At 37.7% G+C, this 288,358-nt stretch overlaps 2 protein-coding genes across 3 annotated transcripts; one reads left to right on the top strand and one right to left on the bottom strand.

Annotated features, from left to right (window-relative positions):
- The first annotated feature begins 8,166 nt into the window (after positions 1–8,166).
- On the top strand, positions 8,167–220,061 carry ULK4 (unc-51 like kinase 4). The gene is made up of 36 exons (XM_066321372.1): positions 8,167–8,354; positions 10,615–10,714; positions 13,468–13,607; positions 15,487–15,646; positions 17,170–17,271; positions 18,593–18,676; positions 19,321–19,396; positions 20,045–20,140; positions 21,887–22,011; positions 22,139–22,208; positions 24,494–24,593; positions 25,039–25,143; positions 27,199–27,259; positions 29,056–29,237; positions 30,647–30,693; positions 31,501–31,579; positions 43,017–43,124; positions 47,387–47,470; positions 55,212–55,373; positions 62,141–62,323; positions 66,905–67,032; positions 72,642–72,775; positions 75,630–75,751; positions 76,069–76,125; positions 79,157–79,208; positions 79,299–79,393; positions 87,696–87,747; positions 87,845–87,989; positions 93,097–93,189; positions 103,579–103,627; positions 132,252–132,357; positions 154,636–154,802; positions 158,093–158,191; positions 166,104–166,289; positions 216,523–216,611; positions 219,527–220,061. Exons 1-36 carry the CDS (start codon positions 8,217–8,219, stop codon positions 219,609–219,611), a joined length of 3,861 nt encoding a protein of 1,286 aa, XP_066177469.1. The 5' UTR covers positions 8,167–8,216; the 3' UTR covers positions 219,612–220,061.
- Positions 220,062–221,392: 1,331 nt separating this feature from the next.
- Positions 221,393–243,177, bottom strand: CTNNB1 (catenin beta 1). Of its 2 annotated transcripts, XM_066321384.1 has the most exons (16): positions 242,930–243,176; positions 229,698–229,758; positions 229,106–229,333; positions 228,712–228,965; positions 228,383–228,621; positions 228,097–228,298; positions 227,610–227,754; positions 227,027–227,130; positions 226,603–226,941; positions 226,193–226,351; positions 225,168–225,287; positions 224,867–225,017; positions 224,655–224,776; positions 223,441–223,501; positions 222,468–222,688; positions 221,393–222,167 (listed from the first exon to the last, which is right to left on the bottom strand). In XM_066321384.1, the coding sequence occupies exons 2-15, from the start codon at positions 229,708–229,710 to the stop codon at positions 222,480–222,482; spliced, it is 2,346 nt and encodes a 781-aa protein (XP_066177481.1). In that variant the 5' UTR covers positions 229,711–229,758; positions 242,930–243,176; the 3' UTR covers positions 221,393–222,167; positions 222,468–222,479. The 2 variants fall into 2 exon arrangements, with proteins under 2 accessions (XP_066177481.1, XP_066177489.1); XM_066321392.1 differs by lacking the exon at positions 222,468–222,688 and having other exon boundaries at positions 242,930–243,177.
- Positions 243,178–288,358: the final 45,181 nt, after the last annotated feature.

The following is a 288,358-nucleotide window of genomic DNA, read 5'->3' on the forward strand; positions in this document are numbered from 1 at the left end:
TCATATTCCTCACCATTCACTCTGCTAGAACCTCCTTTATAGGCCCTGTAAAGCAATCAAAGAATACAATAAAAGCTTTAAAAGCATTTGAAACCAGTTTAAGAAATCTCTGATTAGTTTGCCAGCTGAAGACTCCAATTTCAGCTGCGATTGTGGAGTAGATGATTTTAATCTCAGAGAACAAACTAATTCCAGTGGGCATTAACAAGTGTTTAGAGAGAAAAAAAAAAATCTAAAACATACCCCATGTTTCTGAATAGCTGTCATGGAGTTAAGAAGAAAGAAGTTGCAGTGCTTTCTCTTTTTGTTCTTCTGCTGGTACCTGGTGTTACTGGCCCCATTTCTCACACTTTTATATCAGCGTGAACTAAATAATGCTGCAAATCCTTTAAAAAGATCTATGAAGTATCTGTATAACATTGCCTGTACAACATCGTTTCTCGTTTAAATGGTGCATTTTGTAAAGCTGTCATTGCTTTTACATGAATATCAAAACACAGACTCTTGCAAGCTGTCTCACTGAGCACGTGAAAATTAAAAATCTAAGTACTTTTAACTGTTTTTTTTCTCGAATGATGTTTGGGGGTTTTGTTTGTTTCGAAGTGGTGTTTTTGTTTATTTATTTGTTTTGGTTTACAAGACATTATGCAATGCCACCTTTGCTGGAAGAATCAAATCAGCAGAAAAGCTTTTATTGTGCAGAGCTCTGTGCTTCTTTCAGTTAGCATCAGGCAGTACCAAAGCCTTCCCCCTTATTCAACTGTATCTCTGCTGGAAATTTCTTTCCTGTAAAGGGAATGAATCTTTGAAGAGCAGTACCAAATTATGGAATTGCCCTGAAGTCTTATTGTCACTGTGACTTAAGGAGAGCTGATGCTGATTTGAGCAAGAACAGATGAAAAATGAAAGGCTAAATAAAAATAAAATAAAAAAGTAACATTATGGACCAGCTAAAGCATAAACACAACTTGGAGACAGAAATAAAATGAAGATTAAAAGATTTTAAGGAGAAAAGTAATTAAAAATTTCCTGCATAGTGGATCATAAATAATAATTATGGCAAAGGAAGATTAATCCAGATCTTACAGTTTGAGGAAAAAAAAACAAATGGAGGCCAACAGTGACTCAGAGGATGGAGTTTTGCACATATTTTGCATTAATGACACGCAAGTTGGAATAAATAGTTTGTAAAGCTCAGATTAGCATTATAAGTGAAGTCAAGTTCACAAAGAGGAGATTAGATGCAAAATAGTGAGATAATGATAAATGTGCTAGGCATTCATTTTGCAAGAAAAGGGAAAACCCCATGTAATCAAGCAAAGTCAAATGAAAATAGCACCATGGAATGATGATAATACTTCTGACATTGTGGATTTCAATCAGAAAGCAAAAGATATCTTGAGTATACAGTCTAAATCTTCAGAATAAGCAACATAAAAGCCACTGCTTGCTGCTGAAAGAGTGAATTTTTATATGTGACAAAGAAGCATGACTTGTGTCAGTACAAACTGCTGGATGTAATTGAAGAAAACGGGATGTTCTCCTGCCATGCTATACCTAGAGCAGATGAAAATAATTCAACCAGCAGAGGATGCTTTACATACTATCTACCGCATTAGAACAAGGAATACTTTGAATATTGAAATAGACACAGAAATAAATAATTTTACATAATCTCAAAATTACATAATCAGAATGGCAGTCACTGAAAATGCAAAATATTGACAAGGCCTATTCAGCTTCCCTGTCTCAGCAAGACAGTCATCATCATATTTTGGAAGCCAGCAAGTAGGCTTAGGTGTTGAGAATGCTGTTAGTAGTGAAACTTAAAGCAGAAGAGTATCAGCTCTGCCAGCCAGGCTCACAAAGCCAGTATCAGAGCTGATTATACTCAGGAATGTGATATGAGAAATGCCTGGCAGAAACTGTGGTCATCCATTACAATAAATCCCATCTCCTTAGCAGTCAATACAAACAAACAAACAAACAAACAAACAGGAAGTTGGTCCTGACTGCAGTATCATATACAGAGCAGTTGCTGATTTCCCAGGAAAACCAAATTATTTTGGGAAGGTAAAAATACCTTGTAATATGCCAACATTCAAAGGTATTAACTCAGAGAGTATTAAAATTTTCAGCATATCTCGCCACATCTCTTTCCAACCTTAGACATATGCAAAGCATTGAGACCATAATAGAAGAAGAGGAAATACAAGCATGGCATACATGTAGTATTGGTGACCTTGCAAGCTGATCCAGTGAGGTGAGATTTGTTATGGTACAAGAAACCACTAGTAGTTTTTTTGCCTCACCAGGGAAACAAAACACAAACTGTTTTGCAATAATGTTTCAAAAGTGTAGAGGACGACTCTTTGATTGAGGAAGCAAATTTTCAAACAAGAATCCCAGAAAGCAACTAAGAATTTGAGAAGTCATTGCTCTATCCAAATATCAGAAACATATGATACTAAAACAGTAGCATTTGAATTAATTTAATGAATTTGAGATGGACCATAAAGGACAACAGAGTGGTACCAGAAAACCAAGGTGACAAAATCATAATATCATAATATCATATCAAAATTATAATATCATAATCACATATTAATGTTACCACAGAAATACAAAAAGAAAAGAGAACAAAGTTTCACTCAAGCGATGAAAATATGTAGCAGCTTCAAGAGGATGTTGGAAAATAATCTGAAAATAAAAAGCACAAGATAAAGATGTGCCCATCCACCATTCTGCCAAAAAGGTCAAACACCAGTAAAGTGGCTGTATGCACTTCCCAGGAATGACAGTACTGTCAAGGCAATTGGAACATAAGAGTATTTTATTTGAGCAACTGAATCATCATACCCTAGATGCTGAGAATAGAAATTCTCTTGAGAATGGGGTCAGTCTGGAATAGAAATAAACACCGTGTACTAACAAGATGGGATAGAGGATGAGTAATCATGATATCTGGAAAAAAAAAAACAAACCCAACAACAAAAAATAAAAGCTAGTACATATGGCAAAATAAAGCAGAACTATATAACATTTTCAACAGGCATCAGAGCATACTGAAGAACACATCTTACAAAACATGGAAACACACTTTAAAATTATAGGCTACTGCTCAGGCTTTAGAGAACCAGGCAAAATGTCAGAGGCTTATGCAGTACCCATTGAGGGTAGGGCAGTGAAGTGTTTAAGCATGCCTGAACTAAGTGCTAGCAATCATGAGATCTCAGTTTGCCTTAAATTAGATCATATATTTATTTGAGAACAAGAATTTGATTACATCTGACTGTCCCGTCTAATAGACAGGCAAATAGCAAGGCTGAGTTTTCTGCACAGATTGCTGGGAGTATTGAAATGGTGCAAACAGGACAGAGAATATTTTGCATTCCGTTCTTGAATGTTGAAAATATTCCCACAGAAAAGTTCACTGCAGTGGAGTACAATGCTTGAAGTCATGTTCGGTAACAGGATACAGGAGTAACAGACTGAAACAGTAACTAAAAAGCCAAAGATAAGAGTCTTATAATTACAACCCTGATCTGTATTTGTAATACCTTATTCCTGATAACTCTCATACCTGAAGCAACATGTTTGAAGAGAGAATCTTACATTCTTACACCAAATCAAAGGGAAAATTCTCCATCTGGAGTGTATTGAAACTGTGTACCCAGATCATAAGAAGCATACAAACATGTAATGGAAGGTGTATCAACAATAAAAGGTTCCTAATAGTTCCTAATAAGGACGGGTTGGAAAAAAGGGTGGTATAAGTCAACATGTCTCCCTAAGTCAGCCTTTAATTACACTGAAAATTTTTTATCATGGAGACATTTATTTCAAAAGCTATAAATCTCTGGTTCTATTGTTATTAAATGGGTTTTTTTCAGTGTGTTTCTCTTGCTCTGTTCTGTAGTGCTGTTGTTGCTATTATATGAAGATTTCAACAGACTTAATTAATGTTATAGTTCATACAATCTCACACCTCCAAAATGGGGTATTTACCTCCTTTGCATAAAAACAATCCCTAACCTGGACTAATTTAACAGAAAGTGTACATAGGACAAAACAGAAAAGACAGTAACTTGATAGTTATTGTGGCTTAATTTTATCTTATTGAACAGGGACAATGAAATTGACTTATTCTAGGATGCAGCATTGAACTGCTGCCAGGACTTGTGTGCAACTGAGCTAATACTCTTTTCCTTCTTCTTTTTATCAGTCATTCTTACCACAACTACAGATAAAATACACATTTTTCTGAAATCTAAATAAATCCCTCTTCATACTTTTCTTGTGCTTATTAATAGAAAGTGATGTCTACTTACGCATTTGATTTATTTTTATCTAGTCAACTGCTCATTTACATAAAAAAGAATGCAAAAGTTATCTTACTTCTGCAGCTTCAAAGCTGTCGCTTCACTGATAATTACAAGTCACCTCTGCAATTACTGAAAACTTACACTGTAAAATTGGACAGAGCACAAATTTTCTCAGCCTGTCTTTGTACGCAGGGTGTTCCGGTCCCCTTATCACTTCATGGCCTCCCCTGGACTCGCTCCAACACTTCCATGTCCTTCTTTGGAGACATCTGAGCTAGATGCACTCCAGGTAGGGTCTCTCAAGAACAGAGAGTACAGGAACAGAATTACCTCCCTCGCCTTGCTGGCCATGCTCATTTTGATGCAGCCCAGGATACCTCTGGCTTTCTGGGCTGCCAGCCCACACTGATGGCTCATGTTGAGTTTTTTGTCAATAGTAAAAAGGGGTTTGGGGTTTTTTTCTCCTTTTCAATATTACAGGGTTTTAAAATCATACTGAAGTCTTCTTGAGAGTGGGAGTAAAAAACCTGACCATCTGTTATCATGCTGCCTAGAAGAAACATTGAGTCTCTTCCTCTAAGTCTACTACCTCTTTTATCAATATTGGTTGAAATGGATCAATGGGTTCAAACCTGTTAGGAGGTCAAAATAAAGGTGAGACAACGAGAAAAAAGAGAGTTCTTTACAGCTTGCTCTAGAGCAAACATTTTAAAAAGTTTTGTTAGAATCACAGAATGGTTTGAGTTGGGAGGGACCTCAAAGACCTTCTAGCTCCAACTCCCTGCCATGCCCAACCTTCCACTATGCTAGGTTGCTCAAAGCTCCATCCATCCTGGCCTTGAACAATTCCAGGGATGGGACATCCACAGCTTCCTTGGGCAACCTGTGACAGTGCCTCACCACTCTCACAGCAAAGATTTTTTTTTTCACCTAATATTTAATCCGAATCTACTTTCTTTCAATTTGAACGACCTTGTCCTATCACCGCAGTTCCTGATGCTACCCAAAAGAAAAAGGATTTTTCAAGGGCTTTACAAAAACGACAACAGACAGGGAAAAAAAAAATGAAAATGAAAACCAAATGCTCATAGGATGAAAAAACAACTGAAAAATCCACTTTATTGTTAAACATAACACTCGCCTGTTTCAAGGGTTAAATTTTGTGACAAGAAAAGTGTCTGTGAACAAGGCGTTCGCAGAGGGCCATGGCAGGGCTGAGGACGCTGCCTGCCGCTTTGACTGCGAAGGTTGCCCAGAGCCGCCCGACCAGCACTGGCGGCAGCCGGACCCGTCCCGATGGACGCGCCAGCCCCGGGCGCTCCCCCCCCGACATCCGGGCACTCCCCCCCGCTCACCGCCCGGTGGTCCCGCCCTGACGTAGGCGCCCCTGAGCCCAATGGGGCTCCACTCTGCTTCCGGCGTCCGCCGCCGTCTCCTGGAAACGGGCCTGGGGCGCCGACCATCCGAGTAGCGTGCGGGGGGTGCGGAGACGCAGCTCTGTGGGACCTGGCGGTGCGTTCCAGCTGGGATAGAGGACGGCAAAACTCTCCAGTTCCCGGAAACAACCTGCCTGCTTAGCTGGTGCCTTTCCCGCTTTCCTGTATTTAGTGGCGCGCAGGGACCAGTGTCCCGCCCGGACACGGCCGCCGGGGCATGGGAGACTCCGTCCCGGGGGCGGGCCTCCGCCGTTTCGGTTGATGGTGGCGGCGTGGCGGTGGTCCGTCCCGCGCCGCACTACGGCTGTCGTTCCCATCCTTTCCCAGCGGTGCACGCCCCGCACACAGGTACGGCTGTCGTTCCCATCCTTTCCCAGCGGTGCACGCCCCGCACACAGGTACGGCTGTCGTTCCCATCCTTTCCCAGCGGTGCACGCCCCGCACACAGGTACGGCTGTCGTTCCCATCCTTTCCCAGCGGTGCACGCCCCGCACACAGGTACGGCTGTCGTTCCCATCCTTTCCCAGCGGTGCACGCCCCGCACACAGGTACGGCTGTCGTTCCCATCCTTTCCCAGCGGTGCACGCCCCGCACATAGGTACGGCTGTCGTTCCCATCCTTTCCCAGCGGTGCACGCCCCGCACACAGGTACGGCTGTCGTTCCCATCCTTACCCAGCGGTGCACGCCCCGCACACAGGTACGGCTGTCGTTCCCATCCTTTCCCAGCGGTGCACGCCCCGCACACAGGTACGGCTGTCGTTCCCATCCTTTCCCAGCGGTGCACGCCCCGCACACAGGTACGGCTGTCGTTCCCATCCTTTCCCAGCGGTGCATGCCCCTCACACAGGTGCGGCTGTCGTTCCCATCCTTTCCCAGCGGTGCATGCCCCTCACACAGGTGCGGCTGTCGTTCCCATCCTTTCCCAGCGGTGCACGCCCCGCACACAGGTACGGCTGTCGTTCCCATCCTTTCCCAGCGGTGCACGCCCCGCACACAGGTACGGCTGTCGTTCCCATCCTTTCCCAGCGGTGCATGCCCCTCACACAGGTGCGGCTGTCGTTCCCATCCTTTCCCAGCGGTGCATGCCCCGCACACAGGTGCGGCTGTCGTTCCCATCCTTTCCCAGCGGTGCACGCCCCGCACACAGGTGCGGCTGTCGTTCCCATCCTTTCCCAGCGGTGCACGCCCCGCACACAGGTACGGCTGTCGTTCCCATCCTTTCCCAGCGGTGCACGCCCCGCACGCAGGTGCGGCTGTCGTACCTTTCCCGCGCACGTCCGTGGCCGTTACCCGGCGGAGCGCACGCCCAGCGGCCCCGCACCGCCCCCGCCCCGTCCCTCACCGGACCCGCTCCATCCCTCACCGGACCCGCTCCATCCCTCACCGCCCTCTCGCTCCCTCCGCCGCCGTCCGTCGGTGCGAGTGCGGGAGCGGACCCGGGCCGGGGCCGGAACCCGCCGCTGGAGCGCTCCTGAGACACCACGGGCCCCTCCCTGTGATACAAGCGGGTCGGGAGGGGGCCGTGTCTCCGGGGCCGCCGTGCCGCGCTCAGGCCTGACCGCCCCCGACAGAGCTGGGAGCGCAGGAGACCGCGGGTCGTGCTGCTCGGTTCGGAGCGGTTTCGGCTGTTCCCTCGTCAAGAGAGGGAACTGCGTCTCCTCGGTGTGGTGGTCCTGTGTCCACCCAGAGTAAATCAGTTCCCTCCGCGCCTGGAGGCTGCTGCTTTGGGCGCTTCTATGGAATTTCACGCCGGCTTCGTTACAGGTGGCGGGTTGGGAGGCTTCCATGACGGCCTTCTTTCCTTATCTTTTCACTTTTTATATCAGTTTATTTGATCTCTTTTTGCTTTATGTCAAAATCCATCTGTTGAACGTCTGTTCTGTGTGTCAGAGAAGCTGTGGGTGCCTGGTCCCTGGCAGTGTTCAAGGCCTGGTTGAATGGGACATTGAGTACAGTGCCCTAGTGGGATGTGTTCCTGCCCACAGCAGGGGCATTGCAACAAGATGATCTTTAGGGTCCATTCCAACCCAAACCATTCTGCGAGTTTATGATCCTGTGCTCCGCTGGTTTGTGTACTGAAATAAAGGCATAGCCATAACTCTTCAGAATCAGAGACTATTATCCTTTCCCTGTAGCCTCTTGTGTTTTTACAGATATACTATTTAGAATTTGTATCTAGTAGCCTATCTATTACTTTTTGAATAAGATCTTTGGAAGTGTAAAATTCACCTGTTCAAAATATTGATCATGTTTCCTGTGAGGTCTTCTATAAAGTAATTATATTTCAGTCTTTCTGGAAGAATGGAATCCCTCTTCATGATAATTGGAAACGTGAATACTGTACATGAATGACCATTAAATTTGAAGGCTTCCCGTTTCTCCTCCTTTCTTTAGGTTTATTTGTTTATGGTAATGTCATGTTTCCAGTCTGTTGCCTGTGAAGCATCCTAAAGCATGGAGAACTTCATTTTGTATGAGGAGATTGGAAGAGGAAATAAGACAGTTGTTTATAAAGGAAGAAGAAAGGGGACTATTAATTTTGTTGCTGTTGTTTGCAGTGATAAATCCAAGAGAGCTGGAGTAGCAAACTGGGTAAGTAATGGGGTTTCTTTTTCTGCTAAATCTGTAAAAAACTACAGCCTACAAAATTCTGGTAGCATAAGTTATAGAAAAGTGCCATTTGCTTCTTTAGATGGAGTTTTTCACGTTTAGATTGGCTTCTCAAGATTTTAAGTTCTTATTCTTTAAATACGGTCTTCTTTTAATGTATTTATGTGATTTTATTCTTTACTAGATCACATGCATAAACCCATATTTACAGTCTTACTGTTTCTGTGGTGTGTCAGTTCCTTGTAAAAGTGGTGATATGTGGTAGTTTGCTTTATTTTGTTATTAGTTGTGCAAATCCAGTGGTAGCAGTAACTTTCAGTAAACAATCAACTTCTTACTTACCGAGAACAAATTATTTTTGATTTAAAGAATACCATTCAAGCTAAATCAATTCTGCTTTGTAAAACCTTGGCAAAGCTTTTAATGTGAGACTTTCTGGAAAGAAAACTGATACAGTTACACAGTTCAAATATTTTACTTTTCCAGTAACTACATTTTGTTTCTGTAGTGGGTTAACATTGGCTGGATGCCAGGTTGCCACCAAAGCCACTCTATTATTCCCTTCCTCAACTGGACAGGAGTCAGAAAATACAATGAATGGGTCAAGATAAGAGCAGGGAGAGATCACTCACCAATTGCCTTCATGGGCAAAACAGACTCGATTTAGGGAAAGTAATTGAATTTTTGCCAGAGTAGGATAATGGGAAATAAAACCAAATTTTAAAACACCTTTCTACCACCCTTCCTTCTTCCTGGGCTCAGCTTTACTCCCAGTTTTCTCTCCATCCTCCCTTGCCAGAGATGCAGGGAGATGGGGACTGAGGTCAGTTCACCAGATGCTGTCTCTGTTCTTTCTCATCTTGTTCTTCCCCTGCTCCAGTGTGGGGTCCCTCCCATGGGAGACTGTCCTCCACAACGTTCTTCAGTGTTGGTCCTCCCCACAAGCTGCCATTCTTCATGCACCGCTCCAACGTAGGTCCTTTCCATGGGGTGCAGTCCCTCAGGAGCAGGCTGGTTCAGTGTGAATTCCCACAGAGTTACAAGTCCTGCCAGTAACCAGCATGGGCTCCTCTCTCCATGGATCTGCAGGTCCTACCAGGAGCCTGCTTCAGCACGGACTTCCTCCAGTGTCACAGCTTCTCTTGGGTTTCCATGTGCTCTAGAGTGGGGTCCACCACAGGCTGCAGGTGGATCTCTGCTCTGCCGTGGCCCTCCATGGGCTGCTGAGGGAAGGCTTTGTCTCACTGCTCTTTATCAGGGGCTGCAGGGAGATCTCTGCTCCAGCCCCTGGAACACCTGCTGCCCCTTGTTCTGCACTGACCTGGCTGTCTGCAGGGCTGTTTCTGTCACATGTTGTCACTCCTCTCCCCTCCTGCTGTTGCACAGAAGTGTTTTCTTCCCTTTTTAAATGTTATCCTGGAGGTGCTGCCAGCATCACTGATGGGTTGGCATTGGTCCAGCAGTGGGTCTCTTGTCTTGGAGCTGGCTGGCATTGGCTCTGTCAGACACAGGGGAAGCTTCCAGCAGCTTCTCACAGGAGCCAGTTCTGTAGACCTCCCCACCTGGATACTGAAACCTTGCCATGCAAAACCGATAGTTTCATATTCCCTGTCATTGTTTCAATGATTATTTATTGGGAACCTTTTTCTTCTTAGAAATGTATTAGCCTTACAAATCTCTTGGGGATACCTTACATACCACTCTAGCAAGAAACAGAGGCTTCTGTAGAGATCAGGTCATGCAGGTGCTGTAGAAATGCAGATTTTCAGGGCCTCTTGAATGGTTTTCCTTGTCTGATAAGATTAAAAATGATGGAAAAGTTTATTTTCACTTCCTCTTGCTGTATTATCTGTCATTAGTATTCTTATTGAAAAAAAAAAAAAGTATGAGTGCAAGTTTGACTCCAGATTCTGATTTCCAGTTTGTTATTGTTTTAGTGGTGCAGGAAGGTTAAATAATATTTATAATTTTGAGTTGGGGAACTTAGTGATTTTTTTTTCCTGTATTTTAAAAAACAGGTGAGTTGGGCTGGGTCTGTGAGGAAAGTTACCTTTTCTCAACACACATGTAACACTAAAATATTTGAAGAATAATGTTAGTGCACTAGAGAAGCCAGGAGAACATGTAGTTTATCTAGAGTAGATTGTATTATTTCTTATTCCCATGCCTCAAGTTCATATATATATATATATGTGTGTGTGTGTGTTTCCCCCACTTAAGTATGTTAAAAACTTCGCTCTAGGTTCATCTGACTCGGGGACTCACACATAAGAATATAATGACATTTTATGAATGGTATGAAACAAGCAACAATCTCTGGCTTGTAGTGGAATTATGCACAGGTAAGATAAGCTGTAGAGGTAAACATTTGCAGTTGAGTATTTATGAGAGATTTCTTACAGCTTCTTTACAACAAATGCTTAGATCTTTGAAAAAAGCATTAATTATCTGATTATTAACTTAAGAATCCGGTTCATACAGAAATGATTTTACTCTTGAAAGCATTTTTAGAAATCAATTGAAATCATGCTTCTCCTCCGCTTCACTGTATGTGTCTTTGAAAAGTTAGTTGAATTACATAATGTTGGTTTTAAGGGCTGAAGAGAGAAGGCCAGTCAGGGACCATAAAAGCAAATTATGAGTAGTCAGAAGGTAGCTCAGTAAAAATTACTTGAGGAGTCTTCTAAGGACTGGCAGTTTTACCATTCTCTTTTCAAAGGCATCAAGGAGCAAATCAAGTTATAATGTACTAATGACTTAATATTGTTCATATTAATCTTTAGTCAAAGGGCAATTCAGCAGCTAAAGTGAATTATTTAAATATTTTTTCCTATTCAGTATAAGTATTTTGACTTTCACTTTAAAATCATGATTTGGAAACTCTGAGAACCCAGAACTACATTGAGTGATTCACTTAGTTTTGATAATTTCTTATCAATCTGTTAAAGGAATTTTCTGAAGCTTTCTTTAATTGTGGTGACTGCATATTTTAAACTTCCTCCATATGGAAAGGAAAGAAAAGAAAGGTAATATGCACATGATGCATGCTAAAATTTTGGTGTCTGGAGTTTGTTTAATGGTAAAAGTCCATGTTATACCCAGCCTTTTTATTTTCCAGAATTCTGTTTGAAAAATTACTGAAAAAGAGAACTTCCAAGTTCTGAGAAAAAAAGTCAGATCATTCTTTCAGTGATTAAAAGTGATTTTAATGAGACATATGGGGACTTTGTTCTACTTGCTTAGTCTAACTTTGGGGTATATATTTAAGTTATTAGACAGGCAGCCTTTTATTATGGAATAACTATCAGGTGTTTTACCTTAAAGTTTTATAATTTGCTGCAAAGATGAGTGTCTTGGACCTAACTTATATATAGAATAGGATGTAGATTTCTTCTTAATTTTGTTTAAGAATTTTAAAATGCTTTTGAAATATGGAGGATTTCTCTCACTTGTCTCAAAGATAGTTTCTGTTATCAGATACAAAATATTTCTGTGTTGCTGGTTTCACTACTTTTCTCCTTTGTGTGTTTGGCCATATTATGAAATTATTTTATGTGTACTCTTCTAAATTACATTATAAAGAACAGTAATTACATGTGATGGAAAATTCTTTACTATAGCTCTGTAGTATGGGCTTGGTTTTAAAGGAATGACTGATTCAATAACCAGCACAAAAAGGCTTAGAAATAAAATAATTTTAAGATTCAGCAGTGCTGAATGATTGGAAGAGTACTGTAATGAGAGACCCTCTGAAAGAAATGGCTGATCAAAGGGAAAAAAATTCGGGAAAATCTACTGTGTGATTTGGAATAAAAGATCTAGTATCCATTTCTTTGAAAAGCTTTTCTAATCCCTCTTTCATTCAGGGTCTTAAATTTGTGGGGTTTTTTTTGTTTGTTCGAGGTTTGTTGTTGTTGTGTTTTGTTTTTTATCAGCATGATTTGGCTAGGATATAAGTAACAGATAGCCCAGGAAACCTGTAGATAACTCATGGCATGCAGACTGTGGTCTCAGGCAAACATTTGATGCAGGATTAGTAAAGGACTAAATGGGGCTGCGAAAAGGGATTTGGGGCAAGATGGGAATGTGGAGCTCAGAATAGGGGATTGGGATAGGAAGAAAGAGAAAGAATGAGCATTGAACTTGTGGGAAATGAGATTGAAAGAAATTTAAGTCCCATGAATATTTAGGATGGGAATGACTCAAATGGGATGAGTCTGATGAAATCTATGAGAATCACTGGGTAATGAAGAAGTAGGTGATGGGGGAGGAAGAGAAGTGTTTTTAAGGATAAAGAAGCAGTAACAGCTAGTGGGAAGAAGTGTAGAGATTGAGTGTGAAGCCCAGTGAAGAATACAGGAGATAGAGGATATATATATGAGGGTTATTTGGAGGGCTTTTTAAGTGTAATCTGATCAGAAACAAAAGAGGGGTTGGTTGGAACTTAATGGAGAAGGAGAGCGGTGATTTTGGAAGGACAGAGAAGGGTCTTATGTTAGTATGAGAAGTCCAAAGAGCTGTGATTAGGACTTAATGGTAAATGAAGCTGGGATTTGTGTGAGAAACCTAGAAAGTGAAATACAGTAAAATAGTTTCTCTTTTGGTCATAGTTGACCTCAGACTGTAGCACAGTTTTACTATTTCTGTCGTCTCTGAATTCAGTGGAAAATGGCCTGCCATTAGTTTTAGCAATTGTTCACAGAAGTTATAGCCTGCTGTTGGTATTATTAATTCTTTTAACTTGTGCGGCAGGAATCTGGTTAAGGAATTTTAATAAAAACTTGGGGTACTATTACACTGTGAAATGACACAATTTCTGGGTTTCTTTTTTCCCTTTTGTTTCCTTTGTAAAATAATATTGAAGTAATTCTGAAGTCATGCAGTCAGTTTTATTCCAGATAAAATTAAGATTTTGTCACAGTATTTAAAATATTTTTTGTACATCTTAGTTTTTGTAACTATTAGATTTTAAGAAATATTTTTAATATCCACTGACACTGGTTTTTGATTGACATCTTTTGAAGAAATTTATGCAATTGGGCATTACTTCTGTGACCTCTTCTTTGTGTTCACTTCCTGACTATGTGTATTCCAGGTGGTTCTCTAGAATCTGTCATTGCTCAGGATGAATGTTTACCAGAAGACGTGGTGAGAGAATTTGGTGTTGAGCTGGTCACTGGTTTATACCATATTCATAAGCATGGAATCATCTATTGTGAATTGAAGCCTGGAAAGGTGAGGAGCGGTATTATATGTAGGGACATTACTGTGCCTATAATAACTGGATATTATTTCTCTTGCCATCAGCATTTATTTTATTTGTATTTTACCATTTGGAAGAAGCTTACCTCAGCTGTGAGGTCAGTTGAGTTTTGTAATATATGTGAAGACAATCAGAGACAAGTCTGTAGCTTGAATGTTTTATGATATAATTGATTTCTTGGTGTATATCTGATGTATCGTGATATATTCTTTTTGATTTGGTGTATTGGTTTAATTTAATGAAAGATTTTACTTCTCTGTCTTTAGACACATATATTTATTATTATTCTATAATGCTGCAGAATATTTTGCAGTCATAGAAAATGCTAATGAGGGAGTAAAGTTAACTCCTCTCTAATAATAACCTTTTCTATTGTTTGCACATACCATGGAAATTATCATCTTATTCCTGTATAAAAATACAAGTCTTTATTTAGTTTCTCAATTTGTGTATGTGTGTGTAATTTAATGCAGAGGTTTGCCAAAGTCTGTGTATGTTTTTAATTCATGTAGTCACCAGAATATGACTATAATAAAACATTTTTTCGTAACAGCAGTTGGTTTTCACCTTGATTTATAAGTGATCAAGTTGCCATTCTCTGAATCTTTGGTAAAATCGTCCACAATTCTTCTCAGTTCCTGTCATTTGTGGACCCAAAAGCACTAAAAATACATGGGTAAAGCATAGTGTAGATGACTCACTAGTCTTCCAAAGAAGAATGTTGCTGTAAAATAAAGTAAACAGAAAGTAAAACAGAAAGGAAAATGTTAAGGTTTCTGTGCCCCACCCCCTGCTTCTGGCTGAACGGGCTATTTCTCCAAACAAGGTTTTTGGGATTATGAAGTTTTTAGTTGCAAGCATAAGCAGTGACTGGCCAGAGGAAACTCACCATCATCAGACAAATCTGTGGAAGTTTCTGCTACATAAAATGAGAGAAATTCCTTTTTATTTTTTCCTCAGTTGAAGCCCTGTTTGGTTTTACTAGACTTTTATTTTCCTATGCAGTTTTACTCTAGTCTAACTTTCTTCTCTCTAGTAACATCATTGTTTATTAGATTTAAGGAGTAAACAAAAGTGCACATTGAACCTCTTCAGGGTTCTATTTGGGTTGTTTTGGTTGTAAGAAAAAAGACACTATTTGTAGGAGAAGGGAATACAGGTGACCTCACCCCTGATTAGTAACAGCTGTGTTAATTAACCAATACAGCCTTGCCCCACTGAGTAACAGCTGTATCCTATAGGGATGAGTGAGATAAGAGAGGGGGTGAGTTGGTAAGGCCAGGATCATTTTGGAGGGGGAATCTTGATGGACATGAAGGGGAGAATCATGTAGCAGGATCCTGGGGAGAAAGAATGACTGCTGTGAGGTCAGTCTGGGTCTGCAGTCAGAGCCTGTTGATGGAACCTGCAGCCATAGTCTAACTGGGTAAAAGCCTGCAGTCAGAGTCTGCAAACTGACACCTGCAGTCATACTTCAGCAGGAAATAACCAGCAGTCAGAAGCTGCAAGGGAAACCTACAGTAGGAACTTGCTGCAGCCAGAGTTGGTGAATAGTTGGAGTTAAGATGACTAAGCTTGAAGAGGAATAAACGAGGACCCTTTTTATGCTGTGTTTAACAAAGAGTCTGTGCCTTGACTCATTTTACCTTCTAATAAGACAGCTGCTGCAACAAGTATTGCCATTGACCTAAAAGAAAAACTTCCAGTGTTTTTAGTCATAGTGATCCTCTCTATGTACTTAAAGGGTTCGAGATTGTAGTTATTTTTATAATGAGTTATTTCCCATTTTGTGTTGGAAATTTCAGTTTTAGTATATTATACTAGCATACTGAATTTTGTTTATTCTAATAGATTCTACTGGAAGGGTCTGGCACGCTGAAATTTGGTAGTTTTTGCTGGGCTAGAGCAGATGGTGAAGACTTAGAAAAAGTTTTTGCTTTAGCTGGAGCTGAAGAAGGTGAAGATATTAATGAAAGCACTCTGCCAAGATATTCTAAAAATACAGTTCAAGGTATGAGATTTTTACTAGACATAATTAACTTACACCAAAGAGATAGAATGAAAGCTGGAATATTGTGATTGTGATAAAAAAAATGATTTAGGATTAATCCTGTTTTGTCTTGGAAAAAAATTGAGCTATGGAATTATTTACAAACTTTTAAAAAGTTTGTACTGCAGGTGTTCTCTGTGAGGACTGGAAGTGTGTTCCATTAAGTTAATGTTAAAAGTGTACAGAAAATTTGGGAAGTACTACACAGAACTACTGGGCACTGCCCTGCTGTACTTTCAGTGTCTTTCTTGATCCATGTGGTCTAGGTTATTTCTAGTTTGAGGTTAACTCTTCCACTATGTTAAGGAATGATAACTTCATTTTCAAGTCTGAAATGGCTTCAGTTTCAACAGGTAGATCCATATAAATGCAGTCGGCTGCAAATACTGTGTTTTTTTCTTCATTGAATAGAAAAAATTCAGAAACTTGTTTTTAATCTTCTGAATCTTTTATTAGTCATTATTTTGGAACATGTTGCAGACCTCTTTCCAAGATAATGATGTCTCATATATCAGTTACTTTTATCAGGAACAATGGAATTCTTGGTAATATTTTATGGCAACAAAGAGAGCTCTCCTTGCTGTCCTTCTGAAAGTCCACACTGGAAATACTAAGACCAAGATCAGGTCTTTATTCAGGAAGAAATAGCGATCTAATCTCTTTCCTGTTGCTCTTCAGAAATGTTTTGATATGTATGGTAATGTCCTGTTGTCACTTAAAAAAATAAAACCCAACATGAAAAGAGCCCAAAATAAACTTTTTAAGGGACTATGGAATTGGCACTTTCACTGAGTTAGTGTCATTTTGTTTTGAGGTTTTTGAAAACTGATGGAAACTACTGTAGAAATAGGAACTGTGTATTTTATTCCTGTATAAAACAAAAGAGATTTGTGAATAAGCTGCTATAATTTGATATGTGGTGTTTTCATAGAGTTTTAGTGGGAAAAGAGCCATAACTGTTTAGATGAGTGATTTCACTGGCTAGCTACCTTGTTTTTTTGTGGCAGAGCTTTCTAAATTCGTGAAGGTTTATTTCTTGGGATAGCTTTAAAAAAAGAAATCCCAAATCTGATGTAATATAATTGTTTCTGTTGCTTGCATGAGAATAGTTTAGTGTTCTGTTCAAATTGCTTTGCTCTGAAACCTGTTAAAGCAAATCAAAACATTCTTTGCATTAATCAATGTGTTCGGAAAGTGCAGCACAAGTCAGTTTGATGACAGAAGTTAAATGAACAACAAAGTAGCATATCTACATTGTAGAGGAGATATATGCAACAAAGTAGCAAAATCCTACATAATCCAGTTAAAGTACAGGAGAGAAGTTTCTTTGAAACTGCTTCTATATGCTAGTTCAGTTTTCCTCTACATTGAGTGAAGATAATCTATAACTTGGTGAAGTTTGGAGACAAAGTTTGAGGCGTAGAAAAGGATGAATGTGAAATGAATAATCGAAGTGCATTAATTATATATTCTGCATTTTGTAGGCCTCCCGTTATACACAGCTCCTGAAGTAATAAAGGGAGACAATTTCTGCAGAGCCAGTGATCTGTGGTCCCTGGGATGTTTACTTTATGAAATGTTCACAGGTTGTAAGTTTGTATATCTATTTAATATCTGTGATAATGGAGAGATAGATCATAGTCTGAGTGAATTCTTGTGAGCTTCCTAGGGAGGTTAGGATGTAGAAAAACTAGACAGGTCTTGAATATTTCTTAAAGAACATACTAACTGTGCTTAAAAAAAAAACCAAAAAAAAGTGTTTTTATCCAATAATCAGGTGAAACAATACTGTTAAGTGGTCCTATTGACAACAATGCTAACCAATGTGTAGAGTTTAAATGCTATTATTTGAAATTATGGAAGCCCTCAAATTCTGACAGTACAGTGTTTTTAATCTCTGTAGGGGTGCATTTCCCACACCCAGCAAGTGTTTTCCACATAGGGAAAAGTTTAAGACTCACCCGTTAAGGTAAAGAACCCAGAAACTTGGATACCCTCCTGACAAGGGTTGGCTCAGTGCCAGTAGTGAAGCATCTATTGGATCTTGTCTCTGTGCTTCAAACTCTTTATCTCTCTCTATTGGCTGCAAGCCAGGTTATCCCTCCTAAAACATTCAGTATTTGGGAAGGGGCACTAAAGGAAGTAGGGGCTATTTGGGGTGTTTTAGCAAGGTGTTAAAAGTTTCTCAGACACTTGTGTGTGGCTTTTTCATTTGTTTTCTGTAATGTTTGTTATTTGGATATTTTTCCTCATTAAACCTTACGATTTACAGAAGACCTCTGACGATCAGTCTTGCTCAAATTCATTATAGCCAGTTCTCTACGAAGGCTGAATCCTCAGAGATTGCTGCATTAGCACATTGCTCATTAGACTTGGGCCACATGTTAACCTGTATCAAATCTCCTTGATATTAAACTCTGTCCAGTATTTTAACCTCTGAAAGAGAAAACTGCCTCACTATTGTAAAACGAGAGTAATTTGGTTCCCTGCACATAAAGTACTCATTAACTTCAGCTAGAAGGAAGCTTCATCACAGGGAATTACAGTGCAGCCTTCTTAAACCTTAAGCAAAACACTGATATGTTGGATCAACATAGTAACAGAGATACGGAGATTTCTGCCTTTACATGTTGTCTTAGTTCTGATTCATACAGTGCTAGCATGGTTGTGTCCCTCAAGGCATCTTTAATGCCTTTTCTGTCCATGGTTTCTTTTGCTGTTCATGATGAAAGAGTTTAATCCAAGATTTGGAATTTAAATTGAAAAGAAATCTTGATAAGTAGTATTCAGACTGAGATTGTTTATGTCTTTGGATGCTTTCTCAGGAAAATGAGTTAATGATAAATCATTGCACCTTACAACCATTTTGAAGTTTACCTAATCTGTGGAATACTCTTCTGTTTGTAGGAAAGCCACCATTCTTGTCGGAAAGCCGTTCTGAATTAATTGAAAAGATTTTATCTGAAGATCCGCTGAGACCAGGACCAGAGGGTAGGGTTCTGTTATTCTTTAATGGATCGAATCACGGTAATACTTACAAAGTTAAACCTTTGGTTTTCCCTTTTTTTCCTGCGGCTGGTTGCAGGAATCAGTTAGTTGTCCAACATGAATGTTTGCAATGCCATTATCACTAACAGTGATAATTCCGTTAGTGATGAATGCTTGTTTCTGTTTTGACAGAGACATTTATAATTTACTTTTAATTGTTAACCCTAAATCTACCTACAGAAGTGGAATTGTTGGTCTTGGTCATTCTGGGCATCAGTGTTTTTCACAGAGTTCCTTATGCATTGCTGCCTCTTTTTCAATTTAAGCAGATTTTGCCTCTACTTAATTTCTTCCTGGTGGCTATCCAATAACTGGGGGTGCTTTTTTATTTAAGTTATAAATTTAAAAAAAAAATCAGCTTGATGACAGAGCTTTAGTAGTTTGCTTGTTTTTGAGGTTTTTTTTGAGGATTCTTTGAAATGCGAAGAGTGTGTATTTAAGGTTCTTTATACCTTGAGATTTGTTTTCAGATGAAATTACTGTCAAGCAAGTTTTTTTAGCATGATCTCTAAATAATAGTGTGTTTTACATAGGGTGATGATTGTTTTTGCTGTCCAATATTGATCTTAAAGTGCTTCTTTGTACAGGTTCTGCTTCTCACAAACCTTCTGCTGAGTTCATCAGTTTGCTTGATGGGTTACTTCAAAAGGATCCTCAGAAAAGGTAAACTGCCTAATCCGTGACAGCTGCTCATATTGTCACTTCTGGTGAAAATAGTTATTATGATACTGTATGTATAGTATTTTGTACGTGACAAAGAATGCAAAAAAAAAATTCATCCCTCAAATAAAAGAGCAAATTGAGAGTTCTGCTCTGAGAGAGAGCTTTTTCTTAGATGAAAATATATAGATTTAATGTTTTCAATGAGTGCATTTTTTTTGTTTGTTTGTTTTTGTGCGTGGTGCTAAGTGGATAACTTTGTAACAGAATGATAGGCAGTTTAGATTGGATGGCTTTGCTTTTCCAGAGCAATGGAACATGTATTTTATTAGGCTTTAACTTAAACTTGGTGCAGTTCCATAGCTAAATAATTTAGGGCTATAAGTTATAGGGTATGTCAGATAATTTACATGTGGGATTGATTCAGCAGTTTACTTCCTTCTTATTCTCATACCTGCATTGTGTGAATTTTTCATTCTGATTTAAGGCAAAAAGTTTGTCCTGTAAGAGAACTTGCTTGTTGTCCAAATAAAAGCAAACAACAGGATTAACTGCTCTGTAGTGTCACAGAGTTCAAAACCTAGTCTGTTATGTCTCTGTGGAGTTGTACTTAGCCACTGCTTTTACAGTTTACTTGTTGCTTTTCCAAAGGCTGAATTGGACAGACCTATTGCAGCATCCGTTCTGGAAAGGATCTCTTAGCCATTGTGGTGGTGAATCTGCAGACAGGCAGGGCACAAGCTTGAGGTACTGAATGTTCAAGGAAGATTTCTTTTAGTAAATACAAGCAAAGATAAAAAATATTTTATTGTCTGTAAATTTTATAATTTTTTAACTTTTCTTAGAATTTTCATGAATTAATGAATCAAGTTTTATCCCTTTCAGTGGGCGGTTTGGATGTTTAGGAATTTTATTATCCTATTAGTGTATTGCACTGTCCATTCACTTTCAACAAACTCCTTCCTGCTGGCTATGAAATATGTTGAAATTGACCTCTGAGCTTAATGCTCTCATTTTTATTTATTTGTTTACATTTTATGTAATATTTTGTGGATCTGACTTAAATTTTTTTTAAAGCTTTTGTAGACTCTTATAAATATGGGTCAGTTTTATCTTTAGTAGTTTTTTTTTGTTTGTATGCATTAGGCTTAGAGCCTCACAAAGCCTATCAGTGCAGCATGTTTCCTGTGGTTCAGCCTTATAATCTTGCAAATGCAGCTGACCCATATTCTTTGCTTATGACATGATGCATTAATCTAAAAGTAGGGTTTTTTTTTCTAAATTTTTAATACTCTACACTGCTATATATATATATAAAAGCCCCAACCTTTTGTGAAAATAGTTTATGTATTAAAAAGTTAGTTTTCTTCTGAACTCCTGTTACCTTGCTGGTTTTTGTGTTTCTAATTTTGAATGAGGACATTTAGCATGATTTTTTTTTTGTTAGTTTGTTCTAAATATGTGAAAGATACTTCAGGTTCCAATCTGGGGAACTACTGTCAAAATAGTTTTAAAATGCAGGATGTTTTTGTCATATCTACTTTTCTCATGTTTATTAATACCTCTTTCTGATACCAGTGCTGCAGTATTTTTGTTATTAATATTTCTTCTTGTTTGAGATACAAGTCTTAGTCTTCTAATATTGTTGTTTTCACCTGCAATAAAAAGTTAATATTTAAAGTTTATACTGTGAATTAAGATTTTATTCAAGGCTTTAACAAGAATTACATCAACATCCTGATAGTGCTAATTCTGGGTAATTCTCAGAAACCAGAGGAACCTTAATTTGCTACAAGATACTGGGCCATTTGGCCATACTCTTGAGGTTCTTCTAACACCTCTGAAATATCTGCTGATGTATGCGCTAAATGACAAATATGACAAATGTAGAACATTAGCTTGATATGCAAAGGAAGCACAATACTCTCTTTTCCAACTGTGTGTCTCATGTATCTATTTTCTTCACAGTGTGGGTTGGATTAGCATTTGATATCCTGGAGAGTCTTCATTAAGGTTTTATGACCCAGTTTCATGTGAATAATATAAGGATGTGTTAAATGCCCAAACAACCAGAATCAATAAAATTGCATTCAAGGGTAACATGTAAATCATTAGACACACAAAAATTTGGTTTTAATCTAGGTTTCAGATTTCATTATTAGACACAGGTTTGTTGTGAATTTTTGCTGTTAACATTAAAATGTAATGCTTTTAGTATCTCTTGTATTATGGGGCAATGATTTAACTTTTTAATGTCTTTAAGTTCTAGTGATAGAATTTTAATATTCTCCAAATTATTTGTTGTAAACTTATTTTTCATCATTGCCATTACCAATACAAAAATATATGTAACACGTATTTAAAGAGTCTATTGTTCTGGAGAATGACAGCTAAGGTGTACGCTAACAATTACAACAAATAATGGATATGAATTTTTTTAATAATCCATCCTTTTTTAAAAAAAATCTGTAATTGCTGTCATTTATTAAACAGTAGAGAAGACACAGAGTCATCAGTTTCTTGGAGTGCCAAAGAGTCAGTGGATGATCATAAAAGTCTAGATAACCTGTCATCCTCAAGGGCAGATCTCAAACTACCAAGCAATTCTTTCAACATAGGTAATGTTGCTCATGATGATGGGTTGTTTTTTTTCAGTTATTTTATCAATCCTACCAACATATTTACTCCCTATGTTTTATTTGATTTTTAACCTCTGAATGCAAGTTCATGTTCTCTTTTTGTTAGAAACTCAGACTGAATTGCGCCCCAAAAATGTAGTTGATGGTGAATCAAATGAATCCATATTTCTTCTCAGGTATGGAAACCTCCTTGTAATCCTGTATGTTTGGTGTTGGCGTTTTTTTCCACTGTCTCTTCAAACATTTTGTTATTATGACTGTGACACTGTGTGTGCGTCTCCTTTTAAACTTTCTATAACCAGTTAATAAATATTAAAATATATTTGAAGAGGTGTGAAAGCAGTGTGTGTAGTTAAAGCTTATATGGCTTTAGTACTCTCATTTTTGAAAGTGAACTTTTGATTACTTAACTGTCTAAAGCAAAAGCTCTGATCTAAAATTTTAGATCTTTCTGTCTTACTTCATGTGTATAAGAATAGGCTTGGAGTACGATTACTTTAAATACACAAGAATAAGCATTCAGCATGTGATCTGTTAAGGAATTCTGCCTGCAACTTTTCATCACAAGGTATAGGTAATTGTCTATTAAGTACCACATGGGTATTAAGTAAAAAAGTAGTAATTGATTTAATACTGATTTGTTTTAGTTGAGGCCTGATTATGAAACTTTGTACTAGATTGCAAAACAAGAAGAGTGTCTAGTGGCATAGTTATCTTATCAACATCAAGCAGAAATGTTCCAATTTGGAAATGCTCGAAGTTTCTTGCATAGCCTGAAATAGTATCATGTTGTACATGATACTGTGTACAAAAGTTAGTTCGTTTTAATAAGGTATTAATTTTCATCTCACTTATAACTTCTATCATCACAGCTGAACACGTTATTAATAATTTCAAATAACATTTGATTTAGCAAGCTGCTCAAAAGGAAGGCTACCATGATATTAAAAATGTTATAACATGGAATACAAATAATTTTTTAGTCATGTAATTTATTTATAAGTACATTAATTTAAATACAAAATTTGAAGTGCAATGCAAACAATTTAAGAAATCTACTCTAAAATTCTTTGCTTCAGTGATATAACTTCTGAATGGAATGTATGTGATGTCTAGTGAAGTATTATAACATTGAAGTGAAAGAAACTTGCTTACCTGGCACTTAGCACCAGAATTTTATTAGCTGGTGGAGTGGTTAATTAGCTTTTAACAGCAGTTGCTTCTTCTACTTGTGGAAATGGAATAGATCTCATTGATTTTTAACTAGTTAAATTCAGCAATCTCTTGTCTTGTTTTAAACTGAGAAACCATCTGAGAACTGAAAAAATAGGTGGTATTGCTTGTATCTCAAACATCTATGAAAGCAAATTAGTTGAATTAATCAAAAAATATCTATTTAACCAATCTACATGTTTAGAAGCATGGGTCAACTTAGAATCATTTGTCCAGCCTCCTACCTAGAAATCATAGGATTTTTTTTTTTTCGTTGAGGAGCTAAAATTCCAAGCACATCCTGATACGTGTTTGTACCATAAGAATTAGGGTATTTCCTGTATTTTTTGTAGATAATGTTTTGGCATTCCTTCATTGTGCCCTTTAAATTTCTGTTGAAAATCGATGGAAGATGAGAACAGTTATGTTAGTCTTTTGATCATTGATTTCCTGAGTGTCTTTTGTTTGGTGTTTGTACTTTTAGTTCAGTTATTTTTTCTAAACAAAACTGATTTGCAACTAAATGTGCCTATTACTTTCTGCTAATCAAGAAAATGTGTTCATTTGAAGTTGTTGATTTAACTAGTTTCCTGGCCTGCCAATTATGGTAATTCTGAAGTTGATTTTAAATGTTTTGATTTTAAATTATTGTGTACTATGAACCCCAAGTTCACTAGCAGCATTATGACAATTGCAACTTGGTGGTATTCTAGTCTCTTTCTTCATTTTCTAATTAGTAGACAGGATTAAAAAAAAAAAAAAAGAAAAGGTAAACCCAGTTCACAATGATACACAAAGATTAGGAAGTTTTAAATTCCCATTACTTAGTCAAAGCTTGGCATCAGAAGAGAATAACATAAAATAAATTGCAATTTTTTGTCAAGTTCATTTGCTTTGTATATTTTTTGTTTTTAGGAGTTAAGATAATGATGGTTTAGCCTCCAGTATGTAGAGTCATTATGGCTGAGAAAATAATCAAATTACCTTCATTTAATAATTGTAGCAAAATACCATCTTCCCATTTGTAACGGCCAAAGAAATCCTAAAATCGGCAGAACATATTGAAAGGCAGAAAATTTATGTTTAGTTAATGGATCAGGCAGAACGTAGTGTAATTTATGTTTGTCAGCTTTGAAAATTTGCTGTGTAGGACAAAACTTTCAAAAGAGCATCAAAAACTAGTTTGCAATGAAACTTTATCTGTAGTCTTTATTGGTTTTTAATTATTTCTTTCTTCATTTTGCTAAAGTTCTCGTCCCACGCCTAGAACTACCTCTGCAGTAGAAGTATGTGATGCTGCTACCATCCCAATCAAAAATCCTTCACAAGGAGATTCGTGCATGAAAAAAGTGAGTAAAAAGTTTATATTGAAGGATGATGGTATCTCTACAGTTAGGATATTAGCCTGAAGCCTGTGGCAAAGTTAACTTTCTTTTTCGTCCTTCCATAATTGAGTGTGCAAGTCATTTAGAAAAAAATTTGCAGAACTTCAGATGTAGGAGTTAAGAAAGATTCTTAGTCTTCTTTCTTTTGCCCTAGTCCGTAAAAGACAAGTTAAGAGTTTTTCTTCGCAATTTACGTTTTGACCTAATGCTTTTTCTCCCAAAATGTTTCTCTCACTGTAATTTTTAGTTAGTCCTGTCTGCTATTACATAAATAAAAAGCAAGTTAGAATATGTTTCCATGGCCAGACTGCTTGGTATAATGGTGAAATGAAATATTTTGTGAATAAACATGAATTAACTCTTTTTTGGTACAAAACAGTTCTTTAAAAAAATCTTGTTCTTGTTCTAGGCTGAAAATGTGTGCTCAAGTCAGCAGGATATTGAGTCAAAATTGAAGGAGCTCATTTACACTGAATCTGATCTTATAGTGACATCAATCATTGACAATCCAAAGGTATAACAAAAATTAATAAAAAATTCAGGAACTTATGGTTTAGGCTATTTTTGCAGATAAATGTTTAATCAGGGTGAAACTGCTTTCCTGTATTTTTTAGTTCTCATTTTAAAGCAGTTCCACCCAGTTATCTGGCAAGCTCTCATGCAATTTTTTGGCCGTCTTTATAATTCTATTGTGTTGCTAATTTGGAGGAATGAGTTATTTTGGGATTGAATAATAATACTAAATAATATCTTACAAGAAATACAAGTGACTAAATGCTGTGTTCAGTGCTTTTGTAGATTTGTTTTCTGATAACTTTGATTTCTGATAGCTTTGATATGTGTTACTTAAGTGAACACAAAACTTTGGTTTGTTATACTCAAAACAAAGCCATCTATGAACCTTTCTACATTAGGAGTTAGACTTCTACTGAATAACATTTGTTACTCTTTAGACTTCAACTGTGATAATGTTTCTATTCTGTCACATGGATTCTAATGTGCTAACAGTTTGAGTCTCCTGAGCAGGGAATTCACACTTAAGTTTGACAGTAAGAGCGAACCAAAAAAGAATCAATGCTCTGCACAGGAATGACAATGTCAAGTGCATTTATAGGCAGATGTGTTGGTAGAAAGAACGACAGGCAAGAGCCCCTTTAGTCTTTTTGTTTTTGTGCCAGAAAAAGTGTAGCAGTCTTAGCAACTTGACTCAGTAAATTGCTGATGTGGGGAATGCAAGATTTTTTTTTGTTGGAAGTGAGAATCAAAACTCATTAGGAATGTGTTACAGCTTTTAGTTGCTGTGTTGCTTTAGAATTAACAATTCCTTTGGTTTGTTTTAATAGATTTCTTAACACTTTCAAAACCAAAAAATCTTACAGCTAGATAAGTAACTACCAAATAATAGTCTTTCAATATGTGTGGGGTGAGAGACATTGTTCCTAGTGGAGACTTTCATAGGTAATTATATGTTTGAATGCTATGACTGTTAATTTCTCAGTTCTGTCTCAGGACTCTCATATAAAGCCTTAGTCCTTCACGGCTTCTCTGCTTACTACAAGAGATGAGATTAGTCTATATGTGTCAGTGAGACAGTGAGAGAGATTAGTCTATATGCACATCAGTGTATGCACCTATCCCTAATCTCCTTACCATGCAATGCCAGACTCAGAATTAATGCAAAATAGCCCACTAAGTTCCAGGGACATGTAATCAGATCACTGCCTGCTTGGTGATGACTCTTTAGTCTGCTTTTCAGACTAAGGCATGATACTGACACCTGGTAAATCTGAAGAGCTTGCAATTTAATCTTCTGGAAAGGGATTTGCTAGATGCTTGCAGAATCTTAAAAGCTGAAGTGTCAGCTTAAATTGTGAAATTTCCCTGTGTTCTGCAGATGTGTGGAATTGAGGAGCTTTTAAAGAAAATATCTCTCTACTTATGCTTAGACTTCATCTGTCTAAGGCTAAATTCCATTATACACTTGCCTTTCTAAAAATTCTTTATTTACTGAAAATCACACTCAAATGCTCAGTTACTGAGCAGTCATCCAATTTTGTGATCTACAAGCAAATTACGGTTTTGCAGGGAAAAAAAGTCCCTATGCCTTATGAATGATTAGCTGTTGATAATATGACTCTTAATATTCTGGAATGGTCTAGTGGATACATGTATTTATTGTATGGGAATGAATTGCTAAATTTTTTCAGGAGTTGTCACCTGCGTAGTTCCTTTCAGTAGCTTTTGAAACCCAAATGCAAGTGTTTTTCTGCATACATGAAAAAATGTAAACTGAAAAAATTCTGTGGTTTTGTAATCCCATTTTAACAAATCACTTAAACGAAAATACTAGCAATATAATTATATTAAAACACGGATTTAAATCTCAGATATTTGCTTGGAAGAAATGCATACCAGAAAACAATGGAAAGTTCCTCAGTAATGAGCTGTAGCATGTATGCCCATCCTGTACAAATTTTGCATCTCTGTATTCTCATGTTCAACTAATTGAGATTTTCAATGTGAGAAATGTATTAAAACTAGTTGTAATGTGTTTGGGTTTTTTTTCCAGATAATAAAGCAAGTACCAGTTAGATTTGACCCAAAAACTTTACATATACCAGCACATTCAGGTATGGATCTGCTGAAGATGATAACAAGTTCTGTATGTGCTGCTGTAACTCACAGCAGTAAGACCTCTTGCCTCCCCTTGTAGATTATACATGGTCACAGTTTCAGAACTCTTCATTTTTCTGAAACTATGTAATATTTTTAGCTAGGCCAATTTTGAGTAGCTTTTTCAAGTACAAACACTTAAACTTTTTTTTTCTGCTTTCTTGAGTTACAAGCGTGTGCTCAAAACTTTTGCTATGAGGCAGTCATCAGTGTTTGGTGGGGGGAAAAACAGCATATGTTTTTCCAACTGAGAGATTTGAACTGACATATTCAACCAAATATATTAAAACTTGACAAATGCAGGTGAGCAAGTGGCAACAGGATCTTAAAATGTGCGGTGTTGCTCAGCTACAATACTGGGCAGCCTTGCCGGTCCCACCTTTACTCATGAAGTGTTATGACACTCATGTCCCAAAAGATAATATGAAGTTGTTTGGGGATTGTTTTTTTTTGTTATTGCTAATTTTCAATGTCTAAAAATATTTCTGAAAACTAAAGTCAGTTCATTGTCATGAGTGTAACATTTCTCCCCCTGGAACATTTCCTCTAGTCTGAAGGAAGATACTGGACTGTGCTTGAAGAGGGATATCAGCCAGATATGTACTCCTTCTAGAATTTACATAGAACTTCTTCCTAGGCATAAGAGTTCATCTTTATTAGTTGAAGAAATTTTATATTTGGAAAGGAGCACAACGTCCCCCAATCTCCCAGTCAAGACTGTAACTGGAAATGTTTTTAATTTGATTCAACCAAAAATGATCAGATTCCACTGCCTAAGGGGAATATTTTATTTCGTATGACATTTAAGTAGTTATCACACTGATGTTCTGATATGTTTAACTGTTGTCAATTATATTTATTTAATATGGAACAGTGTTTTATGTTGTGATGCTTTCAGAGTTGTAGCTTTCTTCTGGACAACTTTCTGATTTTTTTGAAGATACTGAATTTGATGCTGCTTGTCAGTAGTGATTAAAGATAATATGGAAAAAATTCAATGAATACCTGAAAGCCAAACCTGTTTTCAGCTCTACTAACATATATTTGCCTGCATTAGAAGGTGTTGTTACTTAAGTGGTGTAAAATTGGCATACAAGACAGAAAACATGCTTTTAAATAGTCTATACTGGAGCGTATCAGGATGGCAGATAGTTTTGGTAGTTATTTACTCATAACTTGAGTGAATGTATGGCTGCTAGATTGACATTAACTGTTGAGACAGATAAGCAAGTCTGAAAAAAATGTGTTTGTGAGCAGTGGTCAATGAATTGAGCCACAGGATATATGTTAATTGTCCATGTGACTTGATTTCTTTGTGCCCCTTTGGAAGTCATCCATGTCCTGATTTGCTAAGGCTTAGGTAGCTGAGTACCTACTTGTATGAGTGACTATACATATTTTCAGTTTATTTATTGTGAGCAGATTTCACTGATTTTTTTGTTAGGTTTTGCCTCAAATTTACTTACAGGAAACTGCCCTTACTTATTCAGAATTAATATCAAGGATGTAGGAGGTTTGCACTTTGAAAAATGTTTTGAGAGTTTTGTTGCTGAATTTTTATTTCTCTTCTTGCTTCCTTTTTGATTTCTGTAATCCTCAGACATGAATTCTAACATGCTTCTTAATAATTTTAAGTCCTAAAATTATAATTAGATTCAACCTTTGGAACTTACCTATTCATGGTGATGCTACTTTGTTGTGTGTTAAAGCTACATCAATGATCTTTAACTCCTTGTTTTCCTCTTGTGGTTAGTTGAGAAATTGTCAGCTATGAAAGACATGGACTGGAATAACTTCTTGAAAAGAGTGTGTTCCCTGCTTGATTCCAGCGAGAAGAATACAGGAGCAGCACGTTCTAAACTGAACTTACTGTACTATCTGTGCACTTTGGTTGTCCACAAGGAGATTGCAAACAGACTGATTAGCTCTCAGCTTGTAAGTAATAAAGCTTTAATGGAATCACCATGGCTTACATATTTGTCATTGTATTAAAAATCAGCTGCTTTTGGTTATATTTGAAAAATCAGTGGTGTACTCCCAAAAATATGATGTTGATTAAGGTAAAAAAACCTCCAAAAATTCCATGTTGGGTTTTTTAAAAGAGCTGAGGGCAACTAATTCTTTGTCTTTGGTTTCAGATACATTTGCATATAATTTTATTGTATAAGGGAAAATGTTGGGGCAAAAAACTAACCTTTGTGAAGAGTATAAAATAATGTATGATGAAAAAATTAGCCTTTGTAAATCATTAAGTGGCAGCAGATACTGTAAAGAGTTCATATATGAATTGTTAAGTATATTTGGTCATATGTCTGTGAAGAAGAGCAAGAAAGTTTTGTAAACAGGCAGTAAAACGTCTTGTAAACAGGGCTTCAAAGAGTGACCATGCACTCTGAGGAATCTGTTTTGGGGTTTTACATTTCAAAAACCTTTCCCTACCAGACAAAAAATTTTGCTAGTATGTTCTGTAGGGGTTTAACATATTTCTTCAAGTCTTGCATGTGCAGAAGAAAAATTGACTTTTTGCCCCCCTCCCTGCTTATATAAAGGTGTCACAGAAGCTATCCTATGGTAAACACATTTAATTTAATAAATATTTAGTAAACTACTTTACTTTCCTACATTTGTGATAATGTACCTAAGTTAAAAGCTGAGATGTGTTATTGTTGGATATAAGATAGTAAAGACAAAATTGCATTACCAGAAAACTGGATGAAGTGCATTTAGGGTGGAACAGAGGTAGGTCTTATGCTGTAGCATTCTTGTGAAAACCAGAAACTCCATTGCTGGAAGGTGTATTCTATTTTCACTGGAGAATTTGGAGCAGGGAGAGCAATAGTCCAGTAAGTGAATAGCCAAGTAACAGAGCATTTTGGAAATGAGTTAGTAATTATGCAGTTTGGGTCTTAAATGACTGATTATGTATGATAACATCCATTATTCTGGTGTTTGCCAAGTATTTTGATGCAGCCTCAAAGAATCATTTTATGTTTGTTTTGTAATACTATATGTTGATCTCTGTGCTTGTGCAAGAATCAGACCTTTCTCCTCCAAATAGTAGTATTCAGAATGAAAAAAAAAAAATCTTACATTCCAATATTTGTGTAGTAGTTTAGTTTAAGACCAAAATATTAAAAAATACTCTTATTTTTCCATTCAGGCTTTTCTATTTTTTAATTAATGTTTGCACAATATCTGAAGTATTTGTCTGTGTTAATTCTCTTAGCAAATGTTATCCAAACACATGATTATGACATTACTGATATTTTGAGTTCTTGTTCATTATTCGGAACTATCAGATCATTGAAATTCACTGGTGTTTATTTATCTTCTTTAAACTTTAGTTTCCTATATTGATACAGCAGTTGCGTGCAGCCACCAACTGGGATATGTAAGTAACAACTATTTTAAATTAATATGGTCAAATAGAGACGTGTCACTGAATTTTATTCAAGGTATTTGTTAACAGGTTATTTGAGGAGTGTTTTAGCCTGTCAGACTGCTGTGGTATCTGACTGGCAGTGTGATGGTATAAAATGAATTTTTTCAGCATTGAATTAATATATTGCTGTTCTACAGGACCAAAGTTTATAGAAAAACTCTAAAATTTTATCTAGATCATACGAAACTTAGTGTATCAAATAGAGTTACTTAATCACTGAATAAAATAACTCCATACCACAATACAGTAAAATGAATATCATGGTAACTCTTTTTTTCCCCTGATACCTTTCAGGAATAGTTCAATGTGATAGTGCCCTCTGCCGTTTGTTTCGTAAATGTTCATTTCATTATTCCAATTTTTCCTTTGATGAAACATTGAAAACTGATCTGTTGATACAGATTTAATTTCTGTCAGCTATCCTGAAAAGTCCAAATTACCTGTAGGAGTTTTTTGTATTATATAAAAATGGAACATGAGCATGACTATTAGTAATCCATACAAACTATAGAACTTCACACTTTAGAGCTAGAGGAAAGAAATGTCTTAATGCATATATTTTCTGCTAAATTGGGTTGAAACACTGAAATAACTTGTTGATAGAAAGAAAATAGGAATAAGAAGAAAATCTGAACTGTAAATAGGACATCAAATCTTTCTGCCATTAGCAACCTGTGTAGAAATAAACAAGAATTGTTTTTGTAGTATTTTGTAAATATACTTCCTGCACCTACAAAATATTTATTTGATACACAGACGTGCTAACGTTGCTCGAGTGATTGGTTTACTGGCGTTACACACATCTGAACTTGAAGAAAATGTACCTGTTTCTGAGGTAATTTCTTTTTTTTTTTTTTTCAGCAGGGAGTTTTTTTATGCTTTTACTATTTTATGTCAGAAGCTTTCACAGCTTTTTTTTTTTTTTTGAACCCTGCTTTCTTTTTAACTCTGTGTAAAACTGTGATATGATCAATTTATTAAATGTTTAAATTTATGAGCTTATTCTATGTAGTTGAAGTTCTGATATTTACTAACCTGTGGCCACCAATTGTAAAACTAGCATTTTTCTCTCCTTTTCATAAAATCAACTAGTCTGTCATACTTTTTGTGCATGAAAGAAGAAACTGTTGACACCCTTGGTTATCCTGAAATGCAATTAGTGTAAAATAGTACAACTGATTCTTGGAGATCTTCTTTTCAAAAAAGAATTTAAGATGTGACTAATTTGGAGTTTCTCACAGTTCTTGAAGAATGTGCGTAATGGAGGGCGAGCAATTTTCTTTGGAAATAGAAGTACTTTTAGTTCTTGTTTGATATTACATGGTCAGTAGTTGACTTAAACAGAAGACTGACTAGATTAAGTGGTTTTATTGTCTTTTTCTTGCATTTGACACAAGCACACAGATGGTGAAATCTTGACAGAGCGTGTTATTTAATGTCTCTTTCAAGTGTGAATGTGACATCATTTTTTCTTCGTGAGGTGAAGCCAGAATTTCAGTTTAATGAGTGTTTGAATGTAAGACCCAACTGCTAAACACAAGCTGTAAATATGCCTGTGTGCTGTGCAGATCTGGTGTAGGATGATGCGATTAGTGGTTAATACCTGACTCTTGGAAATGAAGCTAAGGAAGTTTTTGCTGGTTTAGGTCCCTCTGATTTCTTCTTAATAAAAATTAGAAAATACTTTGATTAAGCTATGTTGCTTAACACTGCTGTTCTCTAGTGAAAGCTGAACTCAAAACGTTGTTAGCTAGGGTTTGCTGTTTGTTTTGTAACGTTCCAAAGTGAGGCAAAAGTCCTTATAGTTACAGTCACTGAAGTTTGGTCCAAGTCTTTCGATGCTGACAGTTTTACAGCAATTGAATTCCAGGTCACAATTTAAGTATGCTCTTTTATGTAGCAGATTTTTTTTCTGATAGTTAACTTCTTCAAGTTAAAATACGCAAAAGTAATTTTGAGATGTTCATGTGGCTTTTGGCTTCAGGTGTTTGTTCTGGTGGTTAACACTAGTATGTTTAGCAATAGTTTCCCTGTCTTCCTAGTTTCCATCAGAAAACACATATCCTAGTCAGCTTTTGTATTTAAACGCAAAAGATAGAAGTAAATACACATTGAACTGTAGTGTTTTTTTGCTTAAAAATTTTCCAGTGACTTTTTTTATTTTATTTTTTTTTAATTTGAACATGCAACTCATGCACAAATGGAATTTAGCATTTTTAGGAGTATCCATATAGTTCAAAAACCAAGTTAAGTCCAAGACCAGTGACATTTAAACTGAAGGACTGGAAAAGAAAACTAACTTTCATTTAAACTTTCTGGCCTCTTTCTTATGTTAATTAAAATTAGTTTTTATATACATTCTTTGAGAAAATAATGGGTTGTGGTTTTTTTTAAATTAACAAGTCTGAGTCAAAAAATGCCCCTACTGTGCTGTATTTAATGACATTCATTCCGAATTTTTTCTCTCTAAGCAATATCGCTGAACTAAAAATTATTTTAGTTACACAAAATTAAAATGAGGAAAAAAAATTGAATGCTAATATTTTCACATGCTCAAATTTATTTTTGCATCTATAATGTAAAATCAAATAACTGTAGGCAGTACACAAAACTCAGTAGTTGATTTGTAGGAGAAATAGGAGGGAGTAATTTAGGAATTTATCTGTAGTTTTATTCCCTCTGCTCTCCTCTGAGGAATCTGAGTTGGTTGAACATTCTTGTTAACTGTCAACTATTTTATGTTATGTGATGCTTAAAAAAAACCCACCTCAAAGCAAACCTTTCTATCAGCATTATATACAGAATTAAATATAATGCTGTAATTTATCCTCTCATATGAGCTATCTGAGGCTTCAGGTAGAGTTTATTTGTGGCTGTTGTGATCTGGGAAATGTCAGAATGAATCTGTCTTGAGCTGAGCAACGTAATCTAAAATGACATCCTGTGATCCAAGTCTTACCATCTGAAGATATAGAAGATCTTGGTCTCTTGGTATGGTTTTGTGTTTTCTTTTCTCTTCCCTTCTTAGTAACTTCTAATTTGGCATTTGATTTGATAGCTGTTTGACTTTTTTTTTTTTTTTTTTTTTTTTTTAACCTGTAAATAGAAGTGATCTCCTTTACCTCCAAAATTTGTTCCCAAGTGTGAAAAGTCAGTTGAGAACTTGTGGACATGTGAATGTGGAATTATTTTTCACCATATGTGTACCATGCTATTTATATCAAGTTTTCTTTCCAGCTATCACTCATTCATGGCCTCTTTGCAGGTGGTGTGTTTTTTTTTTTTTTTTGTTTTTTTTTTTTGTTTTGTTTTGTTTTGGTTTTTTTTTTTTGTTACCTCATTATTCACACATCACTTCCTTGTGATTTTTACTTTTTTTGCTTTTAAAGTAATACAGGAGCTGGTAGAGACTCATACAGGTTGCCACGGCTGGCCCTTGCATATTAAAAAGCTGACTCTTTATTTCTAACCCCTATTGCCTTTTGCCCACATAGACATTTACTTAAGGATAGTTCATCTATCCTTGAGGTTGAATCTCTACCATTATATTTTTGTTGGTTTTGTTAAAATGGTTTTATAAATAGTAGCAGCATTAATCTCTAAAGAGGCAGAAAAACTTTAGGAAGGAAAAGAAGCCTCAACCTCATTCTATAGGCTAAAGTCCATTATCACATAGTGCATGCCAAAAGTCTTTAATCTATTTGTCTTTAAAAAATTAATGTTTTGGGATTTTTTAAGTGTTTTTTTCAGTCAAGAGAGGAACAGTAGTTTCCTTTGAATGTAACCACCAGAGGTCCCTAAAACACAAAATAAAATGCATGTAAATTAATGTTTTACAGACTAGACAAGCATGGAACTCTGTACTATCATTATTCTGCTGATGTAGTCAAGTATGTAGGTCATAGTAGAAAAAATTAGAATAAATGAATATTTATATCTTTAAATTCAATTGTGGTTGATCTATTTCCAGTTAAGTATTTTTAAGAAGTGTGTTGCATTGATTAGAAGATGACACTGATCTTAGAATACAATATGGGAATTGATCTCTTGTATAACTGCATATGAAGATTTTTATGTGCAATTTCTTCTATTGTGCAGCTGCAATAAAAGATTTCAATAGGTCATATATTTTTTCCTGACTTAATATAATTTTCCCCTCATGGAATTGCCTTTTATAAGTCTGAAATATTATTTATTACTAGTTATCTTAGGAAAACACTTAAACTTGAGAGTTTCATTTTTGTATTTAGATTTTGAAACTGATTATTAAAATTCAGTGAGAAGGCCCCATTCTTTCCAGGTTTCTGTTCTTCATCTTACAGGAAAAAAAGTTCTTCCATAGTTGGGAAGGCTTTTTTCCATGTATATCTAATTTGGTATATTTATTAACAGAAGATCTTGTCCTTTCCTTTCTGTGAATATACTGGGCCCTCTGCCACCTAGGATGCAGCCATTCTGATGTGATATTTCAGGCTCAGTCTATTATTTTAGTAAGAGATGATAGATTAACTTAACAGTTTGTCTCCATGTCAGGGAGTAGTGACCTTCTCTGTCTGGTAGGAGACCATCCTGGAGCTGTTCTCTGCCTGACCTTTTTGGTGGCAAAATCCAGTCCTTTTCCTTACCTTTTTCGAATTTGGTACATGGGAATATCAATCTCACCCTATGGCCTAGGCAGTTGTGCCTGTTTTTTTAACAGACCTTGATCTGGATGTTTAAGGGGTTCAGAGAACCTGCTGCAGCCTTCACACTGTGAGCTTCTTTACAAAGCCTTTGTCTTAATGTATTCCATGGCCAAATTAATAAACTAAATATCCTATGAAGAATGATAGTATATCAGAATATCTGTATAATACTGAGCTTTGTCCAAGTGGTGAAATATCCAGATTTATTTTCATTCAAACTCGGTATAATTTGAGCATTTTTATATCTGACTTTTTGCTAAAGTACAATTTAGTAGTGGTTTTCCATGGCTGGAAAGCAGCTGTAGTGCCACAGGTGTAGTGTTATGACCTGTAAATTGTGTCTACACTGTTCAAGGTAAGTCTACAGTTTATTGTCATTCAAATTGTTACAGAATGCCAGTTTTTAAATCTTATTCCTAGCTTACCTCTCTGATAACTCCTGTTTCTTGGTCTTTGTGTCTGCCCATATTGTAGGGAGTTTCAAATAAAAATGGTTTGATTTGACAATTTATTACAGACCTATTTAGTTTTAATACTGTTTTATTGAAAGATGACTCTGTAAGGCTTCTCAAAAATGATCATAATTTTAGTGTATCCATTTTTTCTACAAGGGCCCTTTCCTTGTTTTGATCTGGTGTGTCTTATGTAAAAAAAAAAAAATCTAACAAACAAACAAAAACCAACAGCAAGTTGAAATAAAACCCACCGGAATTAAAAAAAAAAAAAAATCTGTGGTCAGGAGGCAGAATCTGTGCATGTGAATATTTACACATGTTCCTATACACACATATTTTTAGATTCCTTAAAACCTTGCAGTTATCTTTATGACAAAATCAGGATTCTCACTTAATGCTTTGGTAAGAGTGAGAGGTGTTCCATTTAAGTTTTTTGAATGACTTCTACTAAACTTTCAACCTCTATGATAAATTTATTCAATTCATTTTCAACAACCTGGTTCATTGAATTATAACTTACGTACTTGCCTGGAGCATGTGGCAGGAAAACAAATGAAAAATTGACATTTCTCAGGTAAATTAGCAGAAACTCATGGTATATTTGAGAGAAGTTCTTCTGAATTAATAAACAGAAAATAGAAATATAATTAAATCAACAGTGAATAGATCAAGCATGGCAATTCTGGATTGGTGGAGAAATAGTAAGACCTTTTATCTTAACTGAAGATTCTTCTTTTTCCTCTCTCAAAAAATTTTTATCAATCCAATTAATTGGGCTTGCTGTATGTTTGAAGTCCAAACCAAGCTGGTAGTTGAAAACAAGGATATTTTCAACTAGGAAGGAGAAAACATGAATTTCTTGTTGCAGGATTAAATCACTTTTTGCAGTTTTCTTAAATTAATTGACTGAAGCAAAGACTACTATTTTAGAAGACATTTAATTGATACTGTTTTCATAGTCCATTAAATTTACTCTATTTTCTCTGACAGGCAAAATAGTATATTTTTCCATTAATATTATTAGTGGTGCTGCCAGTATATGTTTGTAATAGTCTTCAGTTTAGTGCTTATCATAGTAAAACTGCTGTATTGTGTTTATTTTTTTTCCACAGTTCTGTTATTTTTGGGATGATGATCATCTGTGCCTCTAGGACCCTTTCCTTCAGTAGATAAATATCTGTCTCTGGAGTTGATATTATACATGTCCTATCTGTTATATACATCGGAGATACATTTGGGGTGTGAAAGGCTGAATGAACTAGATGGTATTTCTGTAGTTAAAATAACTTAGCAGGAACTTTTTTTTTCTGTGGGAGAAGTGAAATATTTGCTTTCCTTACATTGCTTACAGTATCAGCAGAACCATTAAATATGTACAGAAAGAGAAATGTGTAGTTGGCATTCTGTCCATGAGCAAGAGAGATCATATGGAAAAAAATTTTGTACGTAAGCTTCTTCACATGAAAGAAATTTGTTTTTTCCATTAGCTTTGGAAGACACATATCTGTGTAAGGCCTTAAATATTTCCTGACATTATTCTGTTATTGTTTATGTGATGTTTGCAAAGTTGCATCATATAGTATTGCAATTCTTTGTGGCATGCTGTAAGTTCTGATTTTTGGGCTTGTTTATTTCTCTTATTACTATTAAAGTTTGACGTAGCTGAGAATTTGGTTTTAATACCTTTTTGGTGCTGCAGTCATCTTTTATGCCAACCAACTTTGGGTCCGTGCGAATTGCTGTACAATTTGCAGACTGAACTGTTTAGTTCTTACAGCTACATGTATACCTTAAAGAATTACTCTAAAAGAGAGCCCTTCCTCCACCTCTGTTTGTCTTGCACGTGTGAGTTAATCATATCATAGACTAGTAACCAAAGAAAATAATCCAGCCTTTTCCTCTAAAGCACACGCTTGATTGACACGATGAGGCTACAGCATGTTTTTGTGATGGGAATTGCACACTGGTGGTAGCTGAAAAGCCTAATTTCCTGCTGTCTTCTGATTACTGCACTAAGAACCACTCAAAGCAGACTCAGTGTTAGGCAAGCTCACTTCAATATTAGTTGTAGTCATAGGTTTTCTTCTAAATACCAGACCTTTCACTATTATCTGGGGGGAAAAAAAGTTATTTCAGTCTGAAACATATTTTAAAAAGGATTCTTTAGGGAAGAACTGTTGTTTTGTCCAATTTGCATCTTCACTGGGCAGAATGAAGGAATTGGTAGTACTCAAAGGAAACTAATTTCAAAGAAAATTTGTGGAAATTCCCCTATATTTTTTAAAAAATATGAGATATTCTATGTAGAAATAATAAAATATATATGTAGAATATTTTAGATTTATTGCTGAGCAAAGTGGATAAAAGGCCCACTGTTTGGAAGATGATTATTTGGAGTAACTTTAAATCAATTCATGAATAGAGTAAGAAGAAGGAACAGAAAAAACCACACTTGCTTGGATGTTCCTGCCAACTCATATTCTATGGAGACTGATTTCTAGTTTCAGTTTGCATTTTTAAATGTAAACTGGCTTCAGTTGGTCACCACTGACTTGAGTTTTGAAGGCAGAAGGCTTTGCCTTTTGGGCTCCTGAGCAACCTTTTTCTTTGCTTAACTTAGTTAAAAATGAAAACAGGATCTCTTCTGTTAGAAGCAAATATTTCTACCTGATCCTTCCTGTGATTAAAAAGCTTCAAACTTTTGGGCTGGGGTAGAAATCAGATGTTTACATGAACATCTGCTCCTGAGCTCATGTGATTATATGACTGTCATGACAGACTGAGGGAGGTAATAACTTTTTTTTCCCTTAGAAATAAAACCCAGCACCCAAAGAAACAAACTCCAAAGCTTCTTAACAGTACTTTTACATCCAGTTTTGATTTGCTAGCAAATGTACCAGATCTTAAGTTAATTGCTTTCTATTTGTTCCTGATTTTATCCTTTGGGATCCTTTGATTCCAAAGCAGATTGCATCTCCTTTCGAGTTCATGACTTCTGGTTTGACTACTTATCTACTAAGACCTCTTCCTCCAGCAGTTACAGAGAAGTTAAAAAGATAAGAGTTTACATAATGAGTGAGTTTTATGTTGTATTCTCCGTGGAAGAATGACACCTCCATCTTGTGTTTTTTCTCTAGAGAAGTTCCAGGGGAGTTGCAATATGTCTTTCGTTTTCTTGCTTTCCTTCCCCCCTCCCCTTACCAACTGGGCAACATTAATGCCACATCCATAGTCTGGTAGTCGGACTTCTCTTCAGTGCTCATTACTTCATGACCCAGTTTGAATCAAGATGTTCAGAGAAACCTGGTAGGGGTTTTTTTCATATACCCTTTTAAAGATGAGTACTTGAATATTACTCTAGTTTCTCTTCTGGTTAGTGGTACTAAAACCATGGCATACTTTCTCAGCTGGTGAGAGTGCTTTTCTCAGAGGAAAGTCAGCTTGCTTTGCCATTACTTGCCTACATTACATAATATGTGTGTGTGTACTCACAAGAAAATGAACTAAATATAATTTCCATTATGCTTGAGGCATAGACAGCTTTTATCACTGTAAGGGTTTGGTTTGCAGAATTACAGAGATATTTTAATTGCCACTAATACTTTCAGACAATCATGTTAACAAATTAAAGATGTAGTAAAATTGTACATCTGTACATTGCCAGTCTAAAACTTAAGGTGTAAAATGCCTTCTTTTTTGAATATGCTTTAATTTTCACTTCTGGACTCTTGTAACTGCAGGGAAACTTCTGGATGCAGCTTGAACTAGATTGAGAATCTGCCATAGGTGATAGATCAATTCCACACACTATTGTTGTAAATTAAGGCAATGGTTGTCCAGATATGAAATTTTCTTCCTTCATTTCGTTTTATAACCATACTAAATCTACTCAGTTTGACAGCTAGAGTAAAAGGTATAGGTAATTTATTAAATTTAAGATGCTTTTACTAGACAGTGTAGGACTTGCAGTTCATTACTGTTTACTTCTGTGAAAGGGAAAATGTAGGCAGGTTGAAAAGAAAAAGAATGTACTATAGGTAAAAAGCAGACTGTCAATCTGTAGTTAAAATAAATCTGATTTTTCTGTTGTGCATTTTCCCACACACACTGTGGTACTTTCTTTACCTAAAATTTGTACCACCCTTTAACCACCTAGGTTAAACTAGGCAGACTTTGTTTTTCCAAGTCTTATTTCATCCTTTCATAAGGAAAAATATAATATTTTAAATCTTGAGCAAATCACTATTGTCAAATTAGAAGTGTCCTGTCAAGAACAGGAAACAGTCTGTCTTCCTCCTTTTTACGTGATTTAAAGTGTGCTTGTGAAATTATGAACACTTCATATAATGTAATATTAAATTTATTTTGTAAAAAATATTCCTGTTTATATATAAATGTTCTTATGGTACAGACAGTGAATCACAGCTTCCTGTTCCATAGCTTCCATTGCAGAGGACACAAGAAGATCTTAAATAGGTTATTGGCACAGGCACTCTGCCTCTTCAGTATGTGACATAGTCTGTGAACACCATTTCCTGCACTTGTATAATATTTGATTATTTAATTGTGTTCATTGCAGAGAGGGAAATCACAGGGCGATTGTGTACTCTGTGTGCACTCTAGAGAAAACGAGGCCGTGATCTGAGTGTGGTAAATAAAGTCTTTTATATAAGAGATTATGGGTGTCATCTGTAATGTGTGATAATTATTTCATGTTCAGTGCCTTCTGCCATAGTACTTAATTCTTGTTATGGATCTTCTTACAGTTACTGAAGTTAACCCTTAATGGAGAGATTGATTATAACATAAGGAGATAAGAACTACAGACTTCATGCAACTTCTGTTTCTCTTTAACAAAGATGTAACCATTTTTTCCCAGTCAGTCACTAATAGCTCAGATTTCTTCAAATGCATCTTCCCTCTTGTTTAATTAAAGCTTTTCTTCAAATAAAAACTTGAATTTATTGCAGTGTTAGCTAGTTTTTTGGCAAGGTATTTTTAGTGCACAAAAAAGAGAATTGCTTAATTTTAATTTTGTTAACTCAGTTTTACCTCTTCTTTCATTTACATTTGACAAAAGAGTAGGAATTGGATTATGATTACTTCCTTTTCTTATCACTTTAGAATAAAAAGAATAACTAGAATCTCTTCAGAATAAAAATAATAACTTGTCTAGCATCTTGAAGGAGAGTGAGAAACAATAATTTCTGTTCACCTATATGAAATGTTGCTCTTGGATTTAAATTTCATTAATTTTAAATTTTAGATTCTTAATTTTAATGACAAATAAAATAATTAAAAAAAAATGAGCTACAGAAGATGGATAATCTACCTGATATATTTAATGTTAATGACTGTTTCATTGAACTTTGATTGAGTGGTAAGGCATTAAATAAGCCAAACAGAACTTAGTACAAGTGATTATAGTGAATATATAATTTACTACATACAAAGGTTAATTCATGGATTTATTTAATAGAATATAGAATTTAGAGAATTGTAGGACTGCACACATAAATGTATTTTAGATAATGTGTCATCAAAATTTTCTAATATATTAACCATGCTTTAAGGAAACAAGTATTGCAGGTGCAAACCAGTATTAGTATTGATACAGGGTTTTCTGCTGGTTGAGGTTCATCATTAAAACTGATACTTTTGAGCAGCCTGCCTTGATCCTTTATAGGAGATGTGCAAATTGATTTGTATTTTTTTCAAGTTCTGCCTTGCAAACAAACAGGTATAAGTTAGGTGTCATGGTGCTTTGATGTTCCTAGCAAGTCTGCTCAAACTATTGTCAGCAGGTTGTATTATTATGCAGTTTATTGATTTTGTGAAGTTAGATACTATCTCATGGTGGGTTCACCCTCAGTATGAAGAGGCAAAGTTGTGGGATGTTAACTGGGTATGTGTAATCTCTGTTAATGCCACACTGACAACATACTTTTAATGGTATTGATTCCACAGTCAAAATAGTTCTCAAAATATATTTGCTCACAAAAGCAAGAGTAATTCTATATAGCTGTATAAAGGAAATATAATAAAGGAGAAAATGCTGTTCATCGTTTAGTTCAGAAATGCACTCGAATAAATTTGATTACTACTTTCTCAAGCTGATATATTAGAATGTTTAAAACCTAGTGATATATTTGTTTCTTAAATATGAATGTAAAGCTTCTCTAGAATGGTAGGCTAATTAAAGTTCTTGAATAAAATTTGTAGAAAGGCTCTGAAAGCAGTTCAAGACCACAGCTAATGAGCATAGCACTACTTAAGAAAAAATGGGGAGAAGGTCAAAGTTTGTTTAGTAGATCTTTTTGCTTTGATTTGAAGACTACATTTCCAGTTTTGATATGATTTTGCTGTACAAAGATTGGAGTTATGAAGCTGCTAGGGTCAGAAGGTAAAGTAAAAAGAGAAGTTGAGGATAAAAACTCCTTGGTGCTCCAAGGAAGAAGTAGTTTACTGCCAAATACTTTTGCATGGGCAAGGGATTTCTTACTAGGTCACCTGCACAAGGTGCATCAAATTTAACAATTTCTTTCCACTCCTCTTTATTTATAATGCGTCTATACATATGCACATATGCCTATATGTAATATATGCTTTGCATACAAGAAGTTCATAAAATACAAAAAACTAAAATTGTATGTCCAGTTCTTACACAGTAAGTCACCTGTAAACTTAGAGCTCAGGAGGCAAAACTTAAATAGTTCTTATTCTTTGATACAGTATCTACAAAAAAGACATCATTAGAGGTTTCTTGTTTGTTCCTTTTGTGACCTGATGGTGAGAACTTTCAGATCTTCTGACAGAAACACAGGAACAGCAAGCAGGCTTTTCTTTTTCTGGCAGATCTATTTCTATTGTCCTGAGGAAAATGAAAGAACAGGTAGCTGATAATCTGTCACCTTGACAAATTCCTTATTGAATTTTTCTCCATATTGTAATAATTTTTTTTCTTTCCTTCAATGCTTCCTAAATCTCTTGCAAATGGCTCTTCAGCAGAAGTGAAGAGTGCATCAGTAAGATGGCATTTGAAATAGAGCTTTTCACCTTTAGCAGTATGTTTTGCTTGACAAAATACATGTGTTGAACTATTGATTGATTTTATTTTTTTTTTTAATTTTAGGCAATTGCACTTTTAACTAAACTAATCAGAGAGAACTTCAGAAACAGCAAGTTGAAGCAATGTTTTTTACCAGCGCTTGGGGAGCTGTTTTACCTCGTAGCCAGCAAGGTAAGACTGCAAGTGGTCCTTGAAAATTTGGCCAATGTGAAGAAGTTTCCCATGGAAAAATAGACCAAAAAATCAAATTACTTATTCATTTGCATGGTCAACAGGTTCTGGTCTTTCTGTCTTTTCTAGTACTTATTCTAGTTTAACAAATATGGTAGTCTGATAATTTACTTCATCTAATTAAACAGTTTTTTTCAAGTGTAGAATTTTAACTTCGTAGAAGGGTTTAATCAACAACCATAAATACTGCTGGCCTCCAAGTAGCAGATCTAAAGGTTCAAGCATCTAAGCTAGAGATGTTGATTAAACAGGATGTATGGGGACAGCCCATAATATCAATATATTAATCAAATAGTGTATCTATACATCTAATCCGTATTAAATAATCTTGTAGCATTGTTGGATTCACCGCACTGTGGAAAAGGAAATGACATGATCCTGACGAATTTCAAATGGACTTGTGCTTGTGTTTATTCCTGATTAAAACTGTTTTACATTTTCAGTATAGAAAAAGTGGATTCACATTGAAAGTAATCAGAGGTTATTTGTAGAAAAGAAATACTGTCAATATTAAGAATTGAAGTTGACAGCTCCTCTAAACTATCATATCTTCTTCTTTATTCTAAGAATAAAATATTCTTTTACTTAACAAAAACAAAGGTATTTTCAAGCAGAAATAGTCTAACCTTGGCTTCTCTGAAGCCTTTGTATTATCTGCATCATCTAATAGCTCTGAATGCTGACATGTTAGTTTACCGAGTCAGTTGGTAATGGAGCAGAAGTGACAAATGAATCATTACTTTGGCTTTAGTTATGGCTTTGTGCTGAATTTCCAGATTTTATTTTCTTTCTCCTCTAACTCCTTTGCATGTTCCACAAGATGCAGTGGTTGCCTTGGTTTTTGTAGAGTAACAAGCATTGCCCCATTTTTGTTGGATAGCTGCTGAAATATTTGTTGAATACATGCTCACAGAACTTATAATGAGAAATTATGTTCTGAAAAATACATCCGCGGTCGCAGTTTATGTTTAATACTTGCTCAGTTTCCTCAGGAGAAGAGATTTATACCTGCTGTAATCAAACAAATAAACTGAAAACTCCAACTTGAAAATTTTATTTGACAGGAATTTTTTTGCATGGCTTGATTTTATTTTGAAATTCAACTCCAATAGCTGAAACAATTCTATTGACACTGGTTGTAAAACACCGAATGGTTTGCACAGATTTTTTCCTTTTGAAAATGTGAACTGACAAAATTTTCAATCTGTGTATGCATTTCACGTTGTTTAAAGCATTTCAACTTGCATCTAAGTGGCAATTCTGTCAGGTTTCAAGGTTGGTTTTATACATGCACACACACAAAAATATTAATTGGCTGCATTATGTTATAGCTAAGAAATTATTAGAGCATAGGAATAAATATTTGGACACATGTGAGCTCAAGACACCGTATCTTGGTAAAATTTAAAAAATATCAGTGTAATTTTTATGCTTGGTAATACTAAACATTCAATTTTTTAAAGAAAAGTGCTTTTCATTTTTCTGTTCTATATGTATTTAAGTTCAGAATACTGTAGTGTTGCAGGTGTTTTGTTGCTCATTAAACTGCTGAACAGTAGTGCTGAATGATCTTGCCAAGATCATAAAGCAAATCAGAGATAATAAAATAAATGAAACCAGAACGTTTATTGCTAGCTTATATCTTGAAACAGCAAAGCCTTATGATTGACCAATAAAGAAAAATTAATCACAACTGCATCTTATTCATCAAGGACTATACACTTCTTTTTTCTTGTTTCCTTCCATTTTGTGCTTTCTTTGACTTGCTTGATTGTTTTATCAAACTGCTAAATATTTTCATTTAACCTGTTAAGTTTTTGAAGGCATGGCTGATTTTATTTATTAATTTATTCCCACTGGGGTTTTGTGAAGTGCTTCTAGGTCCAGCCACAATTTTAATATTAAATAATGGTAAAGATTATTTCTTTTTCATGTGAACATTTGGTTAATCATAAATTATCAAATTATTAAAATCAAGTTCAGCTGTTTAGGTGCAGGATGATTAATGAGATAAAATACAAGATCACTGTTTGCACTTCTATGGCTTAGAAAATACTAGGAAATGTTCAAATAATCATAATGGTGCTGTGCAATCCTAAACTCTGTTGTTGTGTGTGTACTTGCTTATGAGATCTCATAAGTAAGATCTTACACTTCATCTCTGCATTTTTATTCCAAAGAGAAGCCAAGAGCAATTCACAAGTAGCATGAGCAGACTCCAGGGAGCATGTTCTCATGCTCTTGTGTGGATTGCCTTGGGGAAATGCTTTCAAATTCTGTGTAATATTTTTACTCACTTTGTGTTGTTTGTGTTATTAGGGTGCAGAACTTAAAGTTTAATCAAAATCACCATGGGCTGTGAACAAAAAGTAGGAAGATTCCCCAGTATTTGATGATATATTTAAGTTTATTAAGTGTCAAATGCTGTATGTTATGTTTAGGTGATTAGGAATGGTACTAAGTTTCATACCCCTTTTGCCCTTTAAAATTTCTAAATAGAGATTCAATATTATAGAAACTCTTCAATCAGTTTGAAGAATGGAAAAACAATCAGTGGTTTAGGATTCCACAATTTCTTAAAGCTTTTTATTTTATATCACATTTAATATGCATGGTTACAAAAGAACTTGAAAGAATTTCTAATTAAATTAGGTGAATACAATAAGAAGCCCAGTTCCAGAATAGATTGTCATTCTAATTCTGTTTTGACTCCTAGTGTTGTCCTGCTTCTTCCAGGTAGAAAAGATTCCACTTTCGCCTGTTTGAAAGTAACCTGCCTTTACTTTCTTGAAACTTGGGCTGTGTTTTCTTTAAACTTACACACAACGCCTTGGAAGGTGGTGATTACTTGTCAGCATGTTCTTATTCGGATAAGATGGAGGTGGAATGAAGTGGATCTGATGAGTTTGCTGGATGTCAAGCCACTCTTGTTATTACTGTTTATATTGTCCTGTACATCCTAATACAAAGTTATTTTAAAAAAGCTTACAAAGGAGATATTTAACAAGCTCATTTTCTCTATAAATATGTTACAAATAAAGTTTTGTTTTCAATAAAGAAGGAAAATTAATTTTACTAGACCACTTAGTAATAGTCTTCCATGCTAATGTGCCATGCTTTAGTTGAATGCCTGAAATGATCATATCGTATATGTTGAATTACTGTAAGCCATGCAGAAATCAGCAAATTTAGAAAGTATCATTTGTTTCTGCATTATCACCCCCACTTTGCCTATCCTATCCTTTTTATTAAAACCAGTTCATTAGAATGCTAAAAAATAATTTGAGAATATAATTAGTCGAGTTCAAGAATTGTCTAATTTCTGAAGAAATTACGGTTTGTCATCTTTTGTCTACTTACTAAAACAAGTTTTTCATGATTTCATGGCATGTAGTCTTCACATCATCTAATGCCTATTGTTTCTCACTTTCTTTCCCAAAAGAGACTATACTTTTTTTTTCCACTTACTAATAGCTCTGTGTTACTAGCCTGGATTTGGAAGTTGTTGCAGTTAAATCACAGTATCCAAGTGTCCCCTTTTAAACATAAAATTTTACAATAGGCTGTTGCAAGGACAAGGAGAAGTTAAGTTCACTTCTAGTGGAAGAATTAAGACTGTATTCAACTAGTAGTAAATCAGCCTCTCTAACAGGGTGATTTCAGGGAAATACACATTAAGATCTTGAAACAGTGTTCATATGTCCTGAAGACTATACTATACAGTAAATTTTCTTAAACACTTGGTTTGCTTTAAGTCTCTTTGTATGAGCATTTTTTTCAAAAGAAAGTTTACTTTTTCCTACAAAAAAAAAAGCTTTTTGTTTGTTTCATATAATTAAATCATTTTAAAGAGAAGCATTTCTGCTCTTTGAAGTACTCAAAATGGTTGAGAGGAATGCAAGAACAGACACTTGTTTGTGTCTGTGTGACTTAAAACTAATTGATCAAATGCAGAAATATTAGGACAAACTGTGCTATGGATTTTGGAGACAAGTAAGCTAATAAAATATCAGTCTCTGTGCTCCACATGAAATAACATTAAATAGTAATAATGTCCTGAAATTTAATATATTTAATTGCATATGTTAATTTGAAATGTGTATAATATGAACTTTATTAAGAACATGCTACCCATTTTTTATCTGGCTGAGATTGTTGTGATTTTTTTAATTTAATCAGTTGTGCCGTTGGCTTCATTTCAGGAGGAGAAAGGGGAGCACCCCAGGGAATGCTGGGCTGTTCCCTCAGCTGCTTACACTGTGCTAATGAGGTGTCTTCGGGAAGGGGTAAGGCTCTTTCATGGTCCTCAGCAGAATTTCCTCACTGTAATAACCCTTTAGGCATTGTGTGAGGATTGTAGCCTGCGGCATTGCAGTATCTTGTCAACCAAGCATTGCTCTTGAATTTAAATAATCATAAGACCATGACCTAAGCAGGAGATTAATGCAGTGTTGTTCTCTGTACATTCAACATTTATGTATTGCTCTGTGTGTTGGGGGAAATCGGAGAGTAAATATAAATTACTGTTAATAAATGTGAAATTTATTAATGATGTAGTCATCTTTTGAGAAATGTTCTGACAGCTTGTACTGTCCTCTTGCAATTTGATTTTCATACATCTTTGTAAATCTTTGAGCAAAATTTAAGGTTTTTTTGAAGTGGATGATACACAGTTTTTAAAAACTGCATTGTTATCCTACTGGCTTGTCAGCGTTCTTATGAGGCAAAATAGTAGTAATTAGGTTTATTCTCATACATGCACTATACTGTGTTCTTCATTGGTGATGGCTTAGCTGTGCTAGAAAAAAGGAAGAAGAAGAATATGCATATAGTTCTATTTGTAAAATAAAGAAGAATTGAGTGGAGGCTTTACATTCTCTGTTTGTATGAGACCACTTTACTTTATTTTTGCCCAAGGCAAAGCTCAAGGCAGAAACTTGTCAGAGGTTGCTAGAAGGTGGAGAGCAAGAGGAAGTACCTTTTTTCCTTGCTTTTTGAGATCTTTATTGCCTACGGATTGTGATTAATAAAGGAAGAGCCTAGATGCATTTTACTATGTTCACGTGACCAAGAACACAGAAATGAGTTTGTATTGAGGACAATTTCCAGCTCGTAATTAGAGTAAGATGTCACTCTAAGGCACAGTAGTGAGATGCTATTTAATTATAAATTTACTAATGGAAGACTTGCTGTACCTGAGTATATAGTGTGCAAAAACTTAATCAAGACATCCGTAAGACAGTAATTTATTCCTGTAAAATAAAGTCACATCTTAGTCCTGAAACATGCCAATTTTTTCTTAATAATTTATCTTGATATATTTTTTCTTGAAAAAATGACACAAAGTAGAAATATATTTGCCATGCAAATTGAATTTAATTAAGGATAAATTTAAAATTATGTCTAGGCTAGCCATGTACATTTGTGCGCTTCTATACTTTCTGTTTGTGAGGATGCTCATTTGTAATGTAGAGATATATATATTTAAAACATGTTTGAAGCTGTAAAACTATACAAGACTTTAGTATGGAATGGACCTCTGGAGGTCATCTAATCCAACCTCACCACAGTAGGTCTAAATAGATCAGGTTGCTCAGGGACATGTCTATTAAAGTCTTGAGTATCTCTAATAACTATGGTCCCACAATCTCCCTGAGCAATGCCTGCACCTCCTTCATAGGAAAAAGTTTCTACTTGTTTATGATTGAGGGTTTCGCTTCTGGCCATTGCCTCTTGTCCTGTGGCTATGCAGCTCTGAAAACATTTGTCACCAGCTTTTCTTTTTTTACAAGTAGGTAAGCTTTGCATTCTTATATTAATAATTAAAAAGAATGCATAATTGCATAATGAATTAATTGCAGTTGTTCTAAGCTTAGTTGTGAGTTAAATAAATTTTACATCAGGATGTTTTCTGAAGTGATTATGGGTATATTGTCTCAGTATTTATGAAAATGGCAAATTAACTTTTTGTAATAAGGTCTGAACTATGACAGTGTATTGTATACGCATTATAAATACTTCTAGTTTTTATTGCCAGTTAAGAAGCTTTATTTGATGTATTTAATAAAAATTCAAGAAGATAAAAGCAGTTTGTCATTCAGTACTGTACTTATATAGTTTTGAGTTTTGTAAGCTAAGTTCGCTGTTCTTGAGTTTTATTATGAAGTACTCTGAAGTGTTCTTGGCCTTCTGAAGTTTTATAAGATTTGTCATTATCAAAGCAGAATTGCCCTCTGAAACAGAACAGTAGAACAGGAAGAAGTTTGAAATATGTGTGTGTCCCTTTTATTTGCCTATAAAGGAACGAAATGTTCAGAAAATGCAGGTAGTGTCATTTCCACGTACCTTCCGTACTTGAAAATCTAACAGTGACAAAAAGGTGTATGGGTCAGTGAAAGGAGTTTTAGGGTGATGGAAGTAGAAGATTGGGAAAGTCTTTTATCTGTAGGGGAGCACAAGTTCAGATTTCCTGCATTTCAGTGTTGTTGACTTGAGATAGAAACTGATCTTCAGCTCAGGCAAAGAACAGTTGAGTTCAGTTATGTGTCAAAATAAGTGAATTGGTACTTTCTTAAATAAGTAGATGATAGGATTGATTTCATGTCTTTAGGTATAATGTTGTGGTCTGTCAGACTGCATGTAGTAAACATTCCAATATTTATTTGCTGATCTCTTCCAACAACTATTTCCAACAGTGAAACAAAATACCTGTTCCAAGCATCTGTATTTGTTCAAGTTCTAAACATTTGTGTGCAATCTCCAAGATAGGAAGGTCCTGATTTCTACTGCTGAAGTGTATAGCTCTTAGAGATCCTGTTTTATCCAGTCATGGAAAAATACTTTTTTTCAGAAAGGATAGCCTTTTTAATATTGAGTACCTAATGCTATTGTTACAAAATTTTCCTTTTACGCATTTTGCTTCATTTATTCTAAACTGCTTTGCTAAAGCTCCCCTTATGTACTTGACTCTGAATGGATCATCCTATGTGTGATTTGAATCTTGTCATTTCCTCTGCATATATTGTTTTTCTTTTGTTATTTTTAAGGTTAAACTTCTCTTAACCTACTCTATGTGAAACCTTAGCTTTAGTTTCTGTTTTACATTTGCTTCTATTCAGTCAATCCTTTCACCTTTTTGCTTCTCTGATTTTATTTTCATTTGCCCCTCCCTTCCTTCAGATCCTCTCTAGTCTTAGAACTGATAATCTTTCCTATGTCCAAACCACATTTTGATGTGTTTTATGATTTTTCTTCTCTGATTTGGTTTGGATTATCTTGCTTGGATGAGATCTCTCACTGAAACTAGACAGGAAGTCTGAAACTGTGCAAGCCTCCTTTTTAGTCTTCCTGAGAATGGAACCATTGAAAAATCAGTCAGAAACTTCATATCTGTCCATTTCTGCTCACAAGTGGCATGTAAATATAAAATACACAATTACATGCAATTTTACTAACAACTTCATAGACTTGAAAAATATATACAGGCGATACACTTCGGTGGATAAATGAATATATACATATTAACTGTATCTGGCTTTTTCAAGGTGCATTACCCTCTTATTTTATAGAGTGGCACATGGAGAATATATTTGAGTCAGAAATAGCAGATGAGTTTACAAAGGATAGTTTTCTGTCTCTTGGGATGTGCAAGGTACTGTGTAAGCAAGATTTTTAATAAATGAGATCTTGCCAGAAAGCTTTATAGCATACATTTCCTTCTTCCATATGGACTTCTTCCTTTATGAAGAGCAAGATATAAGTCTGAGGGCTTTGGTTCTGAACAAATGAGATATTTTAATAATAAAAGATTTTTAAAAAATATTTGCCAACATATAATATAAGGCCATATGTTTTATAATGTATATTCTTAGCCAGAAGTGTTCCTTGATAGTGAATTTGAAGGGAAGAGGAGAAGAAAATCACAACTATTTTTTCAGAGAGTATAGTACAGCCTATAATATCACAGGGTCAGTTTGAATCATATATATTCTCATTTTTATTTTTTCTGTAGACATCAATTTTTTTTACTGGCAGAACTGCCTATAGGATAAGAGTAATTATCTGAATCATATACATTATCACTTTCATTTCTTCTTTAGATATCAATTCTCCAGTTTACTATCAGAATTTAAAAAAAAAAAAGTATTTAAAAGTTTTGTTTCTACATATTTACTCTTCTTTCTGAGGGCTTGATGTTGCAAATTGTTGCCAAACTAAGATTTATTTCTTAGAATCATGAATGCTTTGGAGGATACAGCTTTACTTCATTAGGTTATATTTGTAGATTTTTTTATTCTGTCGTCTTAGATTAAAGGAATAAGTGTCTTTAGAAGCTGATTTAGAAGAATTATGTGGAATGCAGTGTTACTTCCTAAATTCTTCAGCTTTTAATGTTTCTATATCAGTGTTATGCTGTTATGCAAGTGTATGTATCTGTATGTAGTATAAGATGATGGAATCATAGAATGCCCAGTTTGGAGGGGACCCACAAAGTCCTTCTCCTGTCCTGCACAGGGCATCCCAGGAGTCACACCATGTGCCTGAGGTGTTGTCCAAACTCTTCTTGAACTCTGTTAGGCTCAGCGCTGTGACCACTTCCCTGGAGAGCCTGCTCCAATGCTTGACCACTGTTGGAATGAAAAACCTTTTCCTGATATCCAACCTTAACCTTTCCTGACACAGCTTCCTGCTGTTCCTATTACTGACCACCAGAGAGAAGAGATCAGTGTCTTCCCCTCCACTTCCCCTGAAGAGGAAGTTGTAACTGCAATGAGATCTCCCCTCAGTCTCCACTTCTCCAGGCTGTGCAGACCAAGCAATCTTAGCTGCTCCTCATACAGCTCCCCCTCATGGCCCTTCACCATCTTCATTGCTCTCCTTTGGATGCTCTCTGACAGCTTAATGTGTTTTTTTTATTGTGGTACCCAAACCTGCCCCCAGCACTCAAGGTGAGGGCCACCCCAGTGCAGAACAGAGGGGACAATCCCCTCCCTTGTCTAGCTGGTGATGCTATCCCTGATGCACCCGAGGCTGGCCCTCCTGGCTGCCAGGGCACTGTGGATTTGTATTAAATCTGTCATCAACCAAGACCCCCCAGGTCTTTTTCACATAGGGCTCCTCTCCAGCCTTTTGTTCCCCAGTCTGTCTGTACATCCAAGGTCGTCCCAACCTAGGAGCAGAACCTGGTGCTTGCCCTTCTTAAACTTCATATAGTTGGTAATTGCCCAGATCTCTTAATTTGTCTGAGAGGTCTCTCTGCAGGGCCTCACTGCCTTCGGTGGGGTCAACAACTCCTTGCAACTTAGTTTTATCAGTAAGCCTACTTTACAAGGATCATAAAACGTTTTATCCTAACTTGTAATAAAATGAAGTTATGCTCTTTTTTGGTAGTATGTTGGTGAACATAGTGACTGTAACTTCAGTGCTTCCAAAATTTTTGCTGCACTCTTAAATTTATAACAGTCAGTAAAAATATTCAGTAGATTTCATTATTTAAAAAAAATTGAAGCAGATTTTTTTGAGGTTGATTTGCCTCTCCTCCCCCCAGTTAAAGTGGAAAGACTTGATTAAGAGGAGTTTCCTTTCAGTAGTTTGCAGCTTTTTATCCTTCCAGTATCCACACTTTCACTCAGGGCTCTTTTTCATTAAACGTCCCTGACTTCACTGGGGAAAAGATATATCTGCAAGTGTTCAACATAGCTGAAAATTAGGAGCTTTAAGTGGGCTTTATAAAACTAGTTGAAATCTAAACCCATTGAAAATAATGTATCTGCTTCTTTTTTTTTTTATACAGTTCCATTCATAGTTTTAGATTTCATGCTGTTCATGATGTGACAGAGGGTTACTGATATATGGAACTGTTTTATTCATATCTTGAAGATTCATTTCTGTTCACTTAAATACCTTACGTCCTGGTAACGTCACTGGATGACTCCTTTAGTTAAGAGGCCAAATATTAATTTAGATCAGGCTTCCCTTGCAGGCAGTAATTCAGCAGAAGATGGTACTAGTCTTGTTGCTTAAATAGTGCTCAGGAACAGATACCAGAGGATCTGAAATGGAAGGTCTCAGAAGGCAGCAAATAGGATTACTTTGGCATATCATTGAGCTCTTAGAGCACAGTGATGATGCATGACCATTTTCTAGTCTAAGTAGCAGGATAATCTGGAACAGGGCATAACTCATCCCATCAGTGGCTGAAAGGAAATAAAACACACATCTTCAGGACCAAATTTTGGAAAGAAAAGCTGTAATTGCATCTGGAAATTCGTTAACATGAATAATAGCTATTATCCACTATATATTTCTTTGATTATGATTAATTAATGGGATTATAGTTCATTTATTAAGTGTTTATGCCTGCTTAAATGAGGAGTGGAGTCCCAATTGCCAGTCTTGATAATCACTTCATATCTAAGAGAGACTTAACTTGACAATTATGTTTCAGTTAAGGATTTGATTGTTAAATGCATCAATTTAGTCAATTTGATAAATGCATGTATTTTTCCCCTAACTGTACCCCCCAAAAAGACTGAAATGAAGAAGTATAATTCACAGAAAAAAAGATTAAAACTGAACATTATTTATAAAATATTTTGAGAATTTTAATTTTAGGAAACATGTATGAGTATTTGTGTATTTAAGTCTTTAGTAGGTTAAAATAATGCAATATGTTGAAGTAATCAAAACTGTAAAGAGAAGCCTAAATTCTTTTTGGATTTCTGTCTGCAAATAAGAAGGAAGACCACAGAATTCAGTGCAGTTTTTATGTAAGAGTGTAACCACTTTACATGGAAATTGACTTGAGTATTTCTCTTAAATATTTTGAGTAGAGCTGCAGTTCTTTGGAAGAACAGGAAGGATTATCATGAAAATTATGAATGCAGCCCTTTTTTTTGGCAGCATTACACTACAGTTTCCAAATATTTCTACATCTAAAATATGTATTTTTGATCTACTAATTAAGTAGAAGGAAAAGTCGATATTGAATATATTTTTCTTGAAGTATAAGTTCTCCCCTTCTGCAAGGCTTCGTACTACTTTCTGAAAGGTTTAATTTTTGTTGCTCGCAGTTGTTGATGGCTCTTGTTGTGAAGATAACTGTCAGAAATCCAAAGCTTAGTAGACTAACACAGAGATCAGTTTAAGAAAGAAATCAATTAGATATTATTATGAGTTATTTGTGAAGTCAGACTATAAGAACAAATTGAATTATAAAAATTATATCAAAATTCATTCTTGCTCAATTCAAGATGCTATTTAAGAGACTGTTGAAAGGCTTCACTTTTTTGTAGTAAGACTGAGGTGAGGCAATGCACAGCCAATATTACACCAGCAATGTATCTTCCAGTTCTGTTAAAAGCTCTGATTTTAAATGAAAATGATTTGGTTATTACTAAAAATAGGAAGGATTCAGAATCTCATATGGAAATTTGGGACTTCTTGTAGTAAATGGGACCTAGTAATTTATCTTAAGTATTGGTCAGGGTTGTCTGCTTCAGGAGAAAAGAAGGGAGTTATGGAACTACTTAACTTGTAAGAAGTCTTTGCCTTTATCTCAAGATTTGTTGACTCTTCTGAATAACGAGGGTTTAATGTATTTTTTTTCCTAATGTAGCTGAATATCTCATAATTGTGCTATTCAGATCATGTTCTGGTGATGAGTGTTGACACAAATCCATTCATTTATAAACACTGATCATGGAACACCTCTAACATAATAAAAGTTTTTTATTTGTAATGACTGAATTTAGTTTGCAGTGATTATTTGGAGATGAAAAGTTTTGTATTCAATTATACCTGTATTAAATTTTCTTTGCAGTAGAAAAGAAAGTGGGGGGAAGTAGAATCTGTGAACATAAGTTTGTCGTCAGGTGAGGTTTCTTGAAAGCTTACTTTTGCAAGTATCAAAAAGAATTAAGAAACTACACTGACAATAAACATTGAATAAAATGTGGACATAGACAGTAATTAACAAAGAAATCACAAACATTTGCAAAGGTGTTTTCCTTCCTTTCCTTCCTATAGGAAGAGCGGGTAGTGAACCATATAGCAGCAAAGATAATTGAAAATGTTTGTACTACTCGCTCATGCCATGCACAAGGATTTATTACAGGAGAAATTGGACCTGTCTTGTGGTACCTTTTCACACATTCTACAGGAGATTCCTTGAAGATAACTCCCATTTCGGTAAGGAATTTTCTTTTATGGTAGTGTAATGCTTTGGCGTTTAGTCTGAAAAACTTTCTGAATTTGAACTGAAATATATTTGAGCATGTTTGCTGTATGTTCATGTTTTTTATATTTCAGACTACATTAAAATGTATTTGAGAAAGTTCTAAAATTGAAAAATGTGTTTATTACAGTTCAGTGCTTATGAATAGTTCTTGTGATTCATGATTTTCCAGAACATATATTTCCTTATGCTGGTAATAATGAGTTATATGTAAAAAGTTTGACCTTTCAAGCAATCTATTAAATTCTTGTAAAATTGAAATTTCTCTTTATTTATACCATCTCAAATGAGAATTTTTTATTTTCTTTATCCAAGTCTTGTTTAGATGACTTAGTTGAATTAAACATGTTTCTTTTTATAAAATTGTCAGGGCCTAGTCTTTGCCCTGAATTTTTAAGGCAATACAAAATGAAAACAAGACAAATAGAGTGATGACATGCAAGCAGAAAATTTGGAACAAGAGGATTTATGAGGTAGAAAAAATACTTAGCAGGACTGAGTTTAACCATATGTCTTGGGTTTTTTACTAGAGCACATAGTGACAGGACATGGGGGAATGGATTCAAGCTAAAAGAAAACAGATTTAGATTAGATATTGGGAAAAAAATCTTTTATTCTAAGGGTAGTGAGGTTTCCCAGAAAAGTTGTGGCTACCCCATTCCCTGGCAGTGTTCATGGCCAGGTTAGATGGAGCTCTTGCATTCCAAACAGAAAATGGTATTGTCACTGCTGCAACAGTGTGCACATAGACACATCTCGCATAAAGGTAACAAAAGGGAGAGGAATAAAATTTATGTGAAGCATGGCTGAAGAGGTGAATGGTATAATAAATTTATAATCTAAAAAGATTTCCCTATTTATTGATTTTTTTACATTAGTGTGAATTTGTGGCAGTCTTGCCTGCAATATAAACTGCTCAAACATTGTGAAAAAGTCTTTACATTTTAGAACAGGAAACCTATTAGTAAAATAAGTGTTATAAAAACCTTTGCTCTGTAGCATTTGAAATTCTTGCAAAAACAGTCTTAGAACTTTCATGGGTAGAGAATAGTCTATCTCTAATTATGTAAAGTATATATGTGTGAGTCTGGCTATTAGGCTGCTTTGTTAGAAAGGGTCTTTTTTTAGACTTCACCGATTTGATCTGTGAGTTTTATGCTTAAATCGCAACTACGTTTGCGAAAAGACTGGAGATAAGAGTTATGATTTCCTTTACTTACTGAGTTTTTAAAGTAGCCTGCTTGATCCTCTCTCCTATCACTACTTTTGCTATAAGGGTTGTTCTGTACTGTGTGCTTTCTATCCTTGTCAATCATTAGACTGGGCAGTAGTTATTTGTTTGCAACTAGGTCATAGTATTTTATTCTTTTTACATCTCTTTCAGCTAATGCTGAAAGTTCCCTCTTATTTCTCTGCTATCTGCTTGGAGAACTTTGCTTCATCATTTATCATTCCCTTGATTCCTGCAGTAGACTTCTAAGGCTTCCTCCATTTGTAGGAGCTGGTTGTCCAGTTATGCCTGTCTTGTGTACTGCAGTAAGCAGCATATCCTGGAGAAACTGTCTCAATTGCATACAGACACTGAGCTAAAAATGATCACTAGAGGAAATATCAGTGGGCTTTTTCTGGTTTTTTTTTGTTTGTTTGTTTGTTTGTTCCCCCCCCCCCCCCTCCTGAAAATCCAGTTTCTTCTTGGACAATATAGTATGCTTGAGGTGGCCTGAGCTTTTTTTTCTGCTCAATAATATGCAGAAGTAACACATCTGATTGTCAAGAATGGACTTGTCATCAGTGGAGATTGACTATGGCTTTTTGTACCAGTGGGCTCAGAGATTACTGTCATCAATGCCATATGGTTTGCTCACTTTGCTCTTGGATGAGTGTTAAGAGACTATGAGAAGAGTGAGTTGTTGTTTATCCTTCTGTAACCTCTGCTTCTTTTGAGAGCCCGGGTCACTGGATCTTCCAAAGGCTGTAAGGTTCAGGTGAACCACTAAGAAGCCTTCTCTTTGTCATAGTGTTTATGATATGGATATCTAGCCTCCTTTAAGCACTACTGATGAGAAGAACATTTTCCTGCTGGAAAGATTGGAAGGTAGCAAAAACTGTGTAAGAGGAAGCTAAAACCAGAGGAGTTTGTTGTAGCCTAGTTTGCTCTCTATTTTTTTTTTTCTTCTTCATGTCCATTGATAGCTACCACTATGTACTAGTCAGTGAGGCTTTATTAATTGCTCAGTGCAGTTGGACAGTGCTGGTGTTTGTGTGCTCTCTTCCAAGTGGGTAGACTGAAAATATCATAGATTGTAAGTTCCTCAGTTTCTTCACCTCTTGTTCCTGTAGGTGTGATAGAGCAGCCTGATCTTTATGGGCTTCTTGTTTAGCCAGGTCTGTTAAGTGCAGTGAGTTTTACTGCAATATTTATACTCCACTTCCAAGTTGAATCATCTGGCACTCACAGGTTGGCGATGGGACTTGGAATGACATTGGTTTTGCCAAGCTCTTACTTCCTGATTCTTTTTCTTGTGTTTGAAATCTTCGTATTATAAAACTTATTAGGCTTCAGAAGGTACTCTAGAAGCCTTCTTACAGATAACAACTGTTAAGATGAAGCAGTGTGTTTTAGGAAGTCATGACAGTTGAAATTACCATAATTTCCTAGAGAAACTCAGGTGATTTGTGGGATATCCTTTCAATGGCAATTGACAGTCTAGGTTGGAAAGATGGTTTTTTTTATCATTCTGGTACTTTTTCTCTCTCAAAGTTGCTTAGCAATTTGTGCTTGGGTGTTGAGGCCAGCATTTTAAAAAGACCAAGTTGAGTGTGCACACTGACATCTGCTAAGGCAAAAATTTCTTCAACTTTTTTGCATATCTGTGTTATAAATGTACATATGCACAATAGAAACAAAACCATACCTCTTCCCAGCTAATGTTTGTTTCCTGTGATGGCAATAGGTTTACTGAAGATCCTACTTTTCCCCTGTATAGTTGCTGAAGTTTCAGTCACGCTGGAGGTAGGGCTTGTTTCAAATGCACGTATTGGTGAGCTTTTAAAAAGCAGCTGTGAGGGGAGTCACAAGAGTAAGACATGATCACTGTTCTAATCCTTAGTGAAACTGCTTTCTTCTACTTTTTCTGATCTTCATGGAAATTATTGCTATCCATGTAACTGAATCTGTCTCCTTTTTTCAGACAGATCATTTTACACAAGTGTTTTGGGGTTTTTCCTTCCACTGTTTTGGAGATTGTTTTTTTTTTTATCAGAAGACTGAGGGTTAATACTTTTATATGAAGTGAATTGAAGAAAGAAGCTTTTAAAGTAGGATGCACTAAGGTGGTACTTTAATCCTTTTGCTGCTTTATAATGAAACACTAAAGTAAGAAGTAGATAAACTTACTGCTCAATGCCCGATATAAATCCTGGTTATGTATTAATACTGCTGTGGCATTTAGATATATAATATTAACTTCATCTGATAACCATCAATTGATATTGAAATCTAGTGCAGGAAGATCTTTTCCCAGCTAAAGTTGATGAAGATTTTAGTGGTATGCTAATTTAAAAAATAAAATACTAATGTATTCTCCAGCTATAGTGTACTGTATAATTTTTGCGTTCATTCAATTGTTGCTACAGATATGTAGGCATTTTTGTCCTGCATGACCACATAAATTGACATCATTGGTATTGTATTTCATTTAATTATGCAGTCATTCTTGCCATATTTGAATGTATCCTGAAGAATTTATTCTTAACCGACATCTATATTAGAATGTAAAAATACGTTTCTGTTAAGAATACATCTATCATATCTTGACTTAGAGTTAGGAGCTTGTCTGCAGTGTATCAGCAGTAAGGGACTATGAAATTTTGCTTATGATTATTTTAATAAATAATAAAAATATATCAAGAAGATTGTCTGTCTTTGGTCTCTGGAATCAAGAAATGACACTTTATTTTGTCCTGACTGTTAGAGGTGGCAAACAGACACTGTGCTCAGTATTTTTTTTCTCACTTTGGGGTCCAACATGCCTCAGGTAAATATCACAAATTTTGCCTATAGGAAAGCTGTGTCTTTTTTATCATTTCACTAGGGTCAGAAAAAAAAAAAGTCTGTAAAATGTCAAAGCGATATTCTGGCAAGCTCAGCAGCAGGAAGAATATTTTCTTTCCAGTATATTGAAAGTTTTTTAATGGAAAAAAAAAAAAACCCACCAAAAATTTTGTTTGTAAGAGAACTTTTTCTACTGGAAGAGAAGTAATAAAACATAAGCCACTTAAATGGAAACTAATTTGGGAAAGCTCAACACAGTCTTTGTAGGCACTTGGTTTCTTTTGTAATTTTTTTAAGTAATTGGTATTGACTAGTTTCTGTCAGAGACTTGTGTATTGCAGGTACTTTAATGTATTCATTCTCAAACTAGAGAGAGTCATGGAACATATAATGAAAAGGTGAATTTGCCCACTGGGTAGCGTGTAGCCTGTAAGACTAGAAGGATAGTGGAGAGATGATCATAGATCCTGGAGTATCTCAAGTCAGAGGTGACCAATGAGAATCATTAGGCAAAGGCTGGAGCTGCTGAGAGAAAAGGTGCTGGTTTAGGGTGTGCATAGAGCAGGGGTGGAGAAGCCAGTTCCAGGAGAGGTTCTGCTGAAGCCTTACTCTCACTAAGAAAATTTCACGTTCCAAGACTACTGCCTAGAGCTGATGGTGTGAGCTCTACTCTTACATATTTCATCATCTGTTTCCAGTTCCTGCTCCACCACCTTTTGACCTATCTCCATCTGTTCTCTCCCAATACTGGATGTACTGAAGTAATTTAGAGTGCTTTGTACTCTATCCCACATTTAAATTCTATCTTATGCTGTTCTGATGAGGTGTTAGGTTCATTCATACAGCAGAGCATTCTGTGACGTACAAACTAATAGGAATTTGAAGTTTCTACTCTTGGTTATTGGTGGGCTGGAGCTTTTCTGCTACCACCGAAACTGCAGTATTATCCTAGAAGACAGCCTGTGATTCAGCCTATGACAGCCTTCTTCCCTATGAAGTTTGCCTGGAAGTAATCTGGTGGCTTGTGACTGTGGTCACCTCTGTTTGGCAAGGTCTGTAGCAGAGCTCTAAGGCAGTGGAAAATCTGCACACACCATGTTAGCACATCAAATTAGCTCCATGTTGCTTTGGCACAGCCTGTTCCTAGGTCCCAGCAGTTCATTGGTAGTATGACCCTCAAGGATGTTTTTACTGAATACATGTACCTTCTGCCCACTTATTTTGAAAACACAGAATAGAGGTGAAGAGCTGGATTGTATCCTGGAGGAAATAAAGCTTGCTGTACTAAGGAACAGAGATTGAGTGTCTGTGTTTTCAAAGAGAGTAAAAAAATAATAAAAGTAAAAGGCTGCAATCGATATGGTTCCTGGACCAGAAAGGACAAGGTAGAACAGGAGCAGAGTAGATGAACAGCATCCATAAAATATCTGTCAAGTTCATGATTTACTGTCTTTTACGTGTTTTTTCCCTTCTTTTTTTTTTTTTTTTTTTCTCTTTTCTAGTTTGTTTTGAGTAATGTTTCTAATGGCAGTGGTGAACTGGACAGCTTCTGGGGTTCTTACATGGAAATATTTTCTTTCGTGGTAGTATTTTGTATAATTGACTATAGTTTCTCCTAAGTGAGACCTTACTGTTGAGTGCACACCAAGTAAACAGCAATTTCTATATATAGCTGGTCTGAAGAGAACAAAGAAATGATAAATATTACCTACATCTCACAAAAGGAGTCACCTTCAAAGTTTTTCCTGAAAACCAATTCAGATTTTCACGTGAATCCAGTATTTGACTTAAGCTGTTCTTCTATGCTAATAGTATATTTAAGCCAAAGAAAAATTTTTAATGTGGAAAGAGTCTTATTTTCTTTATCTGGAGAGAACAAATGCAGTTGTATCTTGAAGGTTGTATTTTCACAGTTATCAAAAGGAACTTTATTTGGAGATAAAGCTGCCCTGAAGGTTGTTTGGTAATGTTTGCTAGGAAATAGTTAAGTTAGTTGACACTGAACAGGTTTGTTTGTGCTCACTTCACTGGAACATGGTCAGTATCTACATTTTCTATTAAAATTGTTTTTATCACTGATATTTGAAAATCAACCATTTGGAGAATAGTTTGCGAGTTTATTGTACTAACAACTGTTTCTTAATAAGTACCTAGATCTGAAGTAGTATCTAGCGCTAAGGATACACTTTAGACACTGAAATACTACATATCACATTATTGTCCACGAGCAGGGAGAGAGAAGATGCCCACCTTTATTGTACCCATAATTTCTGTGGCGTGTGCCATGTCTGTATTTTCTCTCGCTGTACTCCTTTCTAGTACAGCGTTATCTGATGCTGTTTATATTCTGTGCTTGACAAAAGACTCAAGCATGGGCTGTGATACTGCATCATTGTTCTCTAGAGGAAAAGACTAATGTGACTTTTTGATGTGGATGTTGGTGTATGAAATATTTGAATTTCAGCTGCACAGAGTGTATAGCAATGTATTTGGAAGAATTCCAGGTCTCTAAAAATAAGCAAATTTTTCCCTTAATATTTGTCTTAGGAATGAATCTATATGAATTCCTTATATTCCTAAACTATTGGAAAATCCACCAGATACTTTTATTTTCCATTATTCTTCTTGAGATCTTAGTCTCAATAATTTTTTTTTCCACTCTTATAGGCTTTATGCAGAATTACTCGTTCCTCACCTAATGCTTTCCAGAGTGTCATTGAAAAAGTGGGATTAACAGCTGTACTAAATTCCTTGGCAAATGGAATATGCAAAATTCAGCAGTACATGCTCACGATGTTTTCAGCAATGTTGTCGTGTGGGATTCATCTACAGAGGCTAATTCAAGAAAAGGTTTGAGTTCAGATTAATATTTCACTGGCATGGAATTTCACAAGTATTGAACAAGTTAAAATTGTTAGTACTAGTGATTTTGGGTTTTCAAAATACATCTCAGTGACATTTGCATATCTGAATAGCAGGAAATGAGGAAGTGTTTCTTTTATATTTTTATTTGGTTAAAATCTAAATTATAAAATGTACAGGTTTTCTTTCTCTCATGGATCTTTAAGAAATAATACTAATGGGTATATAAATTGTTCCTGCAGCTAGAATTCAATCAATGCAGAATACCTTAGCCTGACCATAACTGATAATGGGCCCTCAGGAAAATTAGTAAGGACAGCTATTTGCCTTAGTTCTTTTAGACATTTAAAAGAGAAAATAAGGAGTGACCTGATTAAATCTGAAGCTGTGCTTTATATTTCTTGCAGAAATTAGTCTTAGGTTTTTCTTATTAGTGTCACTGAATAAAACAACCAAACAACTGGTTTTGTCTAATATAATTTTTGGTATAAGTAGTTAAAAGTTTTCTATTTTGATCCCGAAATTATTTTGCATTTACAGGAAAAAGTGAAATCACTCATTCTCTTCCTAAAATTAATTTCTGTTCCATGTCAGAATTGCCAGTGTGTTTTTGTGAGTGCATGTCAGCTGGCCTTAAATTTTCCAGATCTCACAACAACAGCACTAACAGGTGACAAATTTGTCCTGTAATGTTGTACTAACAGTGCACATTGCTGTGAGCTGATGGTATAGTCAGAGGAGCCTGGTCAAAAATTATTCACTTGAGCATTCAGCAAAAGAATGCAATGTGCAGATAGCCTATGGCTACAGCATGATGTTTTCTGTGAAGAATTTCTTGTTTATATAGGACTTAAATTGCTAAAAGAACTCCCATATTGATACTGAATTTCTTATGGACAATTGCTAGAATTCCCTTCCTGATACTGCGGTTCTTATGAAATTTTGCAGATCAGAAAATTGAAATTCAGACAAATGTAGACATTCCTTTAATAGCATATATCAAACTAATGATAGAAGTGGGAATAGTGCCCAAAGCTGTAAGTAAAAAACAGTGTACAGTAAAAACTGATCAGGTAGGTCTGGATCTATTGCATGTGCTCACATTTGGTAACTGTACCTGCATTATGGCTCAGACAAACTTAAATCTCATGGAAGGTTTTTTGGGGTTGGGGTTTTTTTTGGTTGTTTGTTTGGCGTTTTGTTTTTTGTTTTTGTTTTTTTTTTTTGTTTGTTTTTTTTGTTTGTTTTGTTTTGTTTTGTTTTGTTTTGTTTTTTCAAATGAGGTTAGCGCAATTGGTTAGAGCCGTGTGGTAATAAGGCCAAGGCTGTTGGTTCAATCCTCATGTGAGCCATTCACTTAAGAGCTGGGCTTGATAACCTCTTCCAACTCAGAATGTTCCGTGATCTGGAAATTAGATTGTAGGATTTTGGAAGCTGAAACGAAATTTTTGTTTTTCTTGAATAGAATCTAAAAATGCTCCTGTATTGAACTGCCAGGTGCTATCACATCATATGGAGTGATACTATTTTAGAGCTAAAAATTGAATTTATTAGTCCATACATTTTTCAATATTTCATGCTCATGATGCACAAGTCCACCTTAATGAGAGAAGGGAAGAGTGAGATGTGTTTGCCTACAGATTATTTTGCATTCTTTAGAATTTTTGTGTTAGTTCAGCTTAAGACGCAGAAGGACCTCAGTGTCATACAGAAGGTAGTGACAAATATGTGGTTTTCTTTTTAATATAGGTACAAACAACATATTAAAAGATACTTAAAGATATAAATTCTTGATAATTTAGCTTTGTGTATGTTGTCTGGAAACACCCTTAACTTGTAAGACTTAGGACTGCCCTTGTTTTCTTTGTTATTCAAGAACAGCAGTAAAAAACACTTACAAAAGAAAAGCCAGAAATGCAGTTCTGTGATCATTTACATTCATACAAGACTTCAGAGATCTACAATAGCCAAAAGGGATCAGGTTTTGTCCCTCTCTGATGCAGAGATTTCCATTTCAGTTTCCTGTTTTAGAAACTAAAACAGTTGAAAGGGTGCTTATAAAATAAAGTGTGGAAAAACAACTCAAAATCAATCATCTTGAACACATTATAGCAGTAGATTTAAAAACCTCCACTAATTACTTTAGTCTGGCTGTCAAAATTCACCTTTGGGTGAGTGAAAATCAGTCACAGCTTTTTGAATGCAGTTAGGTTCTTCCAGAGGTCAGATAATGGGCCAGGGTGTTTTTTATTTGCTTTCTTTTTTCCTCCACTAGTAATAAATAAAATAAATCAAATACTTACAGTAATATATTGCTACAACTGCACTGTAAATAGATCATAAGCATTGTCCTCATATTTCAGTAACTGTTTTCAATACTTTGACTTTTACCTGAATGTAGACAAGTAACTACCACTGTAGATGATATTTTTGTCAGTATCAGAATGAATTAGTAAAAAGATAAAAAGTATCTATAACAAAATCTTTGAAACTCTAAACTTAGAATATGGAGGCATTAGCAAAGCATAGAACGGGATTTTGAAAATACATAACGATGCAACAAATGTTTGCTATTGCAGTTTCTGTTCTTGTATAGTGAGATAATGGTCTAGCTGTTTTCCTTTTGTGCAGCAAATTCAAAAACATCATTACTTTTGTTTTAAACTTGCACTGCAGTATTACTCAGTGTATCCAGTATAAACTCATAATCTCACTGCAGTGTGATCTCTTGAAATGAAAAATGTCCTATCCTGCAGAGTCTCTCTCCATGGATACATCAAACATTTGCAGGGGAAGAAGGAACAATATAACAGAGAAAATATAAATAATGTATTTGGCAGTATTTGAATGACTTTTTGGCTTTTCTGATGCATTAAGTCCTGCAGGTCAGCAAAAATGTGCTTGAGATTTTCTTTGGATATACTATTGCTGTCCTCCAACCAGCCAAGAAAACAAATTCCAACAGGTCACATTTATTTCTTAAACCTGGTTATTAGAACATTCCCAGATAAGCCTGATGTAAATAATTTTAATTGTTTTAACCCATGTTAATCCCCACATGCAGCATTAAAATATTCTTGCTTTCCAGAGTATGAGAACTAAAATAGATGTGCTTTGGCTTTTAGTTGCATGTGTCTTTGTCATGGTATCCTTGTGCATCATTTATGAAGTCCATTTATGTTAGCACAGTCAGTGTTCCATTATGTATACTCTTTGACATATTTAATGGCATTTTTGAATATAAAATCTTTGTTGTTGTTGTTTTGGTAATTTCACTTTAAAAAACCCTTGAAAAACCAAACCACACTTAATTAAAATTCAACTTCTGCCTTTATTGGATTGTTATTTAAGAACTTGACTGCTGCAAGTTCATACTGGAGGACCTACGAGTCATGTTCTGTGAGCTGCTGAAGTGTTTAAATCAATAAACCTTTAAATCCCAAGCTGATAAATTCTTCTATTTATGAAATAAATTGTTGAAGTACAGTAGAACATCTCTAGAAAAATTAATAGCAGTTTGCTTTTCTGGGATTTCTGTAGTTACTGAATGACAACTACTTTTGAAGATAGGGTTAAAATGATGGTTTCTTGGCCATCTCTTACACTCCTGCTTTTTTTCCATTCTCAGTAAAGATGCATAGTTAATTGTTGCAAAAGATGTCTCTAGTAAATTGCAGTCAGTGTTGGTTTGCAGTAGTTCTGTCAGTATATGAGGAATTTGTACAGTCATATGTATGTCAAACATGCATCACACAGCAGGGTTTTTAACTTTGTATGCAACCTGAATGCACTACTCATCTATCCTATAGTGTCACTCTCTTGAGAATCCAGCTCAACTGTTTGAAGGTAGGGTCTCTTGATGAGGCTATTTGTGCTCAGTCTAACTTTTGCATAGAGCCAGTTGACACAGTTCCTAAATTCTGGCTCAATTTTTAATTCTGATTTTGTTCCTCCCTCTTCTTTCTTTTAAAGTCCTAATTTTATTTCTTCCTTGAGGAAGAAACAATGTTTTTCACTTTCTGAACTCAAAATAAAATTAGATTAGATACAAACAATCAAAGAAGGTAGAAACAATTTCACCATCTATTTGGAGCATCTAGTGTATAATTTGGGGTCCGATGTAGACAAGATTGTATTCAACTACAGTGTGGTTTTTAATATTCCTGCACATTAGGGAATGAATAGCTAAAAAACTCAATTATATTTGTGCTTAAATATGTACATATTCTGAAAATAGTTCAGCTTTGTTTTAAAACAAATATATTAAAATATCCTATGCTTATGCTTAAGGTAAGCCATTAAAAATATAAGTTTTATCGTATTTTGTAGTTAATTTCATACAGTTTTGGACTTAGTACATTAAATACTGTTTACTTTTTATTCTACCACTTGTAAATATGTGCAAAGCATCTTTACACTGGGCTAGTCAGTCTTGGACAGAATTTATTCACTAGTGTTCTGTTGTTTTTTTTTCATGTGACTGACATGAAAATGAGCAAACTTTCAGTGTATACAGTCTTACAATACAGTGCAAGTAACCTTAACATATTTGTGTTTATTTCCACCAAGGATTTTGTGACTACAATTACTCGTCTACTTGAAAGTCCTTCAACTTTTATTCGAGCAAAAGCCTTTCTGGTCTTGCTACAAGTTCTAATTAATAACAGGGAGATGTTGCTCCTCAGTTGTCAAACAAGGTAAGGTGATAATGGAAGATAATCAAAGATACAATCTTTAAAGTTGGACCTGAAATGCTTGAAAATGTGTGGTAATTTTGAGCCAGTGTTTTAGAAGTTAATTCTTTTGTGTGTAATAGTAATCCTTTCATTCATGAGAATTTTTTGTCTAGGATCATCAGGTGACAATTATTCTTAAGGGGAAACCACTGTCTTGCAAGGAGAATGTCTTTTAAAATAACTTGTGGTCCCAGTGAGCATTTGCATTTTTGGGTAGGGCAAAGGATATACTGCCACAATAAGTTTGGTTTGGTATAGTCTATAGTCTCTTCAGGATAGTCACTTTCAAGGTAAAATGATGTTTTTTGGATATATGTATTGTGGGAGTGATTTACATAATGGCCAGTAGATTCCTGTGACTTTTACATGAGGTATTTAATTTTTCTGTGTTTTAGAACACTTTGCAAGGAATCAGTGAATCACCAGGGAGTTATTTGAAATTTTTTTGTCTCCTGTTGGCACAGAAGCCTTGTTGTATCAGAGAGGAGCAAATTAGACTGTGTTCAGGTGTTTCAAGGTGATTGGAGAAGTAAGGTGAAAGAAATTTTAGTTGGGATTTGTATCTTCTACTGTTCTGTAAGAAGAAGAATAAAATGAAGCGTAAACCTAGATTTTACAATATTGAAATAGGGCGAGTTTGGAACTGAAAGTACAAAAAAGGATGAAGTGTGTGAGTAGCTGTAAATCTTAACTATATCTACAGCAAATATAACATTATATCTTATGTTCATGCTTGAGAAGAATTAGGATGTCTAGATTGGAGTTAAAGGAAGGGGCAGATGAGTTACACCATGAAGTCACTGTGAGAGGACACCCTGTGAGGTGCTAGCATTATATACATTCCTCCGCTCACAAAGCTGTAGATATCACCATATTTGTAGAATCACAGAGAATAGGAACTGAATCCAAGGGACTTTTTACACTTCCAGAAATGTTCTACCAGATTATGTTGTTCTGGTTAGTAAAATGCCTCTAATGATTTGTGACTTTTTAAATGGCTACATTTTTAGTAACTCCTCTTATTCGTGTGCTTGGTACACTCTCCTATGTGTTTTGGAGAAAGACCTGACAGAAATCTTGCACAGACAGTTACTATTTGTTTATATATACCTAAGATATTATGAAGGAAAATAATAATTTTAGCAACCATTTTCTTTATTTATGATGCTTTCCAACCAGCTGCCTTTCTGAAGAGAATGTGCTGTGCATTTGGAATACAATTTTGTATTATGACTTTTGGCTTTATCCTACTGTTTTATTGTGATACTCCAGAGAGGATTGTCTAGAGACCAATACATAATGTAATACATTAGATAAAACAGTAGGCAAGCCTTATGGCAGCTTTATTGAGCTGATAAACTGTTTTTCTTAATTTATTGAGTTTCCTTTGTAATTGTTCTTTAGTGAACAGTGTATTTCTCATCAGAATAGATCATGTAAAACCCTTCTCTTACATCCAGAAAGTAAGCTAGATACAGAGCTTTAAAATCTGGAGACAGTTGCATTCATAGTATCACTATATAACTCTGGAATAATATTAAACCCAGCAGAGATACTGGATACTCATTGACTTACACTGTTGAATTGTGGTGGAGGAATTTTAGTTAGATGTCTTCAGTTGTCTGACAGAAAAGTTTCTTCTAAATTAAGACTCAGAAATTCTAAATTGCTAGCATAGGAAGCAGAATTCAGTTGGATAACTATTGAAAATATTTAATATACTCGAATTCTCCTTTGGGAGGTGTTTGATTTGAGAAATATAAAGAGTGTGTAGTAAAGTGCACATAATTCTTGGTTAATGGTTTGTCTTCAGCAGCTGCAGCTAAAGCCTGTAACAGGATTTATATTGTTTTAGATGATAAAATCTGTTTATGGTAATGATAATCAATATAAGGCAGTTTGTCAGTGTGCATCACATAAAGGATGATGCAGATGATAAAACAATACTATCTGTTTCATGGAAACACTATACTGAAAAATGCTTTTATTTAGTTTGGTGATGATGCTGGGTTTGGCTGGGTTAGTGTTCATTTTCTTCATGGCAACTACTATGAAGCTGTTTGTGCTGAAAACAGTCCCCTGGGCCTCATGAGCATGGGGACTGCCTCGGGGCCAGCATCCCAAAGGCCTTGCTCTGGAGAGTAGTTCTTCCTCTATTTGGCAGCAAAGTTGGGGCAGGGTCTGGAGTGCGCGTCTTATGAGGAGGAGCTGAGAGAGCTGAGGTTGTTTAGCCTGGAGGAAAGGAGGCTCAGGGGAGACCTTATCACTCTCTGTAACTACTTGAAAGGAGGCTGTAGTAAGGCAGAGGTTGGTCTTTTTTTTTTTTTTTTTTTTTTCCCAAGTAATAAGTGATAGGACTAGAGGAAATGGTCTTAAGTTGTGCCATTGAAGATTTAGATTTGATATCAGGAAAAAATTTTCACTAATAGTTCTGACAATAAAATTTTGTTCCCACTGGTAAACTTTGTGATATCTGTCCTTGGAAGTGGTTTTGGAGCTGATAAAACTGGCATGTGAGGAACTTAAGTTTCATCATTATTCATCTCACTGGGAGGAAAGGGCATGGTACAGAGAAAGGAGGGAAGTGAAAGAGTAATGGGAGGAGGAGTATGAAAAGAGGAAGTGGAAGAGAAGGCAAGCCTATTTTAGCTGTGTTACCAAAATGGATTTCCTTGTGTTTGTCTTCTGGTTTGTCCACAGGTACCCGGAAATACAAGGCAGCAGAAATAGGCACTTGCTAAAACCCCTTCTTATTGCAAGCAGTAATGGTGCCTCTGGTCTGGGAACATGAGAAGGATCCTGAGTTGGAAGTCTTGATTCCTGGAATGCAATCTTAAGACTGCATTCTGTCTATTTGTTTTTACTGTTTACATACCCTATTGGCTTTGGCCATGATAGCAGTGGCCATTGACTTCTGAGCATTTGTACATGCAAGAAATAGAGACTGAGCTTCCTATTAGCATGATATGCCATCTGATGTTACATACCTGTAAACTAAAAAATATATCTGTATTAAGTATCCTTTAAAAATCTTCATCATTTTCTGTAAGCAGGGATTGACTACTAACAATGATAATAAATAATAGTAAAACTAAAAAATAGTCCTTGGTTTCTTGGGGTAAATGGACTGTATATCTCCCCAGAGTATGCATGACCTTCTTTAGGTTCATGAAGGTAGTCATTCTCTGTGAACTTTGTCTCTTTTCTTCATGTTGATCATCCTGTTAAGGGAGTAGTTCTTATTCTTTTAAGCAATAGTCCTCATTCCTGTTCCTATCACTCCAGACTGTTAACTCTGGATTTTTCCCTTTTTTGCTCCAGTCTTTCACTTTTTTTTGCAGAAAACTTGGGTTGTTTTGCTTTTTTAGCATAAAAGCTCACTGGTAGCCATATCTTGCAGTAAATAGACTTGAATATATTCTTTTTAAACCAAACCTTTGCTTCACTGACAGTGGTTTACTCCTCATCATATTTAGCTTATTTATACTAACATCTACATATTTTTTCATGTGTTGTTGAGTGCAAGACAAACGTGCACTAAATGAATTGAATAAATGTATTTCTATAGGCCTGGTTTCTGCCCACCAGAGAGAACACTGAGATTCATTGGGGAATAAAAGTAACTGATGAATTGTTCTACATATGACTGAAAAAATTGTCAAAGGAAAGTAGAGATTCTAGTGCTTTGCTGCCAACGCAGTTTATATCTGTATGGTTTTCTTGAGACAATGTTGAGTTGAACTGAACTATCAGGGAAAAAATAATGTGTATTTTTAGAAAATCTTTATGCAAAAGACAATTTCGTGGATGGAGGAACAATGTAGGGATATCATGTATCTTTCCTCTCTCAGAATAAATAAACCTAGTTTGTATCCTTCTGAAATGTGATTAAGTAATAGAACATGCTTTTATACAAGAAAAGAAGCTCCTTCTCCCGAAGAAATAAAACCACTCATGGTGACATCTATTTGGCCCATTTGAAGTAAAACTCAAGACCTCTAAGTGTATTTCTATAAGAATCAGATGATTATTAAATCTTGGAAGTGTTTTCTTAAAAAAAAAATTCAAGCTCTGATATTCTGTCACTTTTTTAAAGCTGAACATTTTTTGAATAAAAATTACTTGTTTGTCTGGAATGGCTAGAAGGCCATTTTATTTAAAACATTCAACATTTTTTTTTGTATAAAAGTGTAAAGCCTTTAAAAGTAAAATTCTATTTGTAGCACTATGTCAGATTAAGTAGTTCTTTTCTAACAGACAAATCAAAATTCCTGTAATTTAATGCAATTTCCAGACATTACAAGAATAAAAGATATCTTCACGGTCTCTAAGAAATGCACCTGAATGTGTTGCATCTGGGCTATTGCACAGGTGAAAAGTAGTTATTCCGTGGGTCTTTTAATTTCTCTCTCTCTCTTTGTAGAATAGGTTAGGAAGGATAAGAATGTAGTATTCAATCATAATCATGTATTGTTTAGAGTCATAATTCTGTAAAATCTATTCTTTGGTAGTTTTTACTTAGTTGAGTAAATCTTTTTGATGGAAAGATATATTTCCTCGTAGTACTGTTATGAACACTTGAGACAGTGTAAATAAGTTATTTTCATAGTTCTGTAAAAGAGCATTGATTATCAGAAGGGTATTAAAAAGATGCTACTGAAGTACATACTTAAAATCCAGATCATGGACTTCCCTCACCAGTGTTTGATAGTTCTTTGCACAGGACCTGGAGGGAGTTCGAATGTGAAACAAAGATGTCAATAGTATAGCCCTAAAGGGAAGTCTGGCCCTTCTGTCTATTCAAATAAGCATTTTAAAATTTTGCCTGAAGCATTCTGTTACAGGTGTATTATTAAAGCAATCTCTTGTAAGTTAGCCAGTGGCTAATAAATCAGTTACCATTTCACTGTGAGAAATGTCATTCTGCAGAATGGCACAGCCACAGAGCACTTACCAGTTGGAATGCATGCATTGGATTTGTATTTGGAAATCATGAACATCAGATTTCTACAGAAAAGATGAAAAACCAGTTTGGGCTTTTATCTCTTTCAATATGGCCATTCCAACTAGTGCTAACATTTTAATAAGCTGCAGTGTGCTCTATGTACTATGATTTTTCTGGACTGAAAGACTGATCTCTTATTAAATTGACTTTAATTATCCTTGCTTTTGGAACTCTTATGCGTTGAAAATCAGTGTTTTTAGTCTTTCACTTATATTGCACATATTGGTTATCTATTTCAAAATAAAATGGATTGTAAAACTAGTCTCTCTAAGTTTTCAGAAGGATTCACTCCTTAGGTTAACATCAGATATTAATTTAAACTAGTAGAGTTGTGCTTACTTGAAGTGGGTTAATGGTTTCTTTCCTTGACTCAGTAATTGTCTTGGTTTTAGAGTTGATTAAAATAAAAGTCTAAAATTTCAACAAAATTGCAGAGTCAAAACTAATGTATTGTCTTGATTGCAACCACAGATACCATTAATGTCTGGTTCAATATATTTTTTTTGAGATATAGTGTTATTTTCTTTAGTATGAAAGATAATGTTTTGCACTTGTTTAAATATAGGCTAGTGATGTATATTGAAAGAGACAGCAGAAAGACCATGCCAGGAAAAGAGCGGCAAGGTGGCAGTGAATACCTGTCAAAATGCCTGGATCTTCTCATCTATCACATTGTGAGGGAGCTGCCAGGAATTCTAGGTAAATTCAGTTTGTTAACCAAACAGATCTTACCTTTGATTTCTCTGTCAAGAAACAGATATCTCCTTATATATACAGACAGAGAGACTGTATTTTCTGATTACATATAGTTTGTGTGATAATTTTCCTGAAATTTTTGCGATATGTCATGCTCAGATATTTTGTGTGGGAATGCATGATTTTCTATATGCATGTTTTGTGTTTGTGGAATGGTAAGCCTCACCAGCTCAGTCAGGAATGAAGCCCAGAGGTGCAAGAAGTTTTATCAATGTTCTAAAGATATTATAAAATCTATAAACATTGTACAATCTGAGAGCAAATTTGCCCCATAAGGCAGAGGCCTGGGAGAGATGCAACAGGGCATATCTCTGAGTACATGTTAATTGCTTACACTGAAATTTATATATTAAGGATTTGCTACAGGCAATTTTTGTAGAAAATTTCGGCTTAGATACTTCAGTTGTTTTAGATGCCTGAAACTGATTTGCTGATGCACATGAGGTTTATTTTCGTAAAATTGTTTTCTGATGAGATGATACCTGATGTATCTTCTTTCATCTTCTCTACATTATCATTAGGATATTGAAAATGTAATGGTAGCACTACAAAGGTTAGTAGACCTAAATGTCATGCAGCTATTTTTAAGGAAACTTTGCTTCCTCTGCTAATGCAAATTTTTGCCTTGCTGCAAACACCTGATCCCTTTTATCTAACTAAATATCAGGTTTGCATATTGGCTATATATCAGGATGGAAGCCTCAGAATATAAATGTTTTAAGCACAAATTCAGCTCCTACTGTTCATATATACTATATGCAACTGATATAGTAGGTTCTGATATTTCCTCAGAATCTAGAAGTTTCAAATACATAGTTCCTATCATAGTACATAGTACATCAATTGCTTAGACATGTAATTACTGCTGATGTACAATTTCAATGCATTTTTGAGAACTGTTATTAAGGATAATTTCTGCACTTTTTCTTTTCCAAACTGGATCTGTATGTTGATTGCTTTCTGTAATCTAAAGTTATCTCTGTGTATTTGTCCATATATTTGTCAGAAGTCTTTTTTCTTTTTATTGCTGTATAATGTAGGAGCATGTTCTGCTTGAGGTGGTAAAATCTGTGGGCACCTAAGAATAATAAACAGATTGGAAGATTGGAATGGTGAAAAGCAGTTTAAATGTTGATTTAGAATTAACCCTAGCTGTTTTTTTCAATAGGCATTCATCTAAGCTCCTAACTGATCCCATCTTCTTCCACCAGATGTAGCTATAAACCAAATAGATTAGCAAGTTGTAGAAATTGACATTAAAGACATGCCTGAACAAAAGAAATACATTGTTAATCTTATGGTTAATTTTAAAAGTTTTTGGTTGTTGTAAACAAGAATATTATTAAATTCTTTAATATTAAATTATTTTATTAAGTTAAGTAATTTTATTTCTGCTCTTACAGCTTTTAACCTATTTTTAGGAAGTAGATATAAAATCTTTAGATCATGCTAAAATTACAATTAGCTGTATGTATTAAATGCAAAATTGCCAGATGTGATGGTTATATATTCTTTAAAATATAGAGGTTGTTCAGAAATCAGTTACTAACCACAAAGAGGCCTTGTTGAATTACAGTACTGTGTGTAATTCAAAATAAAAATGTATTGGTAAAAAATTGTTGTGTTTTATGTATATGAAGAGTTTTAAGCAACACTTTCTTTTCTTTACCAGTGAATGAGTCAAATCTTTAAGGCCTACTTTTGTGCCAGGCTCTTCATTTCTGCTTTTATTGAAAACTGAACACCATGGGAACAGAAGAAAAGCATTGGTATTATTCAACATGATTAAATTCTGACTTACTCTGAAAAGAAAGGCCTTTTCTGGACTGAAAAATTATATAAAATATGGAGTCCCATTCTTTACTTGCTTAACATATATCTTAAATGTGAATTCCCATTTACAGTTTTGAACAGCTTTTTAGGGGGAAAATGTAACAAGTGCTTTTTCAAGACAGCATTTGGCTTCTAGTATTTTCAGGTTATAGGGACACAATTTTCCTTTTCACATGAGCTAACTTTTCTCATGCTGCTTCTGTTCTTTATCCCATGCAGAAGAGGTCTTGCTTTTTGTGGACAATATGAAGCATACCACAAATCTAGCATACATTCCTTGATTTTTGTATGTCTCTTCTGAGTCTGAAGTATGATTTTCACTATTGCAATTAAGATTTTCATAGCTTATTATTGTGTCTGAGATTTGTCATGGAGGCAATTAAGTTCTTTCACTGATCTATTGCTGTCTCTTTTATGAGAATTCTTGTAACTTTAGGTCACTTGTGTCACAGTTAAATCTGTTCATGAGAATATGTGTGTGCATGGCTGGTGGAAGGATCTTTTTTTGGAGGGAATATTTGGGGTTTTTTTTCCTGTTGAACTGTGCTTCAGCATTATGTCACCCACTAATCTTGGTTCATTTAGTTCTTGGTTAGGTGACAGTCATGAGAATTTCCCTTTTTACTTCACTGGAAATACAACTGAATCTACGTAATTTAGCCACTATAAGTCCACTCTGCCAAGAGGGGTAATTTTATCTTTACTTCAACGCTCACCTTAGACTTCTGTTCTCACTGTTTTGCCAGAGGTCACCTTTGCCTGTTCCTGTAGCCAGAGTAGGGAATTGACCTGATTGAAAACTGAGCTAGGACAGAAGTGCTGGATTCATCATGAACCTTACTTCTCACAGACAAAGAAGATAGGAGTGAACAAAGGCTCCTGGAACAGAGACGTTTTATATATAATTTGCTCTTATTAAGTGGTGGTTTTATGTTGGATCAGCCTGAAATGCTATTTTCTGTAGGTGACATTCTCAGTGCCCTTACTAATGTCTCTGGACGTAAGCATCCATCAACAGTTCAGGCCAAACAGCTGAAGATGTGCCTTCCTATGATGCCTGTAGTGCTTCATCTTGTGACGTCCCAGGTAGATTTTTTTTTTTCCGCAAAATTTGTTACACAGAGGACAAACTCTTAAGTTTCCCAAAATCTAATTTCTGTCAATCATGATCAGGATGAGTAAAATAGATGTTTTGTTAATGCATAGAGATATTTTGATGAGTATTCCAGCAAAGAAGTGGCATTTAATAAATGTACATTATATAACAACTGTAATGACGTAAGCAGATGTGAATTTTGTCCTCTTTTTTGTTTTTTAATGTGTGAAATAATTGTTTCACTTTTTCTGGTCATAAGATATGCATTTAATGTAATGTTTTTTCAACTTTGGCTAATTTTAAATAGGTATTTCGTCCCCAGATAGTCACAAAGGAGTTTCTTTTCAATTATGGCATCTTACTTGTGAGTATAAAGTAGAAGATAAGTATTTTTACAAGATATACCTATGCATAAAATTTTGGAAATTACTTTAATGAAGTAAAATTACATTAAATTTCTGAATTGGAGAGAGAGGTTTATTCTGAAAGTATATTTTAAGCTTTGATTGTATTCAAAACTTTATATATAATCAGAAAATATTTTCTGTAGTAATCTATTTATTCATTGTGAAAACTCTGTACATATTTGATAAACTGAGAATTTCCTGTGGGCTTTCTTTCTGAATGGAAAATTTTAGCTCTAAATTACATAGAATAGTCTCTCTGGAATTTCATACTAGTATTTTATGAGCAGAAATGAATGAGAAATTATAATTAATCTATATTTAATGTATTGTTTCTTCTTGTTGCCTTTTTCTTCTTGCCAGTATTTCTAAACGGATATTTAGTTGATGGAAATCTATGGAGAGAAGATACTGAACTCATGTTGATATTTATAACCTATTTCTGACTTTACCCATAGAAAAGGAACTTTTTAGCTGTGCCATTGGATAGTACAGGAGAAATTAAATAGTAGTTCTAACATAATGGTATGATCGTAATGATATTGTAATAATAATGATATCATATTATAATAGCAGTTGTTTATGCTAAATGAGAAAAAATAATATTCTAAATTGCATATCAGAGTTAAGCCTATACTTTTAAGTGCATGAGTTCATAAATGACAACTAGGTATTTATCTCCAAATAGCATGAAGAAATGGTTTGCTACAAACAATTAGATTCAAGTTATGTTTTCACATTTCCTTCTCTTTCTCCTTTGACGCTTTATTCCAAGAAAACGTGGTTTAATTTATTTCTTCTAAAATATTTGTGTAAAAATTACCATTAGAATGATGAAAAAAAAAATTGAAACTGTAGATGTTGAATTACAAAGCCGTTTCTCCCTTTGAAGCATTTGTAACTAGGCAGTAGATTTATTAGTAGTTTTCAATCAACCTTCTAGAAGGTGAAATTCCTCTGTCAACAATATAGGTACAGCACACCAGGTACAATGAAAGTTTTCTTTTGATGTTACTCCAGCTTGTTTGAACAACTGACTGAGGACATCAGGCTAGTTATACTAGCACAGCTTTCCTCTCAAATCAGGGAGGAGCATGTTACTCAATGTTTCCTGTGTCTCGTCCTGTTTCCATTGAAAAAAGCAATTCAGGAACTCACATACACTATTTAAATTTACACATGAAAAAAGGAGGGACAGTACTATATCTGAAAAGTTAATATGAAATTTTAATCCAGTGTTATGATATGACTGCTATAATATAATGGAAGAGTAATTATCCATTCTATAAGGCAACAATCTACTCTGGAAATTTTTGTTTAGCAACATTCCCACTGACATCTATAAAGGGACATTTGATCATCACCTTGTACTTTATTGAAATAATGTGCTTTAACTGCATATGTGCAGTCCCATAGACTTTAGTGAGGCAGTCTGTTTGTTTTGTTCTTTTTTTTTCCTCCAACTTATTCAATAGTCTTGTCCTTAACAATAAGAAATTATGCGGAGTGGAAAGATGCATGCTTGAGATCTGGATGGAAAAGAAGAGCTATTTTCCTGTAACGATTGTTCATTGGGATTTTTTTTTTTTTTTTTGGTGCTGCTTTGAAGTTACTTCCATCATCACTGTAATTTTCAGTAGTGTTGAGCAAAGAAATTGAGAGGGAGTCGGGACAGTCCTTTCATGTTTTCTGCTGTGAACAGGAATACATGGAGGACACGCCATGCCCCAAAGGCACAGCTAATAGCAGGCTCCTGGTGGTGTGCACAGGGCACAGACTCACCTGTAGTGAATTACACATACACCATTTCTCTCCATTGCTTGAGAAACCCCAGATAATTGCATTTATTTAAATCACACATCTTTTTGTCGTGTTTCTAATAAAAAATAAATAAACATTAGCAACCAGAACAATTTTTGCACCAACTATTTTGATGTTTCCAAATCAGTCTTGAGACTATGGTTGTGTGAAACTGTGTAAAAATGAGCAAACAAAATAATTTGCTCTCTTCCAAATCAAGTTAATTAGATAATACCTAGTAATTTTCTTCAAATGATCAGGAAGGTAACTTTTTTTTTTAGAAGCACTTGTTTTTTATGGCTTCTTCTGAGGTGCTTTTAAATAATGAAATATATAATTAGTTTCCAACTCTACTTTTAATTAGAGAAGAATCCTTCAGATGTTTCTTATATATTGTGAAAAAGATAACCCATGTAAGAACTTCTTCCAATTTAATAAGTAATAAGGAAATTTTAATTGGTAGTGAAATATAAAACAACACCATTTTCCTAAATACTACATTAGTAAAAAAGAACATACTACACATTCTGCTGAGAATTTTCCTTCCTTAACGAGTCTTAATAACATCTTTTACATCCCAATGAAATAAACAGCTATGCATAGAAATGAAAGCAAAAGAACAGTGAGTCTAATTATGTAATATTTACTTAATCCAGATTATTAATATCTTATTGACCCTGTTCCTTAATATGATGACTAATTTAGGTGATTTTTTTAATAGAAAGTTATATATCCCTTTTTATATGCATCCATAGCGTGTATTGTATGCATGGAGATCAAAAAGACGGTACAAATAACAGAAATTTTGTTTATTTTGACATAGCTACTTCCAAGGTAGCTCGAAGTCTTCTAAGAAATTACAGTTTTCTCTTAACAGTGAAGACATTTAATATTTAATTACTGTCTATTTAGCTAGAAGTGTTATGATTTCTGATACTAGTCAGCAATAATCCTTATTGTACTCCACACTTAAGGTTCCAACAGTATTACAGACTTGCCAAATTGTAATAGCTAGATCATTGGTACTTTTCGTTTTAGTTAATTATTATGAAAGTTTTCCTAATGTAGGTGCAATAATATTTTGTATTTACACAGTTTTTCCAAGATTTTTTTTTTTTTTGTGTAATTATTCAGTGATTATGCTTTTTTTTTTCACAAAGTGTTTTAACATAAATGCTGCTTCTTTTGTAGGAGTTCATCAGATCAATAGATTCAGGAGAAACAAAGTTGGATAGAGCAATAGGTGGGGTAACCTATGATATTGCAGTACTTTTAGTCACAGATATTCTAACTACTGAATTTTATGAAGGAATATGATTACTTTTATCAACAGGGAAAGCTGCATCAGAAGAATTGATTAAGACTACTTTATTGACCTTTGAAGCAGTAACAGAGCATCCCAGCTTGCTGATGACCCATCGCTTGACTGTGAGTCTGACAGCAGTTTAAATAGTTGCAGGCGAATAGGCCTAATTCCATGTATAAATACAAAGTTTCGAAAATTTAGGAAAGGTTTAAAATAAAGTTTCAAATGTATTGTGGTTCTATTTGACAGTAAAATATTTATTGTTTACAGAAAATTTTCAAAGAAGCAGCAAGGCATTCAGTCTACTATATTTAGTTGAGAAATTAGGGGGAGAATGGAGAGAGACTTAAGAATCTAGAAATAGTGATCTTGATTCTGCATTTCTTCAGCTTCAGTGCAAGTATGTTGCTGTATATTAGTGATATTGTCGCCACTATTTATGCTTTTTACATAAACATATACTTTTAACAACAAGAAGCTTGGAAACACCACCTCTGAGGATCAATCCCTTTCTGTCATGTGAGAGGGATAGTAGATATCAGTAGACATCATATCTACTGATGAGGTCATCAGTAGCAGTTATGGTGTTGGGGTTTTTCTGTTCTTGTTTGCTTACTTGCTTTTTTAAGTCTGACAGAGTTCTTACTTTAAAATTTCATTAGAATTACCAAACGTACTGTAAGCTTTTTACATCACTGAGATTTGTTTTCTTTGAAGTTCTTGGTTAAAACATTCTACTGTGAGCTAATCTAGTTGAAGGCAGAACAATTACATTGTGAAACAGTTGTCAGCAAACCAGGTCTAAATGGTTGCATCAGTGTTTGACAAATCATCATAACCTGTGCCAATGCATTTTTGTGCTTGAACTTTCATAAAAATACAATCCACCATATTCACTGATGACCATTTGATTCAAACTGAATCTTATGTGTTTGTATTGGAATTTAGTTAAGGACATGCATTCAATATAGCACTTATATCAAGAAAGACATCAGCAAATAAATAAGAATGAGGAGTGTTAGGGATTGTGCTAGGTAAGAACGGTTGATCCTAGAAATGAAATGTTTTTAGAAGTTGAATCCTATTTGGTGTGTGTGTTAGTTGAGTATTTAGTTTATTAAGTGTTGGTAAGTGAAAATAGTAAAATGAATCCAAAGTGTGAATTGGAATTTAAATAAGTTTAATAGGATTTTTTAAAATAAATGTTCACAAGAGTGATATTCAAGAAAATGGTCCTAATCTAAAAGAAATCTAACCAATTATAAGTCAGAAGGGAAAGAGTACAGAACTGTTCAATTTACTTTAAGAGGGCAACAATGTCCTAGAAATGAAATGTTAAGTGTAGGTGAAATATGAATGCCTGCTGATATCTCCCTACGTGTGTGTCAGCCTGCCTCTTACTGTATCTGTATCCTTCAAGAATCACCTCAATTTTTAAAAATAATTGCTTTACTTTTGTGAGTTATCAGTATGTCCTATATTGACAGATATATGTACCATTTTTCATGGGGGTCTGTCAGCACTGACTGAAATTGCCATACTGTGTGTCAGCACATGAAATAAAATTCCTCTACCTGTTTCAACTTTAACGGTCTGAGGATTTTCTCTGGAAGAGACAATTCCTCTTTACAACTCTTCTTCCCCTGTGCCCATCTCCACGTTTACCAAAACTTTTTCCTGAAGCCAGGGAGTGACTATCCTAGTCTCTGTTAAGTAACCCATGGGTCACAGTAGGAGAGTTTTAAAGTATCTAGATTTCTGGGGAGCAGTTTACTTCATTTCATGCGTTGAAAGTTGTAGATGTTTGTTTAATATCCAACCAACATCTCAGTTATCTGGATAGAGATAAAACTTCCTAACTTCCTTCCTGACCAGTGCTTGTCCAGTAATTCTGATGCATACTGCTTTTGTAGTTTCCCTGGTTTAGGTATAAAATATATCCTTATCACTGAACAGCTCTTTTTTTTTTTTTTTTTTTGGGGGGGGGGGGTGGGGCGTGTGGTGTTTATGTGTCTGGTTTTTGTTGGTTTTTTTTAAAGAAAATCTATTACTTCACTCAGTAATTTTCATAAATGACAGTTCTTGCTAATTTGTAAGAGCACTCCTGATAATCAGCAAATAGTCGTTCAGACATAAAGTGGAGAAATTGCCTTGCATTTTGTATGTTTAATTCAAGAAATTGTCCATTGTAATTAATAATCTCTAACCACATCTGCCTCTAGTGGTGCAAACAGTAATTAGTTTAATACTATTTACGAAGTCTAGTGTGCTAATTATACTTGAATGTACAGCATACATTACTTTAGAGGAAAGTGGTACTTCATCTTCTGTGATGCATACAGACTATTTTTGGAATTCCTGTTGCTCGAGGGATATCTTCTAATTGCTGCTGGCTGAGCATGACTGGAATCTATGAATATAAATTCCAGCACACAGCAGAACTTTGTGCTTTTTTAAAATGTTGAAGCAAGACATGTTCAGGCTTCCAGATCAATATTTAAGTATAACAGTGGTTTATAGGACACTCTTTTACTGGAGAGAAATTGAAATCCTAGACTGAGCTCAGAAGGATGAGCCTGGATTGCTCATTTAGACCAAGTTGTTTACAAGCAGGATTTTAGGGAGTGAGGCTAAGTGAAGGCCAAAACCTTCTTGAGAGGATGCAATTTTTTTCTACTTTTACTGTGACATCACTTTAAAGTCTCTAATCAAAATTTAAATGCAGTTGTAACAAAATTTAATTTATGTAATAAAAAGCAGGGCTGTATTGAGCAAGCAGAACCAGAAAATTTTTCATTTGAGTTGTTTTTAGTTTAACTAAAATGAAAATTGTTTAAATTAATAGGAGTTTAAGAGCAACATCTCAGTTTCCCACTTTGAGAAGAATTGCTTGTTCTGGGTTTTAGTTCATGTTTGATTTATTTTTGTATTTGTACTTCTAACGCAGAAAATAAAATAAATTTGGGGGGTTTTGTGGTCAAATTTCTGATTACCATCAACCCTAAGTAATTTAGTGAGGAGATTAATTACTGTGGAGACTGACTGTATTAGATATTGCAAAGTGTGATATAGTCAGTGGAAATTCATTTTAAGTGCTTAAATGAAAGCCAGCAGTGAGCAGTAATTTCATTTTGTGTGCAGTTGTGTGCATTTTTACAAGATGTAAAGTAAAGAATAACAGTAAGTGTGACTTGGCAGATTTTTGCAAAAATAGATTTTCAGGTATGCAAATAAGAGGCTGAAAGTCGTTAGGAAGAGTCTGTATAGATTGGAGTGGAATATTAACCCCACTATAATATTAAGTCTCTCAAACTGGCACAAGTCCAACTACTTGTTTCTTCCACCTACCTAAAATGTAAACATACTTGCTAAATTCAGTTACTAAGTGTTATAATAATATTGATTTTACAATTTTAGTGACGATTTAGCTATAATTAACTAGAAGAATTCATGCTGACTGTATAATTTGCATTTTTCTCTTTTGTGTTAATTATATTTATTTGCTTGAAAAAAAGGACATATGCAAATTCAGAGCACTTAGAACACAATGACAGATTGTTCCAGTAGGAGTCCTTTCTATACTCCATCTAGCTCCCCAAAATGATCTGTGCACATCTAGCTCCCAAAAACCATCCCCTGCACATATAATCCCCAAACATTAAAATTGTTCTCTGGTTAAGGCAAAAGTTGTCAGCAGTGATTCTTTTCCTCAAGGTTTTAAAACTTACTTTTAAAAATCAGACTAAAATGAAAGCATCTAGACCATGATGACTTACTTGATGGGAAGTCAAGGGAAAGGTCATATGACAGAGAAAACCTACTGTTTGACAATATGAGAGTTATTAGTTTCAATAAATCACAAGGTTAGAAACTTCTCCAGGTGCTTTTTTCTTGATTCAGCATCAGTGGTGTTCTTCATCCACAGGCTAGTCTAATCTAACCACTGACATCTTAATTTTGTCAGTGTAGGATGTGTCTATATGAACATACTGCACAGAGGTTTTTCAATCATATTCCCTTTTCAAGTAGATTAAAATACTACATTGCATGTGGCTTTCTGTCCATTAAACTAATCCAGATGACATAAGACTTCTTTGTGAAACCAGTTCTCTACTAATTGACATATTGAGTCAGTCAATCAGTGCTATCTCTGCCCAGAAGTAAGAAAAAGCCAAATCCTCAATAAAGATTCTGAAGACTTTTAAATAAAAATTACAGAAGTGTCATCCTTCTTCCCAACCCATCATAATATGCATCAGATTATTTTTTTCTGTTACATTCTGAGAGATTACTGATGATATTAAAACACTGAGGAGTATGCCATGCTTCAAGCAAGTGCTTTGAGAAATTTGAAGGCAGGAGAAAGATGATTTGGGGTTGGAGCATATGTCTCACAAGGAAAGGCTGTGGGAGTTGCACCTCTTCAGCCTGGAGATGACAATTGAGAGGAGACCTCATGAATGAGTATAAATATCTAAAGTGAGTGGGACGGGGGGAGGGTCAAGAGGATGGCACCAGGCAAGTTTCCCTTGCAGAAATTGCTCAGCATTATGGAGACAGGTGTTCTGGGTAGGATACTTGTATTTCCAAAAAGGTTTTGACAAAGTCATGCACCAAAGACTTCAAATTCATTAGTGACCCTTCCCTCTTACCCGCAAGCTAACTAACTTCTAACTAGTTAAAATTTACTAAGTGGAGAATACAGATTAGAGAGAATAGAATTTTTAAAAATCTAAGTGTTTTAAGAGTGGTGTTTTACAAAGGTTTGTTGCAACATGTGTTGCTAATCCAGAAAAAGGAAGGAATAGGGAGGTGACAGAACTGACTGATGGCACTAAATTATTCACAATAGTGAAAATTAAAACTGACAGGGAAGTTGCAGCAGATTTTCAGATTTGGGTGAAAGGAAAATAATGACATGTGATTTAATACTGATAAATGACAAGTAATGGACAAGGGAAAGTAATTTCTACTGTACATATGTAGTGTCAAACTCTAAACTATTTTAACTTCTGGAAATCTTTTGGCACTACTTTTCTAAGGAAATGATAGCTTTATACTCTTCAGTAATCAGAAAGACAACTAAATTATTAGTAATTAATAGTAAATTATAGCACAAAAAAGCAGAAAACATTATTGTGCCATGGTGCACTCAGGTCTCAAATACTGAATGCAGCTGTGATCATTCACTCTCAGAAGGAATGAAGCTTAACAAGAAAAAGTACAGCTCGATGGTGCAAGGAGGGTCTGAGTAGAAAAGAACTTCATCTTGGAAACAAAATGCTCTGTAGTGTAGTACTATGAATGGCATAGGAAAGATGAATTGGAAATAACCATTCATGCTTTTTGTAAAGTAAGAATATGTGGGTATCAAGTTAGATGCTTTTAAATAAGCAAGGATATGTCTTCATAAGGCATAATTGAAGTATAAAATGCAGTGCTGTAAGTATTGCACATCCTGAAAGTATAAATACATTTAAGATAGGATGGGAGAAATATATGGGAGAAAAGGCTAAATGCAAAAATACAGATACAGCATCAGCTTAGCAAGTTTCTTAATTCAAGAGGTACTTTTCTAGAAACTAGAGGTGTGTTTTATGCTTTGTCTATGTCTTATACTCTTCTTCTACTTCATTCCAGCTGCCAGAAGCAGGATTACCAGGTTTGAACTATATTTTTTTTTGGTCCAGTTATATATATTACATTTGGGAGATGTGAATGTAGTGTGTATGGAAGTTTGTAGAACTTCATTGCTGTTTTGGGTACTGATAACAGCACAGTTATGGCAGCACAGCCTTGGAATGCCATCACTACAGAATTATTCAGTGGGTTATATAATTATTCAGCTAGGGTTGTATAATGAACTGAATATCAAGCTATTTAAAAGATGGTAGGAACTCATCTAGAGCTATAATCATATTCAACCTATTTAGTCTGTTTAGGCTTAAAGAAGAATAATTTCCTTTTTCTATTAAGCAATCTTAGTGATAAAGACTGAGACAAAAACCACACTGTATCTGATTTATCTTCATGCATATATGGATATTTGATTTCACAGGTATCACCAGCCATTCAAAAGACAAAGAAATAAATCCTTGTTTGAATGTTATTTATTTCAGTGCCATAGGACCATTCTTCTCTGTACATAAATGACAGACACATTTGCAATTTACTGGTGAATTTGTTAAAAATATTTTATGTACTGTTGCACTTCAGTTTATTTCACCTTAATAATCATGTGCAAAGTTCATACCTTGTTTATAAATTTATTAGTGAAAAACAGTGATCCAAACAGCATTGAGAGAAAATTAGGGTTGTGGAGTTAGGAAGTATCTGATTTAAGGTTCATATAAAATTTAATATATGCTTCACCTTCAGCATATGCATTCTGATATGCTCTTGCATAACAAAATAATTTTCCATAGGATTATTGCTTCATTCAGTTGATCTCCCCACCACATGGAATGGTATGAGGCAAACACCTTCTATGGAGATTTCCTTTCTAAACAGTTTGTTTACTAAAATGGAGATTTGTGTTATAAAAAGTTCAGAGTAAGCTACTAAGTCGTTTAAGACCTAAAGAATCTTCTTTACAATGACACTTGAAAATATATTTGTCTTAGAAATTATTTATGACTGGCTTAACTACATTCACTAATGTGGAAAGACTGCTGTTAATGCTAGATTTAAGTGAAAGATTTTAAGTTTTAGAAATTGAAGTTGCATTGTACTGTTTTATACTGTCATCTTAATTGGTATAAGTCTGAGTCAATGCTACTGCTGTTGAGTGATTCATAATATCCAGGGACTCTAGGCTGGTTCAGGTAATCGAGTGCTGCTGCTTTTCCTCTTTTCTGTTTCACACCTTTAATTTACCAGTTACATGTGGTTCTTCCTTTGAGAAGCTTTGCAGCAGTTGAACTGGTTTCTTGAACTGAAAGATCTTAGGTATATACAATTTTTTTCCTGCCTCACCGGCATGTTTTAACTGATACATTACTATTTGTAGAACAGCTTAGAAACCTGCACTAATGGAGTTGTTGGAATGTAGTGTAGTTTTATTATTTAACAAAAAAGGCAATGAGATATTTCAAAATTATGAAATGTTACAGAAGTCGCTGTATCTCTGGTATGTAGGATTATCTATATAGGTGTGAAGGCTATTTGTACGTGCAAGAGTAGTTTGGCTTCCACACCACAAGCAGAATCCTTTTACTACTTCTGTTGAAAGTATGTAATAAAAGCATTTTGTGGTGGCATTTTTCAGAAATGAAAAAAGCTAAAGTAAATTAGTCCCTTAATGTCAGAGATTGATTTAACAGAGTACACCAACCAGCAGTGAAATAGCTGCTACCCACAGTTGTTCCTGACTAGAGACTAACTTCAGTTACTGACCCTTTTCATACATGCTTTCAACTTCTATAGATACTTCTTATTAGAAGCTGCATGTACCTAGGGAAATTTTATCTTCTTATATTAATTACTGAAACAAAACACATGGGGGATTATAACATAGTCTTGTTATGCCAAATCCTGTCCACAGTGCAGTGAGAATCTACAGAGAAATTTTATTTCTGTAAGTAAATCTTAGGACAAGGTGTGTGTCCATGATGCCTGCCTAAAAATTGTGGGGCTGTCCATCCATCCTCTCCTCAAAATGCAAGCATTACCGGTCTAAATAAATTACAGTTTAACTGTGATTTAAGCATTAGAAACTCTCTTGTAGAGAAGACTAATAATACACTATTTTTGTAACTGAGCCATAGCCTAGTTTATTATCAGTTGATTTCAAATGGAGCTAAGCTGACTAGTCCTGTGACAGATGATAGATTTGTAACAATATCCTCATGGACAATAAAAAGTTGACTGAATTGTATTTTTTTGTAGTGCAAATCTTTAGTAATGTAAATTTACATTTTATTGGAAGAACTCTGTATTACCAGAAGAAAAGAAGTTAAAGTATTTTCAAGACTTTGTGTATTAAGCTTAGGGATATTTCATTAGAGGTAGTACATAATTTCTGGTGTATTTTAATTCTATGCCATCCTCTTTTTCATCTGAACTCTATTCAATGATTAGTTTATGGATTAAAGCATCAGGATTAAGATACTCTAATACTCTTTTTTCTTACACCTGCACTGAGTTCTGTTCTTTAAATTAAAAGTCCCTGTCAGTGAATTGTACCAAAGTATACTGTTGTTTTCTATATAAAAGTACATTAATGTCTGTAATTTTGTGGCCATTTACCAGAGAAAAATAAACTTGGTGGCTTTATAAGAATGATTATGGATGAATTTCCATGATTATTCGACTCTTTGATTAAGGGCTTTGGCAGCAAAATAATATCTAGATGATAGTGTATCTCTGTTCTATCTTTTTCTCTGTGAATGATCTAAGCTACATCTTTCTAATTCTCTGTTTTAGGTTGAAGATTCTATCCTCCCACCACTTGTTTCTTTGGTCCACAGTCAGAATGGTAAGTATACAGACACATCAGCCACAGTTTCCATGAAATCCAGTTTGTTTTAATAATATTTCAGTGCGGTCACATTCTTGGCACCTTTATTTTCAAGTGGAATGGAGACTCTTCAGCTTGCAGTTGCTCTCAGAAACCACATCACTGCTTTTAAGCCACGAAGTCATGGCTGAGGAGAAAGGGGAGGGCGTCAACTCAAACAACAAACTTCTGTCTCTCATCAGAGATTTACTGCTGCCTCAGTAAGTATAATATTGCTCCTGTAATGGGGAATAACTTGATAGGCAAACCATTTTGACAGTGTATTTGTTTTAGCCATCCTTTCTATGTTTAAATGACTAAGTCAGAAGGGGAATAGCAATTAACTGCTGCCAGAGTTCTTTGCCCAACATATCCCCCTAGGTTTATTTAGTATTTTGTCATATGCAACACAAACACAACTTCTGTCTGATGCTCATTTCTGATACTGTGCCTCTGGCTACTCTTGGAGCAAAACAGGATTCCCTCTAGCTTGTGGGCTGTGATTTAAATACTCCTCTTTGTTCTTTTAATAAAGTCAGAACATTATAACTACAACATCCTTTTGTGTATTTTGGATATTGCATCTTTATTTAAGATGTTCTGAAAAAACATATGGAATGAAATTTAACTTTTTAAAAAGGAATAGTACATCGTGGATTAATCCTTAATGGTCCACCTAGAGATTATTGCCTCTAAATTGCTGTCCCTTCCTGCTTCCCCAAGCAGCAGAAAAACCTTACAGCAGAGTAGATGAAACTACAGCCTGTAGGCCAGATGTGGTCTGGAGCTTTATTTTCATGGGTTATGGTCATATGAGGCCTCTCATTTCATGCTGACTTGCAGGTGAGCATAAACAGAGCTCTCTGTGTTATGCACACATTGACTGTGAACTGATAACATCTGTGAGTAGAGGGAAAGAACATGAGATGTGCACAGTAGTGATGAGTCATCAGTTACATTTTACATTACTCTAATAATGATACAGTGTATTTTTCTATGTGGTCCTCAAAAGTTAAAAATGGTCAATACTTGGCTCCCCTAAGTGAGAAAAATATTCTCCAGCCCTACATGAAATAAATGGAAGAAGGCTCGAGGAATGGATGCTGGATTATGATCAGAAACCCAGTGACTTTTTCCAAATATGAGACTTTCTCTCCTAATTGAGTTATGTTCTTACCGCTTGAGGACCAAAATTTTATTCATGCACAGTGTGTAAACTTTTTTCTATCAAAGAGAATTGGATGGAAATCTTAGAGATCTGTAGAGAAACTTACTTTCAACACCTTTCTTCACATTTTTTTCCTCTGTGAAATGCACAACATATCAGTACAAATTAAAATGGCAGCTGGATACTCTATTTTTAAAATAGAGTATATGCATTATTAAAAGCTGTCAGATAATTTTCTTCAGATAGGGGAAGAGTCCTGAAGCCAAAGGAGACAGAGTTCTCTCCTTGCTCTGAAACTTGCTTTTTGTAGACATATCCATCTTATGCAGCGTTTCTCTTTGAACTGGGGGATGTGTGTTTGGAGCGATGTGTCATGCTAATTACAGCTAGGTAAGGAAGGAAATTAGGATTAGAAGGAAAACAGCCAATAGACTTCTGTCTCCAAGCTTATTAGCTCGAGTGGATGGGCTTTTTGGACTGAGACTAAATCCTGTGTTGGGGATTTCACTTGTGCCATTTTAGCATGCGCTGTGTGGCAAATGTATCAAAAAGGGTCTTTCAGCAGCTCACAATCTTGGATCCGGGGTTTAAGTAATTCCTGAATCAGTTTCCTTATCTCATTAGCAGAGATGTGAAGGGAGGGGTTTTAAGAGTCAGTGTAACCTACTTGTAAAGATAATGTAAAGCTCTATCCTGAGAAATACAGGTTACTTGAAAACTTGAGGTCTCTTGAAACTGAGGTAGAACATTGGAGGCTGAAGAGCTTTTTGCTGATGCTGTTTAGTCGTTCTGTTGCTGGCACGCCATCTGACACAGCTGGAGGACAGTCAAAAGAGGGGGAGATATGTGATGGCCATTTGTTCAAGGGCAGTCTGTGGAGGGAAATAGATATTTCCACCCCTTTGAGTGGAAATACTGAGAGCTGTTGAATATGGAAGGGGAGTGACATCTGTTTTTAATATGGGATGTTCTTTTCAGGGAAGACTGTAATCTTACATTTGTGTGTATATTTTATTCCTATAAATATCCTTCTCAAATTAATTTGTTTGAATGTAAAACAGACCCTTCAAATAGCATGTGGGTCACTATGCATAAAATATAAATAGGCTTCATTTTAAGATAAATGCAGGAGTGCAGTGATTACTACGTTTTTCTCATCTTCTGCACCATCAATAAAGTAGCAATTCCATTAAATATTTCTGCATTTATAGATCACCAAGTTAGCTTCCTCATAGGGTTTTGATTGAATTGAATTAAACAGTGTCATTAAATTTCAGTTCATTGAAAAATTATTTTCCTGAAGATTTCATAACCAAAATGAAACCTGCAGCGAGAGACAGTGAATACATGGCAAATGCTTTATATCCAGATTTTTTTAATCAACAGTTAAAACATCAAGTCTATTTCATTTTAATTCATAGTATTTGTATTGATATATTATAAAATATTGAGCCACAATCAGCAAAAAGAGAGAAATGTGTAAATAAAGTTTTATTTTATTTGTAGGTTTATGCAGCTTGTTCTCAGTAGACTACCAAGCCAGTTCTACCAGTATGAGATCCAGGATACTTAATATAATATTCTTTTTTTAAGAGCTTAAGAGAGTCTGCATCTCTAAATTTTTAGTTCCTTTTGTCAAGGTTATTCATAGAAAACACTGAAAAACTAACTCCTTACAGTGTAGTACCTGGAGTTCACAAAACCTGTCTACACTTACTGCTTCTAAACTGTTCTGTGTTATGAAGTGGCAGCGAAATCATTTGATGACTCATTCATTTAATGAAGTATCTCAAGCATGGCATATTTTCCCTTCTGAGAAGATTCATATATTCATAGCTCCTAATGGCCTTTATTCAGGCATTGTGTTTATATTAATTGCTAAGACATTGACTCTAGTAATCTGCGTTTTCTCATGTGGGTATATGGTTTGATGGATCACTGCATCTTCCCTTAGAAATATCCTTTCCTAGTATTATCTTGGGGCAGGGGAGAAGAGAGTTTCAAGGAAAAGGAAGTGAAGTGAGACTTTTTTTATTGAACCTCAAGAAATTAGGATGCCAAGTGTGCTAAGTTATTAAATAATAGTGTCTCTCAAGTGTAATACATAGAAAGCTTAAAACTGTTAAGATGGACCTTGTTTAGGGATCATATTGATGTGTTTATATAAACAAGTATGTTGCCAAGTGTCAGATTTTTAAGCTAGCATGTCTGATTCATTGGTTACTACTGTTAGGAATTACAGTTTTGGAGATTTAAATCCATGTCTTATGGAGTGAATGATAACTTCTGGCATCTGCGCCACATGATAGCATCTTTGATTGCCTCAGAAAATTTAGTTATGGACTCTGGAAAAAAAAAATAAAATTGCATGTCCCATTACGTTTGGCAAGAATATGTATTGCTCATATGTAGGGTTCTTGGAATCAGTGTCTACTAATATATTACAGTATTTTCTTTTTTTGTTATGAGACTTTTTATTGACCAGTGAGAAATTGTTTTCTTTGGGGAACTGGAATCTGTTTTTTGTAAAAAGAGATGGCTTCAGGTCTTTAGCGATTAAACTAACACTGACTTCTAAGACATAATTCTGGAGATACTCTAATGTGGTTTTCAGCCCTGCAGTGACATATTCAAGTTTGTAGTAGCCATGACACATTGCCCATAGGCTCTGTGCTTGTCTAGGAGTGTTAGCCCTTGTGAGGGAACTCCCACAGGCTACCTCAGGACTGTATGGCTGGTGTGTTTGTCCCTCCTCATCATAGGCAAGCAAAGAATCTCCCACTAAATTTCCTTCTTGCACAAGTCAGAGTGCTAAGGTGTAGTGCCTACAGAGAGGGGAACAGCTAACAGTCAGTAGGATGCATGCTAGCATGAAGGTGGTTTGAAGTGATCCAGATTCCTCAGTTCAGACAGCACTAGGGATCTCAAGATGTGAGGTAAAATTTGCAGTTATTTGCATGATTCCTCCTCCCTCTACCAGAACGCTACAGGTTTTTTCTTTTTGTGGAAGCATTTCGTTGGTCATAACATGATAACCTACCATGTTTTCCTACGATTCATCCTTTCGTTTGTTCTTCTTTAGTTCTTCATGGGGATTTTTGCAAATGAAGAAATTTACACTTCCTGTTCTGTTACATCTATGTATTTGGAGTAGAACTAGTTGAAATCAAAGACTGTGTTTTGAGATAGCTGATTCTGTAGTTTTCTGTGCTTACATTTTTCTCACTTCAATCATTGTATCCTACTGTATACATTTTTGTTTAAATACAGTAAAATTAGGCCCGTGTGTTGAGTGGGTATCACTAGAATGTTAGTTGCAATAGCAAGGTCCGTTTGTTTTTCAGCAGCCTGTTTTCTCTTACCAAGATTTCCATGAGGTGGTACTTAGAAATGTTTCAAAGAGGTTTTTCTTGGTGTGTTTTCTGCCACAGCTCTCAATAAACATTGTTTTGGAGTATTTTTATTTTCTTTTGATCTGTATGACTTGAAGAATGAAAGTATGCTGCAGTGAAAGCAATATTTTTTGAAATTAGTGATAAACTCACATTAAGATTTATGTTTTTTCTCAATTTTGAGAAAAATGACTGTATAAAAAATATAGACCTTAATTGTATATAATTTGGTTGATCATCTTGCTGAGCACCCAATAAATCTTCTGCTTGATATTTTGAGGCTCATTTACTTTTTTTCTCTTAAAGAATAGATTTTTATGTATGAAATAATATAGATCAATAAATAAGTCTTGTGCATGCAGACAAGTTGAATGCTTTATAAATATATTTTGCTGTAATTTATAGTTATAAAACATGCATGTTTTATATATACAACTTGCACACCTATGTATTTACATACATATGTGTATGTATATACATATATATGCAGAGAAGCTTCTGTATTATTACATATTTTACAATTATTCCTCTCTCTAAAAATGTATTCTCTTCATAGTGCTGCTTTTAAATTTAATCTGATGCTGATTTTAAAGTACTGTTTCTACGTGTGTCTTGTTTATTGCTTTGTATAATTTGAAACAGCCTCATATTTCCATTGTAGTTACAAACTTTGGAAATGGGAAATGATGAATTTTTAATATCAATTTTTGATGTGTATCTCTTTACTTTTTTTGCCTGTTTCTGTCCCTTTCCCACCTTGCCTTTCAGGTATGAGCACATTCTGCTGGCTCCAGATCCGGTACCAATGTATGCTCTGAAACTGCTGGTGGCCCTGAGTGAGCACAGCCCTGCTTCCGTGAGGTGATACGATGACACATTCTCTGCTGCTCTGGGTTCCTTCTGTTTCAATTTCTCCTTTCCTATTAGGGATTAGCAATAACACACCTTGCTATTGCACTACTTTGACTAGCACTCTGATTTAGAGAAATCATTGGAGACTGTTTGTTATAGAACACATCCTACATCTTTTGTGTCAATTCTATATGATCCTGGTTATTTTAATGACAATTTAACCAATGAAACACTAGAGACAAAATCAGAAGAATTTTAACATAAAAATTATCATTAAAAATTAAAAAAAAGCCCAAAACAAAACATAAAACAGTGTAAAAATTGTTGTTGAGCTAAACATATTTATGGTTAGGACCAAGGTGGTATGTTTGTTAGATGTTTCCTGTTTACACCAGCCAATTCACTTGAAAGCTGGTCATTTCTTCTGCAAATATATCTACCTTAAAATTCCTAGATTCTATTTTTTGGCATAGGTAGACTCAGTGTGTTTAGAAGTATCTTAATATATTTTCCTTCTTGTTCCAAAATTTAGACTGTGATGGACAGAAAAAAAAAATCCCAAAACTGTGTCATACAACTTAATCTGTGTGAATTGATAGCAATAAGGAAGGATCACTCTATCTTCCTGGATATGCCCAAAAATGTGGTTGTTCTTGTTATTGGCTATTGTCTATTTGCAGTGTCTGATAGTGTTATGGCTCAGAGGTTGCTGGTCATTGTACTGTCTTGCTTTGATTGATTGAAATGAGCGCAACAACAAAAAAAAACAAACCAAAAAAAAACCTGCCCAAAAAACCCACAAGGAAATTTAATTTGTTTTCCCACTTTTTATTACAAAAGAGGAATCATCCCCTTTTAGTCTTTTATGATGCTACTGGGAATGGTGCTTTAATATACTGAGTAGACTACAAATTAAGTAAGAAATAGGGTGGCTTGAGGTTTTAAATGTTTTGAGTTGTATAAAGCAGTTTTCATTGTAAAGAAGCTGTTTATGCTACTGTAGGATTTTATATATTCTAGAAACAAGTAGAACAGCTTTCCATTTTTAGATTAAATCCACAGATATTCTAGTACTTTAAGAGTTATGAAAAATATTTCTGTAACTAGAATGCTGGTTATATAAGCAGCGCATTTCCTTTCCCTTCTGAATTTGCTTTTATTCAGAGATCATGCATATTTGCCATTATGTATGGCAGAATCTACCAATGTAGGTAGATTGTGGATGTACACTCATCCTCATGGTCATCTGGCAGCACACAAGTTTTTCTTAATATTATTAAAGAGCAGCTGTGGATATTCAATGAACTATTAATAATTTGAAATACCAGTGTGTCCAGCACTCTTATTTAACGTCTGGCTATCAGATTCCAGATTCTAACTCGTCTGTAACTGTTGTGTTTCTCACATACTTTACAGGTCGTCTTTTTACTTTCACTAAATCATTTGTTTGGTTGGTTTTCTACAGGAGCACAGTTTAGGCAATTCTCTTGGTCCATCTTTTTCCTTAGTATCTGGCTTCCCAATAAATTTTGCAGGAAGTAGCCAATGCTTTGAACTCATGAGAGAGGTGAATAATATATTCATATTCATACAAATTGCTGGTGAATAAAATGGAAACCAGGTACATGCTGTAGTGAACAGTGTATCACAATTGGTTCTGGTTTGGTTCAATGAGTAATTAATCAGTATTCATGAAGCTAAAAATTACTCAAGGCATAAGCTCTCTTTTGCTCCTTTCATTAGACAGATGAAAAGTATCTGCAAAAATTGTGATTTGGAGTAAATAAATAACACTGGACACAAATCCTGTGGGATTTAATTTGTTCTTTGTGGAAAAACTCTACTGTATTTTAGTACTGATGAGAGTGATGTGAGTCGCTGCACTGAGTCTCTGTGGCTTTTTCAAGCTTACATCTTATCCACAATGCCTGGATTTCAAGGATGATTACTTTCTCCTGTAATTTTAAATGAATAAAAGTGGTAGTAGCAAAAAGATTGTAAAATGACAAAAATGTTAAGTTAGTATTTACCTTGCTGTTGCAATGTCTTTTGAAAATAGTTACTAATTATATTTTAAAATAGAAAATGAATTGGGTGAGGACAAGGGCTAGTGTGCTTTTATTTAGTTTGTTCCATATGAAAGCTTGTTCTCAGACACATTCACCTAATGGATACTTGCTTTCTTGCTCTCTTTTTTAATTCGACCAATTTTTTTGCATCTCACTTGTCTTACCATCAGCTCAGATTTTACCTGTGTGCTCCCTGATAGAGGCATCTGCATTTGAGTGGTTCTTATTTTAGAACTTGAAAGGAGACAGATGCACTCCATTTTTTTGTTTCCTTTTTTTCATAGCTGATGCTGTAAATTAGCTCAATTGTGGTATCAGAGGAAAAACATTCCATCTTCTTCCTAATAGTTTTTGACATTTCTGTGTTCTATTACAGGTTATTTGTTATATATGGCATAGACACAGATATTCAAAGACATTTACATTTTTAATGTTTTTTAAAATAAAAATATAGCTTATGATAAAATACTATAGTTACAATAGGTGTTTTGAATTCTTTTAATTAGCATTTTATAAGAATACAAAAAAATACTTTTTACCCTTTGCCATTGCTCCACTGTTGAGATAATTTTGAATATTCTGTATTGTGGGAGCTCTTCCACTCCATTGCTTTTCAATTTAGCAGTGAAAAACTCTAGTGATGTTCCATTAGTGTGTTGCAGAATTAGATCTCTCACCAACATAAGTTTTCTCTTGTGTAAGATGGTAGCTGTAAAAATCCCCAACTTTAATGTGTTTCTGTGGGCACTTCTAATTATTTGGACATCTGATCATATGAGCATCCAAAGGAAGAAAATCCAGTTTTAGAAAAGGATGAGTGTTTTCTTGTCTATTTTGACCTGAATGGGTTAGAGAATAATTGAATCAGGTACCCTTTTGTACCTCCTTATACATCACACAGCAATTGCTGTCTGACACAACCTCACTTAGAGTTGGTTTACTAAGAAAATAGCAGATATTGGAAGAGTGAGCTTTGAACCGAATTTGTCCATCAGTTACCTGTTTTTTACTTGGCTCAAAGCAAATAGTCTAGCTTTAAACCTTTTAGTAATATTCTGTTGTGGCTCTCCTAAATACTATTGTCTTTTCTCCTTCAAGGATTTTTAATGTTTTGTGATAAGAAAGATTGTGAACATGAAAACCAGTGTGAGAATTAATAGCAGAGTTCATATTTAGCTGTATTGAAACTGCTGATTTCAAAAGAAATCACTGATAGTAAGGAGAGTTGAATATTCAATTAGTGATTAATTTCTGGACTACTGTAAATCTGCATTAGGGTTTTTTTTCCCCTTTTGCATTATTTGCTCTTGGTGAGTTCTACATGTGTAAAGGGTTTTTGGAGGGGAATAGAACCTCTTACAGTGGGAGCAAATGTCTGCAAATGTCAGGCTGAGGTGTGATTTAAGTATGCATTCAGAATGAATAATATCACAGGTAACTTGTGCTTTTGTGTGTTTACCACCTTAATGTGTAGGTTATATGCATGAATAGGAAGTCAGACATAATCTAGAAAGGGCTGGGGTGTTGTTTTTTTTTTTTGGTTCCTGCTTTGAGTCTTTTATGCTCTTTGCTGTCATCTATAGTGATATGATTGCTATTTTTTTTCTAGTAGTGAGGAGTTTGTGAATTTCTTAGTTTCTCTTAAAACTAAAATATACTCAGACCTATTTGATGTACCAATTAGCTGCTCTTAAATGTTTTGACTGTTGTGATTGAATCTATACTGTGCTACTCCAGGAAACTTTTACTGGATCATGGTTCTTAAGCTGCCTTTTGGCCTTACAAAGAACCTTATAAAATATAGCTGTGTGCTCTTTTAGGTAGCTACTTGGCCTACCTTTAGGGAGAAACTCATAGCATTTGGTGACAATAATATATCTATCTGAAAGCTAAACCTTAACTATGGAGTCTGAATTTTACGGGTTGATAAAACAGACAATTTTGGTTGCAAGGAAGGGAGACAGTAAAGGCAATAGAAAACAAGTGGAGAGAATTTCAGATATTGCATCAGATAATGATAATGGAAGTGGGACACATTCCAGTATTCTATTAAGGTCATTTCCTGAGGGAGAAACACTAACTAAAAACTAATAGTAAGGCACTCTTAGATGTATGGTGAAGGACAGGGGACCAAATTAAGTAACCTTTCTCACCTTCTGTTCTTAAAAATAATTTTTCCAAGCAAACATTAGGCTACATTTACAAAAAGGGGAAAAAGGCTTCAGAAACCAAAATGGGAAGGTGCTGAAGAACAACAACAAAAATATCTGCTGCTTCTAAATGCCACAGACTTAGTACCTGTGAAGATGATAGATGGATTATCCTCATATGTTGCAGCATATTGTCTTGACTAATGAAAGTAACTGCCATAGTATCTTTGGAATCATCCAAGAATTGTCCAATTTTCAAACTTCATTTGTGCTTTTTGTACCTGTGCATTATGTATTAAAGACCATTAAGGGCACATTTTAGGGTCAGTGTTAGTAATAAGTTGATCATCTTTTCCCACACTATTGTGAACTACATCAATGTTTAGCTATTTCAGAATATAGTGGAATGTGTTTTAAAGTCTTTGCCGTTGATTTCAAAAAATAAACAGTAAAAAACCCCAAACCAACTCCAAACCAAAACCAAACTCTTTGGAGTTCAATGTGGTGTTTTTAATTGCTAGAATTATGATTCAGTTCATTTCCTGTTGTTGGGTATAGATTGTCTTTGAACCTGCTGTAGTCTCTTTGCCATTATACTAGAGGACTAGTGCTTGAGTGCTTTCCTTGATTAATGTGGGCTTATATTAATTGCTTTAAAAACACTTTGTTCTTCTCATTAATCATTTTAATTTTGTAGTTTAAGGTTGAAATGCTCACTTTAAAAAGTAGGTCTATTTGCTTCTAAATTACTTCTCTGTTTTTATGTGTTGTTTTATTTTCTATAATGAATATGAATAAAATAAAATGGAATAGTTCTGATAACAGGTAAGCCTTAGGGCCTAGTCCAGCTGAACTGAGCAGTAGAAGTACATGTTAGAGGAGTACAACATCAGTGAGAAAATCGCAATCCAGATGGATTGAGAGAGATTGCCAGAGGATGAAACTGTTTTATTAGAACTTTAGCAAACGTTTATGTAGATTTAGAACTCGATTTTGATTATGCTAGTTTCACATCTATGGAAATTGAGTTGTAAAAACCCTGATTTTCCTTTTAGAGAAGTAATGCTAATATAAAAGAGCAGAGAACTTTTATGATCTTTCTGTTCCTATTGTTTGATGTAATGTTTGCATATATGCTGCTTTATCGAAAAACATCAGGCAGGAAGACTTGCCCAGAAACAGACTCTTAAAATTTTGTGTCAGCTAATAACAGTGTTGTCAAGTTTCACATCATTGTAATTCATATCAAAGGCAGTGGTCAGAGTTCATTATTGCAATGGAGTTCTCATAGTCTAGTCATGTACAGAATGTAATACTAATCACCATTTTTAATGTGAAACACAACTTCTTAGTGTTACATTTTATAAAAGCTCCCCTTTAGTAAAGAAATAAGCTATTAACCTTAAACCTGTAGTTTTGTTTCCTTTCGTGTTGCTGATCAATTACTGAATGTCTAACTTGTTAAAATGTGAGACAAATATTTGATTTTAATATTAAGTGAATTTTTGAAAAGAGTCACGTTGGAAGGTTCAAATAATGTAAAGCATTAAAAAGGAACAAATACCATTCATTCTTAGATATTTTTACTTTCAACAGTGAATTTTTGGCTTTGTGAATATAAGTAGCAAATAAGGAAGAGTCAGCTGGTTGGGTTGCTGCAGCTGGAGCTGCAGACTTGAGTGACTTCAGTTCTGCCATGAATTGTCTGTTCAGCATGAAACAAATCTAAATCACTGTCCAGTCCATTCTCTTGTCTTCAATAGTCGGTGCCCAGAGAAGACTATGGGCAGGAGTCAAGTGTGTGGGAATACTTTCTTGGAGGCATTCTCACCTATGAGGGTTTTTTTCAGAACCCATATAAGATGATGTGGCGTTCTGTAGATGGTAGCTATTGAGGAGTGACCTTCATTTCATTTATGTGGACTGGAAGAGATATTTCACAAGTCATTTTCAGCAGAAATAGTTAGTCTATAACATAACCACATGTATATAAAGATTTATCATCTTCAACTATTGTCTTTGTATTTCTATGTCTGATCTGATCCCTTGCCACTTAATTTTATGCCATCATCTTACAATTAAAAAGAAGCACACTACTTCATAAATTTCTGGAATATTTTCTCCTTTAGCTGTTTCCCCTAACCTTTGCAAGCTGAACAGTCATGCCTATTTTTTAAGACCCTTTAGTAGGGTTCAAAAATCTGTCATGGATTTGACATTTCATCTCTTTAAAATGAATGTCTTGATTCTTGGTTTGTGCATGTCCACCCGTTCTGGTTTTCTGAATAATTTCTACTCATTTGTTCAGCTTAGAATGTCTACTTTACCCAGATTTCCACACTCTCCTATCCAACTTTTTCTCTAAAGTGTCTCTCTTATCACATTTTCTGTCTTTTAAATTTTTAAGGTATTGAACCTGGTACAAAAAGCCTTTAGTGTTTAGCATCCAGCAGTAGGATTTTGTTTTGCAAGAAAGTAATTTTGGATTTCTTAAAAAAACAGATCTTGCATATTGTTGGAAAGCAAAATTGGAGGCACAATCTCCTGAAAATTGTTAGTGTATTAAAAATTCAGATTATACTGATAGCAAGTCTTTTAAGATCAGATCAATTATTTTGAGCCAGCACTGTTTATTTATATATAGATTTAAATGAGATGGAAATAATATTGTTATGTAGTATTATGATTTGCATATGTATATCTTGATGATTCTGTATGTTTTCCAGACAGGGTAGGACCTAATTTAATGTAAATTATGTGACAGTGTATGAAGACACAAAATACTTTTGGTTTAGAATATAAACATTCGATGAAATAAATCCCATAGCTAAACTCCTTTCCCCAGCTTTAAGACAATTCCTTTGTAAACCTATGTAAGACAGCAGTGAAGAGTGTGATAAAGTCACGCTCTCGCTTGAGCACATATATGCAAAGTTGGGATAAATCAGCTTTAAGCTTTGTCTTAATGCAATGCTTGATGTGAGTTTATGCTTTAGTTAAGTTATGTATATAATTTTCTTTCCAGGCTGCAGCTTTTTATTGTTTCAATCATAAAGGTTGGCAGGTGACCTTTAAGAACAGACCTATTGGCTCCAGTTTTGTCTTAACTTATCTCAGCTGAAAGTATAGCTGACTTCGTAATGCTGTAACAATCAGGACTGCTTCCAGTGTTTGAAAGCAATTGTTTCATAATTTGCCCTCTACCACAAAAGCGGTTTTTAAAGTTCAGTCTAAACTAGGATTGCTTAGCTATTCTTGCTGTTTGATTGTATTTTACTGCTAATGTGTCTAACAGTGCGTCCCTTTTGGAGTGCAGCTATGCCTTTCTATACCCCAGTCAGCCTCTGTAGAGAAACTGCTTGAGAAGTATTCAGGCAGCAATCAAGCTCACACAACCACACACGTTACCAGGCTGGCTCAGCAGAGAGGCAGAAGGCTCCCAGCCCCAGATCAATTTCCAGCAAGGGTTTATTCCGATTTGCCAAAGGTGAATCCCCATCCAGAGAGAGGGACCATGTGGTTTTCCTCAGTTATATAGGGTCTCAGGTTCGTAGGTGGTACAGGGGGTGGGGCGGGGGCAAGTGACCATAGGGAAGAGAGGAACAGGACACCAAGCCCCATAGCCAATGTGGAAACAGGGAAAGGGATACCATGGGAGGAGTGATGGACTTTCAAAACCCCAAGAGAAGATTGCACAATGTTTGCAAGGAGCCATTGGGGGCAAAGCCTTTTGCCACAACTGGGTGGGGTAATCTTCACTGTTGCAGGGTAAGGGAGTTGGAAATCCCTTCAATGGGGACTCCACAAATGTGTTCACAGTTTAAATGCTGCTTATGTAGCAAAGTGAGCAGCTTTTGCTGGGGTAAGGAATGCCAATAAACCCTAAGCAAAAGTAGGCTTGTGTTGGCAAAACTTAATTTTGTCAGTATGATTGCTGTTACAATAGCTGCTCTTTTTTGGATTCTCTGGTGTTTAAATGACTCTCTTTGCATTCAGTATTGTTATATCTACATCAGCAAAATTCTGTTTTGCAGGCCTGGACTAAGCTTTTAATTTCACTAGTAGATTTGGTTCTGGAAATGAACCTCAAATATAGTAAGTCCTTCTATCTATAATCCTAGGACTCTCTTAAGACCTGTGTCCAGGTCATAAGCTGCCATAACTGTCTATTTAAGGGTTATTAGATGACCTAGAGGAGATTAGCTTTCATGTTCTCCTGACCTATGAAACTAACTTGCTTCCCTTGCATGTGGAAAAAAATTCCCTTAATTTAATAAGAGAAATTGTCCTTATCTAAACTTAGAAATAATGAATTTCTTTCCTTACCTAAACTCCTTTCCCTCTGTTGAGTGTAATATTTCTGTCTGCAAGAAAAAATGAACACATTTGTTTGAACAAGGCTGTTACTTAGTTTTGTTAAATATCTGTATGTGGGTCCATAAAATTATACTGTTTTGTTATGTTTTGAACAGTTCAGTGGATGTGTTTTACTTTTCTCCAATGCTATACAACGCAATAGATCTTCTTATTCCCACCCTTAACTCATTTATATTCTTTTAATAAAATCATTATTGCATTTAGGTGAAGGCAAGGATCAGAGAAATAGAAAAACAGTATGAAAAAGTTTACCATTATTCATACATAATGCATATGTCTGCATTACTTAGAAGTAATTCTGAGTTATTCATTAATATTGTTGTTCTCTTAGAATGGCTTTCATTCCTTATTATATTTCCTTTACAAGACATGATTCCAGCTAATATGAACAACCAGGGCTCACACAGGTGACATTAATCTAAATGAAGCATTTTTTTATAATGTTTGGATGTCTGTTCTAGCCCCCTCTGATTTTTTTATTAAATTTATAGAAGAGACTGTGAAATTCCTTTTCGCTGCTTCAGTTCACAGTCTAGTATTTTAGCTTATACTATCCATAAAAATAACACCTTCTCCTCTTATCTTATTGGACATGAATAAAAACTCTTAAATGAAACCATGTGATTTTAGGTGTATATGAGTTCTTTCTAACAAATAGTTTGCCAAACAGAATTAATCTGATTATTGTTTTACCAGAAGCCTATATAGAGTTTTACACAGTAAAGCTTCAAACATGCAAATTAGATACCTATTTTAGTCAAATATAACTCCTGTTTATTCACAATGAACTGTGTAATATAACTTAGTATTTTTAGCTGACATACTACTGGCAAAACAATTTTGTAGAGTGTTGTACACTGATATCCCAGACATACTCTCTGTGTTTGAGTTCTGCATTTATTACATGGGCTTCTTTATGCAGTCTTATCTTTGCTGTGTCACAAAGATAAACCTACTAGCTGTTTTTGAAGCACTTCAGTGACACTATGGTGACACAAGAAGAAGTTTTTGAAACACACAATTAGGTATTCTCTGCCGTGTTTGGTGGATAGGCATTTAGTATAGTGTGTAAAAAGAGGTGACAATCATTCAATTAGACAAGACAATACAGTAAAAAGCATGCAATCATGTGACTCACGTCATCGTAGTGTGTGAGACACATGCTTTATTGATGCAGTGTTTTGTTCTCTAAGAATAGACAACACTGCATTAATGTGAAGTATTACTGATTTTTGATAATATTGTCTTTAAGTGTATATATGCTAGGTTTTATCTGGTTTTGAAATGTGGGACAATAAAGGTGACTTCTTTGGGGCCACTACTGCTCAGCATTGTCAAGTGTTTGACAAAAGTATCATGTATAAGTATGTTAAACCCAAGAAGTTACTTAACATGGCAGTCTTTAAAAAACCACAGCACATTTATAATTTCATTATGTATGCTGAGTCTATTAATTCAAACAGTTAATGGTGCACTCTGTTTCATAGCATGTATAGTGCTATAGTTGCAGTATTTTATTAATTACTGCCATTAAAAAATGCTAAATTAATTACTGTTCTGCCTACTTGAATTGCACCAGTGAAGCAGACCTAGAAGTAATTTCCAAAGCAGTAAAACATTGCTATTTCTGTTTAATATTGGAAATGGAGGTCATTTTTGTTGAGAGCTAGTCAAAGGCTAAGGTTCTGGGTCATGGATCTTGGCAACAGGTATTCTACTGGTCTGTTCCTCTTGTGAGTTTAATGTGTTAAATAAGAATTCACTTCCTGTTTTAAAATAAATCTCAAAATATGTTTTTACAGCCTCATGGAAGAAATCCATCTTTTTCCAGTTCTTTTTCAAGTCATCTTGGTAAGAATGATTTTTATACATATATATTCTAATAGATAGATATCCTATCTCCCAAATCATGTCTAACTAGTAAGTTTCATTAGGAATGATGGTAAAATAATAAGATGGTAAAATCAAATTAAACAGTCTAACAAAACAAAAGAATCTAGAGTAAGCAGACATATAGGAGGTTCTTACCAACTAGTCCATCTGTATAAGAAGTTTCTTCAAGGTAAGTACTTTTTTTTCTTGAAACAAAAAATTCTGAAAAATAGAATTAATGAGCTTGATTCTTAATTAGAACTAAGTATTTGCTGAATCCATACAAGAAATGCTGAGGAAGTTGCATTTTATTTAATAGCATCAAGTACAAATTTGATAGTGTTGGCATGGTAGTCTCAAATACCACTATTTGCTTATAGAATTTCTTTCAATATAAAGTATTAAAGACATGTTTATGGGATTGTCACATGTGGAACTTCCATCCCTGAATAGAAACTGCCCCTTACAAAAGTCATGAAAATAGTTGATTTTGTTCTCTGAAATGTTGCAAAACAAATATGTCAATGAAGAAGAGAGATCTTTAGGCTAGTTTGGAAGCTGGGTACTGTGCTGTCCATTAGCCTTCTCATTGTTAAATTCCAGTCTCCTGTTAATTTTTTTAAATTTTTAAGTACATGAAGTTGTATCAGGTAAGTGTCCTGTCTTGTAGGCGTGCTCCTGATGAATACTAAATATGCATTATAAGTAAATATGCATAATTTATGTAGTGCAGGCAGATTGCATACTTGCTTTTGTATCATTCTTGAAATTTGGTCTTATTCAGGGTAGTTGAGGTTCATAAACGGGATTCTGAATCAACTTTGATATTAAATTAAATCAAAGTTTCTTAAGTTTTAGTATTTTAATCTTCACTCTTCCTTTGCAGTGATTTATTTTACTGCCAATCATTTTGAATCTCTTTAATACTGCATACACAGATAAGCCATTTTTTATTAAAGTAACCTTGTTAGTGATGATAGATTTTTCCAGCAGCATACAGAACACAGGCTTTATGATATTTTGTGTTCATATATGTACAAATCTCTTTTTGTGCTAAGTATTGGGAATAAAACCATACATTTTTCTGTAGTTGATAAATAGATTTGACCTAGGATGAGTACTAATTTTAGGTAGTAATAAAAGAACTCAGTGAAATATGGAAGTCAAATGTTTCATATTAGTATCCTTAAATATTTAGTTAATGTTTGAAATGTCGTCAGGCGCTAGAATCTTGAAATTTAACCATATATATATGTTAGTCTATAGCTATGAGTATTTGAACGTGGTTATGATCTAAAATATTCCCAGGTATTGAAAATTTTTGTATAATGTATCTGTAGTCATGGAATTTAAAATGTGTTTATGTCATACCACATAAGTAGGACAAGTTGTAGTCAGTCATAAATGCTCCCTCCTGACCTCCACACATGCAATTTGACCTCATGAGTTCTAGAAATAATTCAGTGTTTTCTTAGGGAGTAAAGCAGTTTTGTTCAAAATTGCTTCCATGACTAGTGGTCTCTCCAAGTTTCACAGCTCTCTTGAACTTCTATGGCTGTCTTTAAGTTTATGGTTTTAGTTGGGGAAAAATCGTGTAGCTTTTAGGGAGGAAAAAAAAATTCTCCTTTCAACATGCTTTATTCAGAGAGGACACCTGTAATTGCTTCAGTTGCCATATACAGCATTTGAGCTTTAACAGTACACTGGCTGTGAGGTGTGGTCTTGTTTGGATCAAGGGATGCAAGATATAACACCAGAAACAGCAAAGGAGGATGACAACCTGTTCATCTGTTCTCCCTATGGAAAACTGAGCTCAGCAAAGGAATGTTAGGCAGTTGGGAAAACTCAGGAGTCAGGACTAAATCAGACTTGAAGGATTAATCATTAGGATGTTTTTCTTTTGAACAGAGTGTACTGAACAGGACAGATTAACAAACTCTTTCATTACAGGTTTCTGAAATAATTTTCAGTCATATGGGTAAAAGGAGTTGCATATAATTTGATTCCCATTATTTTCCATAAACTAGTCTTTATCTAGGTTTAGTCTTTTATCGGTTTCAAGGATCAGCACAAATGGTAATGTTGAGCTCTACCAGACCTTTACCAGACCCTAAACTATTGAATTATGCTTCAAAGTCAATACATTATTTTATACTGACAGTAATTTAGTGTAGAGCTACTACTATTAAGCTGATGGTTTATTACTAGTACTGAACAATTTCTATGCCAAGATTTAATATCCAATGTATATTTTCTGTGTATCTTTAAATATAGTTCATGTTATTTCCTGCAATGCAACTGACGGATGTTGACTCTGTTGAACTCTGAAGGGAAATACTGTGGGCTCAAAATTGAAAAGCATTTCTAGCAGCAGTCTTTGTTTCTAAGCTGTGCTACAATCCAAGTGGGATTGAATGTACTAGCTTTAATCTAGCTAGCACAGTAGCAAGGACATGATGGCTTGCAGATACTGAGCAGTTCACAAGAAATAAGTTTTAATATGGTTGTTTTTCACTGCTCATCAGTGTAGAGTTATACCACCTCTTATACTGCACACTATCCAAAGTTGTTGTTTAAGCAGTAACACTGTGATTTGGCAAATTTCTTTATCCTCTATCATCTCTCTTGACTAGTTAGATCTCTGAATTCAGTCAAAGCATATGAAAAGTCACTTATGACTGCAATTTTGTAAATGTTATAGTTGCCAAGCAAAAGGACTGGTTCAGTGAAAAAAAAAATCTGTTAATGTCTACCTTAAAATCTGGTCTAAAAGAATAGCCACAATTTATCTTCACCTGAACTTGGGTTTAGTCACTGAGCTAATTAGTAAAAGGCTTTAAATAGAGTTCCGGTTCCCCTGGAAACCCTCTCTACTGATTCATCTCTCAACACTCAGTTGCATTTAGGAAATGCACATTAATCATGTGGTTTGTATGTGGAAAACCTGAATACAGTTCTTCATTACTGAACTTCAAAGGTGAATTTAATGGTTTACCTGAATGCAAAATAATTTCATCAGTGCCACTGATTTCAGGTCCTGGTGCTAGTGTTTATGTAGATTATAAAGGTAGTCCTACAAAGCAATATGAAGGTATGACTGCAATATTAGTAGACATCAATCTTGCAATAATGTCTAATGTGATGAGTGAAAATCTAGTGATGTGCATCTGTGGAAAAATGGAGACATATTGGCAATATATGAGTATTTTCAGAGCCATAAGGGATTGAAAAGCAAAAGGAAAGCTGACATTATAATGTGAAAAAATTAAAAGGTGCAAACTCCCCTTGGTAGCAAAATTAAATATAATGAGACAAAGTCTATGATTATGTTAATAATGCCAAAAGTTGGGTTGATATAATGTATAAATATGAAATGCTACTGTTGATGAAGAAGGGGTTGGAGCAGGAAAAGTTACTGTGGGCTATATTTCATATTTTACTTTCTTGCTGCCTTTTGTTGCTACATCCTTAGTATTCTATTTCTAATATATTTTGTAATGTCAAGCCTATATCATCTGCCTTCAATATCAGTTTATGATTTACAAAATATTGATTTCGATTGTTATGTTATAATGCTGGAATGAGGTTGAGAAAGGATTTGGAAGTGTTTTACTGCCATTGTTGTAAATTATGACTATTTGTATTTTAGATTGCTACCAAGATTTTGCTGAGTAGCAAGCAATAAAGTTGACATAAATGCTATTTTCTATGTTATGTTACTTTTAAAAGGGCAGCGTCATAAATATTACCTGGTCTTCATTTAGTGTTACCTGAATGTAAGTTGTTGCATAGAAAAGACTTCTTGTGTGGTTGGAGAAATTCTGTTTTTCTGCTGCTAAGTTTTAAAGCTAAAGTTAATGATGCTTATGATTAGGAGTTCAGTGCTAATATTCCTGTTTTTAAATATATCCTGTTTTTAAAGCCCAGTTGTCAATTCTGTGCTTATCCTATTAAGATTTCTGATGTAGCTTTTAGTCACACCAGCATATTATGACATACATTCGTTTTTGCTGTAAATTTTTTTTGTCAAATTTCTGTATCTTAACAGCCAGTTCAAGTTTAAAGTATTTTCTTTCAATAAAAATTACTTTATAGTAACATTGAATATTACTTTGTTTAAAAATGATGTCTTATTATTAAATATGGTCAATAGTAGGTAGTGTCTTCATATCTAAAGTGCACAGTCTATTTTAAAGATTCAGATACAGTGATTGTCTTATTTATACTGTCATTTTATTCTTAACACAAGGAAGTCTACCTCTTCTGTTTACATTTGTGAAATAATTAACATTAATTTAAAAATAACATATTTTAAATTATTTTCCTTCAAGTACAGTGGAAAGCTCTTCTTTTTGGCTTTTTTTTCCCTAGTTGTATTGGTTTGAAATTTTATGTTGTCCCTGTGTATTTTTGGATGGCTGTATTGGACATCTTAAGTTAGAGGAGCATGTACTACTCAGGTTTTTGATAGACTGCAGTAAACGTATGCTTGAGTGCTCCAAAAATACATCAAAATCGTTATGGTGCAGTCACTGGTCCTTTTAGAAGGTGTGCTTTGCTCACTTTGTTGTAATTGCAGTTGAAAATAGAGTTCAGTATTACATTTATCATCATGGGAGAGAATATGAGCTAAGCATAGTCTAAAGAAAAATTGTAATAGTTACATAAAAAAATAAATAACCACGCACTTTAAAAACAGAAACAAGCCACACTGGCTGTCTTGTGTAACAACTTTTTTTCAAGAATGCTAACAATTTTGTGGATATTTTGTCTAAGCAGAGGATACATATTTTTAACCAAGTCCTTCAACTAAGAAAAAAAGAGTTGTGAAAAATAATTTGTATAACATCCAAGTGGAAGCAATGGTTGGGTTCTGTATTTAATTTTGAATTTATTAGGAGGAAAAAGCCACAGGAAATGGTTATGGTCAGAGATGCCACTCCTTTTGGCTCAGTTAAAGTAACAAAGCCATCCACTTAGAATGATTTAAAAATAATTGTTTTATCACCGGTCTTACCTGTGAAAATATTATAAAAATGGAGAAAAAGAACACTGGAGATAAAAAAGAAGAGCCTTATCATTCCTCTTTTGCTTGGGTTCTACTTTCTATTGAGAGATTACAAACATACATAATTTGATGGAAGAGGTGGAGGTATTTTGCTGTCTAGCAGCCACATGGATGATAAGTATAGAGAACATGGATCAGGGGTTATTGTGGCATTTGAAGCATTAGTTTACTTGTGTCTGTTAAAGAAATCACCTCCAAAACCAGCATGGTGCATATCTTGTTGGTTGTCTGAAAGAATGGGAAGAATGTTTCTAACTCTTGCAAGTACTCTTAAGCGATCCAGGATGAGTCCTTGAAACAAAAGACTAGGAGATTTTCTCTTATATTCTGTAAAGAGTACAAGTTTATGCTGCGGAACTCATCTGCTGGAGAAAATTAGGATAGTAAATTTCGCAAATAATAAAAGCTCTAGCATTTAGTGTGAATGGGCCCTTGGTCTTCTATGCTTTCAGCTCTACGCTTCCCTGAGAAGATTGATGCTGATTGACATCTTCCTAATGTATGGCAGACATGTCATAGTCATGTCTGTAGGCATACTAAATCCTTAATTTAGAATCAGCTCTCTAGTAAAATAATTAACACAAAGGTATCTGGGAATGCTAATCTACATGTGTTTTAAAGAACTACTATTTAAGAAAGTTTTAGAGAAATACTATTAATTTCAATACCTTTATGTGTGGCATTCCTGTTCCTCTTTGTGTTTTCAATGCTGTTACAAAAGCGTTCAAAGCAATGGCTCTTTCTGGTGTATTTCACCAGTTCATTACTGCTGTTAGGGAAAACCTGCATTTATAAGGTGTCTATCTAATTAGGTTCTAGGAGTGATTTTTATGGCGTCTACAGGATGGACATTAGTTATAGTTGGAAACCTTAAGTGTATCCATAATGAATATCTCCATTTCTTTTCTTTCTATGAAGTATGCACATTTTCGTCAAACCTACTGTATTTAATAGTCAAATTGTATGCTGTGACCGTGTATTTAAAACTGCTATGACAGATTAGGAATGTAATCTATAAGGATTTATGGAAGTGAAAATGGCAAGACACTATTTTAATGGGTAGTTTATAAAGCAAAATAATTGCTAGTTTTGAAAGACGTTTAATATCCAAAGATGGGTTTAGGAGAAACTAGTGAAAAAATGTTGAACTATCTTAGCATTTATGTATTTGGAATGAGGAAAAAATATGAGATATCATTTAAAGAAGATGAATGTAATGCAAGTGTAAAATTTACTATGAGTAGGACATCTCACCAGTGAGAATGGTTTAAATCCTTTCCAAACTGACAGATTTCTTACCAATGCATTGAGGTCTTGTGTCAACATTCAGTAAAGTATTATATTTATTCTCTTTTTAATGCAAAATCAAATTAATAGGAGAGTTTCTGTAGAACAAAGAAGACAATGTAAAAGGCAGTAGGGTACAGTGTGTTAATTTCTAATTTTCCAGGAATAAAATATGGCTCCTCTGGTAGGAACGTTAGGATTTTTCATTTCCCTGTTAACTTCCTTAAGCACTTTCAGTTTAAGGATGGGATTCCTGAGACTACTTATCTCTTTTAAATTTCTGACTTGAAAATAGTATATACTTAAAGGGATAAGCTTGCACATCTGAATTTGTACTCCTGGAAATAAACATGTCTAAGTGGAGCTCTCCTGAGATTATTTTAGCCAGAAGAAGAATCCTGCTGATAGAAAGTTTTATTTTCAGAAACTTTTTTTTTTCTTTTGTTTTAGAGATCTTTTAGCCAGGAGTTTCTGAGAAAGTGTTTATGCACATAAATGTTTCATTAGTGCTGAATTCAGTTGTTAATCTCTTACGGTCAACTGATCTCTCCAATTATTAGCACTGTACATGGAATGAATTCTTAACAGTTATTCATGTGTAACTATTGTGTTCTTAACAGATGACAACAAAATTATTAGAAGGCAAACTGCTTGGTATAAAAACAATTGCCGATTGTGATTAATAACAGGAACCCATGACATTTGATTTCTTTCCCCAGATATCATGTGATGTGCAGTGGTTTTGCGTATGGATCGTTGCTTTATCCAAGCAATGACTGAACCATAGATTGGCTGCAGTTAGAAGTGACTAGTAAGGATCATAGTGTCCAACTCTTGCTTCCTTCAGAGCTACCTTAGTCATCATATAACTAAGAATATGGTCCAGATGCTCCTTGTAATCTATCAGGTGTTGTGCTGCAACCACTTTCCTGGGGAGCCTCTTCCAGTTCCCAGCCACCTACTCATTGAAGAATCTTTTCCTGATGTCCAATCTGAACTTCCCCTAATACACCTCCATTCCATTTCCTTGAGTCTTATTGATGGTGACCAGATCTTGCCTCTGCTGCCTCACTTGAGGAAGTCGTAGACTGTGATGAGGTCTCCCCTGAGTCTTTTCTTCTTCAAGCTGAAGAAGCTAAGTGACCTCATCTGCTCCTTGTAGCTCTTGTTCTTGAGACCTTCCACCATCCTTTTCTCCCTTCTCTGGACATGTTCTAATAGTTTGATGTCCTCTTATATTGTAGTGCCCAAACCTGCCCCCAGCACTTGAGGTGAGGCCACCTCAGTGCAGTGCAGACTGGGGCAATCTCCTCCCTTGCCTGGCTGGCCATGCTGTTCTTGATGCCCCCCAGAACATGCTTGGCCCTTCTGGCTGCCAGGACACTGCTGACTCACATTCAACTTGCCATCAACCAGGACCCCAGGTCCTTTTCCATAGCACTGGTCTCCAGCCCTTTGTTCCCCAGTGATAAGGACAATAAAGTTCCTTTGCAGAGACGTTTTCCTGCAAACAAGGGAAGAAACATTTTGCTTTTTCAATGTCATTGTGATGTATGCTAGACTTTCAGCCTGTTTGCTACAACCACAGAGCTTAAGAGTTGTCTGTGCTGCAGGCAGTGTTTGGCAGCAGTTTATGAAGATTTTTCCACCTAACTCAGAGGTCAACTTTAAACAGAGCTGGAATTATTTACTTTCCATCCATCACATTGAGAAAATTATTGGTATTAGGGGTTTGATACTGGGTTTTTTAAATAGTATTAATAGCTGATTTTGAACTTTTCTTGTAGAGTTGCTTGAGTCAAATAATTTTGGCTGTCTTTATTTCGGCTTTCTTTTTGAAGTAGTTAAATGTGTATTTGTTACAAATATTTTAGAGCAGGTTAATGAAAAAACTGAATACTTGAGGTACATGATTTGTGGGATGAAGAATGGGCTTGTTGACAGAGTAGTGAGAGAATAGAGAGAACTGCTTCCTATTCCTGCTGCTGATCTGCATTTATTCTTGACCATGGGAAAACTGTGTAAGCCCTCTTTTTCACCATGTGCTTGTTGTGCTTCTGTTCTTTGGGTGTCCAATGAACGCCTTTACTCTGAGAAAACTCAGCGATTGGTTCTCATCATTCTGAAACTAAGTCTGTGTAAGGTCCGAACTGGACATTATTTAAAAAAAAAATCTTTAATTACTTTTTCTTATGGTAAGGTAACATCTAAACTACAAATGTACATCACAAGAATGTAGAGAAGATGAATTAATTAATATTTAGAAGGTATTCATATTTTGTTATGAGAAGCACTAAGTAAATATGAACAGCCTATTTTATGACTTTATGTCTGAGTAGATCTATCCCTGGTAGGATTGCTGATGGAGAAAGAAGTGACAGGAAGCAGAGCCATCCTTTAAATAATTTTAATAGTATAAATGGATATTCTGCATAATAAAATTAGATTTTTAAAAAAGAGAAGTATTGCTAAAGCATATCCTTCTATCACTCTCCTTATCTGGAAAATTACTTTGAACCAGAGCTCCTGTTAGGGTAGGGAATAAAATTATTTACTAAATCACCTGGAGCTCCACTTTAAGAGAAAAATTGAGTCCACAGCACTTGTGACAACATTATGTTCTTGTATAGGAAGAAAATTCAGCTATTTCCATCTTAAAGGAATTGCTTTCTAATGCTAGACACTAATATTTTAGTGTGTATGCTACGCAGCTCTTTTTTTTTTCTATTTTATATGCAGTGCTAAGGGACACAAGAAAACTCATGTATAAACAATATTTTTATGTGTTTGTTAGTACTTATTTATTTCTCCTGTCTTAAAAGTTGAAAATTGTACAGATAATAAATATGAATCTAAAAGACTGTATCAAGATTTTAAAGCTAGATATAATATACTGGGTAAGAAAATCACAAACAGGTAGTGAAGTGCATAGGTATTTGTCCTTTGCAAAAACAGTGACCATGGTTACTGCTTATACTAGAACCCATTGCTGAGTTTTATGATGTTCTAACTGTTTTCCATTTCTTTGATCCCACTCTTCATGTTATATATTAATGGTCTTCAATAAGCAGGCAGACATACTGGTTTTGTAAAGGTGGGTTTTTTCATAAATATTTCTACAGTAGTCCAGAGTGGATAGTTCTTTTGTGTATTATGCTATAATGTCTTACAAGCAAAATTTGAAAGAAAATATATTCACAATGTAAAAGAGAAAGTTGTTACAAAGTAATGATCACTCTTGTTCCCTGTGTGGCAGAGCCCATGTATTTATCACATCATTTCTCTGACCATCCCAAGAACATTTCACAGTGTTGCTTCAAAGGGACGTAGAGCCCAGCTTGGGCATTTGGTCTTTTTGCATCTTCTGTTGATTGGGTCAAAGGAGGTGCTGCAGGGATACATGGTGGTGATGCAGTTTAAGCTCTGTTCAAAGCAATTAATGAGTAACTGTAACTCTAATATTTTTCCAGAGTTATGGTATGAAGTATGGAATGATCGCTTTAGGGATGACTTAAGATCCAACACAACAGTTGTTTTAAAGGTCTCTGCACTTACAAAGGGTAGAGCATTTACTTGTTACTGTGTGCTGGCCCTTGGCTGTTGCTCAAAATCCACTAAGTTTGTCCTGTATTTAGAGGATTGCCTGTTGTCCTTTGGATAATTCTGGTAGTTGGCATTTCCCTTAAACCCCTTCAATTACAAATGTGGTAGTAGTGGTTATTCTGAGCATTCTATTCTCTTAAAAGTTAGTTTTTCTTGGAAGGCTAAACTAGTTTGGAATACATAGTTTTCAGTAGCAGTGTGCTTTTTAGATGAGGAGCTACTACCTATGTACCCCAATAAGCATCTCCTGTGGAAAAGCCACTTGGGGGAGGATTCAGGCAAAGCAGCCAAGCTCACACATCCACACATGCCACGGACTAAGCTCAGCAAGAGAGGGAAGAAGGACCTTTGTATGAAATCAGTTCCCACGAGGTTTATTTCAGGCACCTAAGGAAGATCAGGAACAAAGACCAGGCCATGTGCTGTGCACAGGCTTAAGTATGGGATCAGCAGCCAATGACCTGAGGGCAGTGCAAGGGGCATGGCAGAGGTCAGTGACCTTTAGGGAAAATGGGGCCGGACACCTGGGATGCCACCACCAATAGGGAAACAGGGAAAGGAGAAGCTACAAGAACCAGGGGCATGGGGAGAGAAGAGAGACTGGTGCAGACCACAGTGTGCTAAGCACCATGGGGAAGATCCTCTCATTCAGGCTAGGCAGGCAAGACTCTGTGGTCTATCCTTCCAGGGCAAATACCCTGGGAATTGTCCCATGGGGTTCCAGGGACTCCACAGTTTTCAAATACTGTGTTCAGAGAAAAGATTAAAATACATTGTAAAAGATGTAATTTTACTTACCCTGAACCTCTGACATCTTGGAGCAAGCCCACCCTGATGATCAGGGGGTCTGAAGCACATGGCACACATGGAGAGGATGAAAAAACAAGTTTCATACAACCTTTGCCAAGAAATCTTGGGGGCATCTTTTTTTACCTGTAGCTGCCTCATAGGACAGTGCAGAGAAGATGAAGCCAGACTTGACTCAGCAGTGCATAATCGAGAGATGACAGGATGAATACAAGCTGGAAGATGGTAAAATCCAGCTTGACATAGAAAAAAACATTTTGCTGTGAGGAGGGTGGTAAAATACTAGAATGAGAGGTGAGAGAGGTTATAACATCTCTGTGTTTGGAGACTCTACACAGCCTGAACCAAGCAGCCAGCTAGACTGGAGAGCTCCAGAGGCACCATCAACCATATGTTATTCTGTGATTTGATTTTCCCAGTCCAGTCCATCTTCCTAAAAATCAGCCAACTGAACAAAAATGACCCCACAGGTTATCTGCTAGAATGGTAGCCACCATACATTGACCCCTATCTGTACTTAGATACATTAACTCCTCTAGACTAGGATTCAAGTCAGTAGTCTTTCAGGTGAGTTTGGATTTCTGAGCTCTTCATCTTTTTCCTGCTTCCTAATAACTTGTATTCGTTGACCTTTAAGTAAGTAAAGTGGATGGACTGAAGTGGCAATGCTTATTCGGCTGGGTTGGCTCCTCTCCCGTTTCTTCTTTATTTTATACTGCATGAGGGTGGTGTTTTATGAACCAAATCCAAGGCAGATTGTAGGTCAGGGCTGAATGGATGGGTATATAAAGTCACTGAATGTTTCTGCCAGCTTGTTTTGTCTCTCAATACACGTGGAAGTTTATGCAAGGTTACCTGAAATATGAGTCTTGTGGCTTTTTGGCAGTGTTCTAAATGGGGTTTTTTAAAATTTTAGGATTGAGTTGTTTGAATATTATTGTGGAGAATTTTTCCTAATGATTATATTTTTACTTACAAACTATGCAGCTCTGACCCTTAAGGGAACGTGCTAACTTCAGCTTTCCATGACAGATAAAGCTGATGCTATTAGATTGTATTTCTTGGAAGACACATTTACTTAAATGTTAACTAAGATCCTGTTTTTATCTCTGTGAGCTTTAGGGTAGTTAAGATTTTTAGAATATTTGAAATATGTAGCAAGAAGAATTTTATAGTATTTAGGTGAAGAATCATCTGTTAGAAGCCCCCAAACTTTAAAAAGTATGGAAAATACATGACTCTTTGCCCTGATAGGCAAATTATTTTTCTTTTATTTGTCAGTTTGTATTGATAGAAAACTTTAATAAAAATTCTTCAATACTTCATTTTATAGTGCTTTGTTTTGTCTAGCCCCTTCTATCAGAATGATTGTTATTGTTCCCCCAGTCCAGCCTGAAGGAAGAGTTTATAACCTTTTTCAATGTTCACTGAACATTTTATCAGGAATTTCATTTTAGATGACAGATCAGTCTGTCAGTCTTGGGAACTTAAAGCAGAAGGGTATTGAGCTTGTGTTCCTTAGTGATGGATTTCACCAACAGCAGGAGTGAGAGGTCTGGACTGACCATCAGCACAGGCAGCCCTAAGGCTTGTATGAAAACACAATTGTTGCTCATGTTCTCTCCCTCTCACTTTTTCAGCAAACACAGTCTTAAGAACTTACAAAGTTCACAGAGCAGAGGTTCTAAAGCAAGGTTTTCCCCCTCTTAAAAATAGTATTTGGTTGGGTTGGTTTTGGTTTAGCAATTTTTTGTAATCGTAAAGCTGTTTGACATTTGCATATTTTTTCATCACACTTGATTTGAGCCTTTTTTGATAGAAGTTTTGTGGATAACCTTCAGGATCTTGTGATTATTCATGTAATTAAAATCCTCTCAAGTTTTTTTGACACCTAACGCTATTCACTTTCAGTTTAATTTGCACCCCTTTTCAAAGCAGATATGAAACTTGTACGTGTTCTGAAGTATTGCACAATGTGAGACTGCTGTCTATGGTTGCAGCTCTACATATGCAAAGATGCAATATGTGTTGCCATTATCACTCAGGAATGAGATATTGTGGTTAGATAAAAACAAGGTCTATTAAAAACATTGGTTTAATTGTTTGTCCTGGTCTGGAAAACACATTGAATATTACTCATTGTAAGAGGAAGTATTGCAATGGTAGGCAGAGAATCATTGTGTGTGTTACTCCACGTGTGGATTTTGGTTTTCCCATCTCAAAATGTTTACAGTAGAACTGAAAATAGTGTAAAGAAAAAAACCCTGAGATACTCAAAGGTCTAGAATGGCCACTGTGAAAGAGATTATTCGTCTGTATGCTTTAATCTGGAAGGTGGTGGTTGAGGGGCAAATGTGATCTTTACACATACATAACCATAGTCAGGTGAAGAGGGAACAGTATTGCCGCTCACTGTCTCTATTCACGCAAGATCTGTATTATAAGAACTAAAGAAAACTTGCAGTTGGGATCTGAAAAACTGACAAAAGGTCAATTTCTTTCTTCTGTAGGGTTATGTTCAGCCTTCAGCTGTGCTCCATGGTTTCCTCAGTTTACTTGAATTGTCATGTGGGGCTTCTTCTCTTGTCAAGTGTTTTAGATATGTTGTTAGGGTAGGTAGACCTATTTGAACTGAGTCAGATTCTGCTTTGCATGCTAAAAATGCAAAGAACCTGCTGTATTGTGAGATTTGCAGAAATTTGTCTTGCAACTCCCATTTTTTATATGAGAAACCAGTTTAAGTTTTTATTACTTAAAAAATTATTTCTTAACCAAGTTGTTTCTTAGAGAAATTAACTACTTAAAAGTCCACAGCTCTGAGTTATGAGATTAATTTTCTGTGCTGTTTATTTGGCTGTGGAGTTAAAAATTAACAGTAAATTGGGGAATTCACAAAGATGTTTGTATGTTCTCTAAGAATTAGTATTTAGCCATTGTTTATGATTAAGTTTCAGAGTTGTCAATGCTTAATGTAGCACATTTTTCCAGAATTTTTATTCCATCAAAGCGTCACTCAGTCATTATAATTAGACAATTTTCCCACTTAGGGAAAAAATATTTGAGAGGTGGTTTGGGATGGGTAAAGAGATAATTGTGCTCTTTTTTAATTAGAGATTTAACTGGCATCGTTATCTTCATAATCCATCTTACTTTTGTCACACTCCTTCTGTCCAAAAGTTAGTAGCATTTACTGCCTTTCTCCTACATTTTAATTTAAGCAATGTAACTAAAGTAGTTAATCTTCTAGACTGGTAACTGGTTCTGCTGTGAATAAGATTAAACAAATTAAATTTTTTATCTTTTGTTGTTCATCCTCCCCCACTTTTATCATTAACTGATAAATCTCGCCTCCCATTCTTTAAGCTTTTTTTCCTATTGTCACAGTCTTGCAGTGCCCACACCTTGGACACATTTCATTTTGTTTATTTAGTTCTTTTCCCATAGTCGGATTGTAATATTCGTATATGTGTGTGCATGTATGTCATATAAAAAATATGTCCAGATATATGTACACGTGTGTGTGACAATCTCAAAATTTTTATTTAGCAATCTTGAAGTCTTTGTGACCTTGTAAGTGTTCTCCATACTGTATGGCGTGATGTAAATAAAGAAGAAATGTGCCTGGTGCCAAGAGTTCTGTGGCAGTTGACTGTGAACAGCAGAAGGAGGAGCGGGAGAACATCTTGGGGAAGCCGGCAGGGCTGCTTTTGTCTGTAACTGCTGGCCAGAGTGCAGCCCTGCAGCATTCTCTCACTCCCACCCCACTCCCTGGGTCATGGCTGGAGCTGAGGGGCACGTGGAGACCTGTGGAAGAGGAGGGGCTGTGTAGCATCACGATGCAGGAAAGGCAGGTGCTGCAAAAAGACAGATTATTTTTAATATGAGACTTCAGAAGTCTAGTACCAAAGTGTGTCCTCTATGACCTTTAACTATCAAGTTATAGGGAGAAATCTGGACCTTACCATAGTTTCTTTGAATTTTATGAAAAAATTTAAATGGGTAATACAGAAATGAATCGCCATCAGTGTTCACCCAAGGTGATTAATGTCTACATTTAAAAATTAATTTATTTTTGCTGTAGAAGCAATATTAACACAAAATCTCACTACTTCCACATTTCATGTTTGTCAGGCTGATTAAGAGCAAATTGTTAATTTATTGTTCCTACTAATATTAATGTCAAGACAAAGAGAAAGCATGTAAGGGAAAATATGTATTAAAGTAAATCTGAGATGCATGTTTTTCCGAGTAAGATTTATTGATCTTGTGACCAGAATTTTACTGTGACATTATCACTGTTCTGTCAAACAGCTGAGGTACATCTCTTAATCTAATCTAAATAAATATTGGCATAGGAATGCAGCAGTTGCTGACTGTACCTTTATTGACCAGCTGCATTCTGATGACTAAGGTACTGAGCTATTGTGTGCTTCACAACAGAGTTTGTAAAAGAATATTGAATGTCCGTGAATGGTTTCTGGCTGGCAGAGGTTTCCACATTATGTATCTGAACTCTGAACATTTCTCTAGAAATTTGTCTGGTTTGGCTTCAGTCATGTATTCTTTATGCATTTCTTGTGTTAATGTCTTCCTGAAGAGTTTGTATTGCAGTGATAATTAGATTTTAGAATGCCAGTCTTCTACAAAGCAAAACAATTTAAACCTTAATATTCTGCTTTTTACTTTGTGTTTTTAACTATAGTAATTTATTCATTATAGTAAATGTTTAGTTTCTAGATTGTAAAATGTTTTTGTAGGCAAGCTTAAAAATCATTGCTTTACTAAGATAGATTCATTAGCCATATGTATTCAAAAAAGATTAAGCCTACCATGACACAATCTTAGTTTACCCACTGTAACTTTCTGATTACAATTATAATAGAGCATCATCTCAAAGACTCAGCTGAAATTTTGGTAATTTTTTTTTCTTTCCTCTTAGATTTCTCTTTTGAGTCCCCTGTTTATATTAAAAGGTTCTGTTTCTGCCCATTGGATTTTTCAGTCAAGTGTTTCTTTACTGATCACATGGGTACAGTAAGCAAAGTTGTGCCATTTCATGTGCTGGGTTCCTTCTAAACTGCTCACTACCAAATAAGATAACCTGTTCAAATATTGTGATGCTAAATGTGTTGACTGACAGTTTACTCTGCTGTTTAACTGAGGCCCCCAAACTGATCTCTGTGGCAGATACTTACGCACTGTTTGATGGATAACATTGCTTTTAATTTTCTGTTACTGTCATTTTATTTGATATGGAGTTTGGCAATAATTAAGGTCTTTACAAAAGAAAACCAGATTTCTTTCAGTTACCTGTTGGAGTAAAGCGCAATATTTCTCCTTGGTGCACGTTTCATTCATTTGACTAAAGCAGAAAGGATGTGTATGAGGGCTGATAGCTCCTTTTACTGCTGCAGAGAACCAAGGATTATTCTGTAAACAATCTATTACTTACTGTATATACTCAAGTTCTACATTTGCTTGCCCTGTGTGAAGTTCTGGAGCAGAATTTAAATTCCCTGCACGTAGCTATCTTTAGGGCTCACATCTGGATGGCACTGCAGGAGCATATTGCTGAAAGCAAACAGACTAGCAGTTCTGATGGTAACAATGAAGTCTCAGAAAATACTGCATGCATGTATAAGATTCCATTAAAAAGCAGGGAGTGAGAGGGATGTCTAATGCAGTCCATTTAATGCAGAACTCTCCAGAGAGTGAAGTGGGGATTATGCCTGCTCCTGTGCTTATTAAAGACTAGTATAGAGAATGCTTGTTGGGTGAATGGTATCTCCATAACAGACGCTCTGATACTCATGAATACATTTCTAATTATATCTTAATGATCTCAGCCACAAATAGGAAAACAAAAATCTTTGTCTCCCTGAGTGGTTACCTTAGTGGCTGCAGGATTGGCAAGGTTTAGATTTTCCATCTCCTCTCACTAATCCCAGGGGGCTTCATTGTGAGAAATGAGACTTGTTTATGATGGTGAATTAGATTGCTGTAAAAGGTTATTTCAACAGACAGTTGGGAAATCATAATAGAATAATTTAGTAAAAATAGGAGCTAAAGTATGCTTAATGAAACATGATTAGATTTAATTTTCTTGCTATTTCAATCATTAAAGGTACATTATGCTTTCTCAGACCTCATTTGGGCTCTTTGCCATGGACCCACTCTTAGTAACAGACTGAAACTTGCATGTTCCATTAGGATGTAAAAATGGCTAATGATACTCTAGTCTCCTCTCCCTGGATTTTGTAAAATTTCTGTAACCAGCTTTTCAGATATATTTTAGCTGTTTTCCCCTTTGATCCTTTTATTCCCTCACATCTATTGTACACATTTTTCAGTATGAATAACTGTTCAGGGAGTATAAATTGAGTGAAGTGAAGTAAAAGACTGATATAGCTACTTAATAATTGTGAGGTGGCTTGTTATGAGTAATTAAAATTTGTTAATTTGGTTATTAGCAGGATTCCATGTTCTAACAAAGCTTATCTTTTAATTTCTTCATATAAAGTATGTTTCTATGCTGTTTTATCCAGTGGTACAGTTTTTTTGGTTTTTGTGGGCTTTCTTTGGTTTGGTTTTTGGGGTGATTTTTAGTTGGGTTTTGGTTTCTTTTTTATTATTTTTCTTTATTCTTTCCTTTTATGATGCAATGACACATTGTATGCCACCACATATGGGCTAAAATTTGTCTGGCCTCTAGTGTTATTAAATTTAGTTCTTGATGATATTTTATGCCTCTCTCAGCATCAAAATGCTACTTTGATCTAAAAATATCCAACTCCTTTTCAGGCTATGAATTCAAATGAGAATAAAGCTGCTCTTTGCTGGTAGACAACTTGAGTAGAGCAGCAGAACCTTGCTGATCAGCTCAGTTGGTCAGAGGACCAACGTTGTGGGCTATTCACCTCAGAGCTGGACTCAGTGATCCTTGTGGGTCCTTCCCACCTCAGAATATTCTGTGATTCTGTGGTCATGGCTCCATTTGTTTTCAAGATTCCAGTCTGTTGTTTGGGGGAGAAAGTATGGGGTTGTTTCAGTGTTTCATTGTTATTCCAAGTGGGATGCATGTTTCACTTAGAAGGGCTTTTGTTCAGGATGAATTTTCTGCCCACAGTTGTGTGGGAGGTAGAGGAGAAAGGCAGATCTCAGGGTACCTAGTGGTATGTCAATCAGGAATGCTTTAGGAGAAGGGCCCACATGCAGATCTAAGTTCAAAATCACCCTAGAGAAAATGGCTCACTCTAGGTTTCTGGAGCTCAAAATAAATATTTTGACTACTGTGCAAAATATTTTACTAACATCTCTCACCATCTCCTATTGAAGTTGCTTTAGTTTGTATATACTAAATTTTCCTTGTCACAGAGCCTACTGATGATCTGGACTTCCACTAAAAATGAGGAGAAATGAAAGAACTCAAGTCCTCTACATTTCTTGTAAGATAGCAAACCGCTATGGGATACAGGCAGTGTGATAACCTAGTGAATGTGTCAGTGCACACTGGGAATGCTTGTTTGAAGTCTTAAACATTTAAGGAAATTGAAAGTCTGGCTCCATTCTGGAACAGTGTAGAGTCTCAAGTCATCGATTTTTCCGCACTGCTAGAATAGTTTCATTTGATTTTTTTATGTCATAGTTGAAATACTTTATGAGAAAACAGGTATGTATGTATATTCACGTGTCTATAAATACGTTTTTAATGGATCCTGTCTTCCTTATAAAGCAACAGATGTAAGTTCTCATATAATCATTTAGTGCATGTTTACTACTGAAATCAGCTATATGAAGGACAGAAACCCCGCACTCTTTAGGGGATTGAAGACACTTCGTTATACTCTGAAGGCACTGGAATCTCCTGTGTTTTCAGGCAATAGCTCCCTTAACGGTGATGAAAATCAGGAATATTTTAAGTGAACCCATGCCCTACATATTGATGACTGAAATGTATCTCTGTCATTAAGTGGAATATATTTTCATAAACTATAGTAATTTTCAAACCTGTATTCTTAAAGTTTTTTTTTTAATCAGTATGCAGGTATTTAAATAGAAATGACTTGGGGAAAGAAATGGGGTGAGACTAAGAAGAAAACTATAATAAATTATTTGGATATTACCCTGGAAAGATGTGCAAAAAGAAAAATGCTATTCAATATATTCTTAATAATAGTAATAACAAAATGCAGTATAACTTCCTCTGTCTTTGAGAAAGAAGTAAGACTTGCTTAGAAGTGCCTTCTGTTTTGCTGAACTTAGCCATTTCTGATTCTGTCTTTGAACCATCTGTTAATCTCTGATGAAAATGGACTAAATTAAATATGATATGATATTTAGCAGCAAGAGCTATACTTTTTTCCAAGTCATAGCATCTGATGCTCTTTCGCAAACGCTTGTGAGAAGCTGAATTGGTTTCCTTTCCTTGTTTTCTTGTAGATGTGAGTTAAGCTTTAAATTTTAAGTTGTGCCATTGCTCTTCTTTGTGATGTAGGAATTGACTTTAGAATAGGTGAGAGTGAGAGTTTTCACACATGGTGCTTGATTTGTGCCAGGCAAGTGCACAGAGTGCTTCAGGGAAGGTCAGTGAGGTATCAGGTGACCTTGTAATGCTTAGTGAGTGCAAATTTTTCAAGTTGTCTATTGCCTGGTGCTATTGAGATTGCCACCATGGGAGCAAGGCTCAGGCTAGTCCAAAATCCATTTTGCTATATTCTTGTTTATACACTCAGTGGATCTATTACTTTTTTTTGTCTTTTCTTCTTAGTTTAATGTTCTGAGTAATGAGAACTAAATCAAAGAATCATAGAATAGTTTGGGTTGGAAGGAATCTTTATCTATCATCTAGTTCCAACACTCCTGCCCTGGGCAGGGATGTCATTCACTAGACCAGTTTGCTCAAAGCCCTGTCCAGCCAGACCTGGAACAGTTAGAGGGATGAGGCATCCATAACTTTTCTAGGATTTTCCTTTTCTAGGAAACCTGTGCCAGTGTCTCAGCACCCTTGTTGCAAATTTCTTCTGTATATGCAATTCTTATCTATTCTCTTTTACTTAGATCCTATCTTAAATTCACAAGAATAACAATCTATAAATCAATACAATCAATAAAAATTGATTATAGAACTCAGGTTTTAAGTATATTTTGAGTAATACTAATTACTATTACTGCTATTCTTGTTAGCTGTCATTTCTTTCTCCATTTTACTTCTTTCTCATCAGTTCTCTTTCAGATGCTGTTCTGTGGCCTACCATCATCAGACTGTTGCTGGCTAAGGGAACACTTGTGTTTCAATATCAGTGAATTCTAGGCACTGGAAGATATAATTCCTGTGACTGACATTGCATTCATGCTATTTTATAGAGCTAAAATGGGGCTGTCACTTCATACATATGTTTCTGAAATATATGTTCCTGGAATATGACCTACTAAAGTGAACATCATGTTCACTTTTTCTAGGGTCACAGGTACAGACAAAATAAGAATTAATGCAAAGCAGGAAGAAAATGAATAAAAATTAAACGGTGCAATGAAAAAACACTGTTTGTGTTCCAAGCCAACATAACCAAGATATATACACTGTCTTTAGTTCTGGTGCCACAGGCATAACTAATATAAAAGCAAACTCTACAGAGTCTGGAGACTGCAGCAATATCCTGGAAAAAAATAAGCAAGTAGAAGGTATGGTCATTTAACCTTGAAATTCTCTCTAGTCTCTAGATTTATTTACTTGTTCTTCTTAATTTTTCATCTTGACTACATCCTGTTTCTTCTGGTAAACAGTAATAAAGCAAAATTATGTTAATCTTGTACAGAATTTCATTAGGTAATGGCGTTGGTGGCTTGTTTGTTGGACACCAAGTTAATGTGATCAATGGTTTGTATGTCTGTGGGAGATTTTTGGAGAACAGTAGATTTCCTTCCTGTTGTGTCTAGAAGAAAAAGAGTGTTTCTAGCATTTACATAGAATAAGAAACTGCGCTTCCTTTTGCTATCTTTTTTGTATTATTATTATTATTATTATTATTATTATTATTATTATTATTATTATTTGTTCCAGTTGAGAAGTTCTCTGGCTGTGAATACAAACTGCTCCTTCCAAATGTATCCAAACATGACTCTTAATAGCAGATTAATTTCCTTTTTCCTCTGAGAGCAATGAAGCTTTTGATGGCTATATAAACGCTAATTTTTAGGCCGGGATTGTAAAAATACTTACGTTTGTAAACTGACATCAAGAGAGGTAGCAAATGCTTCAAGTCTTATTTAGCTTAAATATGTGTATCGAATCCACTTACACTCAGGAGAGTTTTAATCACTGTGGTCACTGTCACTTGAGGTCAAAGATGGACATGACACTTTTAAAGTCAAATGGCAAAAGCTCCACTTTAATGTTACAGCCTACTTTGTACAGTTTTCAAAAGTATTGTGTTTATTTCTAGTTGGTAGGTAACTTTCTTGCCATAGAGTTCATTGGCAAGTAGGTGCTCATGTGCATACCTGCTAAGGCTTTCTTTCTCCACAGATGTTTACATTTTTCTTCCAATGATCCAGGATAGTTTTCACAGGTGCAAACTGTCTTCTCACAAGAATAGGTTGTTACGCAAACTGATTTTCACTGTTAGAATTCTTTTCTCATGGAACTTATCAGGCTAGCTTAGCCAAAATAACACGGCCTGAACTATGTTTGACAAGGCCTTTCTTTTCTAAGGTTTTACCTGTATTACACAGAGAGTTCACACACAGTGTTGGGACTGCTCTGAATTCTAACCTTGCTCCACTGTCATAGTTCAGTTCTGTTCAGACCACTGAATCGACCTCAGCTCCTTTTATTCTTGGAATTCATATCCACAGCCTGGCATAAGAAGACAATACATTCATCTTCAAGTTCTTGAATAAGTGCCAAGATAACAGTGTGATGCATGGGGTATGAAAGTGTGTTTGTGTAATACAAATACTGTTTATCAGGAACATTAACTTGAGATAGAATTGAGAATAAAGACTATATACCACTAATTTATGGAAGAAGAAACTTTATAGAGGTAGTTTGCCTGTAAACTCCATTCCTGTAGTTCACAAAGATACTGTAACATACTGAAAATGTTTTCTGTTTTCTGGGTTTGGAAGTATTTAATAATATGATTATGGTAAAGGTTTGCTAATGTCCATGCTCTGTAATTAACTGATCAAAAAAACCCTAAACCAACAAACCCAACACCTACATTAGTGTACCATGCATTCTACTTTATTTCGCTGTTCATGTATCTGGAAACAAAAGTGCTAAAATGGAGGAGATACCAAATTCTGTCATCTTCTGCAACGTCAGAAGGAAGGGACAAGACTAGTGATTTGCAAGTCGTAATTTCATTGTTGAATCAATCATGAATTGTCTGATCCTGACCATGGATATTAAGCACAGAAAAATCATGCCAAATAAAATCTCCCTATGATATTTCTTTGGAATACACATGAATTTCACTACTGAACAACCAACCTTATTGTATGAGATAATATTTATTGAGTATAACACCACAAAAAATCACTGTAGTCATTAATAGACATATTTAATATTTTTTACACCTAATGAACACAGTGTTTTGCAATGTTGAGTTTCCATTTGCAGCAATCAGTTCATAATTTCTCTTGAAATTATGCTTAGTGTCCTAGTAGGAATGTCGTTTGCTTAGAGCATAATTGCTTGTGTCTAAGCCCAGGAGAGAAACATGAAAGAAATGCCCTCTCTCTCATGGGGTAATAATGCTGGTTGTGTAACTTTCCAGCATTTCTGCTAGTCTGTTCACTGAGAAATATTGTTAGTGCTCCCATTTCTTGCCATGTGGTTTGGTGCCTTGGTATCAACTAACAGATGTAGTTGCTCTAGGAGTAACTTGAGTGGGGAAAGGCTGGAAGATGAGTTTCCTAGGACATCCATGCACAGTAGTATGTGTACTTTGAGCTGAGCAGATTGATAGCTGGTAGAGCCTGGTTGTTGAGTTTGCTAAATGCGTGTCTCTTGGGAACATGAAAAATGTCTATGAACAGGTGTCCACAAATGAGATGTACAGACTGACTTAAAAAAAAAAAATTAGGAAATTCTTTTTATATTTTATATCTTTTAGACTATTAATCAGCTACTTAAATAATTCCTAAAAGAAGTAATAGTAAAAATTGAGGAATTATGTGTTTTGAAGGTACAAAATGTAATCAGATTATACAATGATTCTGGCAAATGAAGATTCAGCAGACTTTTTTTGTTTTAATTTAACAGCCCTTCATTGTTTTCAAGTTTAATGTAGCGAATAAATTAGTTATCAACTTTCTCTGTTTCAATTACAGATTGAGTAAATATGAATGTGTGGGAAAAAAACAATGCTTTTTAAGCTAAATAATATTTTGAGGGTAGAAGGCATAAAGCAAGGAGTAAAGTCAAAAATATTAAACATGTAAATGTGTTTTTCCTGCCACTTCTGACAGCTCGACTATATCTCTTAACCCAACTACAATGCGGTAAAGGAAAACGTTCTTTCCTCATTCACATGGATTCGATTTCCCTGTACTTCTTTGTCAGCCTGTGGCTTCTCATTCAACACCTTTTTCACCAACACCTTCCTGAATTTTAAGGAAGCCTGTGCGTACAAAGAGTAAAGCATTCAATGTGAGATTAAGAGGGACAATGGATTTTTTTCTATCCTTTTAAATTCCTTGTAAGATCATAGCTTTTCCTCTGTTGGGTTTTTGTGTGAGAATTTTTTTTTTTCAGTTATGGAAAATGTCAGGAAAGGCTTTTCAATCCTGGTCTTGCACACCTCAGTAGGTAGCGAAAACTGAGTCAGTATCAGATTTTGCTTTTAAATACTGCTTTAGTAACTAATTAGCTATGGATATGGGAGTAGGTTATAAGAGAGAAGGGACAGAGACTCATTCCTTAACAGCTGATGATGGATTAATTAACACAGTATAGGAGACTTCTTTCTGTGTGGTGGCAAAGTGTCTTTTGCATCAAAGCAAAATCCATCTAGAAAAAAGATGTCCTCTGATTGTTATCTGTCATTCTGAGTTCCTTAGGAAGTAGCTTTTAATGAATGCTGGAAATGCAAGTCTGATAGGTGAATATTTTGGTATGGTAATTTTTGGCATAATGTTTGATTGCAGCTCTCAAGTGACTTTGCAGTTCAAATGCTTCACTGCTACTTGAGACTCTCCAAAGCATCTACAGATTTGTGAGTCTAAACATGAACTTACTGCTATGATGATATCTATTATTTGTAGAGTTTCATTGCTTCAGAGCATACTAGTCTGAATTCTTCCAGAATACTGGATCTTCATTGATATCGGGAAATTTAATTCTCCAAAGTGAGATATCTGTATAGATTTTTTTTCTCATACTGTCTGTTCAGTTGTGTGCAAATTTTTCTTTTTAGGAAGCTTGAGTGCTATTCACAAGGAATAATTTTAATCCTCAGGGAGCTAATTTTTTGGCTACTTTTTTTCTAGGTAATGGGGAAATTTGTTTTTATATGAAACTGCTCCTGAATGTCCTCTCTCTGAAGGAGCTTGACTCTGCTTGAGAGAGGAGCCTACTCAGACTCTCTCTTGATAGTGAAGAAAATTTTCTGTGAGGGTGGAGTTCTTTCACTAAGGGTTTTAGGTGCAAACGAATAAGCTTTGAGGTTTCATTGCTCCTAGAAATTTAGGTGCAGTTATGTAGAAAGAAGGGATGTTACTGTTTTAAGAGCTGCTGCTGAATTGCTTTGCAATTAATCTGTAATAGTGAATGTAAGATTGTGAAATTTTGCATTGCCTGCTGCAGTGGACGCAAGAACAAAATCTAAGACTAATTCTACTGCTTTCTGTTGATTGATGCTTGACATTTTTTTTTATTAATGGTTTCCTTTCTCCTTAGTTAATCCTTTAAAATCACTACTTTTCCCCTATACTCAATTAACTTTGCCTAAGCATACATTGACTAAGTATGCAGATGCTCTTTATTTTTTCAATATTCCAGCAGGAATTTCTATGAGAGTTGCAAGACTTAAAATCTTTGTGTTTGAACTGAATATGTCACTGTTGTGATACATCTGAAAAGCATGGTTATTCTAGAAACTGGTTGTCAGATTAGTAGTTGCTCTTTTTTGTATGACCATACCAGAGGGAAATATTTGGAAATATTAGTTCTGGTAGAACTGTAGTTTTGGAAATGTCTGATTTCTGAAAAGCAGAGTAGCAAGAGATATGATTCTGCTTACTTCTGATTTAGATAATTAATAAGGAAAATAGTATTACTTTAATGTTAGAGATCCATATCTGTTTGTGCATAACTGGTCTTATGAATCAAAACCACAAAATATTAAAGATTAAATTAACCAGCTAGAAAAGATTCTGATTCTCTGTTTTATAAACAAAGTAATAGCAAATCACAATAAGCTAGGTTGAATGCAGTCTTAAACTATGTTCCTGTAAAGAGGTCCTTGTTTGCATCTATGTTTTGGTTTAGTTCATCTCAGCTATACTATGGCAAAGAATCATCAGATAGGAATGGCATATTTTAATAATTACAATTTGAATATGGTTAATTTCTATGATTTTCTTCTTTCAATGGATTTGGTGTATAAAAACTCAAGTGTCTATCATCTTATGTCCCCTTACTTACCTAACTTTTGTTCATAGATCATATGTAAGCTTGAGAAAGAGAGTGTAAAGTTTAATCACTGATTTCACTGATTATATTGAATGAGCAGAAGTACTGTTGTATGTAGTGTAAGATTTAATCACAGCTTATCTGTAAACATAGCATTTAGGGCTTTCTCTTCTGGATTCTTAGATACATAAGTAGGAGACATGTATGTGAAGTCTCCCAAATTGCAAACCTCTTATCCCAAGTGCAATCTCTTTCATTGTCTAAAATGTAATTAAAATACTGTAGTTTGCCTAGTACTAAGTTCTAATCGCCTTAAAGGAAGAGAAAAGGCAGCTTTAGCCACAGTATCTTGCCAAGATTCCTACTCCCTCTTTGCTAATTCACACCCTTTTACCTAAAAATACTTCAAGTGATTTCCTTTGTGAAAGTGCAACCCTTCAAAATTAGAGTGAAAAGTTTAATGGTCTAAATACAGTTCAGTCCTATTTGAAAAGCTTGATTTATCTTCTGTGGTTTCTTTTTTTTAATACTAGTATTTCCTTGTTATGCCCTTGGTATTTCATAGCTGTCCTTTTTAAGCACTGAAGCAATTAGTTTTGAGAAGGCTGATTCTTCAGGGTCCAGTGCTTTCCTGCCTTTCATTTGCCGAAGCTGTACATTTTAATGAAGTTGTTTCATCTGTGTTGCCAAACACTAGAATTTTACTGCTTCAATTCTAATTATCTCTGCTGGCAAATGCTATGTTTTATTAAAGCTGTCAAGTGCACTGTTCATTAAATGTCCACAGTCAGTGGTGCTGTGCACACAAATTAGATCAGCTTTACTCCTTGATAGATTATGAAGTTAAATATTTTTATATAAACCTCTAAAATTGAGTCTAACAGCAATCAGTGATGGCTTAGATAAGTAAAGCATACCTGTAGCTTCTTGAACCCGATATCTTGTCAAAATCCATCATGGAACATACGTTAAATCACTAGTCGTACAGCTGAGTATACCATTTGTATGATTATTTAATTCATTAAGGTACCATTTTCCTTCCTCAAGACATCCACGTTGCATCTTGAATTCTAATTTATGTGTATTTAGGGTAAGATAAGTTTTGTTATTTATGCTTTGATATAACTAAAAACATCAGTGCTGGTCTTTCAGCAGAGGGTTGCAAAGCACAATTGATGTCCATTAAAAGCAAAAATGGCTTCACTGAAATGTTACTAACCTGATGTATGTGAAAGGTTGTTATCATAAACAACTAACAATTTCTCTTCTAACTGCATATCTGAAAGGGGAATTTTACTAGAAGGTGTTTACTTCAAATATATGAAGCAGTAATAGAAATTATTGTACTTGCAAAGAAGGTATTTGAGTCAACTCTCTTTTTGACATTTGGGGATTTTTTTTTTTTTGTGTGTTTGTTAATTTTATGTTCTCAGTTATGTATCATTATCCTCAGTAGAGGAAATAGTAATTCTTAATACTTAATGTATTGTTTTCTAGATGTTCTTTAGGAGAATTTAGAAGGTATTGTGATGATAGACAACCAGATAAGCACATTGTTTATCTCTTGAAATAATGTTTTTCTTATCCTCTAGCTATCTGTAGGAAAATAACTTCAAATATATTTTTAGTACCATGGCTTCATGGTGTCTGTTTCCTGTATTGGTTACCTTACCTTTGAGGAATCTGGTGTTTATACTTTCCAAGTTTGCTCTTAAATTTATCAGGCTGTATTTCAAACCTTTAGAGGAACAGATATTTATTGTGTTCTTTATGGAAATCATAAATAACATCTCAAAATGCTATATAAAGTAAATAGAATGTAAGAGCTTTTAGATATATATTTTTAAGGCTTGGGTGGGAAACTACAGTCCTTTAAAAGGGTGTGAGGCACTCTTACTTGTCTCTTCTCCTTATGATCTATTTTAGAGCACTTCATTGTGAATAGAAGATTCATATAACGTGAAGTTGAATAGGAGGCTTTGTATGTTTATGTATTTAATTTTCTGTTAATGTATTATACCTTAACATATATATATTTCATGTATGATATTTGTAGAAAATAATGCATTTTATTTTTTTTGTGCAGAAACAGAAAGTGTTACTTTGACTGTATTCAAGATCTGAAGTGAACTTAAGACAAGTTTCATCATGTTCAACTTTAAATTTCAGTTGGCTACTGTCAGGCAGGAGATGGACCCTAATAAATTGTGTATTCTGTGGCAGTGAAGTAGTTGAGCAATACCAATATACTGAGAGATTTGATGGGAAAGGGACATGTGGAAGTTACCTAAGTGCATGTGAGAAACCTACAATGCATGAAACATGATGATTTTTTTCTTAGTAGTTATTTTCACTTTGGATGTATGTATCTATTTGGCTTTGAGTCTGAAAATTGCACAAAATATTTCCTGAACTTTCTAGGGAAATCTGAAAAGTACTCAGGTTTATATTTCCATCTAAATTTAGATTTGTCAAGGCTTGTCCTGTTTTGGCTTCTTGGAAGTTATCTGAGTTATTACTGTCCCTAGTGTGCACATAAATACATATTGATTTCATTGCCTTATCTGCCCTTTTCAACCTGAGTGTGCAAGTGTAGTGAATATAACAGAAGAAAGTAAATTTCTTTATAAACCTTTGTGCCTTCCTCTTCTCAGCATAGTCTCAACAATTGTGAAAAATCACTGAAGCAATCATCAAACATACAAAAGACATTTAAAAAGTGATGGAGTTCAATACAGGCAGAGGTCTTTAAGGTGTCTGTGAAATTATGAACGTATATGAAGACAAACAAAAAATAGACTTATGTTGGGGTTATCAACCTGAAACTGAAAAGAGTAACAACAATGCCATTAATAAAAGAAATATCATACAAAGGGAAATATTTCTGGTTCTGAATACATAGAGATTAGATTGATCAAGTTCTATGCCATTTTAAAAAGTCCTAACATTTTAGACCTAGATAAGAATTCTTTTAGTTTAAAAGAACATGGGAGGAGTTTTGGTCTAAGGTTGTTGTAGATCAGGGTCCCTGAAATTGATATTATCTACTAAGATATTTGGCTGGTTTTACAGTATTTTAAGTGTTGAATTTTAAGGTATTGATAAAGTACTGCTTTTGTGTTATCAAATTTTTTAAGGTAATAGTCTTCTAACCTTGCAAAAAGAATGCTACAATTTTTTTTACTGTTTTGTTTTTGCAGAGATACCAGAACAGTGTACTTGGGAATACAATGCAAACTGTGATTGCCTTACTGAATAATATTGTTGCTAACAAAAGTATGAACATGATGATACTTTTTGAAGAAGGTATGTCATCTTTATTCTTCTTTATTCTCAGATGTTTCCCAATCTGTAATACCTGGCACTGTGTGAAACTAAACTTATATCTGTTCAGATTTGGTAGTGGTTGTTAGATAATTCATTGTAACTGATGTCCTCCTCATCACTTCCTCTTCTTTCCTTACCTATTTGATTACAGATTTAACTTTTAGAAAAATTTTCTTCCAAGAAAATGTGCTTACAGAGGAATTACAAACTGAAAATTACATTATATCTGTGAAGAATGCTTGGGAAAAAACACATAGGCTAGAGTTCTGACCATAACAGTGCAGAGGAAGACTTCTGCAAATTTTTCCTTTTCTCACTGGTTAAACCTGTGAAAGGGTAAATTGTACAACATTTGTGCACACTTTCAAGAAATAGCTTCTGTTCCAGTCTGGCGATGTAGACTAAGGCTATGAAGTCTTAGTTAACAAACCATTGCATGTCTTCACGAAATGTTTACCACCTAAGCTGAGTAGTAAAACGCTGGCACAAGTTGCCTAGAGAGTGGTTGGATGCCCCATCCTTGAAGGCATTTAAGGTCAGTTTGGACAAGGTTCTGAGCAAACTGATCTAGCTGAAGATGTCCCTGCTCATTGCAAGAGTTTTGGACTAGATGACATTTAAAGGTGCTTTCCAACCCAATCTGTTCCATGATTCCATTATTTGTTTCACTGTGTTTTATTACATAAGCTCCTTTTATTTAGAAATTGGTTCTGAAGAAAAGGTTTCAGTTATTGGAAATCTATATAAATTACAAACTTATTTACATTTTGATGGCATTTCTTCTGTTTATCATGAATGGATGAGTGACATCTAGTAATATAGGTCTAGGCTACCATTTGTACTGTTTGTTGGTACATGTACCACCCTATGAATTCATCAAGATGGGTAGCAGGGATCATGTCCTCATTTTCGTAATTACCATAGTAGTTAAAACACTGACCCAGAAAGCAAGAGAGCTGAATTCCTGAACCTTTCTAGTCTGAAGGGATTGAAAGGGCAATGCCATTATTCAGGAGACAAACTGGAACTTGGCATTGTTGCTAATAATATGTTCCTCTCCTCTGTTGCAAACAGATCCACTCTGAAGTTAGTGGAGTATTAGTGGAGAACAGAGCCACCGAAAAAAAACCAAAAAAACCCAAAAAAATTAGAATAGTGTGACTAATTTGGAAAGGGCTGGTTCATAGGATTCTGATTCTTTGGTTATTTCTCACCAAACTGCCTATCACACTTAGAGCTGCTTGTGGCTTCTTGGGATTTAGATGTATGTGCTGGTTTTACTATCTTTAGGCTCACCTGCTCTCTGTCAGGCAAAATGCTAAGTCAGCATTGACCTGAGTTGCAGCAGGGTAACTTGTTAAAACTGCACAATGCAAAGAAGTTTGTTCAAGTCCCGCAAGAACTGTAACCACATAATTGGCATGCCTTACTTAAGGTAATACACTTTGCCTTTCTGTGTGGCAAATTAGGTGCAAAACTGTTTAACAGCATGGCAGAAATGCCTCCGTTCCCTAAATATCTCTTCATTATTGTTCTACAGAGCAAACTCCTGTGTGCTTTTTATGCTGCTGACAGCATGTCTGTGCTCTTTCATTTCTCATCTGCTCCAAAAATAAAGCACATCTCTTCAGTCATGCTAGTTTCCAAATTAAGGAAGCAGGATAGCAATAATACTAAAGTATTTTTTCTTGTGCTGTGTCATAATGACTCCAGTAATATTTTCAGACTAATACTGATTAGATAACACTAACTTGGGCTCACTGAACTTCACCAACCATACTAGAGAAAGCAGTACATTTATCTCAAGTAATAATTTATCTCAAGTCAAATGTCCCCATTTTCTCTCATCCCTTTTCCCAACTGGCGAATCTTCAAAGTACTGAAAACCTGGAATTTGGCCAGTGCTTTATTGATTTAGGGCCTAATTGTCAAGTAAAGGACTTCTAAAATTTGGTTTGCCAAGAATGTTATGAGAGTATTGATCTTGCAATTGCAGACTGTTAGATTTTCTTTGAATTAAAAGGGGAGAGAAGTTATTTGTGCAAGCTGGAAGGCTTTATATCCTTTCCATTACCATCTGTAAATATATAGTGTTCACATCAGGAAAATACCTTAAATTTCTGCTGCCATATCTTTGGCATTTAACTTCTCGTTTTTGAATTGCTTTTGTGTGATGGAGAAGAATGTGATCTAGTAAAATGAAAGCTGAGCTTCCTCTCGCAGAAAAATGTCCTGGAGTCTAAGTAGAAAAGTTGAACATCAGTCAGCAGTGTGCATTTGCAGCCATCAAGGCAAAGGAGGGCTGCAATGAGAAAGAAAAACTGGAAAGTTGAGGAAACTGATTATTCTCCTCCATTCGTTATTTTGAACTCCAAACTGTAAAAAACACGTTGACAAGCAGGAGGAAATCCAGAGAAGGGCAGCTAACGTATTTAGGAGAGTGGACCACATGATGTGTGTATTTTCATTCTCTGCCTGTACTATTATATGAATGTATTCCTTCCCAAGCGCAGAGCTTTGTATTTGCCTTTGTTAAACTTTAAAAGGTTTCTGCCAGCCCTTTTTTTGAGCTCTTTGGGTTCTTGTGCTCTTTCTGAATCCTTCATCACATCATCAATCCTTCATCACATCAGCTGCGTTCTTTATTTCAATGTCATCTGCAAACTTGCTGAACATGCATGTTAATACATCCTACTAACACTGTGTCTGTGCTGCTAATGAAGATATTCAACATTCATGAGGTATTCTCCTGTGTTAAAAAAAAAGGCTGAAGACAGACTATTATGGGTCATCAATTTCCCTTATTTCCCTGTTACAGTGTGATAACTGATTCGCATATGTATGGAGTTATAGAAATTAAAAACCATAAATACTTGCTGAACATTAGAAAGACCTCAGGTTAGGTGGTCAGTCCTGTCAAGATTTTTGCATCTAGGAGTCAAGACATTAGCAATGAAGATTTCTTTCTAATTTTGTGCATGCCTTTCTTCAGCTGCCAAGAGGCTGTGTTTTTGCAGGCAGATCATTTAGAGACCCACATCACTATTTCTTTTTGTGCTTGTTAGCCTTCAGAACTTTCACTTGCTCAAAGGAGTTTATGAGGTTACAGATTTTTTTAAAGGTCTGTAGCTTACACGTTGAACTTTCCTCTTTCTCAAGAAAATCTTGCATGATGGCACTTTCTGCACTACTACTTCTGTGATTTCCTGTTATTAAAAATGATATGGTTGTGTATTTCATCAACTTTGATTGAAGGTGGATTGCCTAGTATTAATTTCTCTCTTCCCTGAACTGTGTCTTTTTGTGTTATAATACATCAGACATGTACTGATAACCAGTTAAAATGTTTAAAGGTGAAATGGAGAATAACATATGCAACCGAAGTCACAGAGGAATTTAAAATGGCCTGTACTTGTGTTATCAGCTATTAAACATTTGTTCTGTTAACATTAATGACAATTTCCACTTAATAATCAGAGAGGAATAATATGATTCAGTTTAATTACTGAGACTGGAATTCAATAAGGAGACTAGGATTAGTATAGGGTCCCTTGTGAATAGTTAAGGAAAGATATTAAAAAACCAAGACAATTGTGGTCATTTTCAGCATGGTCTTCTAAGAGAATGACACTTATCCTCTCTTCCTCTGTCTTGGCTTCTGGCTGCCAGTCTTTCTTTCTTCCCTTCCCCACCTTTGATATCGGATAATTTTAAGTTCACTTGAGAGAGCACAGAAGTCCAAATATACGAAATATGTATTCAATCTATAATAATCAGTATCTGATGACAGAGACCCAAGTTAATGCCATAATTTAGGGAAAGACAAAAGGCTTATCAATTCAATACTCTTCACTAGAGTACAGCAAATAGAATAGTGCTATACATGACATGTACGAAATACAGATATCTGCTTATACATTACATAGTGTAAAGATCTATTAATTAATACATCTCTGTTGCCTTTTCAGTATTCACCTCCCATTTTCTTTCTATGACTCCTGCAGTCTCTGTTTAAGGTTTGTAGCCACTGAGTTTAATGAAGTGTTGGTCAGTTCCTGAGGCGGGTACCTATGAAATGATCCCACAGGCTCAGTCAGTGCATGGGAGCAATTCACTCTGGAGGTCGTGCTTATGGTTGGGTGACATAGGACAAAGCAGCATCAAAGTTTCAGAAATAGGGGCAGGGAGTCATAGTGAGGAGTATGGTGACTTAACTGCCATGGAGGTAGGCAGAGATACAGGATGCAGATCTGTACAAAGATGGGTTTTGTTAGTTCTGCTGGTCATGAAACAACCAGCTATACATTACTTTGTGCATGTCATATTAAAAGGGTTGACATTTATTCACTCTAAAATGAAACCCCTGTTCTAGATGCTAAAATTATGAGTTCCTAAGCATGTGTTGTAGGAGTACAGTGGTTGATCATCTGTTTCTATAGACAGTTGCTAGAGCAGTCTACTGAAAAGACCTACTGTCTCTCTCAGATAAGTGTCTAGTGACAAGCACTGGCATACTGGCAAATTTTGATGTAAGACAAACCACTGAATCAGGGCTGGCTGCTTGATAAGTGGGTGGTGTGCGTGTGCATGGGTGGTGTGCGTGTGCATGGGTGGTGTGCGTGTGCCAGGTTGCTTCATTATGTGGATGTGATGATAAATAGCCAAGTGCACACCAGCACTTAATGTAGTGAAATTCTTGTACTTAAGTACAATTCACAGGTATATAAACTTTTTATTTTGCCTTCAGTTCAGTCTCTTTATTGCTTTTCTTTCTTTGCTCGTCATTTTATTTTTGGGGAGGTGATTTGTTTTTCACAAAGTTTGTACAAATTAAAAACAGAAAAAGTTGAATCATTGTCTAGTTAGCAGTGCTTTCTATCTCTGAGTATGGCTTGTCCATGGGTAATATTCAAAGGCAAGAAATGTCTTCCTTCTAACTGTTGCATCATTTTGTTATAGGAAGAGTTGGGGTATATCATATTAGATTGTAGAGAAACGTCTTTCGAAGACTTTAATTGCGTCACAAGGATTTCCATTCTGAAGAAATGAACAAAACACCTTGTTGGAAAATAGATCTTATAGACTGCAGTGGATAACTTCTTATAGTCTGACTGCAGCTATTTATTCCTCATAATACATCAAATTTATTATGTTTATATAAAAAGCTATTTTCAGCATGCTTAAAAAGTAATTCCAAGTTTGCACTATTATTCAAAGCTGATCTAGTAAACTGTTTTCAGCCCAGTATTGCTTATGAATGAGTTTACATTTTTAGCTTTTCTGAATCCCATTATACTCCATAAATCAGTCACCAGGTTTTTTTTTTTTTTTTAATGATGGTCATGTAAGGAGATGATTTAAATATAAATTTCATTACAGTCATGTTGAATTGAATTACCTTTCCCAGACTGTACTGCTGTGATCTTGTGTTTGGCTACTGTACTAAAGTAAGTGCCACTAGCAGAATAAGTAGAGATGCTTGTCTGAATGTTAAAAACAGGTTTCCATTATATGGTAGAGTAAATCCTAAACTTTATGTCTTAGTGTTGTTGAATCTCAGAAGCTCAAGTAAAAAGGGGATTACGGGGTTTAGAGCAATAAAAATAGTCTTTGAGTTGTGTGAAAATGTGACCGCTATTAGTAGTGTTTAAGAAGTTCGTGTCAAACCTGAAGTTGCTAAGGAAGGACCTTTGGTGGAAGTGTAGAACGTCAGCTACAGCAGTCATAATATTCAGTATCATGCTAAGAAATCATGCTAGGTGCTAAAAGCAGGGACAGTTATTAAAAAGAACAGATCTCCAATAAAGTTTGTAGTCAGATGATCATAACTCATTTGCACCTCGTGAAAGAAACATCAGCTTTCATGGTTGAAATATCCTTATTCATCTTGTGGTCTACTGCTTTGACTTTTTGTCAAATGTCAAGAGCTTAATTGGATTTCAAATGTCTTTGTGTGTTGTATTGTTAAAGTCTGGTAAATACCGCATATCTGAAAAATGACACTCATGAGACAACATCCAACTTCAACCTTTTCCGTGGGGCGGGGGGGGGAAAAGGGGAGGGAAATGTCTTTTAAATACTCAGATATTTGCAAAGTGATAAGTTATTACTACCATAATGATAATTATGAATTCTGAGCTCTCTAGGTAGACCCCAAGCATTTCTAAGTTACCTAAACCTTAGGAGGATATTTTTCTACCTTTCACTTCCTCAGAGATAATTTGATTTCAGCTTCAGTCTCCAAAAGCCATTTGATCAGGTGCTCATAGCACACTTTTAAGAACAGTTTGTAGCTTCCTAACCAGCTCACTTGTCACGTGCTACATCACCAATGGTCATGAAATTAGGCAGTAGACTGCAGCAAGTTGACGACCCACATCTTCCTCCCTGCTGCACCCACCTATGCAGTAGTCTGAACTACAGTGCAGCACTGGGAAGGCATTGGTGTATTGTTACATGTGACTTGGATTTTAGGGGTAAAATTGAGTTATTGGAGTAGCTAGCTTCAAAGTTGCAGCGTTTTCTTCCGAAGTGGGAGAATTTACCTATCACTTGGGATGGCAATCAAGAAGAGGAATATGGATTAGTCATACAGGAGTCTGCTTGCAAGGGAAAGGCAGTACTTATAAAATTCTATAGAATTCATTGCTTAAGCTAACATGCCCTTAAAAAAAAAAGGCAGCAACAAATAAAACCCACAGACTTAGTTTGTAAAGAAATCAGATACACATTCAGACTGGTTCTGAAGTAATTTACTCATTCCTTACTCGTTTCTGTTTTTCCTAGAAGTCTCCTGCAGAAGTTTTACAGGATACAATGTAGAAGTATTTGTTTAGTGACTGAAGATGGAAAAGGTGTTTTATAGCAGTGCTTTATATCTGCTTACTGTAAAACTTAGTTCATATGCAATTTATTGTGATTCTGAATAGAGAAATTGGCAGGGACAATTAGTCAGGGAAAGAACCTAAAAGCATTTTTTTCTGTATTTAGTCAGTATTTAGAAACAAAATGCTCTTAATTAAATCAATGCAAATTAAGAAATAATTAAAAAAAAATCTTGTCTGAGTAGTTCCAGATGTTGTTTCTTTATCAGTTGGATGTGAGAGAGACAGTCCCTTGCTTGGAGTACACCTTGTGTCCTCTGCCATGCAGGAGGTAAGCCTTTCCCAGCTCCTTCCCAGTACTGTAGTAGTGAGTTTAGCTCTTGAGCAGAGAAATGTCTCTATGAACATCTAAAGATAGCAGTCCTGTGTTGTGTGTCCCATGTTCATTTGTGTTACAGTTTGTATGAGAAGTCAATGATGATTGAGCCTGAAGAAGTTTCTTCTGGGATGTTATGAAGCTCAGGATACTTTTTAGCAGGATTAAGACATGTTTTTCTGACCCAAAATGCCAGTTACTGAGGTGGAAGTGTGTAACATCACATGGGTAGACTTAGAAGCCTAGTGTCATAAAAGATAGCATGTCAAAATAGCATGGTAGTAGTGAGGTCTTTGAGGAAAAAATAACCTGTGTCATCCTGTGATATTCATCAATGCAGCCATCTGAAAAGGATGAAAATAGAAATGGTAATTGCTGTGAGGAACAGTTATGCCATTCAAGTAGAACCAAGCCTGTTTTTGTTTACCCATAAGGCACAAAATGTCACAGCATGCTTGCTGGAACTTCAAAGGATAAGATAAGTGAATAAGGGCTCAACAGGTTGTTACATCTTGTCTCTCTAGTGCTGTACTGTAAAAGAACTGGCGTTCCTGTGGCTGGAGTTGGTGTCCTGACACTATCTATCTCTGTGGCCAGCCAAGCTGACTGTCTTGCAGTGTAGCTGGCTGCTTGAACTACTTAAAATGCCTCATTTTAATTCCTAATTGATGGAAAAGAACAGAATAATAACAAAAAATATTCAAAGTCCTGATGTTTCATTATATTCTAGTCTGAGAGGCTTTATGTAGATATCTGATAGGCTTAGTTTAATGGTGGGAGGTTAGTTCAATAAATATAGCATTTTCAAAGCCTAGACTGTCTAAATTTCTAAGATACCAACCATAAAAGACATTTTCTGTACCTTTCTGATACCTAAACAAATTTAAGATTTAAGGTTTTGACTGAGTGAATGCTCTGATTGATACTACTTGGAGGCAGAAACCTAAACTGAAAAAGGAATTTATTTTTTTTTTAAATGAAAGGAGTGGATTTCCAATCACGTTGAGGTTGTGGGTTTCCCAAGGTTTCGTGATGACAAACTCAGGATGGTCTTCAGTCTTCAAAGCCTTATGCTCCTTCTCACTCATCATGTAATCATGTACCTATCATATTAGCAAGTTAAATATTGACAATGCAAACTATTTGTTACAGATAATAAATTAAATCTAATTATGATGATATCCCTGTGTATCTTGTCAGATATAAATAGTAAGCTGAGAAGTCATTTTAGGAGAATAAATTAAAAATGTAACTGTATATTTGAAAAGATACATTTTAAATACAGTTACTGTGTTACTACAGCCATAGGTTGTAGAGCTATCCCATCTGTTCTATTCTAGCAGTTAAAACAGTCTTGGTATGAAAGCAATCTACCACACCAGTTTGAGGTAAGTGTAAAGTCACAAAAGTAAAAAGTACGAAATTAAACTACATTAGTCATTCTGTCATATGGAAAGGCTTCTTCAGACGCACTTGTTTGATCCTACTGAAAGAAGTTCATTTTGTCAGTTCTGGTTTTGTCAGAGCCAGATCTGTCTAGTGGACAGATAAATGAAATCTTAAGTTTTTCACTGCTTTGAAGAATGGTTGGGTTTTTTTATTTCTTTTGTTTTAAATGTCTTCAATAGTTGTCATAGCTCCCATGCAGCCAGATGTTTTTGTCTTCTAAGTTATTTTCAGGAAAACTGTGTGCTGAATAGATATGCCTAAACCATTTGTGGACAATTAAACTTGAAAATAATTTCCTCTTTAAAGTAGAATGGGAATTCCATCATAATGGAGAAACTGAAGTTATTTACATTTTGTAAAGTCTTTTGAAATTTCCAGTTATTACACAAATATAGAGCAATATTCTATATTACTTGAGACTTTTCCTGTGATGTTCTTCCTCTTCCACCTAAATATTTTTTGTTTTTCACACTTTTGCCTAAAATAATATTTAGATGTAGTCTTTTTAGGATGATGTTTTCTTTTGCTATTTAGAATCTAATTTTCTAATATTGTTTAGCTTAGGTTTTCCAAGCACTTTAAGTTACATTTTAATGTGCATTTCATATTCAATAACACATTTCTGTAGTTAAATTTCTTTTGAAGTGTTTACATACGGATTTTTCATCGTCTTAAGGCAATATATATTCAGATGAGTGTGTTCTCATACAAGTTATTTAGACAAGTTACCACTCCTCAACTGGTAGGTTTTTCCTGTGGCATTTGATCCATGCCTTGTAGAGCTGATAAGGTAATTTTGTGTATAGTTGTACACGTGATCATTTACATTTTATAGCAATGTATCTGCATTGTAGTCAGTTTTTGTAAGTCAGCTGAGGGAGGAGCCTGTTTGAGGTGCAATTGAAACCTCTAGCTGAGGAACAGTGGTTATTTAAACTGCTGTGACAAAAATGGAATTGTCTACCTGATGATGCCGGTTATTTTTTAAAGAAAACACATTTCATAAATGTAATCCAAACTTGTTTATCCATCCTTTGAAAAAGTTACCTCATTTTAGCGTAAGCTTTTTTCCTAATTCAACCAAGATGGTATTTATGTAGGATGGGTTTATGAAGACAAATCTGTCAGCAAAGATGCACCTGAGAATGTCATGGGTTTCCAATCTGAGCTTTAAGCAAATCAGTTTTACTTTCCTTTAAAGAGACCCTAGCTTGGTAAATGTTGGGTTTGGTTGTTTTTTTTTTTTTATAAATAGGGTTTAAATGTTTCCGTAGATGTCTCCATGTAGTTAGAAGATGTTGCATCAGCTTGTTGTTTCTTCATGTGTTTCTCTTTGAGTTTTTCAGATTAATGAGAGAAGAAGTAGGATATTTATATAAAGTCTGAAGCTGTCTTTTGTCTTCTAAGAGAATGGAAAAACTGGGAAGATTTTTTTTCCCCTCTACCACCAACCTTTGAAAATGATAAGGAGAAGAAACTACTTCTTCACCTGCATCCATTCAGTTTCAACTTGTCTAGTCTTTCCTGAGGGCCATTCTTTCCTAACTTATCATATTTAATGTTGCTTACTCAAAACCCTTTAATCCCTATTCCACTGAGTCTTGGAAAAAATCCAGTAAAGTGTTGTTAATGGATTTATTCTCATGTAAAAGATCATATTTCCTAGCTAACATGTCCATATTGTGACATAAATTTTCAGCCAATGATGCAGCCATGAAATACAACTTATTTCCCTGGATGACAGCAGAACTAATGCTACTATATGTATTATATAAAGATTAAAAAACCAGTAAAATTATCCATGATGGCTGAACAGACTTTCCAATGCATATTTTTGCTGAATAAGCACATAGAGATATCATATATTTTGATCCCATCATTCAACCCAGAATGACATGAATTGTGGGTTTATGCCATTATTTATCTTACTAGAAGAAAAACCCTCAAACTGTTACTTACTGTGTATTTTCCTCAGAAATTACATTGAATGTTGTTAAGAGAGCATGTGGTTCAAACAGCAACACTAGAAGATTAATTTAGAGGTAGCATTTTGTCTATACTGTGAGGAAAAGTCATGAGCAAGATAAAGAAAAGGCAGATAGAATACCCAGTGGAACAGATTATCAAGGCAAGTTAAAGGTTTTGACAGAAGACATGGGAAGAACAGCATTGCTTACAGGATTTTGCTTGCCTAGGCTATGGCTCAGGCAGTCACTACGATCAAGTCTGTGCATTATGGGATCAGTCTGGATGCAGAGATGCCCTGGGCTGAGTGCAAGAACTGACTGGGGGACTCTGTTGTGCACCCTGAAAGAAAACCTGTGTTCATGAAAGGTGTGCATGCAGTACTGCACAACATGCAGTGCTACAGTAACACATCCAGAAGGCTTAAAATGACAACTCCTGGCAGTAATTTCCTAAATTGATTCCATGGACCTGGCCTGTGTGGGTGGTTCCTGTGACATCCAGGATCCCAGGCTGACCTATAGTCACTCTCCCAATATTCTGGCAGGCCAAATTGTGCAAAATGTTTGAACTCTACATGTCCTAAAATTGCTTGTCTTGAAAATTTAGCTATGTATACCTCTCATTTGTAGTGTTTGCTTGCTGCAGCTACTCTCCAGTTCTTATGTAGTTTGTTGGCAGTCCAGTTCCAGAGATTCCTCCAGTTTTCCCAAGAGAGCTGCATTTCCTTGACATAGATCCAGATTCACTAGGTCTAGGCTTCACTTTTTCTAGCCTACTTCTGAAGTTCCTCTCCCTAAAAGCACAGTCTTTATTAAGGCTAGTCAGTTTTCTCTTTTTAAAAATGTTGATGAACAAAGGCAAAGGACAAGCTAGTTTGAACAAAGGGGAGTGAAAATTTTGAACATGTCTCATCTATTTACTGCTAGGAATTGCAGATTGGTTCCATCTGGAAAAGGGTGCATTCTTGTAATGAAACACATTGGGCATCCCTAAATGTGTTTGATATGCTGTCTCTCTGAAACAGAAGTCTTTCTTCACATAAACTATATTAAACATACCATGATACCACTATTCTGTATGATATCTATTACAATCCTGAATCCTAGATGGAAGCAGTGACCTGTGTTAAATTTGTTACAGAGTATATTGTCTTAGAAAATGCTGTTGATGAAACAATGAAGATACTTCATTGTTTCAAGCTGCTGTTAAATTTTATCATCCTTAATGTTTGTCTCTTCACTTGAGATAACATGGTGGGAAGGAACAAAGTAACATGAGTCCTTCATTGCAAGCTCCTCTTTTCTCCCCACCCCCATTACCTTGTCAAGCTGAATTTTTTTGCCTGAACTTGCTTTCTAGAATCACTACTCTGGGCATAAGCAGGCTGAAGGAGAAATATAGGTATGTAGTGAGATGTAGGTGCATAGTGGTACTGCCCAGGGCACGTAAGAAGTGACACATGAAGCACAACCTGGGGTAGGATGGTGGAAAGCTCCCTTGTGTTGAAGCAAGCTGGTAAACCCACTGTGGTCCTGTAAATACTTTAATGCTAAAAGACAACTGTGCCCAGCTGAGCAGACATAGTAGAGGAAAAGAAAAAGGTACTGTCACAGTTTAGCCATGGCTGGTGACTAATTACCACACAGCCACAAATTCAGTTCTCCCCCAGTGTGGGGACAGAATTGTAGGCACAAAAAAGTGAGAAAAAACTTGTGGGTTGACATAAAAGTGGTTTAATAATTTAAAAATTATCTTAAAAGGAATTTTAAAAATTCTAGGGGAAAGTGAGAAAAAAAACCCAAACAAACAAACCAGGGAGAGAGAAAAATAAATACAAGAACAAGTGATACAAATGAAAACAACTACTCAACACCAACTAAACAATGCCCAGACAGTCCAGGAGCAGTGTCCACCCTACCAACCTCTCCTCCTCAGTTCTATCTCTGAGCGTGATGCCATATGGTGTGGAATATCCCTCTGGTCAGCTGTCCTGAGGAATATCCCTCTCCCAACTTCCATGCACCTCTAACCTGTTTGTTAATGGGTGGTGCAAGGTGTAGAAAAGCCCTCAACTCTGTGTAAGTGCTGCATGACAATAACCAAAACATCCCTGTGTTATCAACACAAAACTTTGTACTCAGCACAAAACCAAACCAGAGCCCCATGCAGCTAATAGGAAGAAATTTAACTATATCCAAGCCAAAACCAGTACAGGTACTAAGCCAGTGCTTGCATACAAAGTTTCTCCTGCTATTCTGTTTTTCATCTTCACAAGTCACACACTTAAATCCCAGCTGCCTAAATCACCCTTTTCTATGGCCATCTCTGTCACTGTAGTTTTATCAGTGTTTTAAACAACTTCTTCACTTGTGAAGAAATTGGTTGGCTTCAAACAAACCAGTGTCTAGATTCTCAATTAAAGCATTGGATTGGCAGCAGGATTAATTTCAGTTTGTTGCTGGGGAGGGCAGTATAGTTTTACAGCTGGATGGTTTGGACGAAGATAGCCTAATAGGCCAAACCATTCTGTGTGATCTCCTTCCAGAGTTTATGTGGAAGTTTTGCCAGGAGCCTGAGCCAATCTGTTAACATACGGACACAGGCTTCACTACTCCCAGCAACAGCTACCACATAAAAAAGGTTGGAGTTGTCCACAACACAATGTCATTAGACCCATGTTCCCATTGTGTGGGTCCTATTGAAATAGAGGAAAGAGGTATGGAGCACAGAAATCAAACACATGCAGGCTTGCAGTTCTTTCATAGCCTCTTGATTAAGTAAGCTGAGCTCTAGTACCAGCTGAGGTAACTCAGTGTAGTCTTCTGAAGTCAAGATGGTTGGCAATCAGGTAGCTGTGCTGACAGAAAATGAAGGCTCTGTTGACCTAGGTTGTACTAATATCAAATACTAGGTTGGACACTTCTGGTATAGCTAGCATGTAGCCACGGGCGGCATGATCACAGTGAGATGGGTTTCTAGCTCAGAAGATCCTAGCAATAAGGTTGAGAATCATGGATAGGTCAGAGTAGAAAAAGCATACCAAGCAAACAATACAAGACATACGTTTAGGCCAGTTAACAAAAAAGATAGCATAATTTGAAGTGAATAGTCAGTTTGATTTTAGAGATTTAATCAGGTGCATCATTATTGGTATGGTCATATGATAGCAAATAAGGAGGTCTGCTGGTCAAAGTTATCCCAACACTTATTTGGGAAACAGTTGATGTAACAGAGTAAGCTTAAGGGAATCATAATTTGAGGCTATTAAATATAATCTGGTCATAAGGACTAAACCAGATTTGCTATCATGTAACATCCTGACCTCTGTTTAGGCCCTTAGATCATTTAAGTGCAAGTACACAAAGGCCACCCTGGACAGTTGCAATTACTAGTTGTCTGCTTTCATTTCTATTGTAATTGATTAATAACACAGGATGTTACAGGAAACAGTGGCATAGATGCAATTCTGTTGTAATAACCAGCAGCAAATTCCACTTAGGGCATACTCTAGCCTTTGCTCTTGTTCTTTGGTGCACTTGTAGCAGTAGTAAAAGACTCGCTTAAAAATCCAAGTACTTCTACTTTGTTTTCATTTTATGGCAGAACTGATGTAAATAGACCAATAGGAATAAGTATTTAATATCTTTTCTTATAGAGCATATCTTTCAGTAAAGAAATGTTTAGAGCTTTTATCTTTATCATTTCCTCAGTATATATGGAACAGTATTCAACCATGGTTTATTTCTGCAATTTAGAACTGAAAACTTCAGAGAATTTTCTGAAGCCAAGGTTCATTGGTCCTTATCACTCCCAGCCCAGGGCCTCTTGAAGGCCAAGTTGGAGTAATTAGTGCTGGTAATGTCATTCCAAGCTGTTGAGTGCTGTCAGTTTGTGACAACAGTTTAGGGCTCTATCTGCATTCTGAGGCTGTTCACATCTGGTCTGTATGGGTTTTGTTAAAAAGACAGCTCTCTAAGTTTAAGTATGGTCTCTCAAGGATTTTAGTAGAAGGGAAAGTTGATGTCAAAGCAGGAGAGTGTTAAGATATTTGAAGGAGATAAACAGGGTTTAATCTTGTGTGACAGGAAGTCTATTATTAAAATAGAAATCTCTTTAGAAGAATTTCTAGTTCTAAATTAAGCCCAGGGTATAAATTCCTCTGTATTTTATCTTATGGTAATCGCTGCAGACATGATCTTTCAGACCAGTAAATCAAAAGTCTTTACTGAATCTTTACTGACTTCACATTTTGCTGAATGCACAGCATTCCTGATTTTACACAAGTAACAGATTTAATTTAGTGAAGAACTTTGCCTAGCTTTTGCCATTAATTTGAGGACCTCATGCAGTCTTTGTTTTTCTAAACAATATGCGCTAACTCACAATGTGCAAGCCGAAGTTCTTCCATGTAGCTGTGAAGCTGCAACTGCTAATATCTCAGACTGGCTTTAAAGCCTGTTGTGTCTCAAAGAGTGAAGTGTCCTGTTAGGTATTCTTATTTCTCCTGCAGATCATTAAAACCTGCTGTTTGGAAAATCCTCTAAGCAATACACCTCTCTCTGACAAAACCAAAGGACCTTATTTTAGTTGACACCTTGTAAGAATGAATTAGGGTGTATTGGGTTTTGACTTGAAGTGTAGCATGCTGTAGAGTTATTGTGCTTTATAAAATGAACCACAAGCTCTAATGTATCTCTGACATGTGGGGAGACATCTAACTGAAAAGTTGCTGTAGAATTTGCTTAATAACAGCAATGATACTCAGTTCAAACAGCATGATTTTATCTTACTGAAGTCTTGGTTTATTTAATTTTTAGTATTTTATGATGCAAGGTTGTGCTTCCAAATACTGGACAATTGACAAATTAAAAAAAAAAAAAGTAGGGAAAAAAAAAAAAAGAAGCTTGAATCCAGTGAAAAGCATGCAAGTTAGGTGTTTAATATATGCACAGTTGGTGACAGAAGTATTTTAAATATATACCCTGGAAAGCCACTGTATTACCTCCATCTCTATTCCTCCCCAGGTTTTCCAACTAAAAGGGCCATTTGAGTGTGTCAACCTGCTTTAGGCAAACCAGGGTGCCAGCAGCATGGTGTCCAAACAAATCAAAATTGGCTCTTCACATACAACACTCTTAATGTCTTAACAACTCTGTGAATAGATCCCCTGAATAACATTACAGTCCATAGTTATGGAGTATTCACTCATACAAAATTGTAGAAAAAAATTATATTAGTTCTGATATAAGCAGAAAGCATTTCAATGTTCTTATAACTAACTTATAATTATTTTCCAAGAGAAGTTACTTTCTGATCTTTCATTACATCCCTGTTGAACAAGTTCACATTCCTATTTAATGAATTATACTCCTAGGGATGGGTGCTATCTTGGTAAGTCTTGACTGGAACAAAACCCACTACCTTCAGAACTTTGAGGCTGTGTACCCATATGTGCTGTGAACTGAGTTTCAAACATCTTGGATATCTTTTCTGAATGATTTATAGAATGATTGAGTCAATCTGGCTCAAAAACCTGAAATCTTGAAATTTTGACACAGATGGGAAACTCCTTTTTTTTCTTTTTCCTTTTTCTTTATTTTTTATTTTTTCATTTTCAAGAGCAGCATCAAATCAGGAACTCTCAAGGTATCAGTGGTTATATTTTCAGAAATACTCTTCCTCTGTGTATGTCATTCTAACCATGTCTTTTCACAGAGAACAATCACAGTCTAGCTTAGCTGAATTAATTTTTTATATTCTATTATTTTTGTATTGACCAGTCAAGCATATTCAACAGTACGTGATTTTATTATCTCTAAATTGTTCAAGTTGCATTTTTACTTTCCTTTATTACACTCAGATACTTCTTGCAAGAGAATCCACCTGGTTTTCTGTCTTTTAGTTGCCTAATCTATCCATCTACTGGTCTTAATCAACTACATGTTTGATTCATATATTAAATGATAGAAAAAAGCAGATTTCAGTGTTGGTGGGATTCTCTTATGTTCAGAAGAAGTTGACTCTCTGGGGAGTCTCCAGTTGTGCAGTCTTTTTTCACAAGGGAAAGTTGCCACCCCTATCTGCCCTCTAACAATAACAGCTAAACACTCCCAGTCCAGGAAAAAGTAGAGTTATGTCATGCTTTGACTTGAAGCAGAGCCATATTGCTTCTGAGAATGTCAGGTCTTTATTCCTCTCAGGCATTCACACTCAAGATAACATAGAACTTCCCAGTCTACTTTCAGTCTAGCTGCAATGAAGGTGATAATGAAGGCTTTTCTTTCCCGGTTGTCATAATCCATTCCATATCCATTTTCTTGTGTATGAGGGAAGGACTGCCTGCTTGGCCACCATTGGTGAGTGCCCCACATTCCATGTGTGTAGAAAAAGCTGAGTCACTCTTCCCACAAAGGGAAGCTCTGGAGAGCCTTGACCACTTCAATATGACAAATTCAAATGAGATTTTTGTCCCTTAAACCTAGTAATTCTTTCTTCAGTCATAAAATGTCCAGTCATTCTACCAGTGCTAGGAATAGACTAGCCAGTATTCACAAAACTTTCTTCTTTAGACATTATTCATTTTTTAGATCAGAATGCAAAATAATTTTCAGGGCAGCAGTCATGCAATTGATTTGCTCAACAGCCAAATCATTGCTTTTCCATTTGATGTAACATTCATAACTCACCAAATTTTGAAAACATTTTCTCTCTTAGTTTATGTTTACCTCAGTATTATTATAGCACTAACACAAATAGTTCCTAAAACATAAACAATAACAAATAAGGAGCAAAAATAACATTAAAAACAATGAGCCTTTTTAAAAAGATACCCTAAAGATACCATTTGCTTTATGTCACCTATTTTCAGTTCTTCAAAACAGGAAAACTTAAGTAGTAATGCTGTGTTGCAGAGAATGCAAATTGACTCCCATATTTATGTAGGTAAATAAGGTTTTATGAAGAATCTTTATGTCACTGTGGAGTATCTTAAGTGCTCAGGTACAGTGACTCATTCCTGTGTGAAAGGATCTGTACAGTCCTGTGTTTCTTCTTAGCAATATTTTTGAGTTTCAGCATTAAAATTTAAGGGATTATAAAATATGGTTTCTATTTAATCTGTCAATATCGTTGGTCCACTCTGTAAGTAAAAGAAGGAAGAAAAGTCTAATGCATGTACATTTGGTAATATCCCTGGGGAGTCAGTTGTGTAGGTGTGGTACTAATGGGAAAAAGAGCTCTCCAGAGAGCAATGTGCAGAGAGGAACAAAGAGCAGCTTTTGCTGGACTGAGGGTTTTGCTGCTGGCTGCTTGGCTGCACGGTAGCATTGTTCGGAGGAAGTGCACCTGCTCTAACATTTTCTTCAGCTGGAAGCAGACAGGTTTGTTGAATGCTCTAATTGCTGGTAGGCATGAAAGGATTGCCTAGAAGATTGCTTCCTAGGCTGTCTTTTGATGTTTCGTATAATTTGGAAGTGAAGATTTCTTTTCCTTTATCCATCTTACTAGTAGGTGAGAATAAAAAAATCTCCTCTCAGCTTTCATTCCAGAAGGTATCATGGCACGTTCGAGTCTGATTAACTGTATCATGGGCCAAAAGACTCCTTTTATCTTTTGAAAAGTCTGTAAAACACAAGCATAGTCATCACAGTCCACATTCATAAAGCAGTATTAGCTACATGTTTAGTTCATTGCAGGGGTTTCTGGGCAGGAGAAATACTCTGCTGTGAGCACTAGGTTTGTCAAGTGCTGTAAATCCATGGCTAGAAATTTTGGATACAATCCTTTTCATACATATTATAAATCTTGGGCCACAATTAGAAAAGGTTCTTCGTTTAATTCCATTTATTTTTGTTTAATTTATGTTATTTATATTTAATTTATGTTAATTTATAAACACAAAAATTCTAATACAAAATGCAAGTTTTGCTTTATTTGTCAGCAAAATTTGAATAGCAGAGAACTGCACTGAGGCTTGATAGTTTGAATGTCCTCCTTTTACAGGTAAATACAAGGCATGACTAACGCCCTATGAAGTCTTGTATTAAATTCAGACTATAACTAAAGCTACAAACAGTACGATGTGATGTATTTTGTTTGCAGAAGTACGCAAATTAATAGAGTAACTAAAAAACTGTGTAATAGGTTGAATTATAAGGTTTTATTTAATTCTCTTACTACGAATACCTGGCTGAAAGACATTATGGTGCATTGCTTTCACCCATGTAAACTGTCACTAACAGCTTTCTTTTGAGAGGGTGAACTATTGCCAACATACTTGGAAGCACCAGAATACTTGACTGTAGATTGCTTGTCCAAGTGAAGCAACGTTCCTCAATTGAATTTGGTTTGCATCTCCTCTATGATTCAGATTTTGTATTCAGATCCATCACTTGCAAAGTTCAGGAGTGCATGATGTATGTGCCTTTTCAATCAGAGCCTATTTCACTTTCCAATCAAGAGTTGAGAATTTATATATAAGAAACATATGCCTGGTATATATGATGCTGAAATATAAATATAATGTCTAGAATTTGAAAATATACATATTGGTTTAGGCTTTATTTAGGAAATTAAAGTGTTGCTCTTTAATCAGTTGTAAAATATGTAAAATAGAATACCTTGAAGATTTTCTATTTCTAAAAATAAAAAATCTTCAAGGTATCTTCTGAAAATTAGGGATCCATATGTGATTTTTGTATTACAATTTACTGAATTATGAGTTTTATTTCCTTTTTTTAAAATTGTGTAATTTTTTCCCAAACTATCTGTTTTGCAATTCAGTTTATTGAATGATGAAACATGTCAGTCTTTATCTTTATAGCTGCCTTTTGAGCAAACTGATTACAGTGCTAGTGGTCAAGGCCATTAGAGTTCCATGGAGTTTTGTCATGGTCACTGTGAATTCCACCAGCTTTCTTCCAAATTTCTCTTCTGAGCACAAAGTGCATGTATTTTGTCTTGCAGTATAAGCAAGGAGTATATTTACATGTCTATAACTGTGGCCTCAGATTTTAATTTTGTTGTGACATGATGCAGTATTTTAAAGAGTATGTCTGGAATTTTATTTACGTGGCCAAGACGTCAATCTGTTGCTTTTATCTGTGGAACCAAATGTTTCTCAGGTTTCTGTATGAATCATGCAGCATGTTAGGTGCACCAGTGTTTTATTCTAGACATCTTTATTATAAAGTTTGGATGTGCTAAGTTTTCCAAAAATATTTTAAGTTCCAGAAATTTTTTTTCCCCACTGAATTTTCAAATTTGGCTTGCATGTCTTTGTACATGCAGCTCTGTGTGAGCATGTATCTACCGAAATGAAATTTGTTGATTCTGATGTTTTAGTTAACTAGGTAACTAGTTAAAGGTAACCCTGGGTAAACATGAATATCTCAGGTGTTTGGAGGCAGGGATGCTAATACACATACCCTTAGGATGTAAGCCCTTCAAGAAAATAAAATTTAGGTAATTATATAATCGTGTCTCCATGAATGGGGGACAAGGTTGAGTGTTTGGTTCACCTCCTTATTCACCAAACAAAAGAAATGAGTTCTGAGACTTGGGCTGGTACAACCAAGGGAATGAACAAGTGTTTGTGTTCAAAGCTGTTCAAAGAGAGTGAAAGGATTGCAGATCACAGTCATGGATCCTGGTGTTTTGTTCACTACTAGTTGTTCCCCATTGTTCACTCCCTAGTCAACCCTACTTAGTGTTGTAAGTGACTACTGCCTAAAAATTTCTTAATGACAACCCATGCAGTGCAATGACTGCTTATGAAAGTGTCCTTCTCAGCATTCATCTCCAAGCCACTGTCCTGAGGGTTGTTTGTAAGCCATCTGGAAAGAATGGGATGACTCATTCAAATATTTTGATGTGGCTGTAGGTTTTGTGGCCATATACAGAGAAACAATGTGTATTTGTCATATCCCTGCAGGCAGTTTTTCAGACCTCACTTTGATAGAGGCCAAGTCTTACTGGACTGTTTCCTTAGTTTTTTTCTGATTTAGTCTGTTGGAAATAGTCATAGACTAACTGGAAGTTTTGTATTGGGTAGACATGCAATTATGTCTGTCTTTTTTCTTCTTTGTGGGTATTGGTGATATCACTTAAATGTGTCACTGTCAGATGTGTGCTATCTGATTTTTGTATGAAGTGTTCAGAACTGCAGGAGAAATTTCACTCTAAAAAAGGAGAAGGAAATTAAATGTGTGAGATTAGAATTATTTCATTTTGAGAGCTTGGTTTATTTAGACAAAGCTCCAGGAAATTCAAAGCTTGTCCTGAGCTGTCATCTGTCAATAAACTGTTGTGAAAGACTAATGCTAGTAATCATAAAACCACAGAAGATGTGAGATAGAAGCAGAATAAGAGTCTTAATGATTCAGAACCATAACTGTATTCTAGATGAAATGTATTTAATTTCCTGAGGAAACTATTAACAATGAGGAATAGGAGAAAAAAATATTTCGTAGGAAGTTTAATTAATGGATGGAATATCTTGCAAAGCTAAAATAGTTCAAATCCTCAGAGGTTTGACTGTTCTCAAAAGCTGAATGCTGTAAGCACATAACGTGTTGTACAGTGTCTCATATTAATTGTATTGATGTTTGTTGTAGAAATATATACAGCTTTTTAAAAGAGAACTTACAAAAGAACACTTTTTATTTCATTGAAATCAGTGAAATACTTAAGTAATTTTTTGACAGTCATGGGGACTAGAAGCTAAGATGCTGATGAACTGCACTGTTACAACATATGGGCAGCCAAGTGACTGCATAGCAAATTGCAAGTTTAAAACATGGTTTGCAAAGACATTATGGTTTTGTTAAGAAACAAAGTATGTTTCATCCCTTATGAAAATCTGAAAGAAATATATTAAGGTCAAATATAATGAACTCAGTCACTTTGTATTTGAAAGTAAGAAAGATTCTGAATTGAATCGATATTGCCTTGAATTGGAATATATTTTTCTACTATGTCAATTGGTTTGTGGTTAGGCAAGCTACAGGGGCTGATGTTATTGAATTCTAAAGGAGCTTAAAAAAACCCCTTCAAAACAAGAAGATATTTTCAGGAAAGTTTTTACTGCCATCAGTAAAACCAATCTTAAAACCATTTTAATGTAGTATGCAATATTTCATTTTTAATGCTCTTCTGAATACATTTGTTAGGCATAGCACTGTTTGATTCTATAGTTAAGGCATATAGGTAAGGTTCTAATTGACATACCCCCTAAAAAACTTTAGGCTAGGTTAAGAAGTTCTAGGTTCCAACTTGAAGTGTCACTTTGTAACAGCCTGGAGGAATTGCTAAATTCTTGTAGCTAGGGGTGTTGTGAAAGAGACTTGTGTGCATGCTATGGAAAGGTATGGAATTCAAAGTAGGTTTTAATCTAATGAATACATGCAGTTAGCAAATTTGATTGTATAAGTTTAACTCTCTTTATGAGGGTCCAAACAGAATAGGAGAGGAGGTAATTATAGTAATGGAGAAAAAGAGGAAAATTTAATAAGTATGTTTTATATATGTAAAAAAAAAAATTATCATAATCTTTTTTTTTAATCTAGGTCACTTTCCACACTGTTCTTTTCCTGATAGCCTATTTATTTTTTCTCTTTTTTTTTGGTCTCACTTTCTGTATAGGACTGGCTCATCATGTCTGTAGTCTCCTAACAGAAGCTGTGGCCGTGTACTTGGAGGCAGATGATAAAGGGAGCACCAAGACAGCAAATGTGCTGCTTCTCTCCTTACTTGACATTTTGCAATACATGCTGACGTATACAGCAAACATTGTGCGCCAGACTTTGCAGGTATGGGATTTATTCACGGGCTCTTTACTGTCTTAAACAATTTTTTTTAGATAAATTCCTGTTACCCTTAATAATGAAACTCTCTCTATTTTTAATTTATGGAACTTTTAGTGTGGTGAAAATTCAATTTGTCTTCCATGTTTCTGTTTGAACCACTGCAAGTCATGGGATCAGTGGGACTTTCTCCTTCAAAAGAGACATCATCCTCCTTAAAAATGGAGCACAAAAAGATGCAATTCAAAGAAATTTCACATAACCCTCTTAGTAACATATGAAGGAAAACATTCTTCATTTTTTAGACACCATGTAAATCTAGTAAATATTGCTTTTCTTTTTAGATGATCTGTCAAATTTTTAAGTTAGTGGAGTGGAAGTGACTTTTGTATTTGCTCTGCAAACAGCAGCACATACTCTTCATGTTAGGTTTATGTTCTTCGCATTATTCACTGAAGAACAGATATTTGTTAGATGAAATATATCTAAAGGACAGAGATTCAAAAGGTTGCAGATAGGTTGTAATATCTTTCATGACATGGCTTCTTTAGACCCCAAAGGCCCTCCTATGTTGGTTGGTTGTTTTTTTGTTTTGGTTCTGCGTTTTTTGGTTTGCAGGGGGTTTTTTTTTTGGGGGGGGGGGAGGGGTGGGGGTGGGGAATGGACTTCTTGGTTCTTTTGAGAGATTTTTTAAAGTAGGCTTAACATTAGAAGTTGGTGTTGAAAACTGAGCCTTTTTTTCTTTCTTCTACGTTGATTTACACAAGCAGCCGTATGTTATCAACTACATTTTACTGCAAGGTTTTTAGTTTGGTTTAGATGTGTGATGGTGCAATACTTTGTCTTTTTTAAGTCCTCTGTTATCAGGTTCTGTTCATCTAAGAATCACTTCATAGGTCAAATTTTGTAGACTCATTGCTTGTTATCATATTTTTGGCATCACTCCTTGTAATCATAGCTGAATTCTGGACTTACGCTCCATACAGCAGTGGTGAGGCAAATTCTTCTGGAGGACACATGAGAGGAGAGGATCTTGCACATGGATTGGCAATATTAAATTGATGGGTTTTATTTTGATTTAAAATTAAATCTATTTGTTCAAAGCCAAATTCTGTTCTGGCTTTACTTGAATACAACAGTTGATTGATGCACTGAAACTCCAGCTCCAGTTTCATTTATCTCTTGTCAAAGTAATCTGTTTTGCTCTTAAAGACTAATGTGTAACAAGGAGCAGCTGGAAAACTGAGTTTTGAAGCCTAGGTCTGTTCCGTGCCCATAGAATACTAGTTTTCCAATGGTGTTACTTGTCTTGGCTTACATGTCTTGACAATACTCATCAGAAAATCCCTGAGAGTTCTACATCAGTGCACATACCCTATTGAATGGCGGCCACTAGTTATTGACTATATATAGTATTCCATATACATGTAGACTACTAATAGTATTCCACTATTCACATGTCAGTAAATGCATAACAAATATTATTCTTACACAGTTTTTACAGAGATGTTTTGATAAGATACCATTTAAATCAGAATTTGTAAAACAGAATCAAATCTTCTGTTATCCATTTCTGGGGCTTAAGTTGTCTTTTACAAATGGTAGTACCTTCATTTGAATCCTTTTTATTTAAATATTGTATGTGTAAAGTAATAGTCTTATCCAGCTGCATAGGCAATACACGTCACCACTTTTCCATTGCATTTAAGAACTTTGTGCTGGATGATGCTGATAACTGTATCCAGATTCAGCAGAAGAGTTTGCTCTTTGTGGTCCAAATACTTTCAGATTAATTTGCATATCTGTTTTGGAGAAGTTTTGTCATATAGCCCAGAGGCGATCCACATTAGCTGGAAAGAATTTGCAATTTCAGTTTGATATATGGACTCTATTTTGTGACTCTGGCACAGGTTGCCCAGAGAGGCTGTGGATGCCCCAGTTCTGGCACAGCTGTTCAAAGCTGGGTTAGATAAGACCGTGAGCAACCTGGTCTAGTGGGATGTGTCCCTGCCTGGGGGAAGGCGTGGGTGTGGTTGTGACAAGATGATCTTTAAGGTCCATTTCAACACCTTAACATTCTGTGGTTATATGATTCTACAACTTAATGTAGGTTTAACAATGGTGTAATGTGTATGCTTCATATACATAATTTATTTAGTGCTATAATTCATTCTCTTTCCAAAGACATTAATATATAAAAGTTTAAAGAGTCAAAAATTCCTGATGGAAGGTCTTCTTATCTGTATACTAATGAGAAAAAGCTGTTTTAAGTTTTGGTGAAGTGAAGGAGGCTTAATTAATATAAACATTCCATTTTTTGTGTTCTCTGCATTTTTTGTCCCTCTTGAACTTTGGCATTCCAGGTCATTGTGGTGAGTCTCAGAGAGGAATGTACCAATGTGACTTATTGCCTGGAGAAACAGCCCTACAGTTCTCTTTTATTTAGAAATTCTTTCCAGAAGAGATGCATTATCCTTTCAACTCATAAGCATTAACAGTGGAGTTTGAGCAGTAGTGGCACCTGTCTCAGGGAACTTGCTCCTTTGTTCACTTAACCAAGTGAAAAACTCCAAGTATTGCACTTGGACAGTGATTTTTGGGATTGTGCTATAAATCAAACGCAATACAAATTATTTTTAAATGTGTTCTTTAGACAAAATGTTTACTTCTTTCCCTCTAGCAGATTGACTGTATAGGGTCATGGTACAAAGCTGGTGCAAGATAGTGGCGTTAAATGAAAAATCCTGCAAGCTGACCTTTCAGGAGCCCTGGGGCAGGGATTGGTCATAAATAGCACTGCCTAGGCTAGTAGTATGTCTTGATGATGAGGTGATGACAGTGGTCAGAATTACAAATAGTAACTGATTTTATTACTTAAAAACTTTATTATTCCTATTTCAGAAATAATTTGAATTATAATATATTGTGAGTATTTCAGGGTAGAGACTAAAGCAGATAGGCAATATTGCTGAGAATCCTAAATTTTCAGTCACCTTGATTATCTCGGTTTTAGGTATTTTTGCACGTACATTTTTATTGCATTTTGCAGGAGAAATGTCATGCAGGTCAGCATATTCAGCCTGTACAGACTGGCACAACAGCATGGGTCCCTTTGCTTTGTCTTATTGTCACAGAGGGAGCATAACTGCTCATTGGAAGCCCAGGAATACTTCACTAGAAAAGAGTGCATGAGTCTCCTTCAAACTTCTATTCACACTTTGACCACTTAATGGACATAATTTGCTCCTCATAACAGAACAATGACCAAGGTTGCTTTTGATTTCTCTCTTGTTAAGGCACAGAAATCTGGTGCCGGAGGGGACACGAAGGCTGCTGAAGACCTTCTGCTTCTCAATAAGCCCCTGACGGACCTGATTAGCCGGCTTATTCAACTGGTGAGACTTTGCTTGTTTGTAACCTTATGGGATGTTGCTGAAGTTGGAATTATGCAGCTGCATTCAACGTATTAAAGCTCTGTTTACTATTTTTTAATTGTTTATAAGCTCCCACCTAGTACTCTAACATTTCATAAGAAGTTACAGGTCACAGTGACTTGCAGGTTACCAGAGTAAGTCTGTTTGTCCAGAGCATAGAAGTGGGATGAGGGGCAGACTTCAGGTTCTCAGTTTGGATACATATGTATAGACAACATTTAATCCTTCAGAACTGACTAATCACCACTGCATAGAGAAAGAGTGGCATTCAAAATTTGGAACTAATAATCCTGCTTCCTTTAGAAAAGTCAGTAAATGTAAAATTAGTTTGTAGCGAGTGATGTATTTTAGTATTTTTTTCTGGGGTTTGAGCCTTCTGAGTTTTCTCAAGGGTTTTATTTTATTTCAACATGATCCTGAGGGATTTATGAATAGGAGTTGTCCTTGGTGATCTGTAAGTATCTTTGAAGTGTGTCTATTTAAACAGTCCTTTCCAGGATTTATTACATGTCACAGCACTGCATTGAAATCTCCAGTGTGCTGCATTGTGTCCCTAATGCATCCCATCAACTCAACCTCTGTCATACAGAGATCTATATTTACTCTGTGTGTAATGGTTTGTAGTGGAGGAATGCTTCTTGAGCTGGACAGTGCTTTTAGAGTCTGGATCAGCCTTTTAGTCAACATAAAGTCATTAAAATGGTATGTGAGAATTTTGGTGTATCATAGTATCCTTCCTTGGTTATTTCACTTGAAGACATTTCAGATTTGCTGTATTCTCTTCCAGACCTTTTTTTTTTTTTTTTTTTTTTTTCATTTAAATAGAGGTTTTCAGGTTTTTTGTGATATCAGTACTGTGATCCTTCTACTATCTTGAGCACTGTCTGTCATCTATTTTAGGGAATCATGTGATTCCTTTTTTATTAAATTTTGGCATTATACTTGGTGCTAAGTCCTCCTTTGATGGATTTATTTAAACCAGCTATTGACAAAGGCTTTTTGGAAATGTTCTCTGAATGACCTAAAACAAAGTGACTGAATTTCAACTATTTAATAATTCATCTTGTTAAATTTTTAATTTTATTTTTATTGATTTTAAAAGATTGCTATATATGATAGAGTATGACATGAAGAGATGCAAATGTTCCTTTAAAATGAAACTAGTCATAAATTTAAATTATATTAACTTTTTAAAGAACAGAAAATTAGAGGCCAAGCTTTAACTCAGCCTATACCACCTGCAAGTCTTTTGTTAAGTTTTTAATTAAAGGATAGGATAATTGTATAGTTAACATGTACTGATTAGATTGTGACTTGCCCTTATATTTCAGATGCATGACTGTAAATTACCAGTAGGTTTTGCTTTGTTCTTTACTTCTGCAGATTCCATTTTGTTTAAAATGTTTGTTCTACGTCTTCTGATTTTTAACATACAGGTGGAAGATAAAGACTACAAGTGCCACTTTTTTAGATAGATAGGCAGACAGATACATACATACATATTGTTTTGTTATGTTTTTAGTTTTGGAAAGATTCTGTGAGTGAGAGATTTTCTCTTGTTTGGGTCTGTGAAAGTTATTTCAGTTAGGTTTGTTAAATTTGATTTTTCAAATATTTTTCTTTTTTTCCCCCCACTGCTCTATTAAATATTTCGTGTTAGGCTTAGAAGAGTTTGAGGAATGGAATAGTCATTTTAGCATTTAGGAACCACTTGTTTTAAATGGTTTATGCTCTAATCTCTTTAAAAAGAAAAAGATTCTCTGTGAAGCCAGGAGCATGTCTCAAGATGTATGTGCTCCCTACCCCTCAAAATGCCTCAGGCCTATCTAAACAGATATTCTATTAAGCTGCCAGTGGTTGTTCTCTGTATTCTTTGAACTGTGTGGCTACACAACCCCTTATTGTTGTTTTGAGGCATTCAGTTCTTTGTGAACTTTATTTTCTGGAAAGAATGGAGATTTTGAAATTTTTAACTAATTATTGCCTTAAAATACTGGGTTACAATTATTTTCTCTGCTTTGCTATTTCTGCCTACCTTAGATATTTATAGTTTCTTATAGTTACATAGTTTCCTGGTCACATTGTTTCATAGTTCCTAGTTTCCTAATCACATTGAGTAATTGTTTTCCTTCATTGAAATGTATGTCCATCAAGTAGATTGTTATTCCATGTCTCATTTACTTGTCTTTTTATTTTGCTCAAGTTCTACATATTTTTCTCTCTCAATAATCCTAAAAAAATCCATGTGAGTTAAACTTCAAAATGTTGAAAACTTTGAATCAATTTTTCCCTTTTGTAGTTCTGATTTAATCTGTCACTGAAGGCATAGCAAGGCAACTTTTGGAAACCTAGATTGCATTTAAATGAAACTTCAGAGATTTAACAATGCAAAAGGAGAAATAATTACAAACTCTGACTGCAGGAAACACTGCAAATATGGAGAACTCAGTATTTAATCCCAAAATCATTATGTCCATAATTGTTCAATAAGAGAAAAAAAATGGAGCATTTAGTCATCTTCTTGGCAGTTTTGTGTTTAAAGGTTAATTATTCTTACCTTTGTTGGATAATGTTTCTTCGTTTAACATAAATGTAATTTGATTATTATTCTGACACCTGCAGCAATTGTAGAACATACCTATAAAAAGGAATTTTGTTTTCTGTAGGTCCCTTGATTCAGGTCCTAGGTGTAGATCTTCCAGTCGTTCCTGGAGCCTACTAGACTGCTGGGAGAGAACTTTCCTTGACTTCTGGTGGGAGGCTTCCTCACTATAATATTATTGGGAAAATTTGCACGTAATTACTGTGTTCCATGTATTACTGTTGAAAGTCCAGTTAGTCATGTCCCAGTGTGAGGAGGACAAATATGAAGCCTCAGTGCACACGGATGAATGAGATGGTCTTTTCCAGGCATTTTTTTCCCTCTATATTGCACTAACTCTAAGGCTGTGTCCAGACTTTGTTTTCAGAGTGCATGAAGTTATTTGCTAATGAATAATGAAAATGACTGCAGAAGAATGATAACTGTAGAATTTTATTTCACATTTCTTTCTCTAGGGATACAGACTGTTCAGTGGTCAGAGTGGAGATACATATGTTTATATCCTATATTTGAAGTATTCTCTTACACAGAGCTATCCTAAAAACCAAAAATCTCCAAACAAACACACCAGAGGAAAGAAGAAAATGTTACATGCACAGAATTTCAGAATGGGGATTTAGTTTCTTAACAATTAGCCTAGATTAAAATGAAGTGAATATATATATATATATATATATATATATATATATATATATATTTCCCTTAGGTAGGAGAATGTCTCTAAGTAAAAATATGATATTTTATTTTTTAATTTAAAACTGTGCATATATACTAATAAGAATGGTATAGGAAAGCTAGCAGATTAATAGTTTTGCTTTTACATTTTGTACAATATTTGCAAAATCATTTTGCCTATAGATCCCTATGGTTCTTCCTTTACAGCACATTCTGTAATCACATTAGGGATCTAATGAATATCTATCTCTTATTGTAATAAACTCTCTATGTGTATAACCTCATTAATGCACCGAAATAGTGTCCCCTCCGGGTAATCCAGGCAGTTTCATTGTAGCTCTAAAATTAGATGCTGTAACAATTCCAACAGTGTGAAAACTGCCACTTCAGCTCAAATGATCACACGTTTCTTGCAGTGGTTTGCAATTCATGAACACATTGCAACTCAGTTTAAAATTATGGAATTTTTGAGAACAGACTGCAGATATATATATGTGCAATAACAAGAAATATCCTGCTCTTCACCGCATTAACTCTAAAATACACAGAGCAGGTTCTATCTAGAAAGGAAAAGAAAGTACTATTTTGTGTTATAAGCTAGTTTACAGGAAGTTATAACATGGCCATAAAAATTAAGCAAAGAGTGGCATACTGCTTTCATTGCACGGAAGTCTTGTCATGAGGTATTATTTTAAAATAAGTGGAAAATAAATCTACAGTTTTCAGTTAGAGAACAGCAGATTTTATGACCTTAGCTCTTCAGTAATTTATTTTAAGTTGCTGGATTGTCTTCAAGCTATACACTAGCCAAGAATATTAACAGCTGCAAGGAGGAGTGCTGCTAACTTTTCTACCTTGCTGAAGGGCTGAATCCCCTCTAAGACTGATAAAGGAAAATGAAATTTCATGTAATTATGAAATATTAAGGGGCAGATATTCTTTCAAAGTGTTAGAATTGGTTTCTTCATGAGTTCCTACTCTCCTGAAAGAACAAAACCTATAAATGCATTTCAAGCAAATGTACTTCATACCAAATTGAAGTGTTCTGATTAGAAAAATAATCGGAATGCTGTTCCATCTAATTAAGAGATGAACTATATTCGTCTCTTATTCATTGTTGAATAAAATTATTATGTTCTTCCTGTTCTTATTAAACATGAGATATTGTTTGCTTGAAAGCTGAATTTTCATTCTTGGTTTTCTGTATTTACAGATATTTATTATATTTTCAACTGCTGATTTTGTTTTATATGGCTAATGTTCTTCAGATCTCCAACTCTTTATAAGCAGTACTAACACTGACTGGCAGCTAGTGCTAAATTTCAGGTTACCAGCTTACAACTTTTGACATCTAATTCACTACTTGTAAGAAGTGAAAAGGCAGAATGATGAGAGTTACAGAGAAAAATGCTGATGTGGACATACTTAAATAGGGACACTGCTGAGAGTTCCTCTTCCACCTTAATTATTGATGACTTAGACTGTAGGCCAATGACTCTCATTCCCTCCAGAGTAAATATGGCCTTTCCTATTCCACACTTGTTCTTCTCTTCATGCAATACCTGTCCTGCTATTGTTTTGTCCTGAATTTTCCCAAGGTAACAGTAATTTGCTCCCCAAACTCTAGCTAACACTGAAGCTCAAAGGGACTCTGGGGAATCAGAGGAGCAGAAGAGCCTGAAGTACAACAGGGGATGAAAAGACTTCATTGGCATTGATGATAGAGTAATGTGATGTCATAACTGGCAGGTGTTGGGAACTATGGAGTGACACTTGGAACATGGTCACTGTGGGGCAAGACTATGTGATGCCGAGACAGGTTGGATGGAAGGGTTCCTTTCACTGGATTGAAGGGATTTTCCTTTCTCTTGTTGGGGAACAAAGAACAACAGCAATGATAAAAGGTTGGGCATGCCAGGAGAAGAGAATCAAGGCCATTGGCCCAAGCACAGCTCCTCCTCACCTAGGACAGAGTGTTCCACTGCCTCACTAACTGGATGTTCCTGCTGCAATCAGCCTCCCTTGGGAAAAACACTAATCAACTGGACTTGCTTATTTGCTTCCTTGACACTCCTTGTGTTGGGAAGAGCCACTGAGGTTTGTGATGCTTCATGGACTTCTTCACACAGGTTTGTTGTAGGAGCAGTCCTCTAAGGAGACTGATACCTTTCCACTCCTCTGATACTTAGTGAGTATCTTAGGGAAAAAACCTTGGGATCAATCTCACTTCCAAGTATAGCTGTAGTGATACTGACTAAACGTGGGATTTTTGTGCCTGTGGAGCCCAGGGAATTAGCCTCCACTGCAATACTCAGGCAAGGATAAATTTGACCAAAATTTTGGCTGATTTATCATTTTTTACCTTTGTTTATCCAACAAACATTTCAAAATAGAATATAATTTTTGTACTGTGATTTACTACAGGGGGTGGTTGATGCCCTATACTGCTGCCTACACTGATCTAGTAACAAACTAACTTGGAATGCTGCTTTTAGAAGGTGTGAGAGACATACATTAAAGTAGTTATCTTTCCTTTCTCTAATGGCATTTTATTTCAATGAAGGAAGTAAAAGTTGTCTAAAAGGCCCAGGTGAAATCAGCAGTTTTTTTTTTCCTGATTTGTTAAAGATTAAAGATATAAATGGCACTATAAAGCTTGTTACTATTTGTAGCTTTTCCTGCTTTTTACTGTTTCAAATTGCGTTGATGATGTTATTAGAGAAGTCTGGATGATGGAAAGGAAATAATCTAGTAAGTGGCATTTAGACTGGAATGAAGAAAAAACATATAGCAAAACTGAGGAAGAAATAGCTGTTGTGGTCCTGTCACTTGTATAGCATTAGGTCAAATAGAATGTGATATGTCTTGGGGCTATATATTCAGAGATTACATCTCAGTTCAGTCTGTTTTAAACAGCAACTCTATGAAGCTAGTAGAAAACAGGATTGTATTTGCATGCAGATCCCTTGGGAATTGCTGCTTGAATATTTGAGAGATGTATATCTGATGATGTGTTCAGATTGCTTTAAAGTAACTGTATGAGTTTTCCTCAAAATGAAAAAAATAGTAATTTCATATTGCAGATTAAATAAGTAATCATTATTTAAATGATTTGGCATATTACATAAGTGGTTGGACAAATTATATTAACAGTTTCCTTTTATTATCTGTAAGGATTGTCTGTTTACTGTACTTTAATATGGCTTCTTTGGTGTAAATAATACTTTTGGAATTAAAGGAATGAACAGGCATGATGAGGTGTTTTTACACTTCTATACCTAATTGGTTAAGACTACCATTGACATTTTTTTCAGGTCATAGATTATAAGGTGAGAAAAAGCTATTGCAATGATTTAGTCAGACTTTGTTAAATTAATTCCTCATTAGAGTAAATGGCTTTGTTATTATTTTAGAAAAAAATAATTTTTGTGATATTTGTATTGCTTTTGATGGAGAATCTGACTCAGTTCTAAGAAAGTAATTTCAGCAGTTAATTGTTCTTATTAAAGAGAGAAAGGGAAAAAAAGGAAATCCAAGTATTATCTTTCTTCTAATCTCAATTGCTTTGTCTAAAGTTTTGAGCTATCATGTCTTATCAGTCATTTTTCAGGTAAAGGAATTAGCCTTTCCTCAGCCTGCTATTTCCCATATATGACTGGGAGGATATGATCAAGCCCACTTTAACTCTCCCTCTGATATGCTATAGATGCTGAATTACTCCAGTCCTTGGCTATTAGGTTTTCCAATCTGTCGTCCTCTTGCCTGTTCCCGAGAAATCTCTATGAATTTTTTTCACTAGCATTTGTGAACTCTCTGTGCTGACATTAGGCATTGCATTCCTGTTTTCATTCCAAAATGTCATTGTCAGTGCCAAATACAGGCCTAATACAATATCTCTGCTTGTTATTTCCAGATTGTACTTTCAGGAAATATATAAATCATTTTGATAGTGGTTTCATATTATCAGAAGCTCATTTAAAGATGATCTCTAGTCATGTCCCTAAATATTTTTTGTAATTTTGCTTCCCAAGGAAGGATTTTCCATCCTATTCCTAAGGCCTGCTGCAGTGTCTGATCTTCAAAGGAGTGCAGAAAAGTTGGAATTTAGGAAAATATTTAAAATCTTCAAGATGTACCTCCTAATGTGGCTACTTAAAATCCATTAAATAACTAGATAGCCTGTGCTCTACCTCAAGAGGCTTCATTTAATAATAATTAAATGAAATTTTATGGTGTGCATAATGTAGAAGATTAGACATCATGGCTATAATGATACTTTCTTATATTAGTGCTTCTGTTTAAAGTAGAATAAAATCACATAGTTGAGAGCAGCATTTCTGGTGCTGTTATGACGGCAGTCTAGATAGACCACTTGACAGAATCAGACTGCCGATATTGTTACACTGCTGCCTAACAGTAGATATATTTTAATTATATTTTCATCACTTTGTTAAGCTTATTTTAGTGGAGTTTTTTAGTCAATCAACTAGAAATCATTCTTTCCTGTCACAATGCATCTTCCAAATCCCCAGTGAACTGCAACTTTTCTGAAATTGGAATTTGATTTTTGTTTGTTCATTTTTCATTCATTTTTAGCTTCCCAGTGAAGATATTGAAATATTTTTGAGTGCCTCACAGTGCTTATCATTGCTGGTTCAGCTGTATGGAGGAAACAATCAGGAGAGCATGTCTCCAGAAAACATGGGCAGCTTTGCTAAAGTACTGAAGTCCAAGAAAGATCCACGAGAACTTAAGCTTTTGTTGAAAATTGTCAAGAGACTGGTGAGTTGACATCTAACCTTTTTCAAATCTGCATGTTTCTTTTATATAATTTGATAATTTTTGGACTGTTCCTGCTGCCCACCCCACCCCCCCACCCCCCCGAACCCAAAGGGAAAAAAAATTAAAACCAAAATATGCTAAGTTGAATAGCATGTCTTTAAATTTAACTTTCCTGGATAAGATAGCTTTCTACACTTAAAACCTCTTACAAAAATGATTGTAGGAATTCTCCTATTTCAGTTAACCATTCAGCTGTTTAAATAACTCATGCTATTTTTGTATTTGTTTAGTAATTCAGCTCTATAAGGTATTGAAACCATTTTCTGAATGCCTTCTGAATGAACTAACCTTGTAGCATTATTAAATATCTGTTCAGACACACAGTGGTTTATTTCACGGTGAATAAAAGGCTATTTTATACTTGGAATAGGTTTGTGCATGGGCTGTTGAGTCCTCATTCTCATGGAGCTATAGGGACCACTTGTGCTGGAGTGGCTGTAATGTAGAGAGCCAGGCAGTGGGAATCATGCAGGGGCTTATTCTGATGATGTTATTGACTGGTAGGAGGTTCACTTCTGTCCTGCTTCAACACAGTGAAATGACAGCAGCTTATGTCTTTCAGGTAGCTTAGGAAGGAAATCTTTTGGTATTGGTAGTATTCTCTCAGATAATATTATAGGTCTTTATCTTGAAGTGTGTTAGTAAGAAGCTTTGCCTGCATTGTCAACAACCTTGCATTGTTTGAGTACTTCATCCTTGCTCTCCAAAAGGAGGAGCTTTTGGTTAAAAGAAGGTAACTGCCTGAGTTACCTGGTAGGAGATCCTTCAATTTTGCAAGTGCAGTGCTGACTACCAGAGTACAACCATAATCCATAGCAACATGAATTAACAGGAAGGAACACCCTTGTAGAGGTTTCAGAGATCTTGTCCTCTTTCTCCTGCCTGCTGTACTTACATCACAGGAAATAAACACCATGCCATCCTTCCTTGCTTTGCCCAGCCCTATCTTGCACTGAAAGAAGCATGAATATATAAAATTAAAATTGATAGGATGTTTAAAATTCTAAAGTTACTTCCTATTGATTTTAGCTTGTACCTCTGCTTATTTTTCTGAATAATTGTTGTGATGTGTAGTACTAGCTGTTGCTTTTCTCCAAAAGCAATATGAGTAAAAAGGCAACAAAGTGTGAGGGAAGAAAAGAGAAATGAGGCTGCAGCATACATATCTAGATTACTTCATTTTTGCACAGCTCCAGACTTGTTTATTTCTCTCCATTTTGAGGCCTGGAGTTCAAAAGTTGGTCTAGTGTGAAGGATACTTAAAATGAAAACTTCTATTGACTATTTTAAGAGTACAAAGGTATGCTGTCACCTTTTGAACCTTGCAAGTTCCTGTACTTTATGTTCCAGTTCTCTCCTTTGTATACCAGGTACTTGTTATTTATAACATCAAGCATAGATTTTCTGTAATTATTTTAATGAGATCATACAATTTCTGTTGAAAGCAGGGTTCATAGATAATTTGACAGATGATTTAATAAATCATATGTTATTTCTCTAAACCTTAAAAAGTCCTGTTCTGAGGAGATTATTATCTTGTCAAAATTGTCATAATCACAAAAGACATTGAAGACATCATATCTATTTAAGAATGATTCAGCCCACGTCAGTTGAATTTTGAAGCCTAGAGCAGTGTTTTTCTTTCTAGTATCTGAGCAATATTTTAATAGAGGGATCAGTATATGCACCAATTTTCATTGTTGCCAGTCAGTGCTTATACAAAGCAACTTTTCAATTTGTGGTTTCATTGACTTTGCTGGTACAGGCACAGGTATTGCTTATGTAAAACAGGAATATACAAAAAGAGCTCCATGTTATTATGCTACAGATGCCTTTGTGGCCTGTATTTCTGAAAATATGGAAGGGTATAGCAGTGTGACTACCTAACCTTTATCCAAATGTTTTCCATGGCAGCAGTGAGCTAGTGGAGGCAGATACATCTATTTTAAAGTCTTCAGTTTAAGGCATATCAGAGGATTTGTCGATGTACAAGATGGCCTTACCTTGATGAAATGGAAACTGATATCTGCATGTTGTTATAAATTAATGATTAAACCACTGTGTTTTTTCCCCAGTGGGTAGAAGGTTTTTCTGAAAAAAGTTGGATATTTGATTTTGTTGTTTTGTTTTGTTCAGATTTTTTAATGATTTTTGTCAAATTTGACCAGCAAGTTGACTGCAGGGCAATATGAACTTCTTGCAGCACTTTCTTCACTAGTTGTTTTCCTAAAATTTTGTTGCATACATTTTTTAAACAGAAATAAAGATATAAGCCAGATTTTGTACAGACTTAATACTGAAATCACTATGAGCATACCTTTTTATAAGCTTTATTTTGCTGTAGAAAGGAATCATTAGGAGAGAAAATATGCTTTGAGCTAACGTCTGTAACTGTGTAAGTAAAGATCATCTGAAAGCTTTAAAGAGGCAGCATTGACTGTCTTCTTTCTGTTTTCTTTATAATTGCCTCTTAGCTTTCAAAGCTTTGGGCTCTGTCAAGCACAGGTTAACTCATTTTTTTAAAAGAATGTTCTCTCACTACCACTGATACAATGAACAGAAACTGAGTAAAATTACTGAATCGAGGAACAGGGTTTGGAGGGTTTTTTTTCCTTCAGCCTCTTCACTAACTCTCTTGTTCTGATTGCTTCATCTTGGTTTAGAGAATACTGCTATTCAGATATACTTTGTCTTTTATTAGAAGCATTTTTGTAACTAATTGATGACATCAGAAGAGTGGTCTCTCACTTTTTTAGTTCTGGAAACCTCTCCTGCCACTTGTAATGAAAATCACTATCTCATCATTACATCTCTTCTGTGCATCTTATTATGTGTCCAGTAAATTACTTAGATCAAAACCAATTTTTTTTTTACAAAGCATAAGAAATATTAATTTGGGAAGCAAGTAGTTGAAGTTCACCTGCTTTACTGAGAAGTTTTTTATTTCTTTTTTTCCCCCAGAGGAAAAAAAATCCCTGCCATCCCGATTTATCATCTAGTATGTAATGTAAAGACATTTTTTATAGAACTAGCCAATATCTTTCTACTGGACATATGATCACTCTGGGATTACAGTTCAGTACTCACAAATAAATTATTTCAGCTTTCAGGACAAGGGAACACTCTTTTTTACTTCCATATAGTAATAAGGAAAAATTACTCTGAGTAAAATGAGTAAATATTAGGCTTTCTGCAATCACAGTGAAGAGGGAGCTTTTGTTCCATGACTTTTCCCTTCTATAATAGTCAGAAGAGATATTGAGTTCTACCTAAATCACACATTTTTCTCCTGATTGTCTTTCTAGAATCTCATTTTCACTAATTTGTGTTTTGTACATGTCAAAAGTTGTTCATCTATTTTTTTTGGTTAGCAGGTAATACATTTAGGATGTTATCTGCATGTCCTGTACCCCATGGGGATATGTATAAGGATTTCTGAAATAATTTTAGGCTGTCTAGTAAAGATATTAAGGGTAGAATGATAATACATGAAGTGTGGCAAAATTCCATAGCATTCATTAACTTCATTTTTGAACTATTGAACCCTAATCTGGTTTCCCTGCCAATTTGAGCCACAGCAAGTGCATCACTATGTACCTTCAGGCAAATTTACTACCCTGTTTCAAATGTACCAAAGCCTGGGGAACCACTGATCACTATGGCTAAGATGTCATTCAAATCACAGGGTCCTTAAGTGTTTCTGTCATGTGGATTAGCAATGATATCATCCTCAGTTTTATATTAAGATCTGTTACACTTGCTTCTCTTGAATAGACAGCTCACTGTTTGTATATAAAAATATATGTGTATATTTTTACTGCAATAGGTCCCAGATTAGCTCCTTGTTATATTAATCCCTGATCATGCATTATGAAGACATTTAGAGCTTGGAGAGATATACAGTCCAAGTACACAAATGTTTGATTTAGAGTAGCAGTTCTGCAATCCCTCGGTAAGTTGAACTTCTTGCTGGAGGTTTGCTCCTCACTAGATTCCCACTAGTACATCTATAGGGAGCTTCCCTCAAAAAGGTGAAGTAAAATCCCAAGAGTTTCTCAGATAGCATCCCTTTTGCAGCTTCAGCTCCAAGGACTCAGTGCCAGAATGGGGTGCTTGTGCAGCAGTTCCCAGAGGTGTCTGTTTTCCCATGGTCTTAAAAAGCTGCAGAATGCTGTTGGCCATATCTCCTGTCAAGGGAATGCAGCACTCAAATAATCTCAAATTAGCTGGAGAAAACTTTTTATGCATCTTACTCCTGATCTGAATCTTTTAAGTAGCCTATAATTGATTTCATTAGTTGCTAAGATAATCCGTAATATTCCATTGCTCTAAGAAATAATTCTGTGACAGTCATGTTTGTTAGACTGTGAACACAATACTCACTTGTGTGTTGCTGACATGTATAGGTAGACTCACTATTAACAAACAAGTTTTCCTGAAATAATACATATTTTTTGAATTTGGGTAACTCTTACAGGAACAATTTCTGTACTTCATTAGTGTTAATCTTATTTTCAAATTGTTACCAAGCCTGCGTCCCTTCTTTATAGACCATCTTTTGGTGGCTTCAGTCTACAAGAGTAACGTCTTTAAGACATTACCTTTGTACATATGATAAAAGGGAGCATTTAATTAGATACAAACAACTTAGATCCTCCCAAATAGGAAGAATTGTATCAGTAATAGGATACATTATGCAGATCATAATAGGATGTGTTGCTCAAAATCCTTTGAAATAAAAACATGGGAAGGAAATGCACCTTCACCCTTCCCACTGTGTGGCGAAGCTCCCTCTCTTTGCACATTCAGACTTTTTTTTAATAGTTTTAACAAAATTGGAGACATCATCTCCAGACATGAGAGATGGGGAGGCCTCCAGCCCCCACTGGGACTTGGCAGCCTTCTGCCATGGCACTTTGCCAAACCCTGACACAGGGGCAGGAAGCAGGGTGGTGAAATTGCCCTGTCTCCAGGGGGAAGTGAGACGTTCTCCCCTCCTCCTCCACTGGGCTTTCATCCAGTTGCAGAGTAAGCTTCTAAGTATGGCTTTTTGAGCTTTGCCTATGGTTTGACTGAAATGCAATCTAATGACACTTTTTAAATCAAAAATTTTCAATGTTACAATGTTCATGGTGAATATGAATGGTCTGCAGAGCTATTAGCGAGTTAGATTGCTGGGCCAGGCCATTGCCATTGCTCAGGAAGCAGTACATTCAATTTTACAGCAAAGGTTTAAGAAAATTTGGTTTAAATTGCTCAGAGTATGATGCAGCTGATCACAACTACTCTAATACAGTCCAACAAAAAGAAAACCCCTAAATTATTTGAATAGAATGAGTGTAACAAGTGTAATTTAAAGAAATTCATTGATGGGCATAGTTCTCTTGTGGCACAGCCCCTATGCAGCACTTCATTGTTTGCCAGAATGAAAATTAAGCCAATATTGATTAATTTATCTGAGTAATTTAGATTTTTTTGTTGTGTTAGTCTTACTGAAGCTTTGAACCTTTTTTTCAGTTTGTAATATCTTACAGGCTCTACAAAATGCTAATGGAAATGAAATATTGTACTTCCACCATTAAAATCTGATAGGAGTTGTTTTTTTTTTTTTTTTTTTTAAGCTTAGTAAAGCATTTTCAGTAGCTGGGACAGAAAACAATCAGTGTGATTTTTGTATAATCAAAACTTAATAAGATTCCAGTTTGTTGTCATGCATTCTACAAGCAATACCAGGTCCTAAGATATGTATTATTTCATCTATAATTATATACTTGCTATTAAGGGTGATACAGCTTTTCAAAAAACACTTTCTAAAATTCTGCATGAAAAATGTTGTTCGTGTGTCTATAGTAATAATTCAGATGTCCAGGTGTGAGAGGGATGCTGAAGTTGATTTACATTGGAGATTCCATGGCATTCTTTATAGTACTATACGTGGTTAATTTTACCTGCGTGGTTAATTTAGACTCTGCGTATTGAAATCCCAGAGACAGTTTTTCACTCTAAGTCTGGTAAGAATTTTCATTTTTAATCTGAAATGATTAGACACTGTTTCACTTTAGGTGCATGCACATGTTTCATCTCTGTGCCAGGCTTATGGAGTTTGTGAAGGACTAAATTCAGGCTCACTTATACTTTGAGAAACTCATGGAGTGTTTTCAGGATGCTGAGTAGTAGGACAATATGTTAACTCTTTTGAGTTACTCTTTTGTAGATATTTGCATTCTGTGCTTTCTACTGGAGGAGATAGAAGAATACTTAAATTTTTAGATTTACACACTTGGTTAGAGCACTGATTGAATTTTAATAGGCCTTTTCAATTTCCAGTGGCCTTCCTTTGAATTTACCTTTTTGATTTTAATAACAATAACCTTCTTTTGATTGGCCAGACTTCTTAAGCATAGCATTCTAGAGTTAAATACAGATGGAGTTAATTCTGGTGTTTGTCTTTCTCTCTTATGAAATGAAACAGAATGAGTACCTATGAGTAAGTCTCAGTGACTGATGTGGTCCCTGAAATTCTTATCTCCCTCCATCTTGTCACTTTGGATGCTGTCCAGAAGCTCTGTAGCTGATACCAGATTGAGAAAACTTGGCTATTTTTTACCCAAAACACTAGATGGTACAGGAATGCTCTGGTTTGTTTTGGTTTTGTTTGTTTTGTTTTGTTTTAATTGTTATTATTTTCCTCATAGAAAAAGCAAATATTTAAATCTTGATGAGACTGTCCAGGGTTATGGGATCACTGATTTCTGCCTACATCAGAATCTTGTTTGCTCTGTAAATTTAGTATGTCTCTGACTACATTTACTGCATCAAATGAGATGTAGAATAATACAAGTTCTGTGGCTGAGAAGGCTGGGATGGTGAATGGTAGGGCTACTAATTCACTTTAGGTAATATGGTTTGTATCTCTGTGTATCTGTTACTACAAAGACAGTGTATTTTCTTTCTCGTATGTATCTTGGGATACTCTTAACTCAAAGTGTCAAGAAATTTTTAGCAACTGTGAGAATCAAAATTTTATTTAAATTGGATCTAAGATGACAGTTTGGTGGTTTTATAGTGCTGATTATTGGAGCCCCAAAGCCTGTTCTATCAAAAAATACTGGGCTTCATGGAACCTGTGCTCAAGTCATGGACCTCAGATAACATTTTGCTTAACAGAATCTATCAACACCAAGGACTGAATTATTAAAAATCTTCTCTCTGCTTGAATTTAATACCAAGTTGCATGTATTTCTATATTCTTTAGCATTAATGGGAGCATATGAACTGTAGGTGCTGCTTTCATTATTATTATAACTGAATTTCCTCGGTCTGTAGACCAGGACCTCATCGTGATTAGCTCAATCCAAGCATAGTAAAAAATAATTTCTTGCTCCAGAGAACAATGCAGCTTGTTTCCTGTATTCAAAATAGGATCAAGGAGTGGCCTGAAATGACACTCCTTAATAGGAAATAGTTTGAGTCAAAATATCCATTCTGGGTAAAACAGATCATTGAGCAATGATCCGTTCTGTGCAAGCAAGTGTGAATGTTTGAGTCATTGATTACTAATATAAAAGAATCTTTATTTTATTAAAAATTTAAATTCTTATGATTACAAGAGTATTTTAAAATCTTAAGTCTTCATGTGAAGTTGTTACCAGAAACTAAGAGAGCTTTGGAAGATTTTGGTTGCCAGTGTTGAAGATGAGATACAGTTACATGTAAAATGGTTTACTGTTACTTTTTGCAAACTTATATTGGAACCCCTTCAAGACCTTCCTTTTTCATTACATCAGTTTTCTTAATCTTCCTGCTGACAAGTTTACTTTAAAAGTGAAATAGTTTGTTACATTTCATTGTGTCAGGAAAATTTTAACTACAGCGTACCAGGATGAGATCTAATGTAGGAGTTAGATTCTCTACTGAAGAGGAAAACTCCTTCCTTTTACTTCTATATCACCTAGTAGTGGACAATTAGGGTAGAAGGTCTTGACATAACATCTTTGTTAATCCTTATTGCTCCTTTATTTTCTTTGCCAATGTTTCCTTCTGTTGAAACATTGAAAGTCTTGAAAAATCTATTGATTTTTAAAATGTATTTCAACTTAGGCACTTTAACAAGGCATCCAACAAACACTGACTGTATTTCACTTGTCTGTATTCTTGCTCTCTTCATCTTATAAGGCTGGAGCATTGCTGAAAAGATGGTGTTTTCCAAAATCTTGCCATGAGCAAATTTGCAGATCATACAGAGTTTGATTTTAAAAGCTGTGTGTGGTTACAGATAAAGAGGGAATCTTGTTGGAGTGCTTTTATTGGAGAGGGACACAGTCCTTGGCCATCAGGCTGTGAAGATAGGGGACCCTGAGGCATGTAAATTAGGCAAGGGAGACAAAAAGCCTGATGAAATTTCAGGTATAGGTTGTCCCTCTGATGGAAACTGTGAGTAAAAATATAGAACTACAACAGAGATATGCTGGTCATGGTGATGAGACCAAGCAATATGACCATTTAGAGCAAAATGAAGGCACTGTTTAAGTTAAAGATTGTTGCAAAGACCAAAAATGAAAATTACTTTAGAAGCATCAGTCAAAACATAAGTACTATGGAAGAAAGCAAATTACCTGAACTTTTTTTCTTGGATATCTCGTGCATTGAATGGTTGGTTAACACATCTGTTAACAAGTACCTACAAGGTTCCCCAGCAGAGAGCCTGTGCTCACCGGCTAATCCCTGGCAATGCTAATCATATCTGCACTTTATGAATATGGTGCTGCACAATTTCACATGACTGTGGTCCATGGTCCAACAAGGTTATGTTTAAAAATAGCATTTGTGTGCATTGAGGTTCGGTTTTCAGTAGATTTCTACTGTAACTGACCATCCTCTCCAAGTTTAAAGTGTTTCAACCCAGCATCTTCAGTGATGTAACATCATTTTAAATTATGAAGATGCTACTAGTTAAACATTTATAAAGTGCCCAGTGCTGTCATTTCTTTAAACTATTAAAATGTAATATTTTTATATGAACATCATTATAAATTTATAACAAACATAATTTGTGGTGATGCAGTGTTCTATGGGCTATGAATTACTGTCCTAAATTTCACACAGCAGATGCTGTCTCTGGGATGCAGTGCCTCGTTCATGAGTTCATATAACGCAGCATAAGAATATCTTACTATTTGCATTCCAGCTCTACTCTGTTTGTACAGCTTGCTTTTTTAGACCACTCAGGAGGCATTTTAAGAGTGTTGAAGTTGACATGCAATTCTCAGTCCTGTCAAAAGCTTATGATCACCTAAATTCTTTAATATCAATAAAAGAGTACATCTTCCAGAAATATGTTGTGTTCAATGAATTAACAGATGCATGTCATTTCATGTCATCCAATAACTCCAATGATTTAAAGTAATTTTTAAAGGAATTATATTGTTTACGTAATTGCAAGAGAACTGCTGTAGAGCACAGTATACATTGAAAAGTAAAAATGGTGTGTCTTATAGTGCATATTTTACCTCACGGATAAAAATCTGATTTATGTGCTGTAAATCCTTGGAAATTACAATGTATAGAGTTACTGCATATAAGAATCACATCAGAAAAAGATAATATAAAGCAAAACCTGTCCTCCCTGGGCTAAACAAAATGCACATATAAAAATCTGCCATGTATACAGGATGTTATGCTTATATATGTGAGAGAGGTATGCCAAACAGTGGAATCTACCAGACTAATAATTTATACCAAAAATCCCATTATTTGTAACTGCAATTTACTATTGTCCCATTTCATCACTTAAAAATAGAAGAAAGAGTCAAGGTAGAATACCCTTTGCTCATTCTGACTGCTTTCTTTGTGGCTTTTCATGCAAGAGGCCAGTGTTTCCAGGGAACTGCCAGTGCAGGGGCCTCTATGTGTCCTCTGGGCAGAGATTTTCCCGGCAATGGGCTTGGGGAAATAGAAAGGCAGAATTTCCCAAGGGAGCTTGAGCACAGTGCTGCTTGTCCTGAGTGCTGGAGCATAAAAGCTCTGCAGAGCTTACTAGTAAAGCAGCATTTTGTCAGCTGTAAAATTTTAAGTAAGAGTCCTTACTGAATAGCTTTGTGTCACTCATTTTCCTTAGAGCAACAGTCTGCACAAAGCAGGTTAGAGTTAAAATCAGTGTTACAATAATCTTTTACAATCTAGTAACTCCAATGGAAATGAGTATATTAACACATCCTCATACCGATACTTTTACTACCAGTATTTAAATACTATAAAAGGTAATTTTTAGTATATGTGATAAAGCAGCATGTATGCATAAAGCATAAAAGAAATTGTGGTTTAGAAAGATAAGGGCCTTCTTGTAATTGTAAGCTATTAGTACAGTTTAGTATTTGCAATATAAATGGGGATGAATTCACAAAATGGCACATAATATTTATTTTCAAAGTCCATAACTCTAAGACAGCTAGGAGTAGTTTGTGCAACACATATCAGTCAGTTATGTGAAACCTTGACTCTCTTAATATAGCAATATTTCTTTTCATTTGGTGAGGAAAATTCTTATTGCTGAAAAAGAAATTACAGGTGTCATTGAAAGACCTAAATAATATGCCCTTAGAATTGCTGGAGTGGACTGCTGCTCCACTCAAGAGCTCTGATGGCATCAGAGAGATGCTCATGCAGTTTATTCATGTAATTGTAGTTTCAAGATGAAATATATATTACATTTTGGAAGTGATGTTATGTAATCATGATTGATTTTATAGTCTCTTCTAGTCTCTATATCACCATTATATTTGATAGGATCTTTTTCTTGACATGTCTTATTTTACATTTCCTCCTCTAGTTATATGGCTTTGATTCTTCACTCCATTCCTCAGTTCCAGATGCTCCTGGGTTTTTTTCTTGAAACTTAGAGGGTGGTTTTTTGGTTGGTTTTGTTTTGTTTTTCTTTAATGAAGCTGAAAGCAATTGATGTTGCAGATTGGAGGACAGAAAATGTTAAAATGCCTTCTCTCATCTTACATTTTGACCACTGAACATTTAAAAAAAAATCTTATTCCTTCTCTTGCAGCTTCATACTTCAGTTTTGGATAGCTATTTATGATCTCAAGAGCACATAATTGCATTAGCATACTATTATGGACTTGTGTGTGTGCACCTATTAGACTTATATACTCTTCTGTAATCCTTTTAAATTTTCTCATTAAATTATAGTTTATCCTGTTTTTTCGTATTTCCATCTACATTATGGCTAAAAGTTTTTTAAAAATGCAAGTATTTAAAATTGTTTAATTTTCCAAATTTAGTTACAGAGATTCCTAAGGAAATTTAATTTCCTGGAAGTACTAATTACTTACTCATGAATGTCAGACTTACAAAAGTTTCTCTGATTTTGCTGCCAAAATCATTCGGTATTTTAAAGTCCTATTCCTTTATTTCTCTTATAAAAGGGTTGAAAGAAGAGTGCAAAGAACTGATGAAGAAACAGAAATTCCATGGGATATGAAGTATTTTGTGTAAAAAATTTAATTATATTACAGTTCCCTCAGTTGAACATTTCAAGAAGATGAAATATAATGAAGTAGGATGCTGTAATATGAGACTAATTATGAGGGAAGCCTGATAGTCTTCCTAGAAGCAAAACTAGAATCAGTCAGCTTTTGGGTTGTGAAGATGGTATCTGCCTTTTTCCTCACATCCCTTTTAACAAATTGTTTTAAATGGGAGATGAACCCAGTAACAATGTAATCAAGCTTTTGACATATGAAGTTCAAATGGCTTTGAAATGAGGTGAACCAGATTTGTCTATCCTTACTAGAAAATAAAAGCAACCAAACATCAGTCTGCCAAGATTGTTTTATTCAACTTTTGCCTAATATCTTGTAGAGTACTTCAAGAACTTAAAAAAAATATGATACTTCTACTTGAACTTGGATGAGGAAGTGGAATACAAATGTAATCACTCTGACAGTGATTTAGTGACCCTGGAACATCTGGGAGTAAGGCCAGGTGCAGAGAACAGTAGCAGGATGTGGATTGGAATGTGAAAGGAGCAGCATTGACTACTGCTTAACACCTGTATGTGAGAAAGAAAAATAATGATGTCTTGAAATGGGTAGAGGTGAGAAATGTAAAAGAGTGATGAATACTCCTAATATCTTGGCAGCACTGCAGTTCTGAATGTGATTCCCAAACAGTATGGAGCATTAGATTTTGAGACTGCTGAATATAATGGTTTTAGTGTCATAAGAAACTCATGTCCTGCTCTGCACAGCCTGTCCTCTCTGTAGTGCTGCTTTGATCCAGCTTCCCACCCAACCTACTGGGGTCCAGCTTGCAGCCTCTCTGTTCCAGAAGAAAGGTAGAAAAGAGGTTGGAGGTTGTGGTACTTCTCTTGTAGCTTTCTTTTCTCCCCTCTGATGGACAGGGATGTATCTCCCACTCTGCTGTCAAGAAAATCGATCAGAGCTGGACTTTTATTTTATAATGTCTGAAGTGGGGAGTGCACTTCAGTGAAGCATTGTGTATTCAGAAGCACCGTAGGGAATGATAGAGGGCATTAAAACCACCATGAATTATAGCGTTATAGCGTTATTGGATGAGGTGTTCTAGGGATGTTTTCTAGCCACAATCACATTAATAGTGAGAACAGCAAGTTACTTGAACTGTGATCCAAAATATTTAGCGATATCATGCTAATGTCATGTGGGACACAAATGCTATAGCCCATCAATTTATTTTAAGGAAAGCAAAAGGAGTGTTTCTGTTTCAAACAGAAAACCAACCAATATACATGAAACAGCTAGAAGCTGTTGGTCCCACGCTAATAAAGCAGCTGTAGGTGCAGAGGCCTCTGCACCCCCCAGTCTTCCATGAGCCCAACTGCTCTGCAAGGCTGCTATTGCAGATGCATTCACCACACAGTGTGCTCCAGCATCCAGGATCCTCCAGCCAGACCTGAGACCACACTTGCAGTGCAGAAAACACGTGTGTCTGGTCTGGGCATCACTGCATGATACAAGCATTACATTTGTGTCTCAAGCTCTGGTCTTGGTTTTGTCTGGAAACTTAAGACATGTAACTAGAAGGATCAATCTGATAAAAAAAGTGAGTTTGTACCACTTGTTTGGCTCAAAGGACTCTCTCTTCTTAATTGTTCCCTGGACAACCATTCTTTTTTGACAGTGTATTCTTACCATTAGTCAGATCTAAAATAATTTGTCAGATTAGTAAAAATTATTTCAGACCAAACAAATAGATTTCTTAATGTCAAGTGCAGAGCAATGGCGAAGAGAGAAGGGAAGATAGTCCATACTTAGTTATATATTTCCAGATGTAAGAAAGACCTGCCCTTAATTCAGTGGTGGTGCTGGAGTTGCACATTTTGGCTTTCAGTTCACCACTACAACAAACCTGAAGAAAAATTCAGGGAAACAGGTTATATATTTCTTCCATAATTAATACATTGCTAGATATAATGTTTGAAATATTGAGGTGCTTTATGAGAGAGTTGTCACAGCTTTCATATAAAAATAGAAAAATCAAATCAAGAGAAGTGTAATATTTTCTGCCACTCAAATGGCTTGCAAAGCTCATTATTTTTGTGTTATTTTCCTGACATTAATTTTTTCACTAAAACTATGTGGTTGAAAATAGAGGGATAATTAGCATTAGCCCATTTATGAGAAACTGCTAGTGACAGAAGCTTATTTATTGTTGTGTACAATTAAAATATGATGTGAACACATGAGAATTTACATTAAAACAAGATTGCAGCTTGTCAGCAGTTTCCTTTGTTCAGCTATGTGTTTATTAGGCTACAGCTGCTCACCTACTTTTATATGACTTTATAGCAATAGCAACATGTTCATTATTGGAGATGTCTCAGCCAGTTTGATTACACAACATACAAAGCAAAAATATATCTGATATAATCTTTGTTAAAGAATTAGGTCTGGAAGTAAGATTATATACCAACAGGAAAAAAAATCTTTTTTCATCTCTTTATTGTTTTGGGTTTATTTGGGTTTGTTTTTTTTAATTTATTCCTTGCAGTAAGTGTTGTTTATACATAGCACCTAGGGTGATTTGTGTAGATTATTTTGCTGGTTTATTTTGACAACTTCAGTGCATCTGCAAATAAACAACTTGAAACCTGTCAGAAAAAAAGCAGACACTTTTTTTCCCTAATTCTGTCATTATGCAAAGTGATTTCTGCAGCATAACAGTTGGTATGGGTTTATGCGTTTAAGGGATTCGTAGCCCCATTATTGGGAGTTTGAGCATTATGTTCCTTGATGTAGATAAACCATGGGGGAAGGTCACAGCAAAAGACACTTTTCCAGCTCCTGTAACTGGATGGTTGGTATTTCAGAGCCTACAAAACGAAAAGCAAAAGTTTTGTCTGTCATTAATGCCCTGCTCATACACGACATCCTGAAGGAAGGCAAAGCAAGATACTTGTTTATTTCTGGTCTGGAGGAGATGTGGTCAAGCATAGAGGAGCTATTAGCAAGTCCCAATAAGAAGTTCTAAAAGAAAGTTCTAGGAACCTTTCTACACTGAAAAGTTTTGTGCTTTGGGGAGCAAAATGGGTTCATCATGTCTTCAGTGTACCTAGGGGCTGACATAGCAGCATTATTAACTTGTGCTGCAATGGTTCATCTTGCTCTCCAGTCAGAGAAAATATTGGTCCTATTAATTCCACTATTTTCTTTTTTGTCACTATGTGCAAGTCTGGCTACTTAATGAACTTCCTGAGAAGATTGGTATCAACTTGCTCAGCTTTCATGCTTGCTCCATGTCTGTTATAGCTGCCGATGTTATTTCTGTTTACAGGGTTTTATTTCTCATACTTGAGGCTGTGTCTAGACAGAAAGTCTTAGTCTGTGACTTCGACCAGACTCTTCTGGAGCAGAAGTAGAATGAATAAAATGAACAAATGCTTTGGTCACTAACAAAATTAAGACTTCAAGCATATACTTCACTAACGTGAACGGAAAAAAACTGTGCTTAAGTATTTTCTTCTGACTTTCCTTATAGGAATAAATTTCCTCTCTTCAGCCTGTTAGTGTCTTAAAAGTTTCTTTGCATCCCTACCACATCATTTGTTACTTTTGCTTCAGGTGGAAAGTAGCAAACTCTTACTTGTTTGGGAAGTGTTCAGATACTGATAGAGTTCTGATAGTAGCCAACCCAGTACGTTCAGCAACTCAATGCTTCCTGCTGCTTCAGAATCCACTACTTCAATTACTAGTATTTGGGAGGGAGAGTTTCTGAGGAAAGGGATGTATCTGTCCTTTCTGTTACTTCTGCTGTGTTTTTCTTTGGAGAAAAGTTTCCCAAGTCTCATGAAGTCTCACTGCCCTGTAAGAACTTTTGAATTCAGTTTAAATGCTGAGCAGCATTTGGTCTAGATTCACTTCTGATTTTAATGTCATAATTCTGCTATTTCTTTTTATCTAAATGTAATATCATTGACATTGATTTTGATGGCTTATGTTCTCATAAATTGCCGTTTCATATACATAAAAAAATTTATGGAAGAATATCTTGGTATTCTAATGCAAAAATTATGGTGCTTCTAGTTAATTAATTAGAGGTGTCAATAATTTCCTAGAATTTTACCACATCCCACATAACCATGTCCTTACAGTACTCTCCTAATTCTAATCTCAAAACCATTGTGCTGAGTATGTGGGCGGACTCTTCTGCATGACACATTAGTGGTTTGCCCTCTGATGTTTTTTTTACCATTGCAGCTTTAGCTCAAATCTGATTATTAATTTTAAAATGTGGGGCAGCTCATACTCATGATTACACACTCCTGTGAAATCCCAGAGCAAAAAATCCACAAATATTTTAATGTGCTTACGTCTGAAAACTGAGGTTTAAAACCCCCATAGTTTTAATGTTGTAGAAATCACTTACTTGTGAAAGTTTAATCATAGATTTAAAACTGACTGTGATCTAAAGCAAAGAAGGAAGGGAGAGGCAAGATAGAAGACAGGTAGGAATATCTCTATACAAGAGCATCTGAGCTTAACCTTGAATAGCAGAATTTCTTGGTGGGGATTTGTACTATCCCTTCTGCATACAGAAATGAGATAGGTATGATAACAAAAAAGTGCACCCAAAACCTGCAGTTTTCAAAAAAGAAAATGGATTTGATAATGTTGTTGAACCCTGGAAGAATTAGACATAGTTCTTGGAAGCCTGAATTTTAAATAGTGTTAATTAAAATGTGACCTACTATCTTTTACGTCTCAGTTGAATTCATTTTTTCTTTCATGTTTTTATTCTATCACAGGGATTTTTATTTTTTCACTTCCTCAAAATGCACTTCTGCTTTTAAATATAGCTAGTATTGATTGGCATGCTTCCATTCAAATGTCCCAGAAATGCAGATAAGAGCAATGTGATACAGTGTTATGAGAGGTTTCATGTAGGTCTCTCAAGAAGTGCATCCTTCACTTACGTGCACATTTGCGGTGTCGCTGAGGAGGGAGTCTCATAGTTTTGATCCTTTCGATTTCTTACTTTTTCAATCTGGATGAACACTCATATCAAAGCAAAAGTTCAGATGTGACCCTAAAGTGTTTTGGCTTACTGAAGATGCAGATAAGTAGAATTTGGTTAAAATTTAGGAACTGGTAACAAAACTCAATGCCAATGTTTATTTTCTTGCAGCGCTTGTGATAACAGCAGTGAATATTGATAGGATGCAATGCAAGTCAAATTAATATTTTGCAATGCCCATTAATAAAACTTTGTTTCTCTTTACTGAAGCTGATGTCTGTTAGGCAGAATGTTTTCATGCTAGTAAAGAAGTTTCAAGAAAGGAAATGAGTGGGTTTGTGACAGCTTATATTTTTAGCAATTAATTTTCTTTTTAATTTTGAATGGCAGAAGAGTAGTTGTAGTACTTAAAAAGTATTTAAGACAAAATACATTCCCTTTATATACCTAATATAGGTACTTCACATCTGAAGTTGTCAACCTCGACATAGCTCTAAAGCTGAACACAAGTTTTTGGGAAGGAAATATTTAGTGTACATATTTGAATTTATCAAGTCTGTCTTTCTGATCCTGATTTTTATATATGCTTAACCAGAATTGGTTTACTGATCAAAGAGAAGGACTGGGAAGGGAAAGGGATCAAGCCAAATGAAACATCATTAGAGGGAAAAAGTTTTAGCAGAAAAGAGAAAGTTTTAATCGTAAATTAAATCCTTTGTTTCATTTTTATATTTATTTTAAATGTAATATATTAAATATAATATACTTGTCCTTTATAAAATTCAGTCAACTTCTAAACAAAAAATATTTTTATAAATGGTATACTAAGACACCTCATAGAAAAGATTGCAGTGCAAATGACTTTGAGATGTTCACAGCTCAGTTTTGTTCCATTAGTATTATTGTGATTCATATATCCAGGAGGTAGCACATTTTACCAATTAATCTGTGCTAACAATTATATGGATCTGTGGTAATAATTGGATGGATCTTCAGTAACTTCTAAACTCCTATTTCTATCATGAGTGAAAGGAAGGCTTACTTGTTTCTGTATGAACATTTTTGGCCTTCAACTAGTGGATTCTAAGCAAAATGTATTATTGTGTATGTGTGGATATTACTGCAAGCAGAAACTGGAGAAGTCATTTGGTTTCTGATAGGATGAAGAACAATTTCCTCCGTGGAAACCAAACAGTGGTTTGCTCATGAAAACCATTCATCTGAAAAAATATCAGAGAACCATCTCTGTAAAATATCTCTTTTTAATTGAGGTAAGCATTTGAAACTACCTGTGTGTTAATTTAGCTATTTCACCCTTTTGTACATCAGTAAAGAAGGTTCCTTCTTGCCTTTTTAACATAAGATACTGGAGAATTTATTGTAGCCTTAAGCCTCTTCCAGCTTCTGCTTAAGAGCTGACTAATCCTAACAATAGAGGGCGATCCACAGTTCACTGTGCAAGGAATGGGGCTCGGCTCTCCTCTAGGACCATCAGCTTCCACAGGATGTTTCTTGGTGAAGTGATGCATTCAAGCTGTCTGTGGGTCACAGCTGGGCTGCAGTTGCTGCAAATCTTTTCTTTCAGACTGCTTCAACTTGGGTATTTGCTGCATTAAATTCTAGAGGAATTAAGTTGGCCAGAGTACTACTGTGTGCACTCTGAGCAGAAACTGCACGTTGTGGCAAACACTACATTGTGTCACCCTTGGGGGAAGAAAAAGGAACTTTCCTGGATTTGGTCAAGACAACTGTAATGAGAATTTGTAAGCCACTTTTAGTCTCTGCCTGCAAGCACAGGCTGTGAAAACAGCACATTCTTGGGAACAGCAGGGTTGAATTGTGTGTATCAGCATCCCATTGCTCATTTAACGTGTATACACAAAAAAACTCGCCTTCAGTTGGGCACCTTTTCCTTCAGCCTCCTATTTTTGATACAGAAACTACTAGTATGGTTCCAAATCTGACCACAATCTTAAGAAAATACTCCAATACAGATGTTTAGGTTCCCAATGCCATAGTGTTGGGTTGTCACTGGTGCAGAATGAGGTGGCTTGATTAGTGTATGGAGAGGACAGAAAATGATGATTGCCTGCTGATTCACCCTGGTTTGCTTTTGGGTGACAATTGGAGTCTTATTCAAGATTTTGGATTTTTACTTGTAAGATTTCAGATTGGGTAAATTCCAAATCATCATTGATTTCTAACCCATCTAAGGACCCATTCTTCTTGGCTGGAAGCATTTGGTCTTGTCTAAAGAAAACATACTAATCTGAAAGGTTATTTTTGTTCTTGATTACTTTAACCTCCACAATTTTCCACTTAGAAAAGGGAAACAAATTTTACTTCTGTTTATCTCACTTCCAAGCTTTTTTTCTTTATCCCTACTTTTGGAGCTTTTGTTTTTCGAAAGACACCACAAATTCCAAGCAACAAAATTATTTAAACGAATAGTTCATACAAAATTATTTAAACTAATACTTCATACTGAGGGTTCTGTCAATTGTTTTGATAGTGTCAGAATAATTTACTCTTTCATTTTTGGTTGTGTTAGCCAAGATGACTGTTGATAGAATCATAAATGAAATTCCTGATTCTTAGTCCTATAATGTGACCACAGAAAATAATGCTATATTAAAAAGAAATTTAGAGCAATTTAGATAAGGGGTGGAGGAAGACATATAAAACTGGTGTTAAACTTGTGAATATAGAGTACTAATCTTTACAGATGCCGTTGGGCAGTAAGTGTTCTCCATTCAGTTATTGGAAGAATTGGCATGCAAGAGGATGAAACTTAGCAAAACTAAACTTTTGTTTATTTTCAATAGGGAATTACAAATAATCAAGATCAAACACGCATATTGATCCAAAGTGCCATTATCTCAAGCAAAATTGAAAAATAAAGCTGAAAGATCAGCAAATACTAACACAGTCCTCCATATTCTCTTATGTTTATACCATTTTGGTATATTTTTGCAGAATGATATGAGTGTTACAGGGAAAAGATTTTAATGCATATTCTGATGGATGAAGATTTGAAAGCTATTCCAGAGAAGGCATTCATCAAATTATGTGCACTACAGAGCAATAGTATTGTATCTCTTACAAACATATTTAATGCTGAGATACCTTCATCTTAGTCTGACAATTGAGATGCAAACTAGAGATTAATTTGTATTTTAAGAGGTTGTTGGGTTGTTCATCTCCTTTTTTTTGGTAGCACAGCTCTGTTTGCTTTTTTGTACAATTAACCACTTAATAATCTTCCAAGGCACAGATGCTGCATGAACTAGGCTTTCCTATTTATTTAAGTACTTTTCATGTTCACTAGATTAAGAAAGCCTGAACTTGTATAAACAGTTAGTAACACAGAGGAGCCCCAGCTTGTACAAGCTAAAAGGTTATGCTATATTAGTCAAAAAATTCCAGCAGTGGGGAACTTCTACATCCTACTGAAGTTAGTAGACTTTGAGCTTAGTTACTGCCTTGCCTGATGAGGCCCACATGTTCAGTGTTTTTCAGATCTACATACCAACTGCTACTTTATAGTAATGAAAGAAAGCTCTGGCTGCAAATATAGAGGTGCCAGTAGAGTTGGCTGTGTTTAGAAGTGTGTTGTGACTTTCCATCTACTTTTCATTTGTCTTTATCATAGATTTGTAAATTGAAAATATGCAGCAGGTCTACAACAGTGTTTTAGATATAAAAGGCTTTTAACGACAATTGCACTAATGTGGTTGATAAGGCAAATGGGAATTACAGAACCCAAATGTTTGGGTCAATATATCTAAGTTGCACTCTAATAATGGATTACATTAGCAGAGATGTGTTCAGAGGACCAATCTGAAGATTGCTCATATTGACTTGTGAGGACCCCTGCTGTCCCCATGAAGGGAATATAACCACTTAGTCCCAACCTTCTCACCTCTCTGAGGCCGGAAAGACCAACTGGCTGGGATATGCATGGGTTGAATCAAATATTGTCAGTACTTAAGAAGCAATATTTCTTCATTTGCACATTGATGTGTTTACAAACAGTGGTTAGTTCCATTTTTATTGAAAGTGAAATATTCTTCTCAACCATGCTCTTAGAAAAACAAAACCTTTTTTTAGAAGTAATAATTCCTCCTTGTGTCAGTCCCTTCCACCCACACACCCTGCATATGCACACAGTAATTTAACATGACATTCAGAAAGAAAAAACAAACACCATTTACCATCAAGACATCAACCTATGTTTTACAATTCAGATTATACAAATTCAGTGCCTGAATTTGCATAGAAAATGTCTGGTTTGCATAATAACTTGAAAATTATTTTCCTTCTCTAATATTTGGGTTTTAACTCCATTTAGTCATAGTTCTTTCTGGAAGCTGCCAAAGCATTCATACTTGATCCTGGTATTTTTTAATTCTGGTCAAAATATTTGGTTTGGTTATTTTCCACCCTCTAGGATTGCAGTTGGATCTTTTGCAGGCCTCTGGCATCCAAAAGGTTTTCCTCTGCTCTTGCCTCTTTTTTTAACTGATTATTTAGGCCTTTCTGATGGAGGTAATAATGGAGATTGAGAACTAAGTTTGAATCTGAGATTGTGCCAAGTGCTTTCTTTATACCAGAAAGTTAACTTAGGGGGGGTTTTTTAGAGGAATTTTTGGTAAGGATTTTTCCAGCCTGTCATAATAGTATTAAGTACGTCCTTTTGTTCAATCAGCAAAGATTTTGAATGTATGACACACTGTAGGCAAACTGTACTCTTCTCAGAAACATGTAATTAAAGATGTCAGGAAATTGTAGGTTAGTGTTCATAAGAAGTCCAGCACATGGAAGTAACCCTAAGTACCAAGCTCTGTTGGTACTTAGAATTTTCTTTCTCTCCATAGATTATGTTTAGCTATGTAATTACCTTCTTTGGAGAAACAATTTCTTTTCATTCCTTTCCCTTCAGTGTTTTTTCTTAACTTAGTGCTTCAGTGAACACTGTTTTTTAAAGCAAGATAACAATACTGTAACTTCAGAAGGGAAATACTTGCATGTCTGTGAACAATCTAGTGCACATACAGTACTGCAGGCTTTCCTGCTCCAATACAAGTGTCAGAATGTGAATTAGGGGAGGTACTGCCTGCATCCTGGTTTTCTTATTACAGGGAAGTGTTATAAAACCAGACCGATTTAGACTCAAGGATTTTAATTACTCAAAACAAAGAATAGACTAAGAGACCATACTGATTTATTTTGTATCCTGAGAAGATAAGAAAGGATGACCTATTAGGTTATTTAATGAAGGTAAGACGAGTACAGGGAAATATATGTATTTCTATGAAAGGAGAGAGGGACTAAGGAAAAACATGTAGGTTTCATTTCACTTGGAAAACAGCTGAAATATTTACCAATTTGTCAGGTGTAGCAATCCATAAAGTTACTTGTTATTAGTAGTTAAAAGTAACAATGAGGTAATGATCCAGATTTATTAAAGCTGAAGTTTAAATTGGGTTTGGAGTGGGGTTCAGATGTAAATACTAAGAATTTTAACAGTTTTTCCTAGGAAAAGTCATCTGCCAGAACCAGAAACAGGTCACAAGTTTGTATTTGCAATAGATCAGATTTCATGAAGTACAGTGTTCATCATTGCAGATATTTCTGCAAATTGGACCTGTAGTTTCTGCATAATGTCTTTTCTAATAGGCTTTTATCAGAACAGATCAGAAAATAGTTATGAGTAACCAAGAGCCAAAGATATGAGTACGTTTGAGTAGAAGTAATGGAAAAATATCCCTCTGTCCCACAAGCATAATTCATGTCAGAGCAGGGTATAAAAATCACTACTCTGAGATCTTGTCATGCCACACTTACAAATGTGCCACTGTAACTGGGTTGGCATAGTTGTGGTGCAAACCTCCCAAGTACTGATGTAGCATATGCTGAGAGAAAAATCTGTTTTTGTTGGCAAAGGTAGCAGCTGCCTCAAATTTCTGAGTGACATAAGCCACCTGACAAATGCACTCTTATCTTGGTCTAGCTGTAACATAAAGCATAAGGATCCAAATAACCTGCTCCATTGAAAAACAAGCAAACAACCAAATCCCAGAAGTCCCACCCAAGAGAGACAAATGTTCTGAAACAGAAGCTAGTGGAAATTAAAAACAAATCAGCATTTAGAAAGATGCTGGCTTAAAAACGGTGCTGTATACCTACCAGAATATTGGTGTGCTGCCATGACTTTGAGGGGACCTATCTGCAGGGTTGGAAGTAAAGGTTTCCTATCCATCTGACATCTCCAAAAATTATTTTTCATATTACAACCAGAATTTCCTCCGCTGCTTAATATAGCTTGCTTTTGAGGCTAATTTGAACTTGCTGTGCTGATTTTGTACTGCAGTGAATGAAGAACAGTCATGATTAAATCATCAGGCTGGGAGAACAGTAACACACAGTCTGGTGTACAGCAGTATCTCAAATCACTGCATCTATTTTTGCAGTGACTGTTAGACTGAATATTACATGAAATTAAAATTTTGATTTAAAAAGAAACACAATTTTTAGCTTCTACACAAGTCAACATGTTTATATAAAGACTTTGAGGGAACAGTTGCTTCACAGTTATCTGTTAACAGGAGTGGAGAAATAAGAGGTTTTTAAATGCTAGTAGTTTTCGTAAACCAGGGTGTGATTTCACAAGATTTCAGCTATCACAGCAGCTGAAAGGGAGTGGGCTGACTCTTCTCTCTGGCTCTTCTCTTCCTTCCTGCCCCTGTCACACAGTTCTGTCTTTGCCTTGCATCGGCTTCTGTGCTCATGGACCAGAAGACTTGCCTGTTCCACTTGCTGACCTGGCATAGAACAGCTGCCACCCTAGGTAGTTTTCTGCCACTTTAGCAAGCTGATTTAATTTAATGTGAAATTGGGTGACTACTAGAACCCATCTCTTTTTGTAATAGCGAAGTCATAATTTGTATCAAGCAATTTAGTTAAGCTATGCCCTTAGGGTGAGGTTTCACAGGATGCCCTAGCCGTTTTTGCAGGTTGTTGCTGTCAAGAAGAAAAATATCGCAGGTACACGTTTCCTATTGCTTTCCCCGTGTTTGGTGCTGCCCCCTTTTTCAGCTGGCTCAGCTCACTCAACTGGCAGAAAATGAACCCAGCAAAAGTGTGAACAGCTTTATGTCAGTTCAGTGAACTGAGCTGGGAGGCATCAGACAAGTGCCAGAGCCAGCATGGCTGTGGACTGGCACTGGGTAGACTCAGCGGGGAAGAGGAGAGGAGGGAAACCTCTTTCAGCAGCAGAGGAATGCAAGGTTGGCTCAGCTGGGTTGTGAAACCACACAGTAACACAACCGTTTCCTTCTTGTGAAGTGCACTCTGGTATGGAATTCATTTTGAGGATTAAAAAAAATTTTCTGTCCTTCAAAGATACTAAGAGAATATATGTATTCCCCTCCCCGCCCAAATTAGATTGTCCCAAATCAAAGGTGAAAGATAATAAATAGAATTGGGGTTTGGAGGTGTTGGGACCCACAGATTATCTTCATGTATGCCGAGTAAAGGAATTTTTGTTTGCTAAATTTTTTATGCAGTCTAACACTTCTGTAAGGAATGCTGAGTTTCCCTTTGTTTCTTCCTTGAAATGGAAGCGAGGGGGTGTGTGGAAGAGGTGTTTCTTGTAGCCATTAACACCCTAATTAACACCTTACTCTTTATTTCAAATGAGTTGGTCGGAGAGTTGATGGAGCTGTAGCAGCTGGAGGCAAAACTTTCTTGACGTGTAAGCTTGCAGCATGAGGGCTGGGGAGGGGGGGAATCACAGAGAAAGAGCTTGGTTTATGTCCTGAAAAGAGAAAATGTAAGATATTGAAATAGGGCAATGAATAAAAATCAGTATTAAAATACCAGCGGCTGGATCACTGCTGCTATCACTCGGCGTGTGTTTGTTGGAGGCAGCACTGCTGCACTGCAGGCTGGAAGGTTTGCCAGCAGAGCTCATTGGGGGAGCCTCCTCCTCAGCTCCGCAGCACAGAGCCGCCTAAAGTCCATATTCAAATGAAAATAGTCACTGTGGCGAGGCAACTTTTTATAGGGGTAACTGTGTCTGTGGGAAAGTTCTTGCCAACATTGTTAATGATACAGTTTCACGATTGCTTTAAGCCAGCCTGTGTGTGGGCTGGCGTCAAAAAGGGAGGTCCCAGCCATGTGTTTCTGCCGCCTCTCTGGTGCCAGTGTGAGCGTGCGTGGTAAACTGTAAAACTAACCTAGGGAAAAAAGCATGGGAGGGGTTGGCCAGATCGCATCCCTGATTTCTCACCATCTGATTGCACAAATGCCAGCGCTGGCACTGGGGAGGTTGGCTGGGCGGCGGGGGAGAGAGGCCCGTCAGCTGCGGCTCCGGCTCGAGCTGTTCTGCTGCGGCGGAGAGCACGCAGTCTGCGGCGGGGGGTGGGGATTTTTTAAAAAATTGTTATTCTAAATGAGTCATATCACTGTAGCACATTTCAGGATAGAGATTCCGTCCGGAGGCATTCGGTGCTTAGGAGGCTGGCCCGGCTCTGGCTCCATGTAGGTCACTGCGGTCTCTTGTTCCCAACATATCACTGCAGCTACTGCCAACAGGAACGCAGGGTTTCTCTAATTAATTTTGTTCCGTGTAATACAGCACACACCTAAGCCTCTGATGGAGCACAACCATAGTTTCCAGTTTAACGATGTATCAAGGTGTGTCATTAAGACACAGTTACATATGCTAAGCCCTGTCTTATGTAAGCAGTAACACACAACAAGGTGTGTTTTAGTCAGCCAGTGTGCATACATCTTGGATGTACTGGGGCAGTGGTGTTGCTGAGGGCTATAACACACCCAGGGTGTGGGTGTATTAGCTGAGTAATCCACATTTTGTAGTGTTACTGTGCTTATTAAATACATTGAAGGGAAAATTTTAAAAGTAATTTAGAATCTGAATTATGAAGAATCAACCCACTGTGCAACTGGAAGTGAGCAAAAACATCTCAAAGAATTAACCGAAACTGCAGGGCTACTTCTACCTTTGAAACTTCCCTTTTTGTGTATCTTCCTCACAGGTAGCAGCCAGGGGTTGAGGTTGATTTGTCTGTGGAAACAGCTGGTCCGTGTTTACTGAGCCATTACTCCCTCAGACGCTGCCATTAATTTTGGTGAAGTTGTTCTGGTCTGAGTCTTAGCTTTAAAACTGCAACCTATATATAAAGGGAAAAGATTCATGGAAACTCATTTTTTGTACATTCTATCTAATATCCATTTTTCTTAGGTTTTTTCCATGTATCTTAGGAAAGAAACATTTTTGCCTTCGTATTTGGACTTTGAAATTTCAGAATAATCAATTAATTTTAAATTGAATTAGTAGTCACCTGCATCATGTGCAGGTGATTTTGCTAGAAGCTAGATCAGGTCTTAATGATCAGCCATTTTCAGTTTATTGAAGGAGAGGTGTAAGCTGTGAGTGACAGAGATGCACAGAAAGTGACACAGTTCTGCTGGGGCTAGTGCTCTTATCTTCTTGGGAGTCTGCACTTTCATCTCAGATGTTTCTGCGCAGTATTTTTCAGTATGCCTATGGGCAGCATTCAGTTTCCATCTCTGCAGTGTTTCTTTCCCTGAGCAAGAATTAACAGAATGTTATTGGCTGTTTTAGAAAGTACCACGTTTGTTAGGTTTCAGTTCTTTTGCATTTTAAGGATTTTAGTTCTTAAAGCTAGTGTTGATGATCTTTATACAAACACCTGCTTTCCTTTAGCTCTGAAACTGGGGAGTTTATTTTTGTCTCAAAGGATACCTTTTGGACATTCACTGTGGACCTGATGCTAAAATGATTGCTACCTGTTAGCCACCCAGTTCTCAATGTATCAAGGATGCTGGGTTATATTAATTCCACTATTAATATTGTCTTAGAAATTAAATAACCTAAACAGTAAGCTTCCATTCCCCCAAAATCACTCCAGAAGTTCTTCTAAAACTTTATTTGCCTATTTATCAAAACAAATTGCTGACAAAACTGTGAAACGTATTATTATATAGGTTTTGACATCAGCAGAATAATTCTTAGTTTTCTCTAGTCAAAGGAGGGACAAAGCTGATGTCCAGGACAATCAGCAATATACTTTTTCAGTGGAAGTGCCTGGGTGCAATCAGGTATTGTGTCTTGTGTGGTAACGATATGCCTCTGCACAAAAACAAAGGAAGTCTCACCACCACACAAAGCACAATGTTTAATTGCCCTTAGTTTACCTGTGCAGTTGACAATTTGAATATGTTCTTAGCCTAATTACTGCGCTGTGCTGTTTTGATACAGTTAACCCAACATTTTGCTTCACCTGTCCATAGCTGGTTGGTTCAGTTTGGTTTTTTTCCCTTCATACCTTGGGCCTTGTCTAAGCTCTACAGAACTTGCCAGACTTATACTTGGCCTTGCATGCTTTGGCCTAGTTCTTAATTTTTGTAAGCCTGACCTTTGACCACTGTTCAGAGTTCAAATAAATAATATTATTGACTGTTATATCTGTGAATCGTAGCATCATTTGATTGGAAAAAAATTGAGATAATCAAGTCCAACCATTAGCCCAAGACCACCAATTCCACCAGTAAACCATGACCCTAATCGTCTGCCCAGTTTCTGCTTCTACTAATGCAGTATTTAGCTGGTTTGGTTGCACAGTAATTTTTTTTCTTTCACAGTTATCTTAAGTCCGATAATAGGTAAGCTGCTTTCTTACTGTGAATGTGATGCTTTAGAAAATGTCACCTTACAACAGGAGGTTGTATATGTGAAGGTGTTTGGTGTTTTAGAAGTCTTCCTGGAAACCACAGTTAAAGAAAATGATGTCTTTCAGAATGTTCTCTTTTATGATCTGTCATCCTTAGTTAGGAGTCCTTAAGAGGACAAGAAATAAAAACTTAACATTCCAATGAATAATTTCTCTAAGCATTTTGATAGCAATGTTAGAAGCAACCCATTGTGGTGAAGTCACAGAAACTGTATTTCAGTGACAGAAGGTGGAAAGTTATCTTAATTATTTATCTTCAGTCATGGCAAAATTATTGTAAACAGATATAAAAGAGGAGTAGTTAGCATCAACTTCTGCAGCTTTAGAACTGGAAAATAAATTACAGCCTATGTTAATTGGAGCTCATTTAAACATCGTGCAGAATGCCATTATCTGTGTGGTAGGGCACTATGGTTCAAAATCAAAATTTACTTAAAAGAGGTTATCAAGTTTTCCCCTAAGAGTTGGAGTTCAGCTCCTTCATTTATCTTGATAAACTGGAAAGTTGGTGTTTAGGGGAATGAATGAATGACGAAAAAATTGCTTGCTATTATTACAGTAATTTACATAGTGTAGAACAAGCCACTGACATGGGTATATTTTTCCTGCCCAGTGTAGGTGTGAATCCTCAACTGAAGTTGTTACGTGTCTTAATCAGTTCTCCAGTATGTGACAGTAGTATTAATGGATATAATTTCAGAGAAAAAAATCATTTGTATTGACTTGATGAGATCCCTGTGGTTTTAATTTTATTTCTAAAAATAAGTAAATCTCCTACAGAAGGTTTCTGTATTATTTCCAGCTTATTCCATACCCTTAGAAGTTATCTAATATCCCAATAACTGTAGTAACTACTTTTTGTTTAAAATTACTTCAATGAGCTAGCTGTTAACAACATGAGTAACTAGATCCAAAGGAAAATAATTTCATTTAAGAAATTTGTGAAACCAAACCTCATATATCTGAGTTTTGCTGGACAGATAGGTGAGGGGTAGCCACTCGTGATGTGCATTAGTGACAGACTCTTCTGCTCCTTAGTCCCAACTAAGGTGAGGCTACAACAGAGGAACTCTTAACTCTCAGTAGCATTATATCAGCAAATCAAATCAGCACAGGCTCATGATGGAAAGTTGAAATGAGGAAGTGTGAGTGGGTTTGAGACTGTATTCCATGACTGATTCAATATTGCTTGAGAGTATGAAACAGTGTACTTGGGCAATACTCCCATCACAACCTTGCAAATTATGTTGATTTTTATTTGTCTGAATTTCCTACGAAGGAAGTAAAGTTAGAAGTCCAGGAGAACCATTGTTCAACTGGAATGGAAAAAGGGGAACATTTCTGGGTGTGTCCATTGGCTCTGCTCAGTGCAGCTGAGTAGGCTGAATAGTAGCAGGCAGGAGGTGCTCTGCAGTCTTTGTGTACTGCTATTGAAATTGTGGTAGCAACAGGCATATTTAAACATCTGTCATCAATCTTATTCTAGTTTGATTTCTGAAAGAATAGGGAGACAGGGAAGACAAACAGCTGTGCTGTGAAGTCTTTACTGCAGCCTAATGCTTAGGGGAAACATTGTGATGATGCTAGTGAGACAGAGCATGCTTAAAAGCATGTTAGCCAAAAGGCAGCAAAATAATATTTTTTTCTTCTGTCTTGTGACATAGGGATTAATATGGCATGTGTAGTTGCTTATTATTGGGGTTTTCTGACTTTTTCTGTTGTATAACAGTCACCTGTAACTTTAGGATGTTTCATCTGTGATTTTTTTGTAACAGGCGTCCTCAGGTTGAAATTTTCATAAGCTGTTCTTGGTGAAATTCTCAGTTTTCTGGAAGATTACAAAGAGGGATTATGTTGTTATTATTATCTGGTTGTAGTTTTAAAAATTCTTGTGGCTTTTGTTTAACTCTGCTTTTCTGAGAGCTTAATGGCTGTGGCAAGAATTTGACTTCTATTTCAACACTGTGGGTTTGCCATCCCTCAAAATTCTTCCCTATTTGAAATGTTTTTAAAAGCCTGAAACTCTTAAAAAAAAGTGGCAATTCTTACATGCTCATTAAAGATTTTTTTCCATATTGGAAACAAATATCTGGAAATTCTGTTCTCTCTGAGTATGCTAAAGCGTCTTGCAGTAAGCAGCTGGTTGTGCAGTCCTCCAACAGCTGCTACTTCCATTTAAACACTCTGTGCATCATCCCAGTCTGAGCCTGAGCCTGCACCTTATCTTCCCCACTCCTCAGTGTAGTAAAATTGTAAGTATGCCATACCTAAAAATAAGTATGTTCCTGTATAGGGCAAGGGAGTGAAGCAAGAGCCTGCACTTCATGATTCTTGCTTTGGACTAAAGTGAAACAGAGCTGCAGAACTGACAGTAGAACTTCAAATTTCCCGGTATATTCTGGGTCACAAGAGCCAATGGTCTGGAAAATGCAAATTTAATGCCTGAGCTAATGTTTTCATGTCTGTTGATTTATTGTGATCTAATGTTTGAATTCCCACTGGTTGGTCTTCTTCATGGTCTCATGGAATCAAAGCAACAACTGGAGCAAAGTCTGTGTTTTAGCTCTTTAAAATGTGCACTTCATTGCTTACATGTGTATTTTCTGTGCTCAGTTTAGAAGTCTGTAGCTGAAAACTTTGCTTAATTTTTTAATCAGTCCTTAAGAACTGGTTTCCTCCTGAAAGGCTATAAGAAATGGTATCTAACTGATCTTTCACTTATTCTAGATGGGATGGTGTGGTTGTATGCATTACTGTTAAGCATAGCTCATATTTGTTTAGTGCTCAAGTTTGACAGATATTCAGGAGCTGAGGGCTACAACCTTGGGCAGTTGAAATTTCAGTGAAAGTGACGGCAGCTGAGCAGTATGGCAGGGTTGAACCAGTTTTCTTATTTGAAGAGAAATAGAACGTTTCAAGTTTATGGCATATGAGCCTTAATTAATCGTAAGGCCTTCTGAATATCAGTGTTAACAGTGTTTTGTTTGTTTGGGGTTTTTTGAGGGGGGTTTGCATTTGGCTTGGCTGTTTTCATCCAAATCTATAACTCATGAAAATAATTTTCGGCCATTTCAGATACACCACTATAAAATCCACTCATGAATTTGGCATGTGATTTACATTTATGCATAGCTTTCCTTTCTAGGAAAAACGTTTATTGATTTGAGTACATACTAGGTGCCTCAGTTAATCTCTCTGTGATTTTGCAATTCTGAAACCCTTGTTAAATATGAACATAATTTTTAATTAGGTTTCCCCTGTGCTGAACTTGCTGCAGCCTGGTCTGTTCCCCATTACTTTGCTGGTCAGAAGTTGTTGACCTTTAGATTATGCTGCAAAATCCATCTGTTGCTGCAGGCTTCTGTAAAAAGAGATGTAAAGAAATATTATCTCCTGTCAGTCAGCCATGTAAACAAACTTGAACACAGGCAGCGGCTCAGTTTCCAAGATCTGAGTTCATTCAGAACAAGGAGGGAGAGGAGAAGCTGTGAACCAGTGCTCCCTATTCACTGGAGAATCCTCTCTCAGCTGTTGTGCCCTACTAAAATGCCACTGTCCTATTTTCAAATCCCCCTGCTCTCCATGGGAGAAGCTGCTCTGTGGATAACCCTAACTACTAATTAAATCCTCTCCTGTGATCTAGGAAGACAAAGGCCATAACCTCCATTTGCTTATCTCTCTGTGCCCTCCCCAGTTGCCAGCTTCCAGCTTGTTCTTATGGCAGTCTCACCCAGGAGTCTTCCTTCCTAGCAATCTGATATTTGCACTTTTTGTTATGTACCCATCAGCTATTTCCATACCCTAACCACTCTTTGACATTTCCCCTAATTTAGTATTTTCTGTACCACAGCCTTTAAGACTGTCTAGAGAACTTACCCTCATTTTTTCTCCCAATGTTGATTGGTGATGTACTTAACAAGTCTTTGGTTGACTGATAAACTACAAGTTAGTGGCCCTAATGTGTTTTAAATACGGTCATTCCAGCCACGTTTACTTGTATAAATGCCACTGATATGTCTGAAATTTCTGAGTCAGATTTAAAATGAGACTCATAAATAGTTCTCCTAATTACAGTGCAATGGGGTTCTTGCTCCTTCACTTGCATTACATTTATTGTCAATGCCTTTTAATTATGCAAATTTTCCTCCACTAATCTAGTAAGCGCACTGTATCAAGGCTATTTTGGTTATGTTTTGAGATGTGTTTGCAACATTTTATAATTTTAACTTCCTATATTTTATTATTCTCCCAACTCTGAACCTGTAATTTCTGTTTGTCATTGAAAAGCTGTCATACCCTACTTTTACTGTACTGGCATATCCGATGGCAATAATATTCTTTAACCTGTTGTCTTTATTAGAAGTTTTTATTTCATTTAGAAAATGAAGAAAGATTCTTCTTTTCTTGGCTCTGAGCGTCTGTTTAGAGGACTCCAACAGTATATACCCATTACAAAATTGTCCTCATAGTTTTGTGTATCTTAGTCCTTTCTACTGCCTTACTATCCTTTCAGAAAGTGCTTCCTAGTGGTGCTCACATTAAACAAGAGCAAATACACCCATAATTTATTCTCAGAGTCAAAAGCTAGATATGCTGTTCTGATATATTTGTGTCCTTTTCATGTATATGCATAATACATGGGAACTTGCTCTTCAAAAACTTCTCTGATTTCTGTTTCCCTGAGCAAATTCAGAAATAGCACCATACAAGAAATGTCACTCTGAGTGTCAGTTTTGAGGAGAGTCCCTCCCAGTGTATGAAATTTTTGGATGGAAAAGTAATAAAGGATGGACGCAATTAGGTGTCTTACCTCCAGGAGCCTTATCCAGGAAACCTTTCAAGGGGAATTATAAAGAATAATTTCAAGCTGATGAAGTAGCCTTCTTTCATATGAGGTGTCCATCAAAAGACTTCCTGTCATCTGCAATCTTCTGTCTGTCTTAGATTGTTTGTGTCTGTAACTATTTAGGTGCTAAAAAAATCTTGTTGGAAATGCATGGTGGTAGTTTAGATTATTGTTTTTGTTGTTCTACCAAGTTGATTAGTGTGTGTGTTATTTAGCAAAGTCAGTCATCCAGGTTATACTGTGAGGTGTGTACTTCTCAAAAACTTGTCTCATGAGAGACAACGATACCACTTTTCTTGTTTAGGGATAATTCTCCTTAGTAGCTCAAATGTTCACCAAGTGAACATACATCGTCTGCAATAGAGGTAGTAATTCATCACTGTTTACGAAAATTTAGAGAAATTACTGTAAATTTGCATAAGAATTCACTTTTCTAGACTGACACATGAAGTATTCTTCTTCTGAAGAGGGAAAATCTTGGACTTATAGCATGAAGATCACTTTTCAGACTTCTGATTTTTGCCTGTCACCACAGGTTGCTCATCTCAATCTGGTTTTCCAGTATACAGAATTGTCTAAAAAATTTAAGGTGTTACAAAAAGATATTTTAGAACAATTTGACTAATTGAGTAATAAGAGGTCAGCTGGTCTCAATGGTAATTGTCCAAGAAACTTTTGAGCCTGTAGTTCTGATATGCAGCCTATCAGGTAAACCATTATCCAAACTAGCATTTTTAAAAGGCCTCCAGGGATCATTCTGGCAATTAACTCTGACTTCTGTAAGGCTGAACCATTAGGCATGATGATAGGGAAGGGATGGGTAAACAGAAAGATAAATACAGTGAAATACGTAAGAGTCAATATAATGTCTGTGGAGGGAAGTCATATTTATCCAGTTCTTCCAAGTGAGTCAATAGTGTGTGAAGAATTGTAACCCGTTTGACATAGTGGACTGGGAGTTTGAAAAGGCATTTCTTAAGGCTTCTCAGTAGAACTTTCAAAAGCAGCAGCCATGAGATGGAGAAATTCTTCTCACAGATTAATAACTTAAATGGTAGAAAATAATAAATGGCTAGTATTGCACCATAAATGTAGGTTATTTTTATACACCCACCAGGATCTTTGCTCTGCAATGCATTCATGAATTACCTGGAAAAGGAGATGTAAAATGATATGACAAGGATTTTTTGATGATACAGAATTATTCAAAACTAAGGCTGATGGTGAAGAGTGGCAGACAATCAAAATATTGATTGAATGGGTGACAATTGCAGTAACATTTGTCAATGATAAATACTGAATAATGTAGATAGAGTAAAATCCTCCTAACTCTTATACAGGCCTTGAGGCTTGCTGAAGATTGATTCAAGACAAATGTCCATGAAGCCAGAAATGAATAAAGAGCTCCCCTGTGGCTGGTCAGGCCCTTTTGTGGGCTGCTACCCGGTGTAATGGGCACAGGCTCCTAATTTTGGCTAAGGTCTGCCTTTGGTCATTATTACAATATCCAATCAGATGAGATAGGCTTTGTAGAGGCTTTTTGGAAGTTTGGGCTTCATAGGAAGGAAATACCTTTTCTTTGTAGTGCAGTGCTGGGACATGGAGAAGGTGTGTGCCAGTCCTTGTGCTGCAGCAGCAGGAAAAGGGCCAGTTGGTGGAGGGCTCTGGCAAGTTGTCATCCAGTGCCTAAAGTTGTCATCCAGGAGCCTAAAGACACTTGCCTTATCCATCTTTGAGTGATAGGAGTGTGTAAAGTCTGGGTCCAGAAAGACCACTGGGCCAAGGCACATTGATCCCACATCCAAATTCTCTGGGAGGAGACTGGAGCGTGTGTGTACATCTACTTCTTGAAAAAGTAAAAGGGTATCAGGAAGCTTGTTAGCAGCCTGCTGGCAGAGAATTACACCCCTCTAACAGATCCACAGGAAGTGCAAGACAAAAAGGCTCTCTATGTATGCCTTTTCTCTCTGGATCTCTCTTGGTTCTTGCCAGGCCTTGTGGGATTGACCACAAATGGTGACTGGGAACAGCTGGAGGTGTAAGAGGAAGTTTAGGCAGAGAAGATAACACTGAGTGCTGGTGTTGTTTAAGCATCTAAGTGAAGACCTAATTGGAAGGCAGGGAATGTTTCCTTCCTCAGATGACAGAAATCAGATCAAGGCCTTGATTTTATGGAAAGATGGTAGCCAAGTACTTGTATCTTTAGAATGGATTTTTTTTCTGGCATCTTCTAAGGTGGTCTCTTCTTTCTCACCAGCTATATTCCAGAGGACCATATCCAGGGCTTTCTCAAGGACTCAACAGTGCTGATTGTTACCTTTTTTTTCATTGTCTCTACACATAGGCAACGAGTACAGCAGTGGCTTCCTCTAATGATGTGAAAGGACCTGCCCCTGTCATGAATTAAGTTTTCTGATTTTTGTCCCCTAGGACAAATTTCCAGCACCTGCTCATAGGTTTCTGTGGAGGGATGGCTGGGAATACTGGATGTGAAATGATCAGGATACGCATAAGGCAGTGCACAAAGGGAAGAAAGTAGGAGAGGAAATGGTATCTTCTCTCAAGATATCCATCTTTATCCCTGCTAAGGAGCATTGCTTGTGTTTGGTCGCTTTGGCTAGCTGTAAGCATACTTGCTGTAAGCAGCACCTGAGAACCTACTGGAGCTTTTTGATGGTACTGTGGAGGGAAACATCTATGGATAGTCAGCAACTTCCATTATTTAAAAGGACCACATTCCTTCTTCCTGGTCCAAGGGACAATCTCTTTAGAATCTCTTTCTTACAGGAAGGTAAGACATGAACTTTATAGAGGGATGATTTGAAAAACACAACGAAGAACTTACCTAGTCTTCCCTATTCTACGTAATACCAACCACCATCACATGGCTGGGTCTTGCTCTCATAACTGGTGTGTTCCCCTTGTGCCTCTGGGTGGTGAGGGAAGTTCTTGAAGGGAGAAGGGGCTTGGATTATGGGGGGAAAAGAGCAATTTTGGCTAGGAAGGAAAGTGGGAAGAATGAGAGGGAAGTATGAGTGGAACAAGTTCTGGTCATGTTGTATCAACTAATGTGTGCCCAACCTACTGATTCATATGCAGGTAAGATCAGTCCATCTGCCTGTGTGGGCTGTGGGCTTGGTTTGCACAGTAGCCATTTGAGACTGATAGTCCTGTCATGTACCAAGAGCAAAGAACTTGAGGCCTAGGAGGTGGACGCTCAATCTGACCCAGCAGCCAGCACAGAGAAAAAGTAATGTGTCATACAGCTCATCTGTCACAAATCCCATTAGTAGACCAAGAATCACAGTAATGAGAGTTGCAAATAGTTCATAGGCTAAAGTGTGTTCACACAAACAAAATGTCTGTAGAACAGCTATGACTAGTTAGTTAATTAAAATGATAGATTTATTGTAATTTATGAGTGAAACTAGTTCTAAATTCACTGAGTACGTAAATGATTGGAAATGATTAATTGGCTTTTATTAAATGAGAGGGAGGACTAGAGAGTGCTATGTTCTGAGCAACTGACATGTGATAATGACTGCTTCTGCAGAAAAGCATACTAGAAAGTCATCTGAGTCACTCATTAGCATCTCCCATTGCCCTTTCTGTAAATTAATAGTCATTAAAGCCCAATATAGCTACTCTGAAACTTAAATAATAATTTTACCTTACTGAAATGTATTATTTGATTTTACTGTTGTACTCTTAGAGGCTGAAACTTATTTTGAGCAGGTTGAAGAAAGTAAACCTGATCCAGAAATCCATATCCTGTTTTATATTACTGTATTGAGGGATAAAAAATAATTAAAAGTATTTCATTGTCAATTCGCTTCTTGGTTTTACAGCAAAGAGTGATTATTTTCCTGGCAGTTCAACATGTATTTTCTAAGAATAGAATGAGAACATCACCTCATTTTTTACAGATCATCAGATGACCACCAGTTGGGGGGAACTTTCTGTTGAGTTGAATTTAAATCAGCAGTTTAGATGTGAAAGACTCAATATCTCATTAGCAATCCCTTGATCCACCCAGTTCCCCTGGGTGCTGTTTTAGAATGATAACCCAAATCATTCTTCAAATCTTTAGAAGCAATCAGTTTTAAGTGCAACTCTCAGAAGATAAGACTTCCTGCTAGTTAGTTTTACCAAAAAAACCCCAGAACACCCCAAACCAAAAAAAGCAACACAGGTGAGCTAGGGGCTTTGATCAAACAGGTATTCTTTTTAAGTCATATTTAGTCATTTTAGAGTTTTGTCTCTACATGTTTCTACTGTGCTAGGGAGTAATCCAAATATAGTATTTAAAAAGGGTAAAGAGCTTCAAAATGAACCTCTTAGCCTATTTAGATTGGCCTGAGTCCTTGAAGTAGTGCAATAAATCTATTCTTTAATGTAAAAAAATATTTTTATCCTGGCATAAAGGCAATTTCCAGCTACCTTAAACCTACCAAAAAAAGGATCATAGACTTGGTTGAATCAACTATTCTTCAAAATCTCCTTTAAAATTCAAAAATTCTCTGACAAAGCACTGAGACTTTCTTTAAAAGACTCATTGTCACTATCTCGCTTAGGATAATAATTTCCTTAGTAAGTGCCACTGATGTTACTTGTTCTCTCTGTTGTGTGGTCAGGGCCTTTGTGGGTCTTTGCTGAAAGCTGGATTTGCTGATGTCAACAGGAATTGAGTTTATTCCTTTTCCTGGAACAGTAATGAGATCATCACATCAGCTTTGCGTTGTGACGTGATTAAGTTTGCAGTGTGAGTCAGTTACCTTGTCCTGGAGGACAAAAGTTGTAAGATTTGTGGGCATAGGAGCAAAAGGCAGGATTTTGTGGCAGACATCCAGGTGCTCATTCTGCACCTGAAACCATTATGTTTTTAACAGAACACAGTGTAAGAGTATGCAATGACTTCTTGTTTAACAAGAATCTCTTTGCCCGCATTTTTGTAACTGTTAATATTTAAATTATTGACCTAATCAGGTTTAAGTGTGAGGGCTGCAACATCTAATTTTAAGGCACACCTTGTTAATGGTAATTGTGCCAGGGCAATGCAAAACACTGATGTAATTAGCTGCACATCAGCAAAAATGTGTGAGGAATTTTTACTTGAAACTTCTAAAAGAAAACAAATTGCTTTATGAAGTTAAAGATCCTTTATTTGTAACCTGTGCATATTTATTATGAATTCCTTTGTGTGATAATAATGCTTTATGATTTTTTTTTCTATAGTCACAGTGAGAATGAGAGGGAAAGTACCCATTTCACAGCCTGATTAGATCATAGCTGAAAGCTGGGTTGTGGGTAGCTGGCTGGTTTTTACACAGTTCCATAGGACTGTCTCTTCAGCTGAAGCCAAGACTGCAGAAGTGACGGCGCTGTGAGCCAGGTGTGAGATTCACTGCTGGATCTGGGTGGGCAAAGTTTGTCAGTCTTTGCATTCTGTAGGGCTGCCTTTGGTCAGTGCTATCCATTCCTTGAACACTACATTCACCCATGAGATAAAAGCAAAAATGCATAAAATAAGAAAGTGCTTGTTCCTCCTCTCATACTGAAGTACAACTTATTTTCAGATAACAAAAGCTTTCTCTTTGAAAGACTTAATCATGTAATTCAAGATTGAAGTTTAACTTGTCTCAGCAAGCATTTAATGGCAAAATAAACACAGCATCACAAAGCTGGTTAACATTCAGCCACAGCTGCTGGCCTCATATTTATTAATTTTTTCCCTATAGGACTTGCTCTGCACTTTTAGAGAAAAGTCACTTCCCTAATATTTTCTCAGTAGATATTGACTTCTAGGGTGTTTGTTCAAGATAAGCATCAAAATGAGAATGCAAAGGTCAATCTCTGCTGTATTAGAGAGTTACAAAGAGAAACGGTCAGTTTGTCTTCCAGAGAATGCCCTCAAATCAAAATTAAATTACTTCCTATAGGATAAGGGTTTTCTTTGGAAATTCAGCAGATTTTGTGTTTGCAGGACTGACTTTGCCTTTGCTATGTATTTTGCTAAAAGTTTTCCTCTCATCTTTCTACCTCTTTATCTCCACCTTTTAATGACAAAGTCTGTGAGCTCATGCTTAAGGCTCTGAGATTATGGCAGCAGTGGAGGTTGCCCTGCATGGTCCTCCACTGCCTCTGCTGCACTGTTCTGCCTCTCTGCTGTCCCTACTCCACAGGCCTGGAAACCTCCTTGAGGTCGGCGTTTATGCAGTCACACCTTCATTGGTTGTTCCAGCTAAACTGGGAACCAGAGCGAGTGAGATTAAAATCTTATTCTCCCCCTCCTGCTCTGGGGATAGAAACCACTGGCAAAAATAATGGAGCAGACAGTTGGAACATGGATTTTTAATTTTTTTTTTTTTTTTTTTTTTTTACTGTAGCAACTAAACACAAGAAAACCCCTTTGGAAAACATAACTGATGATGTAACTAATCTCAATCAAAATATGTTTAATAAAAATAGGGATGCATTAAAAAAGTATCCATCATGGTGTCATCAAGGCAAAGTAGTTGAAGAAGCTGTTGCTTGCTCAGTTGGAAATTAATGCTATCTTTGCTGAGATAACACAGCCACCCATATGGCTCCCCCATCTTTTAGAGCACAGACTAAAATAGATTACTGTAAATCACCAACAGAGCTGGTTCAAGCCAGCCCACTTAACACTGCCACACAGTGAGTGCATATATACATAGGTTTCACATTCTAGCTAAGTAGCTGGTAATCTCTTGAACTGCTTTAGCTGAAGTGCTTGTGATTGCTTGATTCTTTACTTAATTGCATCATTTTAATTTAGCTAAAATTTCTTTACATAATGGAGGAGATAAGCTGGAGTATCTGTGGTAACAGTGCCAGACAGAGCTTCCTTTGTGGAGAGGATAAACAATTTAAACAGGTATTTTATAACTTCTACACCCATTTCTGGACACTGGTGTATTTCTCCTTGCCCTGTCCCACTTCGGCAATCACAACTGGGCATTCGCTTTGGGACAAAATTGTCCTTGCCATGGCCATGGCCTGCACGGACAGCCAGTCTTATTCTCCTCATTCCGTTTACTGTCAATTATTCTGCAGAATTGTCATGCATCACCCCTCTTCTTGCACTGCTGGGGATGAGTTACCTGCTACTTGGGTTTTATCCTTAAATAAAATGAATGTTGGTCTTCCCTGACTTCTATAATTAACAGTAAAGCATTATGTTGCCATTCATGCCACTAGTTAGAGACACTTTGTTGGACTCACAGCCTTTGTATCTTTTTCTTCTATTGTTGATAGAAGACTGTCAGGTTAAAGATTGTGATCCTAACATAAGAGCAGTTCATACGTGTGTGGAAATGGCAGTTGATAAGAAAAGATGAAGGTGGCTGCACAGCACTGTGTTGAAAGAAAAGGGTGACTTCTCTTTGCAAGTTTCTGCTGGAAATCATTTAACCTTGTCTTTAAACCCCATTTGTTTTTGCTGTTGCAGAAAAGAAACTCCACAGTGTTTATATTAATCTGTATTTTGAATATAATTATAAAGGACAATAGGATGGTATTATGTTGGAGATGTCTTCCAGAATTTCTCTTATGCGCAGGAGCTAAAATTCAACAAATTGAGAAAAGCTTAAGAAAGCTCCCCAAGGAACCTTTTCCTGCCAGTCCTTGATAAAACTGATAGTCAGCCAAGTGTGAGTTGAGGCAGAGAAGAAAATTGATGTGAACTCATCGAATCAGTTGTTTCTTGATGTCACTAAAACAGCAAGGCTCATAAGCTATGAAGTATGTGGAGTCCAAACACAACTTAATGGACAGGCAAGTGTTGACAGAACCCAAAACCTGAATGTACTGACGACTTGTGGTTATCTGCAGTGTGAGGTGCCATGAGGGATGATGACCTCTGAAGCAGCTGTGAATGCTTACTCACAACTTGGCCTACTGAACCATTCATTCTGTGTTAAGTATTATTATGTTTATTTGGAATAAGTTGTGTAAGCCTGTAAGTATATGTGTGTCTGTCTTAAATGCACTTTTGGACTGGTAGTTTGGTTGATGGTTGTTTTCACAACTGACATTTTTCAGTCAATCTGCAACAGCTGCTCTTTAATGACAGTGATGGGGATGGGAAAAGCAAAAGCGAGATCTATTTTTAATTTTGGAGAACACCAAGAATGAGAAGTCTTTATTCCAGTCGCTGGCATATTGCAGACTTAAATTCCTGGAGGAAGCTACTTACCCATTTGTTTGGAACATGTTTGCTTTCTGAGATACGCCCCCAGCGAGTATCACTGTTCTGGTATTTGGGTACTGGGAGCCCAGTATAGTTATGAATAGGTACAGGAGCTGTCTAAAAAGCAACACTGCCATGGTTAGCAGTGAGAGATAGGCTCTTTTTACACAGGCAGCTGTTTGGCTTTGGGTTGTGTAGTGAAACTGGCAGTTCTGAAACCTGCAACCTGTTTATTCAAATCCTAATTCGAGGCCAGCATAATTTCCAATGACTATCACTGTTGTTTTCGTTATGGAGCCCTAATTCATTGTTTCTGTGGGCACAAAAGTATTGCTGGACTCATCTGGTGTTTCAGCGCACTGTAATTTTACATAGTGCAATACTGTTGAGATTGCCAAGCTGTGTCATCTGCTGGGCTCATCACTATTACTTCCTTTTGACCTCCTCTGTGTAATTACACATGGATGACTGACCTGCTGCTGTAAAGATACATAAATGCAACTGGACTTGTTAAATGAAAAACAGACCAAAATGATTCTCTCCAAGTCAGTGGGAACCAGTGAGGTAGCTGTTTGCTCTCTGCCAGGCAGGCAGAGCCATCTGTCACATGACAATAAGCAAGCATCAATTTCAGAAGTCCATTTGTTTTTATGACAGTTTATACAATTTTATGGAAATTGAACCATTATATAAAGCATAATTTTCCTCAGAAATTGGTGTTTTATAGGCTTATATCCCTGTTCAGTCATTTACATTCCTAGTTGCATTTTACATGAAGCATGAATACTCTGATCCTTTTTTCCCCCAATTACAAAAATCTTCGGAGTATTTTTCTGGATTTTGGCAGGAGGGAGGGGTGGTTTTGGTTTTCTCCTGTATATGCAAGACTATCTGTGTTTGGTACTTAAGGAAAACTTCAAGGTGTCTGAGTTTTATGTTTCCCTGGAAATCAGTCTGTAGGGGCTACAAAGGAACTAATGTTTGATGCTTTAATATTACCTCAAAATCATAGTTCAGAATGATTTTTCTAACAAGACATGGCTGCTCTTTTTATTTTTTACAAATGAGTTTTTCATAATCTGTGTTAATTCTTAATTTAACTCATCATAGTCCTACTTTTCTTGGAATACTAAATGTAACTCATCAAGTCAAGTTGTAGAGATGTGTAATTTTAGAGCCTTGTGTTTAAGTCCAGATTATGACAAATGTGAGCATGAGCCATCTAATTTAGCTTCATCTGCCATGGAAGTTGATCTATGCTATATAGAGGTTCTGCTCAGGGACAGTTAGGGATTTTGCATACTAGATCAGGCTTGAATTGCACAGACAACTTGGACAGCTCTGTTCAGTCTGCCTTCATTAAGGCATAGTAGTCTTTTGTCTTTATGAGGAGCATTTTAAAGCAGGACAAGGAACTATGTCAGGCTGTAGGTATCATGTTTTGGAAGCTGTATGCATTAAACTTCAAATTCCTCAGTTAACTGACACTTCTTGGCTGTTCCTAGGGCTTTGCCTGGTTCACCTGAGAGTTGCTGCATGGCTTTTCAAGGGTTTGTGTCCTTAGACATAACAGCATTTATTAAATTGGTAATTGCTTGGTTGCCTGCATACTTCTTCTGTATGGTAATTGCCATTTAAAGGTCAGCACTTTCCAGCATGTTCTGGGTGTCACTGGCTCTCCTAATAATGAGAAGATGAGTTATCTGTGGTAATGATTCTTACCCTTACAAGTGTGTAAATGCTTGAAATCATTTGAATTGTCAAAGCATGTGTGGTGGGTTGACCTTGATTGGATATCAGGTGCCCACCATGCTGCTTTATCACTCCCCAGCTTTTCTCTCCCCAGGGGAGAGAAAATAGGATGTAAAACCAGTCACAGTTTGAGATAAGGCAGTTCACTAAGGCAAAAGTGAAGGTTTGCAAGCACACAAATGTGTGAGTGAAAGATCTCAATTTAGCTGTACTAGATGAACATGAAAAGAATATGTACGTGAAAGTAAAGATCATCCTTAACCCATGGAGCATGTCAATGGAAGTTGGCTATAACTCCAAAAAAACCTTTGCAGTTAGACTATTTTGTGGTTTTACAGGGAGACATAAGGGTCGACAGATTCAATGTTGAAATTCAAGGATCTTATTCAAGGATTGAATTATGAGGCCATAAAAGACAGTATCAATGGAAAAAGAGTTGTGGGTCACCATTTAAGAAGTATTGGGAGGTACTTGTCAGAAGCTCTTTTAGGAGAAAATCTGATTAGAGAAAGACTATGAAGGATATTTGAAAATGAGAGGCTCAGAGAATTATGAACTTGAGGGAAAATCTAGATGTGTAGGGAATCTGTGTGTTTTGTTCATAACTATTTTTGGTTTGCTCCACGACAACCAGGAGCCTCTATAACAGCTCCTAAAGGAACATAAATGTAGAATCTGAACTGTGGTAATAAAAAAATCCCTTCAGTGAATTTCCCTGTTTCTTTTATAAGGACGAAGTTTCAAGAGACTACCTAAGGGTGGGGGGTACCTGGAAGGTGGTGGTCTCACCAGTTCCAACAAGGTGAGGACAGGCAGCTGCTTGGAAGCTGCAGGAAGAGAGACCAAGGGCTTGCAAGTTTTGTGTAAGCTTAGTATATGGCTCCATTTGACTAAAGCTGATATTTGAGGCCGGCTGGGATCCTTGTTTGGACAGAGTGAAACTGGTCTGAAGCAGTACCTCAGGGAGTTGTTGGCATGTAGGTGACAGATGAACCTGTGTTTGCAGATGAGATCACCAGCAACAGGATGGCAAGTGCTTATTTCCAATGTCATATAGATGTTGGGCTGGCTTCTGAGCATGCATAACTTGTCAACACTGCAGCCTTGTGTGGAAGTCTCCTGTAGCACCTTTGAGCCATGTTTTGCCAGACAGAACAGCAGTTTACTTTTGCTAATAAAGCTGTTGTGGTCAGCTGGTTGTATAATGGATGTAAGGAGGTTGCCCTGTCCAGTTCTGTTAAGTCAAATATTTTAAACTCACTCATTAAAGAGGGTGGAAACTGCAATAATGGATATTTTCTGGATCATAGAGACATTTCTGAAAGCGAGCTGAGAACACCACTTGCAATAAAAACAAACTTTAGAAATCAAACAAGACAGAGACTACCTTCTGTTCAATAATTACCCGGCAGTTTTATGAATCTTCTCTTATGTTCAGACAATGCCCCTTAGAGTTGGTAATTTTACAGTTTTACAACAATCACACAGCATGCCTCTGTGTGCAAAATGCATATGCTGAAGGACAGAGAATAGCCTCAGAGTGAATAGGTGTCAAGAAACATCCAAAATCAATTAACGATTATCTATCATGTGGGAGACAAGCTTTGTCTGTCTGTGGATAGTCCTCGAGCCAGTGTGGTGCTCAGGCTGCCAGAAAACTGGGACGGTTCCAAGTTACCCGTAGGAATGGCTTTGAACTTAGAGTAAACCTCCACACACACATACAGATTAGAAGAAAACAAAACACCTCAAATGAAATCTTGGCCTTATCAAAATCAAAAGGTGTTTGTTGACTTCAGTGGAACAAGAATTTTATCCATAAAGAGAAAAAAAAGATTCTTGAACTCTAAAATCAGAGCTAAGGTGTCTGATGTAGTGTGGGGTTGGGTTTTCTTTTGGTCACAGATACCTGCTTGTTTTCACATGTATTTGCAGGATCTGAAAGCCACAAAGTCTTTGTAATTGTGTGTCTGCAATCCCTGACTGCAATATGCTTGCCAAAGCACACCTGGAACACTCATGCTTTTGTAAGTTTCATTTCTTGTTTTTATGGTCCAGCAGCATTGCTCAGGCCTGTTCAAATGACTTGGCAATTAGTAACATAAATATAACTTGTCCAACTTGATTTGTTCTTCCCACACACACATTTTGTGTCTCTCTCCAGCTGGAATCATGTGTAGAGAGAAGAATAGCAAGGAAGCAATGCTGTGAAGGTTTTTACCCTTTTAGAATGAGCTCTCCTATACTATTGAGAGCAAGAATAACTTGTGGCTATCCTAGTGAGCATACGATGTCACTGTAAGCACACTGCCCTTAGATGTTCCTCTGCTACACCAGCACACACTGGCAAGAGTTACCATTATTTTTCATTAAACGATCTGTAAGTTGGCTGGATAGAGGGTCCTATCCCATAGACCTGCTGACAGCACGTGTAACTAATGTTAGATTAAACACCTCACAAAAGACCACTGTATATATATATGGGATTTTTGTTGCTAGTTTTAGTTGTTTGGCTTTTGTATTTTAGAAAATTGCTGCCACAGATGTAAAATTGCCCTCATAGCTAGACTGCTTCCCTGGTAAGTGGGAGTTCATATTTAGTTTCTCCTACCTGGAAAGCCATGCTGCCAATTGCCTCCCTGCCAAGTCCCCGTGTTATTCAGTCCCTGTGTGGGAACCATCCAAACCTCCCTGCCTGTCCCCATCCAGTGGAAACCCTACTGCAGCAACAAAATATGACCTTCACTTGCCTAGAAAAGGGGAGAGGACTACAGAAATGCTCAGGTACCCATAGCCTGCTGAGGGGGCACTGAGAAAAGGCACTGTGATCTGTGCTGTCAGGACCATGCTTCTTTGCTGTATTAGCAACCTGAGCTCCAGAGAGGAGAGTGAATTTGGGTAACTTTATTCTCAACAGGATGTTTCCATGCCCTTCAGCAGCAGCACTCCCCATGCACTGTGCAGGTATCTCAGTCCCTGCTTGGGATTCCTCTTTGGGGACTTATAATTAAATGTCATCAACGCAGCTCCAAATACTTTATTGTGTCTGGCACTTCAGTACACAAAGGTAGGGCTACATTACTTAGTAAGAGTGTGCAAGTAAGAAGTGAGACATTCACCTGATCCGTCATGGGAAATGATGAGTTCATTTATTATAATTCCTCTGGGCACTGCTGGCTTAGTGTATATGTTTGGAGAGCAATTTATAATGAAATAAATGCTTATGTTTAATAAGTCCACAGCCAATGAATCTGTTAGTTTTAGTTCACCTGCATGAGTGCTTGGTTGCACTTGCTTAGTTATTGTGCTCCTCCATTGAGAAGGAATGGCAGCATATTTCTGGCCATGTCATTGTGAGTTGTGGATGACAAACCAAGTGACATGATTTATTTGATTACTGCAATGCTTGTGAATAGTTCAGCATTGACAGCCTGGGAGGAAAAGTACCATTAAATGCCCTGGGATAGGCATAAGATGGGTCACACAACTAGGAGGTTTGACCCTCCAGCCCAGGCATTGTGCCTCATTTCTGAAGTTACTATCCTATTGACTTATTTGCTGGGCTGTCACATCAGGTATAGCAATGTTTTTAACACCACTGTATTTCTTGACATTTGTTCCTTAAAAAATGGGAATAAGGTCACACTAAGCAGCTGTGAATAGCCATCAACTTTCAGTCACTACCAGCCTGGATGACATTTGAAACAGTAGCTTTGGTTGAGGATGAAAGGCTCTGTGTCCTACTGACAGTGCCTTCAGACAGTCAAAGATGGAAGTAGGAACGAGAATATTTAAATATTTAAAACTGCAGGAACAGCACTTACTATGAAGACATTATTTGAAAGAGTGTCTAGAGGGCAGTAGGAGTGCTTTCAATTCTTTAATGTTTTTAGTCTGGAAACTTAATTTTTAATATTATATTTCATGTCCTACATATGGGTTTCAGTTAGTCCATAGAAAAAATGTATTGCTGATTGTTTTTCCTGCAGTATTAGCTGAAGGTGCAAGTTCCATTCACAGAAAAGATTCCAACAAGGGATAAGTGATACTTTATTCACAGCATGCGTCAATATTCTGGTGATGCTGACAGTGGACCTGTGAGTAGGTAGTTCTGATAAATCAACCCACAGCAGCTTCTGTCTTACCCATATGGCTGCTCTCAGCCTGTGCCAGTAAAGTTGTGCAAGAACTGAGTACCTGTAATTAGCTTAATTATCTTAAATTTTGATGAAAATGTAAGGAAGCGTCGATTTATATGTGTGTTTGGGAAAGAGAAAGAAACAGTTTGTGGGAAAGAGGTACATTTAGAGGTGCCTTGCTTGTATCTGTGTATACAGGCAAGGTAGTAGCTTGTAGAAAAGCATCTGTTGAGCATGCAAATGGTGAACATATCCAGCAGTACTTTATTTGAAAATATAATACTTGAAACTGAATGTGCTCCCAAGACCTTTCTTCAACCAACAAAAAGTTTCAAATAAAAAGCTCCTTATTTCTGCATTATTTTCCAGTTTATTTCGCAGTCATCAAGTTTATGGTTCACTTGAAATCTCAACAAAGAAGAATTTCTTTCTCTTAAAAATGGTTAGAGAGTACTGCTTAGGTCATCTCTTTCCATTGTAAATTACAAAATATGACTTAAATCTAGTCAGAGAAAGCAGTTCAGCATTATGAAACCAACCTTAACAGAATTAATTTCCCTTTAAGTTTCTGTGCTTTCTTCAAATTTGTATTTCACAAATCCCTTCTTAGAGTAAGAATGCAAAACTCCTTGGTTTATTAGTGAAATAGATATTCCAGTGGAAATGTTTTGTATTATAACTTTTCTTGCACTCATCTTTAGCATCACCATAATATCTGAATACTTTTCTTGAATTTTTGGAAATACTGATCATTATGTATCAACCATTATTGTATTAAGGTATTCCTTATGGCTCACCCTTGTTTAACAGGACTGAGGAGTGGAGAGCTGCTGAATGGTTGTGGGCTTAATAAAGAAAAGTAATTTTGAAATTCTTGTTCGATTGCAGTGAGTGTACAACTGAACTGAGATTTAATTGCATTTTTAATTAAAAGAATAAGTATTGATTATATCATTGAATCGGTGTTGCAGCCAGCCCTAACAAACAGCAATATTACAAGAGATCATTAAAATTGTTAAAATTCTAAATGAATGAGAACTAGAACTTGTGTGAGTAAAAGGCACAGCAATGCTGGGTAGGAGGAAAGGATAACAAAGTGAAAAATACATGAATTTCTCAAATTTTGGTGAACGGTGGTTTTATGTCCTGTTGTAATTTATTGTAATCTATGGACCAAAAGGAAGATGAAACTGGCACAGTTTTTAAATAAAAAACATGACTAAAGTTTCATCTTGAAAGTGAGCAATGATTCAGATATTATTTCTCACAAGCTCCTGTGAAGCAGGATGTAATCTGTCGGGTGCAAGAGACCCTCAGGTTGCTCAGGGAGCAATCAGATCTACTCAGACTGAGATAAAGAGCAAATAAGAGCCGGTGATCAGAGCATGGGAGTGCAGACAAAAATCATAGGCAGGGGTGGCTGAGCTGGCTCCTGGGTGCTGGCAACTCACCCTGTATTCAGCCTGCAGTTTTCCTGCTAGCACAGAGTTGGTCCCCTCCCAGGCCCATGGAGTGGATGCCTGGCAGTGGATAAGGAAGCATTTTTCTGGACACTGGTGATGAAAAGCTGGTGTGGAAGCCCCAGCTGCCCACATAAATCTGTGCAACCCTGTTTGGTCTGGGTGAGTTCTGTCGCCCGGAGTGGGCATAGGTGGCACTGCTGACTGGACAGGTTGGTTCTTTACCAACTCCCTTTGGCTTGGATGAAGCTGGTAGTTGGCACTCTCGAGAAAATGTATTCTAAATTTGGGTTATACTTAATTAAAATGGACTGGAGGCAGCTTATGCTGATCCTTTCCCTCCTCATGCTACCACTTCTATTGCTGAAAGGATCTTATTGAAGCATTTTGTTAGCCCGGGAAGTAGCCCCTGTGGATGGATGCCATGGGAGCTCATTGCTTGTGGCTGAAAGCTGCTCTGCACAGTGAAGGTGGTGAGATGATCTCGTGGGTGTTTCTGTTTTCAGTGTTCTACAATATCTGTGCATATAAAGCCATTTTAATCCTTTCTATTCAAATGCATTGTATGCACAGAAATGTGTTCTTAATAGTGGCACAAGGCATGCTGCAGCATGGGCAGGTTTATAGTCAGACCCCATGACTCAGCTGGACTAAGTTATTGTTTGAAATAGACAATTTTGGAATTAAACCTTTTTCTTCATACCAGATTTTATAGTTGAGCATATTTTGAAAGTTCTCTGTATGATGTCATTCGCTATTTTTAGAAGAAACCGTGAGGATTGTACAAATGTCAGCACCCAAAAGTTAGGATGTAGCAGAATGAGAATTATCTGTAACCTTTATTTGACCTGATAGTTTTATGGAGCACAATTCAGTCCTAGTGACCATCCTTCCCTGTGATCTCTTGGCTTTTTAAAGTGTACAGGATAACAAGGGGCACAAATGTGGAAAGTGCAAGGAATGTGGCAGTGGCTAGTGAGCTAGAGGCATGACCACTCTTTAGGAATAGAAAGCAATGTCTTGTGGTGAAAGCACTTTTCTCCTTGTATTACTCTTATTGTATGTGGTGGTGTTTTCACATTCAGAACCCAGATTACAAAGCATTTTCTGTGTCTAACAGGTATCAAATAGACAAGACTGGATTTCTGAAATATAAACTGAGATAATCAGATATAAACCTCAACAGAGTAAAAAGGTTTAACCATCTGTAATCACGATTTACCAATGATTTGTGTTTAGGTAGTGGTATCACTGGGTTTTTTCCAACACACAGGATATGTTTTGGTTTACTTCAGGCAGGTCCCTGTTCCCTGTAAGTGCTAAACTACAGGATGTTATGATTATAGATGTAGTGACACTGTTGTTGCAGAATCACTGCTAATAATTTATGGTGGGATGGCAGCTGTAAATACAGCTTCTGTAGTGATTTAAGAGGGAGATGTGAAGGCGTGTTGCCCAGATGCTTGATCAATGGTAAATAGGGCCAGCCACAGCATGCTAAAGCTTACAAGTCCTTGCCAGATTTTGGGATTAAAAGTCATCCTTTCAAGCATTAACTCCTCCGGTATCAAAATAATCAGCTGGTCTGGTCCTCCCCTTTTCCTTTCTGTTCAGCAAAGATTTATTTACCTTTGCAAGCAGGAACTGACACGCAAACCAGGTTTTTTAGTAATTTTTTTGAGATACAAGAGGTTTTCAGCAAGCTGCCAAGTATTTAGTGTCTCTTCAAGCTACAGTGCATGAGGCTTCATGTTGTGTTCCCCGTGACCTTCCTGGTCACCTGCTTAACCATTGGGAAATGTGTGGCTGTGTGGAGCTGGGTACTTGTACTACTTCAGGCTGGAGAAACAATAAACTAGTCATTGCGGATTCGTGTAATAAACCACACCAGCAGCAAAACCAGCTATAATCAGGATTCATTTGACACAAAAGGGCAAATAGCTTTGGTCACTCAGCACCATGCTCTGTAGGTGACAGTCATGTGCAGGTAACTCCTAATGACTGATGAGGACCAAGAAAAATTTCCATATGCAGTTACCTGCTTTGCAGTGATTTTAACCCTGTTTCTCTCAGAGAAACCCCACACATCCTGATCTGAAGGCTGGTAGAAGCTTGGTTACTTTTTCCCTGAAGTGACAAATGAAAATAACTGTCTCCCCAAGATATCCCTGGGATTCTAACTAAGTGGGGCTTGTATTTGCACTGATACTAAGGATGAAATCAGGATTGGCGGACTGTGATATGTGAATTTGCACACATACAGGGACTCAGAACGTGGGTGAATATTGTTAACTAAGGCAAGACATTTTAGATGGTCTCTGCCTAAAATTCAGTAAAAGGGACTTTCTCATGGGTCTCTGTCACGTTTAATTTAATTTTAATAAATGCTGTAACTTGTTTCCTTCTCTCTTATCCCACAGAAATGACAGAGAAGAATCTTTTGCTAAGCCTTTGGTAAAGGTTCTTTCTTTTTGTTCCAGATAACTTCAAACAAGAAGCACTCTGAGAGCCTGAAGAATGATGGTGATGCTCTTATCCAGGCTCTAGAGAGTCTAACCCAAACTGCCAGGTGAGTTCCCTCAGGCTTTCAGGAATTTCCAGGGCTGAGAGCAATTGTCTTCTGTAATTCTGTGCAGTAAGAGCTTCTCAGGTTTCTGTCCCTGGCCCCCCTCCCTGCACTGCTCTCCTCCAAAGTCCTCTCTGTCAGAGTCTGTGGCATGCTTTGATCTCCAGCTGCTGCACAGTCTGACTCTGTGTGTGTTGATTCTGTGAATTTTATTTTTTTTTTTTAATTTATTATTTTATTCCAAACCTTAGTCCCTCTGTCAGAGTTTCTTGGCAGAGTGGGCTGCATGCACAAGGCAACATTTGTGCCTCATGTTAAGGTAGCTGTGGTTGATACACTTTCAAGCTGATTCCTTTCAAATGTTTGTCTGAAGAACAGAACTGCTTTTGTTTAAGAATGCCTGTGGTTTCTGCAGGAGGCAGGAGACTTAGAGGGATGCCATGGCCTTCTCTGCAAGAATGGAGGTGCTAGTCCCAAGAAACTGGCCAAAGCTTAGCTCATCTCCAATAGACTTTTCCTTATCTAATCCCTCTTGGACATATGAATGAATGAATGGCTGTTCTCTGCTTCTCGAAACAAATTTTATGCTTCTGCTGTGGGCTGTTGGGCTTCATTTCACTCCTGGTTGAACTAAAATTCATAGAGAAATTGTAGTTCTGAGGTCAATTTTTGAAACACTAAGATAATGTTTACAGTGCTCTTTGTCCTCCCAAATGCAGGCTTTTGGGAAAACTGGATCCTCAGCATTATAGCAGAGTAGCACATGTTAGAAGGAAGGAGGGGTGTGGGCAGACGTGGTGAGGAAATGTTGGGATGTGGCGAGTGCAAGGTGATGCGCACCAAGGACTAACCAAACCTGTTGAGAGCAGTGAGCATCCTTCTCGCACACTCAGCTGCTGACTCACAGGCTTTTGTATGACACATTAAATTATCTCACTAAAATAAAATGTCAGCTCTCCCCAAGGGAGACACAGGCAGCACCACTGAAAATGAAAGTGGGAGAAGACAGGGTTTTCCTCTGTTAGAAACAACTTTCACTCTGTTTGTAGCATTTCAGCATTAGATGCACCAGACAGTTCAGTCACTGTCTTTGAGTTCTGCTTTTCTGGGCTTCCTCAGTAGTCTGTTACAGTATGTACATTTCTGTATGCAGAAAAACACATGCTACAGAGCCCAAATAAACAGTGCTCACTCTAATTTAACGCAAAATGCTCTGTAGATCAAATTCCAGCTGATGCCATTGAGGACTGTTCTGATACATTGAGGACTGTTCTGATACATCAGTATGTTCTGATACATACTGTTCTGATACTCTTCCTCTGCTGTGCCAAGCTCCTGCACTGTAACAGCAACAAGGGAGCCCCTGGGAACTCATGGATTTCATTTCCCCTCCTTCCCATCTTTAGGGAACACATGTCCCTATCCATTTGCCTCCAGAAGAGACTGAGAGGGATTCAGCCTGGTTCTTGGGGCTGTAATGGACTCAGACATGCATAAATTTGCAACAGGCAGGCAGAGGAAGCCTGGAGTTAGGAAGCTTTATCAGACTTAGCTGAATGGACATTTATTTGTGGAAAGTGTAGATATTCTGCCTTCTCCTCAGATTTCCTTATGTGGTGTTTTTCCCAAAATATTCCTTGTGACCTGATAAACTTGGTCTCCTCACCTGTGCTTTGAACCTGGTTAAGGAGCCTCTTTGTATCTCCTGTTTCAAAGGCAGCTACAGCCGAGATCCTGGATCTAAGCCATCCTCAGGGTAGTCTAAACTCCCAGGCCCTTCAACCCACATAATACCACTGGTCTGAGTTGTTTGAGCAGTGTTTTTGCTTTGGTTATTTCTTACAGACAGGTTTCTAATCTTTCCCTCTTCCTGTGTGTCAGAAGGGGGATTCCAGCCAAGAAGTGATGTGCTAAGAGAAGGGCACTGGTTGGGTTGAAAACTGCTTTCAGTATTCCTCTGTCACCATGTAGCAGCCATGGATTGCCAAACTCTCTCTCGGTGATGAGCAGGTTGGAACAGGCAATTTAAGAATTATACGACCAACCCATTCTGCTTACTAACCACCTGGAATCAAATCCATGCTTTAAAATGTGGGATCATGGACATTCATTTTTCAGTGAAGACAGTTGCTGAGATGAATTTGTTTCAGATAACTGAATTTTCTGATTTAAACAGCTGCTTATTAAGATATTGGCTTATGTAGTGTGAATCGATCATTTGGATTTTCTGGTTAGCTCTGTATTCCCAGAATGTATCTACCAGAGTACCAGTAGATATTGTCATTAGCAGCAATCAAGGAAGTTGCAGGTTTATCTGCTGATGTCCTTTCTAAGCCATAGATGAGGGATGGAAGTCCATAAAAAAACTAAAAAGACTTGATTATGTAGACTAGGAGCAATGTGTTAGAGCCTCTGTTCCAGTGCTAGAAAAAAAAAAAACATGTTTTCAGAAGAAAAAAAAAGGTAAAATATGTATAAAATCATAGGTGAGGAAGCAAAGGGCCCCAGAGCAGCGCTGTGGTTGGAAGGGCAGTCGCTCTTCCTTGCAGGAGGTGTGCAATACCTGGAGTGGAAGTGCCTGCCTGTGCAGAGGGCTGTGTGTGAAAATGTATCCTTCTGCCAAGCTGGAAGTGTGTGTCAAGAGTCATGGGGTGTATGATAAATTCTGATTTTTTTTTATATAGGAGGTTGAGTGAGGTAGCAGTTACTGGGGGTTTGAGCTGAAATTCATTTCTACTCAAGATCTGCTGCAAGGCAGAATCACTGGTTACATGGTACTGCTTAACAGAAAGGCCGGTAGAGTGCAGTTAATGGCTACTCAGAATTTTCCAGCATCGATAAAGGCAAATGTGGAATTTGAACAAATTTTTTTTTTCTCCTGAGGATGTCTAATAAATTTTACTGTTTTTGATTCCTAGCTCTCATGCTGACACTGCTGTTGCTTCCTTGGCATTTGAAATTCTGAGAACAGTGGGACGTGAAAATGTCAAGACTCCCAAGTGAACAGTTTCTGACCAGCCTTCTGAAATGTACAGGTTGTGTACCCTGCTCAGCACCTCCATCCTGCAGGAACACCTTCAGAGGAGCTGAGCAGATTGTAATTCATTTAGCAATCTGAGCTATGCAGAATTTGGGCTGACTCAGGAAGAGAGGGAAGCTGGTTCAGGGACAGGGAGAGGGTGGTTTGTTTTTTTAAACCCCTGTAAGGATGAATTCTTGGTTACTGCTTTGCCTTGCTGGCATTACATGATGCAGCTCAATTATTTGATAGTTTGAAAGTGTATGTTAAATAAATGGTAGAGTTACTTCCCAATATAAAGTGTTTCACTATTTCAAGCTGCTGTTAGAAATGCTCATTTATCTTTTGGACCAGGTGACTGACTGCCTTGTCTGTTTATCTTAAGGGGTCACCTCTGGCTTGTGACTGGCACTAGAAAATAGCTTTTTATCAAGACAGACAATATTGTTCACCTCAAGCAACCAGAGCCAATCACTATGATCACAGAGGCTGTGTGTGCGCCATGTAAGGATGATAGATGTTACCCACGTTTCTGTTCAGCAGCCTTTTGTGTGCCCCTTCTTTGCCTAGCACTGCACAGCTTAAGCTGCACGGGTGGAGTGTTGTGCTCAGCTGCCAACGCTCCTAGCTGCAGTTCTTTGAGAACAGGTATGACGATGACCCTGGCAGTTTGTCAAACCCCCAGTAAAAGTTGGTACCCTACAAAACGTCCTTGCAGATCCCAGAGTGTGTGTAGAGTTAAATTCTTCTCCACATGTGCTGTGGTTAATAAGTGTGCGTCTGTCAGTGCACCCACCAAGTGCAGGTGCCTGTGAGAGCTGCTGCTACACCCCTGCTCTCAAAGCCCCATTACCCAGAGTATGTGGATGCAAGCAAACAGCCCCAGGTAAACAGATTTCAGATTCCTTGTGTGTCTTACAGGAATTGTTTTCTTTCATTACTTCACATACCACTATCTTTCATTGCTGAACAGCTGGGAAGAGTTAAGTGCTGGCTATTATTTGGTGTAGTGTCTTACAGTAAGTCGAGTAGCCAAGCATGGCTGAGAGGAACAAAGCTGAATTCCTTGTGTGAGCCCTCTCTGCAGAGGAAGGGGAAACAGGCTGGCGTGGCTCCCTTCAGCTTTCAAGCATCTTGAGCAAGGAGCCTCTGCAGCCAGGGCCTGCTCTGATCTCCTGCTGGCAAACTGCTGCCTGCAGTGGGAGTGCTGCTCCCACAGAGCCGGTGACAGCTGCACGGTGCACATGTGCAGTCTGTGGCTGAGCCAGCAGTCTCAGAAGCAGTGTCCCCTTGCAGTCACACAGGTGCTGCCTCAAGGGAAGCCAGATACACACAGGTTTCATCTCGCACAGCAGCTGAACACTGAAGACACCTGGAAGGGGCTTTGAACCAGCTGAGAGCTTGTGGGCAAAGGATCTTTCATTGACCCTAATGCTGGGGCACCTCTGAGGGGAACTGAGGTGAGGCTGTTTGCCCTTTGTGAAGCCCAGAGAGATGTGGCGCTGGCAGGCCTGGCAGAAAGTCGAGTTGCCTCACCTCTGGCTAGACCTGCCCCACGCTGAGAAACCTGCCAAAGCAAAGCAGGGCAGACTGGTGCCTCAGAGCACTGCAGCAGGAAACCTCCAGGCTATGAAGGGTAACTATGCCAGAGTGGGATCAAAGAGGTAAATTATCTTGGCTCCCTCCACTAAAACGATTGTGCAAGTCCAGGACTATTTCTTAACACACAAATATACTTTGTGATCTGAAATAATTTGACACAGAATGAATTAAAAGTTTACTTTAATTTTGAACCATTTTATAACTGCATTTTTTCTCATGAAGCATCTGTATCACAGCAGGCTACAATAACTTTGGGATAAAAGGCAACTGGTAAACTGTCCAATACAAGGTTCCAAATAAACAGTTCTTACTGGCCCCTACCCAGACATATCCCAGATAAAGTTTTTGATCAAAAACATGAAATAGATCCACCTGCTTATTTTAAGCATATTAAAAAGGAAACTAATTGGACCATTTCTATTTGTCTAGTTTTTTATACAAAAAGGCTACACAATGTTACACTTTATTCAGAATACAGTTAGAGCGATTATGAATTAGTGTTCTACACCTTTACTCAATCCTTAAAAATTAGAAACTGCTGTAGCATATTCACTATAACTTAATACTACGAGAGACTTTAAAAAAAACTAACAACAATTACTGCAAAAAGAAAGGCTACTTCCAAAGCAAGCAAGGTCAGTACCATTACAGAGATTTAAAAAAAATAATAAATTTTTAACAAGCAAGGCTAGGGTTTGATAAATTCCATCTTGCAATTCATTCTTGTGCATTCTTCGTTTCTTGAATCACTCCCAAAATCCATTTGTATTATTACTCCTCGACCAAAAAGGACCAGAACAAAAAGTTTACTTCAATTGTTCCCATAGGAAACTCAGCTTGGTTAGTGTGTCAGGCACTTTCTGAGATACTAGCCCACCCCTCGAGCCCTCTCAGCAACTCTACAGGCCAATCAATGCAAGTTCACTCAGATGATACAGCTGCAAAGAGAAAAAACACAGGTGTCAGGGCTCCCGAGTTGTAAAGGGCTGTTGTAACACATAAAGACTGCATGAAGCCGGTGCACAAGACATTACAGTTAATTACTTCCACACTTCACGGCAGAAGTCAGTCTGGAGTGTGCTCACTGCTCACTGTGTGTCTCCAGAGCATTCATTCATTATTCTGGCACACTGGGACCCAATTGAGCCAATCCCTCCCTGCCAACCAAGTCCTCAGTCCAGTCAGCTGTTTTTCTCTTTTTTTGTTTTGTTTTTAAATTCAAGGTTGGAGCTTCTTACCTAAAGGATGATTTACAGGTCAGTATCGAACCAGGCCAACTGATTACTGTCACCTGGAGGCAGCCCATCCATAAGGTCCTGGGCATGGCCAAGATCTGGCAGACCATCAACTGGGTAGTCAGCACCAGGGTGGTGGCCACCCATTTCATGTTCCATCATAGGGTCCATACCCAAGGCATCCTGACCGTATCCGCCAGAGTGGAAAGAACGGTAGCTAGGATCTAAGAAAGTTAAAGGTGGCAGAGGGAAAAAAAGCATAATGTTAACAGATGTTAGATGCATCAGAAGCTGCAAGTATCAGTGTGTGAGGAGATTGTGTAGCCATCTAATTGTTTTCTAGTTCAGCCAAGTTCAACACAATCTGGTGCCTGCCCTTAACGGCTATTCCATTGTTCAGAAAAGCCTTCCAGTAGGATTCTGCAGACAAAGCACACTGCAGTCAGAAGCATGAGCAGATTCCAGCCAAGCCATTAGTCTGCACAATCAACAGTACTAAAACTCAACAATACTGCAGCAAAACCAGGCTCCAAGACTGTAGACTTGCTTCTGAAAGACTAGTCAAAAATAGCTGAGAATCCTTAGGGATAGGCTTGCCGTTCAAATCTATAGACGCAGACTAACACATTCAATACCAGCTTTGTTGTTTTAAAGAAAAACTGCACTATTGGAATTGTCAAGTCCATTTGTAAGGAATGGAAAAGATTTCTGGAAACAACAGCTCAGCAGGAGGTGTTCCCACAGGACTCAGACAAGAGACACTGGTTTTGCATGTTCATATGGCGCCCATTTCAGCGCTGCCAGGGGTGTTGCAGAAACTGGTTATTTGAACCGGCAGTTCCCCGTCCGCCTGTCAGTTTGCAATACCTTGCTGAAGAGTAAATTCACTCTTCACTCATTTGCAGTTCTCCTTTAAAATCTATGACTTGACTTCATCCAATGGAAAGTTTAGTCAAGGGGAATGGAAGACACGTACCGTCTGGGCGGTATCCAAGAGGCTCTCCCTGGGCACCAATATCCAGTCCGAGATCCGCTGTCTGTGTGTACACAAAGAATTACAAAAGCTTTAACATCGGGTCTTTCAGCCAGCACCAGTAATTCTGAGTTTAAAAAGTTGTGAAGCTTGCCCCAAATCCCTCTGAACAACTTCTCTGCAGTGAGCACTGCAGCACTGCTGTCAACATTAAATGCCTTTTTAGCTAAGTATCTGCATCCAGCATGTAATAGTCAGATTTAGGAATCCCCAGATCACTGGAAGGAGGGTTCTCTCTGAGAGTGAAAAAGATGGGGTAGGTCTAAGAACACTCCTCAGGTACACCTGTCCAGATCCTGCAAGTCAGATATTCCCAAGCCAGCTACAGAGCTTTTAAGAATTCTGAAGGAACCTCTCTCATTTGTTCAATTACAGAAGTAACTGCCGAGCTGCAGAGCAATTGCCTAACTCCAGTCTCAAAGAGATGTTCCATTTTAGCTTTCTCCCTCATGCATTCTTGTGGTAAATACAGATTTCAGGAAAACAGAAAAGTAAGCACTGAAATAGTACAAATTAAAGGCTACTGCCCCTTACATAGTAGATCCATCCAAGACAAGACAAACTAGGCTTCTGAATCTTAAGAATTTGTGGGAAGACAAAGAATGACTGAAGCATTCACCATATCCCATGCAGACAGATTGACTTCAGTCTCAATTTACTGTGTAGCCATTAAAAATGAAAAAAACCATGTGTGATAATGAGCCTGCAAACATATTCACGTCTGAAATATCAGTTCTCAGGACAAGTTGCATTCCCAGGCCAAGATTACTAATCCTGCATTGTTGGCTTGATGGAAGCCTCACAGGATATGTTTTATATTTATGCTTCCCTCACATCACTCATGTTTCTATTTTTGTATCCAGAGTTCATTGGGTTTTGACAAGCAACACAGATAAGTACAAAGTTCTTGTATACAGTTTTGCACACCAGCAAGCATAATGAGCATTACACACTTCAGCAGCAGAGAACAGACTGTTCCTGTCTGCCAGGGAAAAAGCAGCTGCACCTGAACACAGAGAGAGTAAAGAAGGTACAGCCACCACACAGCTGTGTAATGCTGGGCCTTCTGATGGCATCCACACTTCACTGTTGGAAGGAAGGAGAACACAGAAGTGAGCTCTCCCCAGGGAATTGCTAACACAGATCACAGAACTCACCTCGTTCCAGGCCATTGGCTCGGTCCGGAACAGGGAGCTTGTCAACTCAACTGAAAGTCGCTTCTTATAGTCCTGCGGTTTGTCCTCTGACATTCTGAACAGCACTGCAGCTGCGTAGGTTGCTGCCAAAAGGAAGAGTGATTTCAGTAGAAGGTCAAGACTTCTATCAACTCTTCTAACACAAGTACAAAACCAGCCTTAAGTCCACTTACCAACACCCTCATTCCTAGAATGAAGCAGTTCTGTTAAAGGAGCAGTTGCACCTTCAGCTTCAATTGCTTCAGCTGCCTCCTTATCTTGAGCCAGTTCACAAAGTACACCAGCAGCTACTCTCTGGATATTCTCAATGGGAGAGTACAACAACTGCAACCAAAACATGAGGAGGGTTCATTAGCGCTCGCCCTTGAAATGAGCTCTTCAGCACACTCTGACTTAGCAGTTCTACCCAGAAAGTGCAAGAGCTATTTTACTTCTTTTCCTAAGATGTACTGTAGTGCTGTCTTGAGCTCTTACCTGCACAAACAGTGGAATGGTATTTAGACCCCTGATTACGATTCGATTATGAACATCACGTGCAAGAATGTGCAGGGCTCCAGTGCAACCCTCGACAATTTCTTCCATACGCACACCTTCCTAGTAAGGGAGAGAAAAGGCATTTTTGAATTTGAGATATGGTATGCTCTCTTCTTAAATGACTGTCAAAAAGCCAATCAGCAGTTTCAATTAATCAACCAAACTTGTCCCCTGCACTTACCCGCTTCCCCCAAGTGCTGCCTTCAATCTTAACATCACTGCTGGAGTCAACTCAGTTTACCCACCCAAATTCAGTGCCTGAAGCATCCCAGTGGAACGCCTCAGGCTTTTATTATGAACTTCCCCTCTGGTAACACCAGCTCTTTTTTACAACTGGGATTAGCCTGGCAGTTACTAAGCTGGAAACAGCAGTTACCAGTAATAAAGAGGTCCCTTCCTGCCTCTGCAGGAATTACCTACGCTCTCGTACTAGTAGATGCTGTTCCCACTTGCTGTGCTAAGCAACTCCCCACTTTGCTCATGTGTTTAACAGGATAAAAATAATCAAATTGAGACTGATCTTGTCACACTGACCTGGTACCCAAAGAGCTAACAAGTACAGAGTCTGCACAACTTCTCTATACTTTTACAGCTCTAACTACCCTTGCAAATATGCAATAAGCTGTGACAGCATTCTTAAGCCCATTCTTCTGAGGAGGGACTTTACAGTTGTTTGGTAGACAATTACCTTCCTTGCCAGAGTAGGCAGTACCTGAATTTATGTGAGCTCTAACATTCAGAATTAAATGCTTAAGAGGTTATTAAAATAAAAACCAAGGTTTTAGCACGATTAAAGAAAAATCTCAGGTCTTCTAAGACAGAGCTGTCAGCACACAGTGGATAATGTGAACTAGAGCAAATAAGACAACAGTACTTTAGCCCAGGCACTACAGGGCTGAGCTGCCCTGACAAACAAGGAGCTGGAGAGGACTCTGAGGGATGCAGTGTCAGGGGAGGGCACTCACCACAAACTGCTGTTGTGTCCCGCCCATGGAAGTGCGTCGCTGGGTATCCTGGTGTGCTCTAACCAGCAACTGCACTAGCCTTGGAATAGCACCTTGTTCACGCAGCGGGGCGTGGTTTGCAGGACACAGAGCCAGGTTGCGGATCAAGCCAACAGTAGCCTGCAGGTAAGGAACAGGGTGGGGAATAAAAGAGCAGGAGGGGTGTGCTTGCTGTTAGTGACTTCTTTTTTTAATCAGTTCATCTCAAATGTTCAAGACAAAACACTAAGTCGCTCAAGTGAAGCAACTTCTCCATCAGACAAATTATATCCCCAAAACCTTGGAAACCAAGTATTCTTCACTTCTAAAGTTACATTTTAAAAAGCAACAGTTTTTGGTTTCAGCTCTGGTGGCTTTTCACCATTATTTACCTTGATCAAAGGCCAGTGTGAGGGTGGGTGCAACAGCTTTACCACCACTGGGAGTCCGTAATGGAGACGAACTGCATTTTGAGCCATCTCCGCTTCTTGGTGTCTGCTGGTGAGGTGACGGAGCGCACAAATCGCAGGTTCTGTGATGTCTTCCCTGTCTCCAGCCCGGAGAACTGTGCGCACGAGAGCCTCGATGCCACCAACCTGGCACACCATCATCTTGTTCTTGTAATTGTTGCAGGTAAGGTTAGAAAGGATGCCAGCGGCACAAGTCACAACGTTAATATCATCTGATCCTAGAAGCTGAACCAGAGTTCCTAGAAGGCCTTCCATGCCCTCCTGCAGAAAAAGGGGGAAGAAAAAGTTAAGTCTTCTTTTCCACTACATTGACTTTTACTCTTGATCCCTCAGACAAGCCCTTTACCTGCTTTGTTGCAGCATCTGACAGATTTCTCAGAGTCCAGAGACAGTTCTGGACAAGACGCTGGCTTGGATCTGTGAGGTGGAGCCCCAAAGCTTGCATCCCACCTGGAAGATGGTACAGATTTGACACCATTACTCAGATTTCACACCATACTCTGATGCTCAACTTGTGAGCAGTCAGGTCTTTCTCTTCCTTGACATCTGAGTGCAAAAATCTCACAAGTTTTTGGATCCTTCTTGTCATTAATATTACAATATGGCTGGGCCATAGTCCTTCTTCACACAGGAAAATAACAACCCCCTGAAATTCCCTGTGTGACACTGGGCCTTTTAAATGTGTGTATATTGTCAGGGATGCATCCTGCAACATTCAGCCACTACCACCACCCAGTTAACTACACAGTGGAGCTACTAAGAACAGCCACCCTTTTATACTTCTGTATACTAAAGGCCTCCAAACCCGCTTATGGACTTATAGATCATTGTTCATTTTTTGATGCTGGCAGTTCCTGTTCTTGGTGGATTGAACTGATCCCAAAGCACTATGCAGATTTTTAAGTTAGCATTGAGTACAATGTACTTACCAGCCTCAACAATAGCAGGTTTGTTGCTGGAGCAGACTGACAACACCTTCAGCACCCTACTTGTGGTCCACAATAGTTTCTCATATGTATAGGTCCTCATTATGTTTACTAAAGCCTGGGGCCCGCCACTTGCCAGAATAATCAGCTGAAAGACAGCAAAAATAATATTTGTCTGTCACTTCCTACACATGTCAGCAGGTAGTAAACCTTGCTGGCTTACACCCCTCGTGGTTACAGTTCCCTAAAAAAGCATTTCCATCTGGGAATTCCATCTGCTTATGTGGACTGTAAGTTTTGCAGTCTCACTGTAAGCACAGCAGCATTTCTGAAAGAGAATTCCTGTATCCCACCCTTCTTGCAAGGTCAGGACTGACTGGCAAAAGCCAGTGGCTGAAGATTCAGAGTCAGGAGGTCAGTACACAAGAATTGTCAGGTCATTCATCACAAGCTTGCTCATTTTAACTACTTCAGCACCAGAGGTACCTACCTTACTTTCTTGATTGCCATATGCTAAAATCTGAAGGCAGTCTGTTGTGATGGCCAAGAATTTGACATTTGTCTTGTTGAGCAAGGCCACCATTTTCTGCAGCCCACCAGCAAGACGGACAGCCATCTTGGCTCCTTCCTGATGTAACAGGAGATTGTGAAGAGTTGTAATGGCATAGAACAGCACAGAGTCCACTGGGGACCTAAAGAAGGGAAAATCCTCATGAGTACCCGCTCCTAGCAGATCCAACTGCAAAACACAAGTACTGCCTCGGCAGTGCACATACCCCAGCATTTTAACCAAAGCAGGGATGCCTCCTGATTTGAAGATTGCCAACAAGCCTTCGCGGTGATGTGAGAGGTTGTGTAGCGTCCCTGCAGTACACCGGGCTGTCTCCACATCGTTTGTGTTCTGCATGGTACGGACGATGGCAGACACCATCTGGGGAGATCTCATTATGGCATGGCGAGACGCTTCCTTTTTGGACAGCTGATGAACCATAACTGCAGCCTTGTTCACCACCACCTAACGCAAATGTTTGAACAGAGCGTTTAGTTTTAAGGTCACTGAAGGTGCTCCAAAAGCAAGCTTTACCCAGACAAAGAAAATATTTACCTGGTCCTCATCGTTCAACAGTTTGGTCAGTTCTGGGATTGCACGAGTTGCAAGTTCAGCATCATCTTGGTAGTTTATCAAATTAACAACAGCATGTTTTAACATCTGGGATGGCTCAGCCAGGCGTTGCACATTAGTTGGATGAGCTGCATCAAACTGCGTGGATGGGATTTGCATTCCTTCATCCAAAGTTTCAGGGAACATAGCTGCACGCACCCTCTGAGCTCTAGTCATTGCATACTGGCCATCAATATCTGAAAACAAGACAAGTCATAATAACCTCAAACTAGGAATGAAAAGCTTATCATCCAGATTGGCAGTAATTGAGTAGTTAGGTTTCTGTATGGTTGAACTGCATGTCCAGGCAAACCGGTGTAATAGAAAAGGCCCTTACCCGCAACTTGCTCCTGGGTGAAGGACTGGGAGAATCCCTGCTCCCACTCGTACAGCACTTGTGTTGTGTCCACATCTTCTTCTTCAGGATTTCCCTTGCCACTCAAGGAGGGAGCAGTTGTTGTGGCACCAGAATGGATACCAGAGTCCAGATACGATTGCTGCTGCCAGTGACTGACTGCTGCTTTTCTGTCTGGCTCCATTGCCATATCCAGCTCCATCAAGTCAGCTGTAAGAAATCATTGGTGAACAATTAAGCTTAGTTGAATTACTCCAGCATGTATTAATGCTACAAGAGATGACAGAGATTGTAAATTAAAATAAGCTGTTATAAATAACTTCCTCAGCACTGCAAGCAAGCAGCAACTTTAAACTGAGGCTTTATGTTGAACCAATGCAGACATGTACACCCGAGGAACAGACAGAACAATTATTGCTATTGTGGCCGTCCAGACCTTACAATAGACTTGTCTGAAGGTTTGATTTCCAGTGTAAAGTATTAATATTCAATCTAAGTGACTTTGAAAAGTTAAAAAGAGAGGGATAAGAAATCTTCTAAATTCTAGTAACAGAAATTGTAATGCATTATGTACCTTGAGTTGCCATGTTCTTTGTTATGCTCCCAGAACTCTTTCTTGCACCCTTTCAGATATCCTAAAAAAGAACAAGATTAGAACTTATTAAACACTAATCAGAACTAGTAAGACAGGATTTCACATTAGAACACCGGAATTCCAAACTAAGACTTGGCACATCTTGCCATTTCATTACTACAGTGAATATACTGAAATGCTAATTAACAAACCCCCATGGAGAGACATGCAAAAGAACACCATGTATCACCCAGACTTCTTCTGTCAGGTTATGGTAAGGTATTCTCTTAGAGCTGCAAGAGAACAAGAATCGAAGACTGACCATGATAGAGCTATTTTTTTACTCCTCTATCTTTGCATAAGATGAAGTTCAGATATTAAATTCCAGAATTTGGAAATGCCACAAAGACAATGGCTAAATGTCAGACTTCCTCATTTCCCTCAAAGATAAACTACTTAAAAGATACTAGAAAAACTGTCTGATACAGGGATACAACATAAATTCTCATGGGGAAAGCTGAAATGACCATGTAAGGCAAGCTGCACAAAGACTACCTGAAGAGTTATAACTGCACCTCCTCCTTTTTTCCCTTCCTGTCCTGTAAGAATAAAGGTTTCATCCTAAAAACACCCTCTTCCATGAAGTTAAAACTAAAAATTGAACCAGCTTTATTAAAAAAAGAAAAAATATGTCCTTCAGTTGCACACACATTGAGTCACCAAACTCACATTTTTTGTACAGAAAGCCAAGATAGCTGGGGCTAAGGACACTGAAATATGATCAAATGCCTCATCTAAATTTTCAGTATACACCTCCATTCAGTATCACCAAGCAATTTGGAAGTATTTGTACCAAAAGTCTGTGCCTATCTCTTCAATAACCCAGAAAGAGAGATCCGAGGCTACAGCTCCGTAACAGGTCACTTATATTTCACTTGGTTCCCTTCCCCCAATCCCACACTGTTTCCAGCACAGACACAGAGCTGGTGACAGCCTATTCTGGGAGCCAGCCAAGCAGAAACATTTGTAGTGGTAGCTTGTGCAGGGAGCAAAACCATCTCTTGCAGCAATCAGCCTTCACTGTGCTGTTAGGTGTTAAAGCCGTGCCCATCCTGCACAAGGAAGTAACCCTGAAAGGACAAGTCTGCAGCGCTGCGTCAGGAGAACCAAGTCCACCTGACACAGGATTTGTGTAAACAGACTTCCCAGTTAAAGAGTTTCCTTCAGGAACACCTTTTTGAAAATCATAATTAAACAGAGGGCAGGCCTTCAGTTCTAAAAGTCTCACTGGATAGGTGGGACAAACTTGTATTTCACTGACTCTGAGCCAGCTGCAAGATACTCCAGCAGCTCCTGAGCAATCTTGTTGCTTGGCTGTACAAATGCCAGTGCTGTTTGTCCTGACTCTGTAGTCCCACAACTTTTGGCAGCAACCCTTCCCTGGCTCTTTTAAAATGGACAGTAGATCTGCATCTGTAGCAGATAAACAGCATTAAGCTGATACAAGACATTACACAACATACAATAAGCATCCTTCTGTGCAGCTGGAAACTCTAAACTGGTTCCTCTCCACAAACTGGAAGAGACTGACTCAGTCTGCTCTTGACAACAGACATGGAAGATGAACACACAGACGCTTTTTCCAGTCCCTTACCCATGGATCCTTCCAACATGCAGTTAGGAGTTTGAGAGCATTAATGGCAAGGGGAAAGAAAAAACTTACATCATACTGTCAGTCCACCATTGTTAAAAAATTTGTAATGAGTAGCTAAATTGAGGAAGTGCCTATACAAAAGCTTGATAGCTCTTTGCAGGTCTTCTGCATTACTCTGAGTTCCATTAACACCTTTCAAAGAGAAAGAAGGGAGTAGCAGTAACAGTCAAATTTGTATCTTTGCTCCCTGTAGTCCTCACTCTAAGTCAGATGTGACACTTCCAATAAAGAATTTGGCATGTTCTAGCTGCTATATGAAATTTTCAATATGCTTAGCACAAAAAAGATTTATTTCTACCACAACTTTCCCATCTCCTCCCATCAGGACTGTGCTAAAAAAGGGATCACCAAACTGGTTGTGGAATTGACTGGTTCATCTACCACTATGTTAAGAGCAGTGACTATGCTTTGAGACATTTACTACCACCTGAGATTTCCATATGCAATAAGGGGTTTGGGAAGAATATTTGTAATTTTCTCCACTGTTGAATTCTGCATCAGTGAAGGTAACTGGCTTATAGCACCAGCAGTCTGAAATGGCTGTTTCAATTTCAGCAGCCTAAAGAGATCAGAAGAGCAGCTCTACCATTAGGTAAAATCTGACAGACCAGAGTAGCCACTGAACAGCAGCACTGTTCCAAAACAACACTGATGAACAGCTACAAAACAGCAATGAAGAATACTGAGTGTTCAGAAATGCATTACCAGTCAGGCATTCAGTCTTTGGAATGCTGACCCTTGATCAGCCTGCTAGCTGCATCTACAAGTTCCAACATCCTGATCTGCATTTCATACACCTGTAGCCCTCCAGCAATCCCTGGTAGCTTTTTTAAAATTGTTATTTAGATGGAGAATTTGGTTTAATCCTAAAAGTTCAAACTAATTGCCAAACAAAAGCAAGCAGGGTTTGGTTTTAGGTTTTCTGCACTTGAACAGACATTCTCTCATTTTCCTTCACATTCTTTTCTAATTTTACAAAGGGGTAAACTGAGTCCAGGCAAGCTGCTGACTTTGTCTTCCTGTTCGTCACTCTCAAGGTGAACCAACACACTTACAAAGGGAGTGACACCACCAGGCTACATCCAAACATTTGTGCGGCTTATTTTCTTGACAAACTGGACCAGTACAAGGTCAGCCAAACACATCTCAAGCATCAGGAAGAGACAAGGGCTCAGTATACTTTACAAACCTCAGCACAGCTGCAAGCTCCTACAAACTTTTTGATGTTTGAAGGCTAGCAGGCACTCAGAAATGGCAATTCTGATAGATACTACATTATACAGTTCCCATGAATGTACTGCTAGGAGCTTTGGGACTTGACTCTTCTCAAAAAGCTCCTCCTGCCCCATGAGACTATCCAATTGCTTAGCAAGCATCAGCAGCTTTGGGTTAAAATGAAGGCTGGAGTTTTTTAGACTATGTATTAAGCAACTCATGTGAAGAGCAATTCAAGACCTTGCACTAGGCTGTATTACATGGCATCTGTAAGCTTAGAAGGCACGAGCTAATAATTTCAAATTACTACAGAAGACAATTCAATTTTCTTGATTTTTAAACAGAATGAAAGAAGTATTAGGTATTATTTCTGATCAAGTGTTTTTATTAGATACTGATTTCTGATTCTGGAGAATAGTTAGGCATATGCCAAGAAAGTCAACAAGCCTACTGTAGTTCTAAAATCTGAGCAATTTTCTTTAAGATTGACTCAAATTACAGCTGAGAGCGCTGATAAGTAGTTCCCCACCCCCACCCCTACCACTTTTATAAAGCAAGTCAAAGTCTGTAAGTCTGCTATAAATCCTTTATTTGAGAGAAGTATTTTACTGAAACTTGCACAAGAAATCCAGACTAATCCATCCAAACACCATGAACTGCTGCACACAAACACCCCTCCTGATCATGTCACCCTGTTCTTTGTCTCTGGCTCATCTGGGACAGGCCAAGCAACTGCATTTTAAACCACTCACCAGTTCTGAATGATACATTTGTTTACACAGAACAAGCAGATCTTCTGACAGTCCCAGCAGTTAAAAATTTGTATCATCTACACACAAGGGAAGAGAAGTACTGGTAGGGAAAAACAGTTTTTCCTCCAAGCACTCTGAAGTCATTCCCAAGCATTCCCAAGGTGTTACTGAAAGCATCCTTTGGGTCTGATTTTATAACTGGTCTTAGCTGCTTGCCAATGATATTACCTGTATATCTGCTTTACAAAAACCCGTAGCCAAAATATACAGGCAACAGCAGCTCCACAGCTAGTAACCCCAGAGGCACTCACTTCTATGACCCAAGTCTTTATATTTCAGTTCTTAATGTAGCAGAAGCTTCCTAATTAACCTTAGTTTTCAAGTTGGGCATTTGAAAAATACATCCAATTAAGGAATTAAAAAACCCAATCACAGCAAAACAACCCTTTTTAATCTTCCCCTGGAAATTGTTAGCCTGTTTTCTAGAAAACAAAGTGTGGGGGAGGAGGAATCATCCAAGTAAGACAATACTGACAGAGGAAACATCAGGAAAAAAGCTTTCACAGTATAAAGGCACTTTAGGCAGGAGTGGCTGAACTGTCTTTAAGCATTTTTTGGTATAACTAAGCCCCAGATACAAAGGCTCTTGCAACAGGCAAACCTACTTCTACTCAGTCTTATGAAGATATAATTCAAACTGTTGTAAATTTCTAATTAGTCCTTATCCAAATGTGGATAAAGTTCTCTCCTACATCCACCAGCAGACTCTAAAGAAAACTGAGAATTTTTATCTGGCTTTATTGAGCTCGGGTAAAAGTACCTCTGTAGGCAATTTTGGAGATCCTTCACGTACCAGATGCTTCTGTGAGTTTGGTAAGAAGTCCTGGAAGGACAGGTTTTTTTGTGTTTTCTGTTTTAAAGAATGTTAGAAGCTTGTGGTAGGAAAAACAGCTGGAGTTTACATTTTTTTGTAAAAAATGAACAGAAGATACTTTATTTGAAAATAGGTACAGAATGTGCTTGAATTTCACTCTGAAGATTGCATTTTTTAAAAAAATTATTTTTCTCATACAAAGGTACCACAGAGGATTACAACAATAGTTTTCCTGAAATATATTTCCATATGCAGTAAACAAATACTGAAGAACATTCCCATATTCTGTCCTGAAAAGTAGCATTTGCAGTCCTCAGTCACCTTGTCCCCTCTAAAAGAAATATCCACATACAGTGAGTGTAGATCATTTTGAAGTTAGTTGTAAGTATTAGAAGGCCTAGACCATTGGGAAATAAATCACTCATCAATACTGACTTCTGCACACCACTGCTTTAAAGACTTGAATGGACAAAAGCCACTTTGAAACTCACTGCAAAGTGGCTCTTGAGTAACAGTTATGGTCTGTAAATTATCACATTAAACAAAGCAATGCACCACTTGCATATTTTTAGAGACAGAAAAATTAAGGTTTACCTTATTATCAGTATTAGGAAACTGAGTATAAAACTTAATGTATTTTATATTAATGTCAGGCTTCCTTCTGCTTTTAACACGGTGATGTTTAGTACTATGTAAAAACATCTTCAGGTGGCTTATGACAAGACACCTTAACCTAGTGGAAGAAACTTAGACAGTAGGTAACATCAAAAGGAAACAAGCCAAACCATGCAGTCTTTCTTCACTAAAAGGGAAAAAAAAAAAAACTATAGGTTTTCACAGTTTAAAGCTTTTCTACTTTTTTTTTTGAGTTACACGGTAGAAACATTGATCTATAACCTCTACTACTACTTCAGAAGAAGTGCCATGGCAAGAGATGAAGCAGTATTACTATATTTAAGTGTTGTGCCAAGATGTAGCAACTTGAACTATTTCAGAAGTTCCATTGAAAACTAAGAGCTACCAATAATCTTGACCTGAATGCCACAGCATGTGCTCACACTGAAATCCATCTCACTGATCCTGGACTGCAACTGAACAAACTCATTCATAAACTTTACCTTATGGCAAAATTGCTCTAGTTGTTTCTCCAGCAACATTTGTTAGTTAGCATCATTCCCTCCAACCATTATGCTATTCTTGCTTAGTGAAGTATTTCTCTTCTCTTCAGTGATAAACTTGGTATCCTGCATAATCCATCCAGCTCAAATTTATCCACGCAGGAATCCTTCAGACAACAAATCCTACTGATGCCTGCAGAAAGTTAGAAGACTGTATTGCTGTTTGCAAGGCATCTATCTTAGATTTAGCTAATCAGATCATAATAAATTTGACTCTGAACCCAGAATGTGCAAAAGTGTTAAAATGGTCTTTAAATTCTCTTATTATTATTAAGACTGAAAGGCTAAGGTTTGTTTTTCCTAACAAACTTCAGGAAATGAAGAACTGTGAATATCTGCTTTACTGACCTCAACGGTTAAAAGGTTCCAATTTCCAAGCCTTCAGCATCCTTAAGCCATGCTGGAAGAGGCAACAAACTAGCCCAGATAATCCAGAGATTTAAAATGGGAGAGGGCTGCAGATCTGCCAACGCTCACTGCAAGTTGCCTCTGTTTCAGCCACTCTTCTTCACAGCTTCATTTCCAATTCATTATTTCCTTTTTCCTTCAGGCATCCCAGATCACTATTACATCAATTGTTCTGGTTTCTCAGCCTTACAGATTATCTAAAAATTGCTTTCTGTAACAAAGGCAGAAAAACCTCCCCACACAGGCTTCTCTAAGGGCCTTTTTTTAGAAAGGGTTCACTTCATGCCACACACAAAATAACATGTTGCCTCTCTATTTTCAGTTATGTCAGCAATCTAAGACCAAGAGTATTGAACAGAGTTTTTATTCACATGCCAACTGGCTAAAGCAAACAACATGTAAATATTTCTTTCTTGCTAGACTTTTCCAAGTTGATTACAACTGCTTGATGAAACAGAAATGCAGGAAGTCTGGTAGCCTTGACCAGACTTTAACACTGAGTTAGCTGTACTTAAAAAGAGAACATATTCCTCAAAAAATGTCTACTGAAGAAAAGACTTAGGTTTTACAAGTTCCAAAGTACTCGAGGCTTGTTCTGGAGTCAATATAGTCTTAAGCAAATGTGACAGAGGAGAGAAAGGGGTCACAAGAACTTTACAACAGCTATAAAGCTCCAGTCTGCCACACTTCATCTCTGGAGCACTACAGAGTGTTCTGACATGACAGGACACTCACCTGTTTTACCCTTCCCTACCTCCTAAAAGAGAAAGCAGGCTAGTAAAGAATCATACCTCCTACCCAGCTTGCAACGTTCAGCAGCTCCTAAGTTTCAAGTGCACTTGAAATTGTAACATAAGGGTAGCAAGAGCCACATTTCATTTTGCTCACCTAAAGTACAGAAAGCCTCCCAGAATGTGGACAGTTTTAATCAGTTGCTGAAGATCAACTTTGCACAGACTGACAGTTCAGGTAACAAAAGGTATCACAAGTGGAGGTCGGAGATTTCACTGGCAGATGGGTCTCTTCCAGATGCAGCCCTGTCCACGCTGCTCTCTGAGCAACTAACAGCGTGAGGCACTGACAGCTTGTGCAAGTCATCAGGGTCTTCACAGGTACTAAGGTTTAAGTACCCTTTTCAAAACAACCCATTAGAATTCCCAATAAAGCAAGAGCTAACAGTGCTCTGAGAGCCACTGTCAGCCAACAAATACCTCAGACAACTATTGTACAAAACGGTGAGAACCTGGAAGAGAATTCGGAACAAGCACATCAGAAAGTTACTAAAAAAGAAATAAAAGTTCATCCTGGCACTGATCCACACTACCATTCTAGAAGATGAACTTTGAAACTGTAGAGCCTGCCAGGAAACCTCCCCAAACAAGAAGCTGGTGATAACATATAAAGGTTCTCCTTTTGGAAGAAGGGAGAACCACAGTACTTCACTCTTTAGGACAGACATCCTAGAGAAACTTTGGCAGAATTACAGACTGATGGGGCACACAGGTATGTATAAATGGACCTGGCAGCAGTTACCTACCACCATAATTTCTCATCAGCACTCCCCTACATAATTTTGCTTGATGCCGGCCAGAGGCGCATGGCTAGGCATCCTATGCAACGCAAAGAAAGCACCTTTTTACTTACACAGTCACACACTCTTACTTCAAATCATACTTACACTGCAGGAGCTGAAATTTCACAGCAGTGGATCTTTTAACTTCAGAAATTAAGTGTTGGGATCCACAGCACAGTTATTTTGCCTTTTACGTAGAGAACATTCAGGAGTTACAAGGGGTCTGTCAACCCAATCCTTTGCATTCAAAATCACAGGCAACTATACCAGCAGCTTCTAACAGGATCTGCAAACAAAACACTCTCTTGTCCTAAGTATTTATTTGTTCTTTCTAGAAACTTCTGGTTGTTTCTAAGAGCTATAAGCAGCAGCTGTGTTCAAGTTGACAAATCATCAGATCACATTTGGAAGTAATGATTGAAGAGAGCTTTTCATCAGCCACTACACCACAGCACCAGCAAAAACTTTATTAGTTGGCAAAATAGATCTCAAGCACCAAAGTATCCTCTTGACTGTCCAAGGTGGGAGCTGATGATAATCTTAACTGTCATGATGTGAAAACTGCTTCAGATACAACTGTGGTGTTACACATCCAACTTGAGACCAAAAGTAATGAAGTTCCTCACGTAATGTACACATCAATCCCCTGAGAGCAGTTTGTAGCTCAGTGTTAGAGAACTGGTATGCCAGTTTCAATTTTATGAACTCACATTAAGCCATAACAAGATTATCACCACAGTTACTCTCATGTCTTAATTATTTTGACCAACTAAGCACCAGCACCACAAACAAGTAGCCTCAAACAGTTACTAAGTCACTTCTGTTCAGCAATGGATTTGGGATCTTTGTGTCACTGGCACACATTTCCCACTAGGGCTTCGTGCAGCACTCACTAAGTTTGAGTATCCTCACAGCTGGTCAAAACACTGAGAACAGTTTTGTTATCAGAGCTTAGAAAACTTAGGCAGGAGCCTTTTATTTGCAGGACTCATATCTACATTATGCATACTCCCATCTTAGCTAGGGATGAGACAGTGTTCCTATCCAAGGTTTAGTCTGCCAGCAGGACTCGTGTAATAAATATGCACAGTTTTACAGCTTTTGGTCCATGTGCCTGTACTTATCACTGAGTAAGATCACTGTAGTAGAGACCTGGCAGTAGACAGGATCAAAATTATTTCTTTAGTCTAACCTAGTCACATACAAAAAAAAAAAAAAAATTGCCATTGTGACCATTTAGAGGCAACCTATGATAACTCAGACAAATATTATACCACATTTCATTCAACACTCACAGGAACAAAACCACTGCCAGGCCTCATGTTTCCCTGCCCACACGGTTTTGTGTATCAGAAAAACAATGGTTCTGCAGTCATTTAACACAATCATGTGCATCCCTAACAACAGACACTGTGACAGAAATACCTTTCTGGCCTGTTTGTGCATAACTTGAAACACTCATTTCCACACCAGTACAGGAACAACTTAGCAAACCTTCTCTCCTCCAAACGAGGAAGCAGCTACCCATAATCCAGTTTCTTCTTAGACTGCAACGCCACAGTCAGCCCTGAACTCAGATGGATTAAACATTAACCTCCACGGTTTAAGAAACCAGAGTGATTAGCTGTAATTACACTGACAAAATACTTATGAATCTGAAAGTGGCTGTCTTTGCTTGTCCGTCAGAATAACTACTGACAATAAGGCACACCAACACTCCAAAAAGGACTGTTTAAACAACAAACATGCTGAGGAAGCCTGACAATAAAAGAGGTTTCTTGAACTTACTCTAAATTAATATAAACTAGCAAGGCAGCTGCATTTAGTAGCACTTTTAGGATGTTAAGATTTCTGGCCACTGGAGGGCACCTGAATTGTTGCCAGGACAATACAGAACTACTTGCTACAGTTGCTGCAGAGTTGGCAAACTTCTCCAATTTATACAAGTCTATTTAGTGCAGTAAGTCAGCCCAGAAATGCTGGTTCCAGCAAATACACGTACAGTTCACACTGTGCATTTGCCAACTCCAGCAAAATCCAGCTAGCTCATACTGTTTTTTTAAATGCAGCAACATAGAATACTACATTAACTCTTCCACCCTTCTACATCAGTCCTCAAACAAGGCTCCAGAGTTAATTTAGTATTAAGTAACAGTGAAAGCATTTCACTTCTGCAATACCAATCCAGCCAATGTACACTGTTTCCTAAAGTCAACCTGGAACACGAACAAAAAGTTCTGCTGTAGAGTAACATTTGCATCCACACTTCCCCAGGCAAGAAAAGCACAGGATCAATTTGCTTTATCATCAGAGTTCACAGACTCATGAGGTCAGGCTGAGCTATAGGTATGTTTTCACCTGCTCACCTCATCTACTTGGTGTTCCACACAGACAGAAATGCCAGAATTAGACTTCCATTAGTTCTCTCCCTTGAGCATGAAGTTACCTGTCAGCGAAAAAAGAACAGCACAAAACCCCCAGAACTGAAACAACTTTTCTGGCTCCTTTCTTCTCATGAGAGGCAGCACAGGCTACAAAGTACCAGCACAGTTTAACACATTACCCTCCTGGGCTAAAGCCTGATCACAGACTACGGCAAGTTTTACCTTGGAATCAAATGCCAGAAATGGATATTAAAAGTTAACCACTGTCAGGCTGCCTTACCTTAACAAGCCAATTCAATAGGGGCTTAACCGGAAATTCAGAAACACTGCCCTGACACTAAAGAGACAAGAAGAGTCACACACAATACTTACTGCCAAGGAGTTTGCCATTTCTAGGTTCCCACCCTAGTTAGCCAGCAAGGCACTGGGCTCAGAGCTTGCAAGTGCATGTTCTGAGGACCCAAGAGCAATTCACAGCTGCCTGCACAGTTTCTCACAGGTTTTATCAGGCTTTGTGAAGTATGATGTTCAAGATAAGTAAGGTCAGTCCTGATTTTCCTGCCATGGTATGCAGGCTACCACAGCCACAGAACTAGTTTTGCTGCAGGCAACTGCACGATCACCACAACCCCTACATTACCAGTTTAACCATGAATTAACGTAGGTGATTTTGATTACTGCTGCATTGGCACAGTAGTCTGCCTACTGGACAATATTCTGTAGAAACATCCTTATCCAGGAGTTTCAGACAGCACATTCAGACTTCAGATTCTGAGACAGAAGCCTCCAACAGCCATATTTCCTGTTCCATTCTTTCCACTTCCCTTTCTGCCCCTGAGAACACCACTAGCACTAACCTCTCGCCTTTAACATCCTCAAAACCTCAAGTTTAACTCTTCAAAACACAGTATTTCAGGATGTTAATTCAGATGCAGAGTCATGATAGATGGACACAAGTTTCAGAAAAAAATCACTATGTCTGAAGGGCAACCAGGTTTCACAGCCAAGGTTTATTAAGCCAGTTACTGACACACCACAGTCAGAGCAAAATGCTGGTGGTGGCCACAGCAGACACACACCATGCAAAGAGCCCGGTTTATTTATAACTTAGTCAAGAAAAAGGAAGCTTGGGGTGATAAGGCTGTAATACAGCATCTGAAGAACTGATTTTTCCAATCAAGACTTACTTTGTATTAAATCCTTGCTCCTAGAAGCTATCATGCAAGCTATCACTGTCCTTTCCAAGATGGTGTTTTTACTTATTTCTCCCCTAGACCTTGTGAAATGATCGGCCATACAGACCAAAGTGAACATTCCCCTGGATATCAGTTTATACCTAAACAGAAAATATCTGAACTAACAGAAGAGCAAATATGACATTTCTTTAGAACAACTCCAGAACAGTGAGACACTCGATATGATTTTGTACTGAGCAGCTGAATTTAGAGAGCCTCAGACTCTTGCCTGAATACCTAAGCAGCCTCATTTGCAACAGTACCAGCCATTAGACAAACCACACAACAGTCACATACCTGCAGCTGTCAGCACCTTTTTATCAGAAGTGCAAGATAAACATTAGGTTCCTGGACTGTTAGGTACTGAAATTCACATTTTAGCTCGGGCCAACGCACACCAGTAAGTTTTGTCGCTTAAGCTTTTTTACTTTGGAGCCTTGCAGCAGTATCCTTTCGTCATCCAGAAGCAAAATCCTAACTGGGAAGTTGCTGTCTGGTGTGCCTGAACTTAGGATCAAGAAAACCCCGACACTCAGCTAGTTTTCTCCTCTTCGCCTTTACTGTAGTCTCGGCACATAAAGATCCTGTTTTACTAAAACCCCTCCTTGATTTCCGTCCGTCGACCTCAGCATACCAGCCCAGCCTCTCTCCATTCACCACTTGCATACTTTGGGGGATGGGAAGACCACAGATGTCTGGAATATACAGAGTGTCAGAACAATGGCTGCTCCATGAGAAAGAGATCAAGAAGTAGCTGATTACAAAGATCAACACTGCTATTTCTCAAGTCACAAGTAAGTTGCCCGCGGTACTTTCAGAGTCTGTCTTTTCTTCCCAGAAAGGATAATCCTCAAAGAAGGTTTTTTGGGAAGAGATACAAAAAGAAACTGCCCAACGTCCTACATGGAGTTTTAACTATGGAAAAACTCAAGGTTTTGCTAAATTTGAGAAAGCTTGCTGCTCTAGGAGTAGCTAATCACGCACAATAGACATGAACTAAGCTTCGTTAAAAAACAAACAACAAAGCGACACATCTGGAGATCCTGCTCCTAGAGAAATAAGTGCCCTAGACAGTTTTGGGAGTAACGGCAAGTTGATCCGCACCCCTCAGGAACGCGGCACTCTGGCGGCTGGAGCCGCCGCGGTCCCCCAGCCGGCCACGGGAAGCTGCGGGCGCTTCCCCTCGCAGCGTGGCAGCCCCAACACCGCCCGCTGCCCAAGTCATTCCCTACAACACCCTGCTTCGGTGGGTGTCAAAAAACTTAATCTGACTGCTCCCAGCTCCGGGAAAGTTTCATTTCGGTGACACCCAAAAGCAGCAGCATAACCACTCCAGCAAATATGCAGTGCCACTAAGATCGAAACCCCACAAGGCAACAGATTAGTTATCTCCCGCTGACTGCAGTGACCGTGATTAATTATATTCGGTACAAATAAACCCCTACCCTGCTCTCTTTCCCCTGCTATCGCCAGAGGGGTTCTGCAACCCACCGGCGACTTAGTACTCCCCTAAAAAGGAGGGGGGAAAATCTTAAAAATAATAATAAAAAAGGTCATTAAAGTACTCCGGGCTCTGCTGCAAACGAGAGCAGAGCCGGGAGCAGGGACTCGCCTTCTCCTGCAGCCCAGAGCAGCCACCCCCTCGCCCCAGGACGAGCTTCCCAAGAGACACCTCGGGAGCTGCAGCTGCCGCTCCTGCAGCCACGCAGCTGTCCGGACCTCCCAAAAACAAGAGCCCGCTCTCTCTTCCTTTCCTGCCGCCCCACCTCTCTCCCACCCCCGCTCCCCCCCTCCCCCAGCCCCGTCCTTCCCGCCGGGCACACCCTGGACCCCCTCACGGCCGCGGGGAGGCCCGGCCCGGGTTTGCCCCAAGTTCCCGCCGGAGAAAGCGGCACTAACGTCGGAAGGGAGAGCGGAGGGTCCTCCCGGGCTCCGGCGGCGGATGCTGCGGCTGCTGCTGCCCGGGCGATCCCGGTCCGGTCCGTCTTTCCCTCCTTGTCCCCCCGCCTCCGCCGCCGCCTCCTCCTCGCTCACGGCGGTGCCCCCGCCACTGGCTCCCGGGTGGCGACCGTACGGGGCGGCGATGTTTGTGTCCCCCGAGCGCCGCCGCCGCCGCTGCTCCCAGCGCCGAACCGAGCGAGAGGCTTAAAATGGCGTCGCTCACAAGGAGGTTCTTATAGCAGCGCCGGGCCCGGCTGTGTATCCTGCCGCCGCGGCCGGGCCCCGCGCGCGGCATTCCATAGGCGCCCGGCGCTCAGGGCAGGCAGAGGGAGGAGGAGAAATAGTGCCCGGCTCCCAGGGCGGAGGGAGACAGGGAGCGGGGAAGCGGCCGAGATGGGGGAAGGCCGGGCCGGGTTGGGCTGGGCTGGGCTGGGCTGGGCTGGCCGGGGTAGGGGGAGCGCGGCGCAGACACCTTATTCCGGAGCTGGGAAAGAAGGATCCGAGTTCCCGGCTTGGGAGCGAAGTTGTTGCTGCCCTGAGGGGTGTGGAGGCGGCGAGGGAGGGGATGCGACTGAGGGGATCGGCCCGGGCTCCCACTTCGGGAAGGGAAGTGGTGGTCGGGGGTGGGGGGCAAAAGGCGATTGTGGCTCTTTTTCTCCTGCTCCCTTCCCCCTCCCCGTTTAATTTGGAGTTTCGTTGCCTGGGTGTTTTTTTTTTTTTTTTTTTAAATCATTTATTTATTTATTTTAATGCATGGCACCAACTGTAGCGAAACTCCGTCTTCCCAAACGCCCGCGTGGCCGAGTCCGGAGACGCTGGGGCTGCCGTGGAAAGCCGGCCCTGGCGCTGGGATGGGGCTGCGCCCGGAGCCCGGCGAGGCGGCGGGCCCCGCTCACGTCGGCGGAAACGCGCTCCCGCTCTGCCCGTGTAAATATTTGTCAGGAAGCAGTTGCCAAAGAAAGTATCTCGTTATGCAATTTTTTTTTTTTTTTTTTTTTAATGGGAGAAGCGAACTTCCCTCTCCCCCCCCCCCAACACCTCCTCCTCCCCGCCCGCCCCTCGCTTCTTTAGCGAGTCTTAAAAAGCAGGAAAATACGAATTGCACAAGGTTTTTTCGCGGCGTGTGAAGGCACGTTCGTGGCGGCCTCTGCTCGGCGTGCTCGGGCTTGCACAGCAGAATGTTTTGCAGACTTTTTGCGTGCTCTGTCTTGAACTGGCAAAGTCTGTGTTTAACATACCAGGAGGGAAAAATACATTCACACCTCCATCCACATGAAACGAGGACCGTATATTCCAACGTGGCCATGGAAAACATCCGTTACCAGCGAAAGATGGATATTATTCTGTTTCCCCCGCAGTATAAATTTGCTTTGGCACGAGCTGGTGTGGGAGATTAAATTCTTGTTTTGCTTCTTGCAGCTTCTTTTCCCCCACCAGCCTCCAGTTTCTGTAGTTCTTGCAGCAGGGAGATGTGCGGTTCATAGTGGGGCTATCTTTATTCCTAGTTTTTTCCACTGATGATCCTCTTTTAAACAGGCTCTAAGTTTTTACTTAGGAAGTTGCACTTAAATATTTGCTTTTTTCCCAGTGGTTTATTCAGTCGCATGTAGTGTTAGACTAAAGGAACTTCTTTCACAGTGCTGCTTGATTTTCTCGTAAGCCGCTTTATTTTGAATTTGGAGCTTCCTAAAATAGGGCATTTCTCCTGGGCTGGGGCTTTGTTGGGAGGATTATGTAAGGCTTGCTGCCAACCAGAGACAAGGTGGAACTGGCAGTGGGTGACAGGGGGCCACAGTCCAGTGGGGCAAGTGCAGGAGAGGGGTGGGTTAGCTGTCACTACTCATATGGCATTGGAAAGGTAATGGTGATAAAAATTCCTATTTTCCTCCCCACTACCCCTGCCATGCAGGGTGTAGCAATCATCCACCCAACCAGCCTGCCTCTGCTGTGGGCAACCTCTGGTGCCCACTAGTAAGGAAAAGAAATACTACCTGGACAGCCCTGAAGCTGGAGAATTGAGAAATGCAGCTTTCCTTGTCATGCTGTTTTCTCTTAGGACAGTTGCCCATTTAGACAATGCTGGTCAAAAGAAGCATAAGAATGAGGGTAGCTGTTGGCAGAAGCTGGCAAAGAAAAACCTGCCAGATCAGGCCAGCAGACTGTGAGTGTTCATCACCTTCCTGGGGAGTTATGTGTGCAGCTATGAGCAGAAGGATCTTGTTCTTGACACCAGAAATTTGATTCCAATTCAAGACAAGAGCCGAAGGAAGTATTCCTGAAGATTGGCTTGAGCAGTAAAAAAAGAGAAGAGGGTGTGGGGGGGAGAGATAATTTCTTTGTCCACCTTCCTTTCTCAGCTGCCTTCTTCTGCAACCTTGAGAAAATGTGCTCTGCTTCGGTTTCGCCCTCTGTAAAATGGAAATAGTAATACTGACAAACCCCTCCTTTTAGATCCCTAGATCAAAGGTACTATATAAGTTCAAAGTGCTGTTTCTATAGGGCATTATTGCCAAATTCACTATAAGCAATTCCATTGGGTACTTGATAACAACAGTAGAATCAGTCAAACGCCCTTGATGCATTGCATGGTTCCAGATACCTTTCAGAGCCTCTTTGTGTGCCATCCCACCCCCTGAGGTCTGCAGGGATGGGGCTTTTGGAGCCTGGATTTTGCAGGAGCAGGAGGGGTACAGTCCATGTCTTTGCTTCTGGCCCCTGAACTGTGGACCGCTTTTCTTTTTGACCTGACGAGGACAACTGGAACTAGACCTTTTAAAAACAGGTTTTAAACAATACAACTTATATATATATATGTATATATAAATTTCGTAAGGCCTTTAGTACATAATGATTTACTCTTGTTGATTTTTGGATGCTTTACTTCTGCATGGGTTGTTGTAATTTTAATCTCTATTTGTTTCACTGCGAAGTGGTTAGGATACTTTTGCATCTAGACACATTGCTTATAGAAATTTGGTTTGTATCAGCTTTGCAATTTTTAGCTATTAGATAGCTAAACATTTTTTAAACTTGTTTGGGGATTTTCAAAAGTACCCCTGCTCCAGAAAAAAAAAGTGTCTTAATAGCCAAATTGCAGTTATGATTAACTTGTCAGTGTTCTCTCAATTTTAAAAATGTTTCTAAAATACATTTTATATTCCTAATTTTTCTGAAATGCAGTATGTGAAGTTCCACTATCAAAACAAGAAGAGTAAATATTATATGGGATATTACAGTGCGGGACTTCATCAGTAAATTCATGAACAGTGTGGTTATTCTTCCTCTTCTACTTTTTTTTCCTTTCCTCCCCAAGAAGCACTGAATGTATCTATGCAGCTTCAAAAGTTTCCTCTGAGCTCTTTTATACTTTAATAGGTTTGTTTTGGTGGCAGTTTACTGAAGAATATTCTGCAGACATATTTTTTTTTTCAAAAGGTCAAGCAGTCTCCTAACATGTCCATTGTGTGTCCTTGCAGTAAGAAATCCTCAGTGCAAAGGAGAGCTTCATGGTTGAATTTTAAAAGATAATGATTTAAATCTTTTTGTTAACTCTTTTTTTTTTTTTTTTTTCATCCTTTGCACTGCTTTTGGAAAGTCAACTTTTAGTATGGTAAAAAGTAGGAAGCCCATTAATTAAAAATAACAGTTAAGTGTAAACTTATGGTCACCTTTCCTTCTGAAATCCGGATGTTTTAACTGTTTGTAAGGTACACAGTAACAAATGAGTAGCCCTGGTACTAATATGAGGACAAAGCAAAATTACCAATTACAGAAATTTCTAGGGCTTTGGGCCTGAATCTTTGATTTCCCATATGGATCTTTAAAATGTATGCATAATTGGCTTCTAACTGTGCATGCTCTAGGAACATATTCAAGAATCAACTACGAAAAATTTTTTTCAGACACTGACTAAATATATATTCACTTGTCAGCAAAAAGATACATCATTCTGATCTTCTTAACCACAAAGAAAAAAAGAAAAGGAGTGTTCTTCCAGCAAAGTGAGGTTATAGTGTATTAAAAAGTCACATAGTCTCACTTTCATACAGGAGAGAAGGGGAAAAGAGGGAGATGCTTGCAGTATTTAGGCGCTCCTTGAGACACAGGACTAATCAATGTAACTTCTGCCTCATACTTGAGACGTGCATTTTATTAATACACATTAAGGTCTTTACTCAGGTAAATAGCTATGCCATTCAGGCTCACTTTTAGAGGGAAAAAAATTTTCTTTATGGACAAAGAAAAATAGAATTATTCAAAATAAAAATAATGGTGAGATTTTACTTTTCTCCAAAATTATGCAAAAAAAGAAAAAAAAAAAAAAAGAAGAAGAAAAAAAAAAGTGTGTGTGTGTATCCGGGTGATTTTGAAGGAAAGAAAGACCCTACAAATTAGTAATAAATTAGTACAGGAGATAATGATCAAAAAATCTTGTTAACTGGTTCAAATGACATAAATTGGAGTAGTCTATAAATGTTGCTGCAAGCATCAGAAATAGAATTGTCATTGGCTGTCAATTTGATTTTTCAAAAAAAAAGTTCTTTCCCTTCGTGTTCATTTTGGAGAAATGCAATATACCTTACTGCTTCCTTCTTTGATTCAGTACACATGAATTCTTAGAACAGTTTATTTATCAGGTATGTTTCAGAAACTAAGATTACAATCTCCAGGTGATTTAGTAGCTGAGGCATTGCTCATCAGAATATCTGATTACTGGCATATTTAAGCAATGGAACAGACTAAACATGAAGCATCACATCTCCCAATATGTATATTTTAATTACTACTAGCTAAGCAAATACCAAGATGGTCTTATATTCAAAATTTAATGCATGATCATGTGAGCAAAAATCCACAATACCGATCAAAACGTTGTCATCATCGCATCTATGGCAACACTTAAGTTTTCTTTTAAAATTTCTGTGTGCCTGTCTCTTAATGGTTATGGGTCTCACACTCCTCATTTAAAACAATTGCAATGGTTGTGTTGAGGCACCCTGGCAGAAAAGACGTCCAAAAACACAGGAAAAAACAATACCAGTTGCAGAGGTGTGACACCGACCTCTTCCTTCCCTAATCAAACTCTATCCACATGAAACCCCTGGTTTCCGAGAGTTGTAACCCTTTAATTGTCAATACTCTAAATATATAGCTGTACTCGTATAGGAAGCTGTCTTTAAGAAGGTAGCTGATCTATAATTTTGCCTTTTTCTTTTAATAGCTTTAGGCCAGATTTCGTTATTCCGAGTAATTGGCTCTAATATATAATCTTAAAACACAAGATAGTAAATCATTAAGACGAGATTTTTCTGTTCAGACCACTCTTTCTTAATTACCATGCCGTCTGAAAATATGAGACTATGAGAGTTGTAGTTTCATTTGAACAAGGCTGTGCATGGATTAGGGCTTCAGAATTTCCTTATGCCGCAGAAAAATTCCCTCTCCCTTTCTAGCTGAAAGCCCCGAGCAGCTGTAAACACCTCATGCTTTCTAGAGGCTTGGCTCCCCTAATGCAGCCTGGCCATCTTACAAATCCACTGGTCAAATGAATTTCAGTGACCGGTGATCAAAATTTTCCTTAAAGCCTGCAGCGTGGAGGTTGTGGTGGTTGTAGCAATTGTGCAGTTATGGCGAGGAAGCGCTGCGATTCCGAACACCTTGGTTCTCGATTCCTCACCCGCGTGAGGTATGGGTGACACCATACTCCAGGCATATTTACGGACACCGTTGGAGAAAGGGTAGGAGCGATGGAGACAACAGCTAGAAACTCCAACGCCACAACGCGATTACAGTATGTTTTCCTTTCCTTGTGCTTTCAATTCACAGTAAATTTCATTCCAGCTCTTAGAAATCATCATTCTTTCCCCCTTTTTATTTCAAAATGGTTGCATATTTTTCATTCACGAAAAGGTTAAAGGCGTTTCCCCATCGCAGGAGGGATTATCTTACCAGAGGATTCTGGGACTGCAGATGTATACTGCGGCAAAATCCTAAATTCATCGGCAAAAAAAAATCATTTCCAGACCCCAGCTGCTAAAAATAATAGAATTATAGTAAATCATTGATAAGATTAAAACATAAAGCCATTTTTACGTTCCAAAGTGCTCTAAAACATGAGTCTTTTCTCTTAATTCATTTCTTAAATAATGCAAATTTTAAAGTAGCTTTTCTATCCCAAGCACGCAGCGCCATGAAATCGATAATTTTTGATCTTTTGGTTAGTAGGCAACATGGTGAGCTATTGCAGTGACTGCAGGCAGCAGACATGTTCTTGTCAGCTAAAAATTTTCATATTGTTTTTGAGTCCATGGAGATTTGTGGATGGGATACAGCCAGTTATAGCTTCAGCTTGCACTTTGCTGGGGGGACATAAACCAGCACTGTTTTAGATGCGTGTATAGATATAGATCTATGTTTTAAAAACAAGAAGCATTACTGGATTTTAAACAAAAAATTATGTAAAAAGAATGGCTGGTGTGATTATAATCGCATCATGCAGGGTCCACGGTTTCCATTTAGTGAAATTTCGCAGAGGGCAACTTCTTAAGAACATCCCTGCTGTGCAGAGTGAAAAGCATGAACAAACCAAAGACAGAATTCATCTGTGTTTATATTTTACAGACAATGAAAAACCTACTCTTTGTATGCCTTTTTTTCCACCTTATTATTTCACGAAAACTGCAGCATTTTCCCCGCCCCCACCCGAACACTCACCACCCCAGCACTGCGGTGTTCGGTCTTTCTTTCTTTCTTTCTTTTTTTCCATCTCTTCTTCTTTTTTGCTTTCACAAATTCTGCACGCGCCATCTTTGTCTATTGTTACTCTTTTCTAATTTCTGTTGCCCATTCTCTTTCAAATCAGCTAATAAACAGAAGGCTAAATGCCTGGTCAATGCTTATGTGTTATATTCTCCCCATCTTTTTTCTTTCTGAGAAATAAAATTTTAAAAAAAACCAAACCAACACCCCACGCCCCAAAATTTCTCTATTACCATAACCTGTTGTATACAGTGGTGATAAAAAACATTATTAACATAATAGCAACAGCTGCAGCCTAAATAGAAGCTATGAGATAATAAATGTGCTACAACAAATTAATTTGCTGCAGGTGCTTGTGCTCTGAACTGCGTAACCCAAGCCATTTCAAGTCTGAATACAATTATTATTCCCCCCACATGCTAAAACAAAGTGCAGAGCAAAATGTCCTGTTATTATAGATATCTTGTCCTGTCCCCCGAACATTTTTACCGTCAGCAAAGAGTGGAAGAAGGGGTTTTAAAACCTTAGTAGAAAGCTGTGGCATTTAAAAATATTTTACAAGGCTTCGAGTCATGTCCAGGCTTGAAGAGATAAATGTCTGTTTAGACATTAATTTGCACCTATTGTCTCTTAACCAGAGCCCTATAGGTAAGGACGCAGCGAGGTATTACATACGTGCAATTGGCAAGGCAGGGGCTGTAAACATCTCATTAGTAACAGATGCATATTTGTGTGTGTTGGCTCTTCCATTTACTTCATTGCAGAGAAAAAAAACCCAATCTCTTTGCAATTTGGCTTGTATAATGAGCAGTGAACTAAGCAGGGATTTTTACTGGTGTTTTTTTTTTTTTTTTTTGGTCTGGTAAATGTAGTGTTTATGGAAGCCAGTTACTAGTTACCTTACAGGCATGTGCCAGTAGCGAGTTGCAGCATTCTTCAGACTACGAAGATGGGAAGTTAGATGAAGCCAAGTGATCTCTTTTCATTTGGGCACCGTGTTGTAAAAATTAACCACGTGCTTCTTTCTTTCTTTCTTTCTTTCCTTGCCCCCCTTTTCTTTTTTACTGTTCACAGATCTAATTGTCTGAAACTGGGTGAAAAGACAAAATTAGGGGCTCAGCTGCGCCGACTTTACTAGCTTTTTGCATTGCCACAGCACACGCACCGCTTTTTTTTTTTTTTTTTTTTTTTTGTGTGTGTGTGTGTGTGTTTTCTTTGCGAACGTAATTAGAGAACTTGTGTGTTTTAAAAGATTGATTATTCTCCCAGAGTAACCTTGAAACGTTCTTTCTACGACCGTGAAAATAAAGTATCGTGCGTCTGCTAAGAGAACTAATCACCCTAATGCCTGTCACAGGACACTTCTGCCCTGCGCTTCGGCGCGGCGTTGCGGCTCCGAGGAGCCCGCCGAAGCCCCGGTGCCGGCGCAGGGCAGGGCGCTGCTGCCCGGGAGGGTGGTGCAGATGCAGAAACGCGCTGAAACCCCGCAGCGGTGATGAGGAGCGCCTGCTCACATGAGGCGGCCTGGGGAGGTCAGTGGGATTACTCATGAGCGAGTGTGGCGTTACACAACTCATCCCTAAGTTAGAATTTGCATGTCTCAAATCCCTTTTGCCCAATGAAGAAAATGTATAATCAATTAAGCAAAGATGTATATACCACGCTAGTGAAAATGGTTCTGGTTTTAAGGCTGCTTTCTGCAGCTTCTTCGTGTCTACTCCAGAGATCTGATTTTTAAGTTATTAGTTGGGCTCTACTTCCATCTATGTCCATAGCAATTTTCTCAGTGTAACAACTGGGATATGAATTCCTAAAATTGAGGCATTCATCTCCATAATAGTTCATGCTAATGTGTCTCCCAGTCATCATCCACGTAAGTAAATAGTATAGCATTTCTGCATATGAAGCACAGGGTGAAAATGTGCTTTCGCAAACTTCCTTGCAGGTATTTCCACAGCCCAGTCAGTGTCTCCTTTCTCCTAGGTAAAGCTGGTGCCACGAATGAGAGTTGCTTTAGGCTCTTTCTCTCCGACTCCCGGTATTTTGCTCTTAAGCGCCAGGGTGCTATTCATGTTCTCAAAGGATGTCCATATTTTGCTGCTAAGTGATTTCAGTGGAGGAATTGGATCAGTGTTTCATAACTTGTGCATCCATCTAATTGCTTCGTGCTGCTGGTAGTACCCAAGCACTGCCTGGCTGAGGTTATCAGGACCACATAACACAGAGTAGGAAAATACAAGTCAAATCTGGAGATCTGAAGCAGGACAGAGGGACAGGTTTTCAGGTTATATAGGCAGCTAGTGGAGTACTCCATACCCTCCTTTGCTCCTGCTAGCAGGTGCTGTTGCAAATTTGCTGACTGCCAAGTAAAACGCCTTGATTGGAATTCAGCAGGAAAACTCAGAAACTGTGGTTGACCTAGACCTACCCAGCAAATGCAAGTGTTGGAGAACAGCGACTTTGCACAACAAAACACTGCACAGTGGAAATCATGGCCGGCTTCATAAGAAAGCACATGCAATCTGATTAATAGAATGGAGAGGGAGAGAAGGTAGAACAAGCTGTTTATCTTCCATCATAAACCACTCTTCCCTCAGCAAAGAACAAAACTGAAGAGGAGAAATGCAGGTGTAGGACAACCTGTACAATGCAGGTAGTGTGACTGTCAACTCTGTATTGCCCTATATATATACGTAACAAAGTAGAGATTTTTTTTTTTCATGAGCTAATGTTACTCAAGCTTTACTGTGTATGTTGAGTGTGAGCCTAATCCTTGCTCGTGCTGAGCACCCAATCAAGAGAGCATTTGTTGAGAGTTAAGGGGTGCCAGCAGGAGTATCCTCATAAAAACTAACAAATAAACAAGCCTCAAACTGAGCAATTGCATTAGTGCTTTATTATATCTGGTAATATCTGCCCTCCTGCCGATATTATATTTATATATAATTATAAATTACTTTTTTGTATCTACCTCCTCTTAAGTTTCTGCAACCTGTGCTTACGCAGGTTTCGTTTCTGCAGGCATATTCTTTAGCACTAGAAATGTGAACATGAATGCATGAGTCTGAAGCCCTTTCCTGGGCTATACTCATCCCTAGATTCACCTGTTCGCTGTTTGGGTTTGTACAATAATGTTTTGTTATTGTTTTGTGTTAATATTTGCTACTGAGCTGGCTCTGCCTTTTTTATTCCACCCACCTTTCTCGCTGTGCACTGCCAGAGAAGTGTGATTTGAATGAAGCCATTCTCAGAGATACTGCCATTTACAGCATTGTCAGCAGCAGCACTGGCTACAATTTGTCAGGCAACAACCACGGGGCTGGAGGGGACACAAGGTGTGAAGGTACTGCTGTGTGTGCCCAAGTGTCCCTGCAGCCCATCCTGAGCCAGCTCACTCGCCAGTCCAGAGAGGGCTCTGCCACATCTCAGGCCACAGGTGCTGTATGGCTGCAGGGTTTTGAGCTGGGACGTGGCTTTACAATTTCTGATCTCTTCTTTCACCCTACTGCAGGCCCAGACAAGTTAAGCTCTGTTTCTTTGCATCAGATTTCTTCCAGTATAGAGGGATGGTTTGAAAGTGTCTTTGGGTGAAGCTTTTAGCTCTGGGCACCAAAAGCTCTAGAGCAGGAGTGGGGAAAGGCTCTGCCAACTTTGCCAACAGATTTATTTATCCCTGATGCATGTGAAATCCTGTGGGACAGAGAGAAAGGTTCTATGGTTTCTGCAAAGCCCTAAGTCTAAAGACTGGCTTAGTAGCTATTTCCTCCTCATAAAGCTTCTTCCTTTGTCTTCCCAGTCTTGCTCTGTTTGCCATTGCCTTTCTCAACCATCAAGGTGTTCCTCCCATTTAGAAACCACGCAACTTCTCAAATAATTAATTTTTTTTAAGCTGGTTAATATCACTGCACAGTGGAGCCATTCTGCCATATAAACAGCATGGTGAGGCTTCCTGATGTGGTGTGTGCTACTAAGACGCTCGAATATGGCTGAGCTTGTGCTGTGGAAAGAAGAAGAAGGAGCTGATCAGGAGGTCTGTTGTGGGAGAGATGCACAGCGTGAACGGGAAAAAGCCAACAGGGGGAGGGGGGACATCGGCTGCCAGCACATCTCCTCTGATGGAGCAGGGAGGATCAGGTTGCCAGCAAACTCTCTCTTACCAAAATATCCTTTGCCTAGGAAAAGGAAAGTGAAGCACAAATCACCAATGGCCTTTTGTAGTCACCCTCTCACCCTCTGAGTCTCTCATCCTGCCACTGCCACCATGGTTGGTCCTTTAACAGGGCAATTGTTCCTTTTAAGGCTCTGCTGTAACTGGACTGAGGGGCAGGGGCACATTCCCCATTTATGTAACTCAGAAACCTGCTTGCTGCATTTAGGATCCAAAGCATTTTTTGGTGGTGCTGGAAATACCCAGCACCCGAGGATTTTTTGCTTTCAAACCCATTTCTTTCTAACAAATTGTCACACCAAGTGACTAGCAAATTTCACCCGTGTTGTTTTGTAAACTCCTGGATTGCATAATTCAGTGACTGTACAAATAATATGGTCAAAGACAGGAGAGGGTATGATCTTCTAAACACATCAAAACAGGTGAAAAGAGTAAAAATAATGATTTTTTGGCATGAATTTTCAAAATAATGGAGGCTTGAGCAATAAAAAAGAAGAGAAGTTTTTGGCATGGGCACAGAAAAATATGAGTTTCACCTTTTTGAAAAGTACAGATGATCTGAATCTATTCATTATTTGAAATTCATATCTAGTCCTGTGCAAGAAGTGTAAAAACTGATACTGACTTTTAGGAATGTCCCTCAAGACCTTTATACACCTACATTCTGTTGCTTTCCCTTTCATCCTCTTGTCAGTCAATACTTAACCCTTTTGGATTCTGACCTTTTGGTAGTGTGAGGGCTCAGTATGGAGCTGATCAGATAGTTAAGAGGATATTCTTGCATATTTTCACAAATCAAAAACCACACTTGATTTACTGTGATTTGTGAGTTATATTATTACAAATACACAGGAGCTTGCTCACTGAGGCACTAAGTCTCTCAAAATCTTCCCTAATTTGCTTCACAAACCCGTATTTGTTTGAAAATTCATCCCACATATATATTTTTATTTTCTTGTACATTGAGTCAGATGTTTAAAAAGCACCCTGTATCAAATCAGCAAGTATAGAAGTTTCCATGTGATTTGCACACTCATTATGTCCCCCTAAACAGAGCAAACAGATTACAGGACTCGTGAGTAAGGTAATATAATTATCTGATATAATTTAAAAAAACCATCTAACCCAAGTGGTAGTAAATGTGTAAAATAATGACTAAACAAAAATATCTACCCATCTCTTCACATCTAAAACATTTCTTAGTGTGTACCTGTTTCATGCTCATAGTACTATCCTTGACTGTCGCCTACTTTGAGAAGTATAAGGAAATTGTTACGGAAAAGGTGACAATAATCCATCTTGTTGGAACTGAGAAACAAAATGAAGCAGCTGTACATCAGAGAGAAAATCTGAACCAAGAGACTGGTAATGAGTGTGGCAAGTATTTTTTCTTGCGTATGGGTGGAAAAGCCAGTGAAGTCTCTGTTTGAAGACAAAGCACATAGTAATGTGATCATAAAAATCTCCTAATGGGGGCTATGTGATGTTCTGTAAATGTATTCCTTTCAATACATCTACACATAGTCTTTCAAGGTTGCCTGAAACGGTACAGGGGATATGATAGCACCGGCATAGCTGGATGTGCACAGAGCTGATACTCCTGTTTTGTTATTATTGCTATTATTTGTGCTGTTATTATTTAATACATTTACTGCAGCAGCTTCTCAGAAGCTGAGATAAAAAACATCACCCCATTTTTGCAAGGCAGTGTGGAGACATTGCCACGGCACTGTCTGTACTCCGAAAAGCCTGCAATTGATGGAAACGAGTGACATTCAGAGGGTGGGGAGACGAGTACCATAATTATGGGTGGGGCTGGTAGTATTACCTGTTATTAAGGGCTTGCCTGACACTTCCCATTTTCAGACCTGTTTTTGGTGGTTTGTAACTGCTTAGTAAACTTTAACCATTTGTCTTTCACTGGACTTCCGACCTTGGCTGCCAGTGCAGCTCAGTCGCTATTAGCAGACTGATTTATTTCATTTAGGCTTGGGGGATGGCAGGGTTGGGGCTGACAGAGGAAGCAGCAGCTTTAAAAAAATGCAAAAAAAAAAAAAAAATTGTCATTGTACCTGTCACTGTTTATCTGAAATAAGGACTGAAATATTATAATGTCACTGTTTCCTTCTATTCCCCCAGCTGTCTGTCTGCATCCTTCTCTGAGCTCTTGGAGTAGATTTGTGTTTCTGTTCTGCATTTGTACTGTAAGTGCCTTGCTCAGCTGAGTGCTGGTCCATTACTGGTGCACCTATAAGCAACAGAAGTCCCAAAAAATACTTAGGTTTAGCGCAGAACAAATGCTGTTGGGAGGTAAAGAAATATTCCCTGTGCAGAAATCCTTCACGGTCTCTTCCTTATTGATTGTGACTCTTGAATTACTTTTCCCCTCATACTTACAGTGCTATAAATGTTTAATATTCAAATATGGGTGACTTTTCTTGTCCACAACAGCTCCTTTTGGTAAATATTTTTCTAAAAATAAGGAGGCTGGTTTTTAGGCTCTGTTTAAACAGAGACGTGGTGCTGTTGGGGATCAAGCTGAGCAAAAGCTTATTCCTTCTACCTGTGTTTTTGGAATCAGCACAGAGAGGAAGGGAATGAGCCACTGAGTTCATATTTCCAGTGGAAGTGCAAAACAGAGAGCCAAGATTCATTAAAATTGTTATACTAAGTCAATATGACCTTTCTCTTTGTATTTTGCTTCCTTCAATTGACTTGAAATTGGACTAAGCAGCAAACACTGTGTTCAGGATTTGTGAATTTCTTCAGCAAAGGTCAATATTTTCAACTGTGAGGGGATCATTGTTTCAATAGTGATTTTTGCATTACCTATAAAGCCTCACAGGCTATTTAATTCTTTAATAGTCAGTAATTTTTGCCCCCTGTTAACTAAAGAGTTGAGAAAACTTGACATGATTTGGTCTTTTAGGATAAATGCAAAAATTACTGGATTTTTCTTACACCAAGCTTTTAACATTGTGCTTTCCATACCTGAAGCCCAATCCTGCAAACTTTTGTGTTCTGTTTCAGGTTCTTTTGCATCACTTTTAAATTTAATTATGAGCAATTTTGTCCCTCTGTGAACATCCCTGACATTTACAGGAATTGTCCCAACATTTCACCGAGTCAATTATGCAAAAGTTTGGAGGCTGAATGTTTGAAGCTGCTCCTATTGGGATTAAAGATATTTTCCTAAATGCAGACCTGTGTTGTCTCCTTGTAACCTGGTTATGGACCATGTAATCTATGGCACACGTTTAGAGTGTAATCATATGGAAAAGTCCTTGACCAAAAAAAGCAACCAAACAACACTAGGGCTCAACAAGCCACAAATGTGCTTTGAAATCTGAGTGTAGGCAGACCCGGGAGCAGGCAGTGCATAATGCAGAGGCCAAGTTTCTGTTGATTTTAAAAAACAAATAAACAAAACCCAGAAGAAACCACTATACCCTCTAACAAATCTGATTTTACTGAAGAACTTCATATAGCTGTGACTTGTGACTGATTTATTCTTTCCCTGTTGGGTAGCCTCTATTAGCTTTCAGTGATGTAACAAAACACAGGCCTTCTGCCCCAGTGTTTTGAAGGCAGTCCCATCCTTGCTCACAGGTCTGCCAGCTGAAAAGGCAAAATTGACTGGTTTTCATTTTTTGGACCATACTTTTGCACGTGCACAAAACTCCTGCAGGGGTCAAAGGGAGTATGTTATGCAGGGATTGAGAAGAGAATACACTCTGGCTTGCTGGTATTTTTCCTAGGATCAGGTGGAGAGGTGGTCTTTGCTGACACCATGCCAGGCTCATGCCAGCTGCTGTAAGTGCGTAGAATCAGAGAATTGTTTAGTTTGGAAAAGACGGTAATAAACCTATTTCTATGAAAAAGAGCTTATTGCTGATAATTTCTGTCGGCTTCTAACCACTGGTGTGTACTTCTGGTGGTTTTTTTTTTTTTTTGTTTTTGTTTTTGTTTTTGTTTTTGTTTTTTTTGTTTTTTAATCAGGTGTTTACAAGAAGTTGTTAGTGGGGGGTTTTTTATTTCAGTGTTTTAATGCAGTACTAATGGTCATGCGCTCCATCTGACTCATCTGGAGTCAGAAACCAACTTATGCCCTTTTCTAATGATAAAAGCTAAAGTAAAAGATAAAATAAAGCATGTTTTCCTGGACATCTTGATTTTTTCCTCCTAGCTGAAATTAATGTGCAAATATTTCACAGTAAGACACAGAATCTGCAAAGAGCCGGGGTGAAAGCATTTGGGCTCTAGCTGGGAAGGGGCACTCAAACAGTGAGTGAACCTGCTAGGAGTCACAAGTCCAAGTCTTTAGAAACCACCAGCCCTAAAGTGGTGATCCCACCATTCAATGCATAGAGGCCCATTTGAAGAGATGTATTTTGCCAAAGTATCTCCCTCGAGTCCTTCCAGTGAGATACAGTAACTACAGGTGCGGTGGAAGGGCCTGTAAATGTCCCTGGGAGCATTAGACAATCTCAGACAAACTCTCTGCTACAGCACTTTTTTTTTTTTTTTTTTTTTTTTTTTTTCTTTTTTTAAGAATAAGAAGAGAAAAAAAAAAAGTGGCTGGTAACATATATCTGTATCACAAAGGAGGCATCCAAGTTGGCTCAGACCATCAGAGAGCCCTGAGGGCTAAATGGTTCATAAAAACCAAAATTTACCAGGAGCTGGTCTTTCCTCCACAGCAAGACTGAGTGGGGTGGAAGAACCTGAATTTCTTGCTCCTCCTTTGTGTGGCTAGACAGGTCTTCACCAGCAATTGCATTTCTTTCATGAGCTTGAAACCCACACTAACATTTTAAAATAGCAAACAATAACTGTGTAAGCTTCCAAGCTTTCCAAAAGCCTATTTATAGCCTCATATACTCGTATATGGACAACTAAATTCCTATATAGGCTGACGTTCTCAGCTGATTTTATTAGATGAGCCTCTGTTGGATCCCCAACCCCAAATTACACTTCCCATTCTAGAGGGACCCTCAGATAGTTGCACGTTTGCACTCTTGCTGTCATCCAAAAAATATTTGCAAAATATGTACCTTTGTTCAAGTGGAAATTGCCAGATTTAATCCTGGTTTGTATGAAGGAAGAAAGCTGGCTTGATTTCTCCAGTGAGGCCTGCCTGAAATCCTCATCATGCCCAGTAATATAGTATCATGGGAGTTGAATTCCTTTGTCACCTCACCTAGCATAGCCTATGACTGTCTTCTGAAACATCCACTTGGGAAGCAAGTCAACAGAAACATCTCTGATGCTCCCAGGGAGATGCCTCCTCTAAACCAAGTTTTCTGGAATGGAGGAAGATAAAGGAAAAATCAGAGAAGGCTTCATCCAATTGCGGACTAGGAAGCCAAAGATATTGCTGTGCTTAGTACATCTGACGCTCTTCTAAAAGGAATCTAATCTCAAATGTAAACATTGCTAGGCCAGGGAACCCAGCAAAACCTTTGGGAGGTTCTTCTAGTAGTCAAACATCAGCACTTCTAAAGTCTAGTCTGAACTTGCTCGGTTTCAACTTGCACCTTCTGGGTGGTGTTACACCTCCATCTTCTGTACCACACAGCCCAGTAGGGAGTCCTGTTCTTACAGGCTGATCAAATCCAACCCTTCATTTTCCTGGTGATGATGTGTCAGCCTTTTACTACACAAGGCAAATTTTCTGCACCTACTCTGTTTTGCAGCTTATAAACACCTTTCTAGCCCACAGAGACCAGGATGGGATGAACTGTCTGCATGTAGACCGTGCCTGAAATTCTTACCAGGTGATGTGGTGGGCTAAAGCTGTTTGCCTTGTTGACCAGACTCACATGTCCACATGGCAGCCTCTGGGACACCACAGCATGGAAGGCTGGTGTTCCTCACTGGGAGCCCATATTCTGGCAGCCCTTAAGTGCCCTTGGACATCCCAGGAGACAACCTCCGTATCCCAAAGTTGTGCAGTACAGACAGTACAACTGTCCACTACAACTCCTCAGGGGTTGGGTATTCCATGATCAGGCTGTCTTTGCTTTCCAGGACAGAGTCATATTCTATAATGACCTGCTACAGTCACAGCTGCTTTGCATCTTTGTATTGGGGTGGATTAGAAAATGTGCTGTTTGCTTACTAATAGCTTGGCCTGCATCATTGACCTCTCTGCTTTCTTCACCTCCAGTCTTTGTGTCATCTGCCGAATTTCTGAGCAAAGATTTTATTTTTTTTTTTTTCTGGGTCACTGATAAAAATGCAAAGTAAATCAGCTGTTTTTGTTGGCAGAAAGGGCCCATGGGACTGTCCCTTGCAACTTGTGGGTTCTTAAAAAATGGGTTTCTTATTATACCAACCACAAACTTCCCCCAAAGGTAAACTGCCTCGGAAATGACTCCTATCAGTATCCCACTGGTATTCCAGAGCACAGCTCTACTGCACAGGGAGAAGAGATTTACGCATATTGAATTCACTGTTACTACTTTGACAAATAGTGTAATCCCTCAGAGCTAGTTCCTGCATAATCACTTCTGTATGTTTTTTACTGACCTTAGAAACAGAACTAGAGATAAGAATAGTTGAGAAGATGGAAGACAGCTTACCAGACCCTTCTTTGCTCTGGGCTGAAACTGACTGCCTGGAAACTGTTAAAAGATGTGCTCCAGCTTCCAGTGTTTTCTTCAGTTTTGCAGTGACAAGGACACACTTTTAAGGGTTTGGGTTAAAAGAAGGATGTGTTTTGAAGGTATGCAAAAGGAAGAAAATGTGGTTTTGTTTTGTGCAACAGCCTGAACAGATATATCTCTCTATGTTTTAATCATGGTACAGATAGAACTGCCTCTGTGATCCTTTCATGCATCAATTTCTATTCAGAGAGAGTCAGTCAGGGCTGCAACCCCAAACAGATGGAATAAGTTTAATGATCAACTGAAATGGGAGGCAACATTATCTGGTTTAAGACATTTTAATGCCTTATCTTCAAGAGCTTCAATTAAGGTTGTGGTGACTCCATGTTGCCTGCTCCTTTCGATTAAGCATTTTGCAGAACTGTGTTCATGTTGTGATTACACATCTGCGAGTATCTGTGACTTTTGCTCCCCAGCAGGTTCTCAGGAAGCATATGTCTTAGTGTATCCAAGTGCCATCAAACCAAAGTTTGTAGAACTAATTATTTTTTATTTCCCTGATTCCTTTTCCTCCCACTTCTTTCAAATATAAGATTTTCATTTGTCTGGATTTCTGAATTCTCAGAAACAGCAAAGTCAAATAGGTGAGATCTGCGTTTTCCTCTAAAGGTGAGGGTTGCATGAGAGATGACAGAGTGAAATTTTAGCTAATGAAACAGTGATAATGCCAAGTGCATTTCGTGTCTGTCTTTGAAAGGAACATAATGGAGTTGATTGAAGGCTCTGCAGATGGTAATGGCCATTCATGTGTTAGCAGTATGGATTCTGTGTGCTGCTGTGTCTTCAGACTTTCTGTTGTAAAAGCTTTTGTAACATTTTCAAGGGTTACAGCATGAAGAAATCTGAGCAATTGCATTTCCCAGAGTCTGTCAACAAATTATCTGAGAAACAAGAACTGGGTTCTCAGATCAGATTGATTTATTTCTTAGCAGAGCACATTATATGTCCATATTATATACAGGGCACACATTTACACCTTTTCTGCTAAAAATGAGATCCAGTAACAACATATACTTTATTTTTCATGCTCCAGCAAGTGTGCATCAGCGTGCAATTTTAAGACTTTGAGAGAGGAATGAAAGTTGAATAGCATGTTTAACTTGATTTCAGTTTTTCAAGTGTCCATATGTGCTTCTACCCTGTGTTTACTGTGTCTGTTTCAATACCTAAATGCTGGCAGACACAGACCAACAATTGGGGTATCTTGTGCTCCCCATAAAAAGGCCCACAACATACTGCTAATTCACACTCTTCAAAGACCACCCAGTATCTCCAGGGCTGTCACATACTACAGCTGTTATTTTGTGCAACATATATGCAAGTGCATTAAGACTGAGTAAAACTGAACTGAAATTGTTGAGGACCACACACAAGAATACATTGCATTGTTTTGTTTATTAGCTAAAAGAGATCTTAGCCTGAAGAAACATTAAAATTTTTCCAGTGGTTTGCCCGTGATTAGTGCCTCACTGAGGTTCTACAATAATTTAATTCATTATAAGCAATGTCATTTTATCAGTGGCGTGCCACATGTATTGCCTGCGCATTTTCTTAAAGTCTAATTAACCTTCAATATCGTATGGGTTAGTTAGTGTTGAAGGCTTGAGTGTTGGGGTTGTTTTAGCTTGTGTTTTCTTTTAACACCGACCTTTTCAAATTCCCTCCTAGATAATGGGATATGACTTTTAAATGGAAGATATAGCTTTCAAAATGATTCAACATAATAAGAGATAAAACAACTGAGGAACTGAAAAAGCAAATAGTGCCTCTGACTTAAAAGGAAAACAACTATCAGTGCCCCTAGCGATTGTCTAATTTGGAGACATTTGAAAAAGACAGGTCTTAAGAGGGAAAAAAAGCCTTAAACTGAACATCACTGCTTCAGAGTTGTGAATTTCATCTGGCATGAATTAAGAAGGGTGCAGATAAACAGTATCTGATGTAAAGTTTCACAGCAAATTTCAGCAGAAGGAATGAGTGCAGGCCGGACCAACATTCTGTGTGGCAGCTTTGGTCCCGCATTACCAACCGGAATATGGTGAATTGTCTTATACTGGGAGAAGAATGGTTCTGATTGCAAAAGAAAGCTGAGATGTGCCCTGCTCTGAGTTGCCGTGCTCTGGCCATATCAGCTCTTGGGTTAAAACAACTCAGAAAGACCCACAGCTCCTGTGGCATAGTCTACCCCAATCTGTTGCACTTTCAAAAAGGTGTGGAGGATCCAGACTGAGGTGGTGATGGGCATTTATCGTTCTCTGGAGTCATTACTGGGAACTGAAAGCAAGATCTCCTTTTAGGTTAGAGTAGAGTGGAGACATCACTTAATAAAGAGAGCAGCCTTCAGCGTGTGCCAGAAATAGGTACGATTTCTGCATTGTTTTGACAACTCTCCAGATTTTATCTACAGTGTTAAGAGCTGTTTGCCTACTGCTGCCCTTCCCCCTTCCGCCCTCCCCACCCCTACCTCTTTTTTTAAGGAAAGAAGTCTGGATCTTCTGGTGACAGAAGTACCTGGAAACTATTTCCTCAGCATACTCCAAAGGCTCAGATAACAGAACACAAATATAAGAAACACAAGTTTATTTGGAGGTTTTAATCTTATGCATTTAAAGCAAATTTCCTGATTGTTTGAAAACTCAGTCATGATCTGTGAAGGCTCAGGGTTGCCAATACTATTAGCATACCCGCTGAAGAGTTTCAGCTGATAAAGTTGTGAGTGGTGTGCTCTCTGGTGTGCTCTCTCAAGGGAAAGTCAGGCTCGGGAGATGAGGTTTGACTTCATTTACTCCATGTGACCTTAGACTGCTGCTTAAAACAGTCTGCTCTTTGTTTCTCCAGCTGTCAAATGAAGATAATGATTCTTACCCATTCTTAGGACAGCACTTTGAAATTTATAAATGAAAATATTATTTATATTCAAGAGGTTCCCAGACAAGGAAAATGAATGATTTCCATAAATGCAATATATTTCTTCCTTGCATCATCCCAGTCTGGAATGTCATGTCTAGTTTCTGGCACTCACACACACTGAGGACTGTGTGAGAGACAATTGCTTATAATGGTTTTATACAGTTCCTCTCTGTAGCAGGCCTTTGTATGTAATTTTCTGTATATACCCATATATTTGTCCGTGTATGTGTGTGTGTAATGGACACACAGAACAACACTTGAAGTGAATGTGAACCATTTTATTTTCATGGGGCTGACTGCCTTTGTAGTGCTCAGATAGCAAAGCTGGTAAATATTTTGTGTGACTTTAAAAGGCCGGGAACTTTATCAGTCTGTTGCCTAGCAAAATATATACATTAAAAATATGACTAGCTAAAAAGATGATGTAATGTTTGTCACAGGAGGATGACAATGCACTTACCTAATACAATATTAAACTAAGGTCCAGTCTGCATAATTTTGGTTTCTAAATAGTGATGAAAGATCCCAGTGGACCTGTCTGAAAGGGTGATCAGCTGTCTGGGGAGCTCCAGGGAAAAGCTCTTTGTTTTTGAAGATCAGACCATTGCACTGGGCAAGAGCCTCTGTGAGAGTCTAATATCCAAGATAACAAGAGATCTGTTGCCACCTGCAACATGGCAACTGCACCTCCTTCCCCAGCCAATGGACCAGAGTGGAAGCTCACCTCTGCCTTGTTAGCTCTGCTGTTGATTGGGGGCTGGACAAGAGGAATGGGAGAGGTGTACACTGAAAATCGCTGCTAAATACAGCAGATGGGGAGCCAAAGCAAATCACATCCCCAGTCAGCAATTTATAACAAACTCTGCACAGCGTGGAGAACCAATTGCTTGAAATCAATAGAGATTTAATGATGTATGAAGGTAAAACAAACCATTCTGCCAAAAAGCAGAAGGTGCTAACAAAACCCTCTGAGTGCTGGAGGACAGAGGGCTCCCTGGGGGAGGCGATGAGCATCCTGCAGTGGGTGCACTGGGGCTGCCAGGGCTCGGTGCAGGAGCCCTCTTTGACCAGCACCTACAGTCACTGCTGAGTGTCCGCAGTGTCAGAGGGTGGCAGGTCTGTCTGCCAGAGGATCTGAACTTTTTTTCCTGACTGAAGTGATGATGATCCTCCTCCTGATGGTAGTCCTGGGCCTGGATAAGGAGGAAGGGGAAGATGTCACATGAAGAGGGTGTGGCAGGGAAGCTCTCTGAAAGCAACAGTTCCAGGTTTTAGTAGACTTAAACCCTGCACAAAACTGGCTTAAACACAATTTTTAGCAGATCCAAATAGTCTCCCCAACACTACAATTAGAGAGTGCAGCTTAGGAATACTGACTGAATTCTTGTTTACGCTGTGTAATGTTTCACTGCTCCAGCCAGGCAGACGTGAGACTGTAAGATATTTAGCACTGGAGTCATTATGAGGCCCTGAGGTGTACTTCAGGAATTATCTGGGCTTTGGCCAAATGCTACATTAGACAGTGGGGCATATTTATTACTAAGTGTCTTGTAACACCCTATCTCTTGTTAAGGTTTCTAAGTCAGTGCAAGGGGAACGAAACAGACCCACTAAGCCATCCAGTCCATCTCCTGTCCAGAGCAAGATTGCTCTCTGGAGTGCAATCACTTGTACTCTGCAAGCATAGTTTAAAATGTATCAAGAGATGCACCATTTAATTCGTGAGAGTAATCAATAGCCTAAAAGACCTGTCAATAAATTTTCATTCTTTTTTTTCATTTTTGTCATTACAAATATCATCCTGTTGCAGGTTATGCCCACTGGTGTTACTAACCCTTCTGACATACATAGATGTCTATTGGAACTTCCCCCGTTCATTGCTTAGCCAATACTTACACCTTAAGGGCCAGACTTTTACACACTTGCCCATAATATTTTGCTTTGTAAGTAGGCCTGTTAAAATATAGGGGAAAAGGATGGAATAAAAATTAAAGTGCTACTCCACGGGAATAAAAGGTGCCCCAATCCACCCCTAAACTATTTTAATCTTTCCATAAAGTCAGCCCAGACAATCCCTTAGACACTATTGTTGCTCTCCACTGAACCTGCCCTTTTAGATGCTAATGAGGTACCCAGGAGTGAATTTAGTATTCCTAGTGTGGTCACACCAAAGCCATATGGAGTGGAATCTTTTCTTCCCTTTTCTGGGAGGTGATGTCTTTGAATTTGCAGCCAAAAATTTCCCTTTCTCTTTTTTTGCTCAGTCACATTTAATACACTCTCTACTATCACCCTCAGGCTTCTTTCGGCATTACTTTCCTCATTTTCCCTTCTGAGGAATAACTGAGTTTTGGATTATTTTCCCTAGATGTCTACACTCAAATTTCTTCAAGTGGAGAGTCCTTCTGTTATTTTCTTCCCATAGGTCATATCATATGTCATCAGCTATTAAGTACAATTCTAAATGTGGATTATAAGTTATGGATTTCATTTTCATTGATTTTCAAGGGGGAGGAAGGAATTTGAAATTACCAACATGTCTGAATTTAAATTTCATGTCTCTCATCAGCAGCAGGAATAATGGCAATTTTATTCATTACAGCTTAATGAATGCTATGTGATTTCAGATCAAATATTTTCACAAATATACAGCTGAGAAATTAAAAATCTTCTCCTTAGTAATCCAGAAAGTAAATACTTTAAACTTTTATTCATAGCCAAACGAGGATTAGAAGATGGCATATTTAGGGTGTACAATAATTAAGTCTCAAGGAAAACAAGTATGGCAGTACTCTTTAAGATGGGTGTAAGATTGACTGGGAGAAAACTGTAATTTAGTAATTACAAATCATTCTCAACTCAGAATGCTATATCTGGCTATGTTATATGTAAATTATTTTAAACGAATTTTGCCACTGATGTAAACCCAATTGAACTATACATTCTTTAATGGGTGCAACAATTTTTTCCTGTTCTTGAAAAAGTAAAAAAAAGGTACAAAGATGCTGTCAGTTACAAAAGTGCTGCAGAAAAAGAAAGTGTCTGTTACACATGGAAAAATTCTCCACTCAGTTGTACCTAGAGGGAAAATTCATTAAAGTTGTCCTTGTGAAGTTGAACACAGTTTGTTGCTTTGCCTGGATATAGTGAAACACAAATAATCCATGTTTCAGCTCCGTTTTAGAAGGCAGAGGACTTCCTGGCATCAACATTTCCTCTACTTCAGATTAATTCATCAGATTGGATTGCATTTTCTGATGTAATCAAACTGATACGTGTCCCAAGTTCCCATGCAAAGGCATTACAGGAAGATGGAAGGGTGTAAATTCACATGAAAGAGGCTACAGAATTAACTGTGTATCAGCAGGCAAACCACACCGTGACTGTTTATAATCTCTGCGTGCACATCGCTCAGTAGGGAGCATTTCCCAGCATTAAAAATCAAGTATGTGTGTGTGTCAGGAAAAAAAAAAAAAAAGCTAGAAAAGCTATGAGATATTTGAAATGGTTAATTGATGTCAGTTCTGCTTGAGAATTTTGTGAAATAAACATTTATACTTTAGTGGATGGTGCTGTTAATTGCTTGGCATTCCTATGCAGAAATAACTAAAATAAATCTGGAATTTACAAGGAAATTGCATACTTACACTTAGATCATACTAGACCTTGGTTAATTTTTGGTGCAAACTTTTTCTCCAAAATGTGTGGGATTGTGTGAAATGATTTTAAACTGCTAGTTCCACATGGGTCTTTTCTTTCTACAGAAAACAAAACTGATACAATAACTGAATGCTTCCAAAAGTGGCTCTCCAAAAGGTTGATTCAAGTCTAAATGTGCTTCTATATCCATAGTGAATGGACAGAATTTTCTCAAAACAGTTCTGTGTAACTTCAGAAATTGAAAAATTGAAATCAGCTGTAACAGCGGATCTCCAGAGAGCCACTTTGTCTCTATGACATGAGGACCCATCCCTTTCTTCTTCAGAGGTTGCTGAAGTTGGTAATCCCCAGATAGACTGAGAAATTTGGTTGTAAGTGTTTTCACTGTTCAGATAGATCTTCTTTCGGATTTGATCCAGCTCATCTCACACCCCCCATCTGTACAAAAGCTTAAGACAAAACATGTAAGATTTTTCAGACTTAGTTCTCTTTGTCTTAAGAGTCTTCATCTTCAGCACTTAATGGGCTATCCCTGTATCCTCAGCCAAGGGATCTGCTGGGGCCCACTTTACCATGACAGTGTTCTGTTTGAGAGGACCTGGTGTGACCTTGGCACAACCAAAATCTATCCAAATGCAAACTCAACTCCATTCCAGGCCCAAGTGGTGTGGTATGGGGAGAGCTGTTCCTTTGCCCCAGCCACCCTGGGCAGGTGTCCTGCGTGACTGCATTGGGGACCACCACGGTGGGGATGGAGGCCAGGGAGGGACACATAAGTGGCTGTTACCTACAGCACTTTTGACACTGTCGTTTGGCTTTCTTCCAGGGGAGTTACTTGAGATGTGCTGAAAAGCATTGACCATCAAGAGGTGTTTTATTCTAAGATTCTCACCAAAGGTCTTCCTCCTTCCCCAGGTCTTTCTGTTGAGGATGCCTAGCACAGATGTCTGGGTGAAGACTTAAACCAGACCGAGTTTCAAAAGTGAATTTTGGTTGGGGTTTGTTTTTTTTTTTTTTGGTTTTTTTTCTGTAAGCACAGCCAGAGTCTGAGATGATGATACTGCTCCAAAAATTGCGGTTCCTGACTTAATTAACTTACATGACTTGAAATGTGTAACACTGACCATTACAGAAAGCCTGATAACAAAGGGTAATGATACAACACAAACACTTTAGATTAATACAAGCTATGCAGGAACAGAATCACTAGGATGCTGTGTCTCAGTTTTAAGGAAATTCTCCCAGAGATGGGAGGTACTAGAGTCTGTCCTTTAATTTGCCCTGCTTTGTCTGATTCTTTTATATGCTAACTTCCACTCCTTTCCAGGAATATAGACTATTTTGCATATTCAAAACTTTTGGAAAGGTATCCAAATGTTTTGATATTTATCCAGACCAGATCTAACACAAAAGTTTCCAAACAGTGATGAACCTAGTAACCTATACAGCTAAGTAATAATGAACAAGAATAATTAAAAAATACATTACAATAATTAAACTTTAATAATAAAATTTAACTCCGAACTCAAGCTGGGAAAATGGAAGGAACATTTAAAATCCAAATGTGGGTTCCCTAATAAGAATCCTCTATGCCACTCTTTAGTAATTGCTCCAAAAAGTATGGCAGCATCCAAAACTCTGTAGAACTTTGTCTGAGTTTGTATTTTCTAAAGCAATTGGCAGAAGTCTCATTGAAGGACAGGCCTTGGGCTTGAAGACATGGGTGAGAGCTACCATGGACATCATGGATGGGTGAGCATGGGAGAAATGCCAGATGGGAACTGACACATCTGGAATGGAGGGATTTGGGGTAAAGCAGCAACAGTGGGTGGGACCTTGCAGAACAGGGATAGCAGCCTCTGGGTGCAGTCTCCACTGCTGGTCCAAGTTTGCCTGTGCCTTCAGCAGCTGGTGCTGTGGCTGGTAGCAGAGCTCCACTGGGAGCCCACAGGTGCTTGTTCCACTGGTGTGGGCTGGGTGCCCAACTGGGAGAAGCGGGAGGTTATTTTCTAGGTGCTGCAGTAGGGCCCACAATTACACTGGCATTTATTTATCTGAGTGGCAGTGGCTGGGAGTACAGCACAGAACTCTTCCATTTGCCTTTTACACGTATTTGTTCCCCTACATAAGAAGGGGGCTTAGACATCAATTACCCCTCTGGGACAGAAGTAATAGTTCATAGCCTGTACCCACCCCTCAGCCACATCAGGCTGTGCCTCATTGTCTATTCAGTTCAAGCCACCAAGCAGGGAGGGTTCATGCTAAGGTGCCAAACTGTGCAGTGGCTAAATGACAATGGCTGAGGCTCAGACACCAGTTCCCTCCTGTCGACTTTGTTGTCAGGACACGGGTGGTAACAAACAGCTGGAAGGTAATAACAACATTTACTCAATGAATAAGAATGAGAATCCTATTTTATTTAAGGTTACTCTCTGCTGGTGTCAATACAATGTCATAAGGCAGAGGACCCTGTGTTGGTTTCAGACCTGATATTGGGAAGAGGAGCTTGCACAGTCCATACTGAAATATCACTGGGGTTTAACAACTCACTTGCATGGGGCAGTTTAACATGCCAAGGGCACTGAATCTCATCAAATGCATTCTCCATTTTTTTCATCATCCCATCTATCTTGGGGTCATGAGTTACTCAAAATGTCAGCTGACGAAAGGGAATACCAGGATTTAGTTCATCATTTGAAACAAATTAGTGAAAGGCTTTTTGATCTACCAAAATTTTTAGAGTCGTGTACAAGACCTGTTAGATGAGTACGGCTCTCTGGCCACTTTCCTTGTCAATACTTGGACCTTGAAAAATGCAATAGTGCAAAGGGTTTTAAGCACATTCTCAAATTTCAAGACAGTCTAAGGGAGCTAAGACAATGCTTAAATGTTGCCACAAATACATACTCTGGCATCATTCTACAGCCTCACCTTTATTCACATAGTGTAATGGGAGGCAGATTGATTTTGTCCTTTTGCCATGTTCATGAGAAAAGGCTTAATTTCCAAAAATACTGTGGTAGCAGTATGAATGGAGTTCTAGGGTTACCCAGAGATAGGTAGAAACAAATTGAATGCATTGAAAATAATTTCTGTGACAATCAATTGCCCTTCAGAGTGGTAGACTTTGTTATTAAAAGACATGGAAGCTGGCAGTAACAGAAAATGCCTATACATGCATATATGTATATATAGCACAGCCATGAGCCACATAATTTGTTTGGAAAGATTTGGATGTTCAACTCAGAGACTTTGGACTGACTCCTTGGCATATCAGTGGAGCCTATTCCTTTCTGTTGTGTCAGTCCTGTTTGGCCATCTCCTGAGTGTAGGCCCAGTGAATACTTAGGGATAGACCATAAACTTACTCGGACAGGCTAAAGCCTTCTGCTCATGGAGAAGAAGCTAAGCTATTTTATATCCACAGGCATAGCTCTCATGAAACCTTAGGAATCCATTTGTGAGGAATCAGAGAGAAAGAAAAAATTCAGATAGGCAACTTGGTTTAGAGAGGCCTCCTTTCCTAATTACACCAGCCATTGCCTGCTTTGGCACCAGTGCCATGGTTGTGCCACTGGAGAAGAAGGTTTTGTGCAAGCTTAGTGCTACCTGCACTTTTCTAGCAAGCAAAGTGTTTTTTTCTGGCTGCATGGTAAATAAAGATCAGAAGTATACCAGGAGAAGATGCATGTATCTCCAGAAAGATTATTTGTAAGCCTGCAACAGATCTTCATCTTGACTAGCCTCTGTAAATTTAAATGCTGAAGTACTGAAATATTCTATTTTCCCTAATAAAACATGTCAGTTAAAATGATTCAACATGTTTGTCTTCCTTTAACCAGCTGCAAGCTTCAAGAAGAAAACAGTTGATATTCCTTTGGATGCAAAATCACTTCATGTAATTTAGCGGCTAAATACTGATATGTGTTTATTAGATTAGGAACATATTTCTTGGTTTTTTTTTTTTTAACCATATTATTTACAGGTACCCAAAATGTTCCTTGACATTTCTCCACTTTGTGCAACCAGCTGAATCAGGCAGGGGTGAAGTTGCCCTGTACACATTTCTACTAGGCTGGCAAAAGTGCCCTAAGCAACCACTCTTTTTTTTGGCTTGTGTTTCATTCCCTCCCTGAGCTGACCTTATGGAGACGTCTGTTTAAGTGAACCTGAGCCAACGAAACACCAGGCAACAGACTGAAAAACTTGGTTTAATTGAGTCATCATGCCAAGCGCACGGGAAGCCTGGTGACACTGACAGAGTGCTGTGCAGTGGTTAGGAGGGTTGGCTGCTTCACCAGCTCCAGCCAGGCTGGGCCCAGATGAGCTCACTGACCCTGAGGTTCAGAGGCACACCGTATGCAAGCAGTAGGATGCAGAGGTTCTGCTGAGAGAGAGGCATCCAGGCATGTGCCACGTGCCCAGCGGAGCTGATGCATCCCACAGCCCTGTGACTGCTCAGAGGCAACAGCTGTGCGCCTGTGAAGCAGAAATTTTCCAAGAGTAGTACCCCCTCCCTGGAACTGAGTGTGTGTTCAGGACAGGGGCAGTAGGTTCCCATTAAATGGGAGCATGTATCGCCCAAATGCAGAGGCTTGGCAGATGTCCAGGGGCAGAGCTTCAGAAGTTACAAACCAAATTTTGCCAGAGCCCTGGGGGAGCTCTTTTTGAGAAAACAGTGAAAAATCAGGCCCAAATCCCGGGAAGACTGTTATCCCTTCTGGAGGCAAACCAAAGAAAATGTTCACACCAGCTCTTCTGCATAAAAACAGGGTTTTGGTTTTATTCTACCACCAGTGTAGTTGGTTGCCTGCCTGGAAAAGCTGATGAAGAAGGAGCTCTGCATCTTTGCTTTCTCATGTAAGTTTTGTTTCCAGAGTTGTGGCGATAATGGGAACATCTTCAAAATCTCTGCTAAAATGAAGGGCCATACAGGCAGAAATTTAGCACAGCTGTGCCTAGTAAACAGTATTTAATAAGGCTCCATGAAGTGGGTTCTCTTTATAAGTGATGCTGCAGTCATGTATGGGATTCATTAAGAGAACAAGATGCAGGCCATGTGTGGCTTCCCAGCACTCGCTATTGACATGGTAGATTTTGTGATCTCCTGCTCATTCCTGATATTTTTCTTTTCCTTGCCTTAGGCTTCTCCCATTTGTTCACTACATATGCAAACATAGCCTCCTAGACCAAAGTGCTGTCTCTCCTGGTTACTGGCAATTTTGCCAATGACTTTTGTGGGACTGAGATTTAATAATAGCTACATGAAATATTTTCATGCCTGGTGTATAAAATAATTTCATACTCTGTAGACTCTCTTGCTTTGATACATTGGAAAATGAGCAACATTTACCGTCTCTGACAATTAAGAGTGCCACATTTTCTAGGTATGGTCTGGAGTGAGCATGCAGGCTGTAATTAAAAAGACTCCATGATGCACTGATCACCAAAGAGGCATTTGTTTATTCTGCCTGCAGTGCAAGTTTGCCATTACAATATAGGTCTATCTATAATTACATTAATATAAATAAAGCTGGAGTGTCTGTGCTTTACCCAGCTGAGGGCTACACTTGAGTTTTAGCAGAGCCAGAGGGATGAATCTAATTTGTTTAACAGATCATTCAGATTGCAACTGGCCTTGTGAAACAAAGGTGATAACCAGAGAGGCCAAAAAAGAATCAGCCACCTACGGACTCGGATCAAATGGGACCTTCTACGTGGGACCCTGCAGAGCACTGATGACACCCGCACTTCAAAGGCAACCCACAGGAGAAAAGTGAGCCTGTGACCTTTGGTTCTTCACAACAAAGAAAGAAGATCAAGAGGTGGCTGTTGGGCTTTCTTAACTCCATTTGATATTATACTAGGAACATGCAAGCCATTAGGCTCTGCACTGGTTGGATTTGCCGTTTATGTGTTTCGTCTAGAAGCCCTCCCGAAGGAATCATTCTGGATTTAGAGTTTCTCAACTGTTCAGAAGAGCTAGGTGTGTATGGGAAGGGTTGCCTCAGTAGGGCACATGCAGTGTTCAGCAGCAGTGCAGTCCTGGACCTGTGCACAAGTGAGACAAGTTGGGCAAGTGAAGCACAAGCCCTGCTGGCGTGTCTGGCCCCGGAGCATCAGTCATGGATGGAGGCTGGCTCTCTGACCAGCTTCATGTCCCTGATGGACATTGCTGAGTCAATGGAGCTCTGCTGCGTGAATTTGGCCTGAGTTACGCAGCCAATGACAAAACCAAAAAACCAACAAATGTAAGCACTTTGATTAAGAAATCCCTGTTCCTATGTTTGCTGCGCTTGCCTACATGCATCTCTGTGACATTATAATACTGCCAGTTCTCTGGTGTTCACTGAGTATTTTGGGGAGCAGAAGTGGTAAGACTCAAGCTTCTAATACAAGTATAATCAAAAAGAAATCTATAAATAAGTCTGAAATCAAAATTTTTAAACTATAAATGGAAAAACAGGCAAAAGCCTATTTCAATTTTTCTCCTCTGGCATCTTCAACCATACCACGGGAGACCAGCTTTACCACATGCTGGGACCATCCACACTGTGGGCACCAATCCAGACCCCAACTGTACATCAGTTTTGTTCTGACCTAGGCAGGGTGCCAGTTCTGCCTGTCTGCAGGAGAGACTGTATTTCTATTTGCAGTGCCATCATCTTTGCTCACCCACTGCTCATGCTGCTGATCTTCCACCTTTCCTTCAGCTTTGCAACTACTGCAGTACCCCAGCCCTGGGGAGGAGGTGGTCCTGGAGAACTCACTCCGTTAGCAGTTAAGCAGTGAGGAAAAGCACAAGGAAGAAGGATATTCACAGCCTGAGTCAGCACATCCTTCTTGCTCACTGTCCATTGCACGAACCATTGCTGAACAATGCTGAAGGAGTAGGACTGAGTGCTCAGCAAGGACAGGGGGGCAGGGCTGCTGAGGATACAGCCCAGCAATGAAATCCAGAGGAAGCTGCAGCCTCAGCTCTCTCAGAGAGGAGCATATAAGGGCATACAGTCAAGCCAGCTAGGAGCACTGCTTGTTTCCACATGAGAAGCCAGTTTTGGGGTCAGTTTTCTCATCGTTTTTCCTATGGCAATAGCAGCAAATGCATCCTGAGTGCCAAGGAGCTGCAGCATTAGTTGCTGTCTCTTTCTTGATGAAAATATTAATGTGTGATCTTCATACTATGGAGGAATTGACGATTTAAATCATTACTGGGGAAAAACATGGCAAAGATTAACTTGTCTCACCATACTGCTGGTGTCTCCTGCAGCAGAGAAGGAAGAAAAGGCTTGACACCACACTGAATCCACTTTTGTCTTAGCAGGGTACTGGCTGCATCTGTTTGAGAGGCTTGTATTGTATCACTGCTCTTTGTTATCAGGTTTCCCATGGTGGTCACTGTTACATATCTTACATTGTTTGAGCTAATTAAGCCGGGGAATCAGGGAAAGCACATTTCCGGCAGGGATTTATTGCCAAAAGATATTTCAGCTGAAGGGGGAAAAAAGGAAATCTCCCTTTATGTCCAGCATTCCTGAGCTGTTTCATAATATTCAGCATTCAGCCTCGTGGAAATAAACTGACAATAACGTCAAGAACTTTGAACTTGAGCAGTTTTCCTCTGTTTTGTTGAATTTAAGAACACCATAAAGAAAACTAGGGATCTGTGTAGCCACAAAAATAAAAATACTCGATTTGCCTTGGTTGGAAACATGTTTGTTAATAATTTACAGACAAATGCCTGTTTTGTCTCCAGGTGCTTTGTGCCAAAAGACAGAGTATTATTTGCACCTGCTTTTATGCTTCTTTACTAGAGAAGTGCAAGTGGCAGGATTTTACATCTTCACTGGTATCCTTTTGTCGGATGTCAGCAGAGGCAGAGGGACTTGGTCTCCTCCTGCCTGCACCCAGCAGTGAAGGGGTGCTCAGAGCACTTGGCAGTAGGAGGGCAGAGCCCTGCCTACGTGGCACGACAGAGCTGAAGCACCTTTTACAGCACCTTCAGCTGCCCAGCAAGGGCTGCCCGTGGGGCAGAGCCTGCTCTGCAATGTGGCTGTCGGCCCAGGAGAGAGGGGAAGCTCTGCTCTTACGTATGGGATGTTGGACACAGGTTCATTGCTAGGAAATCCTGTGTGTGAACAAAGCCTTGCTTTTCTTCCAGATGGTATGAATAATCGCTGTCAGTGGGACTGGTGATGATGACAGTTGGTTCATTTTCACCAGTAGGTCTAAAAGGCTTTGCTGAAAGAAGTAAGGATGATGATCCTCTGCTTGCCAAGGTACATCAACAGCAAACAGGAATCACTATGGATTATTAAAGGCATACAGTGTTTTGGATGAGAAGGTCCTGTTTTCAGTTTTCTGTAACTTTTGTTAAGCTTTGACTGTTCAGCGTGTCTTCTGAAGCATGGTTTGTTGGCTGTTTTGTTTCATTGGTTTGGCTCTGGTTTTTTATTTGTTTTGTTGTTGTTGGGGTTTATTTGTTTATTTGGGTGGGTTTTTTGGTTTTCCTTACATTGGTACTTTCAGCTGAAACATCTCAGCTCTCCAAAACATAATGAAAGAAATAGATTTTCACCCATAGGAAAAGAAAACGCTGGCAACTTTATCTTTAGAAAGCATTGGCAGTGTCCCTCATTTGAAGATGAAACTCTGGTACTATTATATTGTCAGCGAAAGAAAGTTTACTTTAAATTCACTGAAATTTGATTTCTAGCACTTGCTAGTTTGCACATGCTCACCACAGAGGAGAGTATTTTAGTCAAACTGCCCCGATATTCGGCCTGCAATGAGCAGGCTGGAATGTGACCTGTCATTGCAGCCAGTTAATCCTTTAGGTCAAGTGAGAAGAGTCTTGAATAGAAGAGATTCCAACTACCGATGGCACATATAGGTGTCAGTGAAGCTGAAGATATCACTGCAGCCTTTCCTAAATTTTTTAAACAGGAAATTACATGCCAAAATTGTTAAAACGATTGTGTTGCTATTGAAAAATCAGAGACTCAAATAGGAAGAATTTCACAATTAAGGTTTTCTTCATGATCCCACACCAGTCCCTTTGAGAAGATTTTATTATTATACTCCATCTTTAATTAATTGAGGATGTTAATTTTTTTTTCCCTAAGTCCCCCTGCTCATGCAGTGCAGAGGGTGTCTGTGCTGTTAAAATTAATGAAGACTGTATTGTAAAGAAAGTCCTTGGCTGTAGGGTCCTCACCCCAAGTGCTCCTGCAGCTAGAAAACTAAAACGTGCAGCCCATGAGGCAGCAGGTTACAAGAAGGGAGAGGATTACATGGTGTCTTAGGAGGCTGACCATGGGATGGCACATTTGCTCTTGCCGCTGCATCTGGATGTGGTGCTAGGTCACTTAAAGCAGGCTTTTCACTGGTGGATGTTAAATGCAAAGCTGTCACTTCCAGGGTGCCTACTTTTGCTCTTCCCAGGCAAGACACTGAGCAAGCAGCATTGGGAGAGAGGATCCTCGCCAGCAAGCCAGAGCTCAGTGCTCAGTTTCCCTATGTTTTTTTCCTGAAAGCAAATGAGCAGGACCAAAGTGCAGGGCACGTCGATACCAAGTTTGCATTCAGATAAGTGGGACACGTGTAACAAGCTTTGGTGGGGAGAAACTTGCTCTGGTGCATGCAATAAACCTTGAGAGGGAAGGAGGTGGGGAAAAGGTGATGTGGAGCTTGCTGCAAAGTTTCCTTCTACTCTTGCACTGATACACTGATCACGGGGATTGGCCCTTCGATTGAAAGTCCTGAGCTCATAGAAAATAGAAGGAAAAGCCCTCTGAAAATGCCCCTGGAGGTCAGAAGGACTATGAGTGCTATGTAAGCAACACAAAAGCCTGAAATCAAACCTCTAAAAAAGCATCTCTGAGCTGATCATCTTCTCTCACCTCCTTTCCACTATGAGGAAAGACCAAGCAAGAGGAAGAGGATGGAGCGAAAGACCACTGAATATTTTCTTTGTTCTGCAGAAGCTCAGGTGCTGAACTTGGTGCAAATTTTCTTATGTGCAAAAAGGAGCACCTAATGCTTTTGGGTTGTTTCAGCCCTCGATCTCCAGGCGCCAATCCTATTATATTGGAGTCTACTGAGATTCCAGTGACAGGTGCTGGACACTTGGAGAATGAACAGCAAAGGCAGTAATGCTGCTTTCTCTCAACAGTATGAGGATGAGCAATAAAATAGGGTCTTTTTGACACTCCATTGTGGCCATCTGAGTGCCCAGAACAAAGCAATCTCCTGGGCTGAGAGCAGACAAGGAGCAGCAGCAGCACAGCGTTTTCCTGAGGCCACGGATAGAGACGAAGCTGCTGCAGCCTTAATAGACACTGCAACAGCCATGGCAAACGTGACCTGCTCTATTATTGAATTGTGTGGTGCTGTTTTGCTTTTCCTTTAATATTGGTAATTATGCAATTTCTAGACAACTTCCCTGTCATAACCAGGGCAGCAATGCTGACAAAACAAGCTTTAAATAAGCACTTGTCAAAGTAACAGCTATTTTTGCTTGCCCTATTTAGCACTGTGTTTAAGGTCTACAGTGGAAATCTCAGACAATTTTAAATACATGGTGCAGTTACTTTATCACTGCCTCACAATATTCAAAATCCCTAAAGCCTGGAGAACAAAAGTGTTTTGACAGCACCTTTTGGTGGTTCCTGCCTTCACGGGAAGGTCAAAGCCTTTGCAGGACCTTCTTGAGAGTAAGGAAGCACAGAAAAGCTTAGGGTACATGAGCCCTTCTTTCAGACTCTAAGGATTATTGGGCAGAGAAGATTCAATATCCTGCTTTTTCCCATCTCTGTGACCTCCAGAAGGTTCTTTAGAGGAAAAGAAAGAACACAAAAAACACTGCAAGACTTAGCAGTCCTGCTGTTCCTCAGGTAAGAAGGAAACAGGAAGTACTCTCAAAGCCTCTTTGCTCATAATTAAGAAAACACAAGAAATCCTTCTTCCTTGCCTTTCTGAGCCCTGTCTGAGGCAATGGACTCCAGGCTCCTCAGGCACTGGGCTGCCTTCTTTGCCCAATGCTGGAGCAGAGGGCAGAGGTACAACCTCAGCACACAGCTAGCGGTTTCTTACCCGAGGTGCTGTGAAGGGGCATCTGCAAGGCCCCTCCAGCCATGCAGCAGAGCAGAGACGTGCACAGCCCAAGATACATGGAAACTCGCTCTTCAGGCAGGGAAAGGGAAGTTAGCCAGGCAGGGACACAAGTGTGACAGTCATGGAGGAGTGCTTCCTTTAGGAAATAAAGTCACCAGCCAAACACAGAAGGATTGCACGGTTTCACATGAGAGAAATTGCATATTGGTTTATTTAGGCTATTCTCTATATTTTTCCCCCCTCTGTCTCCACATTGTGGACTTCCTAAACTTTGTGTTCCTGGGAAATTTGTGATGCATTTCCAGAGAGTTTCTGGAGCTCTGTTGGGACAGCTGCCTCACACCGTTACCTTAAAAACGCTTTGCAGAGGAGGAAAAGTGTTTAGAAAGACTTTTGCTGCACTTACAAAGGGGACAACAGGAGCAAAAACATTTGGGGGTCCTGTGTTTTGAGCAACACCCTTGCTTTCCTCTCATTCTCATCTCTACCAGCGGATGCCAGAGAGACAGCCAAAGCAAACATAACACATGGGAAATGGTCTGTAAACCCAAAACAAAAGAGGTTTTCTTTTATCAGCTGTTTCCTGTTGTCAAAAACCAAATCATTCTATAACAGTGTTTTTATTAGTTGCATCGAAACAAGGTAAATTATTTAACTTTTTTCGAGCAGAATTTCATGTGCTTAAATAATCGTAGTATTAAAATAGTATCTTCCATGTCTATTTATCCCCATTGCGTTCCCTCTCTTCTCTGGTGCAGAGAGGAAAAGAAAAAGAGTAGCTGGACAGGTTAGGCAAAAAATGCCTTAAATTATCCTAATGCAATGGCACCTGCCTCGTTCCAGAGCGCGTGTTGTGCTCTGCCGCTGGAAGCACAGGAGAGGCGGGTGCCGATGCAGGTGACCCCGCGCTCCCAGAAATCCCCGGCTGCTTTTCTGTGGCTCTCTATCTCCCGACTCCTAAATGAGCTCCCGCAGCACCGGTCACCCGCTGCTCCGGAGGGTGAGCTAAGAAGCCGAAAATAGCCTCTTTTCTGATAATGCTGGGCTCGGCTCATCCAGGCGGCATTCTGGCATCCCAGATAAGATGTACACAGCCTCCTTTGGTTACGTTTGCAGCCTCCCGAGGCTCTCTCCGCTGACAGAAGGGCTGACGCGGGGCCTTTCCTCACACGCTGGTGCCGCTGGAAGCGGGGAGATGCTGTGGGGGGATCTGAGGGCCCGGGGGAGCCGCGGCCGGGGCTGGGGCTCCCTGCTCGGAGCAGCGCTGCCAGGAGTGACCGCAGCCGTGTCACGGAGCGCTTCAGAGCCACCAGGGGCGAGCAGACCCCAGGGGGAGGCAGGGTGTTTCCCAGCCGGGGGTAGGACCACGGGAAACGCTGCCCCACCTGCGGGCGCAGACTTCGTCCGTGAGACAGATGCGAAAAGGGAACAGTCCCCTAAAAAGTGTGGGAATGACGGGCTCGCTGGGTTGATAATCCCTGGCCTAGGGAGGCAAACGTGATCTCTGAGATGTGATAATCATGCTATCTGACAAGCATTAAGATGTATTCAGCCTGGCTGCGCTGCTGGCTGCAGACACATCACGAGCAGGCATTCGGAGCACTCGTAGGGATGCATTTCCTAAGCAGAGCAGTGCTCCCCTGTGGCACCTGAATTTGTGTGTATATTAAGCCACTGATATTTGTGCACGGATGCCCCATCAAACAACAACTGGGCAGGAGTGCTGCTCTGAGCCCCAGCTGGTTCATTTCTGAGTGAGAAATACAGAGGCTGATTATGCAAGTGTGTAATAAGTATATTCCAGAGCGGGGAAAAGAGTGGCCAATCAGGATTAGACAATGTCTTCCTTCAATAATCAGTTCACTCCTGCACCCTGGGATTAGGTTCTTTGCCTCCAGAAATGATGTTAATTAGGAGACACTCGGAAAAGTGGAATTTCCTGCTGCTCTGGCAGCTCCTCCTCTTGCCAGTAGAAGTTCTGCACTTCACCTGGCCTGCTGAAAGCACAGCCTGACCCCTCCATTGTACCTTTGTGGGAGAAAGAAGCCTGGAAGACGTGCTGGAATGGTTTCTGGGGAAACCTGCTGCAGTTGCGTGAAACAGATCTCACCTGTGCTGCTTCAGCACTCACCTCTCTCAGGCCAGAGGCTGCTGTGGCACCATCATGCAGTTAAAATGCTGCAGAATATTCCAGACAGGATGAAGGTGTTTTAATGTATGCTGACGCCTGGGTTTTAGCCAAGGAGTTTGGCATATGTTTGCAAATATGATTTTGAATTCTAGTGTAAATAAGGCATAGATATGAGCTGATAACCATGTTCTAGGATAAAATATGACTAGAAACACTGGTTGCTTGAGAATTTGATAATCATGTAGTCTGGCAAGTGTGAATTTGGACATAGCCAATGTGCCTAAAACATTAGCAGCAGTCATATCTTGATCAGACACTTAGTTTTGGGGTATTTATACGTAGTAAGATATTTTTGTGGCTCAACATCCTCTTGGTTGTGAAAACCATGCAAACCAAACCAGGTTTTTTAGAACATGTTGTCCTCTGATTCCCATCAAAATAGGCCAAGCTGAACAGTCTGCCAGAACTCACATTAGCTGTGTGAGATGATTCCCTGCCTCATAGGATGGTCCATCCAAGGGTTTTTGCCTGAAATCTCAGCAGAGATGGGTTGGGTCAATGGAACACCGGTGTGATGCTGTTTCATGAGGGTAGGGGCAGGCTTAGCAGGGCCATGGGCACTGGTGCTGTCTTTGTGGGGGTTGATCTAACCATATGTGTGCCTACAGTGTCACTAAACAGCAGGTCTAGAGACAATAAAAAGCATTTTGTTTCTTGTGACTTTGTTTTTTGGTTTTGGTTCAGAGAGGCTTCTATTTCTTTCTGCTTGAATCAGCCTATGAGCACAAATAAGAGATAAAAGTCTAAATGCTCTGTTCAGTCTGAGCATGCAATACCTGTCAGATGTGCATCTTGGATATTGTGGGGTTTTTTGCCTTTCATTGATTTTCATTTCTTTCTCCTAGGATTTCTTTGGAAATGGAATCTTCTCAAATCCTGTGTGTGCTGTGCTTGGGAGGGAAGGATTTTTTCAGATGCTGCCTCCAGTGGGAACAGATGGGGAAAGACTCAGCCTGTCCCTTCTACCTCCTTGCAAGGGTGTTGATCTGGCCAGCAAAGTTAATGGAAATTCCCATACTTTCAAGAAAATGACAGGGACTTTTAAACCAAAAGCTGAATTTCCTGTGGCTCACATGGGCCCCACCAACCTGCAAACTTGTAATCTCAGTGCTTCTCACCAGCAGTATATGCAGGAAAACTGTTTGTGGGTACTGTGCATCAATGACCAAGGAAAAGAGGTGTTTTCACTACATCAGCTAAATAAAAGTTTTTCTGCTCCTTTCCTAACTAAGACCTGAAACTTGTTTCTTCTGTCTCTTGTGCCTGAAATCCTGTTGTCTTATCACAAGTGGAAAGGGGAGCCCCTTGTAAAGAAGTTACGGGCTTTGTAAATATAATCTTAAGTTTTTTCTCAGGAAACATGTCTTCAAATGCATGGATGTCTGTAAACCTCTGAGGGAGCAGAAGGCTGAAGGTGGGACTGAGTCTTGACTTGAGATATTAGACACTTATTTCTCATACTTATCATTTCACAGTTCAGAGAGGCAATGCTAAGTAAAAATTCTGATTTTTTATTAAGGGAATGTCTAGACTCTATTCTTTCTAGTCTTGAATCAAATAATAATTTATCAGCTGCTTGCTCTTGGCAGTAAAGTCCTCCCCTGAAACAACATATTTCTAGCTCTGCAACCTCTTAAAAAGCAGTGGGCCACAAGTTATCGAACCAGCCCAGGTGTTACAGTTTTAACCAGGGATCCTTTCAATCAAATAAGAATGTGCCAGGATTTGTGGTTCCCCCAAGGAGCAAGACGTCAGGATAATGATCTGCTCAGGAGTGCCCAGACTGGGATGGAGAGCTCGGGAGACTTGTGAAAATGGAAAACAAGAGCTACAATCTTTCTCCTTCCCTCTTGAGCCATTTTTTTTTTTCTTTTTTTTTTTTTTTTTTTTTTTTTTTTTTTTTTTTTTTTTTTTTTGTTTCAAAGGCAGTTTTCTATCCTTTCTTGACTGGGGGTTTAGTGTCTGGTTTGAAACAATTATTATTATTATTATTCAGATGAAGCACTTTATTTTACATTTAAGACTGTGTAGCAATAGAGATTGAGAGAATTCATGTCTTCCAGGCATGGGGTAAATGAGTGCAAACAAAACATCTCACCACTGCTGTTCAAAGATGTGGCCTTTTATTTATTTTCACAAGGGCAAGAGTGTCAAGTTACTTTTTAGAGTGTCTTTTTCTTTTGAGGTCACTGTTTGCAAAATTCAGGGCTAAAATCAGCTGTAACACTGTAGTGAACTGGTGGATCAGCTGCCACCAAACACTTTTATTTAGCCAAAGTATATGTGCTACTGGCAGCATGTAAAAGATTGGTCTCTAGACTTCATTCTGAGCAAGGTCAGCCTGACAAATGAACAGATTCTCCTTGTGTGTTAAATACTAATCAGAAAGAAGGGAAATAAATATTACAGCCCATCTCAGGCATGATACGCAACATTTAATACACTAGGCAAAACCCTGAGGTCTCAATTCCCGAGCCCTAGTGCAGAGCTAATTGAGAAGCCTTGCGAGCTGGTCACGCATTCTTTCTGCCAGGCTGGCAATGTGGCACACGTGGGGTAAGGCAGAGCAACCTCAAGACTTGGAGCTGCTTTCCCTGGTACCGAGGCGTGCAGACAGTGGGTCCCTCCCCTGGAGCACGGCTCTGCTGTGCCCCCAAAACACCCACTGCACTGAGCACCTCCACAGGGAAAAGGCAGCCGCAGGGCTCTGCCTCCTGCCCCCTTCCTCATCCACACACGGGTACTCCTGCAGACATTGTCATCGGCACTTCTTCCTCCCTTCTGGGCTGCGGCCAACGGGAGGAAGCGAGGCAGGAACTGTGGCTCTCTCCCAGAAAATATTTTCCTTAGGTTTCCTTCCTTTCTGTAGCGGGATCTTTTCAGTATAATGAACCACCATAAAAGCTGGCTGTTGAAAGCGTCGGGGGGGAAACAAAAAAAGGATGGTATCTTAGCTCTGAGGCCAAAAATAATTATATTGTAATAGCTGCCCAGGTTCCTCCAAGGGGCAAATATATGTTTCACTGAAAAAATCTTGTCTTTCCCTCCAGCGTATTTACTGACCAGCCAGAAATTTCATGGATCTTAAACATGGACACGGCAAGAGGAAAGGTCAGCTCACCTAGTGTTTTCTACAAGCCATCTTGATTTCTTGATGACATTAGAAGAGGATGGTTAAAGGTGGAAGCTTCTTTAAGCATACAGAAGATAGGACTGGAGGGGAGAGTCCTTTTCTTTCCAGCAATTGGTGATTTTTGCCAGAGGATATATTGCTTGTGTCTCAGTCCCATGCTGTGGCTTTTATTTTTAGTTTGGATGTTGGCTATTGGCAATCATGACTGCAGTATCTTGGAGCACTGCTTCGGGTGACATTCATCTGGAGGATGTTGAAACACTGGGGGAAGAATTATAAGCACCAGCTGCAAGACATTTTTCACCCCAAAGGATAGAGAAAAAAGCCAGCACAACTTTGAACCATGAGAGTTCAGCTGAGGATAGGAGCCAACCCTTTCATCAAGCCAGCACAAATCCCACAAGCAGACAGATCTGTGCAGTGTGGTGATTTCTGAGTAGGGTTAGTCTTGATCTGCTATCTCAACAGTGGATTTGGACTGGGATCAACTCCCAGCTCCTGACAACAGGCCAGGTGTGTCTCCCCTGCCAAACTGCCCTCTGCAGCTGGAGCAGCACCATGGCCTCACAAAGCCATGGTGTCTCTCCTGGTCTCGTAGCCTGGACTCAGCACAGATGGGAGCTGCCACATGCTCCTGAGGAGGAGTAGTGAAGCTTCAGCTGTGCCTAAAATTTTCTTTATTCTGTTTCCATCTATGCGGACATCGATGGCAGTGAAGAGAGCTGGCCTGAGCTGTTCAGGAGTCTCCTCATATCAGGAGTATTCCTTCCTTGCTATTTGGATGTTAATTCTTTGCTGAGTCACAGCAAAGAATCCTGCCATGACTCAGTATTAGCAGGGCACGCTCCATGTTGGGATTGAGACATACAACCAATATCACTTCTTTGAACCTAGCGCTGGTGAGTAAATTATGTCAGAAAGGACCTTCTTGTCCGGTTCTGTCTTCAGAGTGAGATAACGTCTTTGTTGGGATGCAAGGGCTGTTGCTGATCTGCCTGTGAGCTGTGGAGGACACAGACTGGATAATGAGTGACAGGAACAGGATGTGTTCAGGTTCACCCTTGAAAAATATGTGTTAGTGTGGATACTACAGAGACTAGAAAAAGATATTGCCAAACCTTTCCTGTCTCTTGAATTACCATTACTTCCTCTTTACTTGGCTACATTCAAAGCATATCCACCAAAGCTTTGCTGTTGCTGCTCAGGTTAAAGCCAAGTAACGGAGGACCAAGCTCCCCAATTGACCCACCACATCCCCCTGTTCTGCTGGGAGACTTGAGACCTGCAGAGCAGGATCTGGGGCCACACGCTCAGGGAAAAGGAAATCTGATGGCACCTGAGATGGCTCCAGCCCTCCCAGAGTACTTAGGGGTCTACAAGTCAAGCTGGTGTTAAAAGATGAGTGTAGCTTAAGGGCTTTTCTTTTTTCTTACCTCTACAGTTCAAGGATGTGTACAGCTAGCTAGTTAGTCAGCTATCCATCCAGCCATCCTAGGCTGTCATTTTTCACAAAGACCCAGACATCTGTATTTACACAAATACATACATACATCTGTCAATGTTTTTTGAAACCTAGCATTTATAGGATGCAAGACACATCCCAAAGCTAAATTCTGCACACTAACCACCTATACATTCAGAAACATTCATGGTACACATTAGGATATGCATCAAGGCTTTTGCTATTTCTGCTGTTGAGAGCTATGTTCAGTCCACATTAACCTGATCACACTGTTTTGCACTTGCCCGTGGGCGTCTGTGCTGCACACCCTTTGCTCTGAACTGCTGGAGGGTTCTTTTCCTCCAGCTGATATCAACTGCAGGAGAACCTGGAGTGCTGGGGTGAGTGGGGGAGTTGTGGGCAAAGGCACTGGAGCTTTACTGATGCTCAGACAATCTCGTCCCTGGCTCCCCTAAAGCAATCAGGTCCCAGCTTGGGCTAAAGCACAGCCGTGCAAGCAAGCACAGGTTCAAAGTGCAAATAAATACATGCTCGAGGGCTCCCTGTAGGGATGGAAGGTGAGCAAAAACAAAGGTAGAGACATGGTAAACATACCCAGCCTGTCTGGAAGGAAGAACAGGTTTGCATAGGATGGGGAGCTGGGAGAACATACGGTGCTTTCTGAACTCTGGCAAGTCGTCTGATGCTTCTCACAGACAGCAAGCACGTATTTAATTGCGGTGGGAGGGAGGTTTATATAGTCAATACTTGTTAAGTGTTTTGACTTGGACATGGCCTAATTTAGTCATCTCCAAGGTTTTCACCAAGGTATTGGAGGAAAGCTGTGCTAATGTCAGTGAATGAGAAGCCACCACTCTCACATCAAGTCGAGACTCTTCCTCTGAATCTTATGTGTTGTCTGTATGTGTACACTTCCCCCCACATCCCCTGCCTCTAACGTGCATATCTCTGGTCTCTAACAGCAGGCACATGGCATCAAAAGGATAGTGAACAAACTGGGACAAGTGATGCTGTTGTTGTGGGTAAACCAAAACTTCCATGAGGTGAAGATGAATATTTTCAGTTTTCCCAGATGTACAGTCATTCAAAAAAGCACAAAAGAAGAGCACTGATTTGAGATGAACGAATTTTTCTATAGAGACAGATGGGTCTTGTTATACACAATTCTCTTTCAGATGGAGACTCCAGTGTGAGGACATTTTGGGACCCCAGGTCCTTTGTCATGGAAAGAGAGGGTTCCTGATCAGACCAGCAAGCACTCCCTGTTGCATTCAAATGTTGACTGTGGAAAAGCAAAGCGAGTGAAGTTTTGTTTTGCCTGACTGAGCTTTACAGTGCCAGTTATTGTTTGAAAAGTGAAGAGATACCTACTGCATCTCCTGGGAAAGTGAGCAGCAGCTTGCTTTGGAAGAGACTGTTATTATGGTGAAGTTCTCAGCTTAGCTCTCTATTTTTGGCTTTATGTATTCATGTCTGCATGAATTTCCCCTGCAATAACAGCTTTATGATTAAATGACTAGAATAAATGGGTTTGGAGCATCTGGGAATAAGCAGAAATGTAATTATTCATTTATTGATAGATAGTGACGTAGGTATTGATTTATATAGGATATTAAGTGCTCTGGAGCAGAGCAATGAAATATTATTAGTATTTTAAAAGAGGACAATATTGCCACCTTGTTTTCTACTTTTAAGCACCTGTGGGGAGAATACTATTTTGCTAATGTGAATTTGAACGCTTTGAATTATTTAGGGATTTTCAGTATAGGCTGATGCAAGTGTAAAAGCCTGTCTGTGATAAGTTAAATTTGTTAAAAAACCTACATCTTCTTCCTTATGGTCCTTTATTGTTAGTCACCTGTGGTTCTTGCCTAAAGGAAATACAGCCAAGCAGAGAGTTCAATTAAGTAATCTGTCTCTCTGCCTGCCCATATATCTGTTTGTCTCTTTCTCTTCCATTCCATGGATGATATTACAATTGCTAGACATTCCATTTTTATAATCTTTATTTCAAACTAGGCTCTGATAAGCATTGCATTTCAGGCGAAACATGTCATTATCCCTGTTACAGCGGAGCACTACCTTTATAAAGGAAAGCACGAGAAAATTCACTTAATATGTGAGTGAGTTCCTGTGGAGCAGAAGCAATGAAGCCCAGGAAGGGACTCATCCGTGTGGGTTTCTGATGCCTAATAACAGCCAAGCTCTTGTAGTCAGTCCTGCAGAGGATAAGCGAAGAGGGTCTCTCTTCTCTACTTAGTCCTTTATTTTCACAAAACCTGTAGGGATGAGATATTTCTGAAAATTCACCTCTCTGTCAATGTGCCTGAAAACAAAAGGCTTCAAGAGTTACCAGGGAAAACTCACAGATGGGCACTCAGGCAGGCTATGTGTGCCTAATTTGTGAAGGAAAGCACCCTAAAAGATAATCTGTAATCCTTGAACCCTGTGTGCAAGAGCAACTGTAGCACACCCTAGAGGAGAAGGAAGAAGAGGGCTACCATGGCATGCACTTACCCCATCCCATTCCCAAGGTGCAGCAGCACATTTCCTGGTGTGTGGGAAGATGCCTCTGGCCTCCCCAAGGACATGCTGTGACTGACAGGAGAGCCAAAATCATGGATCTCCAGCCCATCTTCCCCTCATTAACTGTTGCCTCTGCTCCTTCAATGGCCACACTAACCCCTTCCTCATCCTCCTCCAGGTGCTCCCCTCCACAGTGCTGCCAGTAATTCCCAAATTAATGGTAATTCCTTCTGGCAGAGGTTTTCCCCCTTTAGTTCCTCTTTTAAGAGTTTCCATATTTTTCCCAGATCTTCCATGGAGCAGCAATATGGTTCACCACAGAGCTTGCTTCATTGGCAGCCTTTTGCTATGTTTTATCTTATTTGCGGCTGCAAAACAAAATGCTTCTCATACTTGAGTCCTCTGGAGATGAGTATGTTTCAAATACACTATAGACACATTAGGATTTGTAAAGGGACACATTTGTCTCCTCATGGATTGTTAGCATTGACAGATAGGGGTTGTCACTGCCCGCCTACGTAAGTGTGTCGGAGCTCTCTTCCTGCACAGCATTAATGGTCAGTAAGGCCTTTATTCATCTCTTTCAGCTTTCTCTTCAGACTTCCAATTGGAGTTGTTAAATTTTTTTTTTCCAGAAAATAGGCAGTCAAATACATGCAAATACATGCAGGTCTCAAAACCCCAAAATGTTTGCCTCTTATAGGCAATATTTACCATTTCTCAGGGGAGATAGAAAATGTAGGGACCGGAGCCAAGATGAAGTGAGTGAGTCCCAGTTTGAAATAAGAAAGTATG

This window comes from Sylvia atricapilla, chromosome 1 (genome assembly GCF_009819655.1).
Source record: "Sylvia atricapilla isolate bSylAtr1 chromosome 1, bSylAtr1.pri, whole genome shotgun sequence".
Classification (NCBI taxonomy): domain Eukaryota; kingdom Metazoa; phylum Chordata; class Aves; order Passeriformes; family Sylviidae; genus Sylvia; species Sylvia atricapilla.

What these genes read in the sequence shown, in the direction of transcription:
- CTNNB1 (XM_066321384.1), bottom strand. An exon ending in GGACACAACAGCAGTTTGTG is followed by an intron (nt 225,288 to 226,192) that starts GTGAGTGCCCTC and finishes CTCCCTTACTAG; the next exon opens with GAAGGTGTGCGTATGGAAGA. An exon ending in TCTTGGATACCGCCCAGACG is followed by an intron (nt 222,689 to 223,440) that starts GTACGTGTCTTC and finishes TAACTTTCTTAG; the next exon opens with ATCCTAGCTACCGTTCTTTC.
- ULK4 (XM_066321372.1), top strand. Translation starts at nt 8,217, where the DNA reads ATGGAGAACTTCATTTTGTATGAGGAGATTGGAAGAGGAAATAAGACA. An exon ending in AGGCAGGGCACAAGCTTGAG is followed by an intron (nt 20,141 to 21,886) that starts GTACTGAATGTT and finishes TTTATTAAACAG; the next exon opens with TAGAGAAGACACAGAGTCAT. An exon ending in GGAGCTGCCAGGAATTCTAG is followed by an intron (nt 72,776 to 75,629) that starts GTAAATTCAGTT and finishes TATTTTCTGTAG; the next exon opens with GTGACATTCTCAGTGCCCTT.